Here is a 288,358-nt window from a genome sequence, read left to right as displayed (position 1 = left end):
AGCATGACAAGTATCTGGCAAAAAGGCAACAAAGTAAACCTCCGGAGAAGTCAATACTCTCACCATTGCTGGGTGAGCGGTTACTTGCACTACCCTCACGACCACAAGATGCCATGATGATAGAGCAGCTCCAAACAACTGCAAAGCTCTGAGATGAAACTACATCAGCTTCTTACAAGGCTTCAAGCCTGCACAAGCCACGGTGGATATTTAGCAGCATTTGACTTTATGCTGCCAAGAGGCACTTCAAATCTGACCTTTTACGGCTTGCTGATGACAAGCATTCTCAAGAGCAATTGTAGACCACAGAGACGATCTTTCACCACACGACACCTCAAAGCTCATTTGCTGACGACGAGAATTCTCAAGAGCAATTGTAGACCACATATACTACACAACAACACCTCAAATCTCATTTTCTAAAAGAAAGATGACTTGCTGGCACATTTACAGAAGAAGCACACAAAATGTTTCATTCAACACCTTAGCAAGATTATAACCAACTGAGACAAACAACGAAAATTGCAAATGCTCCACCTCCTTTGTCAAGAGCAGGGCAAAAAGGACGCACACAACTTTGGAGAGCATACTTTAGCAAACCCTTGCCATGTGGCGCTCATCCGGCCAAGGAATCCAACGGCCTCAAAAACCCTATGGCCTTCCACATGCCAAAAATCTCTAGTCTCAAAATGAAAATGTGGCTCTTGGGATTGAAACCACCCATGCTAAGTCTTTATCATTTAACATGTAGTAATGCTTTCAACGTTTAGTGCTTTCACATGCAACCCAAAATCTTTTCCTCGGTAAACGAGCATTCATTTCATATTTTAAAACTCAAAACATGCGATCATTAGATTTACACACTCTTCATTTAAACGAGTGCCCACTATCTCATATCAACCAATCAACATATTTGGCCTATAAAAAAATGCTTGAAAATACAACTCGGCCTTTTTGCTATTTTAGTCAGCAAAAAGAGAAGGCATCTCTATAGCCTTTGCCCTTTGGGCAGGCCAAAAAGTTTAGGTGGCCACATGGTGGTAGATAGAGCTTGGAATCGCACCTCTCTCTCTCTCTCTCTCTCTCTCTCTCACACACACACACACACACACACACACATATCTTGGTCTACTTATGAAAGACCATGGCTACCTTTGTTTATTGCACATGTTTGTCTCTCTCTCTCTCATCTTGATGAATGGAATAGCCTACATTTTTTGAATATGATACCTTACACTGGAGAGAGCTTGGAATTGAGGGGTGGGCAATTGGCAGATCTAAGGTCATAGCCCATGGTCCACACTCTATCATGTGGTGAACTACCACCTTGTGCCATGTTTTGTGCACCAAGAATATTAAGCAATTAACACGTGCTTAGGCAAAAAGAAGGGCTTCGAAATGCGTTCCTCGTGCATTGTCCAAGCCCATTAGCCTCCCCCAATCTTTCAACAAATTAATGGTTCAATTTTCAAAATTACAATTATTTAATGGAATCTCCCAAGATTTCGTGCATTGGTGTGGAAAATCGTACAAGAGTGCATGTGCATTAGAAAAGGGTGGGAAAACACACACACACACACACACAAACACATGCATACATAATTTGTTCTATTTTGCACACATATATTTTACAGAGAGATTGGCCTTCTTCCATTGAAACACCACTTTTTGCGGCCACTTACTTTGTTTTTTTAATCTTTGAACATAACGTCCTTCCACCTACTACAAAAACTATGATTTTTTTTCAATTCAGCCCTCTTCACTACTGCTTTTAAACTACAAGACTCAAATTGGGTGAAAAACCCATCATCCCATCTTGTACCTTCAAGGTCCCACTTCTCATACAAGGAGGTCACTATTTTTTCTAAAGCCTCCACTTCCACATTCCATGCCAAAATCTAGTTCGCAATACAACGCATTCAAGTTTTTTTACACTCGTTGCCAACACTTCACAAGCCCCAACATCGATTTTCTACATATAAAGTGAGCGGCTTCTACCCTACTTACTTAGTTTTGGTTGTGTCTCTGGTTACTGCTTTCCCAAATGTTGAATCTAAGTTGCCATCATGGAAGGTAGCATTGTAGTGAACAACACCACTAAAGGCACCTCTTCCTCTCTGGTAGCTTATTTGAATATTTAATGCACTAGGTTGGTCTTCATAAGCAGATTATGCATGGATTTTTTTGTTTCTTCACACATACATAGACTCTTTTGTGTCACATAAGTGATGGATTTTTTAAAAAGAACATTTCTATGCGATTGATGTTGCCAATTAGTTATTGCATTTGGAATGTCTGCTAATCTCTTGAACTTGTCCTTCAAGTGACAAATAATTTGGAAAACGAATCCCTTTGGTAATCTTGATAAACTTTTATCTACTAGGGATACACCCTAATATGTCTCCTTCATAAGCTGCATAGACAAGGGGAATTGGTTAACCTCAATGGCTTGCGATAACACTCAAAAACTTGGCATGTATTAAGGGACTTTAAAGATTTAACTTTAGTATTTACAACTTTGTTCAAGGTTTGTTGCACTAGTGTATTTGCAGATTTTCAAATGCATTGGATTATCTTGCCTTGCTCTTTGAATCTTGTTTGCTTGCATATTAAGAACAAGTTTTGTGGATGTTTGGTTTTGTTAAGAAGTGTGATATGCTATCTATGTGTCTCTTGATTTCTGTGACAAACATATATAAAGTGTTGCAAGTTTTCTGGCTTCTGGAGCTAGATCTCTTTAGCAACTGACTCATCACTAGCTGTGAGGAATTGTAGTGCCATATGAGGCACATTAGCGGGAGTGCAAGTGTCAACCTTTGGCTATCTTTTGCCAACCCTTGAGGGTGATGTTAGCTTACTATGAGACTAATGGGGCGATACACCCTCTCACTTCTAGTTTCTTGGTTGCTAACCTAGCCTTGCAGGAAGTTAGCCAAGTGGCTTGGAATAATAGTATGCTCGTGCAATTGTGTAATAAAGATTCAATTGCTGCTTTGTTGGTATCTTGAGTCTTATTTATTCTCTACTACATAAGTGGCATGACACTAGTGGATTTATCTCCTCAAATCTCCATTTCATTGACACTGATGCTCATGCCCATATGTTGTAGAGTGATAGATCTAGCATACGCTCATTGTAGATGGTGCATATGGCTAGAGTGATAGATCTAGCATATGCTCATTGTAGATGGTGCATATGGCTAGATTTAGTTGATTGATTTCCTTTGGAATGCGAGTTGGTTTGATCATCTCCTTTGCTAAAAGAAGAGAGTGATAGTCATTGGTGATTTCTGGGTTAATAGTGTGCCCTAGTAATACATGGAACATGTTAGTTAGATGTGTTTTTTAATTTATGTTTAGTTGTACTACTACACGACATTCAGTATGTGATTGTTGCTACACACAATTATTTCTTGAACGAATTAAGTAATATGCCTTTGGAGCTCGTTCGAGAAAACGAACTTCAGGATGTGCCTTGATAATTGTGATATGGATGACAACTGTCAGGTCCTCTCTATACCTACAGTACGCACTCAAGACTAATGATGTGTTGGTTTTGCTTGTATGGCTGTAGGTAACGATTTTGGCCTCTCTTATCTTTGGATTTTGTTGTTGTTCAAACACTTTATGTAGAAAACGACTTGTTGTGATTACAAAATTGTTTCATTTTTTCGATCTAGCCTACATTAAAAGACACTCTGATTTGTACAAGTATTAACTGAAGGATATTGGTACACACTTATATTTGCCTTTGTCTACATTAAAAGACACTCTGATTTGTCTACATTATATTTCGATCTAGCCTACATTAAAAGACACTCTGATTTGTACAAGTATTAACTGAAGGATATTGGTACACACTTATCTCTCTCTATATATATATATATATAGATAGAGAGATAGAGAGAGAGAGAGAGAGAGAGAGATGCAATTTGCCGTGCCCTATCCCTTCTCCCTGTTCTCTCCTCGCATGCAGAATCACACTTTTTCCCTCTTCTCTCCTCCCATGCAAAGATCGCATTTCATAGTAATTTCCACCCTCGAAGGCATTTTGCCTTTCGATTTTAAGTGTTCGACTTTGAATCTTCAAGTTTTTGTTGCAACCTCAAATTTGATATTTAATGAAAAGTATTTTTTATGTTTTTACAAATTGCCATAGTAATTTCCACCCTTGAATGCATTTTGCATTTCAAATTTAAGTGTACAACCATGAAACTTCAAATTTTTGTTCCGACCTCAAATCTTGCTATTTAATGAAAGTATTTTGCTTTTTTTAAAGAATTAGTAGGTAGGTAGATACCTACCTACCCTATTTTCTCATTTCTTAAAAAATTCAACACCTAAGAAGATCCTCACCCCCCCCTCCGCCCTCTTTGCCTACACTACCCCTCTCCCCCAACAACCTTGACTAACAAGCTCTTATGACAGCCCCTGACCCACTGCCTAGCAATCTCTTGCTACACTCTCATGCGACAAGCCCTACCTATCCCTGGCAATCACACAAAAGAACACTAGAGAGCTAGAGAGAGAGAGAGAGAGAGAGAGAGAGAGAGAGAGAGAGAGGAGGGGGGGTGGGGGGGGGGGGGGGGGGGGGGGGGTGGGGGAGGGAGGCATGTCACACAATTTCCCCTCATTGTCAATCTCATCGCGAACACTCACGTGATATGCCCTGGGTACCCTTGGTGAGACAAGAGAACACGAGAGAGAGAGAGAGAGAGAGAGAGAGAGAGAGAGAGAGAGAGAGAGAGAGAGAGAGAGAGAGAGAGAGAGAGAGAGGTTGTCGAATGCACAAGGGGAGAGAGGAATCATCCACTGCATGCTTGTTGCCTCTTGGAAGCATATGTAGGTTTTCTCCACTGCATGTCTAGAACACCAACCTCGTGGTTGCATGGGACTTCCAACCCCAATGCACTTGGCAATCTCGTGGCCCATAGAGTGGGACCTACTACGTCATCAGAGTGATGAGAGTACTTTTATTAGCGTTGATACCAAGCTAATCATTGTTCAATAGAGCTTGAAGGATAGTATCTACTATTTTTGGTTCCCAAAATCCATTGGATATGAATTTATTGACAAGAATATCTACAAAGGAGTTGCTCAAGAAATACATAATGAGATAAAGTACACTTAAACAAGTATTTAGTGCATTCTTGTGCGATCTATTACTTGTTTGTTTAACAAATTCGATCACAGTGATATTAAGTTTATCACATTTTCAATTGTATCTTGTAGTAAAATCTCTTTTGTAAGCTTCTATAAGTCCACATGTAAAGTAAATAAATGGTATTGAACATGAATGGCTCTCCATTTAGCAAAATAATCTTGTCTACAATTCTCTTAATTTTGAAAATGTGGAGTAAAAAGATGTTTTTAAGTTGTTTTTTAAAACGTTTATTATTTATACTAAGGATTTCATCCATATATTTTGAGGTGTGAGAGAAGAGTGTTAGTCTCTTGTGCGATTTAGACTTATTAAGTTGTCTTATATACCATTCGTATTCAAAATATTTTAGGTAGCCTAAAGGTTACAAAGCACGAGTGAACAAGAGAACCCCACTGGAATCCCTTTTAGTTGTTTAAAACATTTATCCTTGAGTTGGATCATCTATGAAAAATCTCTAATTGGTTAAAGTAAAACATTTGCGTATTTATATGTTTTTGACCCAGCATGCGTTTTTGATAAGTGACATAGAAAAATAAGGCACCTCTATTTTGGAAGAAAATGTTCCACTAATTCTTCCAATATTGAGACGAATCCCAATGATTCATAAATAGAAATATTTTCATACCACTATGTGATATTTATAGTGTAAATATGAGTTATATGCTCAAGAAAATTCAAGAGTAGTTTTGTACTATTCTTAATGATCAAATAAGGGTTGTAGTCCATCCCAAGGAATTCTTAACCTGTTTTTTGTTTAGCAACATAATGGTTCTCTAATTCAAGAAGAATCAAGTTAAGATATTCAATGATACACTCGGTAATTTCGCATCTAAAATTGTTTTTATGTGCTTTGTAGTTGGAAATAAAATGGAATTTTTTCTATTACAAGAATTGTAACCAAGTTCTTGAAGTTGTGTGGCAAGTAAGTTACCAGTTTTAATTGGATAAAGAGAGGCAAGAGAGGATCTTCCCCCTATAAGTCAATCCATAACCACTACGAAGGTAAGCTCTTTATAGATAATTGTTCATAGCCTTGTCGAGTTTGACAATAAACAATCTCATGGCGGTGAGATCATTGATTTTAGTTAGTAAACTAAGAGTAGACCACAAATTGTTTATGTTAAGCTAGTGTAGGTCTAGGGTTACAATCCTTTTAAAGAACGATTGGAAAGGTAGTTTAGAGAGATTTTGATGAACCTCAAACTCTAGTTGGACCTTAATAGTCAAGTCCGTTAAGCAATTTTGTAAAGCAGCAAATGCCAGTGTGGGAAATGAGTGGGCAGAGGGGAATGTGATTAAGTCCTTTGTTGAGCAAGGCTCAAATTTAAAGACTTTCACAAATTTCAAGGTTGCAAGTACACACACGTAAGCAACTAAACTCTTAAATTTGGAATCAAAACTAGTATATTTTATAACATTGACAAAAAGGGGGAGAGAGACTTCATAAAAAGTTAGTACTTTAATACTAGTTCTTAAGTGGCTCGAAGTATTTCCATCCAAACATAACTTGTTTAAGAGAAAAGTATCGTCAAAAAAGTATTAAAAAAATGCATGACATATAGCTTTAGGTGGGTATAATTCAAGGATCTTGTTCACAAAGAGACAATGCACATAGATCCGGTTCCCATCATCTTGTAAATCTTCCTTCTCTAGCTAGATTGATGATAAGTTGAAATCATTAAAATTACATGTCAAGGAGTTTTTTCATAGGTAAATCATTGGCTCTTCCTCCATTAGTAAATCTTTTAGCCTTCCCTCTACCAAGACTAGATCTTGAGACAATAGAAGGGGTTAAAAATGAGGAAAGAGAGTTAGGCGTGTTAGTAAGAGGAATAGGACGTTTGAGAGAAGGGGTAGTTGAATTTCTCCATGTTGGTTTGAAGGATTAGGCTAACAATAGTTTTGACGCCCGTGTCATTGCTATAAGAGGTTAAAAACATCTCTGGTTCATCCTACTTGAGCTCCTTGAGGACTTTTAGCATCATCTTGCATAAGTGGATAAAGGCTATCTATGTTAAAACTAGATTATGGCCTTGTCTTCCAAGCCAAGAACGGAATTGACTTGAGTGATAATTGTGAGATTTACAATGAAGAAAGCAATGTAAAGAATGCACAGATTATCGGTGATAGTCATCCAAGAGTAGTACATGTTGAGCTTGACATTTCAACATCTATAATGTCAAGATTTCATTTTGGGAGGGATAATGTATCGCAATCCACACAAGTCATTCGAATGAGATCAAAACTACTTTTGCGATTTTTTGTGTCTAGTTAGACCTTTGGCTCAAGCTGTATGATGTATTGTAATTTGATATCACATTATTTGTTCAAGCAAAGATGTTTACTCTTTCAAATATGTATGTTTGTTTGAGTATGTGATATAGAATGTCTTTGATAATTTACAGAGGTGATGATGAATCTAGTGCATCAAGATGTCTATTAGAGCTCAACAAGGAGTAGATGTGATGTCTAGCTAGATTGATTGTGAGTCATGGTTATATGTGAAGTTTGGTGAGGGCCAGCCAATATGTGAATGTGATTAATGAATTTTGTTCAAAATCTAGCTTGGATTAGGATATGTACTAGTATGTGGCTAGTGATAGTAGTGTCTTATGTACAGCGTGTTCAATGGCATGTTTGATGGAGTCAATGTCTATTGAATCTTGGTTTTATGTCTATTTGTAGGGGTATTTGAGGGAAATCACTCTTCTTTTATGGGCGAGTATTCACAAGTTGGTGACCTGGCATCATCATACATAATCAAAGAGGAAGAGTTGATTGGAGAAAAAGGGCCGCACTGAAGTCTAGAATTAGTAGCCCAAATGTAGGGATCTATGGTGGATGCAAGAGATCAAGGAGGCTTGAAGGAGAAGACTCGTAGCTACACACACACACACACACACACACACACACACACACACACACACACACACACATGCTCAATAAAGTAGACTCAACATAAAAAGTGCAAGAAATACATTGGCTTAGGATATGTACATCATAGCCTATATTTATAAGGCTTGGAATAGATATCCGATTGGGGTCTTTGATTTACACATAGCCTTTTAAAAAAAATTTAAAAAAAATCTAGGATAGTATGCCACACACGCACTTATATTCCACATAGGCTTTTAAGGTAGGAGAAAATACACTCCAGCAATCTAGACCGGGCATAGGATGTGCCCACCCAACAATCCTCCCCTTGGGCATGGACTATAATGAAGTAAGCTGGATCAAGACTCAATGCCACACAAGCTAGTAGTCACACAGACAAGGGTAGTCACATAGATTGTAGTCTCAATTGATATGGAATCACACAGACTAAAGAATCCCCCCCTTAAACAAAGAAGGTGGAAGATTATCCATATATACAGTATTGTATACTTGCAATAGTAATATGGAGTGGTACAAACATGGAGACAATTCTCCTCCTCTTAATCTTCATCTTCGTCTTCTTCCTTTGCAAGATTGACTTTGCCTTTGTCTTCGCTATCATTGTTGATATTGAGGCATTTTGTCTGTGGATGATCTTTGATGTCGCATTTGCTATGAAATTTATTTTGTAGCAATCTTTAGAGAAATCCCCTAATTTGCCACACTCATAGCATTTTTTGTCATTTGTCCTAGTTGATGAGGATGTAGCTCTAGATGATGATGTGATGAAAGATCCTTCGTTGGCTGAGGTTTTCTTTGCTTTCTTTTCTCCTCCTCATTGATTATGTGTTGCAACCTAGGTGTAGGATCCTTCTGTTCTAGCAGTGTGACAATTTTGTCAAAAAAATTTGGAAACAAAACTTAAAGGCACAACAACCTTATCTTCCTTGGGAATTTGACATTCAATGTAGGTTAATTATGTGATGATACTCATCAACCTATTCAACAGGCTCAAAACATCCCTCCCTCGATTCATTGTAAGGTTGTAGAGTTTCCTTTTTAGACTTATCTCGCTCATATTTTGTTTGTTGGCACCAAATTTTTCTTATGAAATCGTCCATGCTTGGATGACCGTGGTGCAATTATCATTAAAGTGCACATAATTTTTGTGCAATGAAGTGATAATTATGCCAAGGGTTTTTTTGCCTTTGGCTTGAATTTGTGTAATTTGGGCTTTGGTGAGCGTGCTTTCAACTATGGATGGTTTAGCTCTATGTGTTTTGACTACAGACCATCGTTCTTGCACATAAGATAACCCCGCATCTTGGTCTACCAGGTGTGGGAACCCTTGCCATTAAATTTTTCAGTTCCCTTCTCTCCCATAGTTTCGACATAGGGGTCTTCACACTTGACGGTGTGCCAAGGTTAGTGATTACCTCTTTACAAGAAATTGTGTGAGTGCACGAATGTGGGAATTTAAAAAAAATGGCCAAGCAAGATAGTTTGTGAAGCACCTCTTCACAAGAGGCAATTTAAGGATTTAAATCCGCCTTTTTTTTTGAAAGGCGATCGTAATTTGAAGTTTGAAGGATTTAAAATAAGAAAAAACCTTTTGTATACCCTTGATTGAAGCCCATATGAAATATTTGCTTTGGTGGGAGTATCTTCCAACAAATTTTCAAAAGAAGTCTGTGACAAAAATACTTTATTTAAGAGGTTTGCTTAGCAAGTTACAATATGAAGTTGATACTACTATATGATGAAACATATCGAGTCTTTCAAACATATTATGTTGTTTTCGTTGATCATGTTCCACAAAAGCAGTTAATCGCACTTCTTCTTGAAGCGGCAGGGGACTATTCTTATGACAACATTGTTACATTAAAATTAGGAGTCGGTTGGTCATTTTTAAAACAAAAGTTGATTTCAAGAGGTCTCACAAGGTGACAAAACCAAAAAATGGAAACTTTTTGATGAATTCCAAAGTTGAGCAAAAGCCATCGAAGAAAGGGTGATGGAGTTTTACTGCTTTTGCATGATCTAAGGGTGTAGATGGGATCATTTTGGCCTTGTATTATCATCCTTGAAGCCCAATTGTTGTGTGTTTGAAGCCGAGAAGGGATCAACCAAGATTAAGTATGGCAAAAATTGTCAAATGTCACACACACGCGCGCGTGCACGTGTGTGTGTGTGTGTGTGTGTGTGTGTGTGTGTGTGTGTGTGTGTGTGTGTGTGTGCGTGCATGTTCAAATTTATTGCTGAAGATGCTACCAAATGATAAATCTACACTTGCTACTCTTGCTTCTACTTGCCAAATGGCTAAAGCAGAAGACAACCATAGCTATACACACACACACACACACACACACACACACACAAGTAGATTGGTTCAATATATTAGACTCAATCTACAAAGTGCAAGAAATACATTGGCTTAGGCTATGTACAACATAGCCTATATTTATAAGGCTTGGAAAAGATATGTGGCTGGCGTCTTTCAGTTACACATAGTCATATTAAACATATAGGATAATATCTAGGATAGTATGCTCTTCCACATAGGCTTTTAAGGCAGGAGATGTTGTTCACTAACAATCTAGACCGGCCATAGGACGTGCCCATCCAACACCAAAAATACCACATAAATCCTAGTATTAATCATGGGCTATATAGATGCTACGATCGTAGAAGTACAAACAAATGCATTGTTCACATAAGGGTGTTACTTCTACAAACAAATGCATTGTTCACATAAGGGTGTTACTAATGCAAAAGATTTTGAAGAGGAGAAGCACAACCTAGGGGCTCCCCCCCAGTAGTGTTCAGAGGCAATGTCCTCTAGGAAAAGTTTTAAGAATATTCTTAGGATATTCCCTAAGGTATTGATCCACATGCACATGACATTCACACATGGAGTGAATTACAAAAGGACAATCACACTTGGAGGGAATTAGAAAAGGGAAACACCAATTGTGCCTGAATACTAAAAGGCGTGAAAAATATGTTCGCTTGTTTATTGCAATGCGCATGGAGGGATCACCCCGTTAGTGCTCAGGAGCACAAAAACAATTGGGTTATCGACATATTGAAAGCAATTTGATAGTGATGTGAATATTACCTTAGTAAACTAAAATCCCATGAATAATGGTCCCAAGACTTCTATGCTTCTATGTGAGGTTTAGGAAAACACCTTGAATAATGGACCCATGTCCCTTGGGCTCCCTTGGCCAATGAAGGAAATGCTCTTCTTAACTTCGTGATCTTCCCTTTTCTTTTTTGCAAAACTCACAATTTTGAGTGATTGTATTAGAATGCCCCACCAAAAAATTACAAATCAGCCTCAAGCTCATGCCGAGCCTTGAGGGCCAGATGGTTAGATCAGAGAAGTATCTACTAACGTACTATTACCAAAAGCCCAATCCTTCACATCGTAAGGTTTGAGAGGATGGTGAGGGTGCCCTAAGCCAATCATCCAAGCTTTGCCTTTTTCCTAACACAAATATGAACTCCTTGCTTTCTTGCACTAGCTCTGAGAAGCTAGCCATAGAGATGACACTATCAAAGACACGACAATTCCTAACCTTCCAGATATTATTGAAGAAATAGTATTTGACAATTTGTGTACAGATTAGAAGTGCAGGGTTTTGAAACTATTTCCCACCAAGACATAGATCCTTCTTGAAAAACCATATCTTCCACGTCCTTTGTACCCATTTGCACACCTTTCTTGTCAGATCTCTAATTGTCGGGCATTCCATGAAAAGGTGGGCGAGGTATTTGCTAACAAATCTGCACCCTGAACATCTACCGAATCCGATACCACATGCCTAAATCTTGACGCAGGTTGGCAAAGCCCCCCAAAACACCTTCCACATAAATACCTTCATAAAATATGGCAATTTAAGATTCCAAATATTCTTCATGACCTCATCCCATTGAGATTTCGGCCATTGTTCGTTCTACTGTTTGTTCAAAGGGGCAAACCAAATAGCCTCATGCATTAACGCTTGGTAAATTCCATTGGTATGAGGTCTAAAGAAATGGCCACCCATGGGCCATTTACAAGCATTCCACCCAAAAGTAGATTCCCAAATTGGCATCAGAATGTTGTCCAAGCCTTATACCACTCTTTTGACAAACAACTTCTCCATTCCATTGAGTTGAAACTAGGCATCCAACTGGTGAGATGATTTCCAACACTTGATGTTATTATCCCAGAAATGGATCAACCCCACGGGAGTCCTTTATTGTTCAACCTTCTCTCAATTTCTCTCCAATAAGGGTTTAGAATTACACCAACGGCTTTAGACAGCCAAGGGGACCAATGGGAGACGGAGTTCTGAAAGTATCTGGTCCCATTTCAAAACCCTTATTGCCCTATTACACTTTTGCACCAGCTCACTCGTGATGCCACCCAATCTCAAGCTAGACCACCTCGGGGCAAATAGTTTGTCATGCACCTCAATCTCTTTCCACTACCCACCTTTAGAGAAAAATTTTGCCTTGTCAATCATACCCTAGATCATGATAGCCCAAGACTGGTCTTGTTTTGCAATTGAGACCACAAACTTGGCATGCAGGGCCTCAACATGAACAATAGGGTTGAGAATTCCGATGCCACCTTGAACCATTGGTCGAGCTATAACTTCCCACTTTGCCCATTGCCATGGCGACGAGGCTTTAGTGTCGTTCCTCCATAAGAATCTTTTAATAAGTTTCAAAAACTCCTTCAGTTAAATTTGGCTATTTTGAGGAGCAGGTTGGTGAAGGCAATATAAGGAAGCATAAATGAATTGGTCACTTTGAACCTGACTCAAGAAGGGGAGAAACACATACTCCCACTCTCATTTTTCTATGGATATTCTCCATGACCCATTGAAACCTTTGCTTGTGCATAACGTCCACCCCCAAGGGCCTAGATGTCAAAATTTCCTTCCTTTAGACGACATGATCTCCCTTGACCAGACAAAAGGGTCAAATGAGTCGTTTTTTGTCAAGAATATTACTCTAGACTTCTCAATACTGCACTTGAATCCCGAAGCCACAACAAATGTCTACACAATCTCTAGCGCCTTCCTAAGTACCTAAGGGTAGGCTTTTAGAAAGAGGAGGGAGTCTTCTACGAACATCTTGGCTAGTAGTTTGTCCTTGCCAGGCAAAGTTAAACCTTAAATTTCATCCCGCAGAGTAGCAACTTCAAGTATCATTAATGGAGGATGCAAGCCAATGGCAAAGAAAAGAGGGGCCAAGGGCATCCTTGCTTGATAGATCTTCTTGCTTCAAAGGAGCCCACAATTCTATCATTGAACAAGTGCTCCAATTGACTGCCTGCACCGAGAGTGTGTATAAGATGACACATGCGAGGCCCAAAGCCTAGTGATTTCATGATATCTTCAATGAAGGACCACATAACCTTATTATACGCCTTGTCTAGGTCTAGCCGAAGAAAAATGCACTCCTGCTTTATGAAAGCTGCATACTCAATGCCTACCATTCCTGCCAAGATTTGTCATAAATTGACCTTCCTTTGATAAACTCGTGCTGATGAGGGGAGATGACTTTGTCTAGGAGGGGGGAAATTCTAAGAGCGACTGCCTTAGCAATGATTTTGTATGCCACATAAATCATAGTTATGGGACGCCAGTGCTTAAGATGCGGCAGCAAACCTATTTTGGGATAGGCTTGATGTTGGGGTATAAAGCCCAATGTGGTCGCCCAGGTAAGTGGGCGGGCCGCCAGGTATGTACACATATTCTTTTGTAAAAACCTAATAAGAACTCACTATGCTCTACACATTACAGTAGAGCGAGTTCACCATATCGTTGTGCTCTTCTTCTCGCACTCTCTCTCGCGTCGCACTTCCGCTCGTACTCCTTCAACTAGTATCACAGCTCAGATCAAGGCTCAGGGCAGTACTGCAGGAGGCTAGAGTCACCAACTCAGATTGGAGTGAAATTCGACAGGCGAAGACACGGCCCCAAATCTCGTGGGTAAGCCCAAAGGGCTTGGTGTTGTCAGAATTTCATTCTGAGGTCATCTCGGTTATCGTTCGGCTTCGACAAAGTTCTGCGCAGGCCATTTTCGACTACGTGGTCTCAGCGGGTGCAGATCCGACTCTGCAAATTTGGGGTTTTCGGCCTACGACTGCAGGTGCTGAGGATATCGACACTCCCAGAGTGTTGATTTGTGGATGTCTACACATCGAAGGACGGCTCACAGTTCTTGGAGGCGTGTCACATACGACACGGGCGCATCTACACACAGACTATAGGCGACCTCCACTAGTTCATCAGGTAGCTTGTGTTTGCTGCTTGATATTCCAGATTTCATCCTGACATTGCAGGTACTTCCACATGGGATGTATTGTCAGAGATGATGTATGTCTGTTGAGGGTTTGCTGGCTGTGAGTCACGCAGCAAACAACCGCCGCAGCGGTTATAGCATACAGTGGGAAATTTGTGGATGTATGACTTTGTGGGAAGTCTATGTACTGTCAGATTTACTGCAACCTTTGTTGAGGGTCGAGTGAGGTTTTATTGAGCTGGGGGATTCTCGAATGTTGAGATCCTTTCGGTGATACAGGTCTTGGAGCGATCCCTCGAGCACCCTTAGATAGGCAGCTAGGATGTATTGACTGTGAGTTAGACAGTTGGGATTGCATCTTTGCTTTACTGCCGTTGAGGCATTGTCACAGTCTATGCTTACAGGACAGTGACAGGACAGTCAGAGACAGTACAGGTGCAGAACAGGTTTACCCACAGCTTACAGCGTCAGAGAGACAGTGGTTTTTTGAGCTGTTTTTTGGTCTGTTTTTAGTACACCAGAGCCATTTTACAAAGGAGACTCTGCCAAAATTTCTGCAGAATCTGAAGCTTTCTTGGTTCATTTGACAGGTTGATATTGGTTCAGAGGTCAGTTTACAAGGGAAACTCTGCCGAATTTTTCCCAGGAAAGTAAACTATTGTGAAGCGTAGCTATGGCTGGATCACAGGACACTGCTCTTTACAATATCAAGAAGCTGGATGGAACCAATTTCCCATTGTGGAAGCAGCAGATTTGGCACGTGTTGGTACAAAAGAAGCAGATAAAACCTATAAAGCTCAAGAGGATAAAACCAGAAGATATGGACGAAGATGAATGGAGCGAAATGGATGAATTGGCACTTTCTACCATTATGCTGACTTTGGCAGAAAGCGTTTACTTCAATGTAGCAGACGAGATGTCGGCTTATCAAGCATGGTTAAAGCTGAGTGATCTTTATGAGAAGCAGAGTGCAGCTTCACAGGTATACTGGCTTAAGAAGCTTGTTGACTTGAAGATGAAAGAAGGGACACCTATGTCCAATCATCTGAATGAATTCAATACAATCTATAGTCAGTTGTCAGCTCAAGGTGTCAAGTTTGATGAACCTGTTAGAGCTATGTTCCTGTTGATCACATTGCCGGAAAGTTGGGACACTTTTCGCACAGCTTTGAGTAATTCTGCACCTCCAGATGGTTTGAACATAGCAGGTGTAGAAGGAAGTCTGCTTACTGAAGAAACCAATAGAAATACAATGGACAAAGGCAAAGGAACAGCCTTAGTTGTCAGAGGAAGGACCAAAGAAAAGTACAAAGGTGGAAAGAGGAATCAGTCTCGTAGCAAGTCCCGCAGTGCTAAAGGCAAGAGTGACATAGAATGCTACCATTGTGGCAAGAAGGGTCACATGAAAAGAGACTGCAGAGAATGGAAAGCAGAAAAAGGCAAAGAGAAAGCTGAAGACCATGGTGAGAAGAACAAGTCCTCAGTGAAGATTCAAGAAATAAATGTGACAAACACTGTTGCAGAGGATGACAGTCTAGTGTCAGGAGACATCTACTTCTTGAAGAATACAATGGACTCAGCTCTTCTTACAACATCTGATGGAAATGCACTGAGTGACTGGATTATAGACTCAGGGGCATCACTTCATGTGTCTCCAAACAAGGAGTGGTTTACTTCTTATGTGACCACTAAAGATCATGTTCGGCTAGGCAATGGGCAGACATGTGAGATCTTAGGTGTTGGAGATGTTCAACTGAAGTTTCAGAATGGCTCTTCTTTCACGCTGAAGAATGTGAGACATGTTCCCGCAATTACAAAGAGCTTGATCAGCACAGGTTTACTTGATGATGCTGGCTACGTCACCACTTTTGGACAGAACATGTGGAAGATATCCAAGGGTTCTATGACAGTAGCACATGGAGTAAATTCTGGAGGACTTTACATGATTTATGTATCAAATGTCTCTAAAAATGTAATCAATGTAACCGAGCAGCCGAATGTTTCTTTGTGGCATAGCCGGTTAGGACATATGTCCAAGAAGGGAATGAAAATCTTGTCTCGTTCTGGTTATTTGCCTGGCTTTTCATTTAATGATTTTGAATTCTGTGAACATTGTCTGTATGGTAAGCAAACACAGCAGCCACATAAGCATAGAAGCAGTAGAAGAGATACACAGTTGGCACTTGTTCATAGTGATTTGTGTGGACCTATGCCTAACCTATCTCTAGGGGGAGCTTCTTACTTTATGACATTTATAGATGATTACTCGAGGAAAGTATGGGTTTACTTTCTCAAGCACAAGGATGAAGCATTTAGTGTTTTCAAAACGTTTGTGACACTTGTGGAGAATCAGAGTGGCAAGAAGCTTAAATGCTTACGCACTGACAATGGTGGAGAGTATGTTTCAAAGGCCTTTCAGGACTTTTGTGAGTCAAAAGGTATAAAACGTGAACTTACTGCTCCTTACAATCCTCCTCAAAGTGGTGTTGCTGAGAGGATGAATAGGACCATACAAGAGAAAGTCAGAAGTATGTTGTCTAATGCACAGCTGCCAAATGGGTTTTGGGCTGAAGCTGTATCAACAGCTGTTCATCTTGTAAATAGATCTCCTAGAAAGGTTTTGCAGAAGGATTCAGTGCCATAGATGGTATGGTCAGGCAAAATGCCCTCATACAAGCATCTCAGAGTCTTTGGCTGTGAGGCATATACTCACGTTCCAAAGGAATTTAGGAACAAACTTGAGCCAAAGAGTAGAAAGTGCATCTTTCTAGGCTATGGTAATTCTGGTGAGATGGGGTACAGACTTTGGGATCCCGAATCCAGAAAGGTTGTCCGCAGCAATGATGTTCACTTTAATGAATCCAAATATCATTCTAAACCAGAGAGGGTTGAGGAGATTAGAAGAGTTGTCTTCCAAGAAGATGGACCTGCACGTGCAAGACAAAATGTCAGGGCTCAAGAGGATCAAGGACAGGATAGAGTGGAACCACAGGTTGTGGCTGAGCCTGAGCCACCTATTGTGCGTAGATCTGGACGTGTCACGCGACCTCCTGATAGGTTTGTTCCATCTATGAACTATGTCATGTTGACTGATTGCAATGAGCCTTCATGTTACAAGGAAGCAGTGCAAATGAAGGACTCCGGGAATTGGCAATTGGCCATGCAGTCATAGATGACAACTCTGCATAAAAACAAGACATGGAAGCTAGTTAAATTACCACAGGGCAAAAAGGCTCTACCTTGTAAATGGGTTTACAGGTATAAGATCACCGCTCATGATAGTCAACCAAAGTACAAAGCAAGGCTTGTTGCCAAGGGCTTTAAGCAAGAACAAGGCATTGACTTTGATGAAGTCTTCTCTCCGGTGGTCAAGATGACTACATTGAGATGCTTTCTTGCATTGGTACCATATTAGATTTGGTGTTGCACCAAATGGATGTCAAGACAGCGTTCTTGCATGTTGATTTAGATGTGGAAATTTACATGCAGCAGCCAGAAGGGTTTGTTGAGAAAGGCAAGGAAGATTGGGTATGCCAGTTGTTAAAGAGTCTTTATGGCTTAAAACAATCACCGTGGGCATGGTACCATAAATTCCACAAGTTTATGCTTTCTCAAGGCTACAAACGTAGTGAGTTCGATCACTGTCTATATACAAAGAAGGCTAAGGATGGTAGTTGGCTGATCCTTATTTTGTATGTGGATGACATGTTGATTGCTGGCAAGCACTTGGAAGAAATTTCAACTTTGAAGTCAAAGATGGCAAAATCGTTTGACATGAAAGACATGGGTGAGGCAAGTCATATCCTTGGTATGCGCATTGAGAGAGACAGATCAAAGAAGTTGATTTGCTTATCTCAAACAAAGTATATTGCCAAGGTTTTGCAACGTTTCAATATGGAGAAGGGAAAGGCACTGAGTGTTCCATTGCCACCATATGTGAAACTTAGAAAACAAGATTGTCCTGTGTCTGAGGAAGAACAGGCTGAAATGGATAAGATTCCATATGCGTCTGCAGTGGGTAGTTTGATGTATGCAATGATTGCTACTCGCCCAGACATTGCATTTGCAGTGGGAGTAGTAAGTCGATACATGTCAAACCCAGGCAAGAAACATTGGGAGGCAGTGAAAGGAATATTGAGATACCTGAAAGCTACAAAGAGTATGCGTATATGCTATGGGAGTCAGGAGCTAAGTGTAAAGGGTTTTACAGACTCAGATTATGCAGGTGACTTAGACAGCCGAAGGTCTACGTCAGGGTATGTCTTTACATTGGCTGGTGGAGCAGTATCATGGCGTTCTAGATTACAAGATTGTGTTACTCAGTCTACTACAAAGGCTGAATATGTTGCAGCATCAGAGGCATGCAAAGAATCAATTTGGCTTAATCGACTAGTAACAGATTTGGGAATCAAAGAAGAGATGCCTGTGTTATATTGTGATAGTCAAAGTGCTATACAATTGGCTCGCAATCCAGTTTATCACTCAAAGACAAAGCATGCGGATGTGAAGTATCATTTCATCAGGGAAATGCTCGAGGATAAGCAACTTCAGCTTGTCAAAGTTCACACCACAGAAAATCCTGCTGATCTACTTACAAAAGGACTTCCCTCAGAGAGCTTTGCACATTTTCGCAAGCAGTTAGGTGTAGGGTAGTACATCACTTCTCTACATCTCTTGTATATTAGCTTGTATAGTAGCTTCTCTCACACTTAAAGTACCACATTGGACTTTAAGTGGGAGGTTGTTGGGGTATAAAGCCCAATGTGGTCGCCCAGGTAAGTGGGCGGGCCGCCAGGTATGTACACATATTCTTTTGTAAAAACCTAATAAGAACTCACTATGCTCTACACATTACAGTAGAGCGAGTTCACCATATCGTCGTGCTCTTCTTCTCGCACTCTCTCTCGCGTCGCACTTCCGCTCGTACTCCTTCACTTGATAAGCCCTCTTTTCACACCAAGATCCAACGACCCCTTGACAAAATCTTGGTTAGCCATATACGTGACTGGGACATTGAGGTCATCCCATAACTCCCTGAAGAATTCAATGGTCAAACCATCCCAGCCAGGGGACTTATCCTTGCCAAGAGCTTGCAACACAAGCGAGCACTCATCTTTAGAAAAGGCCGTCTCAAGACGATTAGCTTTAGGTTGGGGAATTTTCTTATTGACACTCTCGAGCAAGGTCGCTTTGGCTTCATTCACTTCTTGAGAGCGGGTCTCTAGCTGGTCAATGATTTGTCTTAGATGATCAAGCATCATCCCCGCCATTTCATCTAGGTCTTGCATAGCATTCCCATTATTGTCTATGAGCGAGTTGATGGAACCCCGACTTTTCTTGATTTAAAGGCCCTAAAAGAATGTGCTTGATTAGAAGTCTCTCACTGAAGGAAGGTCTCCCTGGATATCAATCTCGCCCTCTTGACCTCCTTGAGCTGCTGCTTGGCCAGGTTGGCTTTAGCTTCCAACCACCTTTTGTGTTCTGCTTCAAAGGCTAGCCCGGTAGTTTTTTTTGAAGTTAGAGCAACCTCGTCTTCGAGCTGTTTCCAATGTTACTTCTGGGGCTTTTCTATCTGAGGGCCCGAGCTTTTAATTGCTTTCTGTATACTCCGAGCAAAGAGGTCAAGATTTAGGTTTTCCAAGATTAATATCCTTATTTAGTTTACTCACAGCTTTTTTGGTAAGCCTTATAAATAGAGGGTCTTTAAACATGTGTGCCCCAATAACAAGCAGCTTCTTACTCCCTTTGGGAGCCTGCCCCTCCCCTTTGGATTTCCCGAGTTTCATGTGTAAAGGTAGATTGTCTACATACTCTTCGTTGTTAGCACCTTCATCTCAATCAGTGACACAATCCAATCAGCTTGGTGAGAGCAGTAGCACTTGACAAGCCTGGAAGCCATGCAGACATGCTGTAGGCTTGTGTATGTGTAGCCTGGCATGCAGTTCCAAGGACCCACCTCCCACAGGTCCATCATAGCCCATTTCTCACAAAGGCCCATCCATTTAGTTTTCTCAGAACCTGCCAACAGACTGCCTGAGCCTGTTCTATCCTTGCTCTTCTCCACCATATTAAAGTCACCTATCAGTAGAAACTCTCTTTGAATAGGGGAATCCCTAAGGTGCATCTATAATTTGGCTCTATCCTTGGCATTGCAAGGGCCATATATGTTTACTATGGTGATAGATTGCAAGGGCCATATATATTTACTATGGTGATAGATTGGTCTACCCAAATGACTCTCACTCCTAGGACTCTCCCAGAGGGGTGATTGAGGACCACTTTGGGCTCCAGGTCCTTGTCCACTATAGAATGGTTATCAACCCTGCTCCAACATTGATCACCATGCTCTTTGGTGGGGTCCTAGCTACATTCCATCCTATGCACACTCTCTTAGAGGATCTACCTATACCCCTCTTGTTGGGGACAAACAAGGGAGTACATAGATGACTGGCCAGTTGCATGATATTATCCCAGAGCCAATTGGGTAACCCTACAAATTTGACCTAGACTGTATGGATCCCCTAAAGCGATTCAACCACATCAAATATTGGCTCCCATGGCACTACACAGACAATTGTCATGTTTAATAAGATTGGGCCTTTCTCTAGAATCTTCAAAACATCACAGTCCTCCTTGAACCTAACTGAGCACTACACAGACACTTGTCATGTTAAATAAGAGGGAGCCTCTCTCCAGAATCTTTGAAACATTAGAGTCCTTCTTAAACCTAACTAAGCAGAAGCTCTTAGTGACGTAGGAAGTACTTTCTATTGCTCCTCCATGCCCAAGGATTTGTGGTCCTTGTATCCATTGAGTTAGCTCGTACCTATTTGAAACTCTCCCATTGAAGCCAAACTCAAGTGTGAGTTTAGCTTGCATGGCTAGCTGCTTTTTAATGAGTGCATGTGAAATTCCAGCAGTGACCACCTCCGCTACCTCAACCTACTCCGGCAGCGGCTTCTTAAGAGCACTATAGGCTTGATCCGCAACCCCATTTTTCAAAAATCCCACTACAATCTGCCTGTGAGCTAGATCTTTTGTTTCTACTGGGGTCAACCTCTAACTGCTTGTTAACTTCTTTAAGTTCTTGTTCGAGCCAAGCCTTAATATTCTTTAGCTTTCCCTGGCCTCCATCACTTTCAACCTTAGTGGTTTGGACGAAGCTACTGTCCTAAGAGTTATGATCTTTTAGAATGCTAGCAAAAGAAATGCCTAGTCTGAGCGATGCAGCACCAGTAACCCCTTGTTAGTAATCGTGCAAATCGAGCCCTGAGGCTCCCTTGCCTTGAGTGTCTTCACCTCAAAATTTATTCCTTTTGTTGACTCATCTATTAGCTTTTTCTTTAAGTTTACACCAGGGGGGACTTCTCTACTGACCTTGCCTTGCTATCCACTTGGATCGGACCCTTTGTCCTCGTCTTGAACCGGCAATTTCCTAGCCACTAACATTTGCAAAAACTTTAGGATGTCCTCCTCCATGGGAAGTGCTTTGACCTCCATGGCAGGCACTGCAAAGAGCAAACCTAAGTGGAATGGGGGTGAGGGCAAGGGAAGCATGGGAGAACAACTCCTAGTGGAGAGTGTTGAAGCCAAAAAAAACTGAATGGCACTGATTATACGAATAATATGCACGCACATTATGCCACCAAAATAACGCCAAAGATAAATTAAAGCCCAACGCCAAAGATAGAGTGTCTTTTCATATGAACGATTGTGCATGCAATCAATTAGAACTTGAGGTTGTACCACGTCTGCTTCATGTTGCCCATAGTGTAGCTAAACCTAGCCCCATGACTTTCTTGTTGTCACATTGACCATCACAAATAGTGTCCAGCAACCTTGTGTGGCAAGCTCTCCTACAAGCATTTCCTCTGATTGGCCCAAGGTAGCATGGATCCTATCCATTTTCCCATGTAAGATAATAGTCTTAGTCTCGATTCAGACATGTTACAAAAGAGATATAGAGGTGGTATAATCATGGTTGAATTTCCATTTATTTTTTTGTGACAAATAAAAAATTTGATAAGATAGTCAATTCCATATTAGTATTTTGAACAATCTTTGCCCAGATATTGGACTTCTTCCATTGAAATGCCACTTTTGACAACCACTTACTTTTATTTAAACTTTGGGCATAAACAGCCTTCCGGCTATGAGGACTAGGGCTCAAATTGAATGGAAAACCCATCTTTGCATCTTGTACCTTCAATATCCCTCTTCTCATACAAGGAAAGTCCTGGGAGGACGTCATTATCTATCTTTAACAAAAAGAATAAGTATAGAGCAAACAACTTTTGGCTCTTTCCAATCTAACAGCGTGTTCTAAAGCGTCGTCTCTCACATGCCATGCCAAAATTTGGTTTGAAGCACATCACATCCGAACCCTTCACAAGCCCCAACATTGATTTTCTACATATAAGGTGACCGACCTCTATCACACTCACTTAGTCTTTATTGTGTCTCTAGTTACTGATTTCCCAATAATCAAATCTGTATTTCCATCATAGAAGGAAGCATTATAGCGAACACCACCAAAGGTTCCTCTTCCTTTAATGTAGCTTAGCTGAATATTTAGTACATTAGGTTGGTGTTGATAAGCACTGGACGGAAGAACGGTGGGAGGGAGTCATGGAGAACATCTAGAAGACAAGGTGGCCTCAGTATATGAAGATATTTTTGTGGAAAGTGATGTGGGGTGCTCTCCCGATGGGCGTAAAGATACAAGAAAGAGGAATCGGGTCCGATCGGTGCTCGGGGTGCAAAATAGCTAGTGAAGACCTAGCCCACCTTTTCATGGGATGCCAGGCAATCAGTGGCATGGCTAGGAAAATATGCAAGTGGATTCAAGGGACATGGAAAATTAAGTTCTTCAAGACTGATTTGTTCTTTGGTAGTAACAGGTTGGGAAGTCCTGCTCTGCTTGTCTGCACTTAAATAATCAGGTACTACTTCTTTCATCATATTTGGCAAAGCAAGGAACCGGCGGGTGTTTGAGGGGGATCTGACTGTGGCGAGCTTTTGTGAAATCATACAAGAGAGCAAAGTGACGATCCACAGGATCGGAGGCAAACAAGCCTCAGAGGACTGGTCTAGAACAATACATATCATGATGGCATCATGTAATAAGTAAAGCCTAGGGGTAGTTGTGGTTTCTGTGGCAAGCAGAAAACTTGTAATCCTTTGACCCTCAAGGCTCGGTCTGAGCTCGAGGTTAGTGTATATTTCTGATGTTCTTAATACCAGCCACTCACAATTGTGAGCTTTGAAAAGAAAAAAAGATATTGCATGAATTATTAACACTGCCCACATCGCGATTATTAGCCTTAATAATTGTAGTATTGAGCCTACCTATTAAGCGCATGTGCATGTGGAGTATTAGAGAGCTCTATCTCCTCCAGTAAGTTCTCCCTTTTGTGAGAAACCGTGAGCCGAACATCACGTGCGATGTGTTAAGTAGTAAGGCAGTGCATCCCCCTCCTCCCCCACGCGAATATTTTCTTTGGTGAATATTATCAGAGTTTATTATCTTTTTGTAACCCTTTGTGTAACTTGGTGTCGGTAAGGCCTATCACCGCGCCATGGCCAGCTCCTCTAAGCCATCCTACGCCGAAGCAGTGTCAGGCAAAGAACAGCCCGACGCTCTCAAGGCTATTGAGCCGACCGACGACCTTGTGAAACCGGGCGCCGATGATAGCGGTCAAAGCTCCCTTACTAATCTGAGTAAGGAGGAACTAAAAGAAAGAAAGACGCGGGTGGAAAAAGACCTAGTGGCAATCCTGTGTGCACTGTCATTGAACAAAAGGTCACGCAAGGATTCGGCGTCGCGGGAGGATGCTGTTGAAGTGTCCAAAGGGGACAGAGCTTTCCAAGCACTTAAGAAGGCGCTCCCGCAGCATGTCGAGGTGGAAGATGCCGTTACGGTGGTTGTTCCCCCTGCCATAGTGAAAAAACAGCTTGCGAAGGTTGCAAATTCCACTCTGGTCTTCGGGTTTATGGGGAGAGTTCCCAATAGAATTGAGCTCTGTAATTGGCTTTGCAGTCCACTAGTGTTGAATCAACACGTCGCGTAATATTCACCCAATATAGCAAAAGGATTCGTGTCAGTTCAGTTCAACAACAGTGCAATGGTGGAGAAGGTTTTGGCAAAAAGCCCGTTATTCTTCAATCGTGCCCGGTGTGAGTGCTCCCTTGGGATCCTCTGTTTGAATCTAAGGAGGCATTCAAGGATCTCTGCCCAGTATGGGTGGAGTTTGGCAACCTCCCAGTATGGCGTAGAAAGGACTTGAAGGACCTCGCTGCTTCGCTTGGTGATCCATTGTTTGTCCCATCTGCCAGAGCCTCCGGGGTAGCAGCAAACAAGGTTTGTATCTGGTGGGATCTGAGGAAGCATAGCCAAAGAACTTGGTGGTGAATGTTGGGGCAGGGCTAAAGATCATTCCTCTTAACTTTAACACCTTCTTCGGGGCCTGCTTCAAATGCAACAAATTCGGGCATTTTGCGAGGGTGTGTCCCGCTGAGATGCTAAAGCCTACAGAGGAGAGAAGCGAATCACAGGCGACACCACAGGGTGGCACGAATACAGTAGATCCAACAAAGAAGCCTTCTGAAGATCTTGGCAAGGGTGGGCAAAATAATGTCAACTTGAATAAAGACGTGGAGAAACAAGATCATGGCAACCGGGGTAAGGACAAGACCACCCAAAGCTATTACTTTTCATCCACCGCTCAGCAAAGAACGGTCACCCCAATAATGCAGAAGATCGTGATGTCTCCAACTATTAGGTCAAAAGATGAGGGCTGGCAACAAATATCTCATATTTCATGTAAACGGTTCAAAGCAAAGGCTAGGGCCTTGGGACAAATCATAGGTCTCCCGCTAGATTTCCCAAAGCCTCCTGTCCTGTATGACAATATATTCGAAGTTTTGGGGAAGACGAATCAAGAGGACCTTTTCACTTCCAAGCTGGATACCATGCATGTTCCAACAGAAAAGGAGCCAATGGAAGTGGACAACCTGAATGGGAACTCTGGTGAAGAGTTCCTGGAGGCAGAAGAATTTTTCCCCCTTTTCCAATGATGGATACTCTCTCGATTCAATCTTGGAATGTGAAGGGACTAAAAACTCGAAAAAAGGGCACTCTCTTCTGGGAGGAAGTGAAGAAAGAGAAGGCAGTCAATTGATGGGCCATCCAAGAACACCATTTGGATGCCTGGTGCAAGAGAAAACAGACTGTAGGAAAAAAACTAATCTTTTATGGGGAAGGAAGCGACGGTTTCAATGGTGTCTTGTTCATTGCTGACAGATTTTGGAGCCAAAGGTGGTTCTTAACCACCCCTCTGGAAGAGTCCTTGGTATTAGAACAGATGGGACAATCAACATATCACCATAGTAAATGTTTACGACCCCTGCAACGCAAAAGATAGAGCTAAACTTTGGATGCAGCTCAGGGATACTCCGATCGAAGGGGAGTGGCTGATGGTTGGAGATTTCAATATGGTCGAGAAAAGCAAGGACAGAATAGGCTCCGCCAGTCTACTGGTTGGCTCAGAAAAGTCTAAATGGCTGAGCTTATGTGAGAAGTGGGCTATGATTGACTTGTGGGAAGTGGGCCCATGGAACAACATGCCTGGATTCACCTACAGAAGCCTTCAATATGCCCGCACTGCCTCCCGGCTAGATAGATGCTACTAGTCTCATCAAGCTAAGTGGATCTCATTGACGTTAGAGATGAAGGTAATCTCAACAAAAAGCCTCTCTTGGAATGTATTTGTTCGGAGTGTACTAAAAGCTATCAAAACTGTGGGTCCTCGGGTTAAAAAAGCCAATGAGGCACATATTAAACATCTCACAGAGGAGGTAGCGCAATTAGCCTCTAGGAAGGCTGCCGGACTGGCTACCAAAGATGAGCACAAGCGATGGCTTGAAGCTAAATCTCACCTGGCCAACAAACAGCTGGAGGAAATCAAGAAGGCGAGATTGCTATTTAGGGAAACTTTCCTGCAACTAGAGCCTTCTAACCAAGCACATTTTTTTAGGGCTTTGAAAGTGAGGAAAAGTCGAGGCCGTGTGAAGTGCTCGATGATGAGAAAGGGAATACAATTCAAAACCAAGATGAGATGGCTGCACTTATGCTCAAGTATCTCAACCAGATTATTGGCCAGCCAGAGACCCAATCTCAGGAAGTGGAAGAAGCTCGGGCGTCTTTACTTGGAAGTGGGTTCTTCAGGAAGCCAACCGCATGGAAAAGGCCTTCTCTGAGGAGGAATGCTCAGTGGCACTAAAGCTCTTGGCAAGGAAAAGTCCCCCGACTGGGATGGACTGACGGCTGAAATCTTCAAGGAATTTTGGGATGATCTCAAGGGTCCAGTCACACGGATGGCCAATCTAGCTGCTTCAAAAGAGTCGTTGGATGCAAGTGTTAAGAGAGGGCTTATCAAGCCCATCCCCAAACAGATTTTCTGCTCTCAACTTAAACATTGGCGTCCCATTACTATGATGTCAGTAGCATACAAAATTATTTCCAAGGCGATAGATCTCATACTTGCCCCCCTCCTGAGTTGGATCATCTCTCCCCATCAACACAGGTTCATTAAAGGGAGATCTATATATGACAATATCTTGGCAACAATGGTAGGAATAGAGTATGCATCCTTCTCCAAAGCAAGAGTGCATCTTGCTGCAGTTGGACCTCGCAGCTAGACCTCGACAAAGCCTATGATAGGATAGAATGGTCCTATATAGAAGAAGTCATGGGAGCTATGGGCTTTGGGCCTCGCCTTTGTCACCTCATACGCACATAGGCGTTGGCAGCCAGTCAGTGCTGCTGTTTAATGATAAAATTGTGGGATCTTTTGAGGTTAAAAGGTCTATTAAGCAAGGATGTCCCCTGCCCCCCTTGTTGTTCACCATCGGGTCGCATCCTCTCATTACGGTGCTCGAAGTCAGTGCTGCGCGGGGAGAGATTCAAGGTCTAGCATTGACGGGCAACGACCAGCTACTACTGGCCAAAATGTTCGCAAATGATTCATTCGTATTCTTGAAGGCGTTCCCTCAAGTTGTCAGGAGAGCTCTGGAGATTGTGCAAACATTTGCCGTGGCCTCGGGATCCAAGTGCAATATAGAGAAGTCAAGACTAATCTCCCCGTCGGAGAATGACTCTTTTGACCCTACAGTCTGGACAGGAGAGATTATCTCAAAAGGGAGTGTATTTAGACACCTGGGAGCCCCATTAGGGGTAGACGTAACCCACAATCAAAGATTTCAATGGGTCATTGAAAAAATAAACGCCAAAATGAGGAGGTGGGAGTTTGTTCTCCTACCCTTCCAAAAGCCGGATTAGAGTGATCAATGCTTTTATGATCCCGTATATTGCTTTCCTCAGCCCCGTGCTCAAGATGGCTAAGTGTAACTAGAAAGAATTCTTAAAACCAGTGAAAAGGTTTCTTTGGAAGAACAACACAAAAACCTCCCGGCCATGGCAGTGGGCTAGATGGGAGGTAGTTTCTCGGCCGGTAGACCAAGGAGGGCTCGGCATTCTTAACCCTGTATCTCATGCTGAGGCCCTTTGTGCCAAATTTATGGTCTCATTGGCTAAACAGGACCAAGCTTGGGCTATCATGACCAAGGAAATGCTTGATGTAGCAAAACTGGGATTGAAAGGAGCAAAGTGGAAGGGGGTTGTGATGCACGACAAACTTCTTGCCTCGAAGTGGTCTTATCTTAGATCTGGTGGACTCTCAAGGGAGCTGATGAGGAAGTGCAAAAGTGCTACTAAGGCTTTGGAATGGGGGGAAGTAACTAGATACTTTAAGAACTCCATATTGCACTGGTCCCCTTGGCTCTCTAAAATATTGGGGCCGCCGCAAAGCCCTTACTGGATAGAAATGGCCAAAAAGGTGAATAATAAAGGGGCTCGTTCGACTAGAGCAATTCTGGGATGGAAACAAGAAGTGCTGGAAAACTGCTGACTCTTTAGCCATCCAATTTCAATTGGATGGCTTTGAGATCTTACTAGTGTATAGGGTGATTAAAGAGCTTGATAAGGTGGTGATGCCAATTTGTGAATCCAACTTTGAATGGGACGCTTGGAGATGGCCCAGGAGTAGCCTCTTTTGGAAACGACACTCTAAAGGCATTTACCATGCATTAATGCACGAGGCTAATTGGTGTAGCCCCCTCAATAAATTATGCAAGAGGCATTGAACGGAAAAACGGTGGGAGGGAGTCATGGAGAACATCTAGAAGCCAATATGGCCTCAGTATATGAAGATATTTCTGTGGAAAGTGATGTGGGGTGCTCTGCTGCCGACGGGCGTAAAGATACAAGAAAGAGGCATCGGGTTCAATCGTTGCTTGGGGTGCAGAATAGCTAGTGAAGACCTAGCCCACCTTTTCATGGGATGCCAGACAATCAGGGGCATGGCTGGGAAAATACGCAAGTAAATTCAAAGGACATGGCAAATTAAGTTCTTCAAGAATGATTTGTTCTTTGATAGTAAAAGGATGGGAAGTCCTACTCTTCTCGTCTGCACTCAAATAATCAGGTACTACTTCTTGCACCATATTTGGCAAGCAAGGAACCACCGCGTGTTTGAGGGGGATCTAGCTATGCCAATCTTTTGTGAAATCATGCAAGAGAGCAGAGTGATGATCCACATGATCGGAGGCATACAAGCCTCAGAAGACTGGTCTAAAACAATACATAACATCTTGTAATAAGTAAAGCCGAAGAGTAGGAGTGGTTTCTCTGCCAAGCAGATAACTTGTAATCCTTTGACCCTCAAGGCTCGGTCTGAGCTCGAGGATTGGTGTATATTTCTGTTCTTAATACTATCCACTCACAATTGTGAATTTTGCAAAGAAAAAAAAAAGATATTGCATGAATTCATTTGTTTTTCCACACATGCATATACTCTTTTGTGTCACATAAGTGATGGAAGATTTTTTAGAATAAGTCTATTTGATTGATGCTACCACTTAGTTGTTACATGTGGAATGTCTACTAAGGTATCTCCCTAGATTCTATCAAAACTAATGATTGCTAGCCTAGTCTTGTAGGAAGTTAGTCAAGTGGCTTGGAATATTAGGATGCTCATGGAATTTTTGTAATGTCCTGTTGAAAGTTACAAGATTCAATTTTTGATTTGTTGGTATCTTGAATCTTATCTATTCTCTACTACATAAGATATAGGACATTATAATGGATCCATCTTCTAAGTTCTCCATTTTTTTTAACACTCATGATCATGCCCATATGTTGTAGAATGATAGAGCTAGCATATGCTCATGGTAGGTGGTGCATATGGTTAGATTTGTTCAACTAATTTCCATCCGCATGTTGGTTGGTTGAATCATCTCCACTTAAGATGGTCTAAAGGAGAGAGTTGATAGTTACTAGTGATTCTTGGTTTGATAGTGTGTCTAAGGAATACATGGAACTTGTTAGTTAGTTGCATTTTTTATTTATGTTTAGTTGTACCACTCCATCATACTCGATGGAGTATGATTTCCCCCTGAATAAGAAATTTCCTCTCCAGCTCATTTTGGCATCAAGGTTTTTTAACACTTGAGAGGGATTGACATTTGGAAGGAACTAAGAAGTATTTGGTAATTACTTTACACAAGTCAAACTCAATTGAACTACAATGAATTACGGGTGGTTGCTTTATTTTTGCTACTCTTAAATGATGACTCAACACCTCTTTACTTCTCACAATGACCCTGGCTTGACTTTCTTGTCCATCTCACCTCTTCTCCATTGCATTGAAGATGTGAATGCATCTAAAATTATTGCCACTTCTACTAATGTGAAAGTCTATCCTCAAGGTTTCGTGCTCTAGATTCTTTCCTTCAATGACTCGATCAAACTCTTAGCTACTCTTTTCAAGAATAAAAAATGACAAACTATTTGAGGATAATTTGAATCAACTTTTGCTTCTTCAAAACTTCACATCCAAACCTTGTCACATTTTCCTTTTCATGTGCACAGCTCACAAATTTTTAAAAGAAGTTATGTAGAGTTAACCCTCTCTTCATTACTACCCTTGATGCGCCTTATGTTAATGTATCAGGAACTATCTTTAGTCACAATCAAGCAGTACTAGAAGTTGTCAAGAATGACTTGTCAAGATGGTTCCTAAAGTTTTAAATGCTTCCCATTCCTTCCCCCAAAACAAGTAAAATTGAAGGCACCGTCTTAGACAATCAACTTTGCACCCTTTCCAATAAAGGGTTTTTTGCCCTTTTTTGGCTTTCTAAAAGAAACACTTAGTGTAGTGTTCGGTAAAAATCATTTCTCCAACCGTACAAAATTCCCTTTCGTGAATTTTTAAAGAGGAAATCTTACAAAATTAGATTTATTTTTTGGGTTTTTACACTAATTTTCTTTATTTTGAGGTGAAATTTCTCCTTTTCCCCTTGCCTTCAACCGACATTTTTTAAATCGAAAACGGCATGATATTAAGTTGAGACACATTTTTTTCGAACAATGCCTTAGTGTTGTGTTGGGTTAGGGAGACTCCTTCATTTCACATCGTGACATGATGGAGACTTACCTTTCATTTCACATTTTGACACGTCTTTACTTTTGTTGAATTCTATTGTGTTAAAATGCTAAAGTGAAGCTTCACCTTGCATAAATTTTAGTAAATTCCACACACACACACACACACACACACACACACACGCATGCATTCTATTGTTTTATAATGCTAAAGTGAGGCTTCACTTTGCAGTATGTCGCCACGATTTTGTGAGCAAGACAAATTATAGGGAATGTGAGGAGATGCGCTCTTCAAAAGAAAAGCAAAAGGGACGCAAGCCACGGAGAGATGCCGCGTGTGACTAGCTCGTTGACAGGCGAGGATATATTTTTTGCAGATATGGCGTGCATGCGCAGTTTTGTCTGCCTGGTGGAATAGACCCGCGGTTGGACGTGCCGTGTCGACGTGCAACACAGACGGCTTGTGTGCAGGTAGAGAGGGTCCAACCCGTGCGATGAGCATCAGTGGATGCACTAACTCAGAGGGAGGTCGTATATATATACATATATATATATATATATATACACATATATATATATATATATATATATATATATATATATATAGAGAGAGAGAGAGAGAGAGAGAGAGAGAGTCGTTGCCCTACCTCTGCTGCCCATATGGAGTTAGTGTGGTTATTGCAAGGGATTCAACGGAGAGGCTTGCTGTGTCTTGAGTGCTGTCCCTGTCTTGCGCAAATTGGGCGTGTGTCGAGCTAGGTGGGAGGGCATAGTCGGAGCAAGCTTGCGCAAAGGAAGGCAGCGGCCGAAGGCCAGTGGGAGGACCAAGCAGGGTGAGGATCACTGCTGCGTAGAAACGCCGGCAAAGACCCGAGGCTTCACTTTGACGTAGCCGGGTAGAGGAATCTGACAGACTAATTAATTAATGCAAGCGTGATAGACCCACTATGTCAAGAATTCCAATAAATTCTATACACATATATATATTAATTAGCTCTTTTTATTTCACCTTTCATTTCACAACTTCACATTGCTTTACATTTCTTGCATTTTATAGCTTGATTCCGGTTAGTGTTTAACGTTCGAGAAAGTCTCTTTTATTAAGCGGCTGTTGATCGAGTTTCTTCCTCACAAAGAAGAAAATAAAAAATACTAGCAGAAGATTTGTAAAATTTTTGGACGACTTTTTCACATATTTCATCGGTTTTTCTTTCGTTTACCATGGTTTGTAGTTAGCTAGTCTCGATTTTCAATCGGCTCAAGACTAAGCTAAGGCAATCTTTTTCCAAACACTGATACCAATTTAATTCAACCTAACAATTTTATCATTTTCTTATTGTTTTTGAAAGTCGTCGTGACCCTTTCACTTGTTTCACTGGAATCTTTGGTAGAAACCTATGAACATCATTTTTTGGCGAGCGTGCATGTGGATTGCTTTTTTGGAATTTGGCAATCAAATTTTGAGGATTTCTTTAGTCCACATGGAATATTATCCACTTTGCAACACATAGATGAGTTTATCATAATTGAGACTACTTGTTTAAAAAAACTTTCACAACCTTCAATATATGACAGAACGCGTAAACAACATTAGCTTAACACGGATGGGTGAAACATACCCATTTGATAATATCAAAAGGCTTTAACATAAACATCTTTATTGAGACAACAATGAAGAAAAGGATAAGTATTGAGTGAAACAAACATTCTTGTCTCCACTAGCTTGAAGAAAAGTATTCCCTCCACACTTGTACCTGGGTCTCACCATGCCTCTCGAAGGATTCACACTTGTTTGCATTATGATATCAAAGATCTACCTAGTTCATAGCTGCATTGTGGTCAATAGCGGCACATTGCTCGATATTCTCTTTAGTTGGGCTTGCAACACCCTCTAGCTCATACATGGTTTTGAATAGTGATTTTGTGCTTTCATAGGTTTCACATAAATCTTTTGTGTTGTTGCGTTCACTTTGTGCTTCACATACATTAATCATTACATACAAAGTATCCAACATATAATTAGCGTGCACATTGTTGATAGGGTCAAACCATCATCTCCTCTCATAGCCGTGCGGATACCCTCCATGAGAGTATCCGACCACTAGCCATCATTGGGAAGATCGGGTGCATGATGCTCGAAATAAAACGTCATATTGATGTCAAAATCCATGGCAACTATGTGCAATTCTAGCAAGAGAAAAAGAGTACCTTTACTTAAGATGCCCGTATCCGTAGTAATCATTGCAGGTTCTAGTAATTAGCCATGCTAATTACTTTTTCAATTCGTAAATGGCTGTAAAAAAAGCCGTAGCATATTCAAACCGCAAGCCAAACCGCACAAATGCATCGCTTAGTGGTTGTAGTACACTTCAGTATCAGTCGATTCAAAGAGATCGGCGTATATTCTTCCTGTTGTTGATTATGTCAAAAATCGAGAATTAGGGTGTCGTTGAATAGATTAAAATTCACTCAAGATTACCATAATTTTTTAGAAATCATAGAAATATGGTGTACCTTCAATCCGTAGCTTTGGTCGATGGTGCTCTGTATGCCTAGATTTGATGGCCCAAGGCAAGCAATAAGAGAAGATGGGGGGGGGCGCGTGGGCACCTACCCTTGTATCAATTTTAACTGCCCTAAGGCCCTTGGCCTTGGGCATTCAAGTGAGAAAGGGAGGCTCTATTGAGCGATGGCGTCGGGACAACAGCATCACGTGATGGAGAGAGGGAGAGTGCGTCGGCTATGGTCACCTCCGGCTTGCACGCATGTGACATGATCTGCGGAGCAGGTCGAGGTGACCTTGGCAAGCCCTCCTACACACTGTTTTGAGCCAATCAACCTGCCTCCTTCATCCTTGGATAGGGTTGCTGCATGCGGCCCGTTGTGGATTCCTCCACAGCTCCCTCACTTGCATGAGCATTTAGAGAAATTGAGTGATGATGACCATGCCTTTCCCCCTTTTCCAAAATAGCCCAGCTCCTCTGATACCAGTGAAATTCCATGAGAAACTGCTAAGAAGAATACTCCTCCCTACCTCCTTATTTATAGGCCCTTGGCCTTGTAGGATTCCCTGCCCATTAGCAATTGGCCCTTGGCCTGGTCCTTGACCCCTCAGGGTTGCCCTTGGCATGACACCTGGTCCCCTTGTTTGAAGGCCTTTGTTAACAAATGTGAGTCAAAGAATTGTTTCTGTTTTTGTTTCTGCACATATATATGGGCTATGGCCACTAGCCTCCAATCATCTAACCTCTCTAAGTACTCTAGTCATTTTGACAACTCGTGGCCCTTCTATTCCAATTTGTGTGCAACTCAAAGAGTGGGTAACAAGAATTCCATGGGTAATATTGCATCTAGTCCATAGATTAAGTTAAAAGAAGTTGCATTCAAGGCTGTTTTGAATGACACTCTATAGGCCTATGAGGCTGAATGAAGATGCATTTCCCAATCAGTTCTTTCCATACTAACAAGCTTGGTTAGCACTGATGCTCAAGATCTTGTTTGTACGTTTGGCTTGACCATTATCTTGAGGATGATAAGGGTACATATTTATTATGGATCACCATAAACTTGCTTAACAAGTGTTCTATCACCTCATTGAGAAAATGTGTTCCTTGATCACTTACCAGCTCAATAGGAAGTCCGTACCGCATGAATATGCACTCATACAAGAATGCTGCAGTGGTTTGAGCATCGTTCTTCCTAGTGACTCTTGCCTCAGTCCATTTGGTTAAGTAATCCACGATCACAATAATATATTTCACCTGAGTCTAACATACTAGTGGTTGTACTGGACTGACAAAGTCTATTCCCCACTTAGCAAATGCATGAGCTCCCATCATAGGTCAATTCTTGTTGGAATGCTCCCATCATAGGTCAATTCTTGTTGGAATCTTTGCTCATTGACATGAATCACATCATCGAACAAATTCTTTTGCTTCAATAAACAGTGTTGGACACCAAATGCCAGCCATCAATAAAGATCTAGTTGTAGTTTTGTGAGAGAAATGTCCTCCTGCCAGACATGTGTGCGCTTGTTCCATGATAGGAATGTATTCATCTTCATTTGTACATAGCCTAAGTTGTTGGTCCTTTCCTCATCGATAGAGTTGACCTCCAATCATCACGTGGTTGGTTGCTTCCGTTTTGATTTCTCTTTGTCTTCTCTTACTCATATCTTTAGGAAATGTCCTATTGGTTAGATACTCTAACAAATATCTACTCCATCGTAGGGTCATAGAGATCTGGAATAGCGTGACATGAAGTATGGAAAACTTTTTCTTACATTGAGAATAGTTGTTCACGTAATCATGAATGTTTTTCCTCGTTGTAGGCCAATAGATCCCTAGCTAGGTTGATTGTCATAAGGTTGGATCTTCAGCAAAAATCTTCTCCTACCACTATTGTGTGAGCTTGAATCAAATAGTTTGCATGTTCCTTAGGATCGATGCACAATAGTAGTCCTTGTTCTTCTGATATAGCCTTCCAACCAGCAATTGATATAAATCGGATTGCTCAATCAATCATGCTGTAATATAAGTGATATCTGTGAATCTACTTGAGCTATAGTCATTAGAGATACAAAGTCTTCCAACCATCTAGGGACCATTTCCACTGAGAACATATATGCATCTAGTAATCATCGTCTACCCCTTTTGGTGCTTCCCCCAGAGTGATTCTTGACAAACGATCGGCTCTTTGGTGCGTGATCCCCTTTTTGACTACCACTGTAAAGTTGAACTCCACTAGGATGGTAAACCATCTTACTATTCTTCATGTATTGCTTGGCTTGTTTACCAAATAGAGCAAGGCTTGATGGTCTACAAAAAAACCAAACTTATCAGTTAACAAATAGTGTCAAAATTTCTTAACTGCGTACACCATTCCAAGGCCCTCCCTTTTGGTGGTAGTGTAGTTCTTTTCAATTAAGTTTAGTTGTCTACTAGATAGGAGATAGGAAAGCCCAAACCACCAACAATGGACTTGATACAACCATGGGAGAGTTCAATCACCTGAAACTCTATGTAGAAGCCCCCCCCCCTTCACAGCAACGTAGGTGTGTGTGTGCACTTCCCTCAGACAACAATCAGAGTCAGACAACAAGAACTTGACCAAACAGAAATGTGAGGTCTTACCACTAATGTGTGGCAGTGTCTATAACCCGTACAAATTTTTGACATGGCAATAACTTAAGTTAAAACAAGGCCTTGATTGAAAAAAGTACTTTTGTTCACAACAAACAAACAGGAAAAAAAAAAATTGAACTTTGTGTTGAGCTTGAAATAGATTGTTGAAAAAGTCATTACTGGCTTTCTTTTTGCTACTATGATTTTGGAATCGCCCTTTTGCTCTCCTTCTCCATGTATGAAAACCAAAACCGTTGAATTTGTCAAATTGTATGCCATATTTATAGTTTGACAAAGTGTGATGACGAGGACCGTTGTTGACTATTACCGTCTTGAAGAGCTTTGTCTTTGTCTTCGTTGGTCTCAAGATCTTCTTGCTACCGTTTTGAACAATTGCATTGGTAAACCTTATCTTCAACTAGAATTTTTTCATAGGGAAGGACTTGCATGCAAGTGCTTTGAAAATCATCAAAAGATCTCCACTACTTATTGTATCCAAATCGTGAGAAAAAAAGATTGATGCAGAATTTGTATCATGCTAACCATCGTGGAGCGATGTCATTGCAAAAATGGCACCTTCTGCACCGACTTCAAATTTGTTGAGTTTTCAACACTCAATAGCGTTTACTACTGTAAGGGTACATGCTAGCAATGTTTTAATATGCACCTCAATGGACACCAAAGAATGCCTACTAGCTATTGCAGACAGCATTTAGAGACACTCAAGAGTCGCCAAGCTTGTCTAACCTCCCTGCCGCCGCAGGGCGTTTTGAGATGCCGTCTGACACAACTACCTGCGCAAGTCTTTGTTGCCGCCAACGAGGGCATTTTGAAACTTTGTGTGTACTTGAGAACCTTGTTGTTGTTAATCCTTGGCTTGCTATTGGATAGCGTTTTGAAAATGCTGGTGTGACAGTGCACCTCTCCTGCAACCACCTAGTAGCATTTTAGAACGCTTGGAAAGTGTATAGCATCGTCGACGGCTTCAAGCTTTTATGTTCGTTGGCTTTTGAAATGCATAGAAGAGAACCAACCTCGTCAAGGTTTGCCTTACTGACGGTAGCGCCTGTAGAATTGTCACTTCTGCTTTCAACATCATTTTAGAACGCTCACCTACAACCAGCACTTGGGATGGCAACTGTCCCCCTCGACCCGCCTGGGCTCTAATGCCACGTGAAAGGTTCACAGCTAGGGTGGATGCTGGCGCGGTCAGGATCCATGGAGACCTTGGGCGTGCATCACACAAAGAAAAGGAGAGAGAGAGAGAGAGAGAGAGAGAGAGAGAGAGAGAGAGACCAAGAGAGACTTCAACAAACTAAAATAAACCAATGCTCTACATTTTTATGGAAGTCTTTTACATATATAAAGGAAAAGTTGCCATGCACTTATGCCATGCAAGACTCCACTTAACTGGAGGTAGCTCTACATGCTTCGAGAGCACTTTCCCACGTGTACAACTTACTAGACCAAGGCTTGGAAACCCAACGAAAATTGCATCAAAAAGCTAAGGAATTTGGTGTAAGCACAACTAGGGTTGAAATTCATTATAGTATTAGTTTTGGTTGATCGAGGGATTTCTAGAGTAAGGTTTCCTTCTACTGAAGAGAGTGTTAACCAAGAAGGCTGACTCTTCTCCATTCGTGAAGAAGAGAGGATAGAACTCCATGTACACACATACACACACACACACACACACTTTGGTCGCCATTCAATTTTCACTTCTCTCTCTTAGAATAATGCGTGATTAGCTCTTAGTTGAGTTCATTGAAAGCACGTCCATGGGCCAATACTTTCATGAACAAGATTAAAACTTAATTCATTGCAATCACTATTTGATCTTCCATTAGTTAGGGTTTTTCTATTGCATTGAAAGCACTTCCGGGGGGCCACTACTTTCATGAACAAGATTAAGACTTAATTGATTGCAATTCGTATTTGATCTTCCATTAGTTAGGTTTTTCTATTGCATTGAAAGCATGTCCATGGGCCACTACTTTCATGAACAAGATTAAGACTTAATTGAATGCAATTATTATTTGGTCTTTTGTTAATTAAGGTTTTTCTATTGCATTGTAGGCATGCATTCTTGCCACATTTTTTTTCAAAATCAAAGCGCTATTTTCATTTTGTGATTGTGAGAATTCATAGCCTCCTGTTATAGCTTCTAGATGAGCCCATAATCATAAAAAACCAAGGCTATTATATTCTTATGTCTCGCACGCCCTCACATGGATATTGGTTTGCCTTGATGGTTAGCTCCCTTGAAATAGGGTGTTGACCCTACAAACCCGGGCCCAAATCATGCATTTTTGAGGCAAGGAATAGATATAATTGAAAGGTGTTTCAAAATGTTTCAATCTAGAGATTGGGTCTAGTTGGATGCCCTACTAAATCAGGCCAAACTTTTTTGCTAATGTGCGCGTATGTCGCACGTGTCAATGCAAGGAACTTGCCGATACACCGTGTGCGAGTCAGAAATGGCTCCAAGCACACAACAAGCCTAAACTAGTAAGCTCAGAGATGGCATTGGTGTGTCACTCACCGCTCTACGCTTCCTATGCGTGGAGGATTCCTCGCCGCGAAGAAGAGGGAGACGCCGCTACACCTCGCTCAACCGCCTCGCTGCCGTCGTGCCGCTGCAATGCTCGATCGCACACTCTCTCACTCACTCACTCTCTCTCTCTCTCACGCATACACACACACACACACACAAGGAGATGAAGAAGAAGATGGAGATGGAGATGGAGCAAGAGCACTCTTCAATTGCACAAATGAGAGAATGAATGAATTTTAGGTTTAGTTGACTTTTATATGAGCTTGCCCCATTCACACTTGGGCGCCCATGCTTAGCCAAATAATCCCTTGAATATTCCAGTTAGAGTGCGCCTCTCATCGGCGATCACTCTTACCCTTTTCCTATTGGACTGACAAGCCCGGTACCTGACTCTACCAAATAAATAATACAATGTCTGTCGTAGGTGATAGGAATGTGCGTGAGGGTTAACATGCCCCCCTTCCTGATGTAGATTCCGTCCTCGGAAGCTATTGAGTTGAAGCTCGTTCGTCGAGGTGGAACAGCTTTTGAGATGAATGTCCATAGCCTCATTCAGTCACTGCAAAATCAAACAACATTGGCACAGTAATTGCATTCTCATAAGCAATTAAAAAGCATATGCAGTTATAGGCAGACAATTTGATTGGTAACAAAATTTTAAACCATTTGTCAACAATAAATATTAAATTGCAATATAATCAAATGCATAAACAACTGTAAAGGTAGAAAATTAAACAAGTTTGGGGTCGCTAATTTAACGGTCAAAAGGCACTAAAGATCGACTATTAATACCATGGGTAAGCTTCTTAATTTTCTCTTGTCAATTAAGTTGTTTAATCGCGAGAGCCAATTATTTCATGTTCGAGGGCTGACTAGAGGCTATACCTAGAAGACCTTGTAGTTAAGCTACAATAAAAGGAATTGCTCATGAAATCATCGCCTGACTTATTTCCTTTTCTTTGACCCCCCAAAGTCTTTTCACAGTGATTCAATTTTGATGTGTGTGCTTATTTTGTAGGCCTTGGGTGTTTTGCTTTTCAAGGAAAAGCGCCCACACTGGGAACCTCTAGGGCTCTAGTACCATAGGCGATACATGTGAGTGAAGTACCAAATCAAGCTAAGATTTCTTTTCCAGCTTAAGATTTTACATTGTGGCACTTTGAATTTTTGTTTGTTCGTTTTCAGCATTTTAATTTTGTAACTTTGGGGGGTCATATAACAGTGTTACCCTTCCCAAGCTCATCACACTAGTAAAATCCCTTTATAATACTTAAGCTAAAGGTCAATAGGGACTAAGCCCAGTAGAAAGCCCTAGTACATTTCACACAATGCTGCCTAAATCGGATTAAGAACCTAAGTAACCATTGATTATTAGGAAGGCATTCCCCATGGTATTAAGAGAAGATCTGTAACACCTAACTTGGTCAAACTAGCTTAGTTGGATTGCTTGATTTTTAAATCTAGACAAGTGATTATGACAAAAAATTACATTGAATTTAATGTTTGGTACTAAGCAAATGCGCAGAATATTATGCTACCAATCACAATCAAGGCAGACAAACATGGATGCAAAAAAGATAAGGGACAATGCTAATGGACAAGAAACACTTGTTTGTGTTGATGGTCGCGCTTGATTTGAAGTGTGAATGAGAGAAAGATCCCATGAAGTTCCAAATCCTAACAACAGCAACAGGTTCCTGTACTCACTAGGAAACACAAACAATACCTCTAGGAGGCACATAAGTGGGAAAAAAGAACATTGCTAATCACTCAACTCTAAAACAGAAACACTCTTATCGTACCAATTCTACCTACCCTCCATCACTCGAGTGATGAGGATCAAAGGTGTTTGATGACATAGGTTTCTGTTTCAGTGTACCGGATGTGAATGTGTAGGTCTGGGTCAATGTTTTGACTTATATTGGGCATACTCGTTTTCTAATTTCTCTTGCTCTTTATTATTTTTGTTTTTTGTGAGTATAAGGCTTTATATATACATTCCCTAAGATTGGGAGATTGAGAGGTCAGGGAGGAAGGTTGAGAGGGGAGTGAGTGAATGATGGATGTAAGCAAACACTCCCCCCTTCCTTGGGTAGATCATACCGTTTGAAATGTGCTCGTCACCCTTTGAAACCAATTGTTCCAGTTGGTAATAGGTGAGGATTTTTGCCATTAGTTTTCTATTACCTTTGGTGCCTCATCAAGTTGCAAGGGTGGTAAGGTACTCTCCTAGGATCAAACTTGAAGTGGTTCATCAGGTGATTCTTGAACACTAGGAGGTGTGGATTCCTTTGTAGCTTCATGGAGGTCCACTATTGTAGGTGGAGGTTGTGGAGAAGCTTTTATTTCCGTATAGGAACTACATGAAGAGCAAGAAGATTCATTTGACTTCCCTATTCTTGAGCTAGGTGGAACAAATCGTTCTTTCTTCGGTACCCAAACTAGCTCTGGAGCGGGTGTGTAGCATTCTATGATTTTTTTCTTTCTGCGATCGTTGATTCGAGTCCCTTGACGTGGGGAAGATGGGATCTCTATTTCTTTTATAGGATCAAGTAGTCCCTCTGTAAACGTTCTTTCCATCAAGAAGTGAGTACGCCCACTTTCCCATGACTTTAAGTCACTTTCTTATTGGATGACACTAGGTATGGCTAAGGGTCTATAGACTTGGTGAGGTTGTTGTTGCGTAGGGAACACGGTGTCTGTAATTTGGATCTGCCTAGGTGCTGGTTCTAGATCCCGTTGGGTATCTTCTACCAAACTCCTTAATTGCTTGACTCGCTCAATCTCCTCTATAGGGTTTGGATAAGTTCCTATCTTCTTCTTGGATCTTGACCATTGTGGCTCATGAAGATCTTCCTTGTTGGTTTCCATCTTAGTGGTCGTTTTGGTCTCCATGGTTTCACCTGAATCAGAATCCTCTTCAGCGTCGTTCATATATACGGGGTCATCACCAGTCCCTATGTTGGTCTTTGAACTGGGGTCTGACTTCGCTGCTTTTTGCGATCTCTTCCTTCGTGTTTTCTTCTTTTTCTAAGATTGGGCAATTGATGCCATGTCTCTTTCCTCAAGAATATACTTGTTTTTGAAGCATCGATCATGTGAGTACGTTTACTGGTACCACAGGTGTACTTTGTGATGGCTCCTCGGTAACTTCAATCAAGTTTAATGGCGTGATCTTCGATGCATTTGGATTATTTGGACATTGACAGATCAAATGATCTATGCCACATCGATTACACATGAGTATCGGCATTGTAGACGTGCTCGCTTGATTAATTTGCATTAGTGTGGCATTCTTTTGTAGCCTAATAGGACACTCGGCTACACTATGTAGACCTCCACACTCATAGCATTGAAGAGGTGGTCTCTTAGCAGTGTAATTGATATTTTGACCTCTTGCCGCAAGAGCAGCTACTTGATATACAGGTTTGACTTGTCCCCAATAGTCCTCCATGTAGTATTGTGGACTTTCTTCAAGCACATCCATCCCATAGGCAATATTAGGATCTATATCTTCCTCACAGCTTTCCAAACAAAAAATAGATGACTCACAACCCACTTGATTCATAGAAGTGATTCTCGGATGTGGTGGTTGCGGTCCTAGCACTGGCGGTGGTAAGGGTGTTGTTTGAACAACATTTTGGGCCCTAGGGACCATGTGTTGTGATGTTTGTTCAAGAGGTGGGGCCGGAATCAATGTAGGCACTCGAGGTGTGTCTGGCCATGCTAAGGTTGGTCTATTGGCCATCGCATGCTTAAATACTATGCAATCCTTAGCTTGATGACCATACCTTCCACAGGCATTGGAATTCCCATTGAATTTTGCTCTAAAAGTAGGGCATTCAGTGGTTCTATGCAGTCCATAGCATACTAAGCACCATTGTTGCTCCCTTCTTGGATACATATGATTGTTTTGCGGAGCACGATTATCTCTAAGACTCTCTTGAATAGCCTTGGTGAGATCTGGTAAAGTCATCTCAGATATCTTTAGCTCCTTAGCAATAGGCTTTAGGGTCATTGGTTGATGACCTGATGCTTGCGAGCTAATAGATGTAGGCTCCACAGACACTCTTTCTCCTTGAATCATTAAATTATCCTCCAATTGGATTGCATTGGTGGTGACTGCTTCCCAAGTGGTGATACCTCTAATGACTAGGCCATTGTAGATATCCTCATGTCGTAACCCCCTAATGAATCTATCAAGCAATTGGTTATTGTTGAAGCGCTCATTTGGATTACAACGAGAATTCAAATGCTTCAAGCGACTTATAAAGTCTCTCACCGATTCTCCTTCCTCTCGTTGGGCTTTCTGGAGCTAAGAGGCTACACCCCAAAGCACTCCCTCTCATATGTATTCTTTCAAGAACAGTCTCCTAAGAGTAGGGTAAATCGTTTTTTCTTCCACCCTTAGGGTTCTATACCAATCCCCTGCATTCCCACTTAAGGTTAGGCTTAAAGCATTACTCTTATGAAGATCATTGTGTTCTCCTAGAGAATCGCATATTTGTTCAAACACTTCGATATGCTTTCTCACATCCCCGTCTCCACTAAATTTTTGTGTGAGCTTGGCTATTAGTACTGCCTTACTTCTAGGCTCTCTATCAGGCGTGTTACGCATATTCTCAGCAATAGATCGACCAATAGCTTGAGCAAATGTTGCCAAGTCACCTAAGTGAGCAGGCACCGTGGGTGAAGGCGCTCCAGAGACTACATGTGGAGTAGGTATTGGCATTGGGCTTGGCGCATAGGAAGCCTTGGGTTCCACGTTGGGTACGATGTTGTGCCATGTGGTGGCCCAAAGTTCATATGTGTGGCCCTAGGTATAGCAGACATCAGATGTGACATGCTAATGCTAGCCGGTATAGTCCCATGGAAATAAGAACTTGGGTGTTGTGGTTGTGGAGCATAGGTAGTTGAAACAATGGGAGGGGTAAGGACTACATGAGTGCGATGACCCATAGGCACATACGATTGGTACACACTTGTAGGTACTATTGCAGGCATTGAGCTACCATGTAGCGGTGCTTTACCAACAAATGAGGTCCATGGCGTGTTTCTTGGCATGCCCATCATTGGGGTAGGCATGGTATCCGTGGTGTCATCAAGGGAAAGATGATCCATGGTAGCCGTGGTGTCATCAAGGGAAAGATGATCTAGACTTGGAAAGGTGAAGCTATCACTTGTGGGCTCAGATTGCACTGAGACCCCTGGAGAAACAACATATGGAGGATCCATCGGACTTACCGAGGGAGTCTCCATTTTCGATAAGGTCGGTTGTTTAGCCTTTCCTGTATCCAAGAATCTCATGAGACCCGTTGAAGGCATGTTGATCCCCTTGTTCTGTCTCTCTAACTCAATGACCCTATGGATGACCTCACAAAATCTTTGTTGTTGATCTTCCACACTAGTAGCGCCCATTGTGGATTGTAGGACATCTAGCCAACCCACGTGATAGGTGTGACCTCTGTATACGTCGGTCAGAGTTTCCGTTTGTAGTTCGTACTCCCAGTTCTCATTTAAGAACGCTCCATCTAGGATTGGGAAACCCTCCATGACGTCGTAGTCAGAGGAAGAGCCACTAGCCGCTATGTTCGGGTCTTGGTTTGTACTACCTTGGGTCCCCGCCGAGGGCCCGGAACCTAAGGTAGGTGGATAACGAGAACTCGCGTAAGTCAAAATTCTCTCTAGTTGCTCCGTCTCTAGCACACGACCAGAGCGCAGATGTACAAGCGTCGGCGAATAACTTCGAAGGTTAACCGCTTACTTTTTTAGGCGTCCGTTTTCACTCTTTTTTTTATTATGTTTTTTAATATTTTTGAATGAGCGCCGGCTTGGGTCTGGGAGATATTCCCGATCCCGGTCCTACCTTTTTTTAATTTTTAATTTTATTTTTTTTAAAGGATAAAGTTGCCGTGGCCTGCGCGAGAGTACACACACACTCTACCTACCTACTTCCAACTAATACACCTACTGTTACACACTAACACACTCTATTAGCTCTCACAGGTCTACTTCCTACTTACTGTACATTACATTACAGAGAACTAACAACCTTAATACTAACACCTTACACAGAGAAAAAACACAATACCTTTGAAAACTCCATTAACAAAAAAAAATACACAGTAGTAACACAAAACCTTCTTCTCAGCACACACACCCTCCTTCCTTATCTTTCCTACAATTGAAATTGCACCACAAAAGAAGCACAGAGTGCCATTCAAGCTTAGTGTATGGCATTCCCCGGCAACGGCGCCAAAAATGTGCGCGTATGTCGCACGTGTCAATGCAAGGAACTTGCCGATACATCGTGTGCAAGCCACAAATGGCTCCAAGCACACAACAAGCCTAAACTAGTAAGCTCAGAGATGGCGTTGGTGTGTCACTCACCGCTCTACACTTCCTGTTGTGGAGGATTCCTCGCCGCGAAGAAGAGGGAGACACCGCTACGCCGTGCTCAACCGCCTCGCCGCTGTCGTGCCGCCACAATGCTCGATCGCACACACTCTCACTCTCTCTCTCTCTCTCTCTCTCTCTCTCTCTCTCTCTCATACACACACACACAAAGAGATGAAGAAGAAGAAGATGGAGATGGAGCAAGAGCACTGTTCAATTGCACAAATGAGAGAATGAGTGAATTTTAGGTTTAGTTGACTTTTATATGAGCTCACCCCATTCACACTTGGGCGCCCATGCTTAGCCAACTAATCCCTTGAATATTCCAGTTAGAGTGCACCTCTCATCGGCGATCACTCTTACCCTTTTCCTATTGGACCGACAAGCCCGGTACCCGACTCTACCAAATAAATAATACAATGTCCGTCGTAGGTGATAGGAATGTGCGTGAGGGTTAACAGCTAACCAGTGGCCGCCCATTGGATCTGCGCCCATGTGCCCAAAAGTCTTATGCCACATACTAATGTGCTCCTTGCTTTTGGTCATTTTCAGCCGACCATGCTCCTAAAAAGGGTCATTCCCATGATGCACTAGCAATCCTCCAGATTCCCACATAGACCTATTTGGAGGGGTCCATTGCCATGTTGCACTAGTATTTTAGCTAGCTACCGAAGGCATTCAAAGACTTAAGAGTTTTTTGGCACTAAGTGCTCATTCCCACGGTAATCAAGCTTGAAATTTGTGAAGAGTGGCTTCACCAACTAAGATGAAGAGGTGCTTCACTTTGATAAAACAAAACTCTCGCTCCTGAGCTTGTTTTGATCATTTTATTGAACTATATTTTAATCAGAAATTAGACACTGCCCCTTTTCAACACCTAAAGAGGTAAGACCGTCTCCACACACACACACACACACACACACACAAAGAGGTGCACCATGGGAAAGGAAGATTTGCGTAAATTCAATGGCATATGGTTTCACACTTGGTAGGTCAAATCAAAGGGTTATTTGATGAAGAAGAGACTTTGGGGAGACTCTAGGGCAAGGAGAGACTATATGAACTAGAGTACACAATTTTAAAGCAAGGATGAGCAAGCACTTGGGGTAATCCTCATCGTAGTAGATGATAACTTTGTACATTATTTGGATGAAGCCGTCACTGCACTCACTGCTTGGCAAACATAGGAACGTATGTTTGGTGCTAAGCAAAACACTCTAAAGTTTCACTCAAAATGCAACTATGATAGTTTAATGACGAAAGAAGGAGGATCTCTCTAGCCTGTTCAATAGGCTAAAGAGTATTTGCACTCAATTAGTCTATATTGAAGCATCAATTGATAAAGAAGAAAAAATAGCAATTCTAATTAAAGCTCTTCTTGAAGAATACAACCAAATTGTTAGTGCTCTTAAAGAAAAGGAACCCACACCAAGCGATTGAAGTGTCATAAATTCACTACAAGAAGAAGCCAAGAAGCACAAAAAAAGCATGGAAGGAACATTTAATGAAGCATTTGCAGACACAAGTAGCAAAAAGAAGTGTTCTCGACACTGTGGAAGAAGCAACCATTTATCAAAGGATAGCTACGAGATCAACCCATGCAGCATATGTGGAAAGAACACACACTCATCAAACTTTTGTTTCTACAAAGAAAAAGAAGTTGGCACAAGTAATAGAAGCAACTTCAAAGACAAATATTGAGGTAAAAACTCTAACAACAAAGGAAAAATCAATATGGCATTTGAAGACTCTAACGAGCGACGAAGATGGTGAGGCCAACACTTGCTACATTGACGACAATACTTTGAAGCACCAACATTTTGTAGCCAAAATGTTGACGAAATACACTCGTTAAGGGGAGGCATTTGCATCTATTCCTGTAGTAAAATTCTCTAGGACATATTTTTTATTTCCTACACCCTATTGCTCAAATTCTCTACGAGAAGACAATTTGTATTTGTTGAGTGCTACAAACGACACACAAGGGGAGGTTTGTTGGAGTGTGTGACATATTTTGCACCTTCATGTGGAGCCTTTCCCTAGCCATCTATGCATGCTTTCCATCACAAATGATGCCCATATATAGGTACATAACCCATGGGTGTTTCTACACATGTTCCTCTTGCATACGGAGCCAAGAGATAGGTTAAACAACCCCTAAAAGGGTGCATACGAGTTCTCCGCTTGATTCCCTCTCCCTAACACCTCATCTATGATGTAAGCAACAAGCTCTAGCCTATGCCTATAGAAGAGGCACCTTTGTAGTCATTTCAAGTTCAATAAGCAAGCTCTATTATGTCCTTTTTTCTCCATGAATGGTTCTTGTCTTTATCCGCCATAGCTTCACAATACTTGTCTACCAAGAATATTTACACTCCCTAAATATCAAAGTAGATATTTGCATACATGCTTATATGGTCCGATGGTTCCATAGCATTAGGTTCTAGGCATTTGTAGAAGTTTTGTTGATCCTCGTTCACAAACCTATGATGGCCATATAGACATAGCCTATTTGAACTCTCATAGCCTCGTTGGTTTTTATGAACCTAGAATTTGGCTTATGGATTAGGGGAGGTTTCCCATACCAAAATTATATGCAATGAACTGGAATAATATTGGCCTACCTTCCAAACCATGTGAAGTGTTAGAGAATCAATACCAATTTCTATACTAAGTAAATAGGCATTTAAATCAATGCATGAGTAAGCCTATCTCCATGCACTCTCCTCGCTTTTTGTGAGAAAATGAATATAAATAGACAGCACAATGCAACTCTCAATTTGTAAGCACTTGATTGTTACACATATTGTGCTTATTGGCATAACTCCATGAGCTAGTGCTATCTACCCTCCTGGTCAATTGCTCACCCCACACACACACCTGCTAGCGCTACACACCATCTAACGTTATCAACAATTAATTTATGGAAATCATACAAAAACTCTCTCTCTCTCTCTCTCTCTCTCTCTCTCTCTCTCTAAGTGCAATGTGTAGGCAACTATTGGGTTCACCACACACACACATACACATACTCTCTAAAGAACAACATAACATAGCACTAAGGGATCACACTCCACTTTGCCCACCTCACACACACACACACACACATACTTTTTGTGCAAGCAATAACGTGCCATGGTGTCTGCATTCTTTGATTTTCACACCACATAGACATAGAGGACACATAGCTTGGCTCTACCCAACAATATCCTCCAAAGGCGGCAACACGAGCAACCATACAAAACAAGACCATTGTGAAGCACTCCTTTGAGGCCCTTGCAAATGATATGCACTCTTGAGCTCCAATAAATTGAGATCAACACACACAGGTAATCAACATATCTATATTTTATTTGATCACACACTCACCATGTATAACATTCCACCACAAGCACCTACATGTATATATACACATATACACACTTACATGTGCTCGAACATAATCAACACTCATAGGCAATCAATTCATCTAGACTTGAGTTAATCACACACTCCCTATGTATCTCATGCCACTGCATGCACCACACACAAGGGATATGCATATACAGAAGCTGCAACACATCTGTCATGTAGGCTTTTAATCATAAAAACACCTTAGTTGGCATAAGGTAAAGGAAGGAATAATCATACACATACATATGTAGTCAAACAACATATACACACCCTACAATAGAATCCCTATAGTACACATACACAATCTTTGGACACAATACTCAAAATCATATTATAAATGTATGATCGGTATAGGTTGTGACCAAATTTGGTGATATTTGACCCTCATGTTTATAAATTTATGAATAGATAGACATGCAGTGCAAGAGAAACACGACTATCTTCTTGCATCCATTAGACATAGCTTCAACTCTCAAGTTCTCATTTGTTGCTTGATTTTCTTGTGTATATAAAAGACATAAAAGAAAGTCTTTTTCGTCTGATGCTCTAATATACATATCTCCTCCAATAAGGCTATCACAAAAGAAAAAAACATATTTTTTGGGAAATCAACACTCACATGAACAAGATGCTTCCAAAATTATGGCAAAGGTCCTAGGCACACTCTTTAGGTCTTTCTTATCACATTTTATAAATAAAAGCAAAGCTACCATTGGTTTTCTCTAGCTAAATCTTCTTTTGCAATACACACAAATCTCCATGTGGGCCTCTCGAGGATGAGAGGAAAAGGGTTCTTTTTTTAAATTGCATTTGCACAACAAGATGCTACCAAATTTTTTTGGCAGATATCCTTTGTCTTGCAGCATACATTACATAAATGACACTTCACAAATATTTTTTAGGACCTTCTTTGAAATATCAACCCAAAAAAATGGACAAAATTTTGGAAATTTTCTTCAAACTTTTGAAAATATTGAGATAATATTAGTTTTCTTTAATTCAATCCACTTTTGCAATACCCAAATCTTCCTAAAAAGCTTTTCTAAAAAAATTCACTTAAACAAAGAGGATATTGCCAAATATCCTTTGCCTTATAGTGTACATTGCATAAATAATGCTTTATGACATAACTTTTTAGGACCTTCTTTGAAAGATCGATGCAAAAAACAAACAAAACTCTAGAAAATATTTTCAAAATTTTAAAAATCTCCAATTACATTGTCACTCGATAGGCCTAGTTTTTTTTTCAAGAATGAGTAGTAGACAACCTTTCTATTATAGAGTAGGAATTTTATGGACCCTCTATGTTGACTAGGAAATAGTTTCTAACTTATTTAACATCTTGCTTATAGACTCTAGCTCCAAATGGAACAAATTGCAGCGTCCAAATGAGTGTCATCTAGGATGGGAACAAAAATTAGAAAATATGTAATAAGCTATTAATTAATGCAAAGAAGAAAGCCATTTCGTGTTTTGGGACCCTCTTTAACCCAAAAAAACCTATTAAAATATGTAAAGAATCCAACCGTCCTATCCTAGCTAGAAAAGCCAAAATACTTTAGCCTTTGTTCTTACTAACTATGATCATTGATTGGTTTCCAGTTCTAGGTTTCTTCCTTCCAATTATTGTGGGATGCTCGAAATGTTATCCACCATGATGTTGTACCATGGAAATTTCTTATGAATGGAGTGTTGTATCAATCATTATTATCATGTGTATTGTCCATTATATTTTGTAGTTAACAAAGACAAGTGTATATTTTTATCCAATGCATCCTATATTGTATATACTTTTGTAAAGATGACATTTTTACACTAAAGACACGCACTAATCTATCAAGTTACTCTTGGCCAAGTGATTGCTATATACAAGATAGGATGCAATAAACAAGCACTCATCATTGTTAACTTTGACTCCTTTCATAGGCAAGCATAGTTAACTCCTTTCATAGGCAAGAATAGTTACCCCTACAACTGCACTAGTAACAAGCATGCTTCAAGGTCTAAACAATCGGTTAATAAAATATACAAAAGTATTTCATCATAAACTGGCCCCTTTTTCATACATACATACAAATTGTTACCGGGTTATTTGTAATCAATATGACTTCCTAGTTAACATGTCCTCAAAATTATTTGAAATAGACACATACGACCTTAAAACTTGCTATGAAGCCCTCCCCCACAAAGGGAAAAATGGCCTCTTAGATATACTAATTGAAACAACATGTTCATTGAGATACAAAGGTTCAGGAATTCAAGAAGAAAAAAGAGATAGTATGGACATTCATTTTTGTTTTTGCCAATATTAATGAGTTATTTGCTTTATCAAACTTGGAACTTCTATATTTAAACAAACAGTAGGTATCCCATAACAAACCGTAGAAGTATCCCAAAGGGATACTCCTACTCACCATTATGGTGTAATATATACATAGCATGGCTTGAGCTTGATTACATTAAGAAGTTATCACGTAGTAGGGAGAAACATCAAATGTTAACAGGTTTTTTTTTGAGGCATGGAGATATATGGATGATTTACTATTGGTCAACAGCCCTTATGCTACAAATGTTTGGAACACAATAAAGCCTTGTCCCATTGAACACCCTTTTATTATATACCCTCTTGACATTATTAGCATAAAACCAACTTATAAGCAAAACTTGATCACTTATATAAACATAGTAATCCAGCTTATTTGTCCCTAGATTGGGAGTATCACACATATGTGTCTTGAAAGAAAGCCAAACTGATGTATCATTCATCTAAGCTACTGGCGTAAGAGACGTAAAAATATGGCATACAAAGTCTATATTTCATAAGTACTCCTGATTGTTTACCATGCCTCACACATCACGGGTGCCTTCTCAAATCTACAAGAACTAATCTATTTGTCTCAAAAAAAATGGATTCGAGAAATATTTCCACGGCACAATTTAACATTGATACATTGACCAACATTATTAGGAAATAGACCCACTTGGAGGACTCTCTTCCACCAAATGGACCTCTCCTCAGGTCTGGGGGGAGAGGGACACACACACAAACAGACACCAATCTCCATCTTGTTTACCTTTTTTACAGGCAACACCAACCTCAACGGTGACTAATGAGGAGCATGTGTCTTTACAAGAATCATATAGGGTGATGGTTTCAACCCACTTTCAAGATAATGCACAAAATTATTATTAAGTGAAGTGAGAAAAAACCCAAGAGGTTGCTTGTTTTTACCTACACAAATTGTGTTAGGTTGTTGAGTGTTTCTACTCTTTCACCATCAGCGAGAGATTTGACCATTGACCATAATTTATTGCGCATTAAGTAACCCTTGGTTTTTGCATGCCAAGTGTAAAATCCCTGACCACTGAATTTGTCAATATTTTTATCTCCTCCCATGATGGTGCACCCTAGAGAAGTGTGAGGAAAGTCTTACCTAGATGTTGGGTAGTGTCTAATCCTCACGAACTACAAAATAATGAAACCTTACATAAAAATAAGAGCATACATTGCTTGAATTGAACGTGTTAAAAAAAGGGGGGTTATGGTTGATGAGGCTTTACTTTGTACACTGCGCATGATTAGTGTTCAATCTTCAATTGTGATTTTAGTGTTGATTGCTTCTTGTTTTTTAGTGTTGGAAAGAGAGGCTTGAAGCCAAAAAGAGGCTACAGAATGAGATTGTTAATTCCTTAAAGTGGGAATAGGGCTTTAGAGCCAATATGGTGGGAGTGAAAAAGGTCCCTAATGGAGTTGTCCATGTGTGCATGTTGCTCGAAAAAGGGTTTCACGAGTGTGCTGTAAAATCAGGAAGTCCAGGGTAGTAGGAAATGCCAACACAATAGGAAAGGGCAATGGACGATTTGCAAAGCTAATAATGGGCAATGGTTTACAAATATCAATCGGGTGAATAATGTGTTGGTGAATCACACATATTTGTAGATGGATTGTAAAGCTATTCACAGAGGTGTTGATGGGTAGAGGGAGCTCAATGATGTCTTGGGAGGCAATGGGATCTTGGTCAAAAACTCAAAGCATATTGTATGAAATACAAAGCCTTTTAGTGGTGGCTAGTGGGTCCATCTCAGGTTTTGATGGTGAGCCAATGGGGTTGTGACATTGTTGGGCCACGAATGGGTTCATAGTTGTAGCACATGGCAATAATGAGTAGAGCAACATGAGGAGTGTGGGCTAGCGGCAAGTACAAAGCTACTTGGCATTGGGCTATGTGTTGGTGGCAAGTCAAATGCCTTGAATACAGTAAAATCTGAATCACTAATTATGAAAAATATAATAATGAGCTAACGGTTTACGCCTAACCACCTCCAAAAAAATACATATGATTCCTTTTGAGAAAACATAAATATGTTATTTGATATTAAGAAGTGGCTCTCATCACAAGGTGAAAACAAACACACACACACACACACACACACACACACCTAGTATTGGAATGAAGATCAGTGATTAAATCACCTTCAATGTTAAAGATTAAGCAATCAAAAGAGAGATCTTAAAGAAGGTTTCCAACACATGCATTCAATCAATCAATATAGGGTTCTTGATGACAAACAAAAAATCAAGCAGAAATACACACAAAGCAATGCAAGGAAGAACTACACTTGACCCAATCACTAATCAAACCTTACATTCACCATCAATTGGCCATAAGTGATGGAAGATCCTTTGAAAAATTGTCTGATGGTGATTTTAATCTTGATGAATACTTGGAATTTATTGGAATAGAGTAAGAAAAGATTGAAGTAGAGCTTAACATACATATAAACACAAGGTCCTAAATGCATACCTTGCACCTCTGTAATCAAAGGTAGACTTATCATGGAGGGTGTGGCTCTATGGGCTTGCCATGAATAGGACCACACTTAATTTATCACTCAATGATTAGGAGAGATGATGCTAAGTGTGCAAAGAGAATATTTGGTTAGGATCTATGGTGATTAGGAAATTCCAATAACTCTAGTAGAGCTTTGATACTCGGTATTTGTATCGATCGCTATGGTGGATAAACCATTGTACCCTTTATGATAGAGGCATAATAAAAGTAAATAGAGATCCTGATTACTAACTAATTACTCAATGCAATGGAATAATACTTTTGACGTAAATATGTTTAATTATTGAGTGTATACACAAGCTCAATTTTTAGCATTGAGCAAAGCATCTTCGCACACACAATGGGTGGCATCATAGGTAAGCCGACTAGGATTACTGACTAGGCTTTCCACATAGGACACACACATGGTCTTCACATGGTTTATTACATGGCTTGTTGACACATTACAATCATAAGTGGAGAGGTTTCTTGCCACAAGAGATGCAACAAAATCCCATATCCCAATAATATTTATCCATTTTTATCATATTGTACAATGTAGATAGAAAGCCATTTACAAAAGGGTGCTTCATTTAAAACTTCCAAAACATGGAATCCCAAACACATATATTTTTAAATGTAAGGCAACTCTATTTTTTGGGTCATCCATGCCATATGAGCTATACACTTTTACAACCTTGTTAATATGATATGCTGTGATGTTATGTTTCACTTTTGAAGGTATAGTATTTAATCATCCCTTTAAAAGTATGCATGTTACTAAATTATGCTTGTGGTTCACACAAGCCCCAACCGAGGCCACATCCCAATAATCCCTCCTTGTGAGGTATGTTGTACAAAGAGCTCTCACACAATCTCCCCCTCAAACAGAAAAGGGGTATAGGTGCACAATCACAAAGCCTCCCCTTAAACAAAAGTAGGTGGAGGGACTCATAATGCTTCCCTACACACAAAGAGGGTAGTCACAAATTGAGTGCTTGACACATACAGGTACCAATGTTTTTGTTTGATTTGAGGAATTTGGCCTCCCCCACAAAGAATTTGAACTTGTATGTTTTTTTTTTGCCATGTTATTGTTCTTGATTTTTTATTGTATTTTTTTCTTCATATCTTGCTTTTCGTTGCTTGATTGTCAATCACCTTCTTTAGCCTAGACATAGATGGCTTGGTATAAGTGACATAGATGGCTTGTTATAAGTGACTGAGCATGGCATAGGTATTATTTGATGTGTGTGGTAGTGTTGCCAATGAGAAAGGTCTTTCCAACATGTTGTTGGTAGTGTCTAGAGCTCTTACAATGGGCACACACATAAGATTGTCACAATATACGAGAATATAAACTTGCAATTCATCCTTACACACTAAAAAGGTGATGATACACATATCAAAATAGTTTGCTAGCTTTAAAATCATGAGAAAAATATGTAGTGTGTAAGGAAAATGCATATTAGTGTTCCTTTTTAATGCCCAAAAGATTTTAAATGATGCTATTTTTGAAAAACTTTGGCCCCTTATCAATGTAAATGCTTTCTTGTAGATGAATAAACACTTAATATATAGAGTCATTTTTTTCAAATTTTAAGGCCAAATGTCTTCATTTGAAAGGCCGCTTAGAGCTTCAATGCCCAAAAATAATAAAAGCTTTATTTCAAGTACCGATCTTTTTTTTTGCGAGAAATGACTTTGAGATTTCTTGCAAAAGAGGCATAATTTGTTGCAACTTTGAGCAACATCTACTTGATGCAAGTCTCACTAAAAAGATTGGCAAAAAACTTTGCTTGGTTTTGGTAAACCATGGTTTGATTAGACCAAAAACTATAAATGCCTCAAAAGGCAGAGTAAATTACACATACAAATAAAGATTTAGGGGATGCTGCCATGAATCTCACATGTGCTATGCTTGCCATGTGTACACAAATAGCTTGTGAGTTGTGGTATAGTAGATTCTTGGTTGATTATATATGTCTATCCAATTTTAGATATGGTGCTAAATGGATTTTAGGCATGCTCTTTTAACAGTCATTTGGATGCTTGTTTCTCAAAGGGTCCATAACCCACATGTCATGAGGTTTGATGATGAGGCCTCAAGTGACAAAAGATGCCCACTAATCTATATAGGCTACAACAAGTTAAGCTAAGAACAAATACACACAACCATTAATGTTGATGGCAACAACAATCAATAATGGCATTGATAGGTAGAGTATGTTTGATAGCCGTGATAAGTTTGCTGCCAGAAAACAAAACTCATGTTGCTCTTGTGGTTGTAAGATAGTAAGAGTAAAATGATGAACTTGCATGAGATTGGGGATGCTACTAACGTTTGGAATCATCTCAAGGATCCCTAATGTCTTCAAGTAAATACCTCCCAAAGGCTCCAATTAAATTACCCAAAGTGAGTGTTGAAGAGCTCAATGAGGAGCTTGTGAGAAGGGATATTTGTACACATAATTAATGAAACTTAATTAATGAAATTCAAGGGATTGATTGGGTTGGCGGGCCCCTACCAAGCCTCACCATATCAATGGTAGCAAAATGAGAACCACAGACACTAAATTGTCAATCTGAGGGACATAGCCAACCCGACTAGTGTATGGAGGCTATAAGAGGTTTCTATCCTCTTGGAAACCCCTAGTCTACATTGCCAATATTAGGTGCAAATCTCAATTGCATGTCAAACACCCAAAATCTAGCCATCTTTACCACAAGATTCAATGATAACTTGAGATATCTACAAGACTCCAAATGCACTCAAACTTACTATGTGAATAATCACTGCCATAGCAGATGTCCTTCAGACATCAAATATCCATTTCAACACTTGGGTAAACTTGCACCTAATAGCAAAAATTTATTTTTAGCAAGTCGGTTTGGATGTCATAAGTAATTGTGATAGCTTCCTCTAAGCATGCTCTATCCACCACTAAGCTCAAAAACCAATTTGTGCATGTGTTTTGTGAAATATGAGCATAAAGAGCTTGTAGATAGGAACACTTAAAACCATAGAGTTATCACAGGAAACTTACGTTAAACAGAAGAGTTTTCATTTGGGAACATGTAGCAAGCCTTCAAACTAAAATGCCATAGTATATGAGGGAGATACAAGTAAGAGAAGCAAGAGGAAAGACACTGTAGACAAAATAGTTTTAAGCTCTCTTTCATCATCCAAGAATTTAAGTCCATTTTTATAGAAATTGGATTTTATACCTTAGCAAAGGTTTAAAAATAAGGTTTTTTGTCTCAAAGTTTGGATGAAATGGGGCTAATATTTGCATTCAATCAAATCCGGTTATAAGTTGGAAGCCCTTGGCTCCATTTACGTATTTTGCACATCCGAATGAATGATTTGATACAACAATATTTGGACTTGGACAGGGTTTTCATTTAATAAGTGAAGCATATTACAAGAGATGTGGCTAAAGCAATAGAAAGTGGGATTCTCGCTAGCTAAGTAGCTAACATTGCCCCTTCCTTGCCTTTGTCACACATGACCCAACTACTTGTTGGTTAAGTAGTGTTCAAGTTGGTGTGAAGTGTTGCATTTTTGGAGTTGCTACAAGCCTTGGTGATACTTGATCATGTGGAGCTCTTTGTCGGCAGTCATTGAAATGAATTGCATCATAATCTGGTTTTAGTCTTTGATGGAAAAATTTCCCATGAACCTTGCACGGAATTGCAATGACAGAGCCAAAGATCTTTGACTTGTGAGTAATGCCTCCTCAAACAATTTCATGTAATAAGAGGGTAGGAACATTAGATGTACATAGAATTCATATAAAAACATTTCTGTGGGCTGCTTAGACAAGTCATAGTAGAGATTTTGGTTTCCTTCTAAGAATCACATCCATGTGGTGTCTGTTTATTCTGCTCTATGGAAGGTCTTCAAGCACGTAAATATCATTCTAGAAATGTTTATGACCCTAATGCAAGCTACATCTGGTATGTGTCAAAACATCTTAATGGATTCTATCAACGTGTACACCATGTATACTTTGGTTGCTTGTCTATCCTTAGGTGGTGATACTCGTGGATAATTTAGCCATGTAGAATGCTTTTGCTTTAGCAAGAGATGGTTAGCAGACTCTTGGGATCGGGCACTCTGTAATGTTAGGTTTTGTTTCTAAGCCCACACCATGGCGCTCTCCTCTTATTATCACACTTGACTAGATTCATTTGCATTTGCCCACCAAACTTGCCTACCACTTTTAGTAGATGCTTGCGTTAACTTCCCTGATACACACACCCACACACACACGCACCCATGGATAAGCATGAATGACCAAGAAGATATGTGGGTTGATCTCTACGTGTGCCATCATCCATGATTTCATCCAAAGCTCTCTCCAGATGCCTAAATATTGACTCACTATGTACTTGCTTTGCTAGTTCACTAACCAATCCATTTTGTGCCCATTTTCTTTGTGTATTGAATCTCCTAATTGTGTTTAGTTTGGATGCACATGATGCTCTCCCTATCATCCTGAATGCAACCCTAATCTACCCTCCTTAATCCCTTTACTTATCATGTGGTATCAAAGCTTAAAGTTAGACTATTCCTAATAATTTAGGTCTGGATCTTGTAGGCTTGTGTAGATGCATCATTCACCTCTATGCTAGGCCATTCAAGACCCCTCTTTTCTTTGAATTGGTTGTCATTCATACCTCTTGCATTGTATTTTAGGTTTTTTGCACAATAAATTTGGATCGATTATTGTGTGTGAGCATTAAACCCCATTTGCACTTTAATTTTGAGCACATTATAGCCCCAAACTTTTGCAAATTTTATGTATGCAAATGATGCTTAACCACAGCTTTCAAATGAGATCACTCATGCCCCATTTGGATCTCATTTGAGCTTTCATAGCTCTTGGGTCACTGCTGCAGCAAGGTCATCATATGCAAAAGTGCCTCCACTGACAAGCAATCGAAATTGGTGTAGTGGTCTAAGGAAATCAAACCAAATTTGGCATTGTGGGTTTGTGAGTGCCTTCTATTTTTGGGGCCTTTGGCAAACTTCAAATGCAATCCAATTTGGTGGGTGCTAGTGGGTCTATAGGAGGCCTTCACGCGCCCTTGCCATGTCCAACTTTTAAAGAGACCGTATAACAAGCATGCCTTCACATGGACAACGGACCAAGGCAAGGCATCAGACCTTCCTACGAGCCACCTAGAGCCCAAGAGACTCGGTCCTAAGCCAGGTAATCGTGCAACAAAATAAGTGAATCCCACTTTCTTTTTTCAAAGCCTTGGTATGTCAAGCCTTCCACCAAAGATAAGATCATGGTCCTCAAGTGTCCCACCTTGTGGTGATTTTCAAAGGGAATCTCGAGCTTCAAATTTTTCAATCATTGTGAAGAAATACTTCACAACAGTGAAGAGTGACTTTACAAAGTTTCTTTTTTTGAAAAAATCCCTTGAGAAATAAGTACATAAAATTACAGAGAGTAGACATTGCCCACTAATTTGGGTAAGACCTTCCTCCCATGCACTTCTATGAGTGCACCATTCTATTACATGAAGATACACTTGAGTTGCAGTATGGGAAAGAAAAATCATATTGTCTTTGATGGCCAAGGTTTCCACACCTATCAAATCAAAACAAAGGGGTATTTAATGAAGAAGAAATGATGGTCTACAATCAGGCCGTTGGGGGGGGGGGGGGGGGGGGGGGGGGGAGAGAGAGAGAGAGAGAGAGAGGATTGAGACTAGGTCGTCTCAAGCACAATCCACAGCATGAGATGAGCAAGCATCATGCATTCTTCTCACAGCAGTAAGGAACAATTACATCCACTATTGAGATGAGTGCACTACTTCTTATGATGCATGGATTTCACTCAAGAGACACTTTGGAGCCTTTGCCAAACACTTCAAAATATCTCTCAAAATGCATCTCTAGTCTCACCATGGAACGAGGAGAAGATCTTCATTCTCTTTGAATAGAATGAAGAGAATTTACACCCAATTAGTATGCATAAAGTCTCTGGTAAAAATTGAAGACCAAGTATCTATTTTGCTCAAAGCCATACAAATTTAGACTATGGTGAAGTTGTTATCATACTCAAAGAAAAGGAGCATGTACCCAACCTAGAGGATGTAATAAACTCGCTCCAAGAGCAAGAGAAGAAGACTAAAGGCGCAAGGACCTCAGGAGGAGCTTTTGTTGCTACATCTCATCAAGGAACCCAATAAAGAAGAGATGAAAGAAATGCAATTGCACCAACCACACATTTGACAAATGTTACAAAATTAACCCTTGCATCCATTGTGGTAAAAACCATGGGTCTAATTGGTGTTTGTACAAAGATAAAGGCAAAGTCAACATAACTGCATAACTAAGTGATGAAGAGAACAGAGCTCTATGTTTCATAGATGTACTCTGAGACACACACTTTGTTTTGTCCTACACCCTTGTTGCCTTCTACTCTCAAGGGAGGCATTCATTTTATATACCTATCTAGATGGGAGACTTGGGCCCCAATAGAAGGATTTTGACCTTTGATGTGCTCAAACACAAAAAGGGGAGAATTTTTAGGTTTTTTTCCTAAGACCATACCATAGGGCTCTCCTCTTATCACACTTGAACAGATTCATTGTATTTTCCCTCTAGACTTGCCTACCACTTTTAATAGATGCTTGCATTAACTTCCCATGGTACAAAAACCCCCACACACACACAACCATGGAGAAGGATGAACTACCAAGAAGATGTTTGGAATGATCTCTAGTCGTTCCATCATCCATTATGTCATCCAAAGCTCTCTCTAGATGCGTATATATTTGCTCACTATGTACTTGCTTTGCTAGTTCAATAATAAATCCATTTTGTGCCAATTCTCGTTGTGTATTGATTTTCCTAATTGTGTTTGACTTGGTTGCACATAATGCTCTCCCTATGTGAATGCAACCCTAATATACCCTCCTTAATCCCCTTACTTAGCATGTAGAATTTTCTTGATCTTTGCAAGGACATTGACATAAAGTATCACGTACCTTGGATGTTGTGATAACCATATTCTTCTCCATGTTAGATTTTCCTGTGTTGTATCTATTGCCTATTCCTTCAATAGACTTTCTTTGATCTATAGTAGCTCAAATTTGATCAATGGGAATGGTAGTGATTGTTGATGCCACTCTTCTTCAATCTTTTTAGATGTCAAATGGGTCACATTTATAGAATGGAGAATTCTTTCCTCTCATTCCATTGCCTCTTTATAGATTTTCTATGTGTCTTCAATGATGTTTTCTTTGAGTTCCCTCTCTTCTTTGACACCGAGGCTTTCTTGTGATGCAAAAGATCCGGCTTTGAAATTTAAGTGGTGTGAGCTTTGGCAATGAGGTTGATGCACCCATGGGCTCCTCTTTCTTGTGTTCCCATATAAACATAAGCGGCTTGACCTACCTTCCACCCATAGACTCCTAAGCTCACGGCCACTACATTCGGCCTTCACCATCCTGGCTGTTGTTTTTCCTAGCCTTTTGTCTTGCTAATGAGGTTCATACCATGATTTCTTCACCATTATCATTGCATGCCAAAATCCATCTTATGCCCCAATCGCTTGCATCATGATCAAAACATGCAATCATGATCAAAATCATGAACATCACCACCACAAAAATCATCAAATTAAGATCTTCATCAAATTAAGATCTTGCAACTTCATTTCCCCATAGGTACATTGAACACGTGAGAACGTGGGTTTGCTCTCACCTCTACTTTCCTATTCACACAGGCAGGCAACTCTATGCTTTAAGGATCTCTCATTCATGCTCTTGTCGTTTGTCCGTGCAATTCACAGCTCATGCTTGTTGTATGACGCATTGGAACTACTGAGAAAAGAGACACATGTGTTAGGCTCCATGGGAGGTTGTTGATTTAGTGTGTATAGGTCTGACCAAAAAGGCAGCAATAAAGATGAATCCACCCACCACTACCATATAATAATAACATAGGGTAGAGGTGAGGGAAGTAGACAAAGTGGAAACATCACCATTTAAGCCTTCATTTGATTATCAAATGTATGTACATATGTTGAAGGGAAGTGCTAGAAGTGTAGACAGTTCTATATTCCTCGATACATCATACGTGAAAAAAAATTACTCCTTGCATACATGCCACCATCACACAACAAATACCCTAAATAGTTTTATTATGTGGAAGGTAGGTGTCAATTACGTGTTATTGATGTCCACTTCATGCATTAGAACTATTGAGAAAAGACACGCGTGTTAGGCTCCATTGGAGGTTGCTGATTCATTGTGAATATGTATGGCCCAAGTGGTTCTGTGAGCCTGCTTGTGTGGATGTCATTGTGAAGACGTTTATATGATAGTATTTATGTTTTGTGAGGTTCATGAAGGACAATTCTACGAGAGGCACCATCTTGTTTGTTATAGGGGTGGTGGGGTAGAATCATGATGAGAAGCACCCCTGTCCTTTGTAACATCCCAGCATACATAGAGTACTCAACTTCATGGTAAAGAGATTTGGGTTGTATGTGTAAGCAAGCACATCTGTATGTGATTGATTGAGTTGCATGTGATAATGTATCATTGTGTGTTAGAGATGTCATGTATACAGTGGATGGCTCCAATTTGCATTTATTTGTTTGTTTGTGTGTGTATATGATTGTTGTTTCTTGATTGCCTTGTATGTAAAAGGTAAGTGTGTTATGCCTACAGAAAATGGTTATGTGTGTGTATTTGGGTTTTTGTGTGTGCATATATATATGCCCTCCACCTAGCCAACTTTGGCCTTAACTTACAAACAATATTCACACTAGGTGCAGCTCTAAACCAGCTATTCTCAAATTTTTGAATAGTCAAAGAACAAATAATGTAACTTGGGAAAATACTCTAATGAATTTTTTTGCTATATACTATGAGATTGCATGTCTGCCATTTCTCACTTTTTGTAAACTTTAATTTTTACAGGTTTACGAAAACAATTAGTTTGACAATGCCATGTGAATGTTGCTCTATAGTTAGTATTGTAGAGATTGAGACCTTGATTAGGGATAAGTGACCTTTGGACCTGCAAAAGACTTTCAAATGGCAACAAGGGTTCATCCTATCAAATACAACAAGGTGACCTTGAGAGGTATTGTACCTTCGTGACTAAGGTGTGCTTTTAACACTCATCAATCCAAACCTCTTCTGAGTGGTGGATTGGGGTTATGAAAATTCACCATAGTTAGGTGAAGCATCCCAAATATCCAAGTTCAATAAGCCTACAAATGGGACTATCTATACATGTTGCGCATTTGTAACTTGGCTAAAGTTGGTAGAGCGTCATTGGAGACATTGTAGAGAAGTCATAAATTTTTACAATACTCATATGCATCAAGGCCATTGAAATCATTTAACCAATCCAAAAAATCCCAAAGCTATATATTGTCATAAAATTTCTTTTGGTCTAGTTAAATGATTTTCTCTCACTAGAATTGTCATTCCAATAAGAAAAAATAAGATAGAGTAAAAGGGCTAGGGTTAAGATTACGGCAAAAGTTATTCAACAAACCTTATGGTTCTAAAAGATTAATGCTACTTCCACAAGTAATTAGGGAATTCTGTAAGGGTTTAGGTGCAATTTTACCAAGACCAAAACGATGACACTAGAGAGAGAGAGAGAGAGAGAGAGAGCACAAGAAAACGCATGTCGAAGGACAATGAGGCATGCAAGGAAGTGAACTCATGGGTAAGGAAGTTCCAAAATATGAATGCCGCTTTATAAATTCATAGAAGATTTTCCAAAGCTCTCACAAGAATTTTATGGGGCTAAAAAGGAAAAAATACGGCTTACGAAGGGTGTGGGAACGAAAGGCAAAGTGGATAAAATGGTATGTGAATGGGCATGGGGCCTAAAACATTCAATTTCCTTCTCAAAAATTCCAAAAGGGGCTAAAATCCCATGTTCATATTCCAATACTTTGGTCTCTTCCACATCCTCCTAAAAATTAGAAGTTCCTATTTCACAAAAGAAGGGTAAAAGTGCTCTTCACTAAATTGGTCATTACTCACCCATAAAATAGTTATTATCAAGATTTAGATCCTTTCAAGATCTAGAATTTTTGTAGAAAATTCAAAAGCATAATTATAAGATTACAAAGGCCATCTGACAAGATTATTAGAGACGGTCTAAAATTTCGGGAGCCTCTACTAGTTTCCTATATAATACGGTGCTATAGCCAAATCCCTATGGATTCCATTCCCTTTCTATATACTTGTATTGATTATTCCTTAGTGTTTTGAGAAGACGATACCGACATATGATGATCGAAGAAGCAGCTAAGTTTCTTGGGTCATGGAGATCTTAGGCCCCACATACCTATGTATACTCAAGCTTCTATTTGTTCTGTAGAGCTCCAAAAGCATGAATAATGAAAAGCCTTCTGAGGGGAGGTCCGTTTTATAAAATGTGGCCCTCAATCTTGTGTCATTTCATGTTAATAATCTTCTCCTTGAATTTTGATTATAAGTGTGCTAGTTGAATATGTATCTGGAAATGATGCTTGGTTATGCACACCCAAAAATGTAACCTACACTAAGGTGAGCTTATGCCAAAAGCAAGCTAAATTTAATTTAGGTTTCATTGGTATTAAAGCGATCATGATGAACTCTTTTGCTATGGAATGTCTTTATCTAAGAGACTCCATCATCACAACGCAACATTCAAAAATTTCAAAGGTTTGTCTCTTTCTCAATCAAGGATGATTTGAGGTGTAAGAAAGAAAAAAGAGAGATGCCTTAATTTTGTTGTATAATTATCAAGTGAAAAAAAAAAGTACAGCAAAGAGTACAAATGTTTTTTGATATTTGTTATTCAAAATTTTATTCTTACCTAGTGTTTTTACATAAAGAAGGAGAGCTCTACTTTTAGATTTGTCAAGTAATCCAAATAGCATGAGTAGCTCAAGAGCACGATGGGTTCCTCTTGAGGTTCTCAAGAGTTGTTATGAATTAGGATATGGAGCAATCTTTTTTCCGGTTTGCCCATGCACTGCTAGTGTTGCTAATCTTGACCATGAGTATCACCACCAATGCCACCCACAATTCTTCTCTACTCTTTTCTTCTCTTCTCCTCGTTTGTTGGCCTCTCCTCCTCCACCACTTTTGCCTACCCCTTATCCTCCTTCCTATCCTTTGACTATTACATGCCTCTCCTACCCTCTCCCCTTCACTGACTTCTTCCCTCCTTCAATCGCCCTTGTAACTACTTATGATGAGAAGCATGCCGGGGGGGGGTTCCGAGAACCTTTTGAGGGCTATTATCTACAAGAATGGTGTTAAGAGGATTTTTTATGTATGGTGCAACCAAAGGGGAACTAAAGCTCTTTACGAACAATACATTGAACAATGATCGCCTCCTGTCAATTTGCTTGCCTTCCTTGGTTTAAAAAAAATTTGAAGTTAGCTTTGGCATACCCAGCATCATGATAACTACTTTTGAGAAAAGAAAGTATTTTATTCAAGTTGTGCTCTTTCATAAAGCTCCATAGACCAACTTCAAATAGTTGGAACACCACCCTAATAAAAACCAAGACTCCATGTCAAAGCAAAACAACCATTTTGACTACATTAAGTATGTTTGCGTTGAGGGAAGGGCCACTTTCTCTATGCTGGCAATTTAAAAGGATTCCCATTCACATCAAACACAAGTATTTTTCTCCCACTTTCTCTAGTCAAAGTAAACATCATTGTCATATGAGTAGTTTGTTGGGTCCCACTTTTCGAAACATAACCATTCTCTAGCGTCTGCATGTGCACATCACAATTTTTCATTACAATATAATATGTTAAGGATGTCAAGAATATGAAGATATCATGGTAACATCTGTCCTTATCAGGCATCCTCTTGTGCAACCGTATAGCATAGAGCACACCACAATAATTGAAGGGTCGCAATAGAATCCATGGCCATGTGTGAGAGAAGATAGCTACGATGCATAGCCTCTACATACTAGTATCACTAGATTTGCCGTTCCAATCAAGTTGCTTCTTTGTCAAAGCAAAAAATTCTATACGATGCTTCACATCTAGACGGTTCCAAGCTAAAATTTCGTCTACAAAAATCCTATTGACACTTGTGTTTGCGGGAAAATTACAAACAATTGCATCACAACTAGCCACTATCTTCTTTCCGTCTATTCAAAGTGTTATCTTGCCTTTGATGCAACCCTTGAAAGTGCATGCTAATCTTGTTCTTTCTTTTAACATATGATGCAATTGACTATGTTACCTCTTTCTTAAGGACATCAATTGACTATTTTACCTCTTTATTAAGGATTACTTAGTTTAATGCTTGTAGTCTTGACTTATCTATAGAAAGCTCATCATGTAGCTGCAGTTGTTCCCTCCTTTTATTTACTTGACCTCATGCAAAATTATCCAAATGGTCACAAAGTAAGCTAAACCTTATCAACGTTAGAAGAAGTAGCCTCGTATCTCCCTTCATAAGGATGTAATTCTAAGAGCACCATGGTTTCATCACATGGTTGTTCAACTTAAGTTTTTAGCTAGAGTTATAAGTTTTCATCATAGAGGTATAGCTATGAGTCTTATTACTAAGAGGAGGGAAGTACAATTCCAATGGTAGTACATCTATCTGCACAAAAATCAAATAAAGTCTTCTCTTTTTTTTTAATGTTTTTTTTTGTCAAAGACTCTTCTTCCACCACCATGAAATCTAATACCAACTCATGCTTTAATGATCAAATAAAGTCACATATTTTCTTCAATGATATAGTGATTGCTTTTACAAACTCTATCCCAAGTGAATTACCTCCCTCAAGAGGGGCTGATAACTATAAGATTGAGTAGTTCTTGGAAATGCTCCTCTTAATAGACCTCCTTATTGTGTTACTCATACACAACAAGAGGAGATTCTCTCCCAAGTAAATGAGTTTATGGAAAAGGCAATGGTACATCCAAATGCATCTCCTTTTTTCTCACTTATGCTAGTGCAAAAGAAGGATGGGTCCTACTACATGTGTAAGGACCGTGCACTAAATAAGAGCAAAATAAAGAATTGATTCATGATTCCTCACATAGAGGACATATTTGAGAGCTACAAGGTTCTTCTTATTTCAATAGAAATGACCTTGAAAGTGCTGCCATCAAACAAGGATTGAGCCTATTGACCTATACAAGACCGCGTTTTGTATGTAATTTGGGTTGTATGAAAACTTGGTAATGCCTTTTGGCCTTACCAATGCTCTTGCAACTTTTAATAAGCTCATGGTCCAAATATCATTTTGAAAGCATAGAGTATACATGAGAGTTTTTTTTAATGATATATCATCTACTCCAAGACTTTGGAAGAGCATAAAGAGCACTTAAAGGTGGTTTTTGTTGCAAAATTACACAATAATAAGCTCTATGTAAATGGAAAGAAAAGGGATTTTTTTTCTCAATGAGATACAATATTTAGGGTCCATATTATCTTTATAGAAGGAATCCTTATGGATCCTTAAAAAATTTAGAGTAAGAAACGAGGGGCCAAAACCAAAACTTACATGAGCTACCAAGTTTTGTAGGCATGTAGGGCATTGGGGAACTCAAGCAACAACCCAAGCAATAGAAATTTATTTCTATTGACCCTCTATGTGACATGACATTGAATACAATGTAGACCAATGCATAGTATGTCAAAGATCAAGTATGATAGACACGAGGTCTCTGGATTAATGCAACCTTTGCCAAGGAATACTGTAAAGATGCACAACAAAAGAAAAAGAATGTTGCTGAGAAGTATAGGTGCAATGTTAATTCAAAAGAAAATGATTAAGTTTGTCCTAAATTTGCAAAGCGCGCGCGCGCACACACACACACAGGTATGCTACATGCGAAATTTGGTAAGCAGAACTTATGGGTCATCAACAGTACTATGCTAACCTAACAAAAACGTACTATGGTCCTTCCAAGGCTCAAAAGTGGTCAATGAGACAACTTACAAGCTTGAATTGCTTGCTTATCAGCCAAGATACAATGTTCTATAAAAGTCTAATAAAAGCCTTTAAGGATCAATAAAAGATGCTCCTCCTAAGCAAAAGAGGAGAGATCACCACGAAGATGAAACATTCCGTAATAATATCAAGGAATTCTATAAGTATTTATTTAAGTTTAAGAATTGTACTTTCAAAATCGCTAAAATGATGCATAAGCTCTAGTTGAAGGATTACAATTTCTTACAATGAATTGCATAAAATGTGAACATCGATGTAAACGTTGCAAATGATTTAATAAAGTAAAACTAGAGACCCTTGTGTCTAGATGTTCTTTATTTATAAATGTTACGAATGTTCCAAATGTGTATCTGTACAAGAGGACACACACTTGTCGTAGCTTTGCCACTAAGTACCGAGTAGACTTGCTAACTACTGCAGAAATATATGTAGCGTAAATGTTAAGACCCGTTTGCGGTAGCCCCCAACCTTCCAAGCATTCAAAGAGTAGTCAAAAATAACTATGATTTCCATGTCAAGGTAATAAATTTTTGGCCTATTAAATGATTTCCACTCTCTAGAATTGGCCATTCTAAAAGGGAGAAAATAAAACGAGTAAAAGAGCCAAGGTTATAATAATGGCAAAAAGGTGCATCCTATGACCCCTACTACTAGCAAGGCTAAAAGATCGATCAACAAAGCCACATGGCTCAAACATCATGTAGCTACAACATAACTTTCTAGTGTGGCATTTTGATTGCTTGACGAGGAATGGCTTCACCACCCTTGCCTATCTTGCTTGTGGCATACCTAGCACAACAAGGATTGTCCAAGTGATATTTTAAGCTATTTGATAACTTTCCGAATGGAGTCATTCTTAAGCCTTGGCCTTTATGTTTTCCTTCTGTGGCTCCTGCCCATTATCATCTCTCCACAGACAAGAGTTCTCATGTGGCTAATCATTGTTTAGTAAGTGACCCTTGGCCTTTATGTTTTCCTTCTATGGCTCTTGCCCATTATCATCTCTCCACAGACATCCCCATTAAGAGTTCTCATGTAGCTAATCATTGTTTAGTAAGTGAGAGGCTATGATTCCACCTAAATTGAGAACCGGATCATGTAGTAAACTCCAACCATGGGCATGATGAATAAAATTTCAACAACTAAGTCAATAGCTAGGTAAGAGCTTTTATATAAATCCAAGCTTTACCCCATAGTAGCATATAACTCAACACAATGTAACGACTTTAAGTATACATTATATAACACGAGGCGATTTAAAGTGCTAATGTATGATAAGTTTAGGTAATAGATTATACTCAAAATCAAATAAAATCAACAGATCAATTGATTATAACAAAAAACACATTTCAAATTATTTTTTCCAAATAGAATGCAAGTCTTCAAACCGCTTTGAACTCAAAGAATTATAAGTACCCAACCAATACAACCTCACGTATAGACAACAAACTAATAGAGATAATGAATCGATTAGAAGTATTCATATGACATGCCATAAATTTAATTTACCATCCTTTTGTGATTTCAAACACTATCCACAAAAAAGTAAACACGGTAAAACCTTTCTGTGTGTTGTTAAAAAACCATAGTTTGTCAAACCACAAAAAAGTGTTAGCACGTGAGAAGTCAAAGCCACGATCAATTCCCCACGCTTTTCCATGTGTGCTTAGTAGAATAACACTATAATTTGTTGGAAACATTATGTACAGTTCAAGTTTAAGTGGGTGGATAATCGTTCACCTTAAATAGCCAAGAGGGAAAAGATTAGGCAGAAGCTTCCATGATGGCAACACCACGCCAAAGTGGGTGTACAAGGCATGATGGCCTTGAGAATTGCTAGCAAGCATGAGCCAATATAAGTGAATAAGCCAAATGTATGTGTGCCAATCCGTCAGAGTGAGAGAAGCAGTGTAATGATTGATATGAGGCATGATTCATATCATGGAGACCTAGGTTATAAGCCCTAAGACAAATTAATATATAAGTAATAGTCAAAGTAATTTCTCCAAGGATCTAGTGCATTCCTAAATCTAGGAAATATTAGGGTCAAGCAACAAATAGTATGGAGGTTATTGGAGCATTTAGTCAATAAATGTTTATATGTATCAATGTCTTTATCCTAACTGGTGGAGTAAACTTTACTACCAGATCCAAGCTAAGCCAAAAACACTAGGGTATGATGTCCCGACAACAAAATGTGGCTTGAAGTTGAACAAACATCTATTAGCAGCATTGTTTAGCCCAGCAACCCTCATGAGAAGAGAGAGATAGAGAGAGGATTTGTGTTGTGTGTGCGCACCTTCATTTGTCATCTCTAGCCATACCTCACAAATAGTTTTCACGCTAGGTGCAGCTCTAAATTGGACTTGCAACCAAGGTTCATTCTACCAAATCCAAAATGGAGCTTGGGAGGTATCGTAATTTAGTGACTTAGATGTGTTTTTGACACTCCTCAATCCAAGGCTCTTCTTCATGACGGATCGGGGTTATGACAATGCACCACAGCTAAGTGAAGCATCTCAAACTACCAAGTGTAGTAAACTTAGAAATGAGGCTAAACATGTTGTGCAATTGAAATTTGGTTCATTGAAAACATTCCAAAGAAGACATGAATGTTTTTTGCAAAGATCACCATATGCATGAAGCCCATTACATTTTTGTGTACCACTCAAAGAAAGGCCAAACTTATATATGACTTTGCAAGGTTACAACTAAGGTTCCATGTCACATGCGAGCAAGATAAAAGCAAGGGAAGAACCCTTTGAGGCACTTATTGGCATCTATTATAATTCTTGTCTTGGAGTCAAAACGTAACTTGATAAGATATTTCTTTGAGGCACTTATTGGCATCTGTTATAATTCTTCTCTTGTAGTCAAAAAGTAAACCACTTGATAAGATATTTCAAAATGATTTTTTTTTTGTTCCAATCGCACAAATCCCATGTGAATCAAAGCAAACGTCTTTAAGAGGGCATGGGGTTGCCTTGCCGCACTCAAACCCATGACCTAGGTCACAGAGGTTGAGACTCAGCCAACCAAGCTAACTCCTTTTAACTCATTTGGCTATGTGTGTAGCACACTTTGCGGATCTTTACCATATGTTTATTTTAAGGACATGTCAAAAGGTATTATTTTGATGATGTGTGGAGGAAAGTTCCTCTACCCCAAGAGAAAACATTTTTTTCCCAATATGAAAGCACTCTCTCTCTCTCTCTCTCTCTCTCTCTCTCTCTCTCTCTCTCTCTCACACACACACACACACACACACACACACAAAAATGAACTAATGTATTAAAATCAAGTACTGTATTTCTTTGCTTTGGGTGGAGTTATGCATACAATGGTTGATGGTAGTCAGTTCTTCCTTAGCACTTCAAGAACTTTAGCTCATTAGTGGAACTAAAGTAGTGGATCATCTATTTTAAAGGAAAGAGGGTTAGCCCTCGGTAGCAATAGGTTCAACAACACTACACTATGCGTAGGATTTTGGGGTGGCGTAAATTATAGCTTGCCAAATATTCTCCAAAAATCTTAAAGCCCACCATCAAACTTTGTGCATAAGACAACTTCAACAAACTCAATGTAAGAACCAGAATGGGAGCCTTTGTCTAAAGATGTTATTGTTGTGTCTTGGTCATCTAGGGAAGAGAGGGGATGACACCTACTTGTGAAAGATAAGCACTTTTCACAAAAAACGCTCTCTATGTTGATTGTACTTCAAACTGCAATACTAAAAAGTGAATTGTCCACATTACCAGGGAGAGATTAGAGAGAAGACACTTTAAATACGCTTGTTTGAAGAGAAGAGACTATGCGTGCACTATATAATATTAGATGCTAAAAAGCAATGCAAATAAAGCCATTGCGTGTAAGAATATTAAGCCATACTTCAAACCACCGATTTTCTAAGAGAGATTTTTTGAGTACTAAAGTGTGAGCTATCCACGTCACGAGAGAGTTTAGAGAGAAGAGACTTTACGTGCACTAGGGTAAAGGAGCCAACTTAAGGACAAAGTATGTGCCAATAGAAGAAAATTGAATTTAGCCACTTAAGGACAATTCAAAAGTGTGCCAATAGAAAGAAATTGAATTTGGCATCATTAACATCTCCCGCTTTGAATGATGATTTTGAGTGAATTCGTTGTGAGAAGATAGGTCAATTCAAAAAAAAGGTTTACTCCAAAGGCTAACTCCATCATGAACCCTCAGCATTTCCCTAATAAATTGAACGTGATTTAGAGTCGCCCTTGTCGCCCTTGTTTTGGAGCATGTCTCACTATTGGCTCCTTTACTCTATAACATTAGCTATTGAAACTTTTCTGTATAAGATGCTTAATCATTTAATTTCTATTTTTTGACAAGAAACGGTATCAGCTGAAAACACTAGTATAGCCACTTAGCAGGGTAGCAAGACTCCCTCTTATTAATATGGAATCCCATTTTTCGATGCATAGCTTTGGAAGCTATGCCAAAGCCAAAAATAGCAGCCATCATAATGCCAAGATATCTACAAGTCATTAGCAACCCTTAAAGAACGGTAGTGTCCAGCCCTTGACTGAGTAAGATACCTTACTTGCCCATCAACCAGAGGTACTAGATGAAGTAAATAACACCCCAACCAGTTTGTTTTATATGAAATTTCAAGTGCCAAACTGGACTTAAACCCAGCAACTTATCAAGCCAGGCTAAATAGATTGTTTTTAACAAATAACTTCCAGCCCTGCAAATCATGCAATATTTCATATTGCTTTACTAAAGAGAGTAAATTAACGTCCTGCATTGGCTAAGAACAGAGCCCAATCAACCAGTATGCGCACAAGCGCCAGTATTTACAACCAGTAGCGCACGACTTGCAGAGCCATAAACAACCAGTAGCTACAAACTTGCAACTGCTCGAAAAAGAGCTAGTAAAACAACCAGTAGCAAGAATCAGTCCACGCATGTGTTGGACAGCAAATCAGCCCCATTCTATCCATATGAGGTTTTAAGGCACATGCTAAATCATGCCCAGGCCCAGTAGTTTAATTCAAAAAAACCAATTAACAGTGTTTATACCAACTGGCTCCCAATTGAAGCCAACCATGCCACAATCCATAACCAGGTACCTTACTACAAAACCCATAACCAAAAAACCCATACCCAGGTACCTTACCATAAAAATGCAGGTAGGGTCCTAAAGCGGCAAAGAAAATCCAATATGGCCATTTGTAAAGCTAACACCATTCCCTCAGGTGTTTATCCCCATTGGTACAGTCAACAAGATAGGCCAAAAACAATGCGTTTTATGCACAAGCAGTCCCAAGGCCCACAATAATGTCCATGCATAGTAGTTATGATTATGCAACGGCTTCTTTCTTAGCCGACACTTAAATTACATGCGGTACTTCAAAAAGCCCATTATTTTGCTCAAATGTTAGGGAAAAAAGCTTGTCTCTCTAAGCCTTAAGACACATACACAGTGTATAACTCAGACGACATCATTCTTCTCTTACCATGCAAGGTACTGCAACAACACTTAAACAAAAACCGAAGCTTTGTAGTAAGGTATCTGTGTTACTTGAGCTGCAAGCTCCATTTTAGCAAGATCAGACAGCAGCGAAAAAATGAGCAGAAAGAAAGACCTACTCTAGGGATAAGTGAGGGCCAGAGTATGCCCTCACCTCAGTATATATAGGATGTCATGCACGCTCCTAGAGTCATCAGTTTGAATGCAATCGGCCGCTCTCAACTGCTCAAGCCTGTAGGCGCCATATCCTGGGGAAGGTGATCGAGAGTGGACAGGGGCCGCCTACCCCATGAAATGATTTCACTTCACGCTTTGGTCTAAGCGGGAGCCAAATCCCCAGTTATCTTTATTATGCAACCATGGGGGGGTTTCTTTTGGGAAGTTTTTCTTTAAAAAATCACTTATGACCAGTATACTTATGTGTGTGTGTGTGTGTGTGTGTGTGTGTGTTTTATGTTTTAATCCTAACCACAATTGGAATCATATGCTTAAGTACAATTTATATTGAAATTTCAATACAAAATAAATTATCTTTATGATCATAAATTACAAAAGAACTTAGCATTAATTAGCTTTACAAAGATAAATTCACAAAGAAATTGAATTTTGTAGGAGATGCTTTCTGCCACAAGCATTCCTAGCTGAGGGATGAGAAACTCGCCTGCCAACCAACCAGACAAGACATAGTTAGAATTAATCATATATTGAATGGGTGCCAGGTGTAAAGCGCCCCCCCATCCACGTGTTATAGTTGTCACATCTAGCAATGCATAGCATCTTGCATTCTCCAATAATGAGGTAAATTATCCATTGAGAGAGAGAGAGAGCAAAAAATAATCACCATTTAATAGAGATGAGTTTTAACTCTAAACAATCTCTTATTTTGTAATCACACAAGTTGAGAACATATTCTCAAGACATTCAATTCACAACAAAAATATTATTGTGAATATGCAACTTATAGATTTAAAACCATCACCACGTTTCTAGTATATAATCCCCTATTGTATTTATCACAAAACCCTACATTTAATTGTATGGATGTAACAAATAAACCAATATACATATGCACTATGCACTATGCCAAGATTTCTCACTGTGAGTTTGTGTGTGTGTGTGTGCGTGCGCGCGCATGCGCACACATGTCAATTAGAAGTATATTTAGTTATAATCTCTAGCTTTGCTTACTTACATTTGAATGAGTAATTGTGTGTGCACACGCGCACACATGAATGCACATGCGCACACATGTCAATTAGAAGTATATTTAGTTATAATCTCTAGCTTTGCTTACTTACATTTGAATGAGTAATTGTGCGTTCATGTGTGCACACGCGCACACATGAACGCACATGCGCACAGGATTTTATACATGTGCATTCATTTTTGTAGGTATATTGTATTTTCAAGTGAGGGTGTGTTTTGATTTGCTTGTGTGTGTGTGTGTGCGCGCGTGCGCACGCGCATGCGCACATATGTGCACACGCACGTATGTACCCATGGGTGTGCGAATACATATGAAAACATTTGTACAAAAATTACAACATTTCTTCATCAAATTTAAAATTGATAACAAAACGATGAATTAAACAACACTTGTGAAGTTGTGGCAAGAAGTAATGCCATGTTGCAAATCACCTCCAAGACTTTGATGTCCAAGGGGTACCTTGATGATTGATATAGTGCTACAATTTATACTTTGATTGGCTTCGCAACATATGTAGCTATCATAGAATTATGCTAAATTGAAAGTAAGCAAATAGTCTTTCAAGCTCTACTATGTAGTACAACTCAAGCTTGTGTATACTCAAGGCTCTCTTGGTTGGCAGCCATCACTCTTCTTCTCCTTTTATCCTCATATGTCCTCAATCTGTTGAAGAATAGAGTGACCTATTATTCGATACACCAATTTCTGTTTTGCATAGAGACAATATTGTGCGGGTGCCCGACACTGGTCCAATCATTACTCCACCAGTATTAGTTGTTTGAAGCCAGAGAAGGAATTGCTGCTTGCTCATGAAACTGCCCTTGCCTGTGAGAGAATCCAAACGTCAATTGGTGGTAATCAATTTTGCCCCACGAGCAGCTTTCTACGTTCGCTATGTTCGCTATTTAAAACAATAAGTCTTGGCCGGACTTTTAAACCATTTTTTAAATTTCTCTCTCCAGGTGAACGTCAAAATATATTGACAACAGTACTGGCCGCAGATGGCTGTTTAGCATCCGTAGCCTTAGTCAAGGTACTAACTAAATGTGATCAGAATGGGTTTTTCAACGTAGACACGAGGATGAGTAGATGACTAGCTTGAAATTAAAACATTTCTAATCACAGAAGATACTAATATTAACTAGGATGAGAGAGAAGAAGAAAAAGATACATTTTAACTTGGTAGGAACAACCCCATAGTTCTTAAACTTTGTGAGAGAGACAGAGAAAGAGAGAGGAGGGTGCTCAGCCTGTCTAGCCGCTATGATTTATCCCCATGCAGAATTGCCGCTCTCTGCTCTGAGCGTGTTGCCATTCTTCCTCCATGCTGCTGCAGATGTGGCTGCATGCTGACCTGGTTTGGCAGCATTAGTTTTGGCCTTCTAAAAGGTCATCTTGTTTTAAGCAAGCCAGCATGATCTCATCTTGTTGCAATCTTATCTCTTGCTCATTACTCATTTGTGCATTTAAAGTCATATATATAACTAGTGTGCCATGATTAGCCTACAACAAATGGTTCAGTTTTACTTCTAGGGCATTCATGAAGTACGAACGATGGTATACGAGCATATGATGTGCTATGCTTCAATGGTAGGATAGTAGTATACTTGGATTTTGCGCAGTGATTCAAGAGCCAGCCGATCAATGTGCCTCGCACTTGCGATGTGTCCGATACCCAGCCATGCAACCATTGTATCAATTCCCAGAGCACCTTTCTCACTAAATTCAACCTCCACACAATCCTTAAAAAACTCTCCAAGTTAACTCCTCCTCGACGTGGTGCGTTCATGTTATAGTATTCGCAAAAAGTCTCTTAGATAATCATGGTAATGGTTACTTATCTTTTGTGTTTATTGTTGGCAATACCTTTACGCCAATGGCTATGATGTGCTTTTTTGTGTCCATGTTCATACAGGGTTCTCCAATTAAAAAGTGGCGTGTGAAACCTTTGTGGAGTTCCTGCATAGAGCTACTATTTTTAGGAATAGAAGGCGTGTAGTGATGTTTTTGCTTGGCTATCTTTTTTAATGTGCTCTGTTTTTTGCCTATGAGTTTGCAAGTGTCCACTTGCCCTTCATCTACACATCTTCTCAACATTGAAGGTTGACCATATGAGTGGCCACCCGCCATAGTAGGCACTTTTGAAAAACAAAGAAGGGTTGTGCGGACTTAATCATTTGCAATTTTGCACCATGTACAGTAGCCTTGACCAACTCTCCTTCTCGGCCAATCCTCGTCCTTCGGATGCAGCCACCTTCTCCTTACTTCTTGATCTACAGCTCTCTCTGTGTGACCGGCATATTACCATTTCGCTCCAAACTCATGGCCTTAATGCCTGTGTAGGTGACTTTTCATATTTATCAAAAGAAGATTGCTTATCTAGTGGGCTTATCTCGCAACGAATACACTTTGAGCTTGCGGCACAAGAAAGATAATTGTTGATTGAAGTAGCCGGTGGAGCTATTACACTGAGTGATTGCTAGAGAATTGGCACGAGTTGTGGAGTTACTCACGTTGGATTTGCTGCCATATTATTGATAATTCTACAAATCATAGGCTTTGATCAAGCTTTGATCCAGGTAACCTGGAGGAAGTGGGAGTGATTGAGGTCAAGTGAGAAACCAAGGAAGGGACCATTGAGACTATTTTTGAAATATCTCAAGATAAGGAGTCAATCTCTAAAAACGGCCCCCGAGATCTGAACCAAAAAGGGTGAGATCTACAACTTTCGTGTTTAACACATTTTTCAAGTATAGGAGTGAATGAGAGTGAAAAGCGTGAATTGCTACACAACAGTTAATCACAGCTAGTAGAGCAAGGCTTCTCCCTCTCAAAGGGCTCACTTCTCTCTCTCCCACAAAAATCTCCATAGCTAATACGTATTTTAGGAGAAGATTGGGCAAAATAGAGGTTCTAATTCCCCTTTTTGTGAAGTTCTAGGGATATAATACTACCCAAGAGCTTAGCAGATTCATGGGAATGGGACCGTGCTAGCTAAGGTGGGTGATAGACAAACATTGTGCACACAAGTGAGTGTGTGTGTGTGTAGGCTAGATTGTTACTCAAGCGAATTAGGTTCCAAGATAGATTAACTTAGACTCATAAACGTGATCTTGAGTAGTTGGCTAGCCCGTCACAAGCTCATCTTAGACAAGAGACATGTAATGCAAACTTGGAATGGATTTGTTTATTCATGAAAGGAGCTTTAAGTAGCTCTACAAGCTCACACATTTAGATGTGGGATAATTCCATGTCTTCTCGCATTTACTCACACTCTAGTGACTCTAGGACAAAGCCCATAACCTTACAATCCTCCCGTTGGGGTTTGCACTAGGACAATACACTGAAGATTCTATATCCATTAAGGATGACACATGGTATCCACACAGGATGTCAATACATATCCACCACAAAAGATGATAGATCCACAAAGGATGACAAAAATGGTATCCACACAAGATGACAGAAAATCCTCCCCTTGAAGTGGAGAGGTTACAAATCTTCATCTTTTATTCTTAAAACACACATGTCCTCCCCCCTTTTTCTTCATTCCATTCTTAGAGTATTCTAGCCGCACCTGGTGGTTCCAATGACGTCGATGTCTCCATAGCTTTTTCTTGAGCTTTATTGAGAACAAGTACAATGCTAAAAACCATTGATGCAAAAACTACTAACATGGATGTAAATTGTTGCCAATGTCCCTTCCTTGAGGTGGAATTCCCAAATTCCTCCATGGTCCCTTGGAGTGTTCTTTGCACTTGGGGACTCTCCAAGGCTAGTGTCTTGAATCTTTACACAAGTGCAATGTAATATCCTCAATGATGAATGTGTAAGATACAGCTTTTGTCATAAGTGTGCTCGATAGCAAAAATTCAATCTTTTAATTACAATAATTTAGTGAGAGAAATATTTCTATGAAGCTTCAAAAATTTGAGGCCTTGAAGTTCCTTATTGAAGCTCAAAGTTGTCTTTGAATGCTTGTTGAAATTCCCTTTGAATCCTTCTTGAAGAGATAGAGTAGCTCTGCTAGAATCCCTTTTGGGAGCTTGAAGCTCTAGATTGCTTTGTAAACTCTCCTTGAATGCACCTTTGTGTAATCTTGTGGGACTGCTCCCTTGTGAGGATAGATCTTTGGTTGAGGCTCTGGAGTGATGGTGGTCGTGGGAATTGACCTTAGTGATAGGGGATTTTTGGATGGCTCAGCTCGCGGGATTGGTCGTGCGGACCGGATTGACTTTACAAGCCCTTGTAAGATAACACTTGATTGGAGCACAAAGGGGTGCAATGAAGAGCTCAAGACAATGGCTACGCACACACATAGAATGAGTTTGTGAAATATTTTGATGTAGCTTCTAATTGTGTGTCAATTCCACGGTCTTCAATGGAGGGGCTTCAATATGATGCGACCTAAAATGAAGATGCAAGTTCCTAATGACAAATTAATGCACTCTAATGCTAATTAGGCTTCCAATTAGCCAATGAGTAGTTGCCCAAGAGTCTTTAACTCAAAACATGCTCATGCTAGCCAACAGAATACTAATTAGGCATGAGATATGCAATAGGCGAGTAGAAGAGAGAGGCTAAGGATCAAATTGGTAAGATTAGGAGATACTAATCCCTTCATAGCTCTGATACCACTTGATGGGGATGGGATCGTGCTAGCTAAGGTGGGTGATAGACAAAATTTGTGCACACAAGTGAGTGTGTGTAGGCTAGATTGTTACTCAAGCGAATTAGGTTCCAAGATAAATCAACTTGGACTCATAAACTTGAACTTGAGTAGTTGGCTAACCCATCACAAGCTCACCATAGACAAGAGACATGTAATGCAAACTTGAAATGGATTTGTTTATTCATGAAAGGAGTTTTAAGCTCTACATGCTCACACCTTTACATCTGGGATAATTCCACCTCTTCTCTTATTCACTCACACTTTGGTGACTCTAGGACAAAGCCATAACCTTACAAATTTCAATTTAGTCACATTGGTATCAGAGGTCAAAGTTATTTCCCTCTTTCTCAAGAAGGATAAGGTTCTAAGATTATGCATGAAGGACCCACTTTGTAAATCAACAACATAACTTCAACCAAAGACATGGAAGCATGCATGGAGATACACTTGGAATGCTCTTTAAAATTCAAATGGATCATAAGAACCTCAAGTACTGTAAAAAATGTGATGATGTGGCATTTGAGTGAGAGAAAACTTGTTTAAAGTGCCTGAAATGGCCGAAACAAAGTTGGACAAGTATGTAGCCTCAAAATACAACAAACCTCAAAATACAATGACATGGCACCTGTACGGACGTCCCAAAATTCACGATGGATTTTTAGGAAAATTTTGAAATTTTAGAAAGCTGTTTTTTTGGTGCCAGCTTTTCATGTCTAATGCCTTTTGGCCTTGGGCCTTTAAGTATGAGCCTTAAAGGCCCTCTCTGACAATCTATAGTGCGCAGATTGAGAAGGAGGTGCTCCCTAGCTATTGCACTTTGTGAATCATCAATAAAGAAAGAATTACAATAGCTAGGGAGGAGGTGCTCCCTAGCTATTGTATTTGGGGCCAATGCACCTAGAAACAAAACTTTGCCGCTTCGTATTGATTCTCTCTCTCTCTCTCTCTCTCTCTCTCTCTCTCTCTCTCTCTCTCTCTCTCTCAAGCTCATTTATTTGCAGTTTTTGTTCGTGTATTGCTATTGATTTATCTCTTGGAAAGTCCAAGCGTGTAACAAGTACCATATAACTCAAGTGAAGTTACCCGACAAGCAAATGAAGTGGGAAATTTTTCTTCCACCTTTAATCAAATATAGTTGGAAAACACTATTCTGTAGTTGATGCACTCTCATGTAGACTGTGTTCTAATGCTATCTTGATAGCATACCACAATGATCTCACTACTATGGTAGATGAGTATGCAACATATTTTAGTCTCAAAGATTATACATTTGTCATAGCTCTAGCATAGAAAGAAGGATCATTTATGTTGCAAGATGGTTATCTTCTTTATGGAGCATTCATGTATAATTTACCTTATGAAGGTAATTTATGATCGTATGCTCTACCTTATTATGGATAAAGAGGAATCCAAGTCACCATGAATGGTATCAAGACATAATTTTATGGCTTACAATAGAAGGTAAAGTATGAATCATAAGCTCCACCTTACGATCGAAATCCAAGTCACCATGAATGATATCCAAACAAAATTTTGTGGTTTACAATAATGAAAATGGATACCAAACACTTTGTGCCTCAACGTTGTATGTGCCAAAAGATAAAGTATGTTAGAGGCAAGATCAAAAGTCTCAGTAAACATCAATAATTCTTAATGACTTCCAAATCGCAGTTTGAAATGCAAAAAATGCGGGTTGTTGATGTGTTAGGCTTGCAATCAAAGCATCCGTATAAGAAACAAGATGAGACCCTATCTTCTTGTTGAGTTGCTTCTTCACTTGCTTCCATTGACAGATGTGTATGCACGAGCACACCAGCACGCACAAAGAGAGAGAGAGAGAGAGAGAGAGAGACCTTCAAAAGCACCAATGTAATTAATTTGAAGTGCATCTCAGTACCTTAGCGTATCAAAAGGATGATGCAACCTTTATAAGTGCCAATGGAATTCTTCCGGAATCAAATGTGCTTTTATGAGACTAACACGATTTTAAAAAACGGGACTTGAATGCCTCCAAAAGGGTGTCAAGATGCCAACTAAAAGGAAGATGTGTGTTAGCTTGAACATGGCTTCAAGAGCCCTAATTATCACATGATCTTGATCTTGCATGAGGAGATCTTTAAAAACCAATGGATATAAATTTCATCTACAAGAGCCACTTGCTTAGATCAACAAAGTTGTGAAGGTCGCACAACAAAAACAAAAGGATGCTACTGACAAGCTTTGATGATTTCAATAAAAATGATTGAGTTCTTCTAAAATGACAAAAAGCTGATGGAGAATATACGATGAGCAAAAGTTGGTGGAATAACTCATGGGTCTTCAAAAATAGTGCGCTTAATGAGCAAAAAGGTAGTATGGCCTCTTTTAGTTTCAAGAGCCAACAAATGTCACAGCTTGAAAGCTTAATCTGCTTGGCCATTGGCAAAGATATACGTAAGTCTACTAAAAGATTTTTAGTGGGATGTCCCTCAAAATCCAATAGTAGCAGATGCTCTTCCTAAGTTTGAAGAAGAAGAGGAGATACTTCAGTCGGAAAGTGTCCTTCACCATCAATAATGAAAACAAACCGCTCCATAATGGTAATGTCTTGGGTAAGTATTTAATAAAGCTTAAGTATTATCCTTTTAAAGTTGTTGAATAGGTGCTAAGCCATAGTTGAAGGATTGAATGTACTCAGTTAATGTTTACAGTGAATTGCATGAAAGGTAATAATCGATGTAAATGTTGCAAAAGAAAATGAAGAAAAAGATTACTCTCTTTTCAATACTTTTCATTTATGTTTCAAATGTTCTTATGTGTATGCATACAAAAGGGCACAGACTTGTGGCAGCTATGTCTCCCAAGTACTGAATAGACTTGCTATCTCTACTACAAAATGGTGTGCTAACTACAATGACTAAACACGCTTGTGACAGCCTTCCAAGCGACGAGTAGCCTAGCCATCTTCACCAATAATGGTGTTAATGTGTTAAAAGTGGATCCTTAACTAAATGTCAATAGACCTTATTCCCTTCTCTTGTATATGTGGATAGTCAAGGACAACTATGATTTCAACGGTGAGGTATGTTACCAATTTAAGTTTGGTCTACTTGAATGATTTTCACTCTTTTTTTTTCCAAGAAAAAGATCCTTCTATTAGTTAATAAAAGATACCCAACATGCTACAACCTACCCCAATAAGAGGGGGCTACATCAAAATTTGGGGAGACTCTCCCAATGGAAAAATGAGATATATACAATGAGTACTAAATCAAGATATGGGAGGAGGAAACAACCACACACGTAGCCAGTTGTAATCGATTCCAGTGAGTGATTTGATGGAAAGAGAGAGATAACTAAGAACTTCACATCGGGTTATACTTTAACACTTCAAACACTTTAAATAAATGAGAGAGACACGATACGACTCGACGGAGTTCCGAGCCGAGACATATTGGCCCCAAAGACTGGTGTCCCTTTTGGTATTTCTTTATTATTATTGCTCGCAAAGTACAACTCCCAAGGTTCCGACTCTCTCCCAGACTTTGCATCCATATGCTCTTAAGGAGTGACCTTTAGGCACTTACAAAGAGTACAAGGGATGCCAAAAACAGAGCCCCAAAAGCATCAGATGCCAAAAACAGAGCCCCAAAAGCACTTAATCCTAAAAGCAACTGCTTTCAAAATCTAGCACTATATCTTGCCAAAATTTGCCAACACAAAAAGAAAAAAATTCATACAGCAATGCCTCGTCATTAGCATAATTTGCGGAAGGTCCATACAGCAGTGCCACTCTAGCATGTCAACGTAAAAAGCAGGAATTTTCTATTGATGGCCATGTCATCATGTCTCTACACAAGGCTTTCTGTGTGTGTCCCCTCTTTTATTAATTTAGGTCCCTTGGAAAGTACTCATAATTTGATACTCTTTCTTTACTCTAGGTTTTAGGCCCCTCGGCCAATTCTTACAAAACTCAGTCAAGTTAGTTCAAGACCTGAAGGTCACTCAGATGTCCTCATATCACACAAATGATCATAGATGCAAACACCACATAGAGAGAAATGATCATGGCACAAAGGATTTCTAGATTTGTCAAAGAGATTAGCATGAACCACCTTTATAGGGGAAGTGAGTCTGGGGCAGGGCCAAACGAACACATGCATCCAATGCGTCTATGACCTTGACGCAAAAACCCTAACCCTAAAACCCGTCACATGCCACCTTCTAAAATCAAAGCAATTTCATTCAATTGCAGGATACAAAATGTTCACACTTCTAACAGTCAAGCAATTTAAAATCTCACAATTGATCATTTAGTCATGTATTCTTGTGTCATGATGGTCATGCAGACATGAAAGCTAGCTGCAGACACCTTGGGTGCGTTTGAAAATATATCTTATGGCCAATTTATTAGTCAATACCTATAAAAGGTCATCGGATCTTTGCTTGGATGTCGATCACACACCCAAGATCATAATCTTAGCCAATGCCCATAAAAGGTTATTGGATCGTCCTTGTGGTATGTGCACACACCCAAGATCATAGTTCTTATCTTAGTCATAATTATAATCTAAATTTGTACAAAATCATTCTCAGTTCATTCCCAATCTTTATTCATAGCTTCTTTCCTTTGATTTGTGATTCTTAGTATGTCGTTGCTCCTAAGGTAGCTTGATTATCAAAGTTCAACACCAACTCTTTGTTCTTGTGCTTCAATTGGATGGTTCATCCCCTTGCATCAAAACGGGCATGATACTTGTAAAACCAAGGCATGCCACACCCCCCAAAACCCATAATGTAGAAGTCAACTAAATTTGTAACTGTTTGAACTTGTAATTGAAGTGATCCAATCAGTCGTGTCGATGATGCGTAGGTTCCATTAGTCATTTGTGCTTCAGTTTGTGTTCCCTTGGCATATTCCTCAATACCTAATCTTGCAGCTAATTTGGGGAGATAAAATTTTGCATAGATCTTGAATCAAAGAGGATAAGGAAGTGTAACAGGGAAGGGATGGAACGGGACCCTCCCGTTCCTGGAACGCATTCCCAAGCATCAAGCTCCCTCAAAACCGAGATAGGAACATAAGGTCGTTCCACCCCCATGCAAAACCAAAACAGTAGGCAAAATGAACCTTGGAACAAGCGGAATGACGAGCAAAATGCAGAATACAAATCCAGAATGGCAATTTTGATAAATCTTGTCCTTTTTTTCTTAAGGGAACATTTGGGCAATGTTGTTTGAATGTTTTTTGGAGGGGAAGGGGGGTATCCTTCATCCTCTCCTATATAATCCAAATCCTCTCCCTCAAGCCTCAAGCCTCAAGCTTTCAGCAGTCAAGAACGGCCCTCCCATGGCATACTTTAGGTTTACCGTTTCAGCTCTCGTTCTCGTTCCGATATCCCCCCCCCCCCCCCCCCCCCCCTCAAAAACATTCCAGAGGCCCTCATTCCCGTACTATTTAACTTTGGGATAAGGGAATCTTGATCTTTAACTTTACCCATAGCTTTACATGATTCATTGGATGCATCCACGGTAGGAGGAACACCTATCAAATCAAAAATCAGTCCAGCTGAGGGTGGGGATTTCTTGCTTTTTTGTGCTTTCATATGTGGATGATCTTTTGTTATTGGGGTTTTTTGGGAGGTTCCAAGCAATATGGACGTGCCATTTCTTTAGGATTCAGCTTTAAGTAGATGTGTTGGCAATTGTCCTAGTTCACGGTTGTGGGGTATCTTGGGCGAAGGATGAAGGATTTGAGTTTCTCTTCTGGGAAGGGGTGTGATGTCAGTGATGAATACCAATTTTTCCTTCATAATGTGATAGCCCACTCTTGCATGTGACATAAGTTGTCGTATATTTGATACCACTTCTCTTATACAATAATCTCATAGTGGAAAGGGTAGGCCCATAGTGTGATTCTCGCTCTATTCCGCAAAAGTAATGTTTTGAAAGGTGAAAATTGGTAGATAGGCATCCAAAAATCTTTGATTGTAAATTGGAAGGGTGCTTGAGGGGTACATTCTGAGGCCAAAGCATGCTGCAACTCTATCTACTTCAAATGTCTCATCAAGGAAGCTTGGGTAGAAAGTGAGCTTGAAGTCATGCCAGGTCTTCAGACTATCCGGTTTCTTGGTTAGGGCAGCCCACTGTGTCAAAGCACTATCTTTAAGAAAAGAGGTAACTCGTAACTTGGATTCTTTTGTAAATTTTTCCTTATTGAACAGGACGTCAAACTGTTGTAAGAAATTAAGAGCATTGTGAGAATCTTGGACGATAGAGAAAGTGAAAAATTAACTGTAGCAACATCGTCCTTGAAGGGTTTTGGACCCGATTTGCAACCTAAGTGCTGAATAATAATAATAGTGATGATGCCTATCTGACAAATAGGTGGATGTAGTAGGCGATGGTGGGACATAGGGTAGAGGTGTAGTGGGTAATGGTAGTGGTACTTCGGAAGCCACGCATAATCATTCTCTTGAAACCATATTCTTGAAAATGCCCCCCAAAAACTGAGAGATGTCTCCAGAGTTTAATGGTGATTTCAAGAAGGGTCAGGTGGAAGAGAGGATGAAATCTGAGATGGTTGGGGTGGCATAATAGGGTTAACAGGGGGATTCATGGTGCTCAAATAATTTGCAAAGCTTCCAAGTCAATCCTATCATCCGTCGGTCTCTATTTTTTATTGTTCTACTAAATATACCAATTGGTGTACCACATATCGAGCACATGTCGTCATGGAGCCTCTGAGTGGATCAGCTTGGTGGATTTCCTCCTTTGGCAATGTGATCTCCCCGTGCTCCGTCCATGTCAATAGGATCATGCATTGGTTTGCAGAGGGCAAGGGAGCAAGTTGAGCTTTGATACCATTATAATCAATTTTGGTGAGTGATCTGATGGGAAGAGAGAGATAACTGCAAACTTCACACCTAGAGAGCTCTGATACACTATAATCGATTCCGGTGACTGATCTGACTGGTAGAGAGATAACTGCAAACTTCATACCTAGCTATAACACTTTAAATACTTCGAATAACTAAGAGAGAGACAATATGTCTCGACAGAGTTCCAAGCCAAGACGCGTTGGCCCCAAAGACTTGCACCCCTTTTAGTATTTCTTTATTATTATTGCTTGCAAAGTGCTCTAATACCACTGTATTCATTTTTTATGAGTGATCTGACGGAAAGAGAGAGGTAATTGCAAACTTCAACCTGGCTATACTTTTAGCACTTCAAATAATTGAGAGAGAGACGATACGACTCGACGGAGTTCCGAGCCAAGAAGCGTTGGCCCCAAAGACTGATGCCCCTTTTTATATTTCTTTATTATTATTGCTCGCAAAGTACGACTCCCAAGGGTCCTACTCTCTCTGAGACTCTGCATTCAGATGCTCTCGAGAAGTGGCCTTTGGACCCTTATAAAGAGTACAAGGGATGCCAAAAGGAGAGCCCCAAAAGCATCATATCAAAAAGCTCTTAATCCTAAAAGTAATTGATCTCAAAAGCTAGCACCAAAGGTTTCCCAAACCTAAAAGCGCAAAAAGAAAAAAATTCGTACAGTAGTGCCACATCATCAATGTAATTTGCAAAAGATCCATACAGCAATGTCACGTCAACATGTCATCGCAAAAGCAAGAATTTTGTACTTGAGGTGATAACCTGAAACTTTGTACTGGCACGCAAAAAATTGAACCATAAGGGGCATAGTGAACACATGTGAGATCAACCTGTTGTTGAATCCCAGCTGGGGGTCACCCAAAAGAGAGTGGGGGCTGATTTTTATCATTTTGTGAGTGGATTTTCGAGTTTGAAGCTTTAATGGAAAGTTTGCCTTCTTCCCTTATCTCATGTATCACGATGATTCTGCTCTTGTGCATCTCTCTCCCCCTTACACATATGGTAATTCCCCATTAGTTGGGCTACTCAGATGACTATGTGCAGTCTTGTGGGTTGTATGCATGCTTGCCAAGGCAAGAGCCTCCTGAACAAGAACCAGATTAGCTAATTGCTAATCCCCCACAAGTACGCACAATTCCATCGCAACAGATTGCACGCATGAAAACTCGTCCAAATCAAAGGGGAAGTGTCCCATTGTGTAGTACGCACAGTTTCATCGCAACATATTGCAAAAATGGAGAGTTTTCACGTGTGGGAGTTTTCTCGCATTAAAACTCGTCCAAATCAAAGTTGAAGTGTCCCATTGTGTGCGAGAGCTCTTGAGACACACATAGACGTGTCTGCTCTACTCAAAATGATCCAAGAGAATTCAAGCTTGCTTCATTTATTTGCAATTCACACCTAAATTGCAAGTTAACAACGGGGAAGCCTTGGGGTGGTTATACAAAAGTTTGGGCACCTGCTAGTGACCAAGCAAAAAATTACAGCACGCTGAAATTTAGTTATAGCTCATCACGGCGGAAAGCTTTTAAAATGCAACAGAATCCATCCTAGACGTGTACTTTGACCTACATGGGTCTTGGCATTATGCTACGGAAATTGGGTTGGAAACCTACAATTCTAGCCCTTTATAGGTTTGGACAGCTTGGTCTGAGTTTATCTGAATGTTTAGATCGTCTATTTCTTATTGAATATAGAAATACCACAAGGAGTGCCAATCTTTGGGCCTACAAGGTGTCAGTCAATTCAATCCTCTGTGTAAAGTTAACATGTAATTGAGTTAGTACTGCCCTCTACTATGTACTGGCCGGTTAAACTTGGCCTGGAAAAGCTCTCAGGCCCTAAACTTGCACCCAAAAGCCTACCACATGTGTTGCGGATGTCTGGACGATGCACTATCAAGTTAGCTCCATTTGCACGTTAATTTGTACGAAGGTGCCACATCAATAATTCGCACCGTTTCTGTGTTTTTAGGGTATTAGGACCCTCGGTCAATGAGTCCAAAGTTGTATAGGGTTAGGGTTTTTAATCCCTAACCTTCTAGAAGTAGTGCCATACCACAAACTTGTGACAACTTTCCCCTCACACACTATAGAGCAACAGCAAAACACTAATCCGCATCCAACATAGGAAAGCAAACACCCTTCTGCTCAAGTGTCCAAACTGTGATTTTGTATCGATTCTGGAATGTGCCAAAAAACCCCAAAAAGACTATTGAGTTGCACAATTTTGATGCATGATTAGAAAATTATCAACAAAGCTCTATTTTTAGCTCCAAAGTAGAGTTTACACTTCTTCTCTTGCTTCCTCTCTCATGCAACCACCTTGTGGGACCCGACAAAAGGATAGATCCTACTCTTGCACATCTATGGCAAGAGTTGAAGGTGCAGATCTATATGGATTGACTACCTTCTTTTGCCTAGGATCCTCTCTATGCCAAACTCATAGAGACTCGGTTGATGATAGAAGTTCACAAGTTGTGGAATACAATGAACCCTAAATCCAAGGCATCGATAAAAGTCAAATCAAAGCCAAAGTTGGCGTCCTCTACCCTCAAGAAAGGGTCCATATTTTCCATCACTCCAAATAATTACAGAGAAACCTAGCACCAGGTCTACCAGTAGTTGGCAAATTTGGAGCATCTTCCATATTGGAAGCAATGTGAGTCACAATATTTTCTAGGTTTCTTGGGCAAAAAGCTTGCTTTTTCTAACATGGTGTCCAAGGATGCTTGTCTTGATGCATTTGGTTCTTGGGGTGCCGGCAAGGGTGCCTTTGGGAAATACGAGGACTTGGATGATAGAGAGGAAGAAGAAGATGAGATTTCGAGAGCACGGAAGCAGACATCCATGCCTTGCAGGCATAGAGGGTGTTATGATTATTTGGAGGATGATGAAGATGAGAACAATGAGGAGGATAAGAAAGACGATGGGTTTCCTCCAACTTTTGGAACGACTTTTGGTTAGAAATGGAGCCACAAATAAAGCATTGGCCTTTATTCAACGGTTTGATACAACTTTCTCAGTAGGCGACTTTACGGAAGGTTCCAAAGGGAGAAAGATAGTCTCTCATCTAAAAGTCAATGCACAAACTTGGTGGTCTACACTCTTGTTGCATGGATAGACTCCTCACAATTGGGTGGGATTCAAGAGACTCTTTTCATCATTGTGAAGCCAAAGTTTCCACGGCTTTGAACCATGTAAGGATGACATAGAGCATCATACTTCGGATTACAACGAGAGATTTGGGACACTTTTCTACTTGTAGCTTCCTTCAATAAGGTCTCTCTGAAGGAATAGATAGAGCGCTATTGTTGTGGCTTACTAGACGAGTTGCAAAGCGGTGTTTGAAGCAAAAGTCCTACATTATCTTGCAGCTTATGGACCATGATTTGGATGGCTATTGTCCACTCATAAGTTCCTTGACTTTTTAGACCGGTGCTCTAGCCAAAGTTATCGGAAATGGAAACGAGGGCCCTCAAAACATCTGCAGAACGGCATTTTGGAATGCGGAGCTGAAAAACACTTGAAGGAGACAACTATAAGCTACGCTTCTAAACTTAGTAGTCCAAACAGTTATCATGTTTAAGGGTGTTTTTAGGTGATGTTTTCTTGTGGCGCGTGTTTACGGTTGCCAAAACTTCTCAACACACTAAACACAATACAAAAGCATCTTCTTAGGAAAAATGAACTTATGAAGAATTATAGTTGAATAGGCAACAATTTGGAGCAAAAAGATCAATAATTATGCATGAATTTTTCCTACTAACAAGGTTAGCCAAAGCGCTACAAGATAAAAGGGCAAAATGGAAACATGCATGATGACTCAGTCACTCACGTGGTGGAGCAATACAAAAAGGGTCGAAGGAAACAAAAACCAATGAGTATGAGCCATGACTAATCAGTGAAATTGTAACCGTCCTCACTTGCATCGAGCAAAAGAGCAACTAGCCTCCCAAAATGTAGTGGAAGCCTGAAGGTGATGGATATTCTCCTAATCCTCATCCTCAGCCTTATCTCCATCCTCGTGCTCCTCATAACTATTGTGGATCCTTCTTCCCCTCCAAGCACCTTTGCCTCTACCTCCATCTCCCACTACATAAAAGGATTTGTCACTTTCTATGCTGACTTGCAAAGCATTTGCAAGTTGCACTCATAAAGACAAGATGATTTTCTTTCTCCACTTCAAGTCGGTTTCTCTTCTTGAATGCGATGTGGCTATAAACACTCCACAATTTCTCCAAGCAATAGGAGCTAACCGCCTCGCTAAGGATGCAAACGGCCAATTGCTAAAGCTTGGGACCATCTGAGCCATAGTCCTTTTGCCATAGAGGAAATCTTTGTGTGATCAGCTTGGGCATCTGCGAGCCCAGATGACCCTCGCATATCGCTATAATTTGAGACCTAATTCTTGATTATGCATCGTTCTTCACCATCAGGAGGAAACTCGTTCAAAGTGGCATTCCACTGCTTGCCCACTTCAATATCTTCAATCACAAAGTGATGACATGGAATGACCTAAAGGACAACAGACTCCAAATAGATAGGGGTGAGAGCCCTACTAAAAGATGCCAAAGATTCTATACCAACTTGCAGATCCAATTTACTATATCATTTGTTATCCATGTCCAACTTACAACTTTTTAACCTTAAACAAACGTCCAAAGTGTAAATGTATTTCAATTTGTAAAAACTTCAATAGAACTTGTAAAAAAACATAAACCCATTGAATTATGGTATCTATTATATGTATGGTTCCTATATAACCCAGTTTTTAATGTTCCTTAAATAGTTATTTACCTATGTATCATTTTTTATCAGAAGGCCACCACCCCTTCTGATTAAGTGACTTAGTACCACCATTATTTCAAAGTTTATCTTCCATCAAGATTTTACATATCTTTTCTTTTATTTAGTCAAATAAGTATCCTAAAACTAATCAAGGAAATGCAGTATATCTCTTTTGTACTTCCATCTTTAGAACCATTGGTCAAAACATAGTAACTTATGTTATCAGCTTTAGGTAAATCCCTCAAAAAAACCTCTTTCTATGCTTTTAAACAATTTGTCAGTTGCTTGGCTTAGACAAAAAAGCACTCAGCAAAACAAATCAACTCCTCTACATTAAGTTTGAGTTAAAAAATTCCAAAATTTTCTCAATCTAGTGTAGGTAGGCCATGCCTTAAGTGAAAAAAGCCATGAAATCCATATTGTTTTTGTCATGGCATCTCCATCATGTAATGCAATGTGACTTATAATATATAGCACATTTTATCATTAATGTGACACCATGATTATGCTAGTAGCTCTTTCAAAAAAATGCGTCATTAGATGCAATCTCAAGCTCATCGTGCTCAGCCCCTTAACCAGGTACCACAACTTTCCCAGTAAGTATGTAGCTACACCTAATATGTACATTGCCTTATATTGGCATTGGTGGCCTAACCCTGCAACAAAAAAGCATAATCATTTTGAGTCAGTACGTGGAATATCAAGCACAAAACCATAGCCATGTGCATAATGCCAAGCATGTACATGATATAAACAGGTACTATCTAATGTCAGTTACCCCAAACCAAAAGAGATGGCAAGAAATTTCAAAAAATGCTAGTTCATGCCTTGGTGTATGGCAACCCATACCATCCCAATCACACAATATGCCTGGTATGTGAAAACGGCCCGTCATAACTCCATACAAACCCCTTTTTTTAAGTATCCTTTATGCTTAACAACAAAATTCATTCAATTACTATGAACAACTCACCTGCGTAAAAAATCAAAGCTAAAAATGGACATGTTTTTTACTAATATGGTTGCTAAGCCAAACCATTTAAATCATATGAAAACCAGAACGCCTGGTACAACAAAAATAGAGTGTGGACCTGAGAAGTGCCCTCTTTTGTCACAAGCTCCATGGTTAGGCAGTAGGCAAGCTTCCAAAACAAACTCTCAATCTCTCTTTATACCAACACAGTCACCACGCAAAGAGACTAAGTGAGGGGCTGAGGGCCAACCTCTCCTTTATATAGAGGTTTGATGTTGATGCAAACCAGCAGTCGGCTCCTTTCCCAAAGTGTAAGGCTTTAAGCAACAACCGCCTCGGCCCCATAGGGGGACTGAGAGGAGATGAAGACCATCATTATGTAGCATGTGGGTATACAAGGCAACTGTGTGTGGTCTACATTGTATGCGATAGCCATGAACAACACAATAAGGCTACCAGCGGCAGCCGCCTTGGCTCCATAGTGAGACTGAGTGGGAGAGAGGAGGTGAAGAGCATCAACATGCAGCATGTGTGTGCATAGAGCTCCCAAGTGTGGTATACACTGTAAGCAATAGGCTTGAACACCTTGATAGACTCAAGATTATTTACTACAATACTCAGTGTTGTCCACCAGTGTATTATGTGTATTGTTTTACTTTCAATGCGCTTTTGAAAGGCATTTGTCTGAATTATGCTTTAAGGGGCCACTCCCATAAAGGCAGAAGAGGGGGATGGGGGAGGGTTGAAAACTATCTTTTATTGATATCTTTTTGAGGGTTTGTGGTAAAAGAAGTCCTAAACTTGTCAAAACAAAGTCGGGCTTTTTTATTATAATAGAAGTAAATACTAGCTGTAAGATTACTTAAGTGTGTGTGTGTGTGTGTGTGTGTGTGTGTGTGTGTGTGTGTGTGTGTGTGTGTGTGTATGTAAGCTATGTATGCTTACATCTCTAAGCCGCCTTGAATACACACACACTATTCCCATCAACCCCTTTTGGTATTTTTTATAGTGCTTCAACAACGTTATAGGATTTGGGACTCTACTCTGCTTCTTCGCAAGGTAGAATGCCAAAGAGAGTTCCCTGTGTACTTAGCTGAAGGCCCTTGGTCCCAAAAAGCATGCGCTATGAAAAGCTTCATCTTCCAAAAGCAACAGGTCCCAAATCCGACACCCATGAGGTTGTCCGTAAATTGTGGAAATCCACATTGCTGTTAGCATGAAACGCAGGATTTTCCGCAGAATGTTGCCACATCAGCTTTTTGTAAGTTTTTGAGTTGAGCCTTCTTCTTCTAGTTTTTTGGCCCCTTGGCCAAGATCTGCAAGGTGGTTAGGGTTAGGATTTTAATCATAACCCTCTATGTACTCAATTTGAGGTTTTAGCCCCCTTGGTTGTCTTCTATAGGTTGGGTAGTTCTTATGTTATCTTCCACATCACCAACTTATGCCATACTCAATATCCCACCTGCCAGGGGTTGAAAATGCTATTCTGCAGCAAAATGTAGTATGCTCGTACATAAAGACTTGCTACAGAGGTTAGCTATTCTTGTTTGCAGCAAAAAGTAGGCTGAAATAAGAGAAAAAAAGGCAAGGAATCACCATATAAATATGCATTTGTTTAAGAGAACTAATTGAGGCAACAAATGCCCAAGCAATCGCACATGATGATGAGCAAAGGCTTGAAGATTTGGATCCAAAGATGTTGCTCTCGCAATGTGCAAGAATGAAAGCACATGCTACCCCTTTGGTGCTAGTCAACTGCTAGAAGCAAAGATGCTAAAAGTATGACGCTTGTCACCCTAGAGCAAATGGGCTTGGGCTTTGCAAAAATTGCAAAAGGCAGAAAGGGTGCTGATCTAGAAGACGCTAGGGGTGGAGGAGAAAGTGTGAGACAAAAATTATTGACCGGGCTTCCAATAGGTTGCAAGGGGCAGATTCAGGAACATCGGAGAATCAGATGCAAAAAATGTTGAGGACGAGAATGGGTCTCTTTTGCCAAGAAGCACACCTAGGGTAGTCACGTACAAAAACACAACGAGGAGGGAGAGAGCATAAGGGGTAGGAGAGCCAACAATTCTCCAATGGCACACCAAAGGTCGTCCTACAAAAATGCAAGACAAAAGGGAGATGAACCCTTTGTAGATGCTCCCGAAAAAGCCCTTTAGATGGATCGCCCTCCACAAGTCTGCAACATGGTAGATGATACATGTGAGAATGTACGAGTGCAAAAGCGAGAGAGAGAGAGAGAGAGAGAGAGAGAGAGAGAGAGAGAGAGAGAGAGAGAGAGAGAGAGAGAGAGAGAGAGAGAGAGAGAGTAAAGAGAAAATGTGAGCAAACTTTGCAACTCAAGTCTCAAACACACAAATGATAGGCTATTCACCCTAGCCATATAAACATTGAAGTAGGTGTGGTAGCACTACCAACCAAAAATATACATGTTGGGAAAATTCTACAATCCCCATAAAAATAGGCAAAATTTAAGAAACCCCAAATCCAAACAAAAAATGATGGGCCAAATCAAATTGAAAATGTATGGTCATTCATCCACATGCATTGAATGGCCTATATGCAATGGGTGGCCGACCTCGAGAGACCACTAGCCATACAAAATTGCAAAGAACCACAAGTATAGATATTCCAATTGCCTTAACATCCTCTTCCTCTCAGAGACGTTCCGGCGCTCTCAAGAGTTGGAGTTGCCTTCAAGAACCTTTAAACGGCTGGTGCTTGAAAACAAATTGTTGTGTGTACATGTGAGTCTGTGATTGTGAGATAGAGAAAGAAACAAAAAAGGAAAGTACGGACTTAGGAAGCACAAAGAGAGAACAAATTGTGCATGTGTAAGTGCATATGTGTAGAGAAAACAAATCAGGTGTGCATATACACACAGTGACGCACATGTGTGAGCCTTGAGGATGTTTTTGGTACAAGATGAGCTCTTTTGACCCGCCTATGGTGGGTCTCGCTGGCTCTTACCAACATGCCAATCCTATACATCTTCTGAAGATTTCTCATGAGCACTCTTAGAGACACTCACATTATATATATCTCATGTCTCTATTCTTGCGGTATCCATATAGGTATGCATGTAAGTATATATATGAGTGTACATACCTAAGTGTGTATATATCCATCCTTCATTTGTAATATTTTTAGACATTTTGTATGACAGTCATGTGGTTGGGAGAAGCCAATGCTTGATACAAACAAAAGGAAAAAAAATTTGATGAGTAGACTCAAGCTAGTCATGATGTGTGTGAGTGTGTAGCTGTCTTACTTATAGAATAATACATAAAGAACTTTTATGCTCAAAAAACAGCTGGCTTTAGAAAAATGACAATGATTAGTACAAAAACAACTCAGTCTTAGAATTATCTTTCTACATGGCTATAAGAATGAGATCTCATTCTAATATGCAAATACAATAACCAATCAAAGAAGTAATTCCCAAATAGTAGTAGGAGCAAGTGAAGTCACGGACAGTCATTAGCTTCAAGCAAAAAATTCCAAGAATGGGTAGAGTCCTCACCTGCATCCATTCAAACAAGACAGCCTTGAATGAGTTTTACAGGGTTAATGGACTATATCAGTTGGTATCCATGTCCAACTTACAACTTTTTAACTTTAAAACAAACGTCCAAAGTGTGTATGTAATCCAGTTTATTAAAGTATAAGGTGTGTGTTTTTTTATATACCAGTTTGTGAAAAAAGACAAAATATTTTTTATTTATGGAAGTAATTCTATGTAAGGTTCCTACATAGCCCCATTTTTTTAGACCTTAAATAGATACTAATATAAATATCATTCTGATCAAAAGGCCCCCCTTCTTATCAAAGTGTCTCAGAAAAACTCCCCTCTAAAACATTAAAAATACTTTGTAAGGTATTATTTTAATGTTTAGTCAAAGCAACTGATCTATGCCGTTTTCTTTATATCGTCTTTCTCCATGAAGTCATAGTAATAAGACTCACTCCTCAAAAACACCGTTGTTTGATCTAGGGTGTCAAAATCCGGTCCATCGTTTCAAGCTAAAACAAAATACCAGAATCTAATCGAATACGCAGTACCCCATAACACTATAGATTATACCAACTAGTGTCATGTTTAACACTATAATAAGATATGGTTTGCACAACCATAGTGTTGCGATAAGAAACTTGCAAAAAGACTAGTGAGCTATACCGAGAGAGTGACGCCCACATTACACTCCTTTTTACATGGAGCAAAAGCTCCATAAAGCATGTCACCAAGAGACTCATACCTAAAATATACAAAAACTCCAATCCAAAAGTACAATTGATTGGCAACTTTAGTACCAGAAGTATCCACTCTACTTAACCATAATAGATCAAAGCAACCTTTCGACTATCAAGTCCTCCCCTCTTGTATTCTCTAGGAGAATAGGGATAGCTTTTGTCGGAAGAGGAGGAAGGTGAAGAAGAAGGAGAAGAGGGTGACCTCTTTCTTGCCCTTTTCTTCCTTTGATTCCTCTCTTCCCTTTTGGAAGACGAGGAGAAGGACTATGGGTTAACCGTTTCCTCTTGGGAGGAGTTGGCGATTGTTTAGTCCGCCGTCTTCGTGGAGCCACATCTTCGAAGGAACTTAGGGACTCATTACTTTCTTGTTCTTTGGATTCCTCCTCTCGTATGGGAGAGAGTCTTCTTTTGGGGGTCTCATCAAGAGGCCTCCTAAGCTCTCTCTCGTCTTGGAGAGGAAGGAAAATCCCATAAGCACGAAGTTGTTGAGTAACTTCGGCTTGCAAAGTAGGGTTGCCCATAGCTTGATGCAACCTAGTGACAAGATTATTGATAAACATGGGGGCATCATCATTAGCACCTTCATGTGCAAAATCAAAGTTATCAATGTTCAATCTAGACTCTTGGTTATTGTTGTCAGCCATGTTAATTATACTCATGTGTTTACTTAGTACTGTATTCTTTGGCAATTCAAAACCTTAGTTGCTACTCCTCTTAGCCTTTGAAAATAAGCACTTAAGTATCTACACCCACGGCTTGAATTGGTTAATTATAGAGAGTAGTGGGGTGGGTCTAACATAGCAAAATTGTCGAGGGATAGCTCCTTTTGGGGACTTCTTATGGCTCAATAATGGTAAAGCCGTAGGCAAGTCTAAAAAGACCCCATTATTAAGACCAAAGCTCCCGAGGTGTGCACCATATCCCACATAGTGGGCTCAACAAAACTGATAATAGATTCAAGTCCCACTTACCCTAATATAATTAACAAAATCAACCATTAATAGGCTACTTAAGGACCTCTCTTCTTAAGCAAGAAAAGAGAAACCAAATGCTCTGATACCAATGTAATGGAAATGGCCTATGAACTTTGAGAATAGCGGAATTAAGAGAATTAGAGTGAGCATTTTTGTGAGATTACGTTGAAAACATAGAGGGTGAACTTAATTGATGGTAGCAACATAAGCATAGTACTTAATTAACTTGGCATGAATAATACTTTTGCAAGAGAGAGAGTATTAGAGAACATGACAATAGTTGAGGATTGGATTTACTTGGAGGCGGTCCCCCCTCCAAAAGGCGTTTGTATTATAGATTCTCCCATCAAGAGAGACTTGGTACAATACAATCTTTGTGTTCCTTATGACCTTGGTCATGCTATGAAGATGGAAAGCTTCATGCATCATGAGCATAACATAAACTTTGCAAAACGCATTAACTATCCCATGCGTGAGTCCTAGGCTTGGTCCACCTCTCTCTCTCTCTCTCTCTCTCTCTCTCTCTCTCTCTCTCTCTCTCACACACACACACACACACACACACACACTTATTATTTTACTGTATCATTTGGACATGTGTCCTCTTTTTTCTCTTTGAGAGAAAGAACTTAATTATTTATTTTTTATAAATCTAAATTCTCATTTGACCCCTTTAAAGCCTATCCAATAGGATTCAAACACATCCTGAGGGCCACATGTGGAGGATTTTGACATGTTTCTTTTATGCTTCTTAAGTCATTTGGTTTGAATTGAACACTTCGACCACTTAGTCAATTAAGAAAGGAAACCGTTTCTGCCTCTTTAGAGTTTATCTTTGAATTGAACACTTCAAGAACCTTAGTCTTTAAGCATAAAAATCACCTCAAGCTTTGGGCAAGGTTCCCACAAACACTTAAAGTACTTTATCCCGACAAGCACCTCACGCTTGGGTAGGATTCCCACCTCAAGGTCAGCACTAGCTTGCCTAGGGTCAAAGGACTTTTTAACATTAACTTTTGGAGGTCTTTAATGAAGCTAACCCTAAGGTCTTTAAGCTCCACTAGGTAGCATTGCTCTTTAACCGACCATCTATCATTTGGACCCCTTTAACCTTGGCCCCGTGTTGAGACAGATCCGTAAGCACATGTCTGACCCTTGTTCTTGTTTATTCTCCCACATTAAATGATCAGTTCAATATGAGAAAATCATTTGGGTTGGTTAGATATTAGATTTTATGACATTACCTCTCTCTTGGAATGATAGTCGTCCTCGACTATGAGGTAGAAGAGATAAAGTCTTAGTCATTAATCTACGTTTCTTAACGGGTAGAGGATCCCTTTACACCCTATGACATCATTCCAGAATGGATGACTAGTCCATTTGGTGCTTGGGAAACGTAGTTGCCGCAAGCATGTCTGCTCTTTAGTCCATATCATACTCCCAAAGTAGAGTGACAAATTCTACTTGGTGTTTGAGTGACGTTGTCATCAACAAAATGATTCTAAGCATGCATACTATTTAAATTTGTGGACAAAAGAGGATTAGCCTTATGAGACAAAAACATTGTTCATTTAGAAAGCACTTACATTTGCTTATCTAGTGTAGCATTGTAAGCATTGACAAGGTTCATACTACCCTTAAGCTGTATTCCTTGCATCCATCTAGCATCTTCAAAGGATAATTTTTGAACTTAATAAGATACCATCGGATAATCTTACCATGCCGTAGTACCTTGTCTTCATGCCGAAGGATAGCTTCGAGTTGTAGCACCTCTTCTTGATCTTTGATTTTGGGAGGGTCTTCAATAATTGGTTCACTTGGTGGCTCTTCTTTATACGGCTTAAGTAGGCTCACATGAAAAGCATTGTGTATGAGCCAATGGTTGGGCAACTTGAGTTGATAAGCCACTTGATTGATTGGCCTCAAAAATTGAAAAGGACCATAGTATCTATTTGCTAGTTTAGTATAATACTTTTGATGGCTCGTAGGATTTTTGCTCGTCGTTTGCCTCAATCGAGCCTTAGAAAATTGCTCTCAAAAATTGAAAAGGACCATAGTATCTTTTTGCTATTTTAAGTAAGACCAAAATCATTTTCTTTGAATGATAAGGCCCTTATGTGCTTATTTTAGCAGTAGCCTTTTGCCTTTGTTGAAAGATGGATATAGCCTCCTTAATCTTTTGAAAAGATTATTGCAGGTCACGGCTATACTCATCAGCACAGCGAAGATCTTCCCATGTACTTTAAGTAGGAAGGGACTTTTAGGTCTTCCCTCTATGATCTCAAAAGGCGCTTTTCCCGTAGTAGTATGGACATTATTATTGTAGCATACTCTACAAGGGGTAAGTACTTCTCCCATTGTCATCGTTGATCTACTTCTATAACATAAGTCTTTAGTAGATCGAGTATCGTAAGATTGGCGATCTCACTTTGGCCATTCGTTTGTGGGTGATAGGATGAAGAGAAATTCAATCTTGTACCTAGATTTTCAAAGAGACCTTTCTAGAAATCACTGGCCATTCTAAGACCTCTATCTGACACGATGGACGTTGGTAATCCATGGTGTTTGAAAATATGAGATAAGAAGAGGGTTGCCATTTGGTATGCCTTAATAGTCATTTTGACAGTAATAAAGTGTGCTTGCTTTCTAATCCTGTCGACTATTGTCCATATATCCCGTGTTTCCATGGATAAACTTGGGTAATCCAAAGATAAAATCCATGGATATACTCTCCCATGGTGAATTAGGGATTCGCAATGGCTGGAGTGATTCAAGTTGCTTCCCTCTATCATACTTGGTCTTTTGGCATACCACACATTTTGAAACATACTCTTGTATGTCCACTTTCATGGTAGGCCAATAAAAGTACGTCTCTACTCCTCGAGGAGTAGGTTGAATGCCTCTATGACCCCCATAGGGAGGAGCATGGGATTCATACATGAATTTTTCACGAAGGGAGTGGGTAACACATAGCCTATTGCCATGGAGAAGATAACCATCCTACAAGGTGAATGGTTCCTCTTTCTTCCCCAAAGCAAGGGATGGCATTATGTCTTTAAAGTCAACGTCAATAGAATACTCATCTATTATAGAAGATAGATCATTGTGAGTTTCTATAGACACAACATTAACTTTTGGTCATTGTGATAGTGCATCGCCCACTTGATTGTGCTTACCAGCAATGTGAGCAATATAAAAATTTGTTCACCTCATTTGTTTGTCGGAAAGCTTTGTTTGTGTCATGAAGTATTTGAGACTTTGATGGTATGTTTGTAAAATGAATGGAGTCCCCAATAAATAGTGCTTCCATGTGTCTAGGGCATGTAGAACATCTAAAAGTTCTTTCTCATAAATGCCCAAGACCTGTTCATCCGTATTGAACCTTCGGCTCTCATATGATATGGAATGCCCTTCTCGAAGCAAGACTGCTCCAAGGCAATCACCACAAGAATCACATTGGACCTCAAATGGCTTTGGGAGACACGGAAGCATGAGGATTGGTTGAGAGGTAAGCTTCTCTTTGAGCTAGTCAAAAGCATTTTGCTGCTTGACAGTCCATGAATACCAAACGTTCTTCTTTGTTAAGTCTTGTAATGGTCTTGTTATTATCAATCCTACTGAAGTAGGTAGAGCTTTGTAGCTTATCAAACTGATCTTCTACCCAAGGTACGAGAAATATGTTTTTGATAGTGGTATGGTTTAGTGCACGATAGTCCACACACATGCGGAGAGGAGCTACACCTCACCATCCCTTTGTCTACCAATTCTTGTACTTGCCTCATAATCTCCTTCTGTTGAGCTTGGGAAACTCGATAAGGAGGCTTGTTAGGCGGTGAGCTTCTTGGTAGGAGCTCAATTTGATGGTCATCATCCCCTCATTTTGGAGGTAAGTCCATAGGGATATCATCGATGAACACATCTTGGAATCCTTTTAGAAAGTTAGACATGTCTACCCCTTCTTGATTCCTACCATTTACATTTGATGAAACATTAGGACCTTTTAGGGACTCTTTCACAAAAATCATGTACGCAAAAACTGAGCTCTTCATTGATTTATCAAGAGCAAGAGGATTTACAAGTGGTATACTACGACCAGACTCATTAGCATCTATATACATATTATTTCCCGTGTAGGTGAAATAGATTCTCCTTTCAGGGAACTTCATGTTGGCAGCCATGCGGTTGAACCATGGTGCCACTAGGATAGCATCCTCATGTTGGAGAGGAGAGATAAAGAAGTCTTCTTTGCCGACATAGCTTTGAACATGAAGTCTCAACTTCCCAATCAAGGGAGTAACGGAGGCTTACTGTCCCTTGAAAGCGACGTCGGCAATTACAACATCTCCCATCTCAAAAGCTGGAATGCCCAACTTGGTGGCCAACTCCATTGATATGAATTTATGAGTAGAGCTAGGGTCAAACAAGATGAAGGCATCATGTTCCCTTACCTTTCCCCAAGCATAGGTGAGAGGTGATCCTTTGCAATGAGCATCCTCTTTTGGAGCTTCGATAGTGAAAGCTCTAGGAGTCTCACTGTGAGCATTTCTTTTGGGGCAAGAATGATAACCATGTCCTTGCTCCCCACACTGAAAACATTTGTGGTCCTTGAGAAAAGTTTCAAGCTCTTCAGGAGAGAGTTTATTTTTACCTTTGTTAACTCCTTTATCCTTGGATTGATTGTTGTTGTCGTTGTTGGAATGGCCTTGGGAAGAGTTTTAGGCATTGGTTTTTCCCTTTGCATCACTTTTGTCTTTATTTTCCATGGGCTTCACATTCCGTCTAGCCTTTGTTGGAAATTGAGACGTGAAGAAACCATGGTGTGATGGATTATTTTGGTGATAGAACCAGGCCGTTTGAGAGTTGACATACTCGGCCATCTCTTCAGGTAATCCTGCACATAATTATTGATTTTGCTCGACGAAGACTATCTTTTGAAAGACAATAGCCTTGAAATATAAATACCAAAACTTGTCCACATATTTGTGGATAGACTCATGAGAGAGAAGCTTCAAACTCCACCATTCGGTGAGCACTTTGTCCTTTGCATCTCTTGCAAGGAATTGATTCATGATGGAAACTCGTAGAGTTTTCCATGTGTTTGGGGCTTCGCCGTTGCCAGGAAGGCTAGCCCACCATTGACGAGTCGATTTTTGGAAGTGCATAGCTACATGGCGTAGCTTGGAGGACTCCGTGAAGCTCTCGTCTCCAAAGGCCACATCAAATTGTTGGATGAAGGCCAATACTTTGTCAGTGGCACCAAAGGTGCCATCGTAGGTGAGAAAAGAGATACTCTTTCCTCCCGCTTTCAACTTCTTGAGCTTTTGGGACCTTCGCCATGCATGGTAAGATTTGTGATGTCCTCCCCTCTTGTATTCTCTAGGAGAATAGTAATAGCTTTTGTCAGAACAGGAGGAAGGTGAAGAAGAAGGAGAAGACGGGGACCTCTTTCTTGCCCTTTTCTTCCTTTGATTCCTCTCTTCCCTTTTGGAATGATGAGGAGAAGGACTATGGGTTAACCGTTTCCTCTTGGGAGGAGTTGGCGATCGTTTACTCCGCCGTCTTTGTGGAGCCACATCTTCGGAGGAACTTAGGGACTCATAACTTTCTTGTTCTTTGGATTCCCTTTTCGTATGGGAGAGAGTCTTCTTTTGGGGGTCTCATCAAGAGTCCTTCTAAGCTCTCTCTCCTCTTGGAGAAGAAGGGAAATCCCATAAGCACAAATTTGTTGAGTAACTTCGGCTTGGAAAGTAGGGTTGCCCATAGCTTGATATAACCTAGTAACAAGATAATTGATAAACATGGGGGCATCATCATTAGCACCTTCATGTGCAAAATCAAAGTTATCAATGTTCAATCTAGACTCTTGGTTATTGTTGTCAGCCATGTTAATTATACTCATGTGTTTACTTAGTACTGTATTCTTTGGCAATTCAAAACCTTAGTTGCTACTCCTCTTAGCCTTTGAAAATAAGCACTTAAGTATCTACACCCACGGCTCAAATTAGTTAATTATAGAGAGTAGTGGGGTGGGTCTAACATAGCATAATTTCCGAGGGATAGCTCCTTTTGGACTTCTTATGGCTCAATAATGGTAAAGCCGTAGGCAAGTCTAAAGAGACCCCATTATTAAGACCAAAGCTCCCGAGGTGTGCACCATATCCCACATAGTGGGCTCCACAAAACCAATAATAGATCTCAGTCCCACTTACCCTAATATAATTAACAAAATCAACCATTAATAGGCTACTTAAGGACCTCTCTTCTTAAGCAAGAAAAGAGAAACCAAATGCTCTGATACCAATGTAATGGAAATGGCCTATGAACTTTGAGAATAGCGGAATTAAGAGAATTAGAGTGAGCATTTTTGTGCGATTACGTTGAGAACATAGAGGGTGAACTTAATTGATGGTAGCAACATAAGCATAGTACTTAATTAACTTGGAATGAATAATAATTTTGCAAGAGAGAGAGAGAGTATTAGAGATCATGACAGTAGTTGAGGACCGGATTTACTTGGAGCTGGTCCCCCCTCCAAAAGGCGTTTGTATTATAGATTCTCCCATCAAGAGAGACTTGGTACAATACAATCTTTCTGTTCCTTGTGACCTTGGTGATGTTATGAAGATGGAAAGCTTCATGCATCAAGAGCATAACATAAACGTTGCAAAAAGCATTAATGTTAGTGGGTCGCCGCGACGGACGTCTGCAGCATAGCTTTCTAGCACTAATATAATGTCAATACTTAGGGAAAGTGACTCGGATGGGGCATGGAGACTCTATGAGATCGTCAATCTCACAAAGTGAACTTTTACAAGCAAACACACTAGCTCAACAAGCAAACCAACACTCAATGATCAGGGAAATCTGCTTATGTCCTTTCTCACAGCTCTAGGTCATCACGCCATTTCGGCACTCAAACGGACTCGAAATGCAACGAAACTTTAGGCTAAGATCTAGGACACCTAGGGGCACTATCCTAGCAAGTCTGGTCGCAATCTGACAAGGTACCAAAATCACAATCCATCATGAAAAAGGTCCTGAAAACTACAACAGAACATGTCAGAAATGTCGTCCTATGGTCTAAGAGCACTCTCCTATGGTCAAAACGACTAAAAACAGTGATTTAAGCACTCAAATCTGCAATTAAGGTTCACTAACTTGCAGTCGTGAACCACAGCAAAACTGAAAATGCTTACACTTAATTGCAAGAGCAAAGAGAGAGGAACACAATGCAAGTTTCAGATTTGAAAACGGATTACCCAATCATTAGAAAAGTTGATTACAAGTTGGAGCAGCTCGTAGCTTGAGCGTACGTTTTTTGAGCTCCCTTCTTCTTCTCAAGATAAGCCCTTTTTTCACATTAAGGTTATTAACCTTTATACCTAGGGCATTCTAAATGGCCAGTGGCCGGCTCACATGGACCTTTACAAATATCATTACAGCATTACAACTCAAGGAATTGATCCAATCAAGATTTACACAGAGTATTACTACCCTAGTTCGGAAAACTAATAGAGTACAAATGTGGTGTCCGGCTACGTGTTCGACCACTTGGGTGCCCATTTGATCTGTCCTCAAACATTCCCCCCTTCCTAATTCATGTCGTCCCTTGACACGACCTTGTGTAGTTTTGTCATAGGGTTGTCTTCAGCTTTGTCTTCAAGGTTGGACTTCAGCTTGGGAATTTCAATTGTCGTTGATGATGCTCTCCCCTTCCTTGAGTGATTCATGTCTGCCATGTTGTTGATACGTGATTTGATCTTTGATTTTGGAGGCAACTTTTCTTCTTGTTGTGCATTCACCTCTTTGTTGCCAATATTAGCCGCCGTAAAGATGGATGTTGATGTGTCTGAGCTTGTAGAACTGATCCTCTTTGTGGCATGGACTTTAGGATGGATTTGCTTTCAAGGTCCACTGCAACTTGAGTTTTCCACAATAGGTAGCCAATGTTGAAGCACTGTGTGAGCTACTTTTGATGTTGTTGATGACTCTCTTACGGAATTTGTCATTGCTTGTCATTGTAGGCCATTCTTTAACTTGCCATTTTTTTATGGAGCTTTGTTGTCGCCCTTGAAGATAAAAGATGCTCTTGATAAGCATATGGAGACTTGCAATTTTTGCTCCAAGTCGTTGTCGATTGATTTGGGTAGACATTTACTTATTGTTGATGTAGAAGAAATATATACAAGAACATGATGATGAGGGTTTCTAGATTAGGGTCTTAGGGAAAATCCCTGGTGGGAAAAAAGTGTCTTTCGTATACGCTATTATTGGAGTTGAGTATTTGGACTTGAAGTACCTGTCATGCACGATGAGTGCTTGGGAGAAACAAAGGAAGAGTGCCTAATGCAAGTGCCAATTATGGGGCACTCTATATGCTTATGAGAAATTTTCAAACAAAAGCATGCAGTGTAAAAGATGGAGTTGATGGGTGCTTCAAGGAACAAATGTCACACATGTGACATCAAAAGACGTCTCAATAGCTTCCACGTTTCCAAGAAGGGTTTTTGATGTAGAAGCTTCTCCACTCATACCTCACTATGCTAAGTGCGTGAGTGTCTTTTGGACCTCCTCCTTCACTTACCAATATACTACAATGACTTTGACTCTTATGCTCACCTATATCAGCATGAGCGACACAACATAATTATGCCCAACTCTTCCAGCTTGAGCAGTACCTAGAATAGCTAAGACGCTTAGACCACAGAGAATATTACATGAAACTTTGGGACTAACGCCTCACTCATTTAGTGGCTTAGCTGCCCAATTCTGACTTTTATGCCATGTATGTTTAATGACGACTTGGACTTACCTGTTCAAAGCCAGAAACCCAATTCCATAAGTTCTGGAAATTTAGGCCTCTTCCATTATGTTGGTCTTTTAATGCCACCGTTTTATCGAGTAGGTTGGCATATTTTGGCTCCTCTTGACTTGCTTGTCATATGTTGTCACTACTTTGTGAAACAAGTTCGTCAACTTTGGTAGGGCTTGATGTAGCCTTTGCGTTAATTTCCATGAGAAGCGATTGTCAAGATGTGTGGGTTCTCTGTGATTGACTTTCCACTAGAAATTTTGGAACCCATCTTGTTTTTGGTTCATGTGTGATCGTCTTTTGCATTTTCTCCTTTTGCTCGATGACTTGATGGACACTAGGCTTCGGTATCCAGATCTGATGATTTCCTTTGTAGAAGCCTTGCTTTTGTAATCGATGACAAGGTATCCATCCGGAGGTTGTAGCACCCTTAATGGTGACTTGTTGTTGGCTCTGCCTATTGATTTTGTTCCTTTGGGTGGAGCCTTGTGGTGCTTCTTGATTGAGCGTCATTTTTTCAGGTTGAGCTACAATTTTTGGTAACCATATTTGAGTGTTACCTTCATAAAATCCTTGTGCTTCGAGTAGCTTAACTGGAATCATCCGTTGATTCTCCTATTTGTGTTGGGTAGCTTTGTTGAAGTCTGGCTTTGGAACCCAAACTTGTCGCATTTTTTGCTTGGAAGGTCTTTTCTTCTGCCTTTTGTAGTTTTTATTTCTCCTTTTTGAGTTGTTTGTCTTGCATTTGTAGCGCATCTTGTTCTGTGTAGAACACGTTGGTTGAGGTGGGTAGGTCCAGGCTGTTACTTTCGGCTTTTTGGCCCAAACATTAGCGTTTCCTTGGAAGTAGCCCTGAGCAATGAGTGACTCATTTGATGCTACCCACCCTATCACCTTTTGTTGATGTTGAACTTGTGCTTCATGTATCCAAACTGGGTCTTTGACTTTGACGTGCTCTTTGGATACCAACACTTGGTTGACATTCTTTGGCTTCTTCCTAATGCTTTGATGTGATGGAAACTTTGGTTGATAGACTTTTTGTCTCGGTTTCCATTGCATTGTCGATGGTTTGGCTCTTGATATAGAGGCTTCGCAGGAAGTTTGATAGAAGATCGTTGACGGTAAAATCGCCTTGCGAGGTTTCTTTACTTCAAAATTTACCTTAGCTTTACCTTTTTCTACTATGCTTGGTTGCTCCTTTTTTTCATTGACTTGAGGTGCTTTTGGGGCCTTTGTTGGTGTTGTTGTTGAAGATTTTCCCTTTGGTTGAAAGAAGATGTTCCTCCAGCTTTCTGTCAGGATCAGACTGTCTTGGATATGATGGGAGTCGATTATGTGGAAAGTATCCTTGTACTCCCCAGTACTCAATTTGAGAACAGCTTCTGCCATGCCAAATCTAGGAATCGGCATTTTTGAACTTGTATACACGATCTTATCTAGCTCAGTGATTGCGGCTTCCCCATCATTATCCAAGTATCATAAGACATTAGATTCTTTGTTACTTTTGGATCTATCATAGCTGAATGTGTGATTTTGAGTCCTGTTTCTCCACATATGCTGAATTTGATTGTCGTAGAAGACAATCGATCTTTATCCTTGTCCGTGCTCTTGTCTTGAGCTTGCGTTTGTTGAAAATTTGCCGTTAAACTTGGAAACTTTGCTCTTCATCTGTTTTCATTTGCGCTTTTTCTGTAGTCGACTTCTTTGAAGCAGCTTTTGCCGATTCTTCAGGTATGTCAATGATGACATATTCTCGTGGTTGCACCTTGGAACCATGCTCCAAAATGTAGCTATATGTCTCCCCTTTTCTACTTTCACACTCACAAACTTCATTAGCTTCCTTCAACACCTTTATTGTAAACAAGGGAGTTATATCATACCCATCTTCATCGCAAAATTTAGTCAAAGTCACCTCATTCACACACACATCAAGAGTTGCCAGTATTTGATCCCATCCAAAGGGTTCAAATAACTCCTCTGGAAATGGCTCTGGTACATATGCCTCATCTTCTATTGAACGCTCTAGGATGCAATCTTGCTTTCTAAGACTTCCACTCTCAAGAGCTCCGTACATCCAAATATGCGCTTTGCTTTCCAAATCAGTTGTGGAGTTTAAGTCCTCCCCCGGGGTTCGCACTACATCTCTATAACTATGATCTTTGACACTAATTTTTGTTATGACCTCTTTGTGTCTCAAGTAGATATAGTCATAGCCCCAGTCTTGTACCATTTTGAGCAGACGCATGAATGGTCTGCCCAATATGATATCAAAGTTGTTGCTCTTGTCAAAATTCATTATGGCAAAGGTGTGCTCATACTCAATGCCAGTTCTAATATTCCAATTGGTTTCCCGTGTATCCATCCACTAATTGCAGTTTCATTCGAGCTTTCCTAAGAGCAGGCTTTCCCCATTTTTTCCATATTTCTTTGGTTGCAATGGCAATTCCTACCCCACTATCTAATATAGCAACCGTCTTTACGCCTTTGTACTCAAGTGGTAAGGTGGTGTTTCCTTCTTCTCCTTCACAGTAGTCACCCACCTTATTTACTGGTACTAGCTCTCTCTGTGGTTTTGTAGGCATGGTGTCATCCCTGTTTTTGTCCACAAGCTTGTCATGTGAAGGGATTTTCAACTCCATCTTTTCCAGATGTTTTCCCATTTGGCCCCATAGATGCGGTCTAATTTTTAGTAGCTCTGAGAGGTAAAGTGTGCATTGTATAGGAGAAGACATCAATTCATGCAAGCTCTTGGTATCCATCATTTTTGGTGTGGCTTTCCACTGAGAAGGTACCATTTTAACCTCTGATTGTGTTTCAAGTTCTCCTATGAAAGATGGAAAAGTCTTTAGAGAGTGTGGTTTACTCTCTTCAGATGCGACAGACCCGGCAAGATCGTATATCTCCTGGGAAAAATTTGTGATCCATGTTTATCTCAGAGATAGGTGCTAACTGTAATGTAGCACTACCATCTTTTTGGTTTTTGATTGATTCCCACAAGGATTGTGGCCACGGTTCTTCTACCTCCGCAATAGGCATCACTATTTGTGAACCCACCCCATCTGTGGTATTGGCTACTTCCCTTGTATCTAAAGGTGCCTCAACTCCCGGCTCTTCCTCTTTGTTTACAATACCTTGACTTTACATTTCCTGCATTTTTTCACGGATTAGCACCTCCATTTTTGGAGCATCTAGAGCTAGTTCCATAAGAGCTTGGGCCTTTTGGATGAGCTCCTTGCACATTTGCAACCTCTCTTTTTCATACCCTGGATGAGGATACGTCAGCCATCTATCCTCCGGGTTTTAGCCTAGCTTCATAGCTAAAGGTTCAAAGACTTTTTCCACTAAGACTGAACCTCCTGAGTTAGTCTTTGACTCTTTAGGTCCCTTTGCATTTTTGTTCCTTTCTTGCTCTTGGCTAAGCTGCTCTCTTATTTGATTCAGTTCGTTTTCCAAAGTCGCTTTCTCCTTCAGCCTCTTCAATTTCATTTTGTCTCGTCTGCCTTTCCATGATCTTCTTTTGAAGGTTCTCACCGATTTGTTCTCAAATTTTGTTTGAACAGGCAATGTGGCTTTTTCAGCTAGTTTGTCTTTGGTGGCAGCTTCTTGAGCTTGAGCTCCAGTCATCACATTTAAAGGAATGGCGGGTTCTACCTCGGATCCGCTTGAAGAAGGCATCATGTCTACAACATTCATTGTTGCTTTCCTATTGTAGTATGGATTTTTAGCACAGTTTGGCGTAGATGGTCTGTCCCACAACGTTCACAAAATACAAATAATTTGATTTGTGGCCCTTGTTTGGACAACTTCGTGCCCAATGGTCATCTCCACATTCATATCATGGACCTTCTTGTTTCATAGCTGGTGATCCAGCCAATGATTGTTCTTGCTTGGTAAGAATGTTCTTTGACCCATACTCATGATGATTGACTATGAACATGAGCGTATTCACATCCATGGGGTACTGGTTTCTCACGGGTTGTGGCACGTGCATTGGTTGAGTGTAGTTGACTACTACTCTACCATCGTTTAGAAGATGTGGTTGTTTCCCTAGCAGTTGTTGCGGTTTTGGTTGAGTGCTACACCATGGAGTGGGGTAATCCCCTCCACAAGTATTACATCTCCTCAATTGAGGTTGTCGTGCATTCAGGTTCTCTTTGTAGCCTTCGTTTATTCTTCTAATCACCCCCTCGACCACTTGATCAATGATTGGTTCCCAAGGAGTTTGAACATCTCTATTTGTTGTTGATTTGCTCTTTGGAGATGAGGCACTAAGTCGTGTTGTCTATATCTTCAGTCACCTCTCCGTAGGCCTTGCAATTGTCAACTAGATATAGAGCTTCTCTAGTGACTTGCTCAAACATCGTGCATCCTTTTAAATGCAGGTCCTTTTTGAGAGTTTCGTTCCTCAAGCCCTCTATGAAGAGAACTGATAGCCTCTCATCTTGTGGTAACTCTCTCACAGGACATCTATCTATGTATTGTTTGAAGCGAAGCAAAGCTTCCTTCACTCTTTTATTTGCTTTTTGTTTGAAAGCGTAGATGTGTGACACCGTGTTGTGCTTGATTCTCCTTTTTGAGAACTCCTCTACAAACTCTTGTAAGAGTTGTGCTATGTTGGAAAAATCATCTCTATTTAGTGGTTGGAACCAACTCAAAGCCGTTCCTTCTAATGTCAACCCAAATCCCTCATACTGAGTATGAAAATCTGCAATATCTTCAGCTCTCAAAACTTGTTTGAAGAGAGAGACATGAGCATATGGATCCCCTGACCCATCGTATTTTGTCTTGACACATTGAGCCACTTGATATGGTCTTAATCATTGTGGTTCAGTCACTAATCTAACCAATTCCTGGTCTCTTGCAAAGTCGGATCTCACTCTCTCCTCTAGTCTTGGAGGAAATCCTGGTGGAATCCTCTCTGATGTGTACTCTGGTATCATTTTTGTCTGAAAGTAAGTAGAGATCGGAGTACCCTTGTACATATATCTCTTGAGGTCAATGGGATCAACAAGTTTGTACTCACGTCCATACTTATCTACCATCAAAACTTGCACTCCGTGGACATCCGTATATGTGAAGGCATAGAGGTTCTTATGGGTGGTCAACTCTCCAGCATAGGGTTCTACACATATGTAGAAGATGTATGGATCCCCGTTTGTGAATCTGTATAAGCCATCATGAGAAAAATCGGTAAGCAACTTCATGGATTCATTGGCTTTGATGAATCTCACATTCGGTTTGTTGATCAGAGGATGCCTATCCTCTAGGGATTCTCCCAATCCCACTGTTGTTGGCATTGCATCGTTTTTCATGTCTCTGAGTGGAGTAGAGAACCCTAGTGGTGGATGATTTGTCATGGTCAAGACTCGCTCAAGTCTTTCAAGATAGTACTTGACAAGTCCAACTTGGCTTTAGTGAAACTTATCCCTTTTTGCCCTCAATCAGATCTCTCAAAAGTCAAGAATTTGTGACTCATTTGATCTCTGGAAACTAATCCTGGGTACCCTAAAAGTTTTGATTTAGGAAACCTGGTAAAATACAGCTCTAAAACCAAAGTGTGCTATTGCCCGCAAGCTTTCTCCCTAGCTATACCTGACTCAATTTGGAGTAGTTTGTTGAAGATGATGAAACAGGAAACAGAAGGAAGACAGCAACTCAGAGTAGGAAGAAGATGGAGAAAGAGAAGACACAGAGCTTGTGTACGAGATCTCTGTAGTCTATCTCTCTGTATTGGAATAATAATAATATGTACAAACTCAGAGCTACAAAGCTTATATGAAACCCTAAGAGATAAGGTGTCCTTTCACACCGGATGTCCAGGGGGAAAAACCCAGTGGGAGAAAAGTGCCCCTGGTGAAGCGCGTATACACACTAACACTACTATATGTCTACAAATCCCCCCTGTAGTGATAGTGTGAATCCGTACAAGGTAGCAGATCATCATGTGTATGAGAGTAAGCCCAAAGCTTTTCGGAAAGCTTCAAACTTTTCTCGTGATAACGCCTTCGTAAATAGATCTGCAATGTTATCCTGTGTAGGACAGTAAGTTAGTGTGATCTCCCCTGCATGTAGCCTTTCCCTGACATAGTGGTAGTGAACCTCTATGTGCTTTGTTCTTGCATGAAATACTGGATTCCTTGCAACTGCCATAGCACTCTGACTGTCAGTGAAAATGGTAGTGGGTGCCTGCTGACACTCACAAAGATCTGCCAATAACCTGCGTATCCATACACAATCAACTGTTGCCGTGAAAGCTGCCCTGTACTCAGCTTCACAAGTTGATGTAGCCACTGTGGGTTGCTTCTTGCTTAGCCAAGATATACATGCATTTCCCAAGAAAAAACAATTGCCACTTGTGGAATGTCGTGTGTCAAAATCACCAGCCCAATCTGAATCGCTGTAACCAAGAAGCTGCATAGAACTGTGCTTTCCATACATATCCCCCCTTGGAAAGAACATGGCAAGATTAGGGGTACCTGAAAGGTAACGAAGTATGCGCTTCACAGCCTGCCAATGATGCATACCTGGGCTGTGCATAAATCTGCTTGCTTGTGAAACCCCAAATTGAATGTCTGGACGAGTGTTGCCTGCCAAATATATCAAGCAACCAACGGCTGCTGCATAAGTATGTACATCAAAAGGTTCTCCAGCATCATGCATGCTCAACTTTGATCCAGTTTCTACGGGTGTAGAGATTGGCTTACAATTTTGCATACCAAACTTGTCCAAAATTTTATGCAAATATTTTGCCTGCAACATGTATATGCCATCTTCTGATTGCACAAACTGAATACCCAAGTAATAATGTAGCAAACCAAGATCAGACATCTCAAAGGTTTTTCTCAAAGCATCTTTAAACGCTTCAATTTCATTTGCATTATTGCCTGTAAGAAGCATATCATCCACATAAAGTGTTAGCATAATGAGAACTCCATCTCTCTTTTTGACATACAAAGTACTTTCTGTTGGACTATTCTGAAATCCCTGGCCAATCAAATAAGTATGTATCTTCTCATACCATGCTCTTGGAGCCTGTTTGAGACCATACAAAGCTTTACGCAATCTACATACCTTTTGCTCTTGACCTTTTACAACAAAACCACTTGGTTGACTTACATAAACTTCTTCCTGCAAATCACCATTCAAAAAAGCAGTTTTGATATCCAACTGATGCACTTTCCAACCATGATGAGCAGCAATTGCAACTAGTGATCTAACTGTGGATGCACGAGAAGTAGGAGCAAAGGTTTCATCATAATCTATGCCTTTCTGTTGCGCATAGCCTTTTGCCACAAGCCTTGCTTTGTACCTGTCAACAGTATCATCTTGTTTCCTTTTTACCTTAAAAACCCACTTTGTACCAATAGGCTTTTTACCTGTAGGCAAGTCCACTAGATCCCATGTATGATTCTTATGAATAGAATCAATTTCTTGCTGCATAGCATCTTTCCACTGAACACACTCTAAAGCTTGTTCAAATGAATCAGGCTCATCTGCATCACAAAGAGTACTAAAGCAAGCCAAATCTACTTGCTCTCTGCCAAAAGTAGTACCAGCACGTGTTTTTCGTGGCAATGGTGCATCCAACTTGCTATCCTGCAAAGTTTTCTGAACCCATTTAGGCAAGGTTCTTTCTTCCCTGAGAACTTCTTGCTCTTCACGCACAATTTTCTCTACATCATGAGGTGTCACATGCTGATCAAAAGATTGATCAAGATTATCAACCTGTTGTGATTCTTGATTCTCCACAAAAGAAGGAAGCAAACCTTCAAATACATCATGTGTCTGCATATGAGGTACATCAAAAGCAACCATAGGTTGAGCAGTAGTTTCTGCAAAAATTACATCACGACTTTCAAAAATCTTGTTTGTAGCAGGATTGTAAAGTCTATAACCTTTACTTCCACTACTGTACCCCACAAATATACATTTGATTGCCTTATCATCAAGCTTCCCACGTAACTGCTGAGGGATGTGAGCATAAGCAAGACAACCAAAAACACGAAGATAACTGACTGAAGGTTTTTTGTCATACCAAGCTTCATATGCAGTAATGGTCTTCAAGGCACGAGTAGGACACCTGTTCAAAACATGTGCTGCACAAGCAACTGCCTCCATCCATAGCTTATGAGGCAAACTCTTAGCCTTGAGCATACATCTAGCTGTCTCCATTAAAGACCTGTTCTTCCTTTCTGCAACACCATTCTGTTGTGGTGTGTATGGCATAGTGCATTGGTGTTTAATGCCTTTCTTTCCCAAAAAATCCTTAAATGCACCTGACATGTATTCACCTCCTCGATCGGTACGAAGAGTCTGTACTTTGCAACCTGTTTCATTTTCAACCATGGCGACATAATGTTGAAAAACTGCAAACACATCTGACTTTGCTTTGAGTGGATACACCCAACAAAACCTGGAAAAGTCATCAATGAAGGTCACAAAATAAAGGCTGTTTCCCAAAGATGGCGTCCTCATAGGACCACATACATCACTGTGTACAAGCTGCAACTTTCGTGTCGCTCTAACTGAACCATCCTGCGAAAATGCAAATCTGTGCATCTTTCCAAGAACGCAACCTTCACATACATGTCTTGGTGGCATCTCCAATAAAGACAAATCATGCACCATATTATGACGTTGTAAAGTCATCAAACTGCCATAACCAACATGCCCAAATCTAGCATGCCACAACTCAGCATCCTGCATGGCCTGAGTCTTTGTTTCTGCAATACATATCTGAATCTGCTTTTCATAACGATCTAGCACAAATAGTCCATTTTCCAGCGTACCTGTAGTGATAAGAGAATAACCATTCTCTCGATCTCGTACAACACATCTGTCATCCTCAAAAATGACCCGAAGACCATTTTTTGCAAGAGAGGATACAGACAACAAATTCTTTTTGATCCCTGGAACATATAAGACATCTGGCAAGCATAAATCTGAACCATCTGAAATGGTAATCAAAATCTTACCAACGCCTTTGATTGGATAAGAAGCATTATTTGCACATGTCACCTTCTTTCCTGCTGGAGCTGCATCCAATGAACAAAACAAATCCTTCCTTGAAGTAATATGCCTGGATGCACCACTATCAAAGTACCAAATCATTTGTGTCTTGTCAACACTGTAAGCAGAAAAATTTGAACATACTACAAAAGCATAAGAATCCTGCACAAAGTTTGCAGACTCTTCTTTAGCTGTAGAAGAATCACCAGAAGCTGAAACAACCAAACTTGACTCTTTCTTCTTTTCTTTAGCAATTCGCTTTTTACACTCACTAATGTAGTGACCAGGTTTCTTGCAGTAGTGACATTTACCTTTCTTCTTAGACTTGTCGGAATCACCTTTAGACTTCTCTGAAGATTGTCCTGCACTAGACTTGGAGTGATGAGCACTCTCTTTACCCCTGTTTTTGTTCTGTACAACAAGAGCATGATCCATACCATCCACCTGTAAAGACTTGTTCTTACGTGATTGATCCTCCTGCAATAGCAAAGCCACTAACTCTTCAAAATGAAGAGGGTCAGGATTAGCTCGCAAAGACAGAGTCAAAGAAGTCTGAAAAGTCAAATAAGATGGTGGTAGTGAATTGAGTGTTTTGGAAACCAAGTCCTTCTCTGGAATCACTTCATCAATGCTAAGCAATTGCTCTTTAAGATCCCTGATTTTTGTAAGATGCTCGACAATATCGTCACCTTCGTCCATCTGTATTTTGTCAAGTTGTTTCTTCAAAAACTCTATTCTGGCAGCGTTTCTTCCTCCAAACATAGCTTGCAGAGTGTTCCAAGCATCCTCAGAAGTTCTGCAAGATCTGATATGTGGTGTGATTGTCCTCTTTATGGTTAAGGCAATCACAGCCATAGCCTGTGCATCTTTAGTATCCCATCTCTTTTGCTCTGGAGTGACTTGTGAGGGTCCTGCACCAACAGCTGCACCACGACCAGGCGTGGGAGGTGCAATGCTACCTGGACGAACTTCATCTCCAGATACATAATCCCACAATCCTTTACCAACCAAAACATTTTTGGCCATAAAAGACCAAAGAGAATAGTTGGTACCATCCAATTTGTCTTCGGATGTAAACGCACCAAAAATCTCTTTCTCCGTAGATTGAGCCATACTGTAGATGCACACAAGAGAGCAAAAGAACCTCCAGAGATTCACAAATCTCCTCTCCAATCCAAGCAAAACTCTACACAAAATCTCAGCACAAAGCTAAGACAAGCTGCTTCCCAAAAGAACTGTTTACCTGAAGAAAATCTGTCAAAAAGCACACCCTCTTGATCTAAACGCCTCCGAAAAGTAACTTCTGCTACGCTGCTCAGAACAAAATTCTGAGGGCTCGAACGGCTTCGAAAGGGGGGTAAAACCCCAGGTCGCCTGATCAGAATACTCCCGGAACGTCGAGGATGCTCCCACGAACAAATTTTCCGAAAACTGCCTGAAAACTGCGATTGCGCGCGCGGACGCGAAAACGCAAGTAGAGGCTCTGGAAATCACCTTGCTCTGATACCAATTGTTGAAGATGATGAAACAGGAAACAGAAGGAAGACAGCAACTCAGAGTAGGAAGAAGATGGAGAAAGAGAAGACACAGAGCTTGTGTACGAGATCTCTGTAGTCTATCTCTCTGTATTGGAATAATAATAATATGTACAAACTCAGAGCTACAAAGCTTATATGAAACCCTAAGAGATAAGGTGTCCTTTCACACCGGATGTCCAGGGGGAAAAACCCAGTGGGAGAAAAGTGCCCCTGGTGAAGCGCGTATACACACTAACACTACTACATGTCTACATAGTTGTCTATCAAAAGTTAGAGCAATTTTGGTGAACTGCACTTGAAACAGCACTCAAAACAGTCTCAGGACCAAAAAACAGGAACTTTGGCTTGTATCTTGGTCTCCAGAAGGTATTTTTAGCTCAAACTTGAGATTTGGGATATCCTCAAGTATCTCTACAAGATAACAAACTCAGATACCCCCACTATGCTGAGAGGTACATGGATCGCAATCCATGTTCCGTGTCAAGAAAAAATTCTCCAAATTTTCAATGTGTGTAGACAAGGTCATAAGCAGGCTATATACCAATTTTCAGCAAATTCTGAGGTTGAGGTACATGGATCGCGATCCATGTTCAACCACATCTAGACTTGCCCTCTTAGGAGTTTGTTCCTGACTATGTCCACAAGCTAAATCTCAAATCTTTTTGGATTTGGACTTGGTTTGATAGGTCAAATAGCCAACACTAGGTCAATTTTTTCCAAAAGTGGACTTGGGGATATGTTTCCTTATGTGTGTCCTACTGTATGGAAACTTTCAATTCAAGTTGTCACTATGGGTACATGGATCGCAATCCGTGTTTGGAGCCCAAATTGACTTTTTTTTGTACCATCAGAATCAGCATGATTAGGAGGCCCTATGGTATCAATTTTTTTGAAAATGGACCTCTGGATCGAAAGTTAGGTCAGTTCTGGCACTCACACAGAGTACTTGGTATCCAAATTCACTTTTGAAAAGAACACTAGATTCCTTGTGATGGGCTCTAACTATGGTGCAAGTTTGGTATCAATCTGTGACAAAGGAACATGGATCGCGATCCATGTACCTATGTATCAGATTGCACTGAAACTTGGCACACAGCTTCCCCTTGGTCCACTGGTCCCTTCTATATGGTTTTTGTATGATTTGGACTTGTTTAGGTCAGGCAAAAGTCAAATCCTAGGTCTGTTTTAGGGTTTTCACCTTGAACTGTTTTTGGCTCTTTTCACCCACTTTTTGGCTGTTTTGACAAAAATTCTTTGGGGACTTTTGTTCACAATGGTCTTTGCTACAAGCTTGAAAAGTTTTTTTCCAAAAATTTCTCAGAGGTACATGGATCGCGATCCATGTTCCACCACTTTTGGATGTGAAAGTTTGGTGTGCTAATATCTTGTGATGTTTGTAGCTTGCTCCAAAAATCTTTCTGAATTTGGATCAGTTTTGCCTAACCAAAACTGACTTCTACATTCTGATGCGACAGTTTTAACAATGTTCTGTTTTTGGCTCTTTTGACCACTTTTTACAACTTTTTTGCATATGGTTCTTTTGGGAAAGTTGTTCCAAATGGTATCAGCTACCTACTGCTCAAATCTCATCCAAAAAAATTTCATAAGGTACATGGATCGCGATCCATGTTTGACCACATTTTGACATGAAACTTGGTCAGCTTGTAGTCCATGTTATGGTGACACTATTCCCCAAATATTTTTGAATTTGGACAACTTTTTCCTAGTCAAAAGTGAGTTTTTGTGTCTGCCCTGTGGTTTTTGACTAGTTTCTGGCTATATTGACCAACTTTTTTCAATTTTTTGACATGGTCCCTTTTGGAAAAGTTGTTTCAAATGATATTAGGGATGTACTTGTCAAATATCAACCCCAAATGTCAAAAAGGTACATGGATCGCGATCCATGTTTGGCAGCATTTTTCCATGAATTTTGTTCTGCAAGTTTTCTATGCCCTGTAGAAGCCAAATCTCACCCCTTTTTGAATTTGGATCCCAAAATCTCAAGGTTTACCCAATTTTGTGTCTGAATCCCTGTTTTTGTTGTTTTTGCCCTAACAGCCAATTCTGAAGTGATTTTTGAGTTTTTCTTTCATCAGAGCAGTATCCCACTGATGGTCAATGTCACTGATCACTTTTTACCAAAAATGGTCTCTAGGGTACATGGATCGCGATCCATGTTCCTCCACAGAATCTAGCCAAAATTTCGAGATTGCTTCTAGAGAGTATGTTGATGTCCTTGATCCACAAATTTTTGAATTTGGATCACTTTTGAGGTCTCTACCATCAAATTTTCACAATTTCAGAGTTATGGTCATTTCGGCCAAAATATGGTTTTCACCCTTTTTTCCCTCAATCTTTTAGCCCAATTTTGATGGTCGTTACCCTACTCCTAAGTACTGAAACGAAACATGCAACAAAAACAAACAAAATGGTACAAAATAAAGTCGAAACGGAAAATGGAACAGCACTCTGAAAGCATAGAGAAAATCGGAGAATGAAATGCTTTTGGCTATTTCACTCACAACCCTCTTTACTTCTCAAGAATAGGTCTAGCAAGTCCTCGACTTCTAGACTCTACCAAGGACTAAACCCGTGTCTAGTTGCTTCACTCCTAAGGTGTAAATGGAATGGAAGGAAAATCTTAGAAAAATAATGCTCTAAATACGCATTAGGTCACTCACCATCTAAGGATCATATCCCCGGCAACGGTGCCAATGTTAGCGGGTCGCCGCGACGGACGTCTGCAGCATAGCTTTCTAGCACTAACATAATGTCAATACTCAAGGAAAGTGAATCGGATGGGGCACGGAGACTCTATGAGATCGTCAATCTCATGAAGTGAACCTTAACTAGCAAACACACTAGCTCAACAAGCAAACCAACACTCAATGATCAGGGAAATCTGCCTATGTCCTTTCTCACAGCTCTAGGTCATCACGCCATTTCGGCACTCGAACGGACTCGAAATGCAACGAAACTTTAGGCGGAGGTGTAGGAAACCTAGGGGCACTATCCTAGCAAGTCTGGTCGCAATTAGACAAGGTACCAAAATCACGATCCATCACGAAAAAGGTCCTAAAAACTGCAACAAAACATACCAGAAATGTCTCCTATGGTCTAAGAACACTCTCCTATGGTCCAAACGACTAAAAACAGTGATTTAAGCACTCAAATATGCAATTAAGGCTCACTAACACATAGTCGTGAACCACAGCAAAACTAACAATGCTTACACTTAATTGAACGAGCAAAGAGAGAGGAACACAATGCAAGCTTCAGATTTGAAAGCGGATTACCCAATCATTAGAAAAGTCGATTACAAGTTGGAGCAGCTCGTTGCTTGAGCGTACGTTTTTTGAGCTCCCTTCTTCTTCTCAAGATAAGCCCTTTTTTCACATTAAGGTTATTGACCTTTATACCTAGGGCATTCTAAATGGCCAGTGACCGGCTCACATGGACCTTCACAAATATCATTACAACATTACAACTCAAGAAATTGATCCATTACTTTGGAATCAAGATTTACACAGAGTATTACTACACTAGTTCGGAAAACTAATAGAGTACAAATGTGGTGTCCGGCTACGTGTTCGACCACTTGGGTGCCCGTTTGATCTGTCCTCAAACAATTAGCTATCCCAAGCCTCAGTCCCAAGGCCTCAAACACCTTCGAAGGTGGAGAGAGCTAGCGAGGAATGAGGGTAGGGAAGAGGAATAAGAATCATCCATAGGAAAAAGAAATAGTTCCTCACTTATCATCACTCTTCTTGCTTAGCATAGCATAATAGCATAGTAATGCAGATGAAGAAGATGGCAATGTTAAGCGTTGAAACATGGCTCTTGGTTGGATTTGCATTCCATAGCCAAGATTGTTGGTGCAGGCTTTCAACTTCTCAACAAGCTTAGAGAAGGAGATGGAGCTCTTGCACTTTGCACTTCACACGCTGAGTGTGTGTGTGTGTGGGGGGGGGGGAGAATATACCCCCTCTCATGCTTGGTCCACCTCTCTCTCTCTCTCTCTCTCTCTCTCTCTCTCTCTTATTATTTAATTAAATCATTTGGACATGTGTCCTCTATTTCCTCTGTGAGAGAAAGAACTTAATTATTTATTTTTATAAATCTAAATTCTCATTGGACCCCTTTAAAGCCTATTCAATAGGATTCAAGCACATCACGAGGGCCACATGTGGAGGATTTTGACATGTCTCTTTTATGCTTCTTAAGTCACTTGGTTTGAATTGAACACTTCAATCACGTAGTCAATTAAGCATGGAAACCGTTTATGCTCTTGAGAGTTTTTCTTTGAATTGAACACTTCAAGAACCTTAGTCATTTAAGCATAAAAATCACCTCAAGCTTTGGGCAAGGTTCCCACAAACATTTTAAGTACTTTAGCAAGCAAGCCGACAATCACCTCATACTTGGGTAGGATTCCCACCTCAAGGTCAGCCCTAGCTTGCCTAAGGTCAAAAGACTTTTTAACATTAACTTTTTGAGGTCTTTAATGAAGCTAACCCTAAGGTCTTTAAGCTCCATTAGGTAGCATTGCTCTTTAAGCGACCATCTCTCATTTGGACCCCTTTAACCTTGGCCCCGTGTTGCGACAGATCCGTAAGCACATGTCTATATTCTGACCCTTGTTCCCGTTTATCCTCTCACATTCAATGATCGGTTTAATATGAGAAAATCATTTGATTGGTTAGATATTAGATTTTATGACATTATCTCTCTCTTGGAATCATAATCATCTTCGACTATGAGGTAGAAGAGATAAAGTCTTAGTCATTATTAGTCTACGTTTCTTAGCGGGTAGAGGATCCCTTTTCACCCTACGACATCATTCTAGAACGGATAACTAGTCCATTTGGTGCTTGGGAGACGTAATTGCCCCAAGCATGTGTGCTCTTTAGTTCATATCATACTCCCAAAGTAGAGTGACAAATTCTACTTGGTGTTTGAGTGACGTCGTTATCACAAACATGATTCTAAGCATGCATACTATTTAAATTTGTGCACAAAAGAGGATCAGTCTTATAAGACAAAAACATTGTTCATTTAGAAAGCACTTACATTTGCTTATCTAGTGTAGCATTGTAAGCATTGACAAGGTTCATACTACCCTTAAGTTGTATTCCTTGCATCCATCTAGCATCGTCAAAAGGATAATTTTTGAACTTAATAAGATACCGTTGGATAATCTCACCATGCCGTAGTACCTTGTCTTCATGCCGAAGGATAGCTTTGGGTTGTAGCACCTCTTCTTGATCTTCGATTTCAGGAGGGTCTTCAATAATTTGTTCACTTGGTGGCTCTCCTTTGCAGGGCATAAGTAGGCTCGCATGAAAAGCATTGTGTATGAGCCAAATGGTTGGGCAACTTGAGTTGATGAGCCACTTGATTGATTGACCTCAAAAATTGAAAAGCACCATAGTATCTTTTTGCTAGTTTAGTATAATACTTTTGATGGCCCATATGATTTTTGCTCGTTGTTTGCCTCAATCGAGCCTCGAGAAATTGGCCTCAAAAATTGAAAAGGACCATAGTATCTTTTTGCTATTTTAAGTAAGACCCAATCATTTTCTTTGAACGTTAAGGCCTTTCTGTGCTTATTAGCAGCAACCTTTTGCCTTTGTTCAGAAAAGGATATAGCCTCCTTAATCTTTTGAAAAGATTCTTGCAGGTCACGGTTATACTCATCAGCAGTGAAGATCTTCCCATGTACTTTAAGTAGGAAGAGACTTTTAGATCTTCCCTCTATGATCTCAAAAGGTGCTTTTCCCGTAGTAGTATGGACATTATTATTGTACGCATACTCTACAAGGGGTAAGTACTTCTCTCATTGTGATCGTTGAGCTACTTTTGTAACATAAGTTTTTAGTAGATCGAGTATCGTAAGATTGGCTATCTCACTTTGGCCATCCATTTGTGGGTGATAGGCCGAAGAGAAATTAGATCTTGTACCTATATTTTCAAAGAGACCTTTTTCAGAAACTACTGGTCATTCTAGGATCTCTTTCTGACACGATGGACGTTGGTCATCCATGGTGTTTGAAAATCTAAGATAAGAAGAGGGTTGCCATTTGGTGTGCCTTAATAGTCATTTTGACAGGTTTAAAGTGTGCTTGCTTTCTAAACCTGTCGACTATTGTCCATATTCCTGTACTTCAATGGAGAGACTTGGGTAATCCAAAGATAAAATTCATGGATATACTCTCCCATTATGAATTAGGGATTGGCAATGGCTGGAGTAATCCAAGTTGCTTCCCTCTATCATACTTGGTCTTTTGGCATACCACACATTTTGAAACATACTCTTGTATGTCCACTTTCATGGTAGGCCAATAAAAGTACGTCTCTACTCCTCGAAGAGTATGTTGAATGCCTCTATGCCCATCATAGGGAGGAGCATGGGATTCATACATGACTTTCTCACGAAGGGAGTGGGTAACACATAGCCTATTGCCGTGGAGAAGATAACCATTCTGCAACGTGAATGGTTCCTCTTTCTTCCCCAAAGTAAGGACCGATAGTATGTCTTTACAGTCAAGGTCTATAGCATACTCATCTATCATAGAAGATAGATCATTGTGAGTTGCTATCGATACAACATTAACTTTTGGTCGTCGTGATAGTGAATTGGCCACTTGATTGTGCTTACCAACAATGTGAGCAATATGAAAATTAAATTGCAAAAGAAAATTTGCCCACCTCATTTATTTGTCGAAAAGTTTTTTTTGCGTCATGAAGTACTTGAGACTTTGATGGTCTGTTTGTAAAATGAATGGAATCCCCAATAAATAGTGCTTCCATGTGTCTAGGGCATGTAGAACAGCTAAAAGTTCTTTCTCATAAATGCCCAAGACCCGTTCATCCATATTGAGCCTTCGGTTCTCATATGCTATGGCATGCACTTCTTGAATCAAGACTCCTCCAAGACAATCACCACAAGCATCACAATGGACCTCAAATGGCTTTGAGAGATTAGAAAGCATGAGGACTGGTTGAGAGGTAAGCTTCTCTTTGAGCTTGTCAAAAGCATTTTGCTACTTGAGAATCCATGAATACCTAACGTTCTTCTTTGTTAAGTCATGTAATGGTCCTCCTATTTGAGAAAATTTTGCTATGAAGCGTCTATAGTATGCACACATACCAATAAATCTTCTTAGCTCATGTAGATTCCTTGGATTAGGCCATGCTTTTATTACCTCTAACTTCGATGGATCCATACAGATACCATCTTGAGAGATAATATGACCTAAGTTTTGAATATCTGGAAGAAAAAATTCGCTTTTCTTTTGGTTGAGAAAAAGCTTGTTCTCCCTCAATGCTTGAAAAATCACTTGGATATGTTGCTTGTGTTCCTCCAAGGACTTGGAGTAGATGATGATATCATCAAAGAACACTCCACCAGTGAATTTGTAGTAGGGTCTAAAAACTTTCTCCATTAATCGATTGAACGTGGTTGGTGCATTAGTCAAGCCAAAAGGCATGACTATATATTCATAAAGGCCAAATGTTGTACAAAACGCGGTCTTTAGGATATCTTCATTCCCTATCCTTATTTGATGGTAGCCACATTTAAGATCAATCATACTGAAGTAGGTAGAGCCTTGTAGCTTATCAAACATATCTTCTAACCGAGGTACGAGAAATCTGTTTTTGATAGTGATATGGTTTAGTGCACAATAGTCCACACACATGTGGTATGTACCATCTTTCTTTTGCACTAAAAAGACTGGAGAACAAAAGAGAGAGGAGCTACGCCTCACCATCCCTTTGTCTACCAATTCTTGTACTTACCTCATAATCTTCTCTTGTTGAGCTTGGGAAACTCGATAAGGAGGCTTGTTAGGCAGTGAGATTCCTGATAGGAGCTCAATTTGATGGTCATCATCCGCTCGTTTTGGAGGTAAGTCCATAGGGATATCATCGATGAACACATCTTGGAATCCTTTTAGAGAGTTAGACAAGTCTAACTCTTCTTGATTCCTACCATTTACATTTGATGAAACATTAGGACCTTTTAGGGACTCTTTGACAAAAATCATGTAAGCAGAAACTGAGCTCTTCATTGATTTATCAAGAGCAAGAGGATTTACAAGTGGTATAGTACGACCAGACTCATTAGCATCTATCTATATATTCTTTCCCCTGTAGGTGAAGTAGATTCTTCTTTCAGGGAACTTCTGCTGGCAGCCATGCGGTTGAACCATGGTGCCACTAGGATAGCATCCTCATGTTGGAGAGGAGTGATAAAGAAGTCTTCTTTGCCGACATAGCTTTGAACATGAAGTCTCAACTTCCCAATCAAGGGAGTAATGGAGGCTTGCTATCCCTTGAAAGCGACGTCGGCAATTGCAACATCTCCCATCTCAAAATCTTGAATGCCCAACTTGGTGGCCAACTCCATTGATATGAAGTTGTGAGTAGAGCCAGGGTCAAACAAGATGAAGGAATCATGTTCCCTTACCTTTCTCCAAGCATAGGTGAGAGGTGATCCTTTGCAATGAGCATCCTCTTTTGGAGCTTCGATAGTGGAAGCTCTAGGAGTCTCATTTCGAGCATTTTTTTTGGGGCATGAACGATAACCATGTCCTTGCTCCCCACACTTAAAATATTTGTGTTCCTTGTGAAAAGTTTCAAGCTCTTCAGGAGAGAGTTTATTTTTAACTTTGTTAACTGTGTTCTCCTTGGACCGATTGTTGTTGTTGTTGTTGTTGGAATGGCCTTGGGAAGAATTTTGGGCATTGGTTTTTCCCTTTGCATCACTTTTGTCTTTATTTTCCATGGGCTTGACATTCCGTCTAGCCCCATGTTGGAAATTGATACGCGAAGAAACCATGGTGTGGTGGATTACTTCGATGATAGAACCAAGCCGTTTGAGAGTTGACATTCTCGGCCATCTCTTCAGTTAATCCTGCACATAATTGTTGATTTTGCTCGGCAAAGTCTATCTTTTGAAAGACAGTAGCCTTGAGAGGTAAATCCCAAAACTTGTCCACATATTTATGGATAGACTAATGAGAGAGAAGTTTCAAACTCCGCCATTCGGTGAGCACTTTGTCCTTTTCATCGCTTGTAAGGAATTGCTTCATGATGGAAACTCGTAGAGTTTTCCATGTCTTTGGGGCTTCCCCATTGCCATGAAGGCTAGCCCTCCATGGACGAGCCGATTTTTGGAAGTGCATAGCTAAATGGTGTAGCTTGGAGGACTCCATGAAGCCCTTGTCTCCAAAGGCCGCATCAAATTACTGGATGAAAGCTAATACTTTGTCGGTGGCACCAAAGGTGCCATCATAGGTGAGAAAAGAGATACACTTTCCTCCCTCTTTGAACTTCTTGAGCTTTTGGGAACTTCGCCATGCAGGGTAAGATTTGCGAGATGTCCTCCCCTCTTGTATTCTCTAGGAGAATAGCGACAGCTTTTGTCGGAAGAGGAGGAAGGTGAAGATGAAGGAGAAGAGGGTGACCTCTTTCTTGCCCTTTTCTTCCTTTGATTCCTCTCTTCCCTTTTGGAATGACGAAGAGAAGGACTATGGGTTAACCGTTTCCTCTTGGCAGGAGTTGGCGATCGTTTAGTTCGCCGTTTTCGTGGAGCCACATCTTCGAAGGAACTTAGGGACTCATTACTTTCTTGTTCTTTGAATTCGTCGTCTCGTATGGGAGAGAGTATTCTTTTGGGGGTCTCATCAAGAGGCCTCCTAAGCTCTCTCTCCTCTTGGAGAGGAAGGGAAATCCCATAAGCACGAAGTTGTTGAGTAACTTCGGCTTGCAAAGTAGGGTTGCCCATAGATTGATGCAACCTAGTAACAAGGTAATTGATAAACATTGGGGCATCATCATTAGCACCTTCATGTGCAAAATCAAAGTTATCAATGTTCATTCTACTCTCTTGGTTATTGTCAACCATGTTAATTATACTTATGTGTTTACTTAGTGTATTCTTTGGCAATTCAAAACCTTAGTTGCTACTCCTGTTAGCCTTCAAAAATAAGCACTTAAGTATCTACATTCTCGGCTCAAATTGGTTAATTATAGAGAGTAGTGGGGTGGGTCTAGCATATAAAAATTGTTGAGGGATAGCTCCTTTTGGTCTTCTTATGGCTCAATAATGGTAAATCCACAGGTAAGTCTAAAAAGACCCCATTATTAAGACCAAAGCTCCCAAGGTGTGCACCATATCTCACATAGTGGGATCAACAAAACCGATAATAGATCCCAGTCCCACTTACCCTAATATAATTAACAAAATCAACCATTAATAGGCTACTTAAGGACCTCTCTTCTTAAGCAAGAAAAGAGAAACCAAATGCTCTCATACCAATGTAATGGAAATGGCCTATGAACTTTGAGAACTTTGTGAGACAAGTCCAGGGTTTTCATTGGCGTGTTGTAGCAGTGTTGCCGCCTGCCGAGAGAGAGAGAGAGAGAGAGAGAGAGAGAGAGAGAGAGAGAGAGAGAGAGCATGAGAGAGCTTAGCTACCTGCTGATGATTATCACTCACAAAAAATAGGGAGGCAAGGGGTGTTGGGGTGCATACTGCACAGGAATGTGCTCGTGGCCTCCCAAAATGTATCTCTTCCTTAGAGTAGAATAGACATTTTGAATTAGCAACAATGCCCAAAAAAAAACCTTCACTCTATTGGTAGCACCAAGCAAACACAATGTAAGAGAGTGAGAAGAAGAGAGGCGTGCAGAGCAAGAAGATAAACGAGAGATCGAGAGAGAAGACCTCGATACAATGAAAAAAAGCAATGCTATATTCAAATTTATTCAAAGCCTTACAATACACAGATCTCTTTTAGGCTCACAATAGCCATACAAAATTCAGTGAACTGATTTATCATGCATGCCATGGGGCATGTTTCCACAGGCTTGAAGCCCATTTAGGGCTTGAAACCCAACACACAACATGGTCAAGACACCATGTCTCCAAGCATTGAAGGTGCTACAATAGCCCAAGTTAAGTGCCACAAGCAAGCATGACTAGGAATAAAAATAGCCTTTCATGAGGGAACCCAAGGTGTTTCCTTTTGCTTTCAACTGAGCATTGACAAGAGTCTTGATGATGCATCAATCCTGTAGTGGTCAATCCACCATGTCCTTGCTAATTGGTAGTTTCAACGGGGGATAGGCGTAGGGAGGTTGGTTTTGGCTCAGTAGCAGGATGATTTTAGCTCCTGCATATGTTGATCCCACCCATGCAAAACCGTACAAAGAGAAGGTGTGCTGAAGGGTGTGGGTGACATCAATTGGCCCAATCAACATACCTCTTCTCCAAATGGAAAGCACTACTTACCCAACATCATCTTCACAAACTCCTCATAGTTGGTCTGACTATCCCCATCGACATCAGCCTCTCTAATAATCTTGTCGACCTCATCATCACTTAGCTTCTCCTCAAGGTTGGTCATAACATGGTCCAGCTCAGGAGCTGAAATAAACCCATTCGATCCTTGTCAAACACATGAAAATCATCCTTGAGCTCTTCCTCAGAGTCTGCATACTTCATTTTGCGGGCCATGAGGTTGAGAAACTCAGCAAAATGAATGGTTCCCTTTCCATCTGCATCAACCTCGTTAATTACGTCCTGCAGCTATGCTTCAGTGGGGTTTTTCCCCAATGATCTCATAACTGTACCTAGCTCCATTGTGGCGATGCAACTATCGATCTTTGTTGAAGAGGCTAAAAGCTTCTTTGAGCTTAGAAATGTGGTCACTAGGAGCTACTCCACCATCTTTGGCTTCCTGAGTTTCAGAGCCTCCTTGCAACCGCGTGCCGAAGTAGAATAGAGTGTATACTGTGTGAGCTTAGAGGTCAACGGAGGAGCCTCTCTCTCTCTCTCTCTCTCTCTCTCTCTCGCAAGTACTTGCCATCGACTGCTCAGGCATAGACTTGCCACTAACAAAGGGCATGAAGGACTCTCTCTCTCTCTCTCTCTCTCTCTCTCTCTCTCTCTCTCTCTCTCTCATCGGAGCTGCCCCTTCACCTCCCAAGCCTAGTGTCTCTTCAGCTTGCCGACCATCACCTCCTCACTGGTAGGCATTCACCTCACTGTTCATCGAGTCACCACCATGCCTCGGGGGGCACATCACCATATAGAGATCTTGCATAGCACGTGCATTCAAGAGATATTTATAAAACTCTTTACTCTACATTTTTTGATGTAACCACTTCTGTACCAATTTTCTTAATAAAAAGACCCCTTATGTACTAAAATTTTCTTTAAAAATAAATAAATTAAAACACCTTATGTATGTATATTTTATGCAAGTTCACAAGAGAAATTAACACCTTCTGTTCAACTCACGTGCTATTGTACATATTTTTGAGTGAACCTCCTTCCCCCCCCACCTGAGCACCACGCTCCCTAGCTGCAGCACACTTGAAAAGGCTTCTCCATAATATGGTAAATAGATGTAGGTGCAGAAAAAACGAAGGCACAAATTTGAAAATTTGGAGAGAGCCTGTGAATGATGGAAGTTGGAATGCTCAGAATGCATGTATTTGTGTGTGTATATATTAAATAAATAAATAAATAAGTATTTTATATATATATATATATATATATATATATATATATAGAGAGAGAGAGAGAGAGAGAGAGAGAGAGAGAGAGAGATTGACCTTTTCACCATCTAGCTACTAACTCCAGCTCAACATACTGAGCTTACGTTAAGATCTTTTTTTTTTTTTTTTGTCAAAGATGCTTTTCTTTATCTCCAAAAAACGGTGCCATTTCTCCACATGAAAAAGTTATGAGACACGATCGTGAATGGACATTTCTGACGTAATGAAATATTGTAGGCCAAGGCCGATAGGGAGTCCATTATTGATATGCATACGAAAAAGGTTGAAGAGCTGCAGATCGCACTCTTGGAGTGTGCCATGGAGTATGAGGTCAAGGTCATATATTCGTTCCTGGCTTGAGTCTACCCTCCAACGCGCTCAACATTGAGAAATGTGTTTTTTGACCTTGCAGATTGTAGAGATGAAAATGCAAATGCTGCACTCGAAGTCCGAACATAGGCAGAAGGAAGGTGACAACTCTCATGTAAAGCTAGGACCAGAGTCAACATTGTTGCGGGTACATATTAAGTTTGGAAGAGGCTTGCAGAATATTTTAGTGTTGTCAAACAACGAGTCCCAATTAAAGTTTTGAAGTACATATCATCTTTGATTGCAGGAGTTTCATCAACTACATTCAGCAAGAAGCTGCTCTCAAGCTATCAAAACGGATGGCCAACGAGTTGAACACATGAGGAAGCAACTTAGCAAGCTACAACGTGAGAAATTAGCTTTAGCACGTGAACTCAATCATTTGAAGAAAAGGGAAAGGTAATAAATGAATGTTAGAAATATTTTACACTTGAGAGATTTGGTGCATACTTACTCCAAATAGAGCGTTTTTTCAACCTTTGACTCACAAACATAGCAAAATGGTTATTTATGTGGATTTCTAAGTGGGCTCGCCCATAGGCCCCTCTGAAGGTGCTTTTAAAAGACCCTTCTAGTGTGAAAGGTTAGCCCCCTACACCTCCTAGCTTGCCATTAAATGCAGCACATGATATAAAGTACTCTATAACCTCTACCACCTTCTTCTATCTACTTGGCACAGTAAGAACCACTGCCGAATGATCTAAAAAAGTAGTCCCTGCCAAATGCAAACTGATCCTCCCATGTCACAGAGGTGGTCACTAGTGTAAAAACGATCTATCCTAGATAGATTCACGCCCCCTACTCTGTGGTCAGATCGAGAGAAAGAGGCTATCTAGGGGCCGTACAAAGCCTGCATGTTGCCATACATTCGAGATCCTCAAAGTCACAAATAGGTGCTCCTAAGCAGGTGAACAGTAGCATGGTTGCCCTCAATCCTATCTGAAAGGTCCTCTAGCATGTTGAGTCCCTCCCCAATGCACCACTAATTTGCATGAGGCAAGGACTCCGCAATATGTGACCAAAACTAAGCCCGCGCACTCGCATGATTGGACGCCTAAACGTTCAAGCAGTCCACAAGGCTACCTTGAAACCACATGATAACCCATTGGGCCCTACCTAGCACAATAATACCTTTGCCCACAATAGCTTGCTGCCACGAGTCCGCAATAGTCATACCTGCACCTTTTTGAATGCCGCCAGGCCCAAAAGCAGCGGACCAAAATGTCTCATATCGGCCTCCCAGAACGTATCCACAATGCTAAGTGTGGCTCTCTACTCCCGTAACATAAGAATATCAATAGGTCCACCCACAAGGCATCTTGATTCTCTAGAGCTCCTGTCTCAACTGACCCCGATGGCCCACAAACTGTGAGCCTTCAAGGCGCTGGATATTCCATGAGATAATCCTCATGGGGTCAGTGAGAGAAAACCGATGTTGCTAAGCAGCCAAAGCGAGCAATCTTCGAGACCGGTTTGGATGGGGAATAATCCTCATCCGAATGACCCCCAGACAAACGAGTCTGCATCACATGCCCCACAATGGCCCAAGATGATTGTGTAGTTCTCTGAGCCACATCCTCTGCCCAAGAGTCCTCATGAGTGTATACATAGCAAGGGGCAAACTGGCATCTGCAAAAAAGTGAACAATAATGTGTTTGTAGCCTATGGCATCATGCAACGTCATTGTGAACTTGGCCAGTGGCCATAAGATCTGCACCAAATCAATGATTTCGAGGTCCCTCGTGTGATGGGAGAACTCAATGTCACAAAGTGATGACGTGGCTATCGATAGCAGAAACCCTAAAATTCATGCAAACCCTAATTTTTGCATTGCTAGCTACATTGCCGATAAATCATGGTCTAAGATCCGAATGAATGTTGAATGTCATGTGATGTCCTGTGATGTCGTGTGATGTGACTGTCGATTTGGTACATGTGCTAGATGTGTGTCCCTAGTACGTAGGTACTAACAATCAGTGTCTGCTAAGACGGTTTATGGCTTTTGTCGGTTTCACAGGCGTAATCGCGGTTGATTACAATGCTTTCAAGAGGGGGGTATGTCACAAAGTGATGACGTAGCTACCGACAACAAAAACCCTAATTTTTGCCAAAAACCCTAAAATTCTTGCAAACCCTAATTTTTGCCAAAAACCCTAATTTCCAGAAATCGCGGAGGTTGAAAAAAAAGTTTTTTTTTTTTTGGTTTTTTTTGAACGACGCAAATCCCTGCTTTTTGGCTTTGCAAGGAAATTGGAAGAGAGAATATGCTTTATTTTTACTCTCATTGAGAGAGAGAGAGAATCTGCTTTTGCTTTCAAGCTTTTAGGGCTCTGCTTTTGGACATCCCTTGTAACATTTAAATATGCGGTGAGGGCCTCACTTCTCAGAGCATCTGGATGCAGAGTCTGAGAGTGAAACCCTAACCGCTCTTTGTACTTTGACAATTGATTTAATACATAAAGAAATACCGAAAGGGGCGCCAGTCTTTGGGGCCAATATCTCTAGGCACAGAACTCCGCTGGGCCAGTGCAAGTCTATTATGATCTGTGAATTGTTTTGAAGTGGTTATTTGGTGCTGTTGCGATTGATTCTTGACTTGGAGTGTTCAAGTCTGTTACACTCAAGGGCCCCAGTCTGGAGCCAACTAAATGTCGAATCCAGGGTCCAATCCTGTTGGTCCCGACCACAAAGTGGAAGAGAGTATTTTACTAGAGTCTAGGGCATCTGGACTGCGTGCCGCAAGAATTAGGACATGAATCTGAAAGCAAGCCGCCTCTAAGTCAGCATGGAAGAAAACGAGTGAAGGCGTAGTTGAAGAGGTCCCACCATCTGCTGATGTTGAAACTGGAGAGGCCCCTTGGAGTAGCCCCAAAGGCCGAGGTCTCAACTAGGAGGGGAGGTCGAAGGAAGAGCTGCCTCTCTCGAACCAGCCTACTTGGGGGATGCGAGTGTGGGGAAACAAGGGGAGGGTGGGGGTGGGCGTGGGCTGGAGGAGAGGCTAGGGGGGGAGGGTGGAAGGGATGGGGTTAGATCCTCCTGCCTAGAAGAGGTGGAGGTGAGGGGTCTGGGGCCGTCTCTTGTTGCAAAGGTCTGAAGCGGTTTCCCGTAGGAATCCACTCCTGGCGAGGAACAGTGGGACGACCCCCAGTCGAGGTGCTTGGCCCTGTCCATGGCGGCCATGGGCTTGGTGCCATCCCTCCTCAGTCTGGCAATTTGTCGGTGCTGAAGTTGAATCTCTGTGGGTCTCCGAAGCCCCGGTAGGGGGGACCTCAGAACTCGAAGAAGGGCCAGTCCTAGGGGCTTGTGGTTGTGGAGTTGACCGACCTCTCTTATGTGGACAGTGTCACAAAGTTATGACGTGGCTGCCCGCTCTGCAGAAAACCCTAACCCTAAAATAAAAAAACCCTAAAATCAAAAAACCCTAAAATAAAAAAACCTAACCCTAACCCTAACCCTAACTTACTGGCTGCTGCGGACAGGAATGCTGATGTGGTTGCCGTACCGGAAATTATTGAAAAGATGACACGTGGCAGGGCTGTACGGACCTCGTGATTTGCGGCTAGATTTACGGCATGTTGATTTTTCTTTTGGCTACGCCAGAGAGAGAAAGCTGGAGCTTTTTGAATTGCTTTATTTCCACATTAAGCAAGAGAAAGAGAGAGAAAGAACTTTTGCTTTATTTGACAAGCTTTTGAGCTTTTGATTTTCAGCTTTTGGGGCTCTGCTTTTGGCAACCCTTGTATCTTTAAATACGTGGGTAGGCCACTCACAACTTTGAGCATCTGGATACAGAGTCTGAGTGTGAGTGCCTGCCCGCACTCTTGTACTTTGAACTCAAGTTAATACAAAAAGAAATACCGAAAGGGGCGCGCGTCTTTGGGGCCAATATCTCTATGCACTGAACTTCGCCGGGCCAGTTTTGAATCAATTTTGAACTGTGAATTGTTTTTGAAGTGGTTATTTGGTGCTGTCGCGGTAGATTCTTGACTTGGAGTGTCCAAGTTTGTTACAGTGGTATCAGAGCACGGCCGATTTCTCTTCTACGGGAAATCCGATCCCAATTTTTTTCTCCGCGGCACCTATGGCTTCACGCAAGGATCAATCGACTCCCACTGCATCCGGAGATGCGGCAAGGGTTCACAACGAAGATTCTGGCAAGGAGAATGCTGCCTCTGGCCTACTTAGGCGGAGCGTTGAGAGATGGAGCGTCGTTAATTGATCGGCGATGCAACAAAGATGATGCTTAATTTTGCGAAGGACCCAAAATTTGCAAATTATATGAGCGAGACTTCTTTTCAAGAAGTGCATGCGTAGTGGCAGAAAACCACAACACCACCCCCAAAACCCGCTCTCAAGAAACCTTCTGCTCATAAGAAATATTCAGAGAAGGAATTAGAAGATGTGGTTGATGCACGGATTGCTCAGCTTTTTGACGCACAAAACAAAGCTAAAAAGCACGGCAAAAAGTAGAAGAAAGGCACTGACTTCCCGGGTTATTTGGGTCGTCAATCGACATTTGAAAAGGCAAAGAAACAGAAGAAGCGTGTTCGATTTGAAGAAGTACCGAGTTCTTCTTCTTCTGACAGTTCTTCTAGCTCATCTGACTCGAGCGAAGAAGACCGCAAACGCAAAAAGCGAAGCAAGAAACAACACAACGCTTCGGAAAGGGCAAGAAAAAGGCAAAGAGGTCTAAATCTCGCCTAGTGAATGACAGTTCTACAGAGGACTCGTCTACTGACAGTTCAGACTCTGACGACAGTAACTTTTATGCAAAGAAGAAGAATTTTTATAAAGCCAACCAATATGACATTCTGGAAGATAAAAGCAAGAAGGTTCGAGAGTTTAAGGAAGGTGGACAGTCAATTAAATTTGACACGTTTTCGGGATATAGAGATGCTTCGAAGGCTTTGTCTTTTGTACAACAGTTTGACATCGCTTTTGCAAGAGGACGCTACTCAGAGCACTCTTAAGATTCGGAGAGCTGCCTCTTACTTTAAGGGGAATGCTCGAACTTGGTGGTCTATGCTTCTGTTAAACAAGACTGCGCGAGTTAAATGGCTGAAATTTAAGAAGCTTTTTATTTCTTCATTGGCTGACTCAAGAGTATGAACGCGATATACGAGCTGCTTGGAACCATCTTTGGATGACCAAGAAAGATACAGTGGACGCTTATTGCGAGAGATTCTGGAGCTCTTTTCTACCCGCCTCTTCATTCAAGAAGATCTCGTTCAGAGAACAGATTGAGCGGTTTACCTTGGGTCTACTTACAGAGATCTGAGATCAGTGCTTGGAAGAGAAGTCAACTTCTATTCAGGAGTTGATGAGTCATGCGAAACGGGGTATTGCCATTCACTCTGGCAGGCTGACCTACCCCACCGATGAGGTCATGACACAACGAGTCGAACAGACTTCACCAAATGAAAGTAGACAGAGAAAGAGCAACCCAGAAAAGAAGGATGCACGACCCAAGCTTACTTCTCAAGAGAGAGCTCGCTTCATCAGGGAGGGGAAGTGCTTCGGATGCGGGGAACCTGGACATATCTCCGCGAAGTGCCCTAAAAGGCACAGAAAGAAGAGAATGACAAGGACGACGAAAGGCTTGAGAGTTCGAGAGCAACAGAGGAACGTGGAAGAAAAGGCAAGATGAGAACTGGACTGGTTCTAGATTGTGTGGGTACCGATCCCAACACAATGGACGAGAGTACACAACTTTGCCGAGCTTAGGGCAAAGTGAAAGACCAAGAGGCCCTGATCTTCTTTGATGGAGGAGCCAAGGCCAACTTCATTTCACTGGAATTGGCGGTGCGGCTCGAGATCACTCCCGATTGGATGGGATCACTTGCGGAGGCTGTTCTAGCGGCACCCGGCAGGGACGTAGCCATTACACTTGTCATTGGCAAACTTCGGTTGCATTGTCAGGGGTATTTGGGGCATGAGGACTTTTACATAATGCCTTTGGAAGGTTGTGATATTCTCTTGGGAATTCCCTGGTACCACAAGAACAACGCCGTGGTCGACTATCAGGCGAGGAAAGCGACATTGACTACAGAGAAGGGCAGAACCATTGTACTTGACATTAAACTGAAGGGCGAGTCTGTCCGTCGGGAGACGTCTACAAGACAGCCTTTCGGACGACTTTTGGGTTATTTGAGTTTTTGGTGATGCCTTTTGGCTTAACCAATGCTCCTGCGACATTTAAACGGATGATTTTCGAGAGTACAAGCTATTTGTTGGCACTTTCGTTGATGATATTATTGTTTTCTCCAAGAATGAGGCAGAACAAAGAGATCATCTGCTTCAGGTCTTTCAGGCATTACAAGATCACAAGTTAGTGATTAATGCAAAGAAAAGTGAATTTTTCCTACCAGAGATACACTTTTTGGGACACATTGTCTCAGCAGGCGGGAGTGCAAATGGATCCGACCAAGAGAGAGACTCTCCGTGATTGGTGTAACAAACTGCTGGCGTATCAAAGCCTAAAGAATGGAGCGAACTTACAGATGTGGCTGAGGGGCCTAAACTGTCACAAAGTGATGACGTGGTTGCCCGAGAGCAAAAACCCTAACCCTAATTTTTTGCCAAAAACCCTAACTGTTGAAACCTTAATTTTGGAAACCCTAATCCTAAAACCTGCAAACCCTAATGCTATGCTCGGCTACGACCTTATGGAAGGAACCTAACCCTAATTTTTGATGCAGGTTTCAGGATGGAAAGTTAGTCGACTTTTCGAGCTCGACCGATGTCGAGATTGCTTTTCGAGTTTGACTTCTGTTTGAGAACTTTTTTGGTGATCTTGTTTGAAACGGATGGTATCTGTTCTGAACCTGTTTTGGTGCTGATTTGAATTGTTTGACTCTGGTTTAATACTGGTTCCATTGATTGGTGATTTTACTCCGGGTGGAGTAGTGAAAAATGATGTTTGAGAATTCTTGTTCATACTCATGGCCCGGACCCTTGTGGTTATTTGCGGGGGGAGTATTGAATGATTGAAAAGTGATGTTTTTACTCATGTCCCGAACCCTTGTGGTTATTTGCGGGGGGAGTATTGAATGATTGAAAAGTGCTGTTTTTTTTCTCATGTCCCGGACCCTTGTGGTTATTTACGTGGGGAGTATTGTTGTTGTTACTCATGGCCCAAACCTAGATGGTTATGTGGGAGGAGTATTAAGAAGTCTGAGCAGTGGTTACTCTCAGCACCTCCAAACGACGCAGGCTGCGGTCTGGGGGGCGTTTGGTTGTAAAAGGCCTCTATATCTCATGGCCCGGACCTTTTTAGGTTATTTGTGGGAGGAGTGATGAGGGAGTCGTTGAACAGCTCATGGCCCGGACTTGGATGGTTATTTGCGGAGGGAGTGTTCATCGGCGACTTTATGTTTCTATGTCTTGTAACATGCATATATGAGCATTTGTGTTGCATTGTGATGTGCCAACCACTGAATATTCCTAATTGGATGAGATTGCCCGGGTATGTAGTTTTTTAGTGCATCAACACACCCATGGAAGATCAATACGGTTTGGGGGTGATGACTAATTTTACTACGCCAGAATATCAAGAGTTCCGATATGGACGAAAGGAGAAGCTAACTCCTTGATCAAAAGAGCAGAAAGGAGAAGCTAACTCCTTGATCAAAACAGCCGAAAGGAGAAGCTAACTCCTTAATAAAAAGAGCAAACTGATTGTCCCTCGGAATGTCCCTCAGAAATTTTTGAGCTAACTTTGTTTTTCAGATATGTTTGTAATCGCGGACGATTACTCTCTTTCAAGAAGGGGAGATGTAACAAATGTTGACGTGTCAAAGCCTAAAGAATGGAGCCAACTTATAGATGTGGTCGAGGGGCCTAAACTGTCACAAAGTGATGATGTGGATGCTCGAGAGCAGAAACCCTAACCCTAATCTCTGTCAAAAACCCTAATTTTGGAGACCCTAACCCTAAAACTTGCAAACCCTAATTTTGGAAACCCTAACCCTAAAACCTGCAAACCCTAATTTTGGAAACCCTAACCCTAAAACCTGCAAATCCTAATTCTGGAAACCCTAACCCTAAAACCTGCAAACCCTAATTCTGCTCCAAAAAAACCTAAAACTGCAAAAATCCTAACCCTAATCTTGCTGATTTCTGAAAATTGTGCTTGCTGATGACATGGCAGGCTGTACGGATTTCCATGATTTACGTTGGCAGCTTTTTGTCTTTGCTTTTGGACCAGAAGCTTTTGAGTTTTAAAGGCTTTTTACTGTAATTGCTTTTCAGGCCAAGGGCCTATAAATATGAGGCTAGGGCTCATTCTCTGGCATGCTTCCTAGAGAAGGTGCAGAGTTTGGAGTACCGACTTGTACTGAATTGATGCAATATAAAGAAATACCGAAAAGGGCGCCAAGGTTTGGGGCCAATACTCTCTGGGGTGGAATTCCGCCACTCCGTGTCGCGTGTCGTCTCTCTCTCTCTCTCTCTCTCTCTCTTTCAGTTCAGTTGTTATTGAAGTGCTAAAGGTCTGTTCAGTCTTTTCTTTTCTATTGGCACGTGGTGCTCGCCTTGTGACAATTGGCCCGATTTGAAGAATGTCCATGAAGTTAGAAGCTTCTTGGGACTGTGTTCGTACTACAGGCGGTTCATTCGAAAGTTTGCAGAGGTTGCTTCCCCTTTGCATATCTTGACACAGAAAGGAGTCCCTTTCTCGTGGGGACCCATAGAGGTGACTGCCTTTCAGACTTTGAAAGAGAAATTGACTACGGGACCAATTTTGACTTTGCCGGACTTGCAGAAGTCATTTGAAGTATATTGTGATGCTTGTGGACGTAGTCTGGGTGTGGTCTTAATGCAAGAAGGCCATGTCATTGCTTACGAGAGCCGATTGTTCTCAAGGCCAGAGATGACAGCACAGATTTATGAGAAAGAGCTTTTGGCGGTTATCCATGCTCTTACTCAGTGGCGGCATTACCTACTCGGAGCAGATTTTACTGTCTTTACAGACTATCAGAGTTTGCGCTACTTCTTGTCACAGAAGCAGCTATCGGAAAAGCAGATGCAGTGGGCGAACATCTTGTTGCAGTTTCACTTCCAGATTGTCCATGTTCAGGGACAGAAGAATGTGGTGGCAGATGCTTTGTCTCGGAAGCCGTTGGTTCTGGCTATTTCCGCGATACATCATGGGAGCTTCGAGGATATGGTCGACCAGTATGCCACAGATACAGATTTTGCAGACGTTTTCACACGGATACGGGATGGGGAGACAATAGCGGGATATTCCATTCGGGATGGCTACTTGATGAGAAAAACCATGTTGTGCGTTACACAGCCGTTGAGGGAAAAGGTTATGACTGAATGCCACTGTCCACCTTCTACGTGTCATCGTGGCATTGCTACCACCATGAAAGGGGTAGAAAGATACTTCTTTTGGCCGAGACTCAAGAGGTATGTGGAAGAGTTTGTGCGCAGTTGCTTGGTATGCCAGAAGGTCAAGTTTGACAGGCATAAAGCACAGGGATTGTTACATCCTTTGTCCATACCCACCCGCCCTTGGGAAAGTATTGCAATGGATTTCATTTTTGATCTCTCGAGAACATAGAGTGGTCACGATGGTATCTGGACTGTTATTGACAGATTTAGCAAGCAGACTCATTTCATTCAGTGAAGAAAATAGTCAAGCCAGATCACTTAGCGAGACTGTTTGTGGCCCAGATCTTCAGATTACATGGCATGTGAAACCGGCCCGTAGGGCGGTAGGCGTTGGCTTTCACCCGAAATTCTTTACTTTAGACGCACACACAGAGCCCTTTGCAAAGGAGACCTGTAACGGGAATTAGCACTTAATCATACACACGACTCGGAAGCTAGAATGCTCCGAGCAGACGCCGACAACCTGTAGGCCCCAAAATTGGCGCCCCTTTAGGTATTTCTTTATTCTTTAGGAGGCTAAAGTACAAAGAAGAGTCTTGGGAATCCTTTGACTGTATCCCACTAGATACCGCCTGTTTTGGCCAAATTTCGGCAGCATAACAGCCCCAAAACTTGCGCGAAACCAAATTCTCTGCCGGAACTCGCTTCTATTGGCGTATACCCTCTGATTCCTGCCCAAAAACAGCAAATTCAGCACGCTGTATTTACTGGTTTTTGCCTTGTTTTCAGCCCCAAACAGTCCCCTAACTGTCCTCTGCCAGTGGGGCACGATTCCCAATGGTCCTGGCGTCTGTATGGCTGAAAAACAGTAAAATTACAGCGCATACACAACGCTGATTTTGCACCTGTACGGTTAGGTTATGACCCTCACCAGTGCCTGCTTTGGAGTAGCAGCTATCTACCCCTGTTCGGGCTCAAGGAGGCTCTCGCCTCTGCACAAAAGCATGAACCCACACAACTGTACATCAGTCAAATGAGTAGCCCTCTTGTGGGGCATTACATAACTGCACGTAGGGGAGAGAGAGAGCAGTGTGTAGTGTGCAGGGCATCACTCCTAGCACCACACTGTACATGAGAGGGAAAGGAAGCACTCCATAGCTCTTAACTTGTGACAAATGCTGAAATGAGGCCTCTGTAAAATTCCCTCCCGCATAAGCTGTGTCAAACTGCTGGAGGAAAGTGAGGGCCTTTGTCTTATCCTCGAAACCACTGAAGGTACTGAACTTTACCGCTGCACCACCTTCTTTGTAAGCCTTCGGCTTCTCTAGTGCCCCCAAGTTGTCATACAGAATGGTCTGCAACATGGGCACTGTAGTAGCATGATCTGCACGTCTTGGCCATTCACATTTTGCGTCAGAGGTGCGATATCTGGCTGCTGTCCAGAAAAACCAGCCATGCCAAAATGACCCTGTGGCACCCCAAACTGGTCCTGGTTGCAGTGGAAACCTTGCTGCATGCCGATACTACCATACATGGGGTTTGGCATGATGCCTTGCATACCCCCGAACACTGTTCCTCGCATGTACGGCTGACTTCCAGGCGCATAACCAGCCATACTTTGGAACACTGATCCACCCCCGAAATACCGAGGATGTATTGTGGGTGGTGGAAAAACTGAGTGCATAGTCTGGTATCCAGCTCCCTGTCCATTCAAGACAGCATGCTGGCTCTGAAAGGTGGCGGGCTGAACTGGCATAACCTGTGGAATATGCGTTCTAGCCACCTGTTCAAGCACGGGAGGAACCTGCTTTGGAGCCCCCGACTTTGCAACATGCTAGTGTTCCCTTTTCTCCTGCGCCACATGAAGTACCTGGGCTTGAGTATCAACAAGCTCCGTACGCGGCGTAGGTTGTCTATTTTGTTGTTGCACTGGTGGCGCTTGCAAGAATTCCATAAACCTCGGATTCTGCACCAGCTACGAAAAGACATTCACCGCGGCAACTAACTGAGTCTTGAACGCATCATCCTCAAGTTGCCTAGTCATAAAGCCCTGTACTACTGGAGGGACATTCACGTTGACAGGAGGTACAGACTGACGTGGCCGTGAAGTCTCGCCAATCTCAAAAACCATAGGAATCTCCTGCCTGTCCTTTGAAGAGGAACCCTCTTCCATAATTCCCTTCCCCTTGTCGGCCATAGTGTAATCCCGGCGTTCCTGCACTCTGTGTCTTTACCCTAAACAATCCAGGCTCACTCTTTAAGGAAAAAGTGATTGATGTCTCGGCAACGGAACCATGAAACCTGCCCGTAGGGCGGTAGGCGTTGGCTTTCACCCGAAATTCTTTACTTTAGACGCACACACAGAGCCCTTTGCAAAGGAGACCTGTAACGGGAATTAGCACTTAATCACACACATGGTTCGGAAGCTAGAATGCTCCGAGCAGACGCTGACAAACTGCAGGCCCCAAAATTGGCGCCCCTTTCGGTATTTCTTTATTCTTTAGGAGGGTAAAGTACAAAGAAGAGTCCTGGGAATCCTTTGACTGTATCCCACTAGATATCGCCTGTTTTGGCCAAATTTCGGCAGCATAACAGCCCCAAAACTTGCACGAAACCAATTCCCCTGTTGGAACTCGCTTCTCTGATTCCTGCCGAAAAACAGTAAATTCAGCACGATGTATTTACTGGTTTTTGCCTTGTTTTCAGCCCCAAACAGTCCTCTGCCAGTGGGGCACGATTCCCAATGGTCCTGGCGTCCGTATGGCTGAAAAACAGTAAAATTACAGCGCATACACAGCGCTGATGTTGCACCTGTACGGTGAGGTTATGACCCTCACCAGTGCCTGCTTTGGAGTAGCAGCTAGCTACCCCTGTTCGTGCTCAAGGAGGCTCTCGCCTCTGCACAAAAGCATGAACCCACACAACTGTACATCAGTCAAATGAGTAGCCCTCTTGTGGGGCATCACATAACTGCACGTAGGGGAGAGAGAGAGCAGTGTGTAGTGTGCAGGGCATCACTCCTAGCACCACACTGTACATGAGAGGGAAAGGAAGCACTCCATAGCTCTTAACTTGTGACAAATGCTGAAATGAGGCCTCTCCCAACTTAAAAATCAGTGCCCATTTTTCTGCAAGGGGAAAGTTCATGAGAAAATGACACTTGGCGCATTTACAAGCATTTTTCCGTTTCGGGTTCGCCACTTAAAAATATCGTGGCCGGTTGCCCAGTTGACTTCGCGGCAGAGTTGTAAAATGTTCCCCTAGTCATACCGGAGGTAATGACGCGAACACATTTCACGGCCCAAAATAGCTGTTCCCTAAATTTTAGGAGATGCTTCCGTTGGGCTCCCACTGGTCTTCTGACCATCTATCCTCATTGGGACTGCATCCAAAAATGCAATGTGGCCCAACCGTCGGATACTTTTTGTTGGTAGTCCCACCTTGACTTTACGCCTTAATTGAGTTCACTTTCTAGTATCCACCAACTTGCTAAGTGCGACGGGGGGACCTATATGATCTTGCTCTGGGCCTAGACATCCTCTTACCATACGAATTCCAGTGCCGACCACTTCCAGTCTGCGGGTGAAACTATCGTTCACATTGGCCATACAATGTCCGACCGTTTGCTACTTCAAAAAGAGGGTCTCAAAACAAATAAAATAAACCCCATTGGAAGGAAACCAACAACCAAGGTTAGCAGTTGCCACATCTTTGTGACATGGTTAATAACTGCGACGTCCTCGTGACAACATGCTTGAGACGATTGTCTCCGACAGGGACCCCAGATTTACGAGTTTGTTTTGGAAGGCAATTTGGGAGAACATTGGCACGCGGTTGCAATTCTCGTCATCTTTCCACCCGCAGACTGACGGGCAATCTGAGATTGCCAATTCAGTGGTTTTAGATCGCTTTCAAGAGGGGGGTATGTCACAAAGTGATGACGTGGCTGCCCGCTTTGTAGAAAACCCTAAAATCAGAAACCCTGACCCTAATCTAACCCTAACTGCCTGGGTGCTGTGGACAGGAATGCTGACGTGGCTTCTGTACCGGAAATTACGGAAAAGCTGACACATGGCAGGGCTGTACGGACCCCGTAATTTGCGGCGGGATTTACGGCAGGCTGATTTTTCTTTTGGCTACGCGAGAGAGAGAAAGCTGGAGCTTTTTGGATTGCTTTATTTCCACATTAAGCAAGAGAAAGAACTTTTGCTTTATTTGCCAAGCTTTTGAGCTTTTGATTTTCAGCTTTTGGGGCTCTGCTTTTGGCAACCCTTATATCTTTAAATACGTGGGTAGGCCACTCACAACTCTGAGCGTCTGGACACAGAGTTTGAGTGTGAGTGCGTGCCCGCACTCTTGTACTTTGAACTCAGATTAATACAAAAAGAAATACCGAAAGGGGCGCCAGTCTTTGGGGCCAATATCTCTCTGCACGGAACTCTGCCGGGCCAGTGTTGAATCAATTTTGAATTGTGAACTGTTTTTGAAGTGGTTATTTGGTGCTGTTGCGGTAGATTCTTGACTTGGAGTGTCCAAGTCTGTTACAGACAGGCCTTGGCCCATCTGTCTGCAAATGAAACACTGGTTCGAGAGGCCCAAATACTCCACACTCTATCTGATCCAACCACCTCTCCCCGAGATAGTAAAACCGCCTTCAGAAGTGTATATGTCTCGAACAATAACCTGCACAATGGGTAACCCTACGGCCTACATCCTGGGTATTTCGGGGGTGGATCAGTATTTCAAAGTATGGATGGTTATGCGCCTGGAAGTCAGCCGTACATGCCAGAAACAATGTTTGGGGGTATGCAAGGCATGATGCCAAACCCCATGTATGGTAGTATTGGCATGCAGCAGGGTTTTCAGTGCAACCAGGGCCAGTTTGGAGTGCCACAGGGTCATTTTGGCATGGCTGGTTTCTTTGGAGAGCAGCCAGATATTGCACCTCTGACGCAAAATGTTAATGGCCAAGATGTGCCGATCATGCCTACTACAGTGCCCATTGAAACCGGCCCGTAGGGCGGTAGGCGTTGGCTTTCACCCAAAATTCTTTACTTAAAACACACACAGAGAGAACGTGCGAAGGAAACCTGTAACGGGAATTAACACTTGAATACACACATGGCTCGGAAGCTAGAATGCTCCGAGCAGACGCCGACAACCTGTAGGCCCCAAAATTGGCTCCCCTTTCGGTATTTCTTTATTCTTTAACAAAGGGAATAAAACGTGTGATCTCCTACGAGCTGCCCCTCACAATCCAGGCTAAGAAACACCTGTTCTGGCCCGATTTTGGCAGCATAATTGTACTAGGACGCTTCACAGTCAGTATCCCCACGCAATAGATGACTTTCCCGACGCATACGGACACTTTGCAAAACCTGGCGAGAATCTGCAGCACGCTGAATTCTCTGTTTTCTGCCCCGAAAATGGGCCAGATCACCTGTACAGCGGTTCCCTCGCGTCCCGGAACCTCCTGGGGGTATTAGGGACCGTTTAGGGCTGAAACCCTAAACCTGCAAAAATACACAGCAGGCTGTAATTCCCTGTTTTAGGTTCCATTTCGCGTGCCGGTGGCATCTATAGCAAGACCTCGAGCTCCCGCACCTGTAGGGCTACTTGCCCTTTGAATCGGACGAGATTTCTCACGTGAAACCTCTCCGAATTCACCTGTACCTGCGGGGATTAGCCACTAGCTAACCCAGTACCTGTGCAAGAGGCTCTTGCCTCGGCAATCGCGCATGAACCCACACAACTGTACATCAGTCAAATGAAAAGCCCTCTTGTGGGGCATCACATAACTGCACGTAAGGGGGAGAGAGAGCAGTGTGTAGCGTGCAGGGCATCACTCCTGGCACCACACTGTACATAGAGGGAAAAGAAGCACTCCATAGCTCTTAACCTGTGGCAGGGAACTTGCAAATGAGCCTCCTAGCTATAAATTCAGCGCCACTTCTTCTTTGCATTAAGCAAGTGCACAGAAATGTGCCACTTGGCGCATTTACAAGCATTTTCCCGTTTCGGGTTTGCCGCTTAAAAATCTCCCGACTGGTTGCTCAGTTGACTTTGCGGCAGAGTTGTAAAATGTTCCCCTAGTCATACCGGAGATAATGGCGCGAATACATTTCATGGTCCAAAATAGCAGTTCCCTAAATTTTAGGAAATGATTCCGTTGGGCTCCCTGTGGTCTTCTGACAATCTATCCTCATTGGGACTGCATCCAAAAGTGCAATGTGGCCCAACTCTCGGATACTTTCTGTTGGTAGTCACACCTTGACTTCAGGCCTTTATTGAGTTCGTTTCCTAGTATCCACCAACTTGCTAAGTGCGATGGGGGGACCTATATGATCTTGCTCTGAGCCTAGACATCCTCTTACCATACAAATTCCAGTGCTGACCACTTCCCGTCTGCGGGTGAAACTACCGTTTACATTGGCCATACAATGTCCGACCGTTTGCTACTTCAAGAAGAGGGTCTCAAAATAAAACAAAACCCATTGGAAAGAAACCAGCAACTAAAGTTAGCAGTTGCCACGTCCTCGTGACATAGTAACAGCTGCCACGTCCCCGTGACATACCCCCCTCTTGAAATCGCAAACGTCCTCGATTGCATACCATAAATACACGCCACTGATGATCTTGTGCTATCAACACTCTATTATCATCGCATGTATCTGCAAGAAAGGTCGCAACACATAGATACAAATGACTTAATGAGACCTTCATACTTTTGTCATTTCCATTTATTAGACTGAATTCATATGTACATTTGATGTACTAGCTCTATCATTACCCCTCCTTTGCACACGTTGGGTTGGGACATAAGTAGGCTGTAACCCAAAGGCTTCAAGGTAAAGTTGCAATACATTTGGTGACTCTGACAGTTCATGCTCTTCCATCCACTTTGGATCCATAGGCGGATAGTTCTTGAACTTCACCAAATTGCGTCTTGCAACTTGTCCTTTAACTTTTCTGTCCTTATGTGCCAAAACTTGCTGAGGTACCAGGATCTCATCAAGTTCCTCAACTTCTGGCTGATCCTTATCTGGCATATCTTCTGGCATATCACCCACGAAGGGTCTTAGAAGACTCGCGTGAAACGCATTATGAATCTTCCATGCATCAGGCAATTTCAGCCTGTAAGCCACATCGCTGATCTTGTCAAGCACTTGAAAAGGTCCATAGTAACGCATACTGAGCTTAGGAAACAGCCGTTCCTTGCCCTTCATTTTCTTTAACCTTGCCTTTTTGAACCTTAACAGAACCCAATCACCAGGTGATAACAACAATTCACGACGTTGACGATCAGCAACCTTTTTCTGTTTTGCCTGAGTCTTCTCCAAGGCAACTCTAATTTTCTTATACATCTCATCCATGTTCTCAACATATCGATCTGCCTCAAAGATCTTGTCCTTTGTATGCAAAATGGGAGGAACCTTTTGGCCGCCTTCAACAATCTCAAAAGGTGCTTTGCTAGTACACGAATGCACCGTATTATTGTACGCATACTCAAGCATAGGAAAATACTGTTCCCACTTGCCCTTATTATCTGACACATAGCATTTCAGCAGATCTAAGACAATAGAATTAGCCTCTTTTGACTGTCCATCAGTTTGTGGATGAAACGAAGACGAGAACTTGAGCGTAGTGCCCATGTTCTCAAACAATCCTCTCTTGAACAAACTGGTCATGCGAGGATCACGATCACTGATAATCGATTGTGGCATACCATGGTACTTAAACACATTGTACATGAACAAGCGTGCCATCTGATCAGATTTTATCTTCTTCCTGACAGGGATAAAATGGGCCTGCTTGCTGAATCCGCAGATAATGGTCCATATTCCATCATTCCCTGTTGGCGTTCTTAGAAGATCAAAGATAAAGTCCATAGCAATGCTTTCCCATGGCTTATCCCTTGGTGCCTTTTGCCTGTCAAACTTGACCTTTTGGCAAACTATGCATGCTCGCACAAAGGCATCCATATCTCTCCTCAAGGTAGGCCAATAGAAGAATGTCTCTACCGATTTAACTGTTGCATCAATGCCACGATGCCCTGCATACGGTGGGTCATGACTCTCTTCCTGACCTTATGTCGCAGTGGCCTAGTGACACAAAGTCTGCCATGCATCATCATAAAACCATCTCTGAGGAGGTAGTGCTCGTGATGTTGCCCCTCTTGTAATTGTTCAAAGATCCTTGCAAAATCTTCATCAGCAGTATACTGTTCCTTCATGTCATCCAACTCATGATGATAAGGAATTGACACAGCTGAAATATGTCGCTTTCTTGATAACGCATCAGCCACAACATTCTTCTTGCCTTCCACATGCATAATCTGGAAGTGGAACATGGAAAGAATGTTTGCCCATCGCATATGCTTTTCGGATAACTTTGACTGTGTCAAGAAGTATCGCAAGGTCTGATGATCTGTTTGGACAACAAAATCAGCACCTAAGAGGTAGTGCTTCCAGCTAGAAAGCGCATGAATCACGGCCAAGAGCTTGCTTTCATAAGCTACTACCCGTCCATCTTGCATTAGCACTGCTCCGATGCTACTGCCACACGCGACAAGTAACCTGTGACTGCGCAGCTCTTCGAACACAATGGTCAAGTGACACGTATGCTCCTCTTTATTCTTCGAATACACTATCTTGTCATCGAAGAACGTCCCAACAAAGTGTTGATGCGAGCGGAAAATCCGGTCCATCATTCTGTTGAACGTGGCAGGAGCATTTGTTAGCCCAAATGGCATCACTAGAAACTCATAAAGACCAAATGTCGTTCTAAACGCAGTCTTGTGCACATCCTCTGGCCTTATACGAATCTGATGGTACCAACTCTTAAGGTCTATCCTTCTGAAAATTGTAGCACCCTCTAAACGATCGAGAATATAATCAATTCTAGGAATAGGAAACCTATTCTTGATGGTATTCTTATTCAACGCAGGGTAATCAATACACATGCGCCATGAGCCATCCTTCTTCTGCACTAGGAACATTGGGGAACAAAAGGGTGAAGAACTAGGCTGAATCAGCCCCTTCTCTAATAACTCCTCAACCTGGCCCATAATCTCTTTCTGCTATGCCGCACTAATCCTATAGGGAGGTCTATTTGGTGGACTACACCCTGGCACCAAATCTATGGTCCTCAGGTCTCTCTGGCGGCAATTGCGACGGTAATGAAAACAATCACTGAACTTTTGCAAAAATGTTGACCTTTCTTTATCTAACACAGATAAATTTGACTGATCACTATCTAAGACCACGTGCAAAAATCAAGTACACAGAAATATGATTCTTTATTAGAGAAGTGATAGCAGAAGCAGATACAATAGGGACTGACTCTCCTTTAAGCTTTACATCCAAGATGTGAGTTTTGTCCCTATGCTGTATAGTGATCTTTTTGTTGTAGGCATCCAAGACTCGATGCACTCGGAACATCCACGGGATCCCCAACAAGGCGTCACATTCTTCCAGCGGCATGATGTAGAACTCTTCTGTGTCCACATACGACTCAATATGCAGACACAACTTTCCAATGATGGGAGTAACACACTCTGAGTAGCCAGGACATGCCAACCCTGCCTCTGCTGTGTATCCCATGTCTTCAGCTCTGATGCCCAGCTTCATAGCTAACTCTGGTGAGATAAAGTTGGCTTTGGCACCTAGATCAAAGAAGTTAAGTGCCGTCTGATCCCTAACTTTACCCCATGTCCTGCATAACTCACTGGCATCTGTGTTGGGCCTATCACCCACCATGTCTGGCACTAAACCTGCCGTGGTTTAGGATTCTTGCCTTTCTGGTCTTCTTTATCCTCTGAGTCAGCTGGTCTTTTCCTTTGTGGACAATTGGTAGCAACGTGACGAGGTTGCTCGCATATAAAGCATTTGTTCTCAGCCATTAGGACCTTCTTTTCCTCGAGCAACTTGTGCACAAATGGCTTCCTTTTCTGTTTCTTTGCCTGTGCTCCAGAAGTCCCGGCTGAATCCTTATCTTTGGTGGCCTTTTCATCAGTGGCATGTATTTATGGTATGCAATCGAGGACGTTTGCGATTTCAAGAGGGGGGTATGTCACGAGGACGTGGCAACTGGTAACTATGTCATGAGGACGTTAGTTGTTGGTTTCTTTCCAATGATTATTGTTTTATTTTTGAGACCCTCTTTTTGAAGTTGCAAATGGTCGGACATTGTATGGCCAATGTGAACGGTAGATTCACTCGTAGACGGAAAGTTGGCCGGCATTGGAACTCGTATAGTAATTTATGGTATGCAATCGAGGACGTTTGCGATTTCAAGAGGGGGGTATGTCACGAGGACGTGGCAACTGGTAACTATGTCATGAGGACGTTAGTTGTTGGTTTCTTTCCGATGATTATTGTTTTATTTTTGAGACCCTCTTTTTGAAGTTGCAAATGGTCGGACATTGTATGGCCAATGTGAACGGTAGATTCACTCGCAGACGGAAAGTTGGCCGGCATTGGAACTCGTATAGTAAAAGGATATCTACGCTTAGTTCAAGATCATGTAGGTCCCCCCGTCGCACTTAGCAAGTTGGTGGATACTAGGAAGTGAACTCAATTAAAGCACAGTGCCAAGGTGGGGTCACCAAGAGAAAATCATCCGAGAACTGGGCTACATTGCATTTTTGGACATGGTCCCAGTGGAGAAATATGGTCAGATGACCAGTGAGGATCCAATGGAAGCATCTCCTAAAATTTAGGGAACTGCTATTTTGGGCCATGAAATCTGTTCAGATCATTAGCTCCGGAATGACAAGAGGAACATTTCATTACTCTACCGCTAAGTCAACCGAGCAACCGGTTGAGATATTTTTAGACCAGAAGGTCCATATGCGGGGAATTAATGCAGGAGTGCCACTTTTGCATCAACGTTTTCAGTTTTCAGCACTTGGACTCCGCACCGAAGTCTCCCAAACCTTGTAGATCTCACCCACTAAGGCCCGCTATTCGCAGATTTCAGCATCTGCGTTTTCAGTGCATCGTCGCCGTGTTGTCGTCATTGCCATCGTCACCGACATAGAGTCAGAATTTAGCAAATACAAGATTTGCAGATTTCAGACCTTAGCGTTTTCAGATTTCAGCCCGTCTTGTCGTCGTCCTCATCGTCGTCGACATCGTCGGCAAGTCCATTGCATTTAGACCATTGTATGAGGATTGTGCAATCAATAGCATAGACCTCTCTCGCCATAGAGAGTGGGGCCCTTGGAGGAGGGTTTAACAACATTCTGGTGTCGTATTCTCTTCTCTCTCTCTCAGTTTAAAGTTGCAAATGGTCAGACATTGTATGGCCAATGTGAACGGTAGTTTCACCCGCAGACGGGAAGTTGGTCAGCACTGGAACTCGTATAGTAAAAGGATATCTAGGCTTAGGTCAAGATCATGTATGTCCCACTGTTGCACTTAGCAAGTTGGTGGATACTAGGAAGTGAACTCAATTAAGGCACAGTGCCAAGGTGGGGTCACCAAGTGAAAATCACCCGAGAACTGGGCTACATTGCATTTTTTGACATGGTCCTAGTGGTGAAAGATAGTCAGATGACTAGTGAGGATCCAATGGAAGCATCTCCTAAAATTTAGATAACTGCTATTTTGGGCCATGAAATTTGTTCCGGTCATTAGCTCTGGAATGACAAGAGGAAATTTTCATTACTCTACCGCTAAGTCAACTGAGCAACCGGTTGAGATATTTTATGACCAGAAGGTCCATATGTGGAGAATTAATGCATGAGTGCCACTTGGCACATTTTTGGTCATTTTCCAACTTAAGAGAGAGAGAAGCATTAAAACAAAACGTGGGCTGCATTTTCAACCGTACGGTGGATTGTTGCAGGTACCGAAGCTATTGTGTGCTTGCCTACCCTCTATGTAGAGTGAAATGCAAGAACTAAAGCCTTGCACACCATTCACTGCTCTCTCTCCCCTCCCCTCCGTGCAGTTATGTGATGCCCCACAAGAGGGCTCTTCATTTAGCGTAGTACAGTTGTGTGGGTTCATGTGCGATTGTAGAGGCAAGAGCCTCTTGCACTGGTACTGGATTAGCTAGTTGCTAATCCCCCATAGGTACAGGTGAATTCGGAGAGGTTTCACGTGAGAAATCTCGTCCGATTCAAAAGGCAAGTAGCCCTACAGGTGCAAGAGCTCGAGGACTTGCTACGGATGCGACCGGCTCGCGAAACAGAGCCCAAAACAGGGAAATACAGCCTGCTGTGTATTTTTGCAGGTTTAGGGTTTTGGCCCTAAACGGTCCCTAATACCCCCACGAGGTCCAAGGACGCGAGGGGACCGCTGTACAAGTGATTTGGCGCATTTTCAGGGCAGAAAACAGAGAATTCAGCGTGCTACAGATTCTCGCCAGGTTTTGCAAAGTGTCCATATGCATCGGGAAAGTCATCTATTGCGTGGGGATTTGTCTGTGAAGCATCTTAGTACAGTTATGCTGCCGAAATCGGGCCAAAACAGGTTATTTTCAGCCCGGATTAGCTTGTAGGAAATCACAGATTTTATTCCCTCTTGAATACAATAAGGAAATACCGAAAGGGACTCCAGTCTTTGGGGCCAACAGGTGTCGGCGTGTGCTTGGTAGCGCTCTAGGTTCCAAGTCGTGTTTGAAGTATCAATTCCCGTTACAGGTTTTCTTTTGCAAAGTTTCTCTATGTCCTAAAGTCTAAAGTAAAGTTTCGGGTGAAAGCCTACGTCTACCACCCTACGGGCCCGTTTCACCTGTTATTCAAGAGGGAAATGGCATAACCAATCTACCACACTTGGGTGATAGAAAGGTTATACCATTTTCCTCTTCTTATTAACGCGCACACACACACCTGAGAACTACATCCACGGACGCCTCGGAACTGTTGTGTAGCATTAGTTTTCAGCTCGCTAAGTTTTATGGAGTTTTTAAACAGGTTCACACATTTTTTTAGAAGACTACCGGCCGTTGACTTAATAAGTGGGCAGCCAATTATAAATATAATGCAAGGCCTCTAAAATAAAACCAGCCCTAACTATTGGGCTGATTGAGCGTGCGATCTCTCCCTCTCTCTCCTCTCGCCAAAACCAGCCGGCAGCCTCCCTCTATCTGTAGCACCACCTTCTTCCACTATTCTAGCCAGCACCGCAGCAGCTATTCCTGTCAGGTGCGGGCGCCTATGAAAGCAGTCCGTGCTCTCTCTTAGACACACATAATTGCCATTGCTAGCTTCTGGAAGTTGCCGATGGGAATGTGCAAGCGAGTGTGCGATGCCAACGTGCGGAGGTCGTTTTTCATGCAAGGAGCGACAGGTATCGATTGTGAATACGCTCTACGAGTTGTTGTTTTGTGTGTTTGCTTTTTGTAGGTACTCCATCGTCGAGAAGGAGCAAGAAGACCTCGGCCTATGCTCCGAGATTCCGAAAACGGAATCAAGAATGGTTTGTAGGGCTTCCCGCTCTAGGTCCAGACGGAAACAATATCGAGAGCTCCTCTCTCAAGAATTTTCCCGCACGGGAAGGAGTCGACCATCGAGTCCAAGAATTTAGAACGGAGGGGTAACTTTGATTCTTGTGCTTGTAAAAGAGATTCTCCCTAATAAAGATTCTCTTTAAGGGGGGGGATCAACCCATCTTCTGGTCCCAAATACTGTGTCGATCTTCTCCCTCGTCTCTTTTGGTTGAAAGTTCATTTATTTTCAGCTTGTCGATTTGTGTGCGCTCCCGTTTGTGACAGAAACAACCAAACTGGTGGCCAGTAATGCCATCTAGGTACGCCATGAACCATGGTGAAGAAGGGCCCTGGGTGCCAAAGTCGCAAGAAGGCCTCACGGTGCTCTTGCATGCGGTCGGAGCTACCCTGAAGTCTCTCAAATTGGCCCCTAATTGTATGGGTCAACTCCAACCACATTCGTGAACAGTCTGTGCCAATGGGACAGGTCGAGCCTCGAAGATGCGAACTCAGCGTGCTCGCCAAATGAACCACAGTGCCAGGCTGCAAATGAGCTCCCAACACCACTCTCTATCACTACACCACTCATGAGGGATGAGCTCTGTGGCGGCCTCGAGTGTGAGCCGGCCCTATTGAACCACTATCATCCTGTTGACAGAAGCCATCTCAAAATGAAGTGTGGGCCTCGTGAGTGTGGACCAAGCTGCAACACCCCAAGTGTATTGGCAATTTGGCTGGCTGTAGAAAGTGAGGGCATCAGCCGAAGAATCCGAAGCCAAACCTGTTTTGTGTTGTGGGATAGTCCCACAAACAGTGACGGTGAGTCTCCAAGGAGTGGCCACACGCTACACATGCTGTCGAGAAGCCGCTGTGTACTAACCAAATCCCAACTACAGTAGCTCTATGCGCAACTACCCACTGAAACATGGTGACTCTCCTCGATTGTCTACTATCCCACAAGCGCTCCTAAAACCCTAACAATAACTCCGGTGTGAGGCCCTCCTTCTGCCAGTGAAAGGGCTGCAACCAAACAAACCTCTCTCCGTGTCGCCAGTATGTGGTGCCCCAAACGAGCTGTGTACTCGAAGAAGGGGGTCTGTTACAGACTTGGACACCCCAAGTGTAGAATCTGGCACCCTCCCTTGGGTAAATAAGGGTAAAGGCCAGCAGTAGTATCGTACTACTGTGCAGTATCGTACTACTTTGCATAGTGATTGTGAGGGAAAGGGATGCATGCATCAAAAATGCTCTTGCTTTCCCTGAGTGAAAATATACCTAGTGCAAGCTGCAATTTTTGTAGAACTACCAGTTTGTACACCAAACTTTTTGCCACCTTACACTCTTTTGTAATCTTCTCTGCTTTCTTAATATAATTCACCTCGCACTTTTCTGGCCAAAAAAAAAGGGCCCCCTTCAAAAAGGACAGCAACAATAATTAGAGCATAAGCCAGGCAATAAGTGGAATGTACTTGGAAAGTAGCAATGAAGGGAGCATGAAACTGAGTGACTTCCTCTAGATTATAGAATAATGAAGGTTGTACTCTTGCTAGACCATTAATAAGAATTTCTTGAAGGACGATGTTTTCTTGCGCTAGGTAGTGAAAGGGAAAAGAAATAGGTGTGCATGGATGAAATTTAAAAGCGGGGAGCCAAGCATCAACAGCTTTATTCTTCTTTTATGAAAAAAGAGAAATGGTACGTTTTAAAAACTATAAAGCGCAGAATTGAATCTCCTCAGCCGATTGGCCCTGTGGGATGCCCATTGCGGTTGTAATTTCGAGTCCGAAACCCATTTTCACCGACTGGTCGAAAGGTATCATCCACTGATCAAAGAGAAAGAGACGCGTGGTCACCAGTGGCTTCCGTCGCTCCCAAGTTGAAGGCGCTGATGTTGATGTATTGGGGCAGCCAGTCGGGAGAATCTCCAGCGGGGGTGAGCACCAGCTACACTGTACACAACTACGTGAGGCAGTTGTCCAGTTCTGTCCTAACGACTTCCCCGTCTTTACCCTTGTTTACCCGACCTTCTTCACCGAGGGGAACCCAATGGAGGTTATAGGATGTGTAGCGCTACTGGATTGCTGAAACCGGCCCGTGGGGCGGTAGGCGTTGGCTTTCACCCAAAATTCTTTACTTTAGACACACATAGAGAGAACGTGCAAAGGAAACCTGCGACGGGAATTACTTAAGCACACAACCGGCTCGAAAGCTAAAATGCTTTGAGCAGACGCCAGCAACCTGTAGGCCCCAAAATTGGCGGCCCTTTCGGTATTTCTTTATATTTGAGAGGGTAAATTACAAAGAAGAGCCTGGGAATCCTTTATCTGTATCGAGCTAGATACCACCTGTTTTGGCCGAATTTCGGCAACATAATAGCCCCAAACTTGCTTGAAACCAATTCCCCTGCTAGAACTCTATTCCATTGGCATAAACCCTCTGATTCGTGCCCAAAACACAGTAAATTCAGCACGCTGTATTTACTGGTTTTTGCCCTGTTTTCAGCCCCAAACAGTCCCCTAACTGTCCTCTGCCAGTGGGGCACTATTTCCAAAGGTTCTGGCGTCCGTAAGGCTGAGAAACAATCAATTTACAACGCATACACAGCGCTGAAAACGCACCTGTACGGTGAGGTTATGACCCTCACCGGTCTGCTTTGGAGTAGCAGTAAGCTACCCCTGTTCCTGCTCAAGGAGGCTCTTGCCTCAGCACAAAAGCATGAACACACACAGCTATACATCAGTCAAATGAAGAGCCCCCTTGTGGGCCATCACATAACTGCACGTAGGGGGGAGAGAGAGCAGTGTGTAGTGTGTAGGGCATCACTCCTAGCACCACACTGTACATGAGAGGGAAAGAAAGCACTCCATAGCCCTTAACCTGTGACAGTTGCATAATGAGTCCTCTCCTCTCTTAAAATTCAGCACCACTTTTTCTATAAAGGGCAAGTGCATGAAATTCTACCACTTGGCGCGATTACAAGCTTTTGCCCGTTTCGGGGTTGCCGCCTAAAAATCTTTTGATTGGTTACCCACTTGACTTCGCGGCAGAGTTGTAAAATGTTCCCCTAGTCATACCGGAGGTAATGACTGAACACATTTCATGGCCCAAAATAGCAATTCCCTAGTTTTTTGGAGATGCTTCCGTTGGGCTCCCACTGGTCATCTGACCATTTATCCTCATTGGAACCGCATCCAAAAGTGCAATGTGGCCCAATTGTCGGATACTTTCGGTTGGTAGTCCCACCTTGACTTTATGCCTTTATTGAGTTCACTTCCTAGTATCCACCAACTTACTAAGTGCGACGGGGGGACTACATGATCTTGCACTGAGCCTAAACAAAAATCATTGGAAAGAAACCAACAACTAAGGTTAGCAGTTGCCACATCCTCGTGACATAGTTAACAGTTGCCACGTCCTCGTGACATACCCCCCTCTTGAAATCACAAACGTCCTCGATTGCATACCATAAATACACGCCACTAATGATCTTGTGTTGTTAGCACTCTTTTATCATCGCATGTATCCGCAAGAAAGGTTGTAACACATAGATACAAATGACTTAATGAGACCTTCATATTTTTGTCATTTCCATCTATTACACTGAATTCATATGTACATTTGATGTGGTAGCTCTATCATTATCCGTCCTTTGCACACGTTGGGTTGGGGCATAAGTAGGTTGTAACCCAAAGGCTTCAAGGTAAAGCCGCACTACATTTGGTGACTCTGACAATTCAGGCTCTTCCATCCACTTTGCATCCATAGGCGCATAGTTCTTGAACTTCACCAAATAGCGTCTTGCAACCTGTCCTTTAACTTTTCTGTCCTTATATGCCAAAACTTGCTCAGGTACCAGGATCTCATCAAGTTCCTCAACCTCTGGCTGATCCTCATTTGGCATATCTTCTGGCCCATCACCCACGAAGGGTCTTAGGAGACTCACGTGAAACGCATTATGAATCTTCCACGCATCAGGCAATTTCGGCCTGTAAGCCACATCGTTGATCTTGTCAAGCACTTGAAAAGGCCCATAGTAACGCATGTTGAGCTTAGGAAACAACCGTTCCTTGCCCTTCATCTTCTTTAACCTTGCCTTTTCGAACCTTAACAATATCCACTCACGAGATGATAACAGCAATTCACGACGGTGACGATCAGCAACCTTTTTCTGCTTTGCCTGAGTCTTCTCCAAGGCAACTTTAATTTTCTTATACATTTCGTCCATGTTCTCGACATATCGATCTGCCTCAAAGATCCTGTCCTTTGTATGCAAAATGGAAGGTACTTTTTTGTTGCCTTCAACAATCTCGAAATGTCATGTGACACATCCAACCCTATGTGTCCGTGGACAAGCTAAACAAGGGTTCATTCCAGTTCAGCAGTCTAGAATAGGAAGTGATCTGACACTTTTGTGAGTTTGTTCGCAGACCATGCATGTCCAGACACTTAGATTAGATGCATATCCTCTGGTTGCACACAGCATGTTGGTATTAGAGCTTTGGTAGTGTTCTGTATCACTCAAGGAAAGAACCACAAGAACCACATAATTTTTTTTGGGTTGTTGAGGGCGCACGTAACTCAAGTCCACTTGGGCGTGTCGATTCCTAATCGTGTTTTTGAAGAGTGACAGGAAACCCAAGAAAGAAGGGCTTGTCCAACCTCCCCTTGTGCCTCTTTTCACTCATTGAGAGTGGACCGTGCACTTAGCGGCTGGCCAATCGATGTGAGGTGGGAAAAAGCAACCTTGGTGTGAGCGTAGGGCCGCCAAGGGGTGCGCCCGCGGAAAAGAGCAGAACTCGGGTGAAGAGAAGATCCTTCTCTAACACAGATTGCAAGCGAGAGAAGAACCTCAAGACCCTCAAGAACCCCAAGAACCAAGACCCCCAAGAACCCAAGTTCCTCGTGAACTTAAGAACCCAAGACCACAAGAACCCACAAGAACCCACAACTTCAGTGGATGGTCATCACTCGAAGTGGAATGGATACTTCGCTTGGAGGTGATGAGCATGAGAGAGGCGAAGAAGAATTTTCCCCACAGGAGGTTTTTCTGACCCTCCCCCTTCTCCATCTATGCCAAGGATTGCACTAACTCCTATAGAGGAGTTGAAGCGGTTGTATATGGAAAGGAAGTTAGAACGCGAAGAAAGCAGAGCAGAAAGAAAAATAGAAATGGATCGCAAGCACAAAGAAAGAAGAGCCGAAATGGAGCGCGAACACCAAGAAAGAAATGCAGAAATAGCCCGCGAACACGAAGAAAGAATGGTAGCCATAGCTCGTGAAAACGAAGAAAGAATGGCAGCCATAGAGCGTGAGCACAACGAAAGGAAAGTCGCCTTGTTCCGATCCTTCTCTCAAGTGCAGGTGTTGCTAAACTGGCTTTATTTGACAAGAAAATAATTCTAAATGAATTATTGGATTTACAAGTGAGAGGGTTTTCTCGCTTGGAACAACAGGAAAAATAATTCTAAATGAATTATTGGAATTTTAAGTGAGAGGGTTTTTCTCATTGGAGACATCCGAGTATAGAGTATTCCTAGTGCGTCGTTCAAAGTAATGACGGAAGCACTGAGAACGGGAATATCTGTAAGGCCACCAGGAACGGGTACTTTTGATGCGTCACATCGGATGGGTGACAGGGAGCATCGGAAAGAAGTATCCGACCATCCAGGAACGGACATCTCTGATGCGTCATAGGATGGGTGATATAGAGCATCGTGAAGCAGATTGTACCGTAAGTTCGGTAGGAAAGGACTAGGTGATGGGTATTCCTGATGCGTCACAAGGTGGGTGACGGGTGCATCGGAAAGGGAATATCCATAGTCGGGAGGAAATTCTAAACTGTGTTAGAATTGTGCACAAGGAAAAAGCAAGCACTTGAATGAAGATGGGTTCAAAGGAAACTTTGAGGAAAAACAGATACTTTCTGAGAAAGCGGGATTGCCTTTCGGGAAAGCAGATGCTTTCTCGTGAGGAAGTCTATGTCTGCATTGAAACTGTGCATGTGATTGCATCCAGGGACGCCTGGGAAGTGCTGTGAAAGCATTGTTTTTAACTTATAAGGTTTTATTGAGTTTTTGGGCAGGTTCAGACTATTTTTAAAATACGCCGGCCGCCCACTTAATAAGTGGGCAGCCATCTGATAAATAAGGCAACAGATCAGCCAGCATTTTCTCTCTCTCTCTTTTTCTGGTAGAATAGAAAATAAATTTTTTTTTTTTTTTGAAAAAAAAAAGAAAAAAACGGCCGCGATCTCGACGCGAGCAGCTATTCGTGCCCGTGGCTAGGAACTATAAAAGCATCACATGCCCTCACTCAGAGAGGAGGACCAATCTTTGCAAGGAGGAGATGCTGCTGCAGATTTCAGCCGTAAAGAAGACGTTGCCGGTGATGCCCATGGCTGCCCCAAGTGTACCAGATGTCGCCAAGACCCAGTGCGCGAGTTCCCTCGCGAAGAAGTGCCTACGAAGCGTGTTTCCATCGCGACAAGTTGCTGTTTTTCTCTGTTTTCAGCCCATAAACGTCGTAGACGGGGCTGATTTACGAGAAGGAACCCGAGAACACACCTCTTTTGTGTGTAGGATTGGAAGAGAGGATTTTCTATGGAGAGATCTCTTGCGGGGAATTGCTTTTTCGAGAACGGAGTTGCGTTTCGAGCGTCGAGACTTTGAAGGTAACGATTTTCATGTTCTGATCTTTGAGTATTTGATTGCAGGTGTACTTCCTCTTCGTGAGGGAGTAGGAGCAGAGGAAGGCATGAGCCTCTGCAGGAGAAAAGCGCTCTGAGGAACTAGAGCCAGATCAGCCCAAGGGTTTCGTACCTGAGTTTGGAAAGTAGATCCACGGATCGGAGAGAGGTAGTCTCTCAAGTTGTGATCCGGAAGTTGGGATTCCCAAGTAAGGACTTCGTGTCCGGGAAAGCAGAGTTGTTCTGCGGGAAGAGGACTCTCGAAAGAGAGTAGAAAAGAGTTGCAGGGATGTCACGCCCTGAGTCTGGAAGGTGAGATCCAGAGGCGAGAACCTTGGTTCTCAAGGATTTGGAATAAGGAACGGAAGTTCCTTGGAATAGGGTTTTGCCCTAGGAATCGGAAGCTAAGGCTTCCAGGAACCATCAAGTCTTATTCTAGAACGAACGTGGTAATACGTTCGGTTCAAGTGCTTGTATAGACTTCTCCTCAGTAATAAAGATACTATTATGGGGAGGGACCAGCCCATCTTCTGGTCCCCAGTACTGTGTCGATCTTCTCACTCTCTATCTCTCTCTCTATTTATTTCTCTCTATATTCTCTGGCTTCAGTAATAAGTGATAAATCCTATTTATCCGAATGTATTTTATATTGTTATGCGCTCCCGTTTGTGACAGTGGTATCAGAGCATGGTCTCCTCTCTTTCTCTGTAAAGGAGGACGACTCTGGGAAGATACGGGAAGAAGCCATGACAAGCCAAGAGAGAAGTAAGCAGGCGGAACCCTAAGTCCTGCAAGGAAAAGCTCGTAGAGTTGGAAAAAAAAATTTCTCTCTGCAAGACGTCGACACAAGGCTTGGGATTGTCTGAGAAGGCGACAAGAGCATGATGCTCAAGAACCTCGAGAATCCAAGGAGCGGAATGCTCGAGATTCTTCAGAATCCAGAAAATATCCATGAACGTCAATGCAGAACTATAGCCATGAAATCCCGTCATTCCGGGAAGGATATGAAGAAGGTCTTTAGACCTCATAACACTCCGGTCAAGTTTGATACTTTTGACGGATGGGAAGATGCCCCAAAAGCTAACGCTTTCATTTGACAGTTTGAAGTTTCCTTTGCAAACGGCAATTTCTGAAAAAGCGTCGAAGATGAGGCATGTGATTAAACACCTCAAGGGGATTGCAAGTACTTGGTGGTATACCAAAGCTCTGCAAGGAACTTACAACAAGACTTGGATTCAATTCAAGGCTGAATTTTTTGACAAATTTTTTTCCTCTATGCTTTGAAGAAGGCATCCAAGAAGATTGGGATCGGTTTGCCCAATAGGAACATGAGTGAGTCAAAGCAAGTAGTGGTTCACTCTTGCCAAGGTAGCTCCACTCTCGATCCTCTCTCAGGAAGGAAAGATGAAGAAATTCAAGAAAGGACTTTTGCCCGAATTTTGTAGACGCATCTGCAAAATACTTTGCAGCAGATGGTAGAATCAGCAATAAAAGCTGAAAGTGGACCTCTTAGTGTACATAGAATCCAATCCCCGTAGTGGGACGAGAATCATTGAACACAGAAAGTTTGGAGTAAGGGAATTCTATCTAACTCCTGGGTTCTTGAATAGAAGACCCTCGAACTTTAAGTGAGAGGGCAGGTTTTCAATCAAAGTTACATCTTTGTGGAAATCATAAAGTGCATTATGCTTGTTTGCTCTTTTGCACGAGGTATGGTTGTGTCTAACCAGGACAATCACTCTCGAGTGTTTATGAGAGTAAGGTTGAGTCAGAATATTGTTTATACGATGAACTGCATTGCCTAACCATCTGGAAGGTCCATGATTGATCTGGTACAGGTAGTTCTCCAACAAATTACCTGCTATTGCGGGTAGAAAATTATGAAGGAACCATTCTGAGTTTTCAAGCAAAGAAAAGCTTTCATGAAGCTTGAGTACTCTTTAAGCCCACACCCCCTACCCGGTAAGGGAAGACATGGTAGTGCTTTTCGCACAAGTGAAGGAATACTCTCTTTATGAGGGAAGGAACAAGTGACGACTACGGCCTGTGCTCGAGGAATCCAAGGATTAAAATCCTAGATTATTTGATGAGCGGGTTTTGCTCTAAGATCGAGCCAAGGGATCGTTAAGTTGAGCGTCTTCGCTCTAAGGATCTTACGAAGGGAAGAAAATTTCCCAGGTTCACCGAAACTTTAACACAGCTTAAGAATTATGTACACTTTTGAGTACATGGATAACACACGAAGATGCAGACCTATGCCAAGGAATTGGACGAGAGTTTGTTATACTCTCTTGAGCGCTTTTTTGCGAGCAAGGATATTCAGACACGAGAATCTCTATTTGAGTTTCTCTTCGGAAAAGAGATTTTCTGATGGTCGTTGATCATTGAGTACGCTATGTGCTTTTACCATTACATAACAACTTTTGGTTGCGGTATATGTTTCTCCATGAGCGGGTCAAGTAGCATTTACACGCTACTGGAATAAATTCGAACTATTCTGTTCGTAAGAATATAATTCGCCAACCGTTTCAAAATGGTAAGAATTACATATGGGAGAATATCCCTGAGAATCAAAGAGGGTTCGCTCTATTGTGAACTAGGTTTGAACGTACGTTCAGAAAATGCTATGGCTAGAATCCTATCTGCCTGAGATTTTGCAAGGCGTCATTGATGCTTGCAAGGAGGAAAAGATTGGAAGGAAGTGCGCCGTGCACAAAGAATCTTCGGATTGGAACCGTCCGCCTACGTTGAGCGACGGCCCGAAACAAGAACCTTCTTTAAGGTGATCGCAAATTGTGAAAGAAAGACATCGAGCTTAATGCTCTATGACTTGAGCATTCCCTATGTGGGAGGACACCAGAGGTTTAATACCCTCTAGACTAACAGCGCAGGATCATGCGCAAAGATAGATACCTAGATTGATTTCTAGGAGGATTATTCTTTTCAGATTGAGAAGGTGGAATTGAGTTAACAGATTCTCGGATGAGGAAACTTCCGATCTGTTGGAAAGACGCGAATGACGAGTTCTTACATGGCTCGTAAGTTTGATAATTGGTGAAGGATATCCTCGAGGTACTAGAGGAAGGACATGAACCGGTAAGGTAAGTATTGAATTATTGAATTTCTGTTTAAATTAATTTTAAAGTTCTCTTTTGAGAAAGAACTAGCTCAACTCACCATTGAGCAAGATTTGGAATCTTTCCGGTTTCTCCCCGGCAGTTCAGTTGGAACTCTACAATTGAGGACAACTGTTTATAAGTGAGAGGGATGTTGCTAAACTGGCTTTATTTGATAAGAAAATAATTCTAAATGAATTATTGGATTTATAAGTGAGAGGGTTTTCTCGCTTGCAACAACAGGAAAAATAATTCTAAATGAATTATTGGAATTTTAAGTGAGGGTTTTTCTCACATGAGACATCCGAGTACAGAGTATTCCTAGTGCGTTGTTCAAAGTAATGACGGAAGCACTGAGAACGGGAATATCTGTAAGGCCACCAGGAACGGGTACGTTTGATGCGTCACATCGGATGGGTGACAGGGAGCATTGGAAAGAAGTATTCGACCATCCAGGAACGGACATCTCTGATGCGTCATAGAATGGGTGACATAGAGCATCGTGAAGCAGATTGTACCGTAAGTTCGGTAGGAAAGGACTAGTTGATGGGTATTCCTGATGCGTCACAAGGTGGGTGACGGGTACATCGGAAAGGGAATATCCATAGTCGGGAGGAAATTCCGAACTGTGTTAGAATTGTGCACAAGGAAAAAGCAAGCACTTGAATGAAGATGGGTTCAAAGGAAACTTTGAGGAAAAACAGATGCTTTTTGAGAAAGCGGGATTGCCTTTCGGGAAAGCAGATGCTTTCTCGCGAGGAAGTCTATGTCTGCATTGCAACTGTGCATGTGATTGCATCCAGGGACGCTTGGGAAGTGCTGTGAAAGCATTGTTTTTAACTTATAAGGTTTTATTGAGTTTTTGGGCAGGTTCAGACTATTTTTAAAATACGCCGGCCGCCCACTTAATAAGTGGGCAGCCATCTGATAAATAAAGCAACAGATCAGGCAGCGTTTTCTCTCTCTCTTTTTCTAGTAGAACAGAAAAAAAAAAAATAAATAAAAAAAATGGCCGCGATCTCGACGCGAGCAGCTATTCGTGCCCGTGGCTAGGAACTATAAAAGCATCACATGCCCTCACTCAGAGAGGAGGACCAATCTTTGCAAGGAGGCGATGCTGCTGCAGATTTCAGCCGTAAAGAAGACGTTGCCGGTGATGCCCATGGCTGCCCCAAGTGTACCAGATGTCGCCAAGACCCAGTGCGCGAGTTCCCTCGCGAAGAAGTGCCTACGAAGCGTGTTTCCATCGCGACAAGTTGCTGTTTTTCTCTGTTTTCAGCCCATAAACGTCGTAGACGGGGCTGATTTACGAGAAGGAACCCAAGAACACACCTCTTTTGTGTGTAGGATTGGAAGAGAGGATTTTCTATGGAGAGATCTCTTGCGGGGAATTGCTTTTTCGAGAACGGAGTTGCGTTTCGAGCGTCGAGACTTTGAAGGTAACAATTTTCATGTTCTGATCTTTGAGTATTTGATTGCAGGTGTACTTCCTCTTCGTGAGGGAGTAGGAGCAGAGGAAGGCATGAGCCTCTGCAGGAGAAAAGCGCTCTGAGGAACTAGAGCCAGATCAGCCCAAGGGTTTCGTACCTGAGTTTGGGAAGTAGATCCACGGATCGGAGAGAGGTAGTCTCTCAAGTTGTGATCCGGAAGTTGGGATTCCCAAGTAAGGACTTCGTGTCCGGGAAAGCAGAGTTGTTCTGCGGGAAGAGGACTCTCGAAAGAGAGTAGACAAGAGTTGCAGGGATGTCACGCCTTGAGTCTGGAAGGTGAAATCCAGAGGCGAGAACCTTGGTTCTCAAGGATTTAGAATAAGGAACGGAAGTTCCTTGGAATAGGGTTTTGCCCTAGGAATCGGAAGCTAAGGCTTCCAGGAACCATCAAGTCTTATTCTAGAACGAACGTGGTAATACGTTCGGTTCAAGTGCTTGTATAGACTTCTCCTCAGTAATAAAGATACTATTACGGGGGGGGACCAGCCCATCTTCTGGTCCCCAGTACTATGTCGATCTTCTCACTCTCTATCTCTCTCTCTATTTATTTCTCTCTATATCCTCTGGCTTCAGTAATAAGTGATAAATCCTATTTGTCCGAATGTATTTTATATTGTTATGCGCTCCCGTTTGTGACAACTGGCACAAATGCAAGAGATTCGAGAAAAGGAGACTCTCCCAGTCTCTTTTTCTCCAAAGCATGAAACACAGGATTTGCATGATGATAAGCATTATAAAGTGCATGACAATGATAAGCCTGATGATTTGAATGATAATGACAAGCATGATGAATTGAATGACAATGACAAGGATGATGATTTGCATGATGATCAAGATGTGATTTCTCACAAGCATGATGATTTGCAAGATAAAGATGATGTAATTGTTCACAAAGATGATGTATTAGTTGATGCTTTTTCTAGTGAATCTAACCTCATTGCAGATTCGATCAATCACGAAGAACCGATCTTGGCTCTTGAGCCTAGGTCCAAAGAACCCCCTCAGGAAGAACCGATCTTGGCCCTCGAGCCTAGGTCCAAAGAACCCTCATAAGAAGTACTATGTGTTCGAATGATTAGTCAGCACGCATTGTTCAAGTGTTTCATTCGTGATCATTTCCTGTATTTTAGTCACCGTCCTTATGTGATCCCTTTTCATAGGCATGACATTGTACGTTGAGCACGATTCACCTATGAATGGGCACGGATGTATGCGGATTTCTCATGAAAAGCTGAAAAGTATGCATTCAAGGAATTCCATGTCCCTTCCTTGGCTTGACACATTTTCCGAAAGAGCACAAGAATGATTGAGCATCAAGTATAGTCATTTCCATTGTGATTTTCCACAACTCATTGATTTAGATGAGAAAGTCACCCATTGTTTGCATGTGTTTGATGAACGGTTTGGCACTCCGTCACTTTGTTCATTTGCATGGCATGCACAGTTTGTTCGAAGGAATAGTATTTTTCCAGTCACTTTACATAGAATGGGTATGTTCATGTTTTTGTGTTGGAAGTGGTTTCAATAATTTTCAGCCACGGAGATTCTTGAAGAAGGTAGCAGCATGACTATAGACGAAGTTAAAGCATTGAAGGAGCTACAGATGACTGTCGCTTTTGGCACAGCCTAAAGAAGCAAGCGTTGCAGACCTTTATGAAGTTCAAGTATCGTATGACCCACGCATCAGAGTGGGTCGGCGGAGAGTCCTTTCTAGGATTCCAGACGCTGTTGGGGATCTCTCTTGATGCCATACAGTTCGGTACCAGTACCTCACTTCGAAAAGGAGATGATGTCATGTGACACATCCAACCCCATGTGTCCGTGGACAAGCTACTTCTCAACAAGGGTTCAGTCCAGTTTAGTAGTCTAGAATAGGAAGTGATTTGGCAGTTTTGTGAGTCTGTTCGCAGACCATGCATGTCCAGACACTTAGATTAGATGCATATCCTCTGGTTGCACACAGCATGATCATCAGATTTCCATCAGAACCCATCAAGAGCATTTTTACAGTGCATAGACCTATTTTCCCTATTTTTGACATTTTTCAATTATTTATTAAGTGACTTTTGTTGGGAACTAGGTAGGGCAAATTTACTAAGTTTGTATATATAGAAACCTAGCGCTAGCACTTTCTGGCAGAAGAGGCAGCAGGAGCACCTTGCTCAACAGGCAACTTCTGAGCAAGACCAACACCCACCGCAGACCTAGCGTTTTCAGCCATCTGCGAACCTAGCGTTTTTGCATCAGATCAGCCAGCGTTTTTGCAATTGCAGATTCTTGGCGATAGCAAGACCAGCAGATCCTCTAGCGTAAGCAGATTCCCTCGCAGGACAAAATTCAGCCTAGCGTTTTTGGAGCAGAATACAGATTCAGACCACCGTTTTTGCATCAGCCTGATCCTCAGCGTTTTTGCAGATCTTTGCGACAAGACCATCAAGAACACTAGCGTTTTCAGTTTTCAGCAGTCGGAACCCGCAATACAAGTCTCGAACCTCGCAGACCTCACCTTCCTGCAGTAGATCCTCGCCGCACGGTCAGATCCCTCAAAGTTTGCAGTTTCAGCCCGAAAAACGCAGATTTCAGCATATGCGTTTTCAGCGCGTCGTCGTCGCATCGTCGCCATCGACATAGAGTCAGAATTCAGCAGATAAAGATTTCCAGATTTCAACCCTTACCATTTCCAGATTTCAGTGCGTCTCGTCGTCGTCCTTATCGTCGTCGACATCGTCGGCAAGTCCAAGCATTGTAGAGATTTGTGCAATCAATAGTAGACCGCTCTCGCCATAGAGAGTAAGGGCTTCGGAGGAGGGTTTTGACAACATTTTGGTGTCGTATTCTTCTCTCTCTATCTCTCAGTCTCATCACCTTCATTCACAGTGTTTATCCACTTTGTTTGTGATCACTTGCACTCTCTCACTAAAGAAACGGAAGGCTCTCCCTTCCGTAAGTAAACGGAACCTTGAGCACAGTTCGGAGCACTCATCTTGAGCAAAGTTCAACATTCACTTCCGTTGCACCTTACACAAAAGGTGCCTTGCCAATCGACGAATGCATCGTATTATTGTACGCATATTCAAGCATAGGCAAATACTGTTCCCACTTGCCTTTATTATCTGACACATAGAATTTCAGCAGATCTAAGACAGTAGAATTAGCCTCTTCTGACTGTCCATCAGTTTGTGGATGAAACGAAGACGAGAACTTGAGCGTAGTGCCCATGTTCTCAAACAATCCTCTCCAGAACAAACAACTCATACGAGGATCACGATCACTGATAATCGATTGTGGCATACCATGGTACTTAAACACATGGTAAATAAACAAGCGTGCCATCTGATCGATTTTATCTTCTTCCTGGCAGGGATAAAATGGGCCTGCTTGTTGAACCTGCAAATAATGGTCCATATACCTTCATTCCCTGTTGGCGTTCTTGGAAGATAAAAGATAAAGTCGATAGCAATGCTTTCCCATGGCTTATCCGGAATCGGCAGTGGTTGTAACAGCCCTGGTGCCTTTTGCCTGTCAAACTTGACCTTTTGGCAAATCACGCATACTCGCACAAAGGCATCCACATCTCTCCTCAAGGTAGGCCAATAAAAGAATCTCTACCCCTTTAACTATCGCATCAATACCACGATGCCCTGCATACGGTGAGACATGCCTCTCTTCCATGACCTTATGTCGCAATGGCCTAGTGACACAAAGTCTGCCATGCATCATCATAAAACCATCTCTGAGGAGGTAGTGCTCATGATGTTGCCCCTCTTGCAACTGTTCAAAGATCCTTGCAAAATCTTCATCAGTAGCATACTATTCCTTCATGTCATCTAGCTCATGATGATAAGGAATTGACACAGTTGAAATTTGTGGCTTCCTTGATAATGCATCAGCCACAACATTCTTCTTGCCTTCCACATGCATAATCTGGAAGTGGATCATGGAAAGAATGTTTGCCCATCGCATATGTTTTTCAGATAACTTTGACTGTCTCAAGAAGTATCGCAAGGTCTGATGATCTGTTTGGACAACAAAATCAGCACCTAAGAGGTAGTACTTCCAGCTAGAAAGCGCATGAATCACGACCAAGAGCTCTTTCTCATAGACTTGCATAGTCCTCTCTGGCGCTTGCAAAATTCGGCATTCATAAGCTACTACCCGTCCATCTTGCATTAGCACTGCTTCGAAGCTATTGCCACTCGCGTCACACTAGACCACAAATGTTTTTGGGACCATCTGAAAGTGACCTCTTTCTTTTGCAATGCGTGAAGAGGCGATGCTATCTCTGCAAAATTCTTGATAAACCTTGAATAGTCGGAACAAAATCCCAAGAAGCTTCTGACATGTGCACAGTCTTCAAGTCTGGCCATGTCTTAATAGCTTCGACCTTTGCTGGATCCATTCTGACACCATCCTTTGAGACTATGTGGCCAAGAAAGTGGATCTCTTCCAGGAAGAATTCACTTTTCTTAGGATTGACAAGTAACTTGTGAGACTGCGCAGCTCTTCGAACACAATGGTCAAGTGACGCCTATGCTCCTCTTCATTCTTCGAATAGACTATCATGTCATTGAAGAATGTCCCAACAAACTGTTGATGCGAGTGGAACGTGGCAGGAGCATTTGTTAGCCCAAACCGCATGACTAGAAACTCATAAAGACCAAATGTCGTTCTAAACGCAGTCTTATGCACGTCCTTTGGCCTTATACGAACCTGATGGTACCCACTCTTAAGGTCTATCCTACTGAAAATTGTAGCACCCTCTAAACGATCTAGAATATCATCAATTCGAGGAATAGGAAACCTATTCTTGATAATATTCTTATTCAACGCACGATAATGAATACACATGCGCCATGATCCATCCTTCTTCTGCACTAGGAGCACTGGGGAGCAAAAAACTAGGCTGAATCAGTCCCTTCTCTAATAACTCCTCAACATGGCCCATAATCTTTCTGCTGCGCCGCACTAACCCTGTAGGGAGGTCTATTTGGTGGGCTACACCTTGGCACCAAATCTATCCGATGGTCCTCAGGTCTCTCTGGCGGCAATTGCGACGGTAATGAGTCAGAAAAAAAGTCACTAAACTTTTGCAAAAAGGTTGACCTTTCTTTATCTAACACAAATAAATTTGATTGATCATTATCTGAGACATCACGTGCAAAAATCAAGTACACAGAAAGATGATTCTTTATTACAAAAGTGATTGCAGAAGCAGATACAATAGGGATAGACTCCCCTTTGAGCTTTACATCCAAAACATGAGTTTTGCCCCTATGATGAAGGGTGATCGTCTTGTCGAAGACATCCAGCACGCCATGCACTCTGAACATCCATGGAATTCTAAGTAGCGCATCGCACCCTTCCAATGGCATGATATAAAATTCTTATGTGTCTACATATGACTGAATATGCAGACACAGCTTTCCCTAGGTTGACACGTACGGTCACGTATGACAGGTACACGTACGAAGACGTGCGGTTCTAATCGAACTAAAAAAATTTAGACGTACTGTGACATAACGTACGATGCAAAAAAAAATCATGCGTCTTACACACTACAAGAGAGACTAAACCAAGCAGTTTTCAAACTCAAAAGTTAGAACATGATAGATCATACGAGTCATGACATAGACCTTAGTACTTAGTACTAAATACTTGTAACTTAAGTCTTACAAGTTAGAACATGAAAGATTTGTCCATGGACATTGGAAACGGCAATGTCCGAAGAAAGAAGAATCATGATCTCCAAAGTGGTGGCGGCCATAGTAGATCCGCTACCCGAGCCTCGTCGCACATAGGTTATGGTTGTTTGAGCCAATGCAGCCATTGGGCTCTTGGTCAAATGCAGTCGAGATGCAAAAACAATCCCACACCACAAATCGCCCCCGCGAAGGAGGGGGGGGGAGGGATGGGAGGGGGAAAAAAAAAAAAAACTGGACAAGTCATGTACGGAACGTACGAGTCGTACGGTACGGAACGTACGGAACGTCCCGTACGTCGAACGAGGACAACCCTGAGCTTTCCAATAATGGGAGTAACACACTCAGAGTGGCCAGGACATGCCAACCCTGCCTCTGTTGTGTACCCCATCTCTTCAGCTCTGATGCCCAGCTTCATAGCTAGCTCTGGTGAGATAAAGTTTGCTTTGGCACCTGGATCAAAGAAGATGAGTGCCATCTGATCCCTAACTTTACCCCATGCCCTGCATAACTCACTGGCATCTGTACTGGGTCTATTACCCACCATATCTGGCACCAAACCTGCCCTGGGTTTAGGCTTCTTGCCTTTCTGGTCCTCTTTATCCTCTGAGTCAGCTGGTCTTTTCCTTTGTGGACAATTGGTAGCAAAGTGACCAGGCTGCCCACATATAAAGCATTTATTTTCAGCCATTAGGACATTGCTAGCTCTATCATTAGCTCTCCTTTGCATTGTTGGGTTGGGTCATAGGTAGGTTTTAACCCGAAGGCTTCAAGGTAAAGCTGCACTACATTTGGTGACTCTAACAATTCATACTCTTTCATCCACTTTGCATCCATAGGTGGATAGTTCTTGAACTTCACCAAATAGCGTCTTGCAACTTGTCCTTTAACTTTTCTGTCTTTATGTGCCAAAACTTGCTCAGGTACCAGGATCTCATCAAGTTCCTCAATTTCTGCGTGATCCTCATCTGGCATATCTTCTGGCATATCACCCACGAAGGGTCTTAGAAGACTCATGTGAAATGCATTATGAATCTTCCACGCATCAGGAAATTTCAGCCTGTAAGCTACATCGCTGATCTTATCAAGCACTTGAAAAGGCCCATAATAACGCATACTGAGCCTAGGAAACAGCCTTTCAATGTCCTTCATCTTCTTTAATCTTGCCTTCTCAAACCTTAACAGAACCCAATCACCAGGTGATAACAACAATTCACGACGATGACGATCAACAACCTTTTTCTGCTTTGCCCGAGTCTTCTCCAAGGCAACTTTAATTTTCTTGTACATTTCATTCATGTTCTCAACATATCGATCTGTCTAAAAGATCTTGTACTTTGTATGCAAAATGGGAGGAACCTTTTTGCGGTTTCAACAATCTCAAAAGGTGCCTTGCCAGTCGAAGAATGCATCGTATTGTTGTACGCATACTCAAGCATATGCCAAAAAGCTACCAGCGCGTTTAGCGGAATTCCGTGCAACTGCCATGTCGGCAGTTAGCGCAAAACGCGGAGCGTCCGTACCACTGCCACGTCATCAATTTTTGCGCGTGTGTGTGTGTGGTCCTGCTTTATTTTACTTCTTTTATGTCACTGGGGCCCCATCGGACGGGGTCCCCATAAGTTGGTAGGACTTCTTCTTCTATTACTTGTTCTTCTTACGGTTTAGGCCCCTCAGCTAGGATCTGCAAGTTGGCTTCATTCTTCAAGGCTTTGACACGTCAGCAGTTTGTGACATCCCTCCTTCTTGAAAGAAAGTAATCGCGGACGTCCGCGATTACAACATATTTGCAAAACAACTCAAGTTAGCTGAAAAATTTTCCGAGGGACATTCCAAGGGACAATCTGTTTGCTCTTTTTTTTGTTATTGAGTTGGCTTCTCCTTTCGGCTCTTTTGATCAAGGAGTTGGCTTCTCCTTTCGTCCAAATTGGAACTCTTGATATTCCAGCGTAGTAAAATTAGCCATCACACCCAAACCGCATAGATCTTTCACGGGTGTCTTGATGCACTAAAATTACATACCCAGGCAATCTCATCCAATTAGGAATATTCAGTGGTTGGCACATCACAATGCAACACAAATGCTAACATATGCATGTTACAAGACACAACAAACGCTGCCGTTGAGCACTCCCCCGAGAGAAACGGTCTGCGGTATGAAGCTACTCGACGACTACCTTGTCACTCCCCCCGCAAATAACCTTAAAAAGGTCCGGGCCATGAGCTCAGAGGATTGTACAACCAAACGCTCCCCAGACCGCTGTCTGCGTCGCTTGGAGGTTCAAGCATACAACCAAACGTTCCCCAGGCATCGGCCTACGTCGTTCGGAGGTTTTCTAGCATACAATGGAACATTCCCCGACATCGGCCTGCGTCGTTCCGAGGTTCAAACGATACCAAAACAGTATTTCTCACTTCTCCACCCGGGAGTAAAATCACCAATCATTGAAATGAGTATTAAAACCAGAGGTAAACAATTCAAATCGGCACCAAGATAGGTTTAAAACAAATAGCATCCATTTCAAACAAACTTCAAACAATATTTTCTCAAACAATGTTCAAAAGTATCTAACTAGAAAACTACTAGAGAGGTCATTCAGGGCTTTGTTTGGACAACCGAACTTTGAGGATAACTGGCTTGCCCTTCTGTATCATGGTGATGGTTCGGTTCTGAACCCTGGAGAGTTGCATCATTCTTGTCGTGCCAAGGCATGCCCAAGAGAACGTCGCAATTGCCCAACTTCATAATGTGGAAATCGGCTTTTCCATGATAATCTTGTATAGTCACTGAAAGAGCACCAATGAGCGATACCACTTTTTGAGTTTGCCCCGTGGCTAGCTCAGCTTCAATTTCTCCACCCTCTGCATCATAATCAAAGTGCATCTGTTTCAAGAATTCTGGATGAATGAAGTTCTCCATAGCTGCGGGGTCAAAGAAAATAAGGGCTTTCAAGCCGTTGACTTTTCCATAAGCTCTGCATAACCTATTAAAACTCTCGAGGTGTATACCATAAATATCGGGTACTAGTCCAATAGCAGGTCTAGCCCTCTTGGCTGGAGGTGGCCTCGGGGATCTGCCTGACGTGGGAGCAGAAGGTTGCACTGAGGACGTCGAGGCTCGCTGAGGACATGTATGCCCTGTTTGGAAACATTCGAAGCATCAGCCTTCTTGTAACAAGGCGTCTCGTTGACGGTGTGTCAGACGAGTCCGTTGAGGTTGGTTTTCACGGGATTCCCGAGAATTTGTTCGTTGTTGCCGGGAGTTCTGGTTAGTGGTAGAGGTTCTTCTATGGTAAACTCCAACTTTCCCTTCATGAGCTTGTAGCCGACCGCGGCATGGTCCATAAGCTCTTGCATGGTAGCGACTTGCTTGGAGAGACAATATTCCTGCAATGGTGATGGTAGTCCATTGGTGTACCGCTCGCACTGGTCCTCCAAGTAAATGAACTTAAAGGACACCGGAAGATACACGTCGAGAAACCTTTGGTTAAAGTCATCCATGGTTTCGGTGGCAAGCATTTTCAAGTTTCCCCACTCTGCCAAAATCTGGACTTCAAACATCAAAGTCATGTAACTACGTGCAAAAACTGTCTTGAAAGCTTGCCAGGTCCTTGGAGCATGTGGTCGTGTCGCGATTAAACTCCACCACTGCATAGCATTATCTTTAAGCAATCCCGCTGCTCAAGAAATCTTGGATTCTTCTGTATAGTTCTCCAAAGCATAGATATTGTCAAATTGCTGTAGGAACTGCAATGCTTTCTTGCGATCTTTCACCCCGGAAAAAGTGAAAAATTTGATTGTCGTGCCGTCATCTTTGAAATCTTTGGGTTGGTTAGGCGCATATCCCGGGTATGGATAATAAGGGTATCCATATGGGCTCCAAACATTGTAGCGTGGTGGCGGTGGTGGTGGTGGAGGTGGGGGCAATGGTGGTGGCAAAGGCGGTTGCACTGGATCAGGGTTAGATGGCTGCACCATATTCTTGAAAACTCCCCCGATCGGAACAGACGGTTGAGAAGGTTTGCCGGTTGGAAGCTCTTGTACTTTCTCATACCGGAGGAGGAGGTACCACCTGGGGCATCAAAGGGGGTAACATTTAGTTTAGAAATTGTTGAAAACTTTGCAGCATCGAAAGATTTTGCTGAGGATGCCACTAAAGAACGTCGTGAAGCCTGTTGAGCAGAAACTGCAAATATTCTGTGGAATCCATGAATTCCTTGTCTTGGGTTCTTTATGGCTTATGCCCTGTAAGACAGAGCGATGAAGACGGGAGCGTGCCCGATGCACGATGAAGTACAGGTGGGGGTGGCTAGTGAGTCCGGGGTCGGGGTCGAGCCCGTAGATACTTCAAGTAAAATTCCAATAGCTCTATCTGCTCTTTTGTAGGACCGGTATGTTTTCAGAAAAGCACACGCCTGATGCTTTGATACCACTGTCACAAGACGGGCACCACGTGCCAATAGAAAAGAACAGATTGAACAGACTTTTAGCACTTCAATAACAACTGAACTGAGAGAGAGAGACGACATGCGACACGGAGTGGAGGAATTCCACCCCAGAGAGTATTAGCCCCAAACCTTGGGGCCCCTTTCGGTATTTCTTTATATTGCATCAAAACAGTACAAGCCGGTACTCCAGACTTTGCACCTTCTTTAGGAAGCATGCCAGAGAATGAGCCCTAACTTCATATTTAAAGGCCCTTGGCTTGAAAAGCAGTTACAGTGAAAAGCCTTAAAAACTCAAAAGCTTATGGTCCAAAAGTAATGCCAAAAAGCTGCCATTGTGGTTAGCGGAATTCCGTACATTTGCTATGTCAGCAGCTAGCGCAAAACGCGGAGCGTTTGTAGAGCTGCCACGTCATCAGTTTCTGCGTGTGTGTGTGTGTGGTCTTGCTTTATTTTACTTCCTTTATGTCATTGGGGCCCCATCGGACCCGGTCCCCATAAGTTGGTAGGACTTCTTCTTCTGTTACTTGTTCTTCTAGGGTTTAGGTCCCTCAACCAGGATCTGCAAGTTGGCTCCATTCTTCAGGGCTTTGACACGTCAGCAATTTGTGACAAGCTCTTTCTCATAGACTTGCATAGTCTTCTCTGGCCCTTGCAAAATTTGGCTTTCATAGGCTACTACCCGTTCATCTTGCATTAGCACTGCTCCGATCCTACTGCCACACGCGTCACACTGGACCACAAATGACTTCCCGAGATCTGGCAATAGAATTACTGGATCTGAAGTCAACTTTTCCTTTTAAGAGAGTAAAATCTGAAATCTCTTTTTGGGTCCATCTGAAGGTGACCTCTTTCTTTTGTAAAGCTTGAAGAGGTGATGCTATCTCCTCAAAATTCTTGATAAACCTTTTATAGTAGGAACACAATCCCAAGAAGCTTTTGACATCGTGCACAGTCTTCAAGCCTGGCCATGTCTTAATAGCTTCGACCTTTGCGGGATCCATTTTGACACCATCCTTTGACACTATGTGGCCGAGAAAGGGGATCTCTTCGAGGAAGAATTCACTTTTCTTAGGATTGACAAGTAACCTGTGATTGCGCAGTTCTTCGAACACAATGGTGAAGTGACGCCTATGCTCCTCTTCATTCTTCGAATACACTATCTTGTCATCGAAGAACGTCCCAACAAACTGTTGATGCGAGCGGAAAATCCGGTCCATCATTCTGTTGAACGTGGTAGGAGCATTTGTTAGCCCAAACGGCATCACTAGAAACTCATAAAGACCAAATGTCGTTCTAAACGCAGTCTTGTGCACATCCTCTGGCCTTATACGAATGTGATGGTACCCACTCTTAAGGTCTATCCTGCTGAAAATTGTAGCACCCTCTAAACGGTCGAGAATATCATCAATTCTAGGAATAGTAAACCTATTCTTTGATGGTATTCTTATTCAACGCACGGTAATCAATACACATGTGCCATGAGCCATCCTTCTTCTGCACTAGGAGCACTGGGGAACAAAAGGGTGAAGAACTAGGCTGAATCAGCCCCTTCTCTAATAACTCCTCAACCTTGCCCATAATCTCTTTCTGCTGTGCCGCACTAACCCTATAGGGAGGTCTATTTGGTGGGCTACACCCTGGCACCAAATCTATGCGACGGTCCTCAGGTCTCTCTGGCGTCAATTGCGACGGTAATGAATCAGAAAAACAATCACTAAACTCTCGTAAAAATGCAGACTTTTCTTTATTTAACACAGATACATTTGACTGAGAATTATCTGAGACATCACGTGCAAAAACCGAGTACACAGATAGATGATTCTTTATTACAGAAGTGATAGCCGAAGTAGATACAATAGGGACAAACTCCCCTTTGAGCTTTACATCCAAAACATGAGTTTTGTCCCTATCCTGAAGGGTGATCGTCTTGCTGAAGGCATCCAGCACGCCATGTACTCTGAACATCCACGGAATTCACACCCTTCCAATGGCATGATATAAAATTCTTTTGTGTCTACATATGACGCAGCTTTCCAATAATGGGAGTAACATACTTTGAATGGCCAGGACATGCCAACCTTGCCTCTGCCGTGTACCCCATCTCTTTAGCTATGATGCCCAGTTTCATAGCTAACTCTCGTTAGATAAAGTTTGCTTTGGCACGTGGATCAAAGAAGATGAGTGCCGTCTGATCTCTAACTTTACCCCATGCTCTACATAAGTCGCTGGCATCTGTATTGGGCCTGTCATCCACCATATCTGGCACCAAGCCTGCTATGGGTTTAGACTTCTTGCCTTTTTGGTCCTCTTTATCATCTTAGTCAGCTGGTCTTTTCCTTTGGGGACAATTTGTAGCAAAGTGACCAGGCTGCTTGCATATAAAGCATTTGTTTCAGCCATTAGGACCTTCTTTTCCTCGAGCGACTTACGCACAAAAGGCTTCCTTTTCTGTTTCTTTACCTGCGCTCGAGAAGTCCCGGCTTGTTGGTCTTTTCTGACCCTTGTGACGCTTCAGGAGCCGTTTTCACAAAGGGCTTCTTCGCTGAATTTTTCTTCTGCTGCCCTCTTGCTTGGAAACCCACTGTCCTCTCCTTTCAACAAGGCAAGACCAGTGTTAGCAACTTCCATGAGCTGGGTGAGGGTAGCCACTCTGTTCTTTGTACACTACTCCCGAAGCCCTTTAGGCAGCCCACAACAATACTTCTCTATCTGCTCTGTAATGGCACAAATTTGTAGGAGGATATTGAGAGTAACGCTTTACAAAACCTCCGATTGTTCTCCAGTAAGCTCTTACAAGTAGGTGAAGTAAGCTGATGCCAATCTGTCATGACGTCGGCTTCAAATTCATTTGATAGCCAAGCAAATGCAAACATTTGCTTGAAGTAGACCCATGTGGTGGGTGCCTGTCCTTGCATTAACAATGTTGTCCACCATGTAAGCGCATTGTCTTTCAAGAAAGTGGCAGCTTTCCTTACCTTAGAGGCCTTTGTACAATTGCCTCCTGCATAAGCTGTATCGAATTGTTGGAGGAAAGTAAGAGCCTTTATCTTATCCTCAAAGCCGCTGAAAGTGCTAAACTTTATAGCTGCACCACCTTCTTTGTAAGCTTTCGGCTTTTCCAATGCCGCCAAATTGTCATAAGTAATTGTCTGCAACATGGGCACTGTAGTAGGAATCATCGACGCGTCTTGACCTTTGCGTCTTAGGTGCCATATCTGGTTGCTGTCCAGAAAAACAAGCCATGCGAAAATGACCCTGTGGCACCTCAAACTAGCCTTGGTTGCTCTGAAAACCTTGCTGCATGCCGATGCTACCATACATGGGGTTTGGCATCATGCCTTGCATACCCCCCCGGCATGTATGGCTGACATCCAAGCGCATAACCAGCCATACTTTGGAACACAGATCCACCCCCGAAATACCGAGGAGGTACCGTGGGTGGTGGAAAAACTTGATGCATTGCTTGGTAACCAGTTCCCTGTCCATTAAAGACAACATGCGGGTTTGAAAGGTGGCGGGCTGAACTGGCATAGCTTGTAAAACAGGCGTTCTAACCACTTGTTCAAGGACAGGAGTAACCTGTTTTGGAGCCACCCGACTCCGCAACATGTGAGTGTTCCCTATCCTGCTGAGACGCATGAAGTACTTGGGCTTGAGCCTCAACAAGCTCTGTTCGCGGTGTAGGTTGCGTGTTTTGTTGTGGCACTGGTGGCGCTTGCAAGAACTGATAAACCTTGGGTTTTGCACCAGTTGCAAAAACACATTCACCGCGGCAACTAACTGAGTCCTAAATGCATCATCCTCAAGTTGCCCAGTCATAAAGCCCTGTACTGGAGGAACATTCAGATTAACAGGAGGTACAGACAGTTGTGGCCGTGAAGTCTCGCCAATCTCGAACACCATAGGAATTTCCTGTCTGTCCTTCGAAGAGGAAACCTTTTCCATAATGCCTTCCCTTTTGTCGGCCATAGAGTAATCCCCCGTTCCTGTACTCGTGTCTTTTTCAAAAAAATCGAGGCTCACTTCTTGAGGAGAAAGTGATTTAGTCCTGGCAACGGAACCATGAAACCGGCCTGTAGGGCGGTAGACGTAGGCTTTCACCCGAAACTTTACTTTAGACTTTAGGACACAGAGAAACTTTGCAAAAGAAAACTTGTAACGGGAATTGATACTTCAAACACACACGGCTTGGAAGCTAGAGCGCTACTAAGCAGACGCCGACACCTGTTGGGCCAAAGATTGGCACCCCTTTCGGTATTTCTTTAATGTATTCAAAGAGGGAATAAAACCTGTGATTTCCTATGAGCTGTCCTGCATAATCCGGGCTGAAAATGACCTGTTCTGGCCTGATTTCGGCAGCATAACTGTACTAGGACGCTTCACAGACAGTATCCCCATGCAATAGATGACTTTCCTGACGCATACGGACACTTTGCAAAACCTGGCGAGAATCTGCAGCACGCTGAATTCTCTGTTTTCTGCCCTGAAAATGCGCCAAATCACCTGTACAGTGGTCCTCTCGTGTCCCCGAACCTCTTGGGGGTATTAGGGACCGTTTAGGGCCGAAACCCTAAACCTGCAAAAATACACAGCAGGCTGTATTTCCCTGTTTTGGGCTCCATTTCGCGAGCTAGTCGCATTCGTAGCAAGTCCTCGAGCTCCCGCACCTGTAGGGCTACTTGCCCTTTGAATTGGTGAGATTTCTCATGTGAAACCTCTCCGAATTCACCTGTACCTGCGGGGGATTAATAACTAGCTAATCCAATACCTGTGCAAGAGGCTCTTGCCTCGGCGATCGCACATGAACCCACACAACTGTACATAGGTCAAATGAAGAGCCCTCTTGTGGGGCATCACATTTCTGCACGGAGGGGGGAGAGAGAGCAGTGATGCTGTGCAAGGCTTCGGTTCTTGCACTTCATTGTACATAGAGGGTAGGCAAGCACACAGTAGCTTGGGTACCTGCAACAATCCACCATACGGTTGAAAATGCAGCCCACGTTTTGTTTTAATGCTTCTCTCTCTCTTAAGTTGGAAAATGGCAAAAAATGTGCCAAGTGGCACTCATGCATTAATTCGGCGCTTTGGACCTTCTGGTCTAAAAATATCTCAACAGGTTCTCAGTTGACTTAGCGGTAGAGTAATGAAAATTTCCTCTTGTCATTCCGAAGCTAATGACCGGAACAAATTTCATGGCCCAAAATAGCAGTTCTTTAACTTTTAGGAGATGCTTCCATTGGATCCTCACTAGTCATCTGACCATCTTTCACCATTAGGACCATGTCAAAAAATGCAATGTAGCCCAGTTCTCGGGTGATTTTCACTTGGTGACCCCACCTTGGCACTGTGCCTTAATTGAGTTTACTTCCTAGTATCCACCAACTTGCTAAGTGCGACGGTGGGACATACATGATCTTGACCTGAGCCTAGATATCCTTTTACTATACGAGTTCTAGTGCTGACCAACTTCCCGTCTGCGGGTGAAACTACCGTTCACATTGGCCATACAATGTCTGACCATTTGCAACTTCAAACTGAGAGAGAGAGAAGAGAATACGACACCAGAATGTTGTTAAACCCTCCTCCAAGGGCCCCACTCTGTATGGCGAGAGAGGTCTATGCTATTGATTGCACAATCCTCGTACAATGTTCTAAATGCAATGGACTTGCCGACGATGTCGACGACGACGAGACGGGCTGAAATCTGAAAACGCTAAGGGCTGAAATCTGTAAATCTTGTATTTGCTGAATTCTGACTCTATGTCGGTGACGACGGCGATGACAACGACGTGGCGACGATGTGCTGAAAACGCAGATGCTGAAATCTGCGAATAGTGGGCTGAATCTGCAAACGCTGGCTGATCTGACCGTGCGGCGAGGATCTGCTGCAAGAAGGTGAGATCTACGAGGTTTGGGAGACTTCGGTGCGGAGTCCAAGTGCTGAAAACTGAAAACGTTGATGCAAAAGTGGGTTTTGTCGCCAAGAAACTGCAAACGCTAGAGGTAATCTGCTATCCCAAAAACGCTAGGGTGGATGAGGTATCTATTGCAAAACGCTAGGCAATCTGCAAAACGCTGGGGCTGATCTGCAGTTGTTGAAACGCTAGGCTTCTTGATGGCTGAAAAAGGCTAAGTCCTCATGCCGGTCTTGCTGAGAAGGTGCACTGCCAGACCTTGGTTCCCCGCTGCCTCTTTTGCCAGAAAGTGCTAGGGCTAGCTTTGTTATATGTTAACATGCCAAAGTTGCCCTACCCTGTTTCCCAACAAGGTCACTTATTAATAATAAGTGAAAAATGGCTAAAATAGGGAAAATAGGATCTGTGCACTGTAAAATGCTCATGATGGATTCTGATGGTCATGTTGATGATCATGCTGTGTGCAACCGGAGGATATGCAACTACTCTAAGTGCATGGACATGCACGGCTTGCGAACACTCACAAAGGTGCCAGAACACTTCCTAAGTTGACCTGAACCCTGGATATGAAGTAGCTTGTCCACATGCACATAGGGTTAGATGTGCACGTGACATCCCCTCCTTTTTAAAGTGAGGTACTGGTACCGATCTACATGGCTTCCTTGTAGGTTGCCAACAATTCGGGATAATCTTTGAAAAACTCTTCATCGACCCACACTGCCCCGTGGGTTCCTCGATCCTTGAACTTCAAAAAGTACTGTCTCACTTGCTTCTTTGAACCATGACGAAACCGATGCAACAACACAATTGCTCCGGCTCCATGACTTCAGCTGCATCGATGATCTCTTGTTCTTCTTCTTCTGAAATGTCCTTCGGAGGTGTTCCCTGAAACACTTTCAATCAAGAAACATGGAAAACTTTGTCCATTGACCATGAGTTAGGCAATTGCAATTTCATTGAAACTTTATTTATCTTTTTAATGATAGGAAATGAAATATACATTTTGAAAGACAACTTAGGACATTTCTTTCCAACTTACTAAAGACGTTTCTTAATGATTCTCAAATAAACCCAATCCCCTTCCTTGTTCGAAACATCTTGATGATGCTTGTTAGCCTGGCGTGAGTAAGACTTCTGAGCCTTGCTTAGCCGAAGCTTCACACACTCAGAAATCTCATCCAACGATTGACTTTCAGCATGGGCATCAGGCATTTGATTGACCGAGTGAGTCAAAAGTGACTGGAACGGACGGCCAAAAGTTGCTTCATACGGAGTTCGACCATTGGTAGAGGAAAAAGAGTCATTTAAAATAGCCCGAACCAATGGGAGATGGAGCTCCCAATGAGACTGTTGATCATGCACATCTGACTTTAAAACATCAAAAGCCAACAGATTGTAGACTGTGGATGAAAAGCTGATGAAAAATTCAACTTAGTGCCAAAATTTTCAAAGAGTGCGCACGTAAAATTTGGACGTGAACTTATTATCCCTATCTGAAACAATCGATTTTGGCAAACCACAGAGAATGCTTTATGAACAATCGTGCTACATCTTGTGCGGTGACTGTGGCCTTATAAGGAATCAACATGCAAAACTTGCTGAAACGATCAACAATTGTCAAACATTGAGTGTTTCTTGAATGCAAACTAGATGGAAGGTTAGTCACAAAATCCATGGAAATATCCTGAAAAGGTCCATCGGGAATAGGCAGCGGAAGCAAGAGGCCTTGCTGCTTACCCCGAGGAGCTTTTACGTTTTGACAAATAGTGCACTGTGTGACAACGAAACACATCTTTTCGCATTTTAGGCCAATAAAAGACTCGTTCTATTTTTTCCAGAGTCGTGAGAGAGTCATGTGCATCGTGCAATATGGTTGTCCTGAGAGAGGGCAACACACATAGACGGTGACGAAAATACAACAAAGAGATAGTTGCTTGGCCCTTGGGAAGCAAGAGCCTGCAACCATTGCTTACCAAACTTAGAATCCGCACACTGGTTCTTCATGCTGTCGAAAGACACATCCTAAAGAGAAACTATGGAGAGAAACTATGGATCGTGACTCAAGAGCCAAGATTTGTCCTTTGCGACTTAACGCATCTGCAAAGGGTTAGCTTTTCCAGGCACATATGCGATCAAACCTCCAAATTGCTTAAAAAATTGTGACCACTGTGCTTGGCGATCTCCCCAATGTGCACTAGGCATAGACTGGAGCCACTTGAGGGCTTGGTGATCCGAGCGAACTGTGAACTCTCTACCATACAGAAAATGCTTCCAATGCTTAAGAGAGTGAATGACAGACAAAAGTTCTTTATCATAAACTGAATAGTTCTTTTCTGCACTATTGAGCTTTTGACAGGAAAGCAATTGGACGACCATGCTGCTGAAGCACAGCGCCTATGGTGACATTGCGTGCATCCGTCCATACCTCAAAGGGATCATCCCAAGAGGCAAGGGTAAGACACGACGCTTCTGTCATCGCAACCTTGAGAGTTGCGAAAGCCTCAATGGCTGCTTTGGTATATCCACGAGCTGTCGGCGAGTCTTTACCCCTTTCAAAACTCAGTCCTCGGTGCGGCAATGCGTGCAAAATTCTCCATGTGCGAACTATGTGCTTGACATAAACCAAGAAAAGAATGCATATCATATACAGTTTTGGGCAAATCCCAATTACGTACCCGTTCCATCTTCGCGAGGTCTAGCTTGACGCCTTTTGCAGAAATGATATAACTTAGATAAGTAACTTTAGTGAAAAAAAACTCAGATTTCTTAGCTGCAATGTACAACTGACACTCATCCAAACGGGTTAGTACCCTTTCTACATCCTTTTCATGTTGCTCCCAGGATGCAGAAAAAATGAGAATATTATCAAGAAAGATGAACACACATACACCAACCATATCGCCAAAACGGCCTACCATGAGACGGTTAAATGTACGCACGACACCTGTCAATCCAAAAGGCAGAACCACATACTCCCATTGCCCTTGCTTTGTGCGAAAAGCGGTCTTGAAGATGTCGCTTTTGAATACCCTTACCTAATGGTATCCACTTTTGAGATCGACCTTATTGAAAACCTTTGCCCCATTGAGCTTATCAAGGATATACTCAATGCGAGGCATTGGAAACTTGTTCTTGACGGTCATCTTGTTCAATGTCCTGTAATCAACACACAAACGAGACGAACTATCCTTCTTGCGAAATAGGAGCAGCAAAAGGACTTACACTAGGACGTATGAATCCTCTGGCCACCAACTCCGTGAGTTACACTAGGACGTATAAATCCTCTGGCCACCAACTCCGTGAGTTGCTGCTCTTACTCTTCTTCCTGAGTCTTGTTCAAACGGTAGGGAGCCTTACTGATAGACTGTGCTCCCTCCGTAAGCTCGATGCGATGATCCTCCGGTTGCTTAGGTGGAAGACGGGGTGGAAGATCATCCTGCAAAAAGAGATGCTTAAACTTGGTAATAAACAAAGTTGAATACCTGTCTGGAGCTTGAATGCTTTGGAGAGGCATAGATGAATGCCGCTTGTGCTCCTTGTCGTAATTCACGCTTTGCCTGAACACGAGAAATGAGAGGCAAAGAATGCAGACCCTCTCGAGCACGAATGATCATGGGAGAGTCACTTTTGGCATTTAATATCAGAGTGTTGTCCTCCCAATAATTGAGAGGATTATGCTCACGAAACCATCTAATGTCCAAAAGCATATCACATCCTGAGAGAGGAGACACGACAAATTTCCTACGGAAGGCAGCTTGTTGAATTGTAAACAACACATCAAGGTACTCTTGCGTGATGAGAGAGTCCATACCGGGAGCGAAGCCAAACACCTCGAGAGGAGATGTGTGACTAACCTCTAGGCGGGCTCTCTCTACAAGAGAGACACTAATCACATCATGCATATTGCCTGGATCAAACAATATGATAAAACGCTGACCCTTCACATGATCATAACACTTCATGAGTGACTCATCAATGTGTGTGTCAGAGACATGAGAAGATTCAGTTTGGTTCATTTAAGTGCTTGTGGTTGCTGCGGGTGCCTTAGGTTCTTTAGGTGGGGCTGTCTTAGGACAAACCGCTTTAATGTGACCCTTGACGTGACATTGATAACAACAACCTTCCTTAGCATAAATGACTTGTTCTTCTGTCGTTATGTATCCTTCTAAAATTCCTTTTGTGGCTTTTTCATCAGGGGTTAGCTTAGGTTTAGCAGGTGATTTAGCTTTACCCTTAGATTCATTTTCTGAGTTCTTTTCCGAAGGATTAGAGGAAGATTGGCTAGAAGAGTTACCGTTCTTACCATTCTTACCGTGCTTACCATTCTGAGGGTTCTGAGAAGTCTGAGAGGTACTTTGAGATGACTTGTTCTTCTTAGGCTTTCCCTTGTTGTGCCTCATCTCTTGGGAGAGAGCAATTGCTACCGCCTTGTTGAGATCCACGGGGTCGAAGACTTCTATATAAACTTGACATATTCGTCCAACCCAAAAAGAAAAGCCTCTTTGCGCTTATCATCCGATTTGCGTAATTGGGTGCCGAGCTTCAAAACACGGTTAGAAAAAGACATTACTGGCATACCATTCTGCTTGAGATTGCGCCAATCTTCTTTCAACCGCGCTAGGTACTGAGGAGGCATAAACCGCGCCTTGAGCTTGTCTTGGAGGTCGGCCAAATTGAAGGAAAAGGGCACGTCTTCGTCGGCTTCCTCTAGGTGCGCGGTCAACTGTGCCTCTTGCTATGCGTGATACCAATTAATGGCATCATCGCCAAGGTACATGGCTGTCGTTAAAACCTTGCTATTCCCTGTCTTCTTAGTTGTCGTAAAATAAGCATCAAATTGATGCAACCAAGAATGAATAACGCTAACATCCATCTTACCGTCATACTTACTGAATGTCAACTTTTCTGTGATGGGGTTGTTGCAGTCCGAATCTTTGCTTGTGCTACTTGAGGAACTACCAACATCTTTGCCGGCTCGTGCTTCGAGGTAAGTACCTGTAGGACCAAATCTTGCATGCGTTGGTCTCTCTGCGCCTCACGCTCTAACTGTCACAAAGTGATGACATGGCTACCGATAGCAGAAACCCTAATTTTTGCCAGAAACCCTAATTTTCAAAAAACCCTAATTTCTTGCAAACACTAACCCTAACTGCTGGCTGGAAACCCTAATCTGGCGCCAGTGCCACTGGCAGCAGTTCCGGGATTTGCGGCGTGAATCACGGAGGTGGGGAAAAGCACTAGCGACGCAATTTTTGATTGCTTTTTGCTACGCAAGGAAATTGAAGAGAGAGAAAGTTGTTTTGCTTTATTTTAATTGCGCTCATTGAGAGAGAGAGAGAAACTGCTTTTGATTTCAAGCTTTTGGGGCTCTGCTCTTGGGCATCCCTTGTAATCTTTTTATACGCGGCGAGGGTCTCACTTCTCAGAGCATCTGGACGCAGAGTCTGAGAGTGAAACCCTAACCGCTCTTTGTACTTTGACAATTGATTTAATACATAAAGAAATACCGAAAGGGGCGCGAGTCTTTGGGGCCAATATCTCTAGGCACAGAACTCCGCCGGGCCAGTGCAAATCTATTGTGATCTGTGAATTGTTTTGAAGTGGTTATTTGGTGCTCTCGCAATTGATTCTTGACTTGGAGTGTCCAAGTTTGTTACAGTGGTATCAGAGCACGGCCGATTTCTCTTCTACAGGAAATCCGATCCTCAATTTTTTTTCCGCGGCACCTCTGGCTTCACGCAAGGATCAATCGACTCCCTCTGCATTTGGAGATGCGTGCAGGGATCACAACGAAGATTCCGCCAGAGAGTATGGCCCGCCCCAGCCTACTCGCTAACTCCAAGGCCGCTCGTTTGTCTTTGGCCACTGTGCATTGGCCTTCGCGTGCTTGCTCACGCTCAAGCTCTATAGTTGTCTTTCTTTCTTCGGCCGCCAAGTTGGCTTGTTCACGCTCACGCCCCAAAGGTTACCCTTTTTTCTTCGGCCGCCAAGCGCACTTGCTCGTGCTCGCGCTCCAAGTTTGCTTTTCTTTCTTCGCGCTCGCGATCCAACATTGCCTTTCTTTCCTCGGCCACTAAGCGCGCTTGTTCATGCTTGCGATCCAAGGATGCCTATCTCTCTTTGCGTTTGCGATCCAAGGATGCCTTCCTTTCTTCGCGCTCGCGCTTCAAGGCAGCGCGTTGCGCTTCTTGTTGTAACAACATGTCCATCATCGTCTTGACCAAAGCCTCCATAGGATTTGGTGCAATCCTTGGCATAGATGGGGAGAGGGGAGGGTCGGAACTTCTTGGTGGGGAAAATTCTTCTTCGCCACTTCCATGCTCATCACCTCCATGCGAAGTATTCATTCCGCTTCGGGTGATGACCATACACTGAAGTCTTGGGTTCTTAAGTTCATGAGGAACTTGGGTTGTCACGAGGACGTGGCAGCTGTTAACTATGTCACGAGGACTGCTAACCTTAGTTGTTGGTTTCTTTCCAATGATTTTTGTTTTATTTTTGAGACCCTCTTTTTGAAGTTGCAAATGGTCGGACATTGTATGGCCAATGTGAACGGTAGTTTCGCCATAGTTACCCGGAACGGGGAATGAGAAACGGCAACATGCATGAATTGCCATTCCCTGTTTCGGATACTCACGTTTGAAACATGGAACGGGGATTCGGAACGGGAAATTGGGATGGGAACGGGGACCTGAATAGGCCATTCCTTGTTACTATGAGTTTCACCCGCAGACGGGAAGTTGGTCGGCACTGGAATTCGTATAGTAAGAGGATGTTTAGGCTCACTGCAAGGTCATGTAGGTTGCCCCCGTCGCAGCTAGCAAGCTGGTGGATACTAGGAAGTGAACTCAATAAAGGCATAAAGTCAAGGTGGGACTACCAATAGAAAGTATCCGACAGTTGGGCCACCTGACACTTGTGAATGCGGTCCCAATGAGGATAGATGGTCAGATGACCAGTGGGAGCCCAACGGAAGCATCTCCTAAAAATTAGGGAACTGCTATTTTGGGCCATGAAATGTGTTCGCATCGTTACCTTTGGTATGGCAAGGGGAACATTTTACAACTCTGCCGTGAAATCAACTGGGCAACCAGTCAGGAGATTTTCAAGTGGCAACCCCGAAACGGGAAAAAGCTTGTAATCGCGCCAAGTCGTTGAATTTTGTGCACTTTCCTCCTCTATCAAGAAGTGCCGCTGAAATTTAAGCTGGGAGAGGCCTCATTATGCACTTTGTCACAGGTTAAGAGCTATGGAGTGCTTTCTTTCCCTCTTATGTACAGTGTGGTGCTAGGAGTGATGCCCTGCACACTACACACTACTCTCTCTCCCCTACGTGCAATTATGTGATGCCCCACAAGAGGGCTCTTCATTTGACTGATGTACATTTGTGTGGGTTCATGCTTTTGTGCTGAGGCAAGAGGCTCCTTGAGCAGGAACAGGGGTAGCTAACTGTTTCTCCAAAGCAGGCACCGGTGAGGGTCATAACCTCACCGTACAAGTGCCTTTTCAGTGATGTGTATGCGCTGTAAATTGACTGTTTTTCAGCCATACGGACGCCAAAACCATTGGGAATAGTGCCCCACTGGCAAAGGACAGTTAGGGGACTGTTTGGGGCTGAAAACCTGGCAAAAATGAGTAAATACAGCGTGCTGAATTTACTGTTTTTGGGCAGGAATCAAAGGGTTTATGCCAGTGGAAGAGAGTTCTAGCAAGGGAATTGGTTTCGTGCATGTTTTGGGGTTGTTATGCTGTCGAAATTTGGCCAAAACAGGTGGTATCTAGCTTGATACAGATAAAGGATTCCCATGACTCTTCTTTGTAATTTACCCTCCTAAAGAATAAAGAAATACCGAAAGGGGCGCCAATTTTGGGGCCTACAGGTTGTCGGCGTCTGCTCGGAGCATTCTAGCTTCCGAGCCGTGTCTGTGCTTAAGTGTTAATTACCGTCGCAGGTTTCCTTTGCACGTTCTCTCTCCGTGTCTGAAGTAAAGAATTTTGGGTCAAAGCCAACGCCTACCGCCCTACGGGCCGGTTTCAAGGTTCCATTGCCGGGATATCAATCACTTTTTCTTTAGAGAGTGAGCCTCGGTCATTTTGGGTAAAGACACAGAGTACAGGAACGCAGGATTACACTATGGCCGACAAAGGGAAGGGCATTATGGAAGAGGGTTCCTCTTCGAAGGACAGACAGGAAGTTCCTATGGTGTTCGAGATTGGCGAGAGCTCACGGCTACGTCAGTCTGTACCTCCTGTTAAGGTGAATGTCCCTGCAGTAGTACAGGGCTTTATGACTAGGCAACTTGAGGATGATGCGTTCAGGATTCAGTTAGTTGCCGCGGTGAATGTCTTTTCGCAATTGGTGCAAAATCCAAGGTTTATGAAGTTCTTGCAAGTGCCACCAGTGCAATAGCAAAATACGTAACCTACACCGCGTACAGAGCTTGTTGAGGCTTAAGCCCAAGTACTTCATGCGACTCAGCAAGATAGGGAACACTCGCATGTTGCGGACTCGGGAGCTCCAAAACAGGTTCCTCCCGTGCTTGAACAGGTGCTTAGGATGCCTATTTCACAGGTTATGCCAGTTCAGCCTGCCACCTTTCAGAGCCCGCATGCTGTCTTGAATGGACAGGGAACTGATTACCAGGCAATGCATCCAGTTTTTCCACCACCCACGGTACATCCTGGGTATTACGGGGGTGGATGAGTGTTCCAAAGTATAGCTGGTTATGCGCCAGGAAGTCAGCCGTACATGCCAGGAACAGTGTTTGGGGGTATGCAAGGCATGATGTCAAACCCCATGTATGGTAGTATTGGCATGCAGCAGGGTTTTCAGTGCAACCAGGGCCAGTTTGGGGTGCCCCAGGGTCATTTTGGCATGGCTGGTTTTTCTGGACAGCAGCAAGATGTCGCACCTCTTGACGCAAAATGTGAATGGCCAAGATGTGCCGATCATACCTAGTACAGTGTCCATGGTGCAGACCATTCCTTATGACAACTTGGGGGCATTGGAGAAGCTGAAAGCTTACCAAGAAGGTGGTGCAACTGTAAAGTTCAGCACTTTCAGTGGCTTTGAGGATAAAGCAAAGGCTCTCACTTTCCTCTAGCAGTTTGATACTGCTTATTCTCTTATGCAGGAGGGAATTTTACAGACGCCTTTGAAGTAAGAAAAGCTGCCGCTTTCTTAAAGGACAATGCGCTTACATGGTGGACGACATTGTTAATGCAAGGACAGACACCCGCCACTTGGGTTTACTTCAAGCAAATGTTTGCATCTGCTTGGCTGTCAAATGAATTTAAAGCCGACGTCATGACAGATCGGCACCAGCTTACTTCGGCTACATGTAAGAGCATCTGGAGTATAATCGGAGGCTTTGTAAAGCGTTACTCTCAGTGACCTCCTACAGATTTGTGCCATTGACAGACCAGATAGAGAAGTAGTGTTGTGGGCTGCCTAAAGGGCTTCGTGATTTACTGTACCAAGAATAGAGTGGCTACCCTCACTCAGCTTATGGAAGTTGCTAACACTGGTCTTGCTTTGTTGAAAGGGGAGGATAGTGGGTTTCGGAGCAACGAGAAAAGAGGGCAGAAAAATTCAGCGAAGAAGCCTAAAGAGGACCAGAAAGGCAAGAAGCCTAAACACACGGCAGGTTTGGTACCAGATATGGTGGGTGATAGGCCGAGTACAGATGCCAGTGAGTTATGCAGGGCATGGGGTAAAGTTAGGGATTAGACGGCACTTATCTTGTTTGATCAAGGTGCCAAAGGAAACTTTATCTCACTAAAGCTAGCTATGAAGCTGGGCATCAGAGCTGAAGAGATGGGGTACACAGCAGAGGCAGGGTTGGTTTGTCCTGGCGCCTCAGAGTGTGTTACTCCCGTCATTGAAAAGCTGCGTCTGCATATTCAATCGTGCGTGGACACAGAAGAGTCTATATCATGCCATTGGAAGGTGCGATGCGCTACATGGGATTCCCTGGATGCTTAGAGTACATGGCGTGCTGGATGTCTTCGGCAAGACGATGACCCTTGAGCATAGGGGCAAAACTCATGTTTTGAATGTAAAGCTCAAAGGGGAGTCTATCTCTATTGTAGTTGCTTCTGCTATCACTTCTGTAATAAAGAATCATCTTTCTGTGTACTTGATTTTTGCACGTGATGTCTTAGATAATGATCAGTCAAATTTATCTGTGTTAGATAAAGAAAGGTCAGCATTTTTGCAAAAGTTTAGTGACTGTTTTTCTGATTCATTACGGTCGCAATTGCCGCCAGAGAGACCTGAGGACCATCGGTTAGATTTGGTGCCAAGGTGTAGCCCACCAAATAGACCTCCCTACAGGGTTAGTGCGGCGCAGCAGAAAGAGATTATGGGCCATGTTGAGGAGTTATTAGAGAAGGGACTGATTCAGCCTAGTTCTTCACCCTTTTGCTCCCCAGTGCTCCTAGTGCAGAAGAAGGATGGCTCATGGCACATGTCTCTTGATTACCATGTGTTGAATAAGAATACCATAAAAAATAGGTTCCCTATTCCTAGAATTGATGATATTCTAGATCGTTTAGAAGGTGCTGCAATTTTCAGGAGGATAGACCTTAAGAGTGGATACCATCAGATTCGTATAAGGCCAGAGGATGTGTACAAGACTGCGTTCAGAACGACATTTGGTCTTTATGAGTTTCTAGTGATGCTGTTTGGGCTAACAAATGCTCCTGCCACGTTTAAGAGAATGATGGACCGGATTTTCCGCTCTCATCAACAGCTTGTTGTTGGGACGTTTTTGGATGACATGATAGTCTATTCGAAGAATGAAGAGGAGCATAGGCGTCACTTGACCATTGTGTTCGAAGAGCTGCGTAGTCACAGGTTACTTGTCAATCCTAATAAAAGCGAATTCTTCATGGAAGAGATCTACTTTCCCTGCCACATAGTCTCAAAGGATGGTGTCAGAATGGATCCCGCAAAGGTCGAAGCTATTAAGACATGGCCAGACTTGAAGACTGTGTACCATGTCAGAAGCTTCTTGGGATTTTGTTCCTACTATTCGCGGTTTATCAGGAATTTTGCAGAGATAGCATCGCCTCTTCACGCTTTGCAAAAGAAAGAGGTCACTTTCAGATGGTCCCAAAAAGAGATTTCAGCTTTTAGTCTCTGAAAGGAAAAGTTGACTTCAGATCGAGTAATTGTTTTGCCAGATCTCAGGAAGTCATTTGTGGTCGAGTGTGATGAGTGTGGCAGTAGCATGGGAGCAGTGCTAATGCAAGATGGATGGGTAGTAGCTTATGAAAGCCGAATTTTGCAAGGTCAAGAGAGGACTATGCAAGCCTATGAGAAAGAGCTCTTGGCCGTGATTCATGCGCTTTCTAGCTGGAAGCACTACCTCTTAGGTGCTGATTTTGTTGTCCAAACAGATCATTAGACCTTGCAATACTTCTTGACACAGTCAAAGTTATCCGAAAAGCATATGCGATGGGCAAACAGTCTTTCCATGTTCCACTTCCAGATTATGCATGTGGAAGGCAAGAAGAATGTTGTGGCTGATGCGTTATCAAGAAAGCGACAAATTTCAGCTGTGTCAATCCTTATCATCATGAGCTAGATGACATGAAGGAACATTATGCTACTGATGAAGATTTTGCAAGGATCTTTGAACAGTTGCAAGAGGGGCAACATCATGAGCACTACCTCTTTAGAGATGGTTTTATGATGATTGATGGCAGACTGTGTCACTTGGCCATTGCGACATAAGGTCATGGGAGAGAGTCATGTCCCACCGTATGCAGGGCATTGTGGTATTGATGCTACAGTTAAAGCGGTAGAGACATTCTTCTATTGGCCTACCTTGAGGAGAGATGTGGATGCCTTTGTGCGAGCATGCATGATCTGCCAAAAGGTCAAATTTGACAGGCAAAAGGCACCAGGGCTGTTTCAACCACTACCGATTTCGGATAAGCCATGGGAAAGCATTGCTATGGACTTTATCTTTGATCTTCCAAGAACGCCAACAGGGAATGATGGTATATGGACCATTATCTGCAGGTTCAACAAGCAGACCCATTTTATCCCTGTCAAGAAGAAGATAAAATCTGATCAGATGGCACACTTGTTCATGTACAATGTGTTTAAGTACCATGGTATGCCACAATTGATTGTCAGTGATCGTGATCCTCGCATGACTAGTTTGTTCTGGAGAGGATTGTTTGAGAACATGGGCACTACGCTCAAGTTCTCGTCTTTGTTTCATCCACAAACTGATGGATAGTCAGAAGAGGCTAATCCTACTGTCTTAGATCTGCTGAAATGCTATGTGTCAGATAATAAGGACAAGTGGGAATAGTATTTGCCTATGCTTGAGTATGCGTACAATAATACGGTGCATTCCTGTACTGGCAAAGCACCTTTTGAGATTGTTGAAGGTGGCAAAAAGGTTCCTCCCATTTTGCATACAAAGGACAGGATCTTTGAGGCAGATTGACATGTGGAGAACCTGGATGAGATGTACAAGAAAATTGAAGTTGCCTTGGAGAAGACTCAGGCAAAGCAGAAAAAGACTGCCGTTTGTTAGTCGTGAATTGCCGTTATCACCTGGTGATTGGGTTCTGTTAAGGTTTGAAAAGGCAAGGTTAAAGAAAATAAAGGGCAAGGAATGGTTGTTTCCTAAGCTCAGTATGCGTTTCTATGGGCCTTTCCAAGTGCTTGACAAGATGAGCGACGTGGCTTAAAGGCTGAAGTTGCCTAATGCGTGGAAGATTCATAATGCGTTTCACGTGAGTCTTCTAAGACCCTTTGTGAGTGATGTGCCAGAAGATATGCCAGATGAAGATCAGCTAGAAGTCTTCGGCCGCTGTGTGTTGTGGTTCGCGTGCTTGCTCACGCTCAAGCTGAATAGCTGCCTTTCTTTCTTCGGCCACCAAGCGTGCTTGCTCACGCTGACGCTCCAAGGCTATCCTTTTTTATTCGGCCGCCAAGCGCACTTGCTTGCGCTCACACTCCAAGTCTGCTTTTCTTTCTTCGCGCTTGCGATCCAAGATTGCCTTTCTTTCCTCGATCGCCAAGCGCGCTTGTTCACGCTCGCGATCCAAGGATGCCTGTCTTTCTTCGCGTTCGCGATCCAAGGATGCCTTTCTTCTTCATGCTCGTGATCCAAGGCAGCGCGTTGCACTTATTGTTGTAAGATCATGTCCATCATCGTCTTGACCAAAGCCTCCATAGGATTTGGTGCAATCCTTGGTGTAGATGGGGAGGGGGGAGGGTCGGAAAAACCTCCTGGTGGAGAAAATTCTTCTTCGCCACTTCCATGCTCATCACCTCCATGCGAAGTATCCATTCTGCTTCGGGTGATGACCATACACTGAAGTCTTGGGTTCTTAAGTTCATGAGGAACTTGGGTATGTCACGAGGACGTGGGAGCTGTTAATTATGTGACGAGGACGTGGCAACTGCTAACCTTAGTTGTTGGTTTCTTTCCAATGATTTTTGTTTTATTTTTGAGACCCTCTTTTTGAAGTTGCAAATGGTCAGACATTGTATGGCCAATGTGAACGGTAGTTTCACCCGCAGACGGGAAGTTGGTCGGCACTGGAATTCGTATAGTAAGAGGATGTCTAGGCTCACTGCAAGGTCATGTAGGTTGTCCCCGTCGCAGCTAGCAAGCTGGTGGATACTAGGAAGTGAACTCAATAAAGGCATAAAGTCAAGGTGGGACTACGAACAGAAAGTATCCGACAGTTGGGCCACCTGACACTTGTGAATGCGGTCCCAATGAGGATAGATGGTCAGATAACCAGTGGGAGCCCAACGGAAGCATCTCCTAAAAATTAAGAAACTGCTATTTTGGGCCGTGAAATATGTTCGCGTCCTTACCTTGGTATGGCAAGGGGAACATTTTACAACTCTGCCGCGAAGTCAACTGGGCAATCAGTCAGGAGATTTTTAGGCGGTAACCCTGAAACGGGAAAAAGCTTGTAATCGTGCGAAGTGGCGGAATTCCGTGCACTTTCCTCCTCTATCAAGAAGTGGCGCTGAAATTTAAGATGGGAGAGGCCTCATTATGCACTTTGTCACAGGTTAAGAGCTATGGAGTGCTTTCTTTCCCTCTTATGTACAGTGTGGTGCTAGGAGTGATGCCCTGCATGCTACACACTGCTCTCACCCCCCTACGTGCAGTTATGTGATGCCCCACAAGAGGGCTCTTCATTTGTCTGATGTACATCTGTGTGGGTTCATGCTTTTGTGCTGAGGCAAGAGCCTCCTTGAGCAAGAACAGGGGTAGCTAACTGCTACTCCAAAGCAGGCACCGGTGAAGGTCATAACCTCAACGTACAGGTGCGTTTTTAGTGCTGTGTATGTGCTGTAAATTGACTGTTTTCGAGCCATACAGACGCCAGAACCATTGGAAATAGTGCCCAACTGGCAGAGGAGAGTTAGGGGACTGTTTGGGGCTGAAAACATGGCAAAAACCAGTAAATACAGCGTGCTGAATTTGGGCAGGAATCAGGGGTTTATGCCAGTGGAAAAGATTTCCAGCAGGGGAATTGGTTTCTTGCAAGTTTTGGGGCTGTAATGTTGTCGAAATTTGGCGAAAACAGGTGGTATCTAGCTCGATACAGATAAAGGATTCCTAGGACTCTTCTTAGTAACTTACCCTGCTAAAAAATAAAGAAATACCGAAAGGGGCGCCAATTTTGGGGCCTACAGGTTGTCGGCGTCTGCTCGGAGCGTTCTAGCTTCCGAGCCGTGTGTGTGCTTAAGTGTTAATTCCCGTTTTGCAGGTTTCCTTTGCACGTTCTCTTTGTGTGTGTCTAAAGTAAAGAATGTCGGGTGAAAGCCAACGCCTACCGTCCTAAGGGCCGGTTACATGGATTCTTTTGGTTCTTGAGTTCTTGGATTCTTGAGTTCTTGAGGTTCTTTCTTTAGCTTGCTTGCTAAATCTGTCCGCAATGATCCATATCGCATCATTTCTGGTCGGAGTCTTTGGGAGATCCATAATAAAATCCATGGCAATACTCTCCCAGGGTTGATCAAACACAGGCAAAGGTTGGAGTATCGTTCGACCAACGGGTGCTATGCTCCCTTGCTTAGTGCCTATATACATGCATATACACATAGTACATACATATACACATGTATACATAACTACATATATATGCATGTATATACACACACATATACACATATATACATGCATACATGCATACATATCTCCTCTCTCCCTCTTTCTCTCTCTCTCTCTCTCTCTCTCTCTCTCTCTTTTCATCACTCTAGTTTTCTCCCCCCCCCCCTCTCTCTCTCTCTCTATATATATATATATATATATATATCATTCTTGTCCTCATGCTCAAAGGCAAGGGTCTTTTCTACATAATCTGGGACTTGTTGTATATGATAGTGCCATGGCATACCCAAGATGATATCACATCCCTCGATGGGTGTCATCAAAAATGATTCGCGGTCCTTGTACTCGTCAATCCGAAGATTAAGCTGTCCTTGCACGGGAGTTCCATTGGTGGTGAACTCCTCGAATGCTGATTCGGAAGTGATCAGAGTTCCAAAATGAGCCAGTGTGAGGCCCAAGCATTCTGCAGTTTCCAATGAGATAAAGTTGTCCGTTGATCCAGGGTCGTAGAGGTTTAACACTCGCAGGTTATTCACGGATCCCCAGCCTTTAAGGAGCTGAAACTTCTCTTTTTCTGTTGCGTATTCCCTTGCACATCAGGAATAGAATTTGAGCTCGATGGACCGAGTTCCTTCTTCAAAGATGCTCGTTCTTGCCGTTGCTATCGAATAGGGCAGTCGGTCTTCATGTGTCCTTTCTCACCACAGTAGAAACATCTTCCTTGCTCTTTGAAGGTTTGTACTTGATTTGGCGCGAGATACTTGAGCCGTTTGCCGGTACTCTCTGGCTTCTTAGGTTGATCCGTGTCCTCAGGGGAACGCTTTTTGCCTTGGTCGCCATGGTCATTATAATCCGCTCGTTGCCTTGAATGGTACGTGCTATGTTCTATCCGTTTGGGGTTACGAGTGGAATGTAGATCCTCAGCAATGATTACCGACTCCATCATCCGTTGAAGGGTGTCGTGGGGGTACACCTTCATGCTCTTCCAAAGTGGAGGTTGAATGCCTACTTCGAATTTTTTGCATCTTTTCCTCGTCGTAAATCTTCATGAAAGGGGAAAATTTGAGAAGAACCGACCAATACTTGTCAACATAGGCTGTGACTTTTTCATGTTCTTTCTGGGTGAGCCAGTTCCATTCCTTCCGAATGTCCTTCTTGAAGTGAGGCGGAAGAAATTGTTCATAAAATCTAGTTCGAATTGAGTCCATGTTCTCGCATGTGTACCTTCCAGAATCTTGGCTAACCACTAGTTGCTTGCCGTCTCTTTGAGATGCATCCCCACATGACGCAACTTTGATTTTTCGGTGAAGTTTCCGTTGGCAAAATCAACTTCAAACTACCTGATGAAAGACAGTGCCTTGGAGATGTCTCTCTCTCGTGCGTAGTTGTCAAACTTGACATCCTTGTGACCAAATTTGAAAACCCGCATCTTGCGGTGACGCTTGCGGTTATCCTTCTCGAACTTGGGCTTCTCTTTAGTATTACGTAATGAAGTAGTAGGAGTTTTCGAAGACTTAGATACTGTATGAGAAGTAGTAGTAGTATAATATGGAGAGTATGATGGAGAAGAGAGAGACATCCTTGCTTTCGTTAAGCAGAAAAAGTTCTTTTTCCTGGTCCTTGCTCTTGCCCTTGGAAGGCCGTTTATCTTGATCCGGAGATCCCTTGTGCGCTTCGGTACCTCTTTCCCCATCCTCCTCTTGCGGGTTGCTACACTGGCGAGATTTTCTTGACGCCCATCGACATCTGTTCCTTGCGGCTTCTTGATTCCGTCCAAAACCTTTTGGACAGCCGGCAGCGAGATAAGCTGTTGCAATTCCGCGAGTTGAACTCATACTTGCTGAAGTTCCATCTTCAACGGTTCTTCCGTGACTCGTCACCGTTCCTTCCTTGAATCGTCCTCCTTTGCAGAGAAAAAGGAATCTGAGCTCTGATACCATTGTCACAAATGGGAGGGCACACAAATAATCAACAAGCTGAAAATAAATGAACTTTCAACCAAAAGAGACGAGGGAGAAGATCGACACAGTATTTGGGACCAGAAGATGGGTTCCCCCATAAAGAAAATCTTTTTTAGGGAGAATCTTATTTACAAGCACAAGAACCGGAGTAACCCCTCTGTTCTAAATTCTTTGACTCTATGGTTGACTCATTCCCGTGCGGGAAGATTCTCGAGAGACGAGCTCTCAATACTGTTTCCGTCTGGACCTAGGGCGTGAGGACCTACAAACCATTCTTGATTCCGTTTCCGGAATCTCTGAGCATAGGCCGAGGCCTTCTTGCTCCTGCTCCGTGATGGAATACCTGCAAAAAGAAAACACACAAAGCAACAACTTGTAGAGCGTATTCATAATCGGTACCTGTCGCTCCTTGCATGAAAAACGACCTCCGCACGCTCGCATCACACACTCCCTTGCACATTCCCGCCGGCAACTTCTCTAGAAGCTAGCGCTGGCAATTGTGTGTCTGAGAGAGATCGCGGGCTGCTTTAATAGGCACCCGCACTTGATAGGAATAGCTGGTGCGGTGTTGGCCATAATAGTGGCAGAAGGTTGCGCTAGAGATAGAGGAAGGGTGCCGGTTGTTTTTGGCGAGAGGAGAGAGAGGGAGAGATCGCACGCTGAATCAGCCCAGTATTTAGGGCTAGTGTTTTATTTTAGAGGCCTTGCATTATTTTTATAATTGGCTGCCCACTTATTAAGTGGATGGCCCGTCGTCTTCTAAAATAATGTGTGAACCTGTTTAAAAACTCCATAAAACTTAGTGAGCTGAAAACTGATGCTACACAATAGTTCCGGGGCATTTGTGGATGTAATTTTCAGGCACAGATGCAATACAAACACAGATTCCTCGCAGTACAGCATGTGCTTTTCTCGGAAAACACTTAAAAATATTCCGCTTTTTAGAAAAAGCTTCTTAGAACTCCTCTTTATTCTTGCGCTTGCATCTTTACGTGTATTTCTTTTTCCAGTTCGGATTTCCTGCCAGACCAATGGAATATTCCCTTTCCTATACTCCCGTCACCCATCACGTGACACATCAGGAATATGCGTTTCTCGGTTTCTCCTACCGAACTAACGGTACAACCTCTTCGCGATGCTTAAATGTCACCCATCATACGATAAATCAGAGTTGTCCGTTCCTGATGGCCTTTAAGAATTCTAGTAGATCTACAGTTCCTAACCTTACGGTTCAAGTGCACACAATTAAATATCCTAATTTCAATAAGTAGATGTTACCAATGTTTAAAAAAGAAATAGGAGACGAATCATGGCAAGATTCCATGCATGCATTAGATTCGAAAGGAAAGGGAAGGGTAATATCCAAGGATGGGGAAGCTAAGGATGGTGGGCAAAGGCCTCCACCTACGATGACGCACCCGGCAAGACAATGCAGAAGTGATGGGGGCGCACACAGCAACAGGGACGGGCTGTCTGGTAGGACGAGGGGTACACGGACCACGGTGGAGAAGTTGGATGTTGCACTACTTTTTATTTTACAGCAGAGACGTCAAGGGGCGATCAACGAAGCCGCACGGATGGACTGGCTAGCGAAGTGAGTCTCATTGTGAAGCAGCTCACGCGAGTTCGATCGCAAGAAATGTAACCAGAATTTTACTCTAGATCTCAAAGCGATGAAGCAACCGGAGGCATCTGCAGAGATTCTAGCTAATAAAATTGAAGGAGAGCAAGTAGGGAAGATGTATTACTCAGAAAATTAAAAAGTAGTCTATTTAGCAACAGTTTCCTCCTCCCATCTCCTAATTCAGCCATTGTTGTACATATCTTTTTTTTTTTTCATTGGGAGAGTTTCTCCACGTTGATGTAGCTCTCTCTAGCAAAGGCTGTTTGTAGCCGTTAGGGCAGTTTTCTTAACTAATGGAAGGATCTTTTTCTTGGGAAAAAAAAGTCAAAATGTGTTAGTTGTCTCTTATCTCCATCAAATAAGAGACAGAAAAGCAAACAAGGTTAGTCTTGATTTACACAAAGTAACTTTGACATTTTATAGTTTTCTAGATTTCTTTGTACTAGCATACAAAACATAGTTACATTGCCCCTGCTTTCTCTTGATTTGTACATGCTTGATTGCTTCAATATTTATGCAATTGCATCCCTCGTTCATGATCTATTCTCTTTTCTTTCTTGATGTTGCTAAGCACTTTGTGCGAGCAGCTGATACAACTTGATATGGACACTTGAGCAACTTATAAACGCTTATGGCAGGCGATTTGATTTGCAAAGGCGAAGCTTAGAGGACGCTCTTGGACGTGTCAATATCTTGCAAAGGTAAGGGGTTATGAAGCCAATTTTAGTGCACCCCTCCCCCCCCCCCCCCCCCCCCCCCCCCCCCTCTCTCTTCATAGCTTAAGAAAATATTTAATTTCCAATTCAATGGAAGCTTCCACATGATCTTCCCAATTTCAGTTGAATAGTATACACGCTATCTCTTTACTTAGATTAAAAATAAAAAAGCTAAATACCACTCCCTCTTTCCTTAAAGGATACACAAAAAAGCTTCTTTTTTGAAGTTTATTGATTTTTATTACCAAGGCTAGAGGCAGATTGGTGGCCTTCTGCCACATATCACAGAATTCTGAGATGGGTTGGTTCTTCAAATACTCTGCATGATTTGGGTCCCTTGGAAACTTCATCAACTACTTCACACAAAGTGCCAATCAAGATTTGTAGATTTTTGATGGTCTGTGAGGTATTGGTGAGAGAGTCATCAAGTAAGTCATTAAACTCCTCATCAGTTGATTTGTTTTTGTTGGAATCGCGATTATCATTGGAGTCATCTTCCCGCGGAACTATGAGTGGGACATCATCTTCCCGCAGAACTGTAAAGTGGGACTTGCTCACGTTCTTGATTTGAGTCTTTGTCAGAATCCATAGCATGTGCTTTAAAAAATTTGACCAGATCCTCCGTAGAAGAAGAATCATTTGAAGATCTGATAACACTGCAACCGGCTTAGCAGTGCAGGTAATGGTCAGTTCAGCTGGATAATCGGTCACCAAAACAGCCAACACCAAACAAATTTGATTTCAAACCGATAGGGGATAACAATCAAGCGAATTCTGATGAAAGGAACCCAGCAATTAAAGTAGCAGAGATTCAGAATGAGTCACTCGAATTAGGTAATCCCTTCAATGATTATGCGGTTGGTATTCAAACTGAGAAGGGAGCTGAATTAATGGTAAACAAAAGGGAGGAGGCCCGAATGTTGCTCACAGATGATCAGGAAGTTGAAGAGTTTAATATCTGCTCAGAAGAAAATCCTCGGATGATTGAAATCAATAAGCGTGTGAAGCCAGAGATCAAGAGAAAGCGAAGGCATTGTTTGAGAAATACAAAGATGTATTTGCTTGGGAACATACTGACCTGAAAGGAGTGGAGAAGTATGCCAACATAGGATACCACTGAAGCCAGATGCCAGACCAGTCAGATTACAGAGGTACAGGATGAACCCCAATTATGCCAAGAAAGTCAAGGAGGAGATAAACAATCTTCTCAAAAAGGCAAGGTTCATTACAGAAGTAGCAAGCAATGACTTGCTCTTTCCGATCGTGGTAGTTCCATAAAAAGATTGGAAAAATGAGGGTATGTGTGGACTACAGGAAGTTGAATGCTCAAACAATTAAGAATCGTTTTCCACTACCCTTTATAAATATGATGTTAGATGAGATTGCAGGCTACGAAATGTATAGTTTTATGGATGGATACAGTGGCTACAATCAACTCAAGATAGCACTTGAAGATCGGGCCAAAGCTACATTCATCACTGAATGGGGAGCATTTATGTATCCGGTTATGCCATTTGGATCGTGTAATGATCCAGCGATCTTTCAAAGATGCATGATGGAAATTTTCAGTGAGTTTCTTCATAAGTTTTTGGCCATATTTGTGGACGACTTTAGTATCTTCTCCACGGAAGGAATGCATTTATTATTTCTATAGATGGTCTTCGAGAGGTGCAGAGAAAAGAGGATCTTTCTGAATCCCTTCAAATCAGTGAATATGGTCTAGAAGGGATAGCTTCTGGGACATTGTTTCTAGAAACGGGATTGAAATGGCTGACAAAGTCAAGTGTGTTCAACAGGCCAAAGCACCAACGAAAGTATCTAAGCTAAGCTCTTTTTGGGATATATCAATTTTAATAGACGATTCATTTATATGTTTGCAGCGAAAGCCCTACCCTTGTATGGAACTGACTCAAAAAGGAAAGAAATTCATCTCGGCCCCAGAATGTGAGCAAAGCTTTCAGTGCTTAAACGATGCAATCAATAGGAAGCTAGTCCTTCACTGGGGTTGAATCAGCCCCTTCTCTAAAAGCTCGTTGACCTGACTCATAATCTCTTTCTATTGGGCTGCACTAACCTTGTATGGTGGTCTATTCGGTGGACTAGCACCTGGCACAAGATCTATGGTATGATCCTCAGGTCTCTTAGGAGGTAACTCCCCTGGCAAAGAGTGCGAAAAACAATCACTGAAACCACTCAAAAAAGTTGACGGTCTTTATCTAAGGTAGGCAAATTAGATACAACTTCAGGTACCTCTTTTGCAAAGGTCAAGAACGCAGAAAGATGATTCTTTATTACAGATGAAATAGCAGAAGCAGAAACAACTGGAACAGACTCGGCTTTAAGCTTTACATCAAGGACATGAGTCTTTCCTCTATGTACAAGGGTAATCTTTTTGTTCTAAGTATCCACCATAGCATGCAACCTATAACACCATGGGATACCCAATAACACATCACAATCCTCAAGTGGCATAATATGAAATTCTTCTGCATCCACATAGCTCTGAATGTGCAGACGAAGCTTCCCCAAAATGGGAGTAACAGGCTCTGAATGACCTGGGCATGCCAAACCTGCTTCCCCTGTCATACCCATCTCCTCTGCACGAATGCCCAACTTTGATGTCAATTATGGTGATATGAAATTTGCAGGGGCTCCTGGATCAAAGAAAACAAGCACTGTCTGGTCTCTAACTTTGCCCCAAGCTCTGCACAGTTCCGTGGAATCTATGTTTGGCTGGTTGCCAAGCAGACTTGGGAGAAGTCCTGCACTCGGCTTCGGCTTCTTCCCTTTATGGCTTGACTTGTCATCCTTATCTTGTGACTTCTTTTATGGGCATTCATTTGCAAAATGTCCTTCCTGTTCACAAATGTAGCATTTCTTGGCCTCTCGAAGAGCTTTCCTTTTTTCAAAAGTTTACCAGAAAAATGCCTTTTTTGTCCATTTCCTCATCCCGAAGAAGATTTAGACTACTTCTTGGACATATCAGCTTCTTCAGTGGGAGACACAGAAGTCTTTGCTGCAACATTGCCCTTGGCTGAAAACTGTTTGCCCTGGGACCCTTTCTTGTGGCTATTAAATCCATCGGAATCTCCCTTCGATAGATTTTTGGGCACTCTTGCATTCTCAATCAATTGAAACATATTCATGACAGTAGTCTTTGTGCATCACCTATTTTACCTGTCTTTTCTGCATTTTGGGCGTATGGCTGCGAAAACCAGCCATACCAAATTGTGTTCCAAGCATTTGAAACTAGCCATAGGCGCCCTGAAACCCTGGTTGGACTCCCATGTTCGCGTGCATAGGGTTACCCATTCTTGTTTGCATTGTCCCAAACACATTCCTTGGTATATAACCTGTGGAAGGTCCAGCCATAGCTTGAAACATTGCATCACCTCCAAAATAACCAGGATAAGTAATAGATAATGGAAGGGTTTGACAGATAGCCCGTTCATTACTCCCTTGACCATTCACAAAGGGTTCCTGTCCAGCTAAAGCAAGTTGCTTTGGATCATTGGACACCGCTAGTTGCTCAACCACATGGGCTTTCCCTCGAGCATCATGAGTCCTCTGCGCATTGGAAATCTCCTTTTCTTGCAACGGCTTAGTCATGCCCTGTGTAGGAGGCTGACAACCCTGTGTCGGAGCCAGTAAGAACTCTTGCATCCTTGGGTTGCTAGCCAATTGCTGAAACATGTCCATGCAGCAACGCAGTTGAGCTCTAAGCAACCCGTCCTCTTCTCGAAGTGTTGAAGGAACTTTCTCTGTGCCATGTGAGGAAGATCCCTCTTCAGGTACTTGGTCTCTCTTCTTTGCCATAACGACAAGCTCTGTGTTGCTTTCACCCACAACAATCCACGTTGCACTTTTTGAAGAAAAAGTGACTATCCCTTCGACGGAACCATATAACCGGCCTGTACAACATAGAGGGTGGTACTATTTCATTTACGTGTTAACTTTACACAGAGCACGGAGAAGGAAAGAGAACACAGATGCGTCCAGCGACTGGAATGTCACTGCTTACACGAGACCGACACCCCGAAGGCCCCAAAGACTGGCGCCCCTTTCAGTATTTCTTTATTCAATTTAAGATAGACGATCCGACCACTTAGTACAAGCTTTCACAAAGTTGTCCAAACCTAGGGAGGGCTGAAAACGCAGGTTTCCGACCTGATTTCTGCAGCATAACGGCGCAAAAACCCCTGTAGGTCAAAAGTACTTGTCTAGGGCAGATTCCCTCGCTATCCAGAAGCTTTTTGGTGAGCTGTCACAGAAATTCAGCGGGCTGTAATTCTCTGTTTTTCACTGCCGGTGCCCAAAAGCCTGTACATGCATCCCAAGGCTCTCACGAGGCTCCCCTGGTGCTCCGTTGCAGTTTAGGTGTGAAACCCTGAACATGCAGAAAAACACAGCAGACTGTAATTCCTTGTTTCGGATCGTTTTTAGCGGAGCGAACACGGACACGTGGCCCCAAGGGCTCCTGCACGCAATGGGACAGTTCCCATGTGAATTGGACGATTTTTCACGCGAGAAAACTATCCAAACTCGCAATCTTTCGCGATGGAACTGTGCGTACCTGTGGGGGATTAGCAATTAGCTAATCCGGTTCCTGTTCAGAAGGCTCTTGCCTTGGCAAATGCGCATAAACCCCCAGAACTGTACAACTGTACATATTCATCTGAATAGCCCAACTAGTGGTGCATTACCATATGTGCCAAAGGGGAGAAAGAGATGCACCATAGCAAGTCATCGCGCTACATGAGATAGAGGAGAAGGCAAGCTTTCCATTAAAGCTGTAGACCTGCACCCACTACTCACACACACTGTAGGTCACTTAATGAACCAAAAACCAGCCCCAGCCTCAAAATGGGCGCCCCCTCTTCCTGAGGTGTCCTCGAGGCTGCTCTCCTTCAGCCAAGTGTCCAGTTTGCCCCTTAGAGTTAATTCCCTAGTTCCCACTGACTTATAAAGTTATGACTTTCCGAGTGGCCCAAACTTCATTTGGCGCACACAGGCTGTCACAACGCTATAACGTGGCTTCCCGGTACTCACACACACCCTCTAGCACAGGACTTTCCCCCTCGGCTGGCCTGCTGACCTGACTGCCCATGGTACACACACTCTGGCTAGGGTTGCTGGTTGAAATGTCGACCTCAACAGTGACACGTGGCAGCGCACCGTACGGACAGGCCGCAGAATGCGGAAGGCAGCGTACAGACAGGCCGTACCTTGCAGAGTTGTATGGCAGATTCTCTTTACGCAAGTGCTGGTTGCTTTTTGGCTACGCTGATTCCAACCTTTGACTTGCTTTATTCTACGTAAATGAAGCAAGAGAGAGAAGGCTTTTGTGTGAATTGCTTTATTGTGCCAATGTTGAGAGAGAAAAGATGGAATTGCTTTATTTTTACAAGCTTTTGATTTTCAGCTTTTGGTGCTCTGCTTTTATCATCCCTTGTAATCTCTTTAAATATGTGGGTAGGCCACTCACAACTCAGAGCATCTGGACGCAGAGTCTGAGTGTGAGCGCTTGCCCGCACTCTTGTACTTTGAACACAGATTAATACAAAAAGAAATACCGAAAGGGGCGCCAGTCCTTGGGGCCAATATCTCTAGGCACGGAACTCCGCCGGGCCAGTGTCGAATCAAGTGTGAACTGTGAACTGTTTTGAAGTGGTTATTTATGTTGTTGTGGTAGATTCTCGACTTGGAGTGGCCAAGTCTGTTATAGTGGTATCAGAGCACGGCCAATTTCTGTTCTACGGGAAATCCGATCCCTATTTTTCTTTCCGCAGCATCTAAGCACTCTAAGATTCAGAAAGCTGCCTCTTACTTTAAGGGGAATGCTCGAACTTGGTGGTCCACGCTTCTATTAAACAAGACTGCGCGAGTTAAATGGCTGAAATTCAAGAGGCTTTTTATTTCTTCATGGTTGACTTGAGAGTATGAACGCGATATACGAACTGCTTGGAATCATCTTCGGATGACCAAGAAGGATACAATGGACGCTTATTGCGAGAGATTCTAGAGCTCTTTTCTACCCGCCTCTTCATTGAAGAAGATCTCGTTCAAGGAACAGATTGAGCGGTTTACCTTGTGTCTTCCTACAGAGATCCGAGATCACTGCGCGAATCAAAAGTCAGCTTCCATTCAGGAGTTGATGAGTGATGCAAAATGGGGTTTTGCCATTCACTCAGGCACTTTGACCTACCCCACCGATGAGATCATGATACAAAGAGCCGAATAGACTTCGACAAATGAAAGTAGAAAGAGGAAGAGCAAACCAGAAAAAAAAGGACGCACGACCCAAGCTCACTCCTCAGGAGAGAGCTCGCTACATCAGGGAAGGGAAGTGCTTTGGATGCGGGGAAACTGGTCATATCTCCGCGAAGTGCCCTAAAAAGGTACAGAAAGAACAGAACGACAAGGACGACGAGAGGACTGAGAGTTCGAGAACAGCTGAGGAACGTGGAAGAAAAGGCAAGATGAAAACATGATTGGTTCTAGATTGCATGGGTACCGCTCCCAGCACGATAGACGAGAGTACAGAACTTTGCCGAGCTTGGGGCAAAGTGAAAGATCAAGAAGCCCTGATGTTCTTTGATGGAGGAGCCAAGGCCAACTTCATTTCACCGGAATTGGCGCCGCGGCTCGAGATCTCTCCCGATCGGATGGGACCACTTACGGAGGCTGTTCTAGCGGCACCCGGCAGGGACGTAGCCATTACACTTGTGATTTGCAAACTTCGGTTGCATTGTTAGGGGTATTTGGGGCATGAGGACTTTTACATAATACCTTGGAAGGTTGTGATGTCCTCTTGGGATTTCCCTGGTACCACAAACACAACGCTATGGTCGACTATCGAGCGAGGAAAGCGACATTGACCACAGAGAAGGGCAGAAACATTGTACTTGATATTAAACTTAAGGGCGAGTCTCTCCCTATTGTATCGGCTTCGGCCATTTCAAAGTTAATGAAATGCAGTCTGTTTGTTTACTCGATCTTTTTGAAAGAGTTGAGTGATGAGGACAGGACAAATATGTTTGAACTTGATAAAGAACGCCAATATATTCTCCACTCTCATGGCGATTGCTTGTCAGAGGGCCTACCAGGCGAGTTACCACCTGCTCGTCCCGAAGATCACACCATTGATTTGATACCTGGAAGCACACCACTGAACTGGCCACCTTGCTGTGTGAGCCGAGCCCAGCACGAAGAGATTATGAACCAAGTGAAAGACCTCTTGGAAAAGGGTCTTGTCCAGCCTAGTACTTCACCGTATTGCTCTCCAGTGTGGTTGGTTTTGAAGAAAGACGGATCTTGGAGAATGTGCATTGATTATAGAGCTCTCAACAAAATAACCATCAAAAACAGATTTCCGATTCCTAGGATTGATGATATACTCGACAAATTACAGGGATCCTCGTGTTTTAGTAGGATTGATTTGAAGAGTGGATATCATCAAATCCGAGTCGCGCCGGGAGACGTCTACAAGACAGCCTTTCGGACGATTTTTGGGTTATTTGAGTTTTTGGTGATGCCTTTTGGCCTAACCAATGCTCCTGCGACATTTAACCAGATGATGGACATGATTTTTCGAGAGTATAGGCTATTTGTTGGCACTTTCTTTGATGATATCATTGTTTTCTCCAAGAATGAGGCAAAACATAGAGATCATCTGCTTCAAGTCTTTCGGGTATTACGAGATCACAAGTTAGTGATTAATGCGAAGAAAAGTGAATTTTTCCTACCAGGGATACACTTTTTGGGACACATTCTGTCAGCAGCAGGATTGCAGATGGATCCGGCCAAGATAGAGACTATTCGTGATTGGCCCGATTTGAAGAATGTCCATGACCTTAGAAGCTTCTTGGGATTGTGTTCGTACTACAGTCGGTTCATTAGAAAGTTTGCGGAGGCTGCTTCCCCTTTGCATATCTTGACACAGAAAGGAGTCCCTTTCTCATGGGGACCCACAGAGGTGACTGCCTTTTAGACATTGAAAGAGAAATTGACTATGGGACCAGTTTTGACTTTGCCGGACTTGCAAAAGTCATTCGAAGTATATTGTGATGCTTGTAATTTGTAGTCTGTGTGCGGTTTTAATGCAAGAAGGCCATGTCATTACTTACGAGAGCCAATTGTTCTCAAGGCCGGAATTGACAGCACAGTTTTATGAGAAAGAGCTTGTGGCGGTTATCCATGCTCTTACTCAGGGGCGGCATTACCTACTCGGAGCGGATTTTACTGTCTTTACAGACCATCAGAGTTTACGCTATTTCTTGTCACAGAAGCAGCTATCGGAAAAGCAGATGCGGTGGATGAACATCTTGTCACAGTTTCACTTCCAGATTGTCCATGTGCAGAGACAAAAGAATTTGGTGGCAAATGCTTTGTCTCGGAAACTGTTGGTTCTGGCTATTTCCGCGATACATCATAGGAGCTTCGAGGATATGGTCGATCAGTATGCCACAGATACAGATTTTGCAGATATCTTTACACGAATACGGGATGGGGAGACAGTACCGAGATATTCCATTCGGGATGGCTACTTGATGAGAAAAACCATGTTGTGGGCGTTACAACGCCTTTTACGGGTCACCGCGGCATTGCTACCACCATGAAAGGGGTAGAGAGTCTCTTCCAAAAGAAGTATCTCTCTACCCCTTTCATGGTGGTAGCAATGCCGCGGTGACCCGTAAAGGCGGACGGTGGCACACATTCATAACCTTTTCCGTCAAACGGCTGTGTAACGCACAACATGGTTTTTCTCATCAAGTAGCCATCCCGAATGGAATATCTCGGTACTGTCTCCCCAATCCGTATTCGTGTAAAGATATCTGCAAATCTGTATCTGTGGCATTACTGATCGACCATATCTCGAAGCTCCTATGATGTATCGCGGAAATAGCCAGAACCAACAGTTTCCGAGACAAAGCATTTGCCACCAAATTCTTTTGTCTCTGCACATGGACAATCTGGAAGTGAAACTGTGACAAGATGTTCATCCACCGCATCTGCTTTTCCGATAGCTGCTTCTGTGACAAGAAATAGCGTAAACTCTGATGGTCTGTAAAGACAGTAAAATCCGCTCCGAGTAGGTAATGCCGCCCCTGAGTAAGAGCATGGATAACCCACAAGCTCTTTCTCTTAAAACTGTGCTGTCAATTCCGGCCTTGAGAACAATTGGCTCTCGTAAGTAATGACATGGCCTTCTTGCATTAAAACCGCACACAGACTACAAATTACAAGCATCACAATATACTTCGAATGACTTTTGCAAGTCCGGCAAAGTCAAAATGGTCCCATAGTCAATTTCTCTTTCAATGTCTAAAAGGCAGTCACCTCTGTGGGTCCCCTGAGAAAGGGACTCCTTTCTGTGTCAAGATATGCAAAGGGGAAGCAGCCTCCGCAAACTTTCTAATGAACGACTGTAGTACGAACACAATCCCAAGAAGCTTCTAAGGTCATGGACATTCTTCAAATCGGGCCAATCACGAATAGTCTCTATCTTGGCCGGATCCATCTGCAATCCTGCTGCTGACAGAATGTGTCCCAAAAAGTGTATCCCTGGTAGGAAAAATTCACTTTTCTTCGCATTAATCACTAACTTGTGATCTCGTAATACCGAAAGACTTGAAGCAGATGATCTCTATGTTTTGCCTCATTCTTGGAGAAAACAATGATATCATCAAAGAAAGTGCCAACAAATAGCCTATACTCTCGAAAAATCATGTCCATCATCTGGTTAAATGTCGCAGGAGCATTGGTTAGGCCAAAAGGCATCACCAAAAACTCAAATAACCCAAAAATCGTCCGAAAGGCTGTCTTGTGACGTCTCCCGGCGCGACTCGGATTTGATGATATCCACTCTTCAAATCAATCCTACTAAAACACGAGGATCCCTGTAATTTGTCGAGTATATCATCAATTAGGAATCGGAAATCTGTTTTTGATGGTTATTTTGTTGAGAGCTCTATAATCAATGCACATTCTCCAAGATCCGTCTTTCTTCAAAACCAACCACACTGGAGAGCAATACGGTGAAGTACTAGGCTGGACAAGACCCTTTTCAAGAGGTCTTTCACTTGGTTCATAATCTCTTCGTGCTGGGCTCGGCTCACACAGCAAGGTGGCCAGTTCAGTGGTGTGCTTCCAGGTATCAAATCAATGGTGTGATCTTCGGACGAGCAGGTGGTAACTCGCCTGGTAGGCCCTCTGACAAGCAATCGCCATGAGAGTGGAGAATATATTGGCGTTCTTTATCAAGTTCAAACATATTTGTCCTGTCCTCATCACTCAACTCTTTCAAAAAGATCGAGTAAACAAACAGACTGCATTTCATTAACTTTGAAATGGCCGAAGCCGATACAATAGGGAGAGACTCGCCCTTAAGTTTAATATCAAGTACAATGTTTCTGCCCTTCTTGTGGTCAATGTCGCTTTCCTCGCTCGATAGTCGACCATAGCGTTGTGTTTGTGGTACCAGGGAATCCCAAGAGGACATCACAACCTTCCAAGGTATTATGTAAAAGTCCTCATGCCCCAAATACCCTAACAATGCAACGAAGTTTGCAAATCACAAGTGTAATGGCTACGTCCCTGCCGGGTGCCGCTAGAACAGCCTCGTAAGTGGTCCCATCCGATCGGGAGAGATCTCGAGCCGCGGCGCCAATTCCGGTGAAATGAAGTTGGCCTTGGCTCCTCCATCAAAGAACATCAGGGCTTCTTGATCTTTCACTTTGCCCCAAGCTCGGCAAAGTTCTGTACTCTCGTCTATCGTGCTGGGAGCGGTACCCATGCAATCTAGAACCAATCATGTTTTCATCTTGCCTTTTCTTCCACGTTCCTCAGCTGTTCTCGAACTCTCAGTCCTCTCGTCGTCCTTGTCGTTCTGTTCTTTCTGTACCTTTTTAGGGCACTTCGCGGAGATATGACCAGTTTCCCCGCATCCAAAGCACTTCCTTCCCTGATGTAGCGAGCTCTCTCCTGAGGAGTGAGCTTGGGTCGTGCGTCCTTTTTTTTCTGGTTTGCTCTTCCTCTTTCTACTTTCATTTGTCGAAGTCTATTCGGCTCTTTGTATCATGATCTCATCGGTGGGGTAGGTCAAAGTGCCTGAGTGAATGGCAAAACCCCATTTTGCATCACTCATCAACTCCTGAATGGAAGCTGACTTTTGATTCGCGCAGTGATCTCGGATCTCTGTAGGAAGACACAAGGTAAACCGCTCAATCTGTTCCTTGAACGAGATCTTCTTCAATGAAGAGGCGGGTAGAAAAGAGCTCTAGAATCTCTCGCAATAAGCGTCCATTGTATCCTTCTTGGTCATCCGAAGATGATTCCAAGCAGTTCGTATATCGCGTTCATACTCTCAAGTCAACATGAAGAAATAAAAAGCCTCTTGAATTTCAGCCATTTAACTCGCGCAGTCTTGTTTAATAGAAGCGTGGACCACCAAGTTCGAGCATTCCCCTTAAAGTAAGAGGCAGCTTTCTGAATCTTAGAGTGCTTAGATGCTGCGGAAAGAAAAATAGGGATCGGATTTCCCGTAGAACAGAAATTGGCCGTGCTCTGATACCACTATAACAGACTTGGCCACTCCAAGTCGAGAATCTACCACAACAACATAAATAACCACTTCAAAACAGTTCACAGTTCACACTTGATTCGACACTGGCCCGGCGGAGTTCCGTGCCTAGAGATATTGGCCCCAAGGACTGGCGCCCCTTTCGGTATTTCTTTTTGTATTAATCTGTGTTCAAAGTACAAGAGTGCGGGCAAGCGCTCACACTCAGACTCTGCGTCCAGATGCTCTGAGTTGTGAGTGGCCTACCCACATATTTAAAGAGATTACAAGGGATGATAAAAGCAGAGCACCAAAAGCTGAAAATCAAAAGCTTGTAAAAATAAAGCAATTCCATCTTTTCTCTCTCAACATTGGCACAATAAAGCAATTCACACAAAAGCCTTCTCTCTCTTGCTTCATTTACGTAGAATAAAGCAAGTCAAAGGTTGGAATCAGCGTAGCCAAAAAGCAACCAGCACTTGCGTAAAGAGAATCTGCCATACAACTCTGCAAGGTACGGCCTGTCTGTACGCTGCCTTCCGCATTCTGCGGCCTGTCCGTACGGTGCGCTGCCACGTGTCACTGTTGAGGTCGACATTTCAACCAGCAACCCTAGCCAGAGTGTGTGTACCATGGGCAGTCAGGTCAGCAGGCCAGCCGAGGGGAAAGTCCTGTGCTAGAGGGTGTGTGTGAGTACCGGGAAGCCACGTTATAGCGTTGTGACAGCCTGTGTGCGCAAATGAAGTTTGGGCCACTCGGAAAGTCATAACTTTATAAGTCAGTGGGAACTAGGGAATTAACTCTAAGGGGCAAACTGGACACTTGGCTGAAGGAGAGCAGCCTCGAGGACACCTCAGGAAGAGGGGGCGCCCATTTTGAGGCTGGGGCTGGTTTTTGGTTCATTAAGTGACCTACAGTGTGTGTGAGTAGTGGGTGCAGGTCTACAGCTTTAATGGAAAGCTTGCCTTCTCCTCTATCTCATGTAGCGCGATGACTTGCTATGGTGCATCTCTTTCTCCCCTTTGGCACATATGGTAATGCACCACTAGTTGGGCTATTCAGATGAATATGTACAGTTGTACAGTTCTGGGGGTTTATGCGCATTTGCCAAGGCAAGAGCCTTCTGAACAGGAACCGGATTAGCTAATTGCTAATCCCCCACAGGTACGCACAGTTCCATCGCGAAGATTGCGATTGCGAGTTTGGATAGTTTTCTCGCGTGAAAAATCGTCCAATTCACATGGGAACTGTCCCATTGCGTGCAGGAGCCCTTGGGGCCACGTGTCCGTGTTCGCTCCGCTAAAAACGATCCGAAACAAGGAATTACAGTCTGCTGTGTTTTTCTGCATGTTCAGGGTTTCACACCTAAACTGCAACGGAGCACCAGGGGAGCCTCGTGAGAGCCTTGGGATGCATGTACAGGCTTTTGGGCACCGGCAGTGAAAAAACAGAGAATTACAGCCCGCTGAATTTCTGTGACAGCTCACCAAAAAGCTTCTGGATAGCGAGGGAATCTGCCCTAGACAAGTACTTTTGACCTACAGGGGTTTTTGCGCCGTTATGCTGCAGAAATCAGGTCGGAAACCTGCGTTTTCAGCCCTCCCTAGGTTTGGACAACTTTGTGAAAGCTTGTACTAAGTGGTCGGATCGTCTATCTTAAATTGAATAAAGAAATACTGAAAGGGGCGCCAGTCTTTGGGGCCTTCGGGGTGTCGGTCTCGTGTAAGCAGTGACATTCCAGTCGCTGGACGCATCTGTGTTCTCTTTCCTTCTCCGTGCTCTGTGTAAAGTTAACACGTAAATGAAATAGTACCACCCTCTATGTTGTACAGGCCGGTTATATGGTTCCGTCGAAGGGATAGTCACTTTTTCTTCAAAAAGTGCAACGTGGATTGTTGTGGGTGAAAGCAACACAGAGCTTGTCGTTATGGCAAAGAAGAGAGACCAAGTACCTGAAGAGGGATCTTCCTCACATGGCACAGAGAAAGTTCCTTCAACACTTCGAGAAGAGGACGGGTTGCTTAGAGCTCAACTGCGTTGCTGCATGGACATGTTTCAGCAATTGGCTAGCAACCAAGGATGCAAGAGTTCTTACTGGCTCCGACACAGGGTTGTCAGCCTCCTACACAGGGCATGACTAAGCCGTTGCAAGAAAAGGAGATTTCCAATGCGCAGAGGACTCATGATGCTCGAGGGAAAGCCCATGTGGTTGAGCAACTAGCGGTGTCCAATGATCCAAAGCAACTTGCTTTAGCTGGACAGGAACCCTTTGTGAATGGTCAAGGGAGTAATGAACGGGCTATCTGTCAAACCCTTCCATTATCTATTACTTATCCTGGTTATTTTGGAGGTGATGCAATGTTTCAAGCTATGGCTGGACCTTCCACAGGTTATATACCAAGGAATGTGTTTGGGACAATGCAAACAAGAATGGGTAACCCTATGCACGCGAACATGGGAGTCCAACCAGGGTTTCAGGGCGCCTATGGCTAGTTTCAAATGCTTGGAACACAATTTGGTATGGCTGGTTTTCGCAGCCATACGCCCAAAATGCAGAAAAGACAGGTAAAATAGGTGATGCACAAAGACTACTGTCATGAATATGTTTCAATTGATTGAGAATGCAAGAGTGCCAAAAATCTATCGAAGGGAGATTCCGATGGATTTAATAGCCACAAGAAAGGGTCCCAGGGCAAACAGTTTTCAGCCAAGGGCAATGTTGCAGCAAAGACTTCTGTGTCTCCCACTGAAGAAGCTGATATGTCCAAGAAGTAGTCTAAATCTTCTTCGGGATGAGGAAATGGACAAAAAAGGCATTTTTCTGGTAAACTTTTGAAAAAAGGAAAGCTCTTCGAGAGGCCAAGAAATGCTACATTTGTGAACAGGAAGGACATTTTGCAAATGAATGCCCATAAAAGAAGTCACAAGATAAGGATGACAAGTCAAGCCATAAAGGGAAGAAGCCGAAGCCGAGTGCAGGACTTCTCCCAAGTCTGCTTGGCAACCAGCCAAACATAGATTCCACGGAAACTGTGCAGAGCTTGGGGCAAAGTTAGAGACCAGACAGTGCTTGTTTTCTTTGATCCAGGAGCCCCTGCAAATTTCATATCACCATAATTGACATCAAAGTTGGGCATTCGTGCAGAGGAGATGGGTATGACAGGGGAAGCAGGTTTGGCATGCCCAGGTCATTCAGAGCCTGTTACTCCCATTTTGGGGAAGCTTCGTCTGCACATTCAGAGCTATGTGGATGATGCAGAAGAATTTCATATTATGCCACTTGAGGATTGTGATGTGTTATTGGGTATCCCATGGTGTTATAGGTTGCATGCTATGGTGGATACTTAGAACAAAAAGATTACCTTGTACATAGAGGAAAGACTCATGTCCTTGATGTAAAGCTTAAAGCCGAGTCTGTTCCAGTTGTTTCTGCTTCTGCTATTTCATCTGTAATAAAGAATCATCTTTCTGCGTTCTTGACCTTTGCAAAAGAGGTACCTGAAGTTGTATCTAATTTGCCTACCTTAGATAAAGACCGTCAACTTTTTTGAGTGGTTTCAGTGATTGTTTTTCGCACTCTTTGCCAGGGGAGTTACCTCCTAAGAGACCTGAGGATCATACCATAGATCTTGTGCCAGGTGCTAGTCCACCGAATAGACCACCATACAAGGTTAGTGCAGCCCAATAGAAAGAGATTATGAGTCAGGTCAACGAGCTTTTAGAGAAGGGGCTGATTCAACCCCAGTGAAGGACTAGCTTCCTATTGATTGCATCGTTTAAGCACTGAAAGCTTTGCTCACATTCTGGGGCCGAGATGAATTTCTTTCCTTTTTGAGTCAGTTCCATACAAGGGTAGGGCTTTCGCTGCAAACATATAAATGAATCGTCTATTAAAATTGATATATCCCAAAAAGAGCTTAGCTTAGATACTTTCGTTGGTGCTTTGGCCTGTTGAACACACTTGACTTTGTCAGCCATTCAATCCCGTTTCTAGAAACAATGTCCCAGAAGCTATCCCTTCTAGACCATATTCACTGATTTGAAGGGATTCAGAAAGATCCTCTTTTCTCTGCACCTCTCGAAGACCATCTATAGAAATAATAAATGCATTCCTTCCGTGGAGAAGATACTAAAGTCGTCCACAAATATGGCCAAAAACTTATGAAGAAACTCACTGAAAATTTCCATCATGCATCTTTGAAAGATCGCTGGATCATTACACGATCCAAATGGCATAACCGGATACATAAATGCTCCCCATTCAGTGATGAATGTAGCTTTGGCCCGATCTTCAAGTGCTATCTTGAGTTGATTGTAGCCACTGTATCCATCCATAAAACTATACATTTCGTAGCCTGCAATCTCATCTAACATCATATTTATAAAGGGTAGTGGAAAACGATTCTTAATTGTTTGAGCATTCAACTTCCTGTAGTCCACACATACCCTCATTTTTCCAATCTTTTTATGGAACTACCACGATCGGAAAGAGCAAGTCATTGCTTGCTACTTCTGTAATGAACCTTGCCTTTTTGAGAAGATTGTTTATCTCCTCCTTGACTTTCTTGGCATAATTGGGGTTCATCCTGTACCTCTGTAATCTGACTGGTCTGGCATCTGGCTTCAGTGGTATCCTATGTTGGCATACTTCTCCACTCCTTTCAGGTCAGTATGTTCCCAAGCAAATACATCTTTGTATTTCTCAAACAATGCCTTCGCTTTCTCTTGATCTCTGGCTTCACACGCTTATTGATTTCAATCATCCGAGGATTTTCTTCTGAGCAGATATTAAAACTCTTCAACTTCCTGATCATCTGTGAGCAACATTCGGGCCTCCTCCCTTTTGTTTACCATTAATTCAGCTCCCTTCTCAGTTTGAATACCAACCGCATAATCATTGAAGGGATTACCTAATTCGAGTGACTCATTCTGAATCTCTGCTACTTTAATTGCTGGGTTCCTTTCATCAGAATTCGCTTGATTGTTATCCCCTATCGGTTTGAAATCAAATTTGTTTGGTGTTGGCTGTTTTGGTGACCGATTATCCAGCTGAACTGACCATTACCTGCACTGCTAAGCCGGTTGCAGTGTTATCAGATCTTCAAATGATTCTTCTTCTACGGAGGATCTGGTCAAATTTTTTAAAGCACATGCTATGGATTCTGACAAAGACTCAAATCAAGAACGTGAGCAAGTCCCACTTTACAGTTCTGCGGGAAGATGATGTCCCACTCATAGTTCCGCGGGAAGATGACTCCAATGATAATCGCGATTCCAACAAAAACAAATCAACTGATGAGGAGTTTAATGACTTACTTGATGACTCTCTCACCAATACCTCACAGACCATCAAAAATCTACAAATCTTGATTGGCACTTTGTGTGAAGTAGTTGATGAAGTTTCCAAGGGACCCAAATCATGCAGAGTATTTGAAGAACCAACCCATCTCAGAATTCTGTGATATGTGGCAGAAGGCCACCAATCTGCCTCTAGCCTTGGTAATAAAAATCAATAAACTTCAAAAAGAAGCTTTTTTGTGTATCCTTTAAGGAAAGAGGGAGTGGTATTTAGCTTTTTTATTTTTAATCTAAGTAAAGAGATAGCGTGTATACTATTCAACTGAAAATGGGAAGATCATGTGGAAGCTTCCATTGAATTGGAAATTAAATATTTTCTTAAGCTATGAAGAGAGAGGGGGGGGGGGGGGGGGGGGGGGGGAGGGGTGCACTAAAATTGGCTTCATAACCCCTTACCTTTGCAAGATATTGACACGTCCAAGAGCGTCCTCTAAGCTTCGCCTTTGCAAATCAAATCGCCTGCCATAAGCGTTTATAAGTTGCTCAAGTGTCCATATCAAGTTGTATCAGCTGCTCGCACAAAGTGCTTAGCAACATCAAGAAAGAAAAGAGAATAGATCATGAACGAGGGATGCAATTGCATAAATATTGAAGCAATCAAGCATGTACAAATCAAGAGAAAGCAGGGGCAATGTAACTATGTTTTGTATGCTAGTACAAAGAAATCTAGAAAACTATAAAATGTCAAAGTTACTTTGTGTAAATCAAGACTAACCTTGTTTGCTTTTCTGTCTCTTATTTGATGGAGATAAGAGACAACTAACACATTTTGACTTTTTTTTCCCAAGAAAAAGATCCTTCCATTAGTTAAGAAAACTGCCCTAACGGCTACAAACAGCCTTTGCTAGAGAGAGCTACATCAACGTGGAGAAACTCTCCCAATGAAAAAAAAAAAAGATATGTACAACAATGGCTGAATTAGGAGATGGGAGGAGGAAACTGTTGCTAAATAGACTACTTTTTAATTTTCTGAGTAATACATCTTCCCTACTTGCTCCTTCAATTTTATTAGCTAGAATCTCTGCAGATGCCTCCGGTTGCTTCATCGCTTTGAGATCTAGAGTAAAATTCTGGTTACATTTCTTGCGATCGAACTCGCGTGAGCTGCTTCACAATGAGACTCACTTCGCTAGCCAGTCCATCCGTGCGGCTTCGTTGATCGCCCCTTGACGTCTCTGCTGTAAAATAAAAAGTAGTGCAACATCCAACTTCTCCACCGTGGTCCGTGTACCCCTCGTCCTACCAGACAGCCCGTCCCTGTTGCTGTGTGCGCCCCCATCACTTCTGCATTGTCTTGCCGGGTGCGTCATCGTAGGTGGAGGCCTTTGCCCACCATCCTTAGCTTCCCCATCCTTGGATATTACCCTTCCCTTTCCTTTCGAATCTAATGCATGCATGGAATCTTGCCATGATTCGTCTCCTATTTCTTTTTTAAACATTGGTAACATCTACTTATTGAAATTAGGATATTTAATTGTGTGCACTTGAACCGTAAGGTTAGGAACTGTAGATCTACTAGAATTCTTAAAGGCCATCAGGAACGGACAACTCTGATTTATCGTATGATGGGTGACATTTAAGCATCGCGAAGAGGTTGTACCGTTAGTTCGGTAGGAGAAACGAGAAACGAAACGCATATTCCTGATGTGTCACGTGATGGGTGACGGGAGTATAGGAAAGGGAATATTCCATTGGTCTGGCAGGAAATCCGAATGGAAAAAGAAATACACGTAAAGATGCAAGCGCAAGAATAAAGAGGAGTTCTAAGAAGCTTTTTCTAAAAAGCGGAATATTTTTAAGTGTTTTCCGAGAAAAGCACATGCTGTACTGCGAGGAATCTGTGTTTGTATTGCATCTGTGCCTGAAAATTACATCCACAAATGCCCCGGAATATATTGTGTAGCATCAGTTTTCAGCTCACTAAGTTTTATGGAGTTTTTAAACAGGTTCACACATTATTTTAGAAGACGACGGGCCATCCACTTAATAAGTGGGCAGCCAATTATAAAAATAATGCAAGGCCTCTAAAATAAAACACTAGCCCTAAATACTGGGCTGATTCAGCGTGCGATCTCTCCCTCTCTCTCCTCTCGCCAAAACAACCGGCACCCTTCCTCTATCTCTAGCGCAACCTTCTGCCACTATTATGGCCAACACCGCACCAGCTATTCCTATCAAGTGCGGGTGCCTATTAAAGCAGCCCGCGATCTCTCTCAGACACACAATTGCCAGCGCTAGCTTCTAGAGAAGTTGCCGGCGGGAATGTGCAAGGGAGTGTGTGATGCGAGCGTGCGGAGGTCGTTTTTCATGCAGGAGCGACAGGTACCGATTATGAATACGCTCTACAAGTTGTTGCTTTGTGTGTTTTCTTTTTGCAGGTATTCCATCACGGAGCAGGAGCAAGAAGGCCTCGGCCTATGCTCAGAGATTCCGGAAACGGAATCAAGAATGGTTTGTAGGTCCTCACGCCCTAGGTCCAGACGGAAACAGTATTGAGAGCTCGTCTCTCGAGAATCTTCCCGCACGGGAATGAGTCAACCATAGAGTCAAAGAATTTAGAACAGAGGGGTTACTCCGGTTCTTGTGCTTGTAAATAAGATTCTCCCTAAAAAAGATTTTCTTTATGGGGGAACCCATCTTCTGGTCCCAAATACTGTGTCGATCTTCTCCCTCGTCTCTTTTGGTTGAAAGTTCATTTATTTTCAGCTTGTTGATTATTTGTGTGCCCTCCCATTTGTGACAATGGTATCAGAGCTCAGATTCCTTTTTCTCTGCAAAGGAGGACGATTCAAGGAAGGAACGGTGACGAGTCACGGAAGAACCGTTGAAGATGGAACTTCAGCAAGTATGAGTTCAACTCGCGGAATTGCAACAGCTTATCTCGCTGCCGGCTGTCCAAAAGGTTTTGGACGGAATCAAGAAGCCGCAAGGAACAGATGTCGATGGGCGTCAAGAAAATCTCGCCAGTGTAGCAACCCGCAAGAGGAGGATGGGGAAAGAGGTACCGAAGCGCACAAGGGATCTCCGGATCAAGATAAACGGCCTTCCAAGGGCAAGAGCAAGGACCAGGAAAAAGAACTTTTTCTGCTTAACGAAAGCAAGGATGTCTCTCTCTTCTCCATCATACTCTCCATATTATACTACTACTACTTCTCATACAGTATCTAAGTCTTCGAAAACTCCTACTACTTCATTACGTAATACTAAAGAGAAGCCCAAGTTCGAGAAGGATAACCGCAAGCGTCACCGCAAGATGCGGGTTTTCAAATTTGGTCACAAGGATGTCAAGTTTGACAACTACGCACGAGAGAGAGACATCTCCAAGGCACTGTCTTTCATCAGGTAGTTTGAAGTTGATTTTGCCAACGGAAACTTCACCGAAAAATCAAAGTTGCGTCATGTGGGGATGCATCTCAAAGAGACGGCAAGCAACTAGTGGTTAGCCAAGATTCTGGAAGGTACACATGCGAGAACATGGACTCAATTCGAACTAGATTTTATGAACAATTTCTTCCGCCTCACTTCAAGAAGGACATTCGGAAGGAATGGAACTGGCTCACCCAGAAAGAACATGAAAAAGTCACAGCCTATGTTGACAAGTATTGGTCGGTTCTTCTCAAATTTTCCCCTTTCATGAAGATTTACGACGAGGAAAAGATGCAAAAATTCGAAGTAGGCATTCAACCTCCACTTTGGAAGAGCATGAAGGTGTACCCCCACGACACCCTTCAACGGATGATGGAGTCGGTAATCATTGCTGAGGATCTACATTCCACTCGTAACCCCAAACGGATAGAACATAGCACGTACCATTCAAGGCAACGAGCGGATTATAATGACCATGGCGACCAAGGCAAAAAGCGTTCCCCTGAGGACACGGATCAACCTAAGAAGCCAGAGAGAGTACCGGCAAACGGCTCAAGTATCTCGCGCCAAATCAAGTACAAACCTTCAAAGAGCAAGGAAGATGTTTCTACTGTGGTGAGAAAGGACACATGAAGACCGACTGCCCTATTCGATAGCAACGGCAAGAACGAGCATCTTTGAAGAAGGAACTCGGTCCATCGAGCTCAAATTCTATTCCTGATGTGCAAGGGAATACGCAACAGAAAAAGAGAAGTTTCAGCTCCTTAAAGGCTGGGGATCCGTGAATAACCTGCGAGTGTTAAACCTCTACGACCCTGGATCAACGGACAACTTTATCTCATTGGAAACTGCAGAATGCTTGGGCCTCACACTGGCTCATTTTGGAACTCTGATCACTTCCGAATCAGCATTCGAGGAGTTCACCACCAATGGAACTCCCGTGCAAGGACAGCTTAATCTTCGGATTGACGAGTACAAGGACCGCGAATCATTTTTGATGACACCCATCGAGGGATGTGATATCATCTTGGGTATGCCATGGCACTATCATATACAACAAGTCCCAGATTATGTAGAAAAGACCCTTGCCTTTGAGCATGAGGACAAGAATGATATATATATATATATATATATAGAGAGAGAGAGAGAGAGGGGGGGGGGGAGAAAACTAGAGTGATGAAAAGAGAGAGAGAGAGAGAGAGAGAGAGAGAGAGAGAAAGAGGGAGAGAGGAGATATGTATGCATGTATGCATGTATATATGTGTATATGTGTGTGTATATACATGCATATATATGTAGTTATGTATACATGTGTATATGTATGTACTATGTGTATATGCATGTATATAGGCACTAAGCAAGGGAGCATAGCACCGTTGGTCGAACGATACTCCAACCTTTGCCTGTGTTTGATCAACCCTGGGAGAGTATTGCCATGGATTTTATTATGGATCTCCCAAAGACTCCGACCAGAAATGATGCGATATGGATCATTGCGGACAGATTTAGCAAGCAAGCTAAAGAAAGAACCTCAAGAACTCAAGAATCCAAGAACTCAAGAACCAAAAGAATCCATGTAACCGGCCCTTAGGACGGTAGGCGTTGGCTTTCACCCGACATTCTTTACTTTAGACACACACAAAGAGAACGTGCAAAGGAAACCTGCAAAACGGGAATTAACACTTAAGCACACACACGGCTCGGAAGCTAGAACGCTCCGAGCAGACGCCGACAACCTGTAGGCCCAAAATTGGCGCCCCTTTCGGTATTTCTTTATTTTTTAGCAGGGTAAGTTACTAAGAAGAGTCCTAGGAATCCTTTATCTGTATCGAGCTAGATACCACCTGTTTTCGCCAAATTTCGACAACATTACAGCCCCAAAACTTGCAAGAAACCAATTCCCCTGCTGGAAATCTTTTCCACTGGCATAAACCCCTGATTCCTGCCCAAATTCAGCACGCTGTATTTACTGGTTTTTGCCATGTTTTCAGCCCCAAACAGTCCCCTAACTCTCCTCTGCCAGTTGGGCACTATTTCCAATGGTTCTGGCGTCTGTATGGCTCGAAAACAGTCAATTTACAGCACATACACAGCACTAAAAACGCACCTGTACGTTGAGGTTATGACCTTCACCGGTGCCTGCTTTGGAGTAGCAGTTAGCTACCCCTGTTCTTGCTCAAGGAGGCTCTTGCCTCAGCACAAAGCATGAACCCACACAGATGTACATCAGACAAATGAAGAGCCCTCTTGTGGGGCATCACATAACTGCACGTAGGGGGGTGTGAGAGCAGTGTGTAGCATGCAGGGCATCACTCCTAGCACCACACTGTACATAAGAGGGAAAGAAAGCACTCCATAGCTCTTAACCTGTGACAAAGTGCATAATGAGGCCTCTCCCATCTTAAATTTCAGCGCCACTTCTTGATAGAGGAGGAAAGTGCACGGAATTCCGCCACTTCGCACGATTACAAGCTTTTTCCCGTTTCAGGGTTACCGCCTAAAAATCTCCTGACTGATTGCCCAGTTGACTTCGCGGCAGAGTTGTAAAATGTTCCCCTTGCCATACCAAGGTAAGGACGCGAACATATTTCACGGCCCAAAATAGCAGTTTCTTAATTTTTAGGAGATGCTTCCGTTGGGCTCCCACTGGTTATCTGACCATCTATCCTCATTGGGACCGCATTCACAAGTGTCAGGTGGCCCAACTGTCGGATACTTTCTGTTCGTAGTCCCACCTTGACTTTATGCCTTTATTGAGTTCACTTCCTAGTATCCACCAGCTTGCTAGCTGCGACGGGGACAACCTACATGACCTTGCAGTGAGCCTAGACATCCTCTTACTATACGAATTCCAGTGCCGACCAACTTCCCGTCTGCGGGTTGAAACTACCGTTCACATTGGCCATACAATGTCTGACCATTTGCAACTTCAAAAGAGGGTCTCAAAAAATAAAACAAAAATCATTGGAAAGAAACCAACAACTAAGGTTAGCAGTTGCCACGTCCTCGTCACATAATTAACAGCTCCCACGTCCTCGTGACATACCCAAGTTCCTCATGAACTTAAGAACCCAAGACTTCAGTGTATGGTCATCACCGAAGCAGAATGGATACTTCGCATGGAGGTGATGAGCATGGAAGTGGCGAAGAAGAATTTTCTCCACCAGGAGGTTTTTCCGACCCTCCCCCCCCCCATCTACACCAAGGATTGCACAAATCCTATGGAGGCTTTGGTCAAGACGATGATGGACATGATCTTACAACAATAAGTGCAACGCGCTGCCTTGGATCACGAGCATGAAGAAGAAAGGCATCCTTGGATCGGCGAGGTCTGCGCAAGAAAGACAGGCATCCTTGGATCGCGAGCGTGAAGCAAGGCGCTTGGCGATCGAGGAAAGAAAGGCAATTCTTGGATCGCAATAATTACGATGACTTTGTGATCGTTATGCACCAGTTAGCATTCTAGTCAATCAAATAGCACATTTGATGTGATGACTAGCTCTGCTAAAGTGGGTTCTACTTCTGAACTTCATATCATTTTGACAGCTAAAATCAAACTTTGTATCTCTTTTAATATATAGTAAGATTTTGTGGAGTAAATCATGCTACACGCTCCATTCCCTAGTAGAAAATGGCCTTTTGAAGGTCTTTTGAAAAGTCTTTAAGTTAGCCAATAAGTTCTTGCAAAGATAGTTCTATTTAGGTGGAGAATGGCATATCACGCTTTAGAGATACAGTTGGTCGTAGCTTAGATCAGGCATGATCCTAAAGAATTGTATTCAATGTTCTACTTGTAAGTCTCCTTCTAAAATTGTGTCAAGAATTCAGAAATGTAGAATCATTGTAGAGATTTTATTCAATAATGAGTAGATCACTAGAAGTTTGATACTACAAACTTTACATTTCATATGGATGCATGAGCGAAGGATAGTATATTCAAGTAATGCAATATAGTCGAATGTAATGCACTAATAGTTTTCCACATACTGGAAGAATAGAAATCCTTTCAAAACATCTCCAATGCATAAGTGAAGGCTGAGTTTAGGAATTGAAAAGGCTCATGTAAGTGGAAAGTCAAAAGACTTTTCTTGTCTATAAATAGAGGTTGGCAATGTGTGTGTCACTTTATGTTTATATTCTTCTTTTTATTTACCTTTCTTTAGCATTTACTTCTTTAAAGTTTCCTTACACTATGGATGTACTGAATTTATTTCTCTTGAAACCTTGAGGAGATAGAGATATAGATAAGCAGTAGGTTCCCCCACTTTATTTAAGAACCTTAGAATAGTGTGTGTGTGTGTGTGTGTGTGTGTGTGAGAGAGAGAGAGAGAGAGAGAGAGAGAGAGAGAGAGAGAGAGAGAGAGAGAGGTCACATATTTTCTTTATAGGTACTTTCTTCTAGCATTTTAATTCGTCATTCCTTTCATTCCTGAAGATTCCCCTTAGTTTTTACTCTATACATCTAGGCAACTCATGAAGTTTTCAAGAGTAGAGCTCGTAGGTACTATTACATTAGAATGTTTTACTAGTACATTCATTGAATGTAGGACTTGTGGATTACAGACATTCAGTGCAAGAAATTTTTTTATTGAGCGGTTGACAGGGTGTAAAATGTTTGTAATGATCTCTAGCACAGTTGATCATTTTGAAAGGTAGATCATTTTATAACGCTGAAGAAAAACAAAATGAATTTTAGAGTTGCCTTGTATTTAATGGCAAGGTAACAAAGACCCCTCAATTCATGCCTACCTCACACTATGCTTATGGAGACAAAAGATAAAGTCCGAATCGTATATATATGTATTGATCCTAATGACTTTCTAGCTCTTGGTGAGGCATTAATGATAAAAGCTCTTGTTCACAATCTTTGCGCTAGTTAATGTGATGTCTTTGAGATGGGATCAAGGGTGAGAAATGTCAAGCGATAAGATCTCCATCTCTACCTTTTTAAACTCAAGCTGAAGGTGTAATCTCGAGTGGAATGTAAGCAAACATTGTGCTAGGCCAAGGTAATGTTGTTGCTAAATTGGCTTTATCTGACAGGAAAAATAATTCTAAATGAATTATTGGAATTTTAAGTGAGAGGGTTTTTCTCACTAGAGACATCCATGTCCAGATATTTATAGTGCGTCATTCAGAGTAATGATGGGAGCACTGTGAAAAGGAATATCTGTAAGGCCACCAGGAACGGGTACTTCTGATGCATCACATCTGATGGGTGACAGGGAGCATCGGAAAGAAGTATTCGACCATCCGGGAACGGACATCTCTAATGCGTCATAGGATGGGTGCCATAGAGCATCACGAAGGAGATTGTACCGTAAGTTCGGTGGGAAAGGGTTAAGTCAGGGTATTCTTGATGCATCACAAGGTGGGTGACGGGGGCATCAAAAAGGGAATATTCCATAATCGGGAGGAAAGTCCGAATTGTGTTAAATTTGTGCACAAGGATGAGCAAGCACTTGAATGAAGATGGGTTCAGAGGAAACTTTGAGAACATACAATTGCTTTCTGAGAACGCAGGTTGCTTTTCGCGATAGCAGATGCTTTCCCGCGAGGAAGTCTATGACTGCATTGCATCTGTGCATGTAGTTGCATCCAAGGACGCTTGGGAAGTGCTGTGTAAGCATTATTTTCAACTTAAAAGGTTTTATTGAGTTTTTGGGCAGGTTCAGACCATTTTTTTAAATAGGCCGGTCGCCCACTTTATAAGTGGGCAGCCACCCTTTAAAAAAAAGAAGAGCAAAGCACCAAAAGGAAAAAAAAACCAGCGCTATCTTTTAAGGAAGCGCATAATCTCACTCGCCTTCTTTCTAGCTGATGCACAAGCGACCTCTCTCTCTCCAGCTCTGATGCCCCTCCTCCTCCCCTATTCCTGCCGGCTGCCAAGAGCTACAAAAGCAAATTCTCACACTCTCACGGGACAAGAGAAGGCCAACGCTAGCAAGAAGGATGGGCTGCTGCAGATTTCTGCTGAAAAGTTGATGCCGCCTTTGATGCCCATGGCTGCCCCAAGTGTACAAGATGTCGCGAGGACCCAGTACGCAAGTTCCGTCGCTAAGAAGTACCTACAGAGCGCGACGAGTTGCTGTTTTTTTCTCCGTTTTCAGCTTATAAACGACGAGGACGGGGCTGATTTACGAGAAGGAATCTGAGAGCACACCTCTTCCGTGTGCAGGATTGGAAGAGAGGTTTCTCTGTGACAAGAGCTCTTTTGGGGAATTTCTTTTCGAGAATGGAGCTACGTTTCGAGCGTCGAGATTGTGAAGGTAACGATTTTCATGTTATGATCTCTGAGTATTTGATTGCAAGTGTACTTCCTCTTCGTGAGGGAGTAGGAGTAGAGGAAGGCATGAGCCTTTGTAGGATAAAAGCGCTCTGAGGAACTAGAGCCAGATCAGCCCAAGGGTTTCGTACCCGAGATTGGGAAGTAGATTCAGGAACCTGAGAGTGATAGACTCTCGAGCTGGGATCAGGAACTTGAGATTCCCAAGGAGGACTTCGTGTCCGAGAAAGCAGAGTTGTTCTGCAGTAAGAGGACTCTGGGAACAGAGTCGGAAAAGAGTTGCAGGGATACATACCCTGAGTCTGGAAGGTGAGATCCAGAGGCTAGAACCTTTGTTCTCGAGGATTCGGAATAAGGAACGAAAGTTCTTAGGAATAGGGTTTTGCCCTAGGAATAGGAAGCCGAGGCTTCCAAGTCTTATTCAAGAATGAATTGGTAATACGTTCGGTTCAAGTGCTTGTATAGACTTCTCCTCAGTAATAAAGATACTAATTGGGGCCGGGGGGGGGGACTAGCCCATCTTCTGGTCCCCAGTACTGTGTCTATCTTCTCACTCTCTATCTCTCGCTCTCTCTATTTCTCTCTCTATATGTTCTGGCTTCAGTATTAAGTGATAAATTCTATTTATTCAAGTATATTTTATATTGCTATGCGCTCCTGTTTGTGATAGGTAAACTTTCTTAGACGTTGAGGCTTACCAAAGAAAATGTACATGTAGTTGTGTACATAAGTCATACTTCTTTTCAATGAAACTAGTGAAAGTTCTTTGTCAATGCTTTCAAGTTATTATCATTTAACCTAGCAGCTGAATTAATGAAACACCTCTTTAGCCAACAATAATTTTATTATTGAGTGTACCCATTAAAGCTAATAAAGGAAAAAGATTTTTGGATGTAGTAGTCTCAATGGCCCTTCGGGTCTACCTAGACTTCAGGAGATCTTTGCTTAATCTCGGGTACATATTGTTTAGTCACGCCCATTTTAACAAAATACATCAACAGCTCTATCAGGAGAGTTTGCAAGATTTTTAGTTTTAAAACTCTTTTTCAATTCTTTTATGAAAGTTATAGAAGTATTATAAATTTATTCAATGTTGAAACTTCATGAAATACCTATTTGTTGCACGCGCGCACGTGTGTGTGTGTGTGTGTGTGTGTGAGAGAGAGAGAGAGAGAGAGAGAGAGAGAGAGAGAATTTAATTGGCGGATGGGCTAGGGAGCTTGCAAAGCGGGAGCAAGAAATATTGGACTGCCAATTGCAAGAGAAAGAGATAAGGGCACAACTTTACGAGGTGCAATTGGCGTTGCATAAAGCACAATCAGCTCAAATAGAGCCAAGAAAGCTCTTATCCTTGCTGCCAGCACTTAGAGAATGGCTTCAAGCAATCAAAAAGGTCTCTCTCTCTCTCTCTCTCTCTCTCTCTCTCTCTCTCTCTCTCTCAACTTGCTCAGGTCTTGCACAGGCCTTGACTTGTGTGTTATAGTGGGTCCATTGTACAGTTAACAAGAGAAATTATGATTGTACCTTTATAGGTTCCATGGGATGCAACTCTGATGGAATCGTGTGAAAAGTCTAGTGCTCCTCGTACACATCCAATCCATAGCATTTTTTGCTCAGTAACTAGAGAGATACAAACTCTTCAAAAGGCACTCTCAAAACTGGCTAGCAAGCAAAATTGGTTAGCAAGAGAATCTTCTCGCTATTAAACACAAGATTCATTCAATTGTAAATGGACTCATGTTTTATCACTTGCAATTAATCTTGATCAACGCTTGCCTACAGAAAACCTTAGTAAAGCATTGAAGTCTTTGGAGCAATTGTCGACCGTTTGATAAAGCTTATCAGTTAGTGCCATATAGCAAGTTAATGTTGGAAAACCTATTTTCTTCCTTTTTCTTCAGCATAGTCTTATGCACATGTGAGCCATTGTCAAAGATATTTGATATTTATTTTCCTCTTTCTATTAAGAGAGACATTCAATAGTCGGTCGCACACTCTCATCCTCTTATGTAGGCCACTGTGACTTTTCACCTCGTTCCTTTTAGGTGATCCCCACACATACTTACATATAAGTCTCTCTCTCTCTCTCTCTCTCTCTCTCTCACACACACACACACACACACACACACACACACACACACACACACCCCTATTACACACACGTCTATGTACTTATTTATTGGTAAGTAGAAAAGTTACAAAGGTTCAGGTGAAAATGTATATGCTTCAATGTACATAACTGTTATAACTACAAGAGAATCCCATCACCTTTGGTGGCACAAAACAAGAGAGAGAGAGAGAGAGAGAGAGAGAGAGAGAGAGAGAGAGAGAGAGAGAGAGAGAATTGGAATCAAGCTCATGAACCCTAATTCTACTGCTTATGAGGCCTCACAAGAGTCTTTGCGATGGCGTCTACTTCTTAGAAGAACCAAAAGTTTTTCCGTTTTGCCCTGATGTCATCTAAGCCAGCACTGTAGGTCGCTATGGTTGGAGGTTGTGCTGTGTAGTCGTTGATTAGAACTTAGCGCCCAATTCGTTCTGTGCGAGCTTGCAATTTTGAGTACCATTTGTAGAACATATTGAGGCTTCTAACGCTGGTGTTGTCCCTCACTTGGGTGTTGTCACGTGCACATCTAACCCTATGTGTACGTGGACAAGCTACTTTATGACATGGGTTCAGTTCAGTTAGATTAGGAAGTGTTCTGGCTCTTTTGTGAGTCTGTTCACAACCGTGCATGACCAGGCACTTAGAGTAGATGCATATCCTCTGGTTGCACACAACATGATCATCAGATTTCCATCAAAACCGATCAGGAGCATTTTTATAGTGCATAGACATATTTTCCCTATTTTTGACATTTTTCACTTATTATTTTTAAGTGAGACTTTTGTTGGGAACTAGGTAGGGAAAAAATGAATAAGCATGTATATAAGAAAACTAGCGCTAGCACTTTCTGGCAGAAGAGGCAGCAGGGACCTGACATCCTCAGTGCACCTTCTCAAACAAGACCCCCCCCCCCCCCCCAAACAGAAGACCTAGCGTTTTTCAGTAAGATCAGTCCCTGGCATTTTGCATTGCAGATCAGCCCTGGCAGCAGCAAGACAGTAGATCCATAGCGTTTTTGCATAAGAACCAAAATCAGCCCTAGCGTTTTTTGCATCAACCTGGCATCTCAGCGTTTTGCAGATCCACCGCGACGGAACCACCACAAGCACCAGCATTTTCAGTTTTCAGTGTCAAGACTCCGCAATAGAACCCCCGAACCTCGCAGACCTCACCTTCCCGCAACAGATCCTCGCCCCACGGTCAGTTCCAGCGTAGTTTGCAGTTTCAGCCCCGAAAATGCAAATTTCAGCATCTGCGTTTTCAGCGCGTCGTCGTCGCATCATCGCCATCGACATTGTCACCGACATAGAGTCAGAATTCAGCAGATACAAGATTTGCAGATTTCAGCCATTAGCGTTTTCAGATTTCAGCCCGTCTCGTCGTCGTCCTCATCGTCGTCGACATTGTCAGCAAGTCCAAGCATTGTAGAGATTTGTGCAATCAATAGTAGACCGCTCTCTCCATAGAGAGTGGGGCCTTCGGAGGAGGGTTTTGACAACATTCTGGTGCCGTATTCTTCTGTCTCTATCTCTCAGTCTCAGCACCTTCATTCAGAGTGTTCACCACTTTGTTTGTGTTCATTTGAGTCTCTCACTAAAGGAACGGAAGGCTCTCTCTTTCGAAAGTAAAACGAACCCTTGAGCACAGTTCAGAGCACTCATCTTGAGTAAAGTTCAACATTCACTTTAGGTGGACCTTATATCGGTATCAGAGCTTTGGCAGTGTTTTGTATCACTCAAGGAAAGAACCACATAATTTTTTTGCTTGTTACGGTCGCACGTAACCCAAGTCCACTTGGGCATGTCGATTCCTAATCGTGTTTTTGAAGAGTGACAGGAAACCTAAGAAAGAAGGGCTTGTCCAGCCTCCCCTTGCTCTCTTCTCACTCATTGCGAGCGGACCGTGCACTTAGCGGCCAACCAATCGACGTGAGATGGGAAAAAGCAACCTTCGTGTGAGCACAAGGCCACGAAGGGGTGCGCCCGCAAGGAAGAGTATAGCTTGGGTAAGAGAAGATTCTTCTCTAAACACAAATTACAAGCTAAAGAAGAACCTCAAGAACCTCAAGAACCAAGACCCATAAGAACCCAAGTTCCTCGTGAACTTAAGAACCCACGACTTCAGTGTATGGTCATTACTCGAAGCGGAATGGATACTTCGCATGGAGGTAATGAGCATGGCAAAGAAGAATTTTCCCCACCGGGAGGTTTTTTTGACCCTCCCCCTTCGCCACTAACTCCTATGGAGGCTTTCGACAAGATGATGATGGATAGGAAGTTAGAACGCGAAGAAAGAAAAGCAGAAAGCAAGGCAGCAATTGATCGTAAGTACCAAGAAAGAATGACAGCCATAGCACGTGAACACGAAGAAAGAAGGGCAGCCATAAAGCGTGAACACAAAGAAAGAAGAGCCGAATTGGATCGCGAGCGTGAGCAAGCGCGCTTGGCGGCCGAACAGAGAGCCCAACACATGCAAGAGTTGTTCCCACTCTTTTCTAGTGTGCAGACGCAGATTGAACATAATCAGGAGAAGGAGACTCTCTCAGTCTCTTATTTTCCAAAGCATGATACACATGATTTGCCTAATAATGATAAGCATGATGATTTGCATGATCAAGATGTGATTATTCACGAGCATGATGATTTGCATGATAATGATGTGATTGTTCACAAGGATGATGGTATAGTTGATGCTTTTTCGATCGACCACGAAGAACGGATCTTGGCTCTCGAGTCCAAAGAACCCCCACAGGAAGTATTCTTTGTTTGAATGATTAGTCAGCACGCATTGTACAAGTGTTGCATTTGTGATGCTTTCCTGTATTTTAGTCACCGTCCTTATGTGATCCCTTTTCATAGGCATGACATATTGCACGATGAACACGATTCACTCATGAATGAGCACGGATGTATGCGGATTACTCATGAAAAGATGAAATGTTTGCATTCAAGGAATTCACATTCCATGTTTCTTCCTTCGCATTACAGAGTATTCAAAAGAGCACAAGAAGGATTGAGCATCAGGCATCGGCATTTCCATTGTGATTTGCCACAGTTGATTGATTTAGATCAGCAAGTCAAGATTCGACCTCATTGTTTGCGTGTGTTTGATGAACGGTTTGGCACTCCGTCACTTTGTTCATCTACATTGTATGCACAGTCTTTAAAGAAGACTAGAATTTTTCCAGTCACTTTACATGGAATGGGTATGTTTATGTTTTTGTGTTGGAAGTGGTTTCGGGAATTCTCATCCTCGGAGATTCTTGCAGAAGGTAGACGCACGACTATAGACGAAGTTGAAGCATTGAAGGAGCCACAGATGACTTTGTGTCGCTTTCGGCGCGGCCCAATGAAGCAAGCGTTGCAGACCTTTATGAAGTTGAAGTATCGCACGATCCACACATCAGAGTGGACCAACGAAAAGTCCTTTCTAGGATTCCAGACGCTGTTGGCGATCTCCCTCGATGCCATACAGTTCGGTACCAGTACCTCACTTTGAAAAGGAGGGGATGTCACGTGCACATCTAACCCTATGTGTACGTGGACAAGCTACTTCATGACATGGGTTCAGTTCAGTTAGATTAGGAAGTGTTCTAGCACTTTTGTGAGCCTGTTCGCAGACGGTGCATGACCAGGCACTTAAAGTAGATGCATATCCTCTGGTTGCACACAGCATGATCATTAGATTTCCATCAGAACCCATCAGAAGCATTTTCACAGTGCATAGACCTATTTTTCCTATTTTTGACATTTTTCACTTATTATTTTTAAGTGACTTTTGTTGGGAACTAGGTAGGGCTAAATGAGCAAGCATGTATATAAGAAAACCTAGCGCTAGCATTTATGGCAGAAGAGGCAACAGGGACCTGACCTCCTCAATGCACCTTCTCAAGCAAGATTTCCCCCAACAGAAGACCTAGCGTTTTAGCAGATGCAAGTGTAGCGATTTTCAGCAAGATCAGCCCCTGGCGTTTTGCATTGCAAATCAGCCCCGGCAGCAGCAAGACAACAGATCCATGGCGTTTTTGCATTAGAACCAAAATCAGCCCTAGCGTTTTTGCATCAGCCTGGTATCTCAGTGTTATCCACCGTGACGGAATCACCACGAGCACCAGCGTTTTCAGTTTTCAGCATCAATACTCCGCAGTAGAACCCCCGAACCTCGCAGATCTCACCTTCTCGCAACAAATCCTCGCCGCACGGTCAGATCCAGCGTAGTTTGCAGTTTCAGCTCGGAAAACACAGATTTCAGCATCTGCGTTTTCAGCGCGTCGTCGTCGCATCGTCGCCATCGACATCGTCACCGACATAGAGTCAGCAGAATTCAGCAGATACAAGATTTGCAGATTTCAGCCATTAGCATTTTCAGATTTCAGCCCGTCTCATCGTCATTCTCATCATCGTCGACATCGTCGGCAGGTCCAAGCATTGTAGAGATTTGTGCAATCAATTGTAGACCGCTCTCACCATAGAGAGTGGGGCCTTCAGAGGAGGGTTTTGACAACATTCTGGTGCCGTATTCTTCTCTCTCTATCTCTCAGTCTCAGCACCTTCATTCACAGTGTTCACCACTTTGTTTTTGTCCATTGCACTCTCTCACTAAAGGAACGGAAGGCTCTCCCTTCTGTAAGTAAAAGGAACCCTTGAGCACAGTTCGGAGCACTCATCTTGAGCAAAGTTCAACATTCACTTCCTCTACACCTTACAGGTGTTGCATGTGTCAATCCCACCGGCCTTTTGGTGTTCCCTCGATACGTAGGCCTTGTGTCGATTTGACTGCCTGCAACTAGCTTGCTTTGGCCTAACCTCTTGGTGGGATATCTTTGGTGCCCTCTTGGGGTTTTTGCTACCACCTTTGCTGTTGCTACCTATTGTACGATAGGACCCTTGACACTACTTCTATACTAAAAAATTGTTCCTTGTTGCTTGCCTCCATCGGCCTTTCATTTTCCCTTGTTTCAAATGTCTTTCTCCCACATGGGTTAACTAGCGTGCCATGCTTACTTCGTAGGGAATGGTTCAATTCAATTCGTAGACAATCATGCAGTAAGGGTCCGCTTGTGAATCGTGATTGAGTATGCTACGTCGCAATGGAAGGATAGTAATACCTCAATTTTGCAAAGTAGGTTGATCCCAAGCGCTTGTATAGAGTATATCAAACATCCAAACCCCACAAGATTTGAGAAATAGGGAGTAAGCACATCTCTTAATAATAATAAAAATGTGCAAACATGGATCTCCGAAGATCATACGTGCTTGAACGCTTGTCCCCCCCAAAAAAGCTAAAGAACCATACGTAACTATGGCGGGGAGGTGGCCCTTTCCCAAAATACTTTGAGTTCTCCTTTAGTGTTGAAGGGTCATTATATGCTCCTCCTCCAGTGTTGGAAAGTCATGATATCCTTTTCCTCCAATTATGGAGGATCACTTTTTTTTGGGATCTATAATACATGGGAAGGAAGTCAGTACCTTCAAGTTCTTGTCCGGCACAAACTTCGACAAGCAATCCAATGAGCATTAGCTACCACACATGGAATGAGTTGCAATGAACCACCTTTAGTGCTACCAAACCTTCTTTGTGGGTAATCTCGGTCTTATCATTATGTCTCTTTTTTACATGGAATTTCCTCATATCTTGAAGATCCTTTTGGCCCTCATCCATATGGGGGTTTGAAATGGAGCGAGCTTTTCGAGCGGGCGTTGAAATGAGCTTTTTTCAGATTTCGCTCTGAAACGAGTTTTCCGAGTGAGCTTTTCTCTCTCTCTCTCTCTCTCTCTCTCTCTCTCTCTATTTTTCTCTATCTCCTACTCCTTCAGTCTCTCTCTCTCTCTCTCTCTCTCTCTCTCTACATCTATCCCCTCCCCCTTTGTATAGACCTCTCTCTCTCTCTCTCTCTCTCTCTCTCTCTCTCTATAGTTACCTACAACGTTAAAATTCTCTTCTTCTTCTTCTTCTTCTTCTCTCTATCTCTCTCTCTCTCTCTCTCTCTCTCTCTCTCTAAGAGAGAGAGAGAGAGGAGGGGAGTGGGAAGTCTATAAAAAAGGGAAGGGAATAGAGGTAAAGATATATATATATATATATATATATATATATATATATATCTTTACCTCTATTCCCTTCCCTTTTTTATAGACTTCCCACTCCCCTCCTCTCTCTCTCTCTCTTAGAGAGAGAGAGAGAGAGAGAGAGAGAGAGAGATAGAGAGAGAGAGAGAGAGAGAATTTTGCCTGTGATGAAAAACGGGCCGACAGCATTCTCGTTTAGATTTCTGCAGCATATGCATGTGAATATCTATGTAGATAGGAAAATCTTCTACCAGGTGTATCAGAGAGAGAGAGAGAGAGAGAGAGAGAGAGAGAGAGAGAGAGAGAGAAATTTTGCCTGTGATGAAAAACGGACCGACAGCATTCTCGTTTAGATTTCTGCAGCATATGCATGTGAATATCTATGTAGATAGGAAAATCTTCTGCCAAGTGTATCTGTTCGGTGCGGCGGTGCTAGGAGAATTCCTTAATTTCCCAAACTATATCATTATCTCCATACTAGATTACCACCACTCCTTCAATGTTTCCATCTTTATCTTGTTTTAATCTATCCACCCAACTCTGTAAAAAGCCGCTATGAGCTGCTACTGTTGTTATTATAATAAAAAAAAAGTTTGTAATTTTTTGAGTTACTACCATGGCTTGTGCGAGGCCTCCATCTGTACAAACCCTAAATGCTCTTTTGTGCAAGGCGTCCACCTGCGTGCGAACTCTAAAGGCTTGTGCGAATTGCTCCTCGGTCCCTGTGGCCTGCTTTAGCTTTGTGTGAGACTGCTCGACCCCACAACATCACTGCTTTGCAAACCCTAAGCTGTCCCTACCCAATTGCCCACTCCCTTGAGCCTGTACTGCCTCAGCATGCTTGCCCGCCCCCTCCCACCTATCCGCCTCTTGTCTGACTCCTTGGCCCTTCCGCCCCTACTCACGTGCCCACCCTTTGCTCAGCTCGCTTGCCCACCATTCTGCCTGCCTGCGTTTCCTGCCCATGCTGTTGCCCGCCTACCACCGTTGCCCCCCATCCTGCAGGCACCACTGCCCCTTTTCCACTGCCTGCCTGCCTTGCCCTCGTTGCGACCCTGTTTACTGCGTGTCGCGTTGCTACCCCTATTAGTCCAGCCCACCTGACAATAGCTTTCGCTTTCACACACTTACGCAGAGTCAGTTCGACATCTCATTTTACATAGCTTTCGGGCTTGAAAGGTGAGGAGGGGAAGGTCAAGGTTTCGGCTTGGGGTTTATCTTCTTCGAGACTCTCTCTCAAGTACTACGGGTTATTTCAGAAGAACTATAACGCAAGATTGGTGATCGTATTGATGTTCTCTCTTAAAGAGGGGCTAAGGCTATTGGCCGCTTAGGTGCTCCTATGCTCGTGTCAACATCCGAGAGTGGCTATCGTGCACTCATTGGTTCGGATGAAGGCAAAGTAGAGGAAATCATCTTGCTGGCCGAGGTGCTTTCATTGCTATCCTTTCATCAAAGGAACTTGCATCCAGCGTCATCGACCGCACCGCTCTCGGCTTCGGGGACAAATTGGTCTTTTTGCATCCATGGTACAATGACTTTTCTATGGCTACCTTTGAGGAGAGATGTCAGGTTCTGAAGTATCCAATAAAAATAGCTTTTCCAAAGCTACCCGGACAATTTTGGTTGCTAGACATGTTGAGGCAGATGGGTTCTATCTTTGGCATACCATTCATGCGCTTAGTACAGATCTAGACATCTGTGCCATCTTTAAATTTGCCTTTCATTGTTTTTCCAGGCTCCATCACTACTGAGTGGGAAGGGGTGCTGCACTCGCAGAGGATCGTGGTTACGGGTAGACCGAACCAGTGCCTCCTATGCCATGCGATGGGGCATTGTGTGAGGGATTTCCCTAGAGGGCGATAGTAGAGACATGTTGGTTGAAGGAGGAGACGACCCTCGCAGTGACAACAGAGTTCTGCACAACAGGAGGACTCCGCACAAAGTTAGCAGCAACAAAATGCTCAATAACAACACAGTGTAGAGCAGACATCTAGACAGAGATATGCACATAGATAGGAACATGTACAACCTATCTTACAACAATCCCTAGACAGACCTCCGAAGCAGAGGATACAGGACCAAGATAGAGAGGAGGTTCTAGGGCAGTTGGATAGAGAGATAGAGGAGGATCACGAATCGATGGCAGTTCAGGAGCAGCATGAGTTGCCCCAGGTTAGACCAAGGAGGCTTTATTCCTCTTGGAGATGCAGTGGCAAGTGCCGCTCACAGTGTGCCCTGTTCAAGGGGAGCAAGAGAACGAGTCTTCACAGTCTGCCGACTATTTTGACTATTCTGGAGGCTTTGCATCTCCAGGAAATGTCCCGGTTTCAGAGGTTCTTCCACCCTAGTTCTTTGCGGTTCTAGGTTGACACGTACGATCACATACGACGGGTATACGTACGAAGACGTGCGGTACTAATCGAACTAAAAAAAATTAGACGTACGGTGACGTAACGTACGATGCAAAAAAAAAATCATGCGTCTTACACACTACAAGAGAGACTAAACCAAGAAGTTTTCAAACTAGAAGTTAGAACATGATAGATCATATGAGTCATGACATAGACCTTAGTACTTAGTACTAAATACCTGTAACTTAAGTCTTACAAGTTAGAACATGAAAGATCTGTCCATGGACATTGGAAACGGCAATTCGAAGAAAGAAGAATCATGATCTCCAAAGTGGTGGTGGCCATTGTAGATCCGCTACCCGAGCCTCGTCGCACATAGGTCATGGTTGTTTGAGCCAATGCAGCCATTGGACTCTTGGTCAAATGCAGTCGAGATGCAAAAACAATCCCACACCACAAATCGCCCCCGGGGGGGGGGGGGGGGGGGACTGGACGAGTCATGTACGGAACGTACGAAACGTCCCCTACGTCAAACGAGGACAACCCTGTTGCGGTTGGTCCATGGAGATCTCCAGATGTTTCTTTGAGGAGTGGGACACTGTGTGTTGACATACTTTTCTTGCAGTCATCAAGAACATGTTATATTTTCCTTGTCCCAGAGAGAGCACCCATGATCAGATTAGAGCACATGTTTTACATGGTGACTCCTTCTGGACGAGGGAGACTATCTATGATATCTTACAGGTGCAAACAATGGTTGAGGCTAGTTACTTTATGGATATCAGAAAGTTGTAGATTTGTTTGAGATCAGTTCAGAGAGGCCGTATGGAAGCTGGTTTGGTAAGAGAGATGTACATCTTGCTACCTTCCCTTGGCTTTTGAGGTGGACAGTGAGGGGTCCCCCCTGCCTCTCTTACATTTTGGTTGTCCCGTAGATTCGCATCCTTTTTTGAAGTTCATCATCAAGAAATATTAGAATGGATGCGGATGATTTTGGAGGTACGGCCCCGAGGTTTCACAGTTCCCTGGCTTTTGTGAGCTGCTGCAGGAGGGTTTTACAACTTATGCTTTATTCCATTCAAATAAACAACAATAGACTTGGTGGTTTTCGCTACATCGCCCGAGGTGGACAGAGCTTTGAGCAGATCTATGTAGACTTATCACTATCTAGATGGCTATACTTCACCACTGGGTTAAAGTATCTTTATCCCCAGATGTTTCATGTGGTTTGTTATGGGATTTTTCCCCATGACTTCATTGTACATCTGTCAGGGTTTTTCCCATAGTTCTTGTACATGGACCAATGGTCGATTTTTATGTAATGCAAAGGGTCAAGCCCCACTTTTATTGCACAAAATAAAAAAAGGAGAGAGAGAGAGAGAGAGAGAGAGAGAGAGAGAGAGAGAGAGAGAGAGAGAGAAGGGGAATTGAGAGAGAGAGAGAGAGATAGATAGATTGATTATCATCCTTGGAGGTCAAATATGACCTATGGGACCAAATACACACATTACAAAGGTAGCTCGATCATATGACTAGTACAACTCAATTGGTTGGTGTAAAGACTCGACGTGGGAGTACTAGCTTTTAAGGAGGTCATACAAACAGGCACATGAGCCGTGTATCCTAAAATGGGAAGGAGGGGGACAAAATGACAAAACAAGGCAAAAAAAAAAGCCTAACTGGTTACTGTTGTCGGTAGCAACGGGGTCTTCTTAGAAGTTCGAAAATCCTGAATGAGAGCTCTCTCATCTCGATAGACTGCCCACTTTCCTTGTTTACGAGCGTCATGCATTTTCTTGAGCTCTCTAACTTTGAGTTTGAGTTGGCTCGTAGTTAACTCCTCAGCGATCCAAAAATTCATTCCCTTGAGGCGGCGGGATTGGCATAAAAGCCTCAACCGCTCTTCTTTGTCGGTGAAGGTAAGTGACGCTTGCAGAGAGAGAGAGAGAGAGAGAGAGAGAGAGAGAGAGAGAGATTGAAGGAGTAGCAGATAGAGAGAAATAGAGATAGGGAGAGGCAGCGGGAGACATAACGGGAGTGAGAGAGGAAATAGAGGGAGGGGAGAGGGAGAGGGAGAGGGAGAGAAAAAAAAAGCTTGGTCCAGAAGCTCTCTTCGGAGCGAGCTTTTTTTCTAAATTTGGTCAATTGAGCAATATTTGAAAAAAGCTCACTCTAGACCTCAACTCATTCATGTGGGGAGATTCTCAAACAATAAAACCTCCTTTGCGAGTGCTTGCTTCACTCTCCCTCCATAACTACATTACAAGAAACGTGCTTTTTCATGTCCTTCACCTCATTTGCCTTCTTCTCCCCTTTTAGGTTCTCCACAAGAATAGAAAGGCTCGGACATACGGGGGAACTCTCAACATAACACACAAGTTGCAGCACAGAAGTCCTCATACTCTCTATTTAATACTCCAAAAAGCATTGTCTCCCTCTTCTCGTAACTCCTCTTTACAATCTGTCACCTCTTCCACAAATATTCATGAAAAGGACACATCTCGTCATTGTCTTCTTACAGCACATGAAACTTGCATCTTTCACTCTTAAGATCATCTATTAGTGTTGAAAACGTTGGTATGGGTTCCAAAAGCCTCACTTTCCAAAATAGTAGCATTATTTAAGTATGAAGTTATTGAGATCTTAAGCTTGAGAGACCTCTTTCCCTCTAATTTGTTCTCGAAGAGGAGGATGTTAACCCCCCCTTGCTTTGCTTCAATTTCCATGACTAATCCACCAAGTGGTACCTTCTCTTTGACAACTCCTAGGGTAGCTACTAGGAAGGCTCTTCTTCTTCCTTGGTTGAATCTCCACCTTGCTAGTGTGCCCCCCCCCCCCCCCCCCCCCCCGCTATAACTGTCAGGCTGGCACTCATTTAAAAACTATTTAATGAACTTATACTGCACACACACCACCTAGGCGGCCAGATGCAATGCTGACACATACTCCTACGCAAAAAAGCATCTGCTTTCCCAAAAGCAACTTGCTTGCTCGTAATGCAATTGCTTTTCTGAAAAGATTTTTGAGAATTCATCATTCATGTATCTAGCCCTTAGTGTGGAACTCACACTTAGTCGAGAATCTTCTGATCTTGAAACATTCCTATCCAAGTGCTCTCATCACCCGCCTTGTGACAAACTAGAAATGTCTCTACTCACCCAACTTATAGAATGAATCCTTAGTGATGCTCTATGTTACCCACCCTATGACACATTAGAAATGCCCGTTCCAGATGGTCAAATACTTCGTAACCCATTTGACATTAGAAGCATCTGCTCCAATTGGCCCATCAAATGTTCCGTGTCGGAGTGCTCTTTTCATTTGTCTGAAATGACACACCAAGAGTATCTGTTCTAGGATGGCTCAAGGGGCACTTCATCTAAGCTGCTCTATGTTAGGCTCATAGATTTCCATGTTCAGGGGCACCTTGGAGTTTTCGAATTATAAATACAGAGAGTTCTACCCAGTAGTTAACTTTGCAAAAACAACTGGTACATCTTTACAGAGGCACAAGCAAAGCATCTTCCAAACTAGGATTCAATCAACACTTGCCTTGGTAATTTTCAAAAAAGTAATAGATCTACAACAAAGTTTTAGACCCAAAAGTAATGCAAAACCTCACTTTACAAAATAGTAACATTCTTTTAGTACGAAGTTATTGAGAGCTCAAGCCCGAGAGACCTCTTTCCCTCTAATTTGTTCTCCAAGAGCAAGATGTTAATCCCCCTTTCTTTGCTTCAATTTCCATGGCTGGTTAACCAAGGTGATACTTTCTCTTTGACAACTCCTAGGGTAGCTGCCAGGAGGGCTCTTCTTCTCTCTTTGTTGATTCCAATCTCGCTTTTGCGCTGCCTCCTCTAGGACACGTTCGCGGTTCATTTATCTTGGCGGCGGTCCACCACCTTGTCTTCGCCTCTGCTTTGGTTGCCCTTCACTGACACTTGGAGCTAAGAGCCCCTCCTTCAACTGTCTCCTCCTTCACCAGCTATGGTGCATCCAATGACCTCTCCTCTCAAACAAAGGTTGATCTCCACCTTCCGCTAAACTCTCCATACTCCTCGACTTCGCCTAGCAATACTAGTTGCTTATCATTTAGAAGCCCATCAAGCACCCCTTTCCCCATCTTAGAATGATGAAAAAAAGAAGTTAGTTGTTTTGGTGGGGTGGGGTTTCTGTTGTTTTGCATAGGTCAATACATCTACAATGATTTCCTTTTCCGTGTATATATTGCAATTCATGCTCGTTGCTCGCTGCACGTGAATGGCACAATAAAGCGGGAGTATAATCAGAGCTGGCACGTCATTGAGACCCAACCCCTGTTAACAGAGAAGGATATCACCTACTGGCTCGGTGAATTTTATATATATATATATATATATATATATATATATATATATATATATATATATATATATATATATATATATATTCACTCACTGGTTGCTTTGCAAACAGAATCTCGATAGGACTAAACATCGGGAAAATGCCGCAGTCAAAAAATACCCAGAAAATTTCTCAGTGTAAGTGTAGGTGAGGTGACTCTAAGACGCCTTAGGCTACTAGGACATCATTTGGCATGCTATAATTTCCTCTTCTCCTTTTTAAAAGAGAAGGATATTTATTACCTTCTCATCAGTTGAATGTGACTGCATAACAGTAATAAGTGTAGCATCTAGATAGCACTCTCTATTTCTAAGCTTCGGATCTTCCCAAGGACGATGGGATGGAATTAATCATGCTCCTTTGATGTCGCTCTTGCAACTCTCTCCTCCTTTTGGCTAAAGCGGATGGTCTCATTGCAGCTCTTTAAAGGGAGAAATCATTTTTCGACCTTACACAATCTCTCCCGATGAGTATTCTAAAAGAAAAATTTAAAAAAATGGACCTAATTTTTAATATTTTTACACGATTTTTATCAAAATCTAAGCGGGAATTTTCCTTTTACTCTTGCTGTTAAGCGACATTTTTTTAAATTTCAAAGCGGCACAAATATAAGCTGAGACACTTTTTCGATCTGCTTTGAAGTGAACCATCCGAAGTGTGTGCGGCCATTCCCTTCTCTTTGTTCTTGAATGGTCAAAAGTAAAACCATTGGTTGGTGTGCAATTTTATATTTTTACACTTGATCGCTTACATGCGACAACTTTATTTGTGATGCTAAAGGTCGGACATGACCTATCTTTGTCTAAAGGGATACCAATGATACCATGGGATTGCTAAGTCTGAAGGTAAGTATATGGTTGCTATTTCTTGGGCTTAAGCATAGTTACCGAGCTATGGATCTTGAAATATTTTGGATTCTTGGTGGATTTCACCACTCAGAAAGTAAAATGTACCACTCATTTTTTTGATGTAATAAGAAAAGACTGCTAACATACAAGTTCTAATAAAAAACCTAGCTTGTCTAAAGTAATTAAATCCTATAAGATGGACATGGATAACAACTGATATGGTCCATTGATACCTGTAAAACACATCCAAGGCTAACTGAATTGTTGTCTTGTTTGGATGGATGCAAGTAAGGACTCTATCTTATCTTGGATGGCTTTCTTTTCTTTGGCAAGCAAACTTTGTGTAATGAAATACTCACTGAGGAACGGGGAAGTTCTTTTACTACTAGTCTTACTCAAAGAGGATCTCTTTCCTACAATCATTGTACCTAAATAATTCTAATACTGAGTTATTTTTGTACATATCAGTTCATTATTCTTTGGCCAACTGTCTTTTGAATGTAAAAATTCAATTATGTCTTATTAGTTAAGATTTAAACAGCTACACACACACACACACACACACACACACACACACACACACACACACACACACACACACACACACACACTGAAGTGCCGCGTGGCTGTTGGGCTTCTGGTTGTGAGGCTGACAGATGAGGCAGCGGCAGCGCAAGCGCCTCGAGGAGCGCATGTAATGTTGTCATTTCTGCGCAGTTCCTTGAATTTGAACGTGCAAAGAGATGAGGCGCATGTTACTTGCTTTGCTCGTGACTGGCTTTGGATTTGGACAAATTTTCCAACCATCAGCTTCGGGTTGATGGGTTGGCTCGTACAACTGGTCTCTTTTTCAACAGCATTGGCCTTGAGCTTGTGCACTGGTCCACAGGCCCTGCTCTCACATCTCCCTTTTGGTTGTGGATGGTCACCTTTCCTCCTCCTTCACCATATTGGATTCAATGGCAAGGATGGCTACTTCTGAACGGTAGGGGTCTTACCTCTCTCTTTGCAACTTAAACTTGAAGGCTTGGCTACCTTTGAAGCTCTCTATGGAGCAAGGTACTTCAATAATTATTGTTCATGGGCAGATCGGCAGATGGTTTGTTTCCTATAATGTGAATGAGAATATAGATGCTGTTTGATATTTTGCTAAGAAAGGGAGAACCTTGCTTTAAATCAGATGCATGTATTCTTCGGCTCCTCAATATCACTAGTTGGCAATTAAGAGTACTGAGATATTCTCCTCCTCGCATGCACAATCCACTAGCGACTCATCTGAATGTGACCCTCCAAATTGCCAACAATGAATGCTGTACCGCATGAGTTGCAGCATGGAGAAGGAGGCGCATAATCTATGATAGGGCATTTGACTAGCTATTTGACAACATTTATTGGCAATGATCACCTACGATAAGTGACGCGAGGTATGCATGTGGGAGCTTGACTATGTGTTTGATATCACTTATGAACATGAGATCACTTATGAATAAGTATTGGGAGCGCTAGCGTGATAGGTAGAAGGCCTCTCATAGGCAATCTAACCTGCATGCATCGTTGTCAAGTTCATGCTAGACGCGATTAAAATGTCTAATTTTGCAAATGAAGCAAAGCAGAGACCATGGATTTTTCATACTGTAGAGAGCCTCCCTCTCTCTCTCCTTTTGGTCTCTCTCTCTCTCTCTCTCTCTCTCTCTCTCTCTCTCTCTCAACTCGCCTGCAACGGCGATAGTGTGTTATCCGGCCCATCCATTGGCCTGCGCCGACGATCCGTTGTTTCTCTCTCTTCTCTCTGTTCCGCATCCATTACAGGTCTTGAGTTCAACTTTCATCACATAGATCTTTGAGGTCTCTTGGGATGCCTACGACGTTAAAAGTTTCTTCTTCTTCTCTCTCTCTCTCTCTCTCTCTCTCTCTCAAGAAATTTCAAATCCTTAGATTAGAATTAGATAGGACAGCTACAATGATTCCACCAACTCAGAAACAAAAATCAAGTAGCAAAAAATATTCATGCACGGATTGCAACAGATACACACTCTCAACCTTGAAGCATATTCCAAGCAGTTGAATTAGCTAAGTAAATCCTTGACTTTCAAGAGCTATAATTGTTGAAGCCAATTCTTGGCCACAAGTTTGCACACTCCTTATCACTAGGGCCAGTGAAAGCAGATCCTTTCATCTTGCCCTTAGGGTTTACTATCACAGTAGCGTAAGGGTAATTGTGGACCATTGAATATAGCTTACTGATTAGTGCCACATGGCAATTCAATATTGGCAAGCCCTTTTTCTTTCATTTTTTTATATTAGCTAAGCATTATTCTATATATGTGAGAGAGAGTTGACACGTTTGTTTTCCAATTGTGTAAAGGGAGACATAGAGTAGCGGGTCACACAAAAATGTTGTTCTTTATGTAGGCCACTATGACTTTTCATGTTGATTTTCTTGTTTTAAGGTTATGATCTCAATCATAAACCGTCCTCGTGCGAATACCTTATGCATATTTCTACCATGCCTCCCTTGTGTGGCCATGATGGATGCATATTTATCAGTGAAGGTTATTGATAACTATGACTTTTTTGACCACCATAGTTTTTCACATTTTTGTAGCATTTGCCATATGTTTGAAGCCATAGCCAATTCCCTAATGTGTCTGGACATGCTTGACAAGTAGTTTTAGAACATTTTTGAGTGAAAAATTACATAAGCATTGTGTAACTAGGCCTTACCTACAATCACTTAGATGCCTTTAAAATGAGATCCCATCAACATACTTGCTCTTAGTGCCTAGCTAGAGTGAAGTAATAGTGCAAGTATATGTTGTAGTAGCTCTCAAGATGAAGAGAACTAGTTCAAAATGCCAAACCTATTGTATTGTGAAGGTCCACGTAAGTTTCAAGGTTGCTCAAATGGTTTGTGCTAATCTTCGACAACATTATGATCACAAACTAAAAAGAGCCCTCCTACTAATTTCTCTATCCCATGCCAAGTTTTCTCTTTCCCATACCACGCTTGTGCAATTTTTTGGATGGGTCATAAAGGAACACATCAACTTTAGCGGCATTCCATGGATATATTATATGGTTGATAATATAAAACTGGAGGATGATAATGAGCTTGAATGGTTCTATGTTGGTGAGGAACTTGCCCGATTATTGCCTTGCTCGAGAATATTCGCTCGCCATTCGGTAGGACTCGATACACTATAAACCCTTTTGGCTAGTGAAAAACTTTACTGAGGTCATTCTCAACTTCCCTAAACAAATATTCCATCTCTTTACATTAGACATCACACTCAATGCTACGAAAATATACCCTTGAATGGAGAGATAGGGCTAAAGAGTACTCTATTACAAATGATTGGGATAGCATTTAAGCATGCTAGGATTTTTTTTCTTCATCTCCCTCACTAATGACCAAGACAAATTAAGAAACCCTACTCATCTCACCCCTTCCACTTTAATGAGGAGAAACTAGTAAATAGCATTACCTGGATTCTTGACAATTGTTCTTTACTCTTCGGAGGCCAATGCTTTAAGTAGAGCTTAGGCATCCCTATGGGACTTTCTTACTCACCCCTTATGTGTAATTTGTAGCCTTCTTTAAATACAAATGGTTCTCAAAACCATGAAATATAAGGACAATTTTCATAAACTCTACCTATTTAAGCATACATACAGATACATGGACGGCATCTTAAGCCTCAACAATAAATCTTTTTAGAAGAGATTAACCTTATTTACCCTAACTGCCGTACGATTGAACCAACTTATGGTCTAGGTTTTACTAGAACCTCAGGCTTCTTTTCTACCTCTGCATAATTCCTTAACTTTACAATTATACTGCATAACCCCTGTAATGGTGGCTATGACTACTGTTTCACTTGGAAAAGAGACCTATTGAATATCCCTCCCATAGAATTCAAATAAAGGAACAATAACCGACCTTAGAAAGCTTCTCTTAATACATGCATCAACCTCCTTTACTTGATCTTGTATTCTTCCTCTACCTACTTCTTATCATGGGAAGACATCAGGCTTCTTATACACAAATTTTGCTTTAATGGATTCAAGAGGAGTGACTTAATCAACAAAATCATCAAGACTATTTCTCAAAATGACTTGCCTCGTTTGCAATTCAGCCACTCTAACCTCATCTCTTTAATTAGGTAGTGGGCCCATGCACAATGGGCCTACCACCGACCCATTGTGTATGGTGCCTGTGATAGGGTGGGTACACACACACACACACACACACACACACACACACACACACACACACACACACACACACACACACACATTCACACTTAAGTACGGATACAATTATTAGACCACAACCGCTTACTAACACTTTCAAGGCCTCCCCCTGATATCAGGTGGTAATGTTTTTGTTTTTCCCACCCTACATGGATACACCACTTGAGTAGGCTTCTACCTTTGGGGCCTAGTCCACACAGGAACCCCCCCTTATCAAAGTGTGACTCTTTTTTTTTCCCTTACTTGGGAATTATGCTGTGTTTACTCTGGCACCACTCCCCACTCTATGCCGCGTCTACTATGGCATCACTCCCCACTCCCCGCGTTTACGCTTGGCTTGTTATCATATTCTCTCTGCACTCTGTGTATGTGTGATCGCTTTCCAAAGATACAACTAACCAAACCAACCCCCCCCCCCCCCCCCCCCCCCCCCCACCCCCCCACTACTGGATTAACCATGACGGTTGCTGATGGATAGCGCATACCTCGTGATGATAATCAAAGATGATTCGCCAAGATTGAGGGTCCTCAAGACATTTACCAGTAGGGTATTTAAAACCAGGTGAGGGTTGCTCTATGCCCCTCACTTATCCTTGGCTCTTGCGTTTTCTCTATGTGTATGTGAAAGAGAGTCGAGGGCTTGAACATTTTCTTACTGTGTCATTATGCAGATGGTTGAACATAAGGTAGCTTCACAGGTTGGTACTAAGACAAAATAGTTTTGTTTCCTTCTACTGCATTCTTTATAGTGTTATGCATCACCTAAAGGTTGCTAGGTGTTGTTGTTTAATACTCCTTGGTATGAATACCAATTGGTAAATGAAAATTATGATGGTAGGTTTTGGATTTGATGGTGCTTTTACCATGTATAAGTTGACTAGCTTGTAAAACTTGCATTGTTTTGTTTTTTTCTGTATTCTGACGTAATACTGCAAAAATGATTTGAAAACTAATGCATTGATAGCCTGTTAATAAGGAAAAGGGGAGTGAGGTTGAGGGTTGGTATTGTATGCCCTTGGCATTTGCAGGGACATCGATGTAGTATTATGTAAAAGAGTGATGGTGCTCCTTGCGCCAAGGGGCGTCAGATATATGGTCTCTGGTTTGGGGTTGATGGATTTTTCTGCTTTATTGATTACGTACTATTGATACGATCTTTTATTAGATTAACTGGTGGGCTGCTTGCAAAATAAGGATGCCACTTTTTTTGGGCTCACCAATGGTCGGCTGTTTACTGTAATTTTTATGGCTAAGTTAATTGGTTGAAGTAAAAACTCTTCATTTTAGGAATGACACTTCTTGATACAATCCAAGGTATGATAAGATACCTCTGACCCAATTGAGGGGTTGTAAAAGTTCAATTTTTGCTTGATTTACTTAGGCTAAGTGTGATGACTAAACCATGCAAAGGTATTTCTTATGGGCAACCGATGTCGAAGATTAGGTCACTTTAAAATGGCTTTATGAATAAAAGCAATAAATGGTTTTTACCTCACTAAAAAGAATTGAATTTCCTCGAGTGATTAAGGAAAGAACTTGACAATTTTTTTTCAAAATAATTGAAGGGCTGACCTTTTTGTGCTGATATGGGTATTAAGACACTTGGATCAGAAGGGGTGGTGGCCTTCTGATAAAAATGATATGTATGATAATATTTATTTAAGGATTAATAAAATTGGAGCTATATAGAAACCATATCTATAACTACTTCCATTAATCAAAGGAAAAATATTTTAATTCTTTTTCGATTACATGAGCTCTTTTGGACATTTGTTTTGAGTTAAAAAGGTTGTAACATGGATAACAACTAATATAGTCCATTGACACCTGTAAAACGGATTCAAGGCTAATGTACCTGTTGTCTTGTTTGAATGGATGCAGGTGAGAACTCTACCCTTTCTTGCAAAATTTTTTGGCTTGAAGAAAATGTGTGTCCTTGACATTTTAGGCTCTTACCACTTCTTGGAACATACATTTTAGAACAGCTATTGTACTTCTACACTAGAATGAGACCTCATTCTTATAGCAATGTACAAAAATAATTCTAAGACTGAGTTGTTTTTGTTTTAATCATTGTCACTTGTTTAAAGCCAGCTGTCTTTTGAACTTAAAAGTTCATTTATGTTTTATTATATAAGTAAAGTAGCTACACACACACACACACACACACACACACACACAAAACAACAAAGACACATGCATACACATAGATGGCAAGGCATGCACACATAAACTCTCCCAATAAGAAAAATACACACATGTCTATGTGCATATTTATCATGCGAGTATGCACACAAGAAAAATGAACACGCACATGCACACCTACATGAAATATGCACACACATGTACGCACATGCAATGCACACACATGCAGAGGCATACCATGAACACACACATACACATAAAAGATGCATGCACACTTATGTACCTCTCATATTCTCAACCAAGTAGAAGCACACACAAATAAAAGATACATTCACACTCATATACTCAAACCAAGCACAAGCCCACAAATAAAAATATGTAGACATGCACGCACATAAGAATACACACAAACATAAAGATCAAAAGAAGGGGACTCAAAGAACAAAGGGAGTTAGGTCTTCAAGAGAGATTTTTTTTTTTGGACTATCCTCCCTTCCTCCTGTCGTCGCTGTCCATGTGCTTCCTCCTCCTCCTCCAACATCCTCCCTCTCTTCCCTCCATCTCCTTCTCTACCCGCTCTCCCTTCCTGCATCTCCTCTTCCAGCTGCCCTCCCTTCCTCAAGGTCCTTCTCTTTTCCCACTCCCTTCTTCTTCCATCTCCTCCCCTATCCATCCTCCCTTCCTCCATCTCCTCCTCCAGTTGGCTTATCTCTTTCAGAAACATGACAAGTGGGATGCCTCCCTTTTCGCGTTGGGGCACATGCTCTGGTCACCTATAATGTCTTTGATTATTCAATGATTTCTCTGCGTAGCTCAATGAGCAGATCTTCCACTCCACCTTGATTTCGTTAGTTGGATTGCAAAGGAAGCTCAAGAAGATCTCAAAGACATGTTAGAGCACTTCTTCTACCTTGAGAAGCTCAAGGAAGCGATCAAACACTCCGTGCTCTTCAACCAACTTCCTCCTTCCTTCTCCACCAACTTGGAAGTAGATACCTACATTGCTCAAGCCATCTCACCTCACCAAGAATTGCATGACGCTTGACAACGTAAGAGAGCAAGAGAAGATGGTGGGCGGACTCCATGAGGGTATGGAAGCACACATACTCCACAACAATCGATGGGCTCCACTCACACCTCTCACTGGCCTCACCGGTTGATTCTTCCGGAAGTAGTCAAACCCCATACCCCGCTCCTCATCCAACCCCCACTTTCCCCACCCATCTTACCCAACCCTCTGCACCTACCTTGAAATCTCGGGCAATGTCTTGTTCTAATTGTCTTGCTAGTGCTAAGTTGCTTTTGTATGATTGAACATGTATAGAGAGACCTTCATGGAAGATTACACTTCCCCCCCCAAGAGAGTAGCAGACAAAGCATGTTCATCCCCATCCATTTTGTCAACCCTCTAATGGACATTAGGTGCCTCACCTCCTTTTTTTCTGTTCTTTTTTGGTCTTGGCATTATCACCTTTGTGGAATGAATGTAAATCTAGTTGGTCTTTTGACCCCCCTCTTAAGATCACCTTATGTAATGTCAAAAGGGTGTTTACTTTGCATGCTGAAGAAGAGTGTTTTTGTTGTGAGTATTCTCCCAATCTAGAGCAACATATCATCACAAATCATCTAGACACACATATGAGCCTCTCACTCTCCAACTTATGTAAACAAGGTCTTGGGCACATGCCCACCACCACAACAAACATATACCAAGCTTACAACGAATTAAATCGTGTTTTTTTTTTCATTGTGTGATTGAGAGTACATCTCTCTACTTTCATCCTTATGCTAGAGCATGCATCACAACACCTCTTTTGTTACTGTCTCATAGATCTCCCTACAAAAAGGCAGCATCAACCACCCATCCTTGCACTTTGAGGTAGATGAGATTCAAAGAATTTTTTTACCTCTTGCCTTGACAAAGCACCCAACAATGTGGGGCTTGTATGTTAGACGTACATCTCTTTGGAAGTACATAAAAGGGTCAATGTGATAGATTTCACAATCATGAATAGCTCCATTGAGGAAACCCTCAAACTAGCCCTCATTTTCCTCACCAATCTCATCACATCACTTTATCCTTCACTCCCATACATTACTGCCATCTACAAGATTCACAAAGCTTCCTTCTAATGGATAACTTGTGGCTCTTCATGCTGCTATTTGGAAGTTTACTTAATTATGACTTGTATCCTCAAAAATTGCATACCAATTCTCAAAGCAAGGGCCAAGAAACTAAACCGAAAGGCACTCCTTTGTCATAATATCCACCTACAATCTTGGTGGATCATAGAATCACTCTATGAATGCATTCTAAATCTACCAACACTAAGAGATGCTATGAGAATATACCCCATCAAGGTTCCATTGGTTTGATGCACCACATTCAAAAACTACTTACTTACACCTTCTCTTGCTCGCACGGGAAATTCATCTCTTTTTGTCACCTCCTCTCTCATTGTGTGAAAGGAACATGGTCTTCAATAGCATACAAATCTAGGATATCCTTTGATCTCAAGACTACAATTGCACTCAACACATGGTTGATTAACAATATGTTCATTCAATGCAAGGGTAAGGTTTACCGACAAGTAAATGGCATACCAATGGGGTTTTCATGTTCACCATTATGGTGCAATCTCTATCTACAATCTTTAGAGTTTGATTTCCTCGACCTTACACTCAACCAACCACAACCTAACCTCACTCTATCCAAACTTGGATTAACCTTTTGTTACTTTGATGATTTTTACTCATCAACTCACAAGAGCCCTCATTCTTCATGGAACAACACAAAATCTACCCCAACTGCCTCACAATCGAAGTTGGCAATAATAAGCTTACCAAGTTTCTCAACTTACATCTCTTGATCAACAATGGGAAACTCCACAAAACTCTTGCCCATAAGGAAGAGAGATTCCCTTGAACACCTATCAAATAATTGAAGAGAGCAAGCAATAGACTTTCTGACTGGGCACATAAGGTCATAATCTTCAAACTCAAACCGATTTCCTTTTGCTACTTGAACCCTGTAGAAGTGCACAAGACATAAGGGATCTAGTCAATGCCTTTTGTCATAATTCCTTCAAGAGAGAAAAACTTTGGAGACTAGTTTGAGGGTACATTTAAGCATGTGTAGCTTCTCCCCATACATGCAACCCTTTTGTCATTCTAGAGAATCTCAAAATTGGAGGGCACTAGGACCCCTTTGGGGGCCTAGTGCCCCCAAAGAAGGACTACAATCCTAGTGTGGGTGGAGGAGGGTCTCTCTCTCTCTCTCTCTCTCTCTCTCTCTCTCTCTCTCACGATGCCCTATTGTGATTTGCTACATGGGAACCTCTCTAAAGAAAATATTCATCCGCCCCTAAGGTCTATCTTGTGTGATACATACCCCTTTTTGGGAAAAGGCATTAAAAAAAAAGAAGTTATGTGGGAGGTATGTGGAGTTACACCAATTCCCTCCACTTGGCCTAAATGGACCCCCCCACTCAACCCACTCCTCTCTTCCCCAACCGTTCAGCCAATGGGTGTAGGTTGAGAGAGTCTCTCACCTTTTTTCTTGTACATACTAGTAGTTTAGCTAGTAGCACTCACTTATCAGTGCATCGCCTTTAAGTAGAATATTTTTGGGGTAAAGGCGTAGCACTACGCCTTTGTTGAGGGCCGGATGTCCAATGTCCGCTCCGCACACTGTGCGTACATACACATTCCTTATTCTTCATATACACAAAAGAATAAGGAGCTCCTCACCACATTCTTGGAGGTTGCTCCACCCACACGATGTGTCTTCTAATCTTCTCCTCCTTTGCACTCCTCACGCAGCTCGCATTGCTTCCCCACCTAGCACTCTCACACTTCTTCTCCTTCCTCTCTCTCTCTCTCTCTCTCTCTCTCTCTCTCTCTCTCATTCTCTATTAATTTCTCTTTATCTTCCTCTCCATTTCTCTTCTTCTCCTTTCCCTCTCTCCCTCTTTCACTATCTTACTCTCTCTTCTTCTCCTCTCCTCTCTTTGTGTGTGTGTGTGTGTGTGTGTGTGTGTGTGTGTGTGTGTGTGTGTGTGTGTGTGTGAGAGAGAGAGAGAGAGAGAGAGAGAGAGAGAGAGAGAGAGAGAGAGAGATTGATATTTACGATCTTACGAGTTTATGGTAGGTAAGCCATGCAAATTATCTTTAAAAAACCCCAAAGTTATAAGGAATGGTCACATTTAGTACTCTTTTCATCGTTCCCATTCCAACTTTGGGTTTTGAATCCTAATTTTGCGTGTCAGACATAAGTATCTCTAATAGGGAATGTCATTACAAGCTTGCTGTTGTTCCTCATTCCTTGTTTTTCTTTCCCATTATGGGTAACTAAGAAATAAATATCTAGCTAAATCCCTGATCCCCTCCTACTTTTGCAAGTAGAGATCACGAGTTTGAAGCATGAGATAATCCACATACTCAGGATGAGCTCAACACGATGCATTAGAGCTTTAGGTTTTTTAATTAAGAGGGGAACTTTAGTTTTTGTAAATGCTTCTTGGTACATAATTAAAGCATCAAAATCATGTGTGCCCTTTGTGTGATCCTAAACGCTGAAGGTCAACACCTATTGCATGAAATCTCGCAATCGGATAGTGTTTCTACCAACAGGTAGCAAAGAGATAGCTAGAGCCCCAAATGTCAAGAACCCTAGATTTAGAATCAAATAGAGTACCCTAAATGATGTTTAGATGCACTTGCTTAAAAATTGATCTTCTGACACACTATGTGAGTTATTATTAGGAGCTCAAAATAGGAGCTAACATAATTTCTCTAGTGTAAGTGTGTGTGCTTGCCCTTACACAAGCACATATTGAGTGAGGCAGCAGGCCCATTGGGTACGATCTACTAGCTTAGAAGATTTATTAGTTAAGTTGGTGTTAATTTTGGCCCTAGGCTAGTCATTGTTGTGAATGGACCTCAGAATACTATTACTCTTTCTCTTTACAAAATGTGCAAGAGTGAGCTTTAGGTTATCACGCTTCCAGAACAAACGTGTAGAGAATTTTCCTATCAAGATTGAGAAAACAAGTTATGCTGACAATTGTCTTTCCATTAAGTGATAATTCTTCCACTCTATCTTGAGGCATGCTATGTAAATTTCTTAAAGTAATCCACAAAGAATGGGTTATTAATACTAAGCAAATCATCCATGAATCTAAAGGTGTTATTAAATGATGAAAGTGTTTTAAATTCCTTGAGACGACCCATTTTTGAAACTAGCCAATTGTATTCAAAAAATAACAAGCATAGGCTACAAATTATAGGTGAGCAAGAGAACCCCATCTGAATACCATGATTTTTTTGGTAACAAGATCGTCCCAACTGCACAAAGCAATTATGAAAAATCCATTTAACGTAATCATACCCCCTTAGTTTATCAAAATATAGTGGTGGCTTTTTTGGTGATTTTCCCATCAAGTTGCCTTAGTAAGCAAGATCTTTTCATACCTTGGTTTGATTTTGTTTGAGACGGTTAAATTAATGAGCTCTTGGAGCACGCTCAAGAGACTATTCTCCCTCGTTAGGGGGATATTTTCATAGCATTGTGTTGTATCTCTAATGAAGATGCAATAAACTTCTATAGGAAGGTTAATAAAAACCTCAGCCGAGTTCTTACCTAGCCAAAATGTATAACAGTCAATTCCATTGAATCTCATTAGGCTAGCCCTTCTTGTAATATAAAATGTTAGCAGATAGACAAGCTCTTCCATTGTGCGACTTTGGCGGCTTCAAATTGATGTTGTTGGTGAAGGAGAATAAGTCCAAATGCCTTGAAATTTTGTGTGGTGTATGCTCTCATGGCATGTAAGGTCACTCTATAGGCCAAAGCTCAAAATCTGTCATTTTGCTACTTTTTCTTAGTCTATCGTGATAGATTGGCATTTTTTTGATCTGGCTCCTTTTTTGTAGTTGTGACTCCACCAATGGGTTTCCCATACCTTGCACATGGTCTGACCCCAATTTTACCTCAAATGAATGTCAAGTGACCCCTGTTTGGATCAACTCCCATTTTTCCAGATTCCCTTCAAGGAGATGTTGGTCTATCTCCTTCATTTTGCGTTGTTTTGGGCTCAAACTTAGTGGGTGGTTACCTTGACTCATGTTGGAAGACAACTGCTAATTCAAATTTTTCAAAAGGTGGTCCAGTATCCATCTGCTTGGTCTATCGCGATAGACTGAGGTTTGGTGCCAGTGTCATTTTTTTTTGGTTTTGTGACCATCTATCTGTCTTCTCCCAGTTGATGCAAGGTTTCTTGACCCTTCACATGTAAATTTTACCTATCTGCCCATGAGATGTCCTGTTCTGACTCTGAGTTGTCTGCATGTCTTTCTCAGCTTTCCATACGAGTCCCTCTTGGCACCAAATTTGGTGTACTGCCTTCATTTGCTCCCCCAAGTCTAGCTTGTAAAAATTTGAAAAGCCTTCTCCCCCTTATTTGTTGTAGCAAGTCTATCGCGATAGACTGGTTTTTTTGGCCAAAATAGATTTTTCCTGCACTTTGACTTGATATTGGTCGTTAACCTCCCTTGTTAGTATTTTTCATGAAGCCAAAGTCAAAGATTTACTTGTCTAAATGTAAGTCCTAGTCTATCGCGATAGACTGGGAGTTTGTCATTTTTTCTAGTTTTTTTTATGTTAGTTGATAATCATGGTTTTAATAGGCCCTCCTAGACACACACATCAAGTTTTAATCAATTTAGCAGAATGTACTCCCTGTTTGCAGCACTTAGCTGGTCCTGAAGTCAAAGTAGAATACTTAGGTGATAGTCGCGGTTCCTTTTGGTCTTTGTATGATTCCGGCTGTCTTTTACTTCCTTTTGACCTTCCATCCAAGCAGTCGGTTGTTGTTTTGGTGTTTGAAACACCAAGAACGACCATTTGGACGTCTTTCTGGCCTGTTGCCGACATTTGCCCTAGTGGCAGAACTTTTTTCCTGAGTGGAGACATTCCATCTCGTAGTTGATCTCCTTTGGATGTTCCTTGTTGAATTTGGTGTAATGTTGTCACTTGGTCGGCCCATTAGAGTATCGTGACGCTTTGTGTGGTTTTTGTCAGATAGGGACTTTAGGCTTCGTTTTGACGAACTTTTTCATAATCTAATCTTTCAGTTGGTTTGTCGAGGTCATTGGGTTGCTGTTTATGAATTTTGGCTCATTTCCGATCACCTTGGTTTTGTCGCCCCTTTGCAGGTCTTGCTAAATTAGGGTTTTCTGAGCGGCTTCCTTCACGCTTACCGAGGTCATAGGCTCGATCCCTAAGCTATAGGCATTGTGCCTTTCACTTTTGGTCCCATTCGGTGGCTTCTAGATCTCCCTAACAATCATTCTACCATATGTGTGCACAGGTTGTGATTGTGATGCCGGCGAGGTTTTGCGACTAACTGAAGTAAACAACACTTAGAGTCAGTATTGACGAGCATACCTCTCATATCTGATGTCGATCTGGCGACCGTGCATGATGGATGAGCTCCTGGAAGTCTCAACTGCTGTAGGGAACTAACTCTCTCACTATGGAAAATGACTCAAATGAGGAATTTCTAGCCTAGCCTCTCTATACGTAATCGAGAATCCGACACCAAATTTTCCCATCTTTTACCTGTGGTCATAACTTTTTGTGAGATGCGGTTTAGGCTCGCAAATTTCCTGATTTGGACTTTGGTTGCTCCAGTTTTGTAGATTTCCCCTGTTGGAGGTCCCTTCATGGCGGTGGTCATTTTGCTCTGTCACCTTTGCGGTCCTTATTTTTTCTGTGTCTTCTTTACCTTGCTCTGATCAGGCGTCTCTTCTTTTGTGTTTCCATATGGATTACGGATTTTTTTCTATAATTTTTGCTAGAAAATGGCTAAAATAAAGCAAATAAATCCCAAAATAACCCGAAAATAGCAATTCCAACCTAGAAAAATACCAATGAGAAGCTAAACACTTTGTAGCTCACTTTTCTCTTGTCTTTGTACAATCTCACTCACTATCGTCAACCTTGGCCTATTTTTTGCTATTTTTAGACAGTTTTTGGCCAGAATTGACTCTCTTTATAGTCTATACACATCCCTAGGGGCTCATGAATGATGATTTGGTCCCCGATTCTGATTAATTACGAGGGCATATTCTTTTTCCCAAAATCACACAATAAAACGCAAAAATGGTTGAAAAATTGCTCGCAAACATTGCCCTCTAATATATGACATGATGAGTCCGCATTTGGAATGCCTCCCCCCCTCCTAGTCGGAGTCCTCCCGGACGACAGGGTATCGTCAAGGGTATGTGTTGTGCATGGGTTGGAACTCGTGCTAATGCAGGCCTTGTAATATAGCCCTATATGCATGTACGGTCAATGCATGTAGAAAGAATTTATGCAGTGCAAGAGGAAGGTATAAGCGATTCGCTTATTGGCATTTGTCGTTGATGTTTCCTGTGGTATCTTGAATTGGCTGGCAGATTTTCTTTGCAAGTAGTAGTTGTAACTCCGCTGCTCGTTGTTTGATTGTTTTCCACTAATTTTGAATTGACGTCTGTGGTTCCTTTGAAGTCGATATTGTCGTATCCGGTGGAACATTCTCTCCTTCTGCCTTGATGACTCGGGTCTTAGACATTGTAGTTTTTGTTGTTGATTCTGTTTGTTTTCTCGTGCTGTTTGTATGATGTTGCTTGACCTTGACAGTTGTAGATATCTGTACGATTGTCATCTTGGTCTGTCCTTCTTGTGTTGTTGGATCGTTTTGAATTCGCACTTTTGGTCGCCATATCAATATAGTCCGTTGAGTATTTGACAGATTGACTATGTTTCTTTGAAGTTCCGCTGGCTTTCGGTGTTTTGTATGTTCTTCAAACTCCTTTTTTATAGGGATTAGGCTGTCGCGTCGTATCCACAGTTTGTATTGCCGCTTTTGATGTAATTGTGCCTCGGTCAGATTTGTACGCCGTATCCAAACTTGCCTGGTTCCCTGCGTGGTTGCTAATTTTTATAAGACGTTGCTGGACTTGTAAACTTTGTTTGTTGTTGCTCAGATCTTTGTGGTTGTATTGACTTTTGTTTCCCCCTTGACATGAATTGGTTATATGATAAGAAGGGTTCTGAAAAGTTTTCCTTTTTGAACAATGCCTCATTCGTATCCAAATCAATGAATACCTTGTTAGCTTTCATCCATGACACTGCTAAGATACACGGAGTTGCTGATTTGCTTGGTGGCAGTACATGGAATTTTGTAGTGTACATGTGTACCTGCACTATGATTGGTATTATAATAGAACACATCGTGGTCACCTCATCACCCGAAGCTACTTTCAACCTGTGTGTTTCTGGAATCGTCTTCATTGGTCCAAGTTTCTGAAAGAGCTCAAAGCTGATGACACTCATTTTTGCTCCAGTATCAAGCAATGCATAGATTTCAACTTGTTTTGTGCCTGCATAAGCTTTTATGTAAGGAGTACACCATGTATCTTCCAAGTCATTGATGATGTTATCGTCCTGAGCCCTAAGGTCTGTCATGGTCTTTTCTAATTCGTCGCTTTGTATATCCGCTTCGATTGTATGGGCTGTTGAAAGAGGATATTCGTCAGTCATCATTGGGGTGACCATGTTTATTGTTCTGAGAAACTGCTTTCGTTTAGCAATCCGTTCCTTTGCTTCTTGTTGTGCCTGGTCTTGAATTCGTTGTTGTTCCTGTCTATAGGTTTTTCCATAATGGAGTTGAAACAACATTTCCGGTGTTAAAGGTAGATGATATTTTTTTAAACGACACCCATTAATCCAGTTCGGCATTTCTTTTCCATCTAGTGTCGACAGTTTTACTGCTCCACTGGATGATATTTCTTGGATCACATAAGGCCCCATGCCCATTTTCTTTAGCTTTTTGGCGTGCTGTTTAAGGGTGTATACTAAGACATAGTCGCCCGTTTTAAAGTCCTTGTTCTTGACATGTTTGTCAAAAAACTCTTTCTGTTGTCTTTTTTTTGCATAGATTGCCGCTACAACATTGAGTCGTAACACATCTAATTTTTCAAGGTCCTCTTACCGTTCTGAAAGTTCATGCCCCGTCCAGTCCAATTGTTTTGCTACCCTTAGTGTGGGGATCAAAAAGTCAATAGGCAATATTGCATTTAATCCATATACCATATTAAATGGTGTAGCATTGAGTGTTGTTTTGTATGCAACTCGATAAGCCCACAATGCCGAATAGAGCATCTGATCCCAATCTGTTCTTGTTTCACTAACCAGTTTCGTAAGAACCGTGCACAATATTTTGTTGGTCGCTTCCGCTTGGCCATTGGCTTGAGGATGACAGGGTGCAGACTTGCGATGAATTACCATAAACTCACTTAAGAGATGTTGGATAAATTCATTTACAAATTGTGTCCCTCTATCACTCACTAGCTCGATTGGAAGGCCATAACGGGTAAACACATATTCATATAAGAATTGTGCCGTGGTTCTCGCGTCTGCTTTCGTTGTGGCTTTTGCTTCCACCCATTTGGTCATGTAGTCCGTGGCCACTATGATATATTGTGCGTGTGAACGATACGCTGGTGGAGTGATGGGACCAACAAAATCCAATCTCCATTTAGCGAATGCTCGAGCACTCATCATTGGTCTTAAGGGCATTTCGTCTCTTTTAACTGGTACCTTAGTGCGTTGACATTCATCACACCTTTTCACGAATTCTGCTGCGTCCTGAATCATGGTCGGCCACCATATACCTGCAACCATAATGATTTTCACGGTTCTCTCTGCTGAAAAATGACCACTTGCTATGCCTGCATGAGCCTGTTCCAATAATGGAAAGTAGTCATTTTCATGTGGAACTAACCTCAGCTGGTCATCAATTCCTCTTTTATACAATTGGTCACTAATGATGGTATACCTATTCGCTTCGATTTGTAAAGCCTTTTGTCTGGCTTTAGACCAATCTCCTGGCAGCTCCTCATTAGTCAAATAATCCGCAATAGCATGACTCCATGAGGGTGCTACTGTCACTTGGTATAATGTGGCATAATCCACAGTGGTACTGGATGTGCAAAAGTCGCATTTCTTGATGTAATTTGCTACATCGCCTGCCATTCCTGGCCAATACACTCCAAGTCTTCTTAATTGTGCATACATCATTTGATTTCCTCTATGGAATCCCCCTGTTGGTGTGTGGGCCTCCTCTAGATACGCTTCGTACTCCTCTGGGCCTATACACAATCTTAGAATCCCATCGTTTCCATGATGGTACATTCTTCCCGCAAGCATTGTGTAATTTCGTGCTTGTCTAATGTCTTTCACCATGTGTTTGTCGTCAAGATTCATTCCATATGTCAGCAACGGAATAATTTGCTCTGACCGTTTCGGTACTATCTCTATATTAAACAGGTATGCGTCTGGGAGATCATCATCTACTCCTGTAGCTTTTTCGCCATGTAGTAATCGAGAAAGGTGGTATGCTCTTTGATGACTTTTTCCTTTCTTAACTACTACTGTAAAATCAAACTCCAGCAACACGATGAACCATCTTACAATTCGTCCCGTGTTGCAAGGTTTGTTTACCAAGTACAAGAGTGCCTGATGATCCACAAAGAATGTGAATTTGTTCGCGAGTAAGTAATGCCGAAATTTGTTTACAGCATATATCATACCCAATCCTTCTCTTTCAGTGGTAGTATAATTCTTCTCTGCACTGTTGAGTTGTCTACTAGCATAACTGATTGGAAAATCTATCTCTCCCTCATCTGGTTGTGCTAGTATACAACCTATTGCAAATGCCGAAGCATCTACATGTACATGGAAGATCGTTGACCAATCTGGTGCTTTTAGAATTGGTGCAGATACCAATGCATCTTTTAATTTCTGGAATGACTCCTCACATTCATTTGTCCAAATGAAGAGCGTGATTAGACTATACAAGGGTTTTGCTATTACAGCGTACATGTAGATAAAACGTCGGTAGTATCCACAATGTCCCATAAATGATTGTACCTCTCGTACAGTGTTTGGTCTTGGCAATTCTATGATCACCTTCACCTTGTCTTCATCAGTGGTAATTCCATTAGCCGACACTATGTGGCCTAAGATTTTACCTTGCCGTACCATGAATACGCATTTTTCTGGGTTGAGGCAAATCCTATACGTTCTGCATTTTTCGAATACCTTTCTCAGATGATCTATATGGTCTTCTCTCAATAGGAAATAGACACACAAGTCGTCCATGTAAATATCCAAGAATTTTCGTAAGTATTCTTTAAACGCGTGTGTCATTAATCTCTGAAATGTGGCTGGAGCATTGGTCAAGCCAAATGGCATTACCCTAAACGCATATATGTCCCATTCTGTTGCAAATGCTGTTTTGTATTGATCTTCTAGTTTAACCCCCAATTGGCTATAACCAGAGAACCCGTCCATAAAGCTATAGGCTTGCTTGCCTACCACTCGTTCTAGGACGTGTTCAATGATAGGAAGAGGGTAGTTGTCTCTTATTGTTGCTGCGTTTACCTTCTTGAGATTTACACACACTCGTAATTTCCCATTTTTCTTGGGTACCACCACTATCGGGGACACCAAGTCTGTGTGTTCTATCTCATAAATAAATTCAGCCTCCATAAGTTTGTCTATCTCCTCTTTTATCCTTTTGGCGAATGTCTCATTATACGTGTATGGACGTTGTTTGCTTGGCTTTGCATCAGACTTCAGAGGGATTGAGTGTTCACAAATGTTAGGATCCACTCCCTTCAAATCTTTGTACGACCAGGCAAATACATCTCGAAATTCCTTAAGTGTTTTGATCAGTAAGTCCTCTTCTTCTCGACCTAGATCTGTGGCAATGTAAGTAGGTCGAGGATTTTCTCATGGCTCTGCTAAGTCTATTTTCTTGGCGTTCTCTGGCCCATCGTAGGACTCGTTTGATTTAGGCTCCCTCATTGGTTGTTGAACCACCAATCTTCTTTCCTGAATGGTGTACTTACAATAGTGAGGAGGTACATCTATCTTTTTACTCCCATCACTAGCGCTCGCTCCATCACTACTTTCCATTTCAGTTGTCCACACATTTTTAATTTTTTGCTTCCACTCATTGTATCTCGTTTTTCGTTCAATTTTCGTCATAATTGGACTACCACAGATATTCAGTTTTTTTGTTGCGACTCCTTTTTTTGGTTTGCTGGTTTTCTTAGGTTTCAACAGTCTGGACTTAAATCTGAGTCTTGAGCAACCTTAAGAAATCTTCCTGACACTTTATCCTTAGCACAATCAACAGCGTGAATGTTCATAAGGAAATGTGTCTTACCTTCAAACTCCGGCATAGGTCTCAACTTGGTTGGTGTACTGATGTGGTGTCGTTTACTCTTGTATCTTTTTTGGTGTCTCGCGCTTTGGTTTGGGAAATTGTAGAAGACGTCATTGTCTTGATCTTGATTGTCGTCTCCTTATGTATTTTCCGACTTCTTGTCATCCGCGTTATGCCTGTTTTCACTTTGATCAGAAGAATCATAAAATGGTTCTCCTTCCTGCTTGATTTCTTTAGTGGGGATGTCTACATAGCCCACTATTTTAATCTCAAGTTTCGTTTCTGTTTTATGGATCCTCGTATTCTCAGCATCTACCTCGTCCTCGTCCTCCTCCACAATTTTGCTCAACATGTAGTATGGTATGATATCGTAGCCATTCTCATCACAAAATTTGGTGGGAGTGACTTGATTGACGCATACATCCAAGGTAGCCAAAATTTGAGACCATTCTAGGGGTTCGAGCTTCTCTTCAGGAAAAGGTTCTCGTATATAGGCGTCGTCTTCCAAGACCCTCTCTAGTGTCCTTTCATCATGGTCAAATTCACTACATTGAGATGCCCCACACATCCATATCTCCTTTTTCTTACAAAGCAATGCTGGGACTTCTGATCCACTAATGGTGGCTGAGTCAAATTCTTCCCCCGGGGTTCTCGTGACATCATGGTAGCTATGGTTTTTCATGTTTACGCGTGTAGTAGTTTCAGCATGTCTTAGATACAAATAATCATACCCCCAGTCATGCACCATTTTGAGTTGCCTCATGAACGGCCTACCAAGGATAATTTCATAGTTGTTCTTCTTGCCGAAATCTACTATGGCAAAGGTATGTTCGTACTCTATGCCACAAGAAGATACCGCGATTGCCTCAAGCAATCCTATAGGCCTTTCTATGTGCCCATCCGCCAGTTGCAATTTCATTCTAGTTGTTCGTATTGCTGGTTTTCCCCATTTTTCCCATAGCAATTTGGTCGCAATGGCAATGCCAGCTCCACTATCAAGTATTGCCTTAGTCTCTATGCCATTATACTCAACTGGTAGGGTCTTGTTTCCGTCTTCCCCCTCACAATACTCTCCTACTTTGTTGAGTGGCACTGGTCTAGTGTTGACTTTCTTCGGTTCTGTGTCATTAAGCTCGGTTTCGAAGAACTTAAGAGGCGTCCTTATGCCAAATTTTTCAAGACATTTGCCCACTTCCGTCCACATGCTTGGCCTAATTTTTAACAATTCTGCCAATGTGATTGTACACTTGACCGGAGTGGTCAACAAGTCTGTCACGATTTTAGTGTCCAATTGATTTGAATCGCCTATTCTTTGAGAAGGTACTTTTCGAATTTTTGACCTTGCCTCATAGTCCCCCATATATGATGGCAAAGTTCGGAGAGATTGGGGTCTACTATCTTCGGATGCAACTGAACCATTATCCCCTTGAAATGATTTAACGTCCAAATCCCATGGAGTCTTATTCAAGTTCAGCTCCGAGAAAGGCGCTGACTCGACTGTTTTTGTCTCATATTTTTCTTGAGCTTTTCGCACCGTTTCCCATAGCTCTTCAGGCCACTTTTCTTCCACAATAGGAGAATATGGTGGAAAATCTTTCAGTGATTCATCAGTGCTATTGGGTACGTCTTTTGCATCCTCTATATCCAGCAAGGACTTAATGTTTTCTATCTTGTCAGGTATCCTTTGTTCGGTTTTGTGAGGTGTTTCATTGTCTGGTGGTTTGATTATTCTATCTCCTGCTTCCATAGGTGGAGGCTCCAGTAAATCTTGTGCAATTTCAATCAGCTGTTTACACATCTCTAGTCTCTGTTTTTCTATCTTTGGATATGGATATGTCATCCACCTTTGCTCTAGAGTCTGTCTGTTCTTCAATCTTGCTTCATATGCTTGCAAGATTGCATCTAAGGGTTCATTGATCTTATCTACCAATACCGACCCTCTTGAGCTTGCACTTCTTGGTCCTTCCGTTGATTTTAGAGAGCCAGACTCTCTTTGCTGTTTAAGTTGTTCTCGAGCTATCGTTAGCTCAGCTTCTACATCTTTTTGTTTTCGCTCACGTCTAGCTTTCATTTTCGCTCTTCGTTCTTTCCATGGATTATCACGACTGACACTAGACTTGTCAGTCTCGATTTCTTCTTGATTTTCATCGTTACTCTTGGGATGATTGTCATTTTTCCTTGCTTGGGCTCTAGTCAAGACCTTAACCGGAATCGGAGTTTTGTTTTCTGACCCTCCAGTGGACGGTAGCGCTCCCAGCATATTCAAGGTAGTTTTTGCTCCTTTGCTCGGGTTTTTAGTGCAATCAGGGATCAAGTGAGTAATTCCACACTCCGTGCAATATGCGTTGACCCTAATGATTTCGTCATGAGGGCAGTCCCTTAGCCAATGGTCTCCTCCACACTTGTAGCATGGTCCTTTAGGCTGTTGAGGTGCTCCTGGAGCTCCTCTTTGTTGGTGTGCACTCCTTTGCCCGCTCATGCCTCCGTTGGCTGTGAACAACAGTGTTCTTTCATCCAGGCTATATCGTCCTTCCCCCGCTGCCTGTGCAGCAGTTGGTGGTCCTGTATTTCCTATCATTCTCCATGGTTCTGATGTAGAGGGTTTGTCCTGTGGATAATAGACAGAGTTCGCCGCATATCCATTGGGCTCGTCGTAGTATGCATGCATAGGTACCAAAGCCTTCTCGTCCGACTCGGTTACTGTGGGTGTGTATCTTATGCCGACTCGTCGTAATCCTGGTAGGGGTGGTTGTTGCCCCAACACTGGTTGTGGTCTTTCTGCACCTACAGGTCCTGGTAGGTTGCCAGTCTGATATCTAGGCATCGGTTGGACTTGAGGAGACGTCGCCTGAGCTTGTGGAGCATAGGGTCGTTCTCTCACATATCCCTTGTTATAATAACACTCCTCAGTTCCATGGTTTGTCCATTTTTGTTCAATCGCACACCATTTTGGTTGTTTAGCTTGTGGTTTGGAATACAAGTTAATCTTTTTAAGCACTTCCTCTACAAGCTGCTCTTGGCTTACCGCTACTTCCCCCTTCAGTGTTGTCTTAGTAGACTTGCTCCTGCTTTGTTGTGAGGAAGAATCATCGTCAAGATCCTTGAACTCACCCTCTTTGTAGACCGCACAATTGTCCACAAGGTATAGTGTTTCTTTGGTCAAATCATTCAACGTAGTGCTCCTTTTCATATGTAAGTCCTTTTGAAGATCTGCATTCCTTAGTCCTTGTATAAATATAAGCATGAGTCTGGACTGAGTTGGCAGTTCTTCCACTGGACATAACTTAACATATCTTTTTAATCGGAGGGCGGCCTTTCACACGGACTCTCCATCTTTCTGTTTGAATTTATGGATTTGTGAGACGGTATTATGAGCTATCCCCCTTTGTGAGAATTCCTCGATAAACTCGTCAAACACTTCCTCCATAGACTCAAAGTCTCTTCGCTCCACCGAGTCAAACCATGTAGCCGCATCATCCTCTAAGGTTAAACCGAATCATGCAAATTGGGTAGGAAAGTCTAGCACCTCTTCAGCTCTAATTACACACACAAAGGCTGCTACATGATCTCTTGGATCCTTGCTTCCCGTATATTTCTTGTTTACCCATTTTTGCACTTGAGAAGGTCTAATTCTACGATGGTCTCCAAATCTCATCATGGGATCTCCCCTTCCTAGTCGATATACCTCCTCTGGTCTTCTGTAGTGGCCAGGTTCTTCTCCCAATGGTGCTCCTAATCCATAATTTCTAACAGCTCTCGGGAGAGATGGTTCATCTCTCCGAACTCATTCTCGGGGTGTTCTTCCAAGCTCAGTTGACCCCTGAGTCTTTGGCTTACTCTCTCCTTGATACTGTGCATAAAGCGGTGGTTCTTGTAAATCCCTTAACCCTCGTGCAGTTTGATAACCCTCTCGGGTTCGGTCTTGTTCTAAGGTAGCACTCTGTCGAAGCCATGCTTGCAGTGATGGCTGAGTAGCTGGTTGGTCCAAGTAGTTGGACGTCGGTGGTCGGGTAGAATGTGAGGTAGCATCATACTCTTCTGAAAAGGGATTAGTCGACTTGCTAGGGGAGTAGGTGGCTCTTGGTAACTCGTCGGGGCCATAGGTCGATGCTCCCGGAACTGTTGCCTTTTCAACCTCTTCTGGGAGAATACGTTTGTATTCTCGCCCGTATCTGTCAACAAAAACAATATCCTTCCCCATAGCAGTTTCATATGAAAATAAGTAAAGAACTTTGTCTTTGCTTAATTCATTCGGGTAGGGTTCCTTGCATTGAAAGTAAGAGACTATTCCTTCGCTTTCATGCTTGTAAATCCCTACATTCTCATTATACGTTGGGGCTCTGGTTGTTTTCTTATCATACATAAAAAACTCTCCAGGTAGATCAATGTTAGGAGGCGGTTCTTGGGTTTCTGAAACCATTTTCCCTTTGGTCACGTTATCCCCATATCTGTTGTAATCCTCAGGGTTACTCACTATCAGATAGTGGTTTCCCTTTTCGTCTCTGAATCCGTCTCCATCATCGTAGACTCGAATTATCTCTAGTCTCTGAGCCGGTCTTTCTTCAATACAGATACACTTGCATCCCCGATAGTCAGAATAGATTAAGGCTCCCCTCGAGTTAGTTCCTTCCAAGAAGATCATAGTGAACTGGGTTTCGTTTAAAGGATGTAGGGAGGTGCTCCCCCCTGGCATTGATCCTTCACCGTTGAACCCTACTGGCTGTTGACTCCCCATCATGAAGAAGGACTTTTCCGACGAAGTGTCAGTATCACTACCCTCTTCAATGATTGGTGCCAATGGGTCTAGTCTCGTCTGAGTTACACTCTCTTCTGTTGACGTGGTGCTAATTTGACTTTTGACACTTTTAGCTCCCGACTTAACAAACGCTCCTGACCTCAAATACATATGAATGAAAGTTTTGTTGCAAACTTAAAGCTTACATGGACTCCTTCTTCCTATATAGCTTTGTGATGACCTCCTTCTGGGATCTACACAAAGATGGTTAGTCTATTCACAAGTGTTTTCCCTAAATTACCAAAAAATATTTCAAGTATATACAGTAACCACTTAGTCAGTCTTCTGGTGGTCCAATTTCAATTCTGAAATGATGGTTGGGATCTATATAGAGAGTATGTCCTAGCAGTATAGTCACAAATTACAAAAAATGTCTAACTCACTACTTTCTTAGTCTATCGCGATAGACTGACAGTTTGCTCAACACAAGTCAATTCAAAATTGTGACTTTACCCTTGGGTTCCAGTTACCCTCTATAGCCTATCCCTCCAGTTTTGTGAAGTTTGGACACTTGGGTTGGGTTTTGGTCCCCTTTTAGTATTTCAGTCAGAGCTTGATTCTCTATCTGACCCTCAACTTGACCTTCAGTGATCTAAATGCCTTGAATTTTGGTGTGTGTGCTATTTAGGCCCTGATAAAGCTCTCCTTAGGGAAAATTTGAAAGAAAAGTTCCCCAGCAGAAAGTTCCTTGGTCTATCGCGATAGACCGAGCACTTTCTTCATTTTTAGCTTTTTTCCAAAGTTTTCCCCACAGTTAGTTTAGTCTCCCCTTGTGTAGTGCATTGACCAATTTTGGCACTGTTTGGACATTGGGTCAAAGATTTCTTGCCCTTGTCTCTGAATTCAGACTCCCAACACCAGTTTTGAAGTTTTGGGGTCAAAATTTGGTGTTCAAATTCACTCAATTTTTGTGAGTACCCTTGTATTGATGTGTTAAGCTTGTGGTATTTGGGTTTTTTGCTTGTTGCTAGACAAACACCACTTTCACCAGTCTATCGCGATAGACCAGGCAGTGAGCAATGGGGACTTAAGTTTTTGTCTGTTTTTGCATAGTCTTGTTCCCTATGCCCATACAAGTCTATCCCTCAGGTTTTGTGAAGTTTGGACTTATTTTGACCTCAAAACTTAAGCACTTCAAAAATTTCACTTTTCTTTGACTATTCACAACTCCATTGCACTTGAAGTGATGCAAATTTGATGACACTGCATCTTAAACTTGTGCACTTCAGTCATTCCTCATGACACAGTCACTTTACCCTTGGCTAATGGTTATATCTCATCTTGGCCTCTTTTAGGTTCACTTTAGTGTTTCCTTATGACAATCATCTGTTTCTTTTTTCCTTTTGTTGGTTTTGGTCACAGTTTTTATGTTTTCTCGAGTGTTGAATCATAAATTTCAATGTCGACTCTTTTCACCCTTTTCAAGGGTATATGAGGTGGGTTTTGCTTTCAAGGCAAGCAAACAGCCTTATTGTTTCTTCTTTTTGTTTGTTTTTTGCGGTTTTACAGCGTTTTTCTACTCTATTTCTTCACAAGTATAACAAGCACTCAAAACCAAAAACCATAACTCCTCATTATCCTATTTAACTAAATCTAACTAGTCGCAGACCCTCGGCAAGACACAGGCTTCCTCGCTATCCACTAGACCTCAGGATACTCTATCCTGGATCTTGTTCTAAAAGTTTAAGCTCTCTCTAGTCAAAACTAAAGTAAGCTAACCATCACACGAGTGATGTAGATCTCCCTACTTAAGGTCTTGTGTCCCCGGCAGCGGCGCCAATGTTTTAGGGCAAAACTACTCCCCTGTTCATACTCACGAGTACGACACAGACAACATACTTATCATCCGATGACACGACTAACCCGTAGGTGCACGTAGGCAATCTCGTTAGCTTGTCAGGCTGAGACCAGTCTACACATACGCACTTTTATGATGCATCACTCATTAACCCTGATAAAATGCAACCCACTCTATCCCTTAACGCTTACAACACAGTTTACACGTCCAATGAACTCGGAATCGCATCAAACTTACTAGGCATCATCCTCTCACTAGGACATACTTACCTATAAGTCTAATCTCACCAGATTTGAACCCTAGCTATCTCGAATGCTGTCGTGATAGACTGTTGGTCATAATCCAAAAGTGGGCGAAACTTAAGTTTATCAGTATCTATGTGTAGCTAATCTCTTTCTCATTCCATGAAGCACTTGATTATTGAAAACAGACACCGTTTGTGCTACTTACAAGCAAAACAAGCTCGTGGAAGAATCGATCGCGATCAACTCAAAATGGCGAATGTGTGGCGTGGGCGTGTAGCTCTCGGAGAGACTATCGCGGTGGTGTGGTCGCGTCGTGAATCCGGTGAGGGAGAAGCGCGTAGCAAAGAGGATAAGACACTCTCTCTCTCTCTCTCTCTCTCTCTCTCTCTCTCTCTCTCTCCGACTCGTACGACACAGGATTAATTCAAATGTTGTTTTCAAAAATGGTTCTAAGGTGACTTTTATACTTTAGTCACCTTAGCTCAAAAATGTACATGGGGTTCTCTTGCTCATGATTACAAAGTGGGAATAAATCTGAGTCTTGACTAACTGACTAATATTTACATAATCTAGACGAATGGATCAAACTGATAAGACGTCTTTGACATAAAAAATGGAATTTGATATGCTTTACAAATGGGCTCATTACAACAGTTGGACCAATGGGGCTCCAACACACGCCTTGGTAGATCTTCAAATCATTGGACTCTAGCAAATCATCCTGAACCCACGTGTTGGTTGGCTTCAGAGTTCCTTCTGGGATGACAAACGACTCTACTTCTTCCAAGTAATCTTTTATTGTCATCCTCTTCGTCTTTGCCGGTGATTTTGCGACTGCCATAGATCCTGTTGCACTCAGTAGTCCGAAGTTAGCATTTTTTCCATATTAGCTGATAAACAGAGTTCTAACTATCCAAATGACTTGAAAATTGAAAATAAAACTTAAAAGGAACTTGGGAAACCCTGCATGTGCTCACAGTGACTTTTTGGCTAAAATTTATCATTTAGACATCCTACGCGTAGGATGTCTATTTCATCAGTTTTTGGTGAAACTTGGCAGGCTGGTGGCCCTTGGCCTGTTGAACATGGCTATGTGATTGGAATTGGGTTTGGGCATCAAAAAGTGCATTTCTGGGCAGATTCAGGCTTTAGGCTCACAAATTGGGTAGGATGTCCACAACAGGTGGCAAATGATATTCAAATGGGTTGAAATTTGATATATGAGCTCCTTGCACCATGGTAATGGCTCCCATGATGTCATTTCTTGCATAGAATGTCAAAATCACACTTGAGACATCCTATGCGTAGGATGTCTTTTTCATCAAAACAGCTTGAACTTGGTTCTGTGGGTAGCTCTTGGCATGTGGAACAAGGCCCTGCTCTTGGATTTTGATTTGGACAACAATTGGTGTTGGTAAGAGCATGTGTAGTGTTTTTGGGCTCAAAAAGTGCATCTTGGAGGTGTTGGGGGCCAAAAGTGATGGAAATGGCTTGAAACTTGATATATGAGCTCATGAAGGGGTAATAAAGAGATCTGGAGTTGAAAAATACCATATGCGGGCCAAAAATGTCATTTAGACATCATACGCGTAAGATGTCTATTTCATCATTTTTTACATATGACCACACAGATAGCTTGGCAATGTGCTCATGAGTGTATTGTGCAAGTTTCATGTGATTTGGACAAGTTTTGGTAGGTCTATGGCCCATTATTGCCTCTATGCCCTGACTTTGCGTTTTTTGGTGAGGTCAATTTTTGTCCAAATGTGATGAAACTTGGTGGCTAGCTTGTACAGGCTATTCAGAAACTTTGTGTGATGAGAGATGTTGGGGTTGGTGCCCATAAATGGCCTTGAGACATCCTACGCGTAGGATGTCTCCTGATGAAATTTTTATGGCGAGTGCTACTGTTGCCTGCCTTGAGCCCCCCTGAGTCCCTTTTAAGCATTATTTCAACAAAAAGTTAGATAGATAGAAGGAAACTCCCTGTGTGGATTTTAGAGCCTCCGAGCCGTTTTTTGACTTTTGGAGTGCATTTCGACGATAAAATTTCTTGATGTTGGTCTCCATAGCTTCATGGTCCCTTGGAAATCCTTGCCATATGGTTTTTGTCGACTTTGGCTTCACCGGAGCTCCGTTTGGCAATTTGTCGCTTTGGAAGCACCTGTGGTTGCGTTTTCATGTCTCCGATGACTTGTGGTGGTCTACCACCATAGGACTTGGTTGTTGATGGTGTAGGAAAGCCGCTCGTGAAGTTTGGTGGCAAACGGACATGCGGTTTGGCCACGAGAGCTATTTGACGCTTTGTGTGTCCGATGCCGTTTCTGGAGTGTAGTGATGCTTTGGGTCACCGTATGGCCATGTGGGCTATATAGACTTGTCGAGCATGTCGAGATGCTCCTACCCATGAGTTTTGGTAGCATTTGGGTGCCTTTCCACCGATTTCCCATTTGGTGGCCTCTTGCGGGGCTCTAGGAATTACGGTTTTTCCCGATGGTTTTCTACTGCCTTTGGTCATCCAAAAGTGGTCTCTTATGCTAGGGTAAGCTGCCGATGAAGTCTCATTGCTTTTGGGTTAGCCGTTAGGTGGTCACTTCTACCTGTAGGTCTCTACTGCTCGCTTTCTGTGTAAACCCTACGCTAGTTTTCGCGACAAACCAACAAACATGCGCGAAAAGCTCAAGGTGGTGAGCCTACCTCTCATGTCTGGAGCCTGTCGGGTGGTCGTGCGCGTCGTAGAAGCTGCTGGAAGTCCCGTTCGCTCTAGGTGGCAGAAGCTCTCTCTCAAAAGGCAATAGTGGAAATGAGTTTAAAATGAAGTGAAAATTTCTTATAATGGGGGTCCCCAAACCACTTTTCATGAAATTTGACATGTGCTCCCAAATTCTTGCAAGATGCGGTTTAGGCTCAAAAATTTCTTGATTTGGACTCCATTTGCCCAGTTTACGAGAAATTTGCCGTTCCGGTCAAAATATGGCCAAATCACGCTTTTCGCTCCATTCACATAATTGCACCCCCATTGTACCATAGGTTGTCCTATAGTCACCGATCATCCCCATATTTTTTGTTTTTCATTACGACCGTTTTTCACTTGCTTTTTGTATTTTTGAAGTTTTTCTGCCGAAAATTAGTAAAATTAAAAGGAAAATAGCAAATTAAACCCAAAAAACCCCCAAAAATCATAATAAATCAAAAACATCATCACAAAACACTATATACACTCACATGCAATTTTTATGGCCGGACTTCTCTGTTTTACCAATATTTTGTCCGAAAAATGGCTATTTTTACTTATATACACACACCTAGGGGCTTGATTTGGCGTTTGGCCCCATATACTTGTAGATTCATGCTGTATAAGGGCATATGTACTTTGGTTAGTCCATAAAATTTTGCAATCAAACGACAACCCTTAAAAATAATCAAAAAACATGCCCTTTTTTGCTCTTTCTGCCATTGGGTCCGCATTTGACAATGCCTCCCCCCCTCCTAGCCGGAGTCCTCCCGGACGACAAGGTATCGCCTCGGTGTATGTGCCGTGCATGGGTTAAAAAATTGTGCTAATGCTTGGCCGTGTAATGTGGCCCTATATAATGCAAACTCGGTCAATGCATAGAAAAAGTAATGATGTGCAAGAGGAGGGTATAAGCAAGATGCTTATTGGCATTCGCCATCGAGGTTTTCTATTAGTTGTTGATTTGGGTAGCAGATTTTCTTTGCAAGTAAAAGTTGTAACTCCACCGCTCTTTGTTTGATCGTCTTTCTTGCAAAAGTCGCTTGGTTTGCCGATATTGTCGATATGGCCGTAGTCGTCTCTTTGGAGAGAATTGTCATGTCTGAATTGGCCATAGTCTTGGTCTCTTTTGGTTTCCATTTGCTTTGGAGGTTTTTGGAGGTTTATTGCTACTTCTGCAGTTGTCATTGTTTTGCTGCTGATTGGCACCCACATAGATCACTTTGTTGGTTTCATATGTAGTGTGTGTTTGTATGCCGATGTTGCTTGTACTGAAGGGAGTTCCTTTTGCTTCGGTTTCGAGATCCAAATGCGAGTTGCATTTAAGTTGTTACTGAGCAGTTTCTTTGGTATCCATATCTGTTTTATTCCCTTGGTTGTTGGTTGAACTCTTTTCTCCTTTTGACTCATGCTTCGGTTTCGGGATCCAAATGCTAGTCGCATTTAAGTTGTTACTGAGCAGTTTCTTTGGTATCCATATCTGTTTTATTCCCTTGGTTGTTGGATGAACTCTTTTCTCCTTTTGACTCATGCTATTGTGTTGTGGTTTGTTTGCCATGCCACCTCTATCCTTCTGCACCCATACTTGTTTTTCTTGTGTTGGTAACCTTGATCTTTTCACTGCGGTCGGTGTTTTTTTATGTTTGTAGTGAACATGGTTGGCCGTTCCCTGTTTGTTCTCCATGTTGTTCTTTAGTGGCACCCATCCTTTTGGCTCTTTCTCCTTTGATTGTGTTGCTCTCAGCTGGTTCTTCCGGTGTTGCTGAGAAAAGGCTATCACCTGTTGTTCTTGTGCCTGCTCAATTTTGACTGCATCCGCATTCCAATCTATCTGCACATTATACTCTTTTTGCCAAGGTTGTCCCAACAACATGGGGTGTTGTGTGCTTTCATCCTCGACCACATAAAACTTGTGTGGGTAAATATATTGATGTATTTGTACATGCAATATAATCCAGCCCAATGTTTTTAGCGAATGTGATGTACTACTTTCCAGCACTTGTGGAGTAGGATGTAGTTGACCTGTGGGCTTGAGCTATTTGTATAATCTGTAAGAGATCAAATTTGCTTGAGCTCCAGAATCAAGCAATGCCATCGATTCAACTTGATTGATACCCACTTTGACTGCAATTATTGGCTCCACTGTGTCTTCATCAAAATTCGTTAGTCAAATAGCATTTATTCGCAAAGGTGATCCACATTGTTGTTGTCGTAGAAGCCGTCTTTTTGCAATGCGTTCTTTTGCTTCTGCTTGAGCTTCGTCTCGTACCCTCTGTTTCTCCTTCATCCGTTGTTTTTCTTGATGGATTGGTTGAAGCATATCCTGTGTTAGTGGTAAATGATATTTCTTTAGTCGACACCCACTAATCCAATTTGGCATTTCTTCACCTGCTAATGTAGCAAGCTTGACAGCTCCACTTTGTGATAGGTCACTAATCACAAAGGGTCCCATCCCTCGCTTTTTAAGTTTCTTGGCATGTTGCTTCAAGGTATAAACAAGTACATAATCACCTGTTTTGAATTATTTAGTGCGTACATGCTTGTCAAAGAATTCTTTTTGTCTTCTCTTTTTAGCATAGATCGAAGCTACAGCTCTCAAGCACAGTTCATCTAGCTTTTCAAGATCATTTATTCTTGAAGAGAGCTCATGCCCTGTCCATTCTAAGCGTTTTGCTACTCGTAGAGTTGGAATTAAAAACTCTATGGGTAATATAGCATTTAGGCCAAACACCATGTTGTACGGTGTTGCTCCTATTGATGTTTTGTAAGCTACCCTGTATGCCCATAGTGTTGAGTGTAGCTGCTGATCCCATTCTGTCCTTGACTCTCATACAATTTTAGTGAGAACCGTGCAGAGTGTTTTATTTGTGGCCTCAAGTTGTCCATTTGCCTGTGGATGATATGGAGCAGATTTTCTATGTATGACCATGAATTCCTCTAGCAGATATTCAATGACTTCATTAAGAAAATGTGTTCCTCGATCACTGAAAATTTCTATTGGTAATCCGTATCGTACAAAGACATTCTCATACAAAAATTGTGCAGTGGCTCTTGCGTCTGTTTTTTGTGTTGCCTTGGCTTCCGCCCATTTTGTGAGATAGTCCGTAACCACAATGATATATTGGGTATGGGTGCGATATGCAGGGGGTGAAATAGGCCCCACAAAATCAATGCCTCATTTTTCAAATGCCCTTGCTCCCATCATTGGCCGTACTGGCATCTCATCACTCTTTATCGGCACCTTGGTGCGCTGACATGCGTCACAACGCTTTACAAACTCCTCAGCATCTATATGCAATGTAGGACACCATATTCCTGTGGTTAAGACAATTTTTTCCATCTTATCCCCTGGAAAATGGCCTCCACTTATGCCTCCATGTGTGTGTTCTAGAATCAGCAGGTATTCACTTTCACTTGCACAGATTCTAAGTTGATTTTCCTTTCCTCGCTTATAGACTTGGTTCCCAATTAAATTATAGTCGCGAGCCTCCAGCTCTATAGCCCTTTTCCGTGCTCTTGTTATGTTTTCAGAAAATGTCCTTGTGGTTAAGAAATCAATGATATATTGACTCCATGCAGGTGCAATGTTTACCTGAAACAATGTTGCGTGATCCACTAGTTGTTTGGCACTACATATAGTATAATTGTTAACATAAGCATGTGTGTCAGCATACATAGTTGGCCAATAAACCCCTAATTGTTTCAGTCTCTGGTGTGTTTTCATTGTTGAACAATGAAATGCACAATCCTGGACACGTGCTTCTTCAAGATAACACTTGAATTCCTCCGGATTTATACATAATCGTAGAATTTGGTCCAAGCCTAGATGATTAAGTCTTCCTGCAATCAACTGTAAGTTTTTTGTTTATCGAATTGTTTGCTGTTTGGATTTGTCTTCCTTGTTATAAAACCTACCTCCAAAGGAAATAATACTAACAATTTCCTGAGACCATTTGGGTATCATTTCAATATTGAAAAGATACGCATCAGGTATGTCATCATCTACTCCTTCAGGAGCTTCCCCGTTTGGTAGCCTTGAAAGATGATCCGCCCGTAGATGAGTTTTATCTTTTTTGACCACCATTGTGAAGTCAAACTCTAGCAATATAATAAACCAGCGTACAATTTTCCCAGTATTGCATGGTTTATTTACCAGATACAAAAGAGCTTGATGATCTGTGAAGAACACAAATTTGTTTGCGAGCAAATAATGCCGAAATTTCTTTACAGCATAAATCATTCCTAACCCCTCTCTTTCGGTGGTTGTGTAGTTCTTTTCTACACTGTTTAACTATCGGCTTGCATAACAAACTGGGAAATCCATTGTTCCGTTTCCAGGTTGAGCCAGAATACTCCCAATTGCATATGCAGATGCATCAATGTGAACATGGAATATCTTTTCCCAATCTGGTGCCTTAAGTACAGGTGCTGATACAAGGTTTTCCTTCAGCTTTTGGAATGAAGTTTCAGACTCCTCAGTCCAGTCGAAACTGACTAACAAACAATACAGAGGTTGTGCAATGACTGCATACATATATATGAATCTTCGATAATACCCGCAGTGTCCCATGAAGAATTGCACTTGTTTCACGTTAGTAGGCCTGGGCAGGTCTACCATGACTTTGATTTTGTCTATGTCAGTGGTTATGCCATTTCTTGAGACAATATGTCCTAAGATGCGGCCTTGCCTAACCATAAAAATGCACTTTTCCGGGTTAAGACATATTCGATATGTTCTGCACTTCTCAAATACCTTTTGTAAATGGTCTATATGTTCTTCTCGTAGAAGAGAGTGTACACAAACATCATCCATATATATTTCTAAGAATATTCTCAGGTATTCTTTGAACGCATGAGTCATTAACCTCTGAAAGGTAGCTGGGGCATTAGTTAAGCCGAAAGGCATAACTCTATACACATAGATTCTCCATTCTTTGGCAAACGCTGTTTTGTGTTGATCCTCTATTGCAATTGCTAGTTGTTTATACCCTGAAAACCCATCTAGAAAGGAATAAGCCCGTTTCCCGGCCACCCTCTCAAGTACATGTTTTGTGATTGGCAAGGGATAATTATTCCTTATGGTGGTTGCATTTACCTTTTTGAGGTTCACACACACTCACAGTTTTTCGTTCTTTTTGGGGACAACCACAATGGGTGACACCCAATCTGTATGCTCGATTTTGTAGATGAATTCAACATCCATCAGCTTATCAATCTCCTCTTTGATTCGTTTAGCAAATGTGTCATTATATGTATAAGGACCCTGTTTGCTAGGTTTCGCATCTGATTTCAAAGGAATTGTATGTTGGCATATCGATGGATCAATTCCTTTGAGGTCTTTGTAGGACCATGCAAACACATCTTTATACTTCTTGAGAAGTTGTGTTATCCGTTCTTCTTCTTCAAACTCTAAATCAGTTGTGATATAGACAGGCTGAGACTTTTCACCTGGCTCAGCGAGGTCTATCCGTTTTGCATTTTTTGGCCCATCGTAAGATTCCTGGTTTGTTCTTTCCCTGACTGGTGGTGTCATTATGATTTTTCTGTCCTGGATGGTGAATTTTTGATAGTGAGATGGTACATTCATGTTTCCTTTTTCTGACTACTCCTTACCATCACATTCTTCCTCAATAGTCCATACCTCTCGTAAAGACCGTTTCAGTTCTTGGTATTTCTTTTTACGCTCCAATTTGGTCCACTCTGGGTCTTTGGTTGTTTCTTGTTTTGATTTTTGAGATTTTTTTGATTTTGTTTCTCTTTTAGCTTTCCGTACTTGTTTTTATTTCCTCTTGCGTCCCTTTCCTTCGAACTTTCAAGAATCTTTCTGATATTTGGTCTTTTACACAATCCTCTACTTTGACAAGCATTAGATAGTGAGTTTTATCTTTTATCCTGGGCATCAGGTTCTCTCTTATTTTGTTTTTTGTTCGTTTCTTCCTATAGTGTTCCTGGCGTCTAGGGTGCTGATTGGCAAAATCATAAAACTTGATATTCGCTGTTTTCTCCCCACGTTCGCTTGAGCTGTCTGAACACTCATTATCTGCATCGTTATTTACCTCCAGATGCTCAGAGGAGTTATAAAACTCTTCTTGTTCTAGTGGTTCTACAATCTCATCTCCTCCTGGTATAAGGCTTACCATGTAATAGGGTAACACATCATAGCCATCCTTATCGCAAAATTTTGTCGTTGGACTATCTGTAATGGTACAGACATCCAATGTTGCTAGTATGTGTTCCCATTCCAGAGGTTCTAAGGCATCTTCAAGAAAAGGTTCCGGGATATAATCCTTGTCCTCAATCGCTCTTTCTAAGATGCATTCCTCTCTTTTTAAGCTCCCACAATGTGAAGCGCTGCACATCCATAGCTCTTTTTGTTGCCCTAACCATGCTGGGAGTTCGGACCTTGTCAATGTAGCCGAATCAAACTCTTCCACCGGTGTCTGGTTCACATCTTTGTAACTATGGTCTTTTAGGTGTATTTTGGTTGTAGTCTCGCCATGTCTGAGGTATATTTGGTCGTAACCCCAATCCTGGACCATCTTTAATTGTCTCATGAATGGTCTTCCCAACATGATCTCGTAATTGTTTTTTTTTGTCAAAATCGACTATTGCAAATGTATGCTCATACTCGATTCCGCACGAGGTGACACTTACTTTTTCTAAGAGTCTTAGAGGCTTTTTCATGAACCCGTCTGCCAATTGCAATTTCATTCTGGTAGCTCTCAAAGCCGGTTTTTCCCAATTTTTTCTAGATTTCCTTGGTGGCGATAGCGACTCCTGCTCCACTGTCTAGAATAGCTTTGGAAACTACTCCTTGGAATTCTACTGGTAGCGTGGTGTTTCCATCTTCTCCCTTGAAATATTCTCCAACCTTGTTTAAAGGTCCCTAGTGTTTAGTTGAGGCTTGTCCAATTCTCTGATCCCTTCCTAAAGCTTCGAGGTGAGGTCTTTCACTCCAAATTTTTCTAAGCATTTGGCTACGGTGGTCCACATATTTGGTCGTAACCTCAGAAGTTCGGCTAATGTGATTGTGCATGCCACAGGAGTGGACAATAACTCAATCAACCCTTGTGAATCCATCACTCTGTTAGAAGACAGTCTTTGAGATGGGATTGCTCTCACCTCAGACTTGGCTTCATACTCTCCTAGGTAAGAGGGTAGAGTTTTTAATGAGTCTGGTTGGCTGTGCCCCGAACTAATTGATCCCTGGTCTCCCCCTTGTGAATGCATATCAACGTCCATTTGTGATCTTGCCTCAAATTCTTCAATAGGAGGTAAGATCTCATTTTTCTCTTTTCTCATGCTGTTCATGTGGTAACTCACCCTGTTAGCTTTGTTGGCATCACGGATTTGCTTCCACGGGTCATCTAGACCGTTACAATCCCTACCCCTTTCTACCAATGTTTTAGGTTGAAACCCATCACTTGTCTCATCTATTGTATTTGGCACTATGATAGGCTCTCCTTTAGACTCAGAGGCATTCGTGAGTCTCTCCTTCGTTTCTACTTGTTTCTCTAAAGTTGATTTGATAGGGGTTGGAGCTGATATGTGAGGTCCCCACCCCGCCATATCAAACAGCGGATCTGATGGTGAACCTGGTGGCCACTAGATCTATAGCGGAAGCAAACAAAGTGGTTCAGGGTTCAGCTAGCGGACAATCTCTCATCATAAAGTAAGTCGAGCTCGAGCCTGAGCTCGAGCCTACTAGCAATGAGATCTAACTCCACCTTGCACGGGAAGCGTACTTAAACCATCTAGCGATCTTAAGACCCACCTTCTAAGAGGAGAGAAACCCCGAGTGCCTTTTTTCCCATGTTTTAGAGGCAAATACTCTCGAGATTTCACCGCTCTAGGAGCAATGAGTATTACTAATATCGAATTAAACACTATGGGGACAGAGAGTTCCCGACCAATCGGGACCACCCATCTCATAGGCATTGGCAACCTGAGCCAAGCCCCCACTTTCCACCCCCACACTCACACTTCCTTGTGTGTCCTAATTACTACCACAATGGTTGTTCAACATAAAGATTCCTTGATTAGATTCCAAATCACAATGTTCGTTAAGACAACCCTTCAACCAGTATTGCAAAAAACACCAAGACAGTATTCTAGTAAAAATTCTACTCAAAATTATTCATTAAAATTCCAATGTTCTGGAGGTACAACATCCCCCCTCCAGCGAGAGTTTACTCCTCCCGTTGTCGCCTAGCTGCCCATACAACTAGGTATGTCCACCGCATAGAAAGCACGACATGGACACTCCCACCGCATAGAAAGCAAGACGTGGGTTCCCACCGCATAGAAAGCAAGTCGTGGGTATCTACCGCATAGAAAGCAAGTCGTGGATTCAAGAGCCCTTAACGAGGAACTCTGCCCCCTGTGATCAGTAGGGGGGTCAGGACTGATTCAACATTGGAAATAAAATGAACATGTCGAGCTAAATTTTCCCTAGCAGACATTCTTTCCTATTGCAAACAACATACCCATCAATCATTTCTTTCCTACTTTAGACTTTAATGTACAAATGAGTTCAGTGCTGAGATTTTCGTCGGATTTCTCCAACATGTTTTGGGGATATATTCATTCCTAACTAAATGCGTGCGATGTTAATTCAAACAACTTGAATAAAAATATGACCTACCTCTTCCATTTCTTCGTCAATGGCCCGTGAGATGGCCGGTATTTGTTCGTCCATGGGAGCTTTTCCCTTTCCATTGACATTGCTTGTTCCCGCCTCGCGGTCGTGGGCTCCACCAAAGCGAGTCCTCTTAACCGGGGCCATTTTAAACTCACTACTTTAAATAATTAGCTTGGATAAAAGAGCTAATGTCCGTAAGCGTCATAACAACCCAAATGATAGATTAGCAACATCAAACAATGTCTGCAGACTACATGAGAGGTTTAGATTTTTCCATATAGCAATCATTATGGAAAATGCATATTCCTATGGGAACCGGCTCTAAGGATAATTACTCGACTTAAATGATTAAGAATAATAAGGTCTCATTAATAGAATTACCAGAAAGATGAATCAAGCATAATTAATCTCTTCCTAGCAATTAGAGGATGTAGGTTCACCTCATGCATAGGTGTGAGAAAAATTTAACTCTTAGAGACTTAATGACGGCTTTAATTTTACCTTAATTACATCTTAATGCATAAGAGAGTGGTTCTAATTTAGCTACATTGTTAATAAAAAAGTGATTTTCATCAATCTACACAGTTATCGGCTTATCGATTAATCACTATGCTACCTAGAGAGAGAAAATTCTATTAATCATGCACTAATCACTAATTAAGGATGATGAATGGCTGATAATTCAGTTATGGTGTGATGATTACATAATAGAATATGGTTAAAGAGAAATTAGAGAGTAATTATGGAGAATTACGATTAGGAATAAGCATAATAGACGAGAAATTTAGATGGTAATGAAAAGGATTTGCAGAAAGCATTAATTAAACCGTGGTTACCGTGATTAAGGGCTGATAATCCTCTCGATTCTCTGATTTAAATCGAGCTTCTTGAGGCGAGAATTCGACAGCGCCTCCCTCCTTGCTTCTCCTTCAAAGGATGTGTGTACTGGCAGCACCTCCCCAAGGTGTGTGTAGGTGTGTGTGTGTGTGTGTGTACTGGGTGTGTGTGTGAGCATGTATGTGTGTGTGTGTGTGTGCACTGGCCTTTAAATAGGCCTCCTCAAGCTGAAAATCGACCTGGGTTGCTAAATGCATCTGGGAGCTTCTCCAGTTAAGCATGGCAAGTCCAGTTCCCTACCCACCAAGTGTCAGGTTGGCTAGGTTAACTGACTCTGAGACTTAGTTACTGGCTTGGCAGCTTTCCCAGGACTCCCACAAGGACAAAAGGCGCCCCCTAGCTGCTAAAGCTGATCTAGAGTGGCCTGGGACCTGTTCTCACATAGTCCCGGGCTCCGGTGCCTTCCCGCTCAATTTTTGGAAAAATTGATTTTAGCCTAAAACGGGTCATACGAGTCGGATTTTGATGTCTAAAATTGTTATAGCAAGCTAGACTTAGGCGTATCGGCCAGAGTACCTTCCATATTTAGTAGCCACCGCAGTTCGAAAATGCATTTTTTCAAATTTGGGATACGGGTGCAGTTTTTCGAGACAATCAAAACTAAACAGATCGGGTGACCAAAAACTTCCTATTTTTGGAATTTTTTTACAAAAATTATTTTAATCCACATTTTGAAGCTTTAAAACATTCTAAACATCATGGCACTAACAGAATTCAAAAAACTGCTAAAAATAGTAACTTTTTCCGTTATGTTCATTTCAAGGTACAATGGTGCTCTTTTGATCGGGGTGAGAGACCTTACAACCTCCCCAACGTGAAAAATTTGAGATGTCCTCATCTCAAGAATGTGTTTGGGTAATCCTTTATGAGCGTTGGTTCGTCCTCCCAAGTTGCATCTTCTTCAGGGTAATCCTTCCACTTTACTAGATGCTCCGTGATAGTTCTGTTGCATAACTTCCTTTCCCTTGTTTCAAGTACATAGTCAGGTTGGAGTTCGAGAACTCCTTGTGCTGGCATGACTATCTGATCTGAGTCCAAGAATTGATTAGGGTTAGGAATATAGGGTTTGAGTAAGCTGACGTGGAACACATCATGAACCTTCAAGTTTGCAAGTAACTTTAGCTTGTAAGCTTGGTCACTCACAACCTTAATGATCTCGAATGGTCCACAATACCTTGGGCTTAGCTTCTTATATCTGCCTAGAGATAAGTTGCTTTTCTTTGGTCGGACGCGCAGAAAAACCTTATCCCCTTCTTTGAAAGTTCTTTCTGAACGGTTCTTATCTGCATAGTGCTTCTATCTATCCTGAGTGGCCTGAATGTCCTGGCGAATAGCTCTAGTCTGTGCTTCCATATCTTCTAACATCTTCCTAGATGCTTCTACCCTGATGGTTGGATCTGAGAAGTTCAGTGGTGCTAAACAGTCCTGTCCATAAAGAGCTTTGAAAGGTGACATTCCAATGCTTCTGTGTTCGGAAGAGTTGTAAGCATACTCCACCAAAGGTAGATATTGTAACCACTTCTTTGGCTCTTGCGAACAATAGGCTCTGAGAATGTCCTCGATGACTTGATTAACTCTTTCAGTCTGCCCATCTGTCTATGGATGATACGCTGTACTGAAAGCTAATTGTGACCCAATAGATTGGAAAAGAGAAGTCCAAAAAATTGATGTAAACTTGGCATCTCTATCACTGACGATACGCTTGGGTAGACCATGTAACCTAAAAATCTCCTTGATGAATACCCGGCTAACATCTGAAGCAGTAAAGGTTGTCTTTACGGGTATTAGATGAGTCACTTTTATGAGCATATCAACAACCACAAACACAGAATCATAACCTCCTGTAGAAGGTAATCCTGTAACAAAATCCATACTGATGCATTCCCATTTCATCTGGGGTATGTCAAGAGGTTGAAGTTGTCCTGGTAATTTGATCCTTTCAGCTTTTATCCGCTGACAAGAAAGACATTGCCTAACATAGCGAAGTATGTCTCCTTTCATTCCAGACCAAAAGTAACTCCTCCTGACAGCATGAAGAGTCTTAGCATAGCCTGGATGTCCGGATGTAGGGCTATCGTGTGCTTCATACAGAATAGCCTTCTTTAGAGCTGGGTCTCTGGGTACACAGAGTCTATGTCTGTAGTAAAGACATCCTCCCATAAGAGAGTAATCTTTAGCTTCAGGCATCTTATTCTGCTGAACTAATGATACTATACGTTGGTACTCTGGATCTACCAAGGATGCTTCTTTAATTCTATCCCAGATAGGGTTATTTGGAATAGAGATAGCTCCGAGAAAGGATTTTCGGCTAAGACCATCTGCAACTGCATTTTCCTTCCCTGGTCTATACTTTATGTCAAGGTCATATTCCTGTAATAGCTCTATCCATCGCCGTTGTCGCATATTGAGAATAGGTTGAGTAAAAATCCATTTTAAGCTCTTGTGGTCTGTAACCAGCTGAAACTTGCGTCCGAGAAGATAATGTCTCCATAACTTCAGCGCATGTATAACTGCTAAAAGTTCCAGATCGTGAGTAGGATAATTTTTCTCATGATCCCTCAGCTTTCGTGAAGTATACGCCACTGGTCTTCCTTCTTGAGTAAGAACTCCGCCTAAAGCAAATTTGCTAGCATCGTCGCTACTTCAAATTCTTTACTGAAGTTTGGAAGCTTTAAAATAGGAGCTGAGACTAAAAATTCTTTTAGCTTAGCAAAGCTAGACTCGTGCTCGGTCTTCCATTCGATCCTCATCCCTTTCTTCAGGAGTTCGTCAAAGGTGCAGCAATACGTGCATAGTCCTTGACAAAAATCTTGTACCATCCCGTTATCCCAAGAAATCCTCTGACTTCACTAACGGTAGATGGTTGAGGCCAATCAACGATGTCCTTGACTTTATCTGGGTCCACTGAAATTCCTTCAGCCGATATGATAAATCCAAGATAGTTGACCTTTGGTGAGCAAAAAGCGCACTTGCTCTCTTTAGCGTAAAGTTGGTGTTCCCGAAGAAGATCAAGTACTTTGTGAACATGTTCTTCGTGATCTGTCTTGTTCTTAGAATAGATCAGAATGTCATCAAAGAAAACCAAGACAAAATCATCCAGGTAAGGTATGAAAATATCCTACATAAGTCGATTGAAGCTTGCAGGAGCATTTGTTAGACCAAAAGACATTACTGTGAATTCGTAGTGTCCATACCTAGTGTTGAAAGCCGTCTTTTGGAATATCTGATTCTTTGATCCTGATTTGGTAATACCCTGACCTTAGATCAATCTTTGTAAACATTTTGGCGCCGTGGAGTCTGTCCAAGAGTTCGTCAATCCTTGGAATTGGATACTTGTTTTTGACAGTTACCTGGTTCAGTCCATGGTAATCTATGCATAACCTTAAGGTTCCATCCTTTTTCTTCTGAAAAAGAACTGGTGCACCCCAAGGAGAAGTACTGGCGAATGAATCCTTGATCAATGAGTTGCCTAAGTTGTTCCTTGAGTTCGATGGCCTCTGGAAGTGTCATTTTATAAGGTCTTTTTGAGATAGGTTCACATCCAGGGATAGTTTCAATCTCATGATCTACCTCTCTGTGTGGCGGAAGATTCGTAAGGTCTTCTGAGAATACATCATCATACTCCCTCAACCAGTTTGGTCGAAGTGAGGTATCTGATTGGTCTACTTTGTTGAGTTTTATCGCATAAATTTTCTGTCCTTTTCTTAGTCCCTTCAAGAGTCTGCTGGCCTTAACTAGAGTAGCCCTAGGTCTCCCATTTTCCCCCTGGATTAAGGCTTCATTACCCAAGTTATCTGTAAAGGTAAAGTTTCCTTGTGCACAATGTATGTGGGCCCTATTTTGCTTTAGCCAGTCCATCCCTAGTATCCCATCAAAGAATCCTAAGGGTAGGGTTCGAAATTGGGCAGAAGTTGGGTGTCCCCCTAAATCAAAGTCAATTTTTCCTGCAGAATGTTGAGATACTACTTCCTTGCCGTTCGCTAACTCTACAACTAGCTTGCTTGTTGGATACTTATCTAGCCTTAACTTCCTCATGCATCTGGGTGAAAGAAATGAAAGAGTACTACCACAATCTATAAGGAAGTTAACTTGTTCACCTCTGAGAGATCTTGGCGTATGAATGACTGCGTATTGCTTGCAACCATTGGGGTTGTCAATTGCAGCATGCAGGGTTGCTCTCTCCACTGCTTCGTCACCCACAGTTGGTTGTACCACTGCGGCATTCACTCCTGATGGTAGTTCCATGCCCTCGCCCTCTGTTCATCCTTCCACATCCTCCTCTTCCATTAGCTTGGCCACGCCCATGGGTATTCAAGGGTATGGCATTGGCGTTGGTTGCCTAAATGTTCCTTGGGCACTTGGATCTGTAATGTCCATATTCGCCGCAACCATAGCATCGAACATCCGGGAACTCCATGGTTGTGGTGGTAGCCACAATAGGGCGCTGGTCATATGCTTGGTTGGCTGGTCTGTTATTCCAAGCAGTCGTCCTTGCCCTCTTTGCCCAATGATTCCTCCTGTTCAGATTAACCTTTTGTACTTCAAGAGCTAGAGGTTTGGCCCTCAACAAGGCATCCTGCAATGTCGTTGGCCTGAGAGCTTCCAATCGAGTATTCAAAGGGTCGATTAGCCCTTGGTAGAACCTCGCCACCTGTTGTTCCAAGGTCATCTTAGGAGCATATCTCCAAAGAGTGACAAACTTTGCATAATATTCTTCGACAGATGAAGTCAGCTGCCGAAGTGAAAAGAATTCATTCATCTTCAAGGTCCTATAGGCAGATGGTAAATAATGCCCCATTATCGCAGCTTTGATGTCTTCCCAGGATTGGGAACATCCCTTAATATCCAGTCCCTGCAATGTTGCTTCCACCATATCTTGGCATCGCCAGTCAAGCGGAACATCGCAAGCATGGTCTGATTTACGTGTTGGGTCCCCGCAGCTTCAAAGTAGTCGTCCATGGCTTCCATCCACACTTCCACATCTCTCTCCACATTTGCCCCCTCGCCCTTAAATATCGGAGGTTGGGCTTGCTTAAAGAGAAGCTTCTTCTCTTGCGCTGCCGAGTACAGAGCAATAGGCGGTGCCTACAGAGGTTATACGAGATTCTTGATACCATTACTTGGATTTCAAAATAGACACGAGACTTTAAATAAAATTCAAGATACCACTTTATCGAGAGACAGAGATTTAGAGACAAAAATCACTTTATTGATGAAAATTTATTACAATTGAAACCCCTCAAGGTTTAGGATAACTGATGCTCAACTTATTACATGGCTTTTTGGATTGCGTATAAGATACGCCTAGGAGATTGTGTTCACATGATGCACTACTTTGTTTGTGAAGTAGTTCCTGTACTCATCCTTGAGTGGATAATAAACTAAGATATCAAGCCGGGATTCCTCTTTTGGTACTCCAAAAGTTTTGACTTTGTTTGTTGGGATCACCTCAGTGACCTTTTCCAAGAGTCAGTCGTTGATGGTTTGATTGGAGTCGCCTAAGACAGTCAGGTCCAATAGGGTAGGCAGCAAGTAGAATAACTCCACTACCCTCAACTCTTCTCCCCAACGTATCTTCTTCAAATCGGTAGCCAGGCATCCTAGCTTCCGAGCGTTGATGTAGTAAACCCCTCCTGGAAATGTCCAATCAAGCCCCCCCATCCTCTATCAATGCGAGTGGAGTGTGGCGTATGAGCCTTCATTAGTATCCCCATGACATCTCGCCTGAACTGGTAAACTGGGGATCTTCGATCTTGCTCATAAATAAGCTCAAACACTTGGAACTTCCGATATTCTAGCACGGGGTCTTCCTGCAACACTAATGCAAGGAATTCGGATCAGCTACCTATATACTTTTAGTTCCTTTTTAAATATTCAAACAGTACGACTTTATTTCCCAGCCTAACCTAAGCCTTGGCTCTGATACCAGGTGTGAGGTCCCCACCCCGCCATATCAAACAGCGGATCTAATGGTGAACCTGGTGGCCACTAGATCTATAGCGGAAGCAAACAAAGTGGTTCAGGGTTCAGCTATAGTGGACGATCTCTCATCACAAAGTAAGTCGAGCTCGAGCCTGAGCTCGAGCCTACTAGCAATGAGATCTAGCTCCACCTTGCAGGGGAAGCGTACTTAAACCATCTAGCGATCCTAAGACCCACCTTCCAAGAGGAGAGAAACCCCGAGTGCCTTTTTTCCCATGTTTCAGAGGCACGTACTCTCGAGATTTCACCGCTCTAGGGGCAATGAGTATTACTAATATCGAATTAAACACTATGGGGATAGAGAGTTCCCGACCAATCAGGACCACCCATCTCATAGGCATTGGCAACCTGAGCCAAGCCCCCACTTTCCACCCCCACACTCACACTTCCTTGTGTGTCCTAATTACTACCACAATGGTTGTTCAACATAAAGATTCCTTGATTAGATTCCAAATCACAATGTTCGTTAAGACAGCCCTTCAACCAGTATTGCAAACAACACCAAGACAGTATTCTAGTAAAAATTCTACTCAAACTTATTCATTAAAATTCCAATGTTCTGGAGGTACAACATCCCCCCTCCAGCGAGAGTTTACTCCTCCCGTTGTCGCCTAGCTGCCCATACAACTAGGTATGTCCACCGCATAGAAAGCACGACATGGACACTCCCACCGCATAGAAAGCAAGACGTGGGTTCCCACCGCATAGAAAGCAAGTCGTGGGTATCCACCGCATAGAAAGCAAGTCGTGGATTCAAGAGCCCTTAACGAGGAACTCTGCCCCCTGTGATCAGTAGGGGGGTCATGACTGATTCAACATTGGAAATAAAATGAACATGTCGAGCTAAATTTTCCCTAGCAGACATTCTTTCCTATTGCAAACAGCATACCCATCAATCATTTCTTTCCTACTTTAGACTTTAATGTACAAATGAGTTCAGTGCCGAGGTTTCCGTCGGATTTCTCCAACATGTTTTGGGGATATGTTCATTCCTAACTAAATGTGTGCGATGTTAATTCCAACAACTTGAATAAAGTTATGACCTACCTCTTCCATTTCTTCGTCAATGGCCCGTGAGATGGCCGGTATTTCTTCGTCCATGGGAGCTTTTCCCTTTCCATTGACATTGCTTGTTCCCGCCTCGCGGTCGTGGGCTCCACCAAAGCGAGTCCTCTTAACCGGGGCCATTTTAAACTCACTACTTTAAATAATTAGCTTGGATAAAAGAGCTAATGTCCGCAAGCGTCATAACAACCCAAATGATAGATTAGCAACATCAAACAATGTCTGCTACATGAGAGGTTTAGATTTTTCCATATAGCAATCATTATGGAAAATGCATATTCCTATGGGAACCGGCTCTAAGGATAATTACTCGACTTAGATGATTAAGAATAATAAGGTCTCATTAATAGAATTACCAGAAAGATGAATCAAGCATAATTAATCTCTTCCTAGCAATTAGAGGATGCAGGTTCACCTCATGCATAGGTGTGATAAAAATTTAACTCTTAGAGACTTAATGACGGCTTTAATTTTACCTTAATTACATCTTAATGCATAAGAGAGTGGTTCTAATTTAGCTACATTGTTAATAAAAAAGAGATTTTCATCAATCTACACAGTTACCGGCTTATCGATTAATCACTATGCTACCTAAAGAGAGAAAATTCTATTAATCATGCACTAATCACTAATTAAGGATGATGAATGGCTGATAATTCAGTTACGGTGTGATGATTACATAATAGAATATGGTTAAAGAGAAATTAGAGAGTAATTATGGAGAATTACGATTAGGAATAAGCATAATAGACGAGAAATTTAGATGGTAATGAAAAGGATTTGCAGAAAGCATTAATTAAACCGTGGTTACCGTGATTAAGGACTGATAATCCTTTTGATTCTCTGATTTAAATCGAGCTTCTTGAGGCGAGAATTCGACAGCACGTCCCTCCTTGCTTCTCCTTCAAAGGATGTGTGTACCGGCAGCACCTCCCCAAGGTGTGTGTAGGTGTGTGTGTGTGTGTACTGGGTGTGTGTGTGAGCATGTATGTGTGTGTGCACTGGCCTTTAAATAGGCCTCCTCAAGCTGAAAATCGACCTGGGTTGCTAAATGCATCTGGGAGCTTCTCCAGTTAAGCATGGCAAGTCCAGTTCCCTACCCACCAAGTGTCAGGTTGGCTAGGTTAACTGACTTTGAGACTTAGTTATTGGCTTGGAAGCTTTCCCAGGACTCCCACAAGGACAAAAGGCGCCCCCTAGCTGCTAAAGCTGATCTGGAGTGGCTTGGGACCTGTTCCCACACAGTCCCGAGCTCTAGTGCCTTCCCGCTCAATTTTTGGAAAAATTGATTTTAGGCTAAAACGGGTCATACGAGTTGGATTTTGATGTCAAAAATTGCTATAGGAAGCTCTAACTAAGGCGTACCGGCCCGAGTACGTGCCATATTTAGCAGCCCCCGGGGTCCGAAAATGCATTTTTTCAAATTTGGGGTACGGGTGCAGTTTTTCGAGACGATCAAAACTAGACGGGTCGGGTGACCAAAAAATTACTATTTTTGGAATTTTTTTACAAAAATTATTTTAATCCACATTTCGAAGCTTTAAAACGTTCTAAACATCATGGCACTGACAAAATTCAAAAAACTGCTAAAAATAGTAACTTTTTCCGTTATGTTCATTTCAAGGTACAATGGTGCTCTTTTGATCGGGGTCAGAGACCTTACATGATACTTCATGCCAACTTGCAGGTTTACCAAGCGGGTTTTCTATCAAGGATTGAGCTGTTTCAATCATCTTTCTACACATTCGAACCTCTGTTTTTCTATTTCAGCATATGAATAAGTCATCCATCTTTGCTCTTGAGTTTGGTTGTTTTTGAGTCTGGCTTCGTAAGCTTTCAAAAGTGCGTCTAACTGCTCATTTACTTTTTCTGCCAACACAGATCCGGGCCTGATCCTGCACTTTTGGGTTTTGCTATTTCCTTGGGTGCTATGGTTGCCACAGTGTGTGAGCTTAGACTAGCTAGATCCTCTAATCGCTCTAATCTATCCTTT

General features: G+C 42.3%; 2 protein-coding genes and 2 pseudogenes across 4 annotated transcripts; 3 read left to right on the top strand and 1 right to left on the bottom strand.

Annotated features, from left to right (window-relative positions):
* Nucleotides 1-23,918: 23,918 nt before the first annotated feature.
* On the top strand, nt 23,919-24,181 carry LOC147449894 (uncharacterized; annotated as a pseudogene).
* A 63,912-nt stretch (nt 24,182-88,093) lies between these two features.
* Nucleotides 88,094-88,345, top strand: LOC147449893 (uncharacterized). Its single transcript, XM_086522725.1, has one exon. It carries the CDS (start codon nt 88,094-88,096, stop codon nt 88,343-88,345), a length of 252 nt encoding a protein of 83 aa, XP_086378851.1.
* Nucleotides 88,346-127,020: 38,675 nt separating this feature from the next.
* On the bottom strand, nt 127,021-127,379 carry LOC147449892 (calmodulin-6-like; annotated as a pseudogene).
* A 1,103-nt stretch (nt 127,380-128,482) lies between these two features.
* Nucleotides 128,483-246,812, top strand: LOC147449891 (uncharacterized). 3 transcript variants are annotated; one of them, XM_086522724.1, is made up of 6 exons: nt 128,483-128,635; nt 128,712-128,816; nt 128,916-129,067; nt 198,125-198,187; nt 225,988-226,165; nt 246,665-246,812. In XM_086522724.1, exons 1-6 carry the CDS (start codon nt 128,567-128,569, stop codon nt 246,761-246,763), a joined length of 666 nt encoding a protein of 221 aa, XP_086378850.1. In that variant the 5' UTR covers nt 128,483-128,566; the 3' UTR covers nt 246,764-246,812. The 3 variants fall into 3 exon arrangements, with proteins under 3 accessions (XP_086378850.1, XP_086378848.1, XP_086378849.1); XM_086522722.1 differs by lacking the exon at nt 246,665-246,812 and adding an exon at nt 226,305-226,597 and having other exon boundaries at nt 128,484-128,635; XM_086522723.1 differs by lacking the exon at nt 246,665-246,812 and adding an exon at nt 226,305-226,597 and having other exon boundaries at nt 128,490-128,629.
* The last annotated feature ends 41,546 nt before the right edge of the window (nt 246,813-288,358 follow it).

This window comes from Adiantum capillus-veneris, chromosome 10, assembly GCF_014529385.1.
Source record: "Adiantum capillus-veneris isolate H3 chromosome 10, ASM1452938v2, whole genome shotgun sequence".
In the NCBI taxonomy this organism is placed as follows: Eukaryota; Viridiplantae; Streptophyta; class Polypodiopsida; order Polypodiales; family Pteridaceae; genus Adiantum; species Adiantum capillus-veneris.
This window is presented reverse-complemented; position numbering and strand designations above follow the sequence as displayed.

What these genes read in the sequence shown, in the direction of transcription:
- LOC147449893 (XM_086522725.1), top strand. Translation starts at nt 88,094, where the DNA reads ATGGTGTCCAAGGATGCTTGTCTTGATGCATTTGGTTCTTGGGGTGCC.
- LOC147449891 (XM_086522722.1), top strand. Translation starts at nt 128,567, where the DNA reads ATGCATACGAAAAAGGTTGAAGAGCTGCAGATCGCACTCTTGGAGTGT. An exon ending in CAGAGTCAACATTGTTGCGG is followed by an intron (nt 128,817 to 128,915) that starts GTACATATTAAG and finishes CTTTGATTGCAG; the next exon opens with GAGTTTCATCAACTACATTC. An exon ending in CATTTGAAGAAAAGGGAAAG is followed by an intron (nt 129,068 to 198,124) that starts GTAATAAATGAA and finishes CGCTTATGGCAG; the next exon opens with GCGATTTGATTTGCAAAGGC.